The sequence below is a fragment of the Heteronotia binoei genome, chromosome 14 (assembly GCF_032191835.1).
Source record: "Heteronotia binoei isolate CCM8104 ecotype False Entrance Well chromosome 14, APGP_CSIRO_Hbin_v1, whole genome shotgun sequence".
Lineage (NCBI taxonomy): Eukaryota > Metazoa > Chordata > Lepidosauria > Squamata > Gekkonidae > Heteronotia > Heteronotia binoei.
The window spans coordinates 15700329-15988686 of record NC_083236.1 but is presented as its reverse complement, the minus strand read 5'-3'; the positions used below and the strand labels follow the sequence as shown (position 1 = coordinate 15988686).

The 288358-nt window shown below is 42.1% G+C and overlaps 13 protein-coding genes across 29 annotated transcripts in view; all 13 read right to left on the bottom strand.

The window, feature by feature from the left end:
• LOC132582589 (protocadherin gamma-A8-like) overlaps window positions 1-1278 on the bottom strand; it is a 2400-nt gene extending 1122 nt beyond the window's left edge. The window contains exon 1 of the mRNA XM_060254233.1: window positions 1-1278. This exon is cut by the window's left edge and continues 1122 nt beyond it. Coding sequence (XP_060110216.1) covers window positions 1-1278 — 1278 coding nt within the window.
• A 3949-nt stretch (window positions 1279-5227) lies between these two features.
• LOC132582259 (protocadherin gamma-B5-like) lies at window positions 5228-11069 on the bottom strand. Its single transcript, XM_060253798.1, has 2 exons — window positions 8504-11069; window positions 5228-5380 (listed from the first exon to the last, which is right to left on the bottom strand). Exons 1-2 carry the CDS (start codon window positions 10958-10960, stop codon window positions 5228-5230), a joined length of 2610 nt encoding a protein of 869 aa, XP_060109781.1. The 5' UTR covers window positions 10961-11069.
• Window positions 11070-13744: 2675 nt separating this feature from the next.
• Window positions 13745-16197, bottom strand: LOC132582588 (protocadherin gamma-A8-like). The gene has a single exon (XM_060254231.1). It carries the CDS (start codon window positions 16142-16144, stop codon window positions 13745-13747), a length of 2400 nt encoding a protein of 799 aa, XP_060110214.1. The 5' UTR covers window positions 16145-16197.
• A 2368-nt stretch (window positions 16198-18565) lies between these two features.
• Window positions 18566-21057, bottom strand: LOC132582581 (protocadherin gamma-A6-like). The gene has a single exon (XM_060254224.1). The coding sequence runs from the start codon at window positions 20999-21001 to the stop codon at window positions 18566-18568; it is 2436 nt and encodes an 811-aa protein (XP_060110207.1). The 5' UTR covers window positions 21002-21057.
• Window positions 21058-26079: 5022 nt separating this feature from the next.
• LOC132582584 (protocadherin gamma-A10-like) lies at window positions 26080-28591 on the bottom strand. The gene has a single exon (XM_060254227.1). The coding sequence runs from the start codon at window positions 28510-28512 to the stop codon at window positions 26080-26082; it is 2433 nt and encodes an 810-aa protein (XP_060110210.1). The 5' UTR covers window positions 28513-28591.
• A 1510-nt stretch (window positions 28592-30101) lies between these two features.
• On the bottom strand, window positions 30102-38798 carry LOC132582258 (protocadherin gamma-A2-like). The gene is made up of 3 exons (XM_060253797.1): window positions 36351-38798; window positions 30898-33333; window positions 30102-30149 (listed from the first exon to the last, which is right to left on the bottom strand). The coding sequence occupies exons 1-3, from the start codon at window positions 38769-38771 to the stop codon at window positions 30102-30104; spliced, it is 4905 nt and encodes a 1634-aa protein (XP_060109780.1). The 5' UTR covers window positions 38772-38798.
• Window positions 38799-43606: 4808 nt separating this feature from the next.
• On the bottom strand, window positions 43607-45997 carry LOC132582257 (protocadherin gamma-A12-like). Its single transcript, XM_060253796.1, has one exon. The coding sequence runs from the start codon at window positions 45995-45997 to the stop codon at window positions 43607-43609; it is 2391 nt and encodes a 796-aa protein (XP_060109779.1).
• A 19102-nt stretch (window positions 45998-65099) lies between these two features.
• On the bottom strand, window positions 65100-279823 carry LOC132582157 (protocadherin beta-16-like). Of its 17 annotated transcripts, none has more exons than XM_060253646.1 (2): window positions 277295-279823; window positions 65100-67254 (listed from the first exon to the last, which is right to left on the bottom strand). In XM_060253646.1, the coding sequence occupies exons 1-2, from the start codon at window positions 279707-279709 to the stop codon at window positions 67135-67137; spliced, it is 2535 nt and encodes an 844-aa protein (XP_060109629.1). In that variant the 5' UTR covers window positions 279710-279823; the 3' UTR covers window positions 65100-67134. The 17 variants fall into 17 exon arrangements, with proteins under 17 accessions (XP_060109629.1, XP_060109626.1, XP_060109623.1 ...); XM_060253643.1 differs by lacking the exon at window positions 277295-279823 and adding an exon at window positions 267864-270468; XM_060253640.1 differs by lacking the exon at window positions 277295-279823 and adding an exon at window positions 258150-260741.
• Window positions 87588-89450, bottom strand: LOC132582779 (protocadherin beta-7-like). Its single transcript, XM_060254496.1, is given in 3 exon segments — window positions 87588-87863; window positions 88071-88577; window positions 88579-89450. Coding segments are annotated over 3 exon segments (1011 nt in total). The 5' UTR covers window positions 88807-89450.
• Window positions 132193-139386, bottom strand: LOC132582778 (protocadherin beta-16-like). The gene is made up of 2 exons (XM_060254495.1): window positions 136915-139386; window positions 132193-132435 (listed from the first exon to the last, which is right to left on the bottom strand). Exons 1-2 carry the CDS (start codon window positions 139339-139341, stop codon window positions 132193-132195), a joined length of 2670 nt encoding a protein of 889 aa, XP_060110478.1. The 5' UTR covers window positions 139342-139386.
• On the bottom strand, window positions 170132-172580 carry LOC132582777 (protocadherin beta-16-like). The gene has a single exon (XM_060254494.1). It carries the CDS (start codon window positions 172568-172570, stop codon window positions 170132-170134), a length of 2439 nt encoding a protein of 812 aa, XP_060110477.1. The 5' UTR covers window positions 172571-172580.
• LOC132582776 (protocadherin beta-16-like) lies at window positions 197200-199664 on the bottom strand. Its single transcript, XM_060254493.1, has one exon. The coding sequence runs from the start codon at window positions 199624-199626 to the stop codon at window positions 197200-197202; it is 2427 nt and encodes an 808-aa protein (XP_060110476.1). The 5' UTR covers window positions 199627-199664.
• Window positions 279824-282639: 2816 nt separating the features above from the next.
• Window positions 282640-286701, bottom strand: LOC132582256 (protocadherin beta-16-like). The gene is made up of 2 exons (XM_060253795.1): window positions 284276-286701; window positions 282640-282747 (listed from the first exon to the last, which is right to left on the bottom strand). The coding sequence occupies exons 1-2, from the start codon at window positions 286691-286693 to the stop codon at window positions 282640-282642; spliced, it is 2526 nt and encodes an 841-aa protein (XP_060109778.1). The 5' UTR covers window positions 286694-286701.
• Between the last annotated feature and the right edge of the window lie 1657 nt (window positions 286702-288358).

The following is a 288358-nucleotide window of genomic DNA, read 5'->3' as shown; positions in this document are numbered from 1 at the left end:
AGCTGTGAGGGTGATACTGTAGGATGCCACTTTCTCTCTATCCAGGACATCGTCTGTCACCAAACTGTAAAAGTTATCCATGGATCTTTTCAGCTGAAAAGGGAGGTCTGGATCTATGGAGCAGGTGACTTCCCCATTACTTCCGGAATCACTATCTTGCACATTAAGAATGGCAACAACAGTTCCAACTGGTGAGTCCTCAAGGATGTCATTGGTGAGATAGGATACCTCTAATTCAGGTGCATGGTCATTCAAGTCCATAACAAAAATCACAACTTTTGATCTGTCACTCAGGCCTCCCCCATCTTTGGCTTGTACCTCAAATTCATATAAGGAAGAATCCTCATAATCAAGGTTTCCACCAAGAGTTATTTCACCTGTTGTAGAGTTAAGGAGGAATGTCTGAAAAATTTTATTTGTTATTTTATGGAAAAAATATTTTATTTCCCCATTAATTCCTTCATCTAGATCAACTGCTTTTACTGTAACTACTGTGGACTCTTTAGGAATATTTTCCATGACAGTTGCTTTATAAACAGGTTGGCTGAAAACCGGAGCATTGTCATTGGCATCTAGAACAATTATGTGGATTTGCGCAGTGCCAGATCTCACTGGATCTCCCCCATCAAAAGCTGTGAGGATTAGATCATGAACAGATTGCTCCTCCCTGTCCAAAGGTTCATCTAACACCAGTTCAGTGTGTCTAATGCCATTTTCATCCATTTGGAATTGCAGAGAAAAATGGTTGCTCCCTGTGAGTTTGTAGCTGTGAACTGAATTGATACCAAGATCTGGATCTTCAGCTTGAGGAAGGTCAAAATGGGACCCTAATGAAGATATCTCACTGATTTCCAGCTTCTCTTGCCATGGAGGGAAATGAGGATCATTATCATTAATATCTAAAATTTCCACTTCTATTCCATAAATCTTTAATTTCCTCTCCATAATAACCTGAAAATTTAAGGTGCACTTCTCTGCCTGTCCACAGATTGCCTCTCTGTCTATTCTCTCTGAAGTTTGTAAAATGCCACTATTGAAATTCAATGCAAAATACTGAATTGTACCTGTTCTGGTAATGATCCGGAGTCCATGTTCTGAGAGATGCTTTCCATCTAGTCCTAGATCCTTTGCAATATTCCCGACAAAGGAGCCTTTCTGCATCTCTTCAGGAATGGAATAGCTAACCTGCCCAGAAACTACTTTCCACACAAAGAGCACGATTAGGTATTGCAGGGTGCCTTTGTTGATGCTGCTCCATTGCCTCTGTGTTTCTCCCATCTCCTTGCAGCAAGGTAAGAGATTCTTTTTCTTCTATTCAAAGGAAAGGATGTCCTTCTAGATTATTTGCAAAATAAATGCTGTTGTTTCCTTCCCAGCAATGTCAGTTCGGGTCTAATTTCTGTGCTATTTTGTCCCCCTATCTTCAACTGCAGTGCTTCGTTAGCTGGCTCTTTTAGGAAAAAAAAAAATGTTTCCTTATTGGTGAACAGCGACACCCAGAGTCCCAGATAAAAACTACATATCTGAAATATACAGTAAATTTTCATGAACCAGTTCTCCTTTTTACTAAAAGAAATATGTTCCAACAGTATATGTTCGGGGTGTACTTGCCTAATTTTACAAATGAAAAAATATCTAACTGATCCTTTGTATACATTAGAAATGGCTCTTGTCTAATTTTAGAAATGAAACAAATATAACTGATCTTTTGTCTAGATTAGAAAAGGCTCTACATAATGTGAAATTATGACATGGTTCTGATTGTTTATCTTGCTTTACTTGCCTTACTTCTCAGAAGTTATCCATTGGTCCTCACAGAATTGTACAATACTGTTGTACTAATGGGACATATATCTCTGCTATCCTGAAATAGATGGAATGGATTTTGTAATTTTTGAATATGTGCAGGAATTTTCATCTCATCAACTTCTTCCAGATTCACTGATGCAATGTAATGTGATTTAATTTGATGTAATTTAATATTATCAGGTTTTAAGGACACAAGATCATCTGTGCTGATTCAGATGAATGGTCTGCCTCATCTAGCATCCCATTTCATACAGTGGCCAAGCAGATGTCCACGGAAAGATTACTTCCATGGAAGTGTTCTGGTGCAACTGGGATGAACTTTTGTGCTTGTACATCATTTATGAGCATGTGTCATCCATGTACATAAGAAGATATTTTTATGGGAAATTATACAAATAAGCTTTTGCTTATCGGGACTTTTATACTTTTTCTCCAGCATATCAAATGTTTTATTGTCAAATGAATTATCAAAAATATGACAGCAGTTAATAAAGGAAGGTATAAAAAATCAGAAGAGGGTGAAATACAAAAAGCAGTGCAGGAAAAAAGTGATAGAAAATATGAACAAGTAAGGGACTAGAGCTTGCTGGGAAAGATGAGCTACCCATGAGGGGAGCAGGGGATGCTGGCCCTTTGGATCAAATGGGCACTGCCCTACCAAGCCCATTTGTCCCCTGGCCCACCTGCCTGCTTTGTCACTTACCACCAGCAGGAGAGGTGGTGCAGGGCTGCTATATGGTCCCATTCCGGTCTTTGTGGAATTCAGCAAGCAAATCTCTCTTTAGAAAGTGTCACATGCACCTCTTTGAAAGGCAGACGGCAGGGAAGGGAAGGGTCCATGGGCAGAGACAGCCATCAGCATGCCATGGCAGTGGAGGAGGAAGAGTCCTGGGGGAGCTAAGGAAAGATGGACAGGCCTCATTGATGGTTTCTTCTTACATCCAACCAGGGGCTCAGAAGGGCAACTGAGGCCTTCACTATGGCAAGATCCGCTATGGGGGTGGGAATGACATTTCTAATGGCTTGTAGTCCATCCTGATGGGGGATGTTGGTGTACAAAGATTCTGGTACCAAGACCTGCAAGAAACCAAGATGGCAACTTTGCTGTCATATAGATCCTAGCAAAACTATCACTGGACCCAGCAACATCAGCCAAACCATTTCAGGTTTCTACTCCTGCCACCACATGTCAGCAATGACCTTCCATTCCCTGCATTGGACAAACAGGCCAGTCCTTCGGCAAAGAATTAATGGACACAAGTCTGACATCAGAAACTGCAACATTCAAAAACCAGCAGGGGAACGTTTTAACTCTCCAGAACATTCAGTTGCTTACAAGTAGCTTAAAAGTAGCAATTATCTCACAAAGGAATTGCAAAGGGAGATTAGAGGGACTGCTGAATTGCAACTGATAATGAAGCTCAAGACAATGTATCTACCTGGACTGAATCGAAATGTAAGTTTTCTGTCTCATTACCAATGGCGATTGCTCCATGCCTACTGCCTCTCTGCATATCACACCTAACCCAATCACACCTTCTATTGTCAGTTGTCTGCTAGTGTCATTCAGCATCTGCAATCACTCCACTCTCCAATATAAAGGGCAGATGTAGCTGAAGAAGCGAGCGGTGACTCATACCCGACAACAAATTTTGATCTTTAAGGTGCTTCTGGACTCTTATGGCGTTTTCCCACAGAGCTTACCTCGGAGCGACGTCCCTCTTCACCGCGCAGCGTCTGCGCTGATTTCCCACCAACTGCTCCGCATAACCAGGAAGTGCCGGACCTTTTGCGTCACAGATGTAAACCGTCTAAAAACCAGTTTACATTAGCGAAGCAAAAGCTGCGGCTGATTTAATGGGTCGAATGACAGCATTCATCATTAATTCACTGAAATATTACATGAACATTGCATATGCACTCCAACTTTGTTCCAAAGAGTTTAGAACAAACTTTGTCTTACTTTGTCCTCACAACAACTCCTTTAGTCTAGAGGCGTCATGAGGGCCAGATCTGACATAAATGAGACCTTGTTGGGCCATGTCATGTGTGTCCTAAAATGTAATGCCAGGTAACAAGAGATATAAACTTTATAAAGAACATAGACAATATGTTGTTTATTTTTCTCTGATAACTGACACCTCTTGTTCTGAATTATTGCATCAAAATCTGGAGACAATGTCTGTGCAGTAGCAATCTTGAGTAAGCTGTTTAGGGGTTGTTCAGGTGTGTATCTGTAAATTGCAAACCTACTTTTGATATACTGACATTCATTACAGAAATCTTATGGTCAATGTTTGAGCCTAAGACCCAGAGGAAAACATTAAATGGCTGGCCATTGCGACATTTTTACATAAGTTGCTTCATGTGCTGGTCAGTCAATAGAGAAAATAGAGGCTTTGCTCTGTAGCGTGATGGAGCAAGCCTGGCAAAGCAAGCTGTGATGTAGAAGGAAGCAAGAGAGGGAGAAGGAAGCAAACAACAGTGAGTTGCTTGTGGGCCTGATAGGAGCTCTCCGGGGGCCAGATCTGGCCCATGGACAGCATGTGTGACACCCCTCTCGTTATTAGTATCAAAATGTCAGCGCAGGAACATTGAGGCTGCAACAATAAGCAGGCTTGTCTTTGTTGAAACCAAAGTTTCTTTTTATTGATTACAGCAATGCATTTCACTACACAGGTTCGTTGATACTAATAACGAGAGGGGTGCAGGCATGGGCATATATGGATACACTTCAAAGGATAGGGGGTTTAACTTATTTCCCACCATAAAACTGGGGCTTCTCTGTTGAGAGAAACCAGGGCGCCTATCTGTTATCTCCCACCGACATAGCAATCCCTCCTCCCCTGCAACAGCCTTGTCCGTCTCCGCTCACTCCTGCAGGATGCCTGGGAACTGGCTAGTTGTTTTACACATAAAACGCCTGTTGACACTTTGGCTTCTCCCCCTCCAGGGCCCTTCTCACATTCCACTATAGTTCCAGGGTTAGTAAAGCAAAAGGCATGGGGTTAGTTAGCAGTAAATAAACAGATCAAGCCATAAAGCATGTTTCAATGTATACAAGCTGACACTTTAGGCTGAAAGACATTCCCAAAGCCCAAAGCTGTGCTGGCAGGGAGACTTCTCTCTGTGGGTTCAGCTCTATTAGACACCCTTTTGCAGCCCCTTTAAATCTACCTTTCTAAAGGTCTGCACAACAGAGCCCAGAACACCTGATCAGTAAGATTGCTTTCTGCCTGCTGAGCTGTTTTCATAATGAAAATGTTTTCAAAATTCATAATGAATTTTGCTTCATGGTTCAGTTTGTGCCCATCCCCAATCTTTGTCACAGATACCCCGCCAAGCTACAAAGCATATAGTGTGCTCCAAAACCTGTATGCCATTCATCAATTTTTGACAGTTAATAAATGACAATTCCCTAAGCTTCTCTGTTATCCACACTTACAAATACAGATGCAGCCTTGTACACCAAGGATTTGGACATATCTCTGCAATAACCTGTTTGAATTCCTAAGAGAAAGTACATCATTTCATGTTCTCCTCCACATTTCCACAAATCCACTTTGGGTACCTTTTTAAAGAGAAATCTTACCAAACCATTTTCAGGAAAACCTTCACCAAAGCTGGAAAAACCCTTAAGGGGGAAGACTGGATGACAAACTCATGTGAAAGCCCCAGAAGAACGTCTAAATTTCAGGTAGCAAAGTGGAGCAAGAGCTCTGTGTGAAAGTGACCTCAGTGCTTAGTAGGGCTCCATTGCCCAGCCCAAGCATCCTAGCCACTGCTCTCAGCGGGCATGTGCAACTGAACTACTACATAGCTCCAACACCAGAGAGAGAACCTTTATGACTTTACACAGTGTAGAACATAATACATTTCAGTCAGATATATTCACACATTTGTAATCAGGTACCGTATATTGAATTGTTGAGACACAAATGTGAAGTCATTCATAAAGCTCTTACAATATATTAAAAGTATTTATGTATTGAAAGCATAGGATCTCACAATATATTAAAAGAAGTTAGACTCTTTCCCTCTTATGATAATGAAACGAAAGGACAGTTGTAGGGTGCTTTCTTCCCCCTCTCCATTACCAGTCATTCACGCATGGAATCACATGAAATGTATTTTGTCTTCTGCGGTAGAGAGGGTGGATTGTGGCCTAAATTTTTAAAAAGTACAGGTCCTTTTAACAAAAAGAATAGAAAAAGAAATGACATAACAGTCATTGTAACTCTATAATGTTAGTACCTTATTTACCTATACAGTATGTTTGTTCTGGAATACTAAATAGTATTAACGTTATTGTGTTCAAGCCAACTGGAAATGATACCAACAGAGTATAAATGAATGTGGTTCAAAATAAAGGGTGCAGGTCTTCCACCTTCATAACCAGGGACTCAGATCCAATAATACTATTTACATAAAGGAAGTAGTAAGGATAATCTGCACTAAAACTTTTGTAGCACAATACCTAATTATGACATGGGGTTGCCAACTCTGAGTCAGGAAATTCCTGAAGACCTGTTGTGGTGGAGACTGGAAAGGGTGAAGTTTGGGAAGGGGTGTGACTTCAGTGGGGTATATTGCTATAAACACCCTCCAAAACAGTCTCTCTCTCTCTCTCTTTTTTGCAGGGGAGCTGATCGCTGTCATCATAAGAACATAAGAGAAGCCATGTTGGATCAGGCCAACGGCCCATCAAGTCCAACACTCTGTCACACAGTGGTAAAAAAATTTATATACACACATACACTGTGGCTAATAGCCACTGATGGACCTGTGCTCCATATTTTTATCTAAACCCTTCTTGAAGGTGGATATACTTGTGGCCGCCACCACCTCCTGTGGCAGTGAATTCCACATGTTAATCACCCTTTGGGTGAAGAAGTACTTCCTTTTATCCGTTTTAACCTGTCTGCTCAGCAATTTCATCGAATGCCCACGAGTTCTTGTATTGTGAGAAAGGGAGAAAAGTACTTCTTTCTCTACTTTCTCCATCCCATGCATTATCTTGTAAACCTCTATCATGTCACCCCGCAGTCGACGTTTCTCCAAGCTAAAGAGTCCCAAGCGTTTCAACCTTTCTTCATAGGGAAAGTGCTCCAGCCCTTTAATCATTCTAGTTGCCCTTCTCTGGACTTTCTCCAATGCTATAATATCCTTTTTGAGGTGCGGCGACCAGAACTGCACACAGTACTCCAAATGAGACCGCACCATCGATTTATACAAGGGCATTATGATACTGGCTGATTTGTTTTCAATTCCCTTCCTAATAATTCCCAGCATGGCGTTGGCCTTTTTTATTGCAAACGCACACTGTCTTGACATTTTCAGTGAGTTATCTAGCATGACCCCAAGATCTCTCTCTTGGTCAGTCTCTGCCAGTTCACACCCCATCAACTTGTATTTGTAGCTGGGATTCTTGGCCCCAATGTGCATTACTTTGCACTTGGCCACATTGAACCACATCTGCCACGTTGACGCCCACTCACCCAGCCTCAACAGATCCCTTTGGAGTTCCTCACAATCCTCTCTGGTTCTCACCACCCTGAACAATTTAGTGTCATCCGCAAACTTGGCCACTTCACTGCTCACTCCCAACTCTAAATCATTTATGAACAAGTTAAAGAGCATGGGACCCAGTACCGAGCCCTGCGGCACCCCACTGCTTACCGTCCTCCATTGCGAAGACTGCCCATTTATACTCACTCTCTGCTTCCTATTACTCAGCCAGTTTTTGATCCACAAGAGGACCTGTCCTTTTACTCCATGACTCTCAAGCTTTCTAAGGAGCCTTTGATGAGGAACTTTATCAAAAGCTTTCTGGAAGTCAAGGTAAACAACATCTGGAGATGACTTTTAATTCCAGGAGTTCTTCACCCTGCCCCGTTACCTGGAGGTTGGCAACCCTGGGTTTAGGAACTTTGTAAAAGCTGAAACAAATGGTGCAATGAACAAAGAGTGGCATCTCTAAAATAAACAACTTTCCTCTCTTGTCACACACAGCAGCTTTTTGGATTTTTGTAGAAGTAGCTGAAATGACCTCACTCAGTGCATTACACCGCCATTGGAGTGCTTTTCTGCTCCTTACACTCTTAACTGGACAACAGACTTTAAAAGACAGTGGGCTTTTGTTATTGACCATACACTGTCAATGCATTTTCAGTATCACTCATCATTTTGTTTTGCCAGTGAGAGTACCACCTCTCCCATAATTTTTCTACAACTTACAAAAAGTGATGCCAGCCATTTGGCAAAATGAAGAAAGATGTGCAGTTTGATGCAACTCACCAACTGAATTCAATGGGACTCCACAGCAAATATGTACAGAACTGCGGCTATGGACTTAACTGAGAACATAGGGTACATAACAACAATTTTTTCTGGGAATATTACATATATGTCCAAAAATTAGCAGTGAGAAAATATGAGATGGAGTAATATCAAATGTTCAAACAGATCTCAAGTATCAAGCCAAGATTCATACTCATTGTAGAAGCATCTGTACTCAAACCATTATTCCAAGAAAGTAAGCTACAAATTTTACTTTATATCATATTTCCATGTCATTGAATAATCAAAGCTGAGCTCATTGATACTCTTTCCCCTTAGTGTTTCTGCAACAATAAAATATTTGCCATATATAAGGTATTATACACAAGTTATAAAGAAAAGGAAATAAACTCACCATGTCCTCGTGTGCCTCACCATCTAAATGTTTTTTTCCATTAAATATTGAAGGATTATTGGAGTTTAAACTGCTGAGGATATTCTCTGCTATTTGGACAGTGGGCTGCAGGAAAGTTAAATCATTTCTCCTAGATTCAGAAGATAAGCAGACCTGGTATGAATATGGCAAAGTCCCATCGTCATAATTGGGAGGGTAAATGGCACCAGTTTTCGCATCAGGAATAAAGCACTGGAGAAAGGTGGGGTTCCTTGACTGTCGGAGTTTCATCATAATGATCAGTGTTACTGTCACAAGGAATAGGAAGGACAACAAGGCCAAGGCCAGAACCAAATAAAACTGGAGATCAGACTGAGAGTCTGAATCACTGGGTTGAGTGTTCATTTCTGGAAGTGCTTCTTGGAAGTTCTCAGCAAAAACAAGATTCAGAGTCACAGTTGCTGAGAGAGGGGATTGTCCGTTGTCCTTCACCATAATAACCAGCCTCTGCTTCACAGCTTCTCTCTCCAGTAATGCTCGGGCTGTTTTAATCTCTCCTGTGTGGGACCCAATGGTGAAAAGAGAGGGCTCCGTGGCCTGCAGCAGGTGGAAAGAGAGCCACGCATTGTGTCCGGAGTCAGCATCCACTGCCACCACTTTGGTCACCAGATAACCGGATTCAGCCGTCCGAGGCACCATCTCAAACAAAGAGGAACTTTCAGTTCCTTGGGAAGGGTAGAGGATCTGCGGAGTATTATCATTCCGATCCAGAATACATACTGTCACTATGGCGCTGCTATTGAGGGGTGGGGAGCCTCCATCTTGGGCCCGCACCTGAATCTGAAACTCTCTGAATTGCTCATAGTCAAAGGAGCGCTGTGCATAAATGGTGCCGGTCTCAGAATTAATAGAGACGTAGGAGGGAAGAGGCAGGTCCTCAATGTTGCTCTTGAGGATGGAGTAAGTGATTTGTGCATTGCGATCCTCATCTGGGTCAGAGGCCTTGACACTGAAAATGGAAGATCCGGAAGGGTTGTTCTCTGGCACGTAAGCAGTATAGGAGGGCATTTCAAAGACTGGAGAGTTATCATTGATATCTGAGATCTGTAGAGAGATGGTTTTGTATGAGGAGAGAGGAGGGATGCCCTTGTCTGTGGCTGTGATTGTAATATTATATTCTGGAGTCCTTTCTCTATCAAGATAACTATCTGTGAGAAGTTTGAAATAACTATCTGAAGATGAAACTATCTGGAAAGGTACACGGTCTGTGAGATGGCAAGTGACTTCCCCGTTCTCCCCAGAATCTGGGTCATGAACCTTCAGCAAAGCAATAACAGTTCCAGGCATGGAGTCTTCAGGAACTGTACTGGATACAGAAGTAAGTACCACTTCTGGAGGACTGTCATTAACATCAAGAATCAGAATCTCCACTTTGCAATATGCCACTAAACCACCTCCATCTCTGGCCTGTATAATCATCACATAACTTTGTCTTTCCTCAAAATCAATAATCTCTTTAAGTGTAATTGTTCCATCATGGGGATTCAAGTTGAATTTCTGCTTGGCCCTTTCTGGGATTTTGTCGAATGTGTAAACAATCTCAGCATTTGATCCTTCATCGAGGTCAGAAGCTTCAACTTGCACTACTGAAGTTCCTTTGGGTGAATTTTCATTCAAGCTTACCTTATAGACGTCCTGGGTAAAAATAGGTGTATTGTCATTATTATCAGTCACTGTTACCACAATGTTGGTGGTCCCAGTTTTTGCTGGCTCACCCCCATCCAGAGCTGTAAGGACCAAGTGGAGTGTGTGTTCTTTCTCCCTGTCCAGTTGTTTCAGCAGTATTAAGTCTGCATACTTATCACCATCTTCACTCTCTTTAACATCTAGTTTGAAATAAGGAGTTGAGCTCAACTGGTAAGTCTGGAGAGAGTTGATCCCAATGTCATCATCTTCAGCATTTCCCAAGGAAAACCGAGCTCCCGGCAAATTTGATTCACTCACTTCAAGTAAAATATTTTCTTTTAGGAAATGGGGGGCATTGTCATTGATATCATCAATGAAAACATGTATATGGAAAATATTCATAGGGTTATGCACAACAGCCTCTAATCTTAGGACACAAGAGGGTGATGTCCCACAAATTTCTTCCCGGTCTATCCTTTCATTCACATACAGGTTGCCAGTTTGTTCATTAAGAGTGAAATATGGCTTTTCTGAAGAAATACTGATCTTGCGTTTTGATAGCTCTTTTGCATCCAATCCCAAATCTTTGGGAAGATTCCCCACAACTGATCCCTTTTCTGTTTCTTCAAGAATTGAATAGCGAACCTGCTCAGACCCCACCCGACAGAAAAAAGACATGCACAAAAAGAGTACTTGCCTCTTGTTCTCCCTTGTGCTCTCTGCATGTCTAATTTCCATCACCCTCATTTTCAGAGCAGCCTTTCCAGATTCTAGTATTTGCAAACATTCCATCCCTTTGCAATAAGCTACTTGAAATGTAGTTCTTATTACCTGATGGCTCCTGAGAAAGGAAGAGGATTTCAGCTTTGGAGGAGCTTTTAAAAGAAAGCAGTCTCCCTCTTCTTTCCTCTTCTAGACAGACAGTTAATACTGCAGGAGCCTCAACTACTGATCCAGTATAATTCCCATCTTGTCCAACAGCGACACTCTAAGTTTACTGGGAGAACAGCTCTTCCTTGTTCTTTCTTCTCTGATTAACATTTATTCCCCCAAATAGAAACTTTTCAAGAAGTATATATTTTAGAAGCATTCCTATGGTTTTTTTTAATAATTAAAAATACATCCATATAATTTTACATATAATTTTAAACATCTTATGTAATTTTCCTCTATACATTTCATCTGTATTTTAAAACTGTTTGCCAGTATGTTGGCTGCAATGCAGAGTGGAAAACGTATGCCTTTTGAATTTCTTTTCAATATGGTGTTTCTATTAAATTTCAAAATAAACAAAGGGGAGCATCGCATTAGGTGAGAAAATTAGAATTGCTATACTCACAACATGCCAAAAATACATGCGGAAACAGCAGTTTGTTTAAAAAGGTTATTAGGTACAACCCATAGGATTAGTATCACAGGATTAGTTTGCTTTTCCAATGAGATTGTGACAGGTGTCTTTGAGTTCATTGCTGTTATGTTTAACATGCTTCTCCAGAAAAATGTGTTCAGCTTACAAATTTTTAAATAATGAATGCACACATGGAGAAAAGTGGACATCAAACTATCTTACACATGAAAGAACCAGAGTAAAATTATTAAAAACTGCCTTATGAAGAGAGAAAAGTATCAATTATGAAAAGGCTTGGGGGGAAATATGTTTTCAACCAGTGTCTAAATGGTTGCACATCTGGTGACAGGAGATTATGTGTGCACAAGGAGTTACCTAACCTTGGCGACAGGCCAGAATAAGACCTCTCTGTGGTGTTCACTCTCTTTAATCCTTCTATTGGGGGCACTCAGAATACAGTTCCTGAACAGGATCTTAATTGATATGCAGGCTCATGTGGGAGAAGATGGTCCTGCAGACGATGTTGTTTCAGACTATGACACTGGCAAATGGATCAGATGTGATTTGTTTGATTGACTCTTGCTAGCTGCCTTACTGCTACATTTTGAACCTATTCAGACTTATGAAGAGTCTCTGAAAACATCCCCATGCAAACTGCACTGAAGTAACCAGTGCATCGATAAAAGGCCAAATCATATCTCTCAAGAAAAGGTCAGGACTGGCCTGCCATCTGAAGCTGGTTAAAGGTGCCACATGCCCCAAAGAAATTCTGGGTTTCCTTCTCTAGGTTCAGATATAGCAAAACCCTAAATTGTAAGCCTGCTTCTGAAGGCAAAGTGCACCCATGTCCAATACAGATTTACTCTAAAGATTCTTATTTGGTTTATTACCAATCAGCATCACCTCATCTGGATTGATTTCAGTTTACTGGCCCTCATTCAGTTCATTATGTTTCTCTGTGTAAAACCACTTTCCTCTTGATTTCATTTTCTCTGGAAGGTGAGTCCACGGTGAAAACTATTTGTGTTCTGGACTGCTCTTTGGTGTCTGCTTCAGTTGCACTAATTAAGAAGTTGACGACTCTGCCCCCTTATGCTACATTCCACTAAACTCTGCCAACACAGTTCGTGAATTTAAAGCTAAAAAGCACATAAAAGAAATATATTCAACCATGTCAGGTAAATATTAAGAAATGGTGTGAAATATCAGCTAAAATACCATGTGCTTAGTATTAACATTGTCTTTGCTATTATCGTAATAGTTGGTCTTTGACAAGCCACCTTCCTGCAACACAGAGAAATAAAACAGATCTACTTTGTAACTCACTAAGGATTTTGATAAGCTAATAGACATGGTTTGCTTTGAGAACACTGCAATGTGACAAAAATATAAAGTTCCTTGAAGTTATTTGAAAAAGTTACTCATCATTCTTGGAGCAGGAAGAAAAGATTCAAAAACCTCAGTGTATGTGCTATTTCTTAGGATGCCACCCTTCTTACCAATCAGATATCAAGATGAAGATATGCATTAAATAAACTGCGCCCTAGGTGGTTATCAGGTAAGTGATGCTGAATATTTATTTATTTATTTAGATGATTTGTATTTCGCCCTTTCCCAGAATGGGCTCAGGGCAGATAACATCATATTAAATAACAATTTAGATTGTACAATTAAAACAGGTAAAATACAGTTAAAACAAAAATATGTATACTACATTGTGGATGGTGGCATGATTAAATACATTTGCAACTTCCTGAGGTCTGTGATTGTAATTAAAATAAATGATGGTAACATAGCAGAAATGATATCATTGCATAGAGGACAGTTGATGGAATAGGACGCACACTGCCTCAACCAAAGGCCTGGTGGAATAACTCCATTTTGCAGGCCCTGCAAAAAGATAATAATTCAGTGAGGCCTGGATCTCCATAGGGAGCTGATTTCAGCAGGTCGGGGTCAAGGCCTGTTGACCGTACCTGGCCCTGTTTGAGGCAAGTTGAACATCCTTCAGGCCAGGTACAGTCAACAGATGTATATTAAAACAGAGGTATATTATGAAACAAGTGCGGTTTCACTAATGAATCTCCAAAACTAAGTCAAAGAACCCAGCAAAGAAATAAGAAATACTGAGACACCTAATTCCCCTTCAAAATATCTACCAGAATAGTCCAATGGGAAATGCCCGACAAGATTTATAAATACAGATACAATGTGAAACATCACATTCATCAACTCACCTGGACTATCTGGTCTCCATTGTTAAAATTTAAATCTTCAAAAGTTAGAATAGGATCATTTGTGTCACAGGTCTGTTGTTGGCTACTAAACTGGTTTTTCCTAGAGTCTCTAGTGAGAGAAACTTCTTGGCAATAAGAGTGAAGAAATGCTCTCACACCGTCAATCCCCACAAACTGTGAAACTGGGACTCCACTGAAAGTCACACTCCCAGAATCACACAGTTGTGAAGTTCTCCATCGGTACACTCTGGTGGCTAGCAACACAAGGAGGAACGTAAAAAACAAGCAGGAGACAAAAGCCACAGCAACCACCAGGTAGAAGGTGAGGTCTGACTGGGAATCTACAGGAGCTGAGATGCTGCTAATATCAGAGAGGCTTTCAGGGATGCTGTCGGCCAGCACCACAGTGACCGTGACTGAGGCAGAGAGAGGGGGCTGCCCATTGTCCTTCACCAAAACCACCAGGCTTTGCTTGAGAGCATCCTTGTCCAGAAAGAAACGGGCTGTCCTGATCTCTCCAGTGTGGAGGCCTATGGAGAAGAGCCCTGGCTCTGTGGCCTTCAGTAACTGATAGGACAGCCAGGCATTCTGGCCAGAATCCGCATCCACTGCCACCACCTTAGTGACCAGATATCCAGGCTCAGAAGAGTGGGGGGCCAGCTCTACTCCAGTGGAGCCATCGGTGGGAGTAGAAGGGTACAAGATTTCTGGGGTATTATCATTCTGATCCAGAATGAACAGAGTCACTGAAACATTGGAGCTGAGTGATGGGGATCCTCCATCTTGGGCCTTAACACAGAAACTGATCTCCCGCAACTCTTCATAATCAAAAGAGCTCAGTGCATAGACAACACCAGTTTCAGAATGAATGGAGAGGTAAGATGAGAGAGGGAATTGATCATGTCCACCAATAATGGAATATGTTATTCTGGAATTCTCTTCCCAATCAGGATCATCTGCTTTAAAGGAAAAGATGGAGGCTCCTCTCAAATTATTCTCCAGGAGATAAGATGTATAGGTTGATTCTGCAAACAGGGGAGGGTTGTCATTTGTGTCTAAAAGGCTTACAGCTATCACAGTGGTTGTAGAAAGAGGAGGAATCCCATGGTCAGCAGCAGTGAGGGTGATACTGTAGGATGCCACTTTCTCTCTATCCAGGACATTGTCTGTCACCAAACTGTAAAAGTTATCCATGGATCCTTTCAGCTGAAAAGGGAGGTCTGGATCTATTGAGCAGGTGACTTCCCCATTACTTCCGGAGTCACTATCTTGCACATTAAGAATGGCAACAACAGTTCCAACTGGTGAGTCCTCAAGGATGTCATTGGTGAGATAGGATACCTCTGATTCAGGTGCATGGTCATTCAAGTCCATAACGAAAATCACAACTTTTGATCTATCACTCAGGCCTCCCCCATCTTTAGCTTGTATCTCAAATTCATACAAGGAAGATTCTTCATAATCAACATTTCCTCCAACAGTTATTTCACCTGTTGTAGAGTTAAGGAGGAATGTTTGAGAGTTACGTTTCCTTGGTGTTTGAAAAGTGTATTTTATCTCCCCATTAATTCCTTCATCTAGATCAACTGCTCTTACTGCAACTATTGTCGACCCTTTAGGAATATTTTCCATGACAGTTGCTTCATAAATAGGTTGGCTGAAAACTGGAGCATTGTCATTGGCATCTAGAACAATTACGTGGATTTGAGCAGTGCCGGATCTCACTGGATCTCCCCCATCAAAAGCTGTGAGGATTAGATCATGAACAGATTGCTCCTCCCTGTCCAAAGGTTTATCCAATACCAATTCAGCACGTCTAATGCCGTTTTCATCTATTTGGACTTGCAAAGAAAAATGATTGCTCCCTGTAAGTTTGTACCTGTGTATTGAATTGATACCCAGATCTGGATCTTCAGCTCGAGGAAGGTCAAAATTGGATCCCAATGTAGATGTCTCACTGATTTCAAGCTCCTGTTCCCATGGATGGAACTCAGGATCATTATCATTGACATCTGTAATTTCCACTTCTATTCCATACATCTTTAATTTCCTCTCCATAATAACCTGAAAATTTAAGGTGCACTTCTCTGCCTGTCCACAGATTGCTTCTCTGTCTATTCTCTCCGAAGTTTGTAAAATGCCACTGTTGAAATTCAAAGCAAAATACTGAATCATACCTGGCTTGGTAATGATCCGGAGTCCATGTTCTGAGAGATGCTTTCCATCTAATCCTAGATCCTTTGCAATATTCCCCACAAAGGAGCCTTTCTGCATCTCTTCAGGAATGGAATAGCTAATCTGCCCAGAAACTACTTTCCACACGAAGAGCACGATTAGGTATTGCAGGGTGCCTTTGTTGATGCTGCTCCATTGCTTCTGTGTTTCTCCCATCTCCTTGCAGCAAGGTAAGGGATTCTTGTTCTTCTGGTTCTAAATCCAAGAAAAGGAGGAGGTCCTCTCTGGCTTGTTTTTAAAATAAATGTGTTTGTTTCATTCCCTATAACATCAGTTCAAGCCTAATCTCGCTGCTATTTTGTTCTTTTTTCTTCAATGGCAGTGCTTCCTTAGCTGGATCTTTTAGAAGAAATTGTTTCCTTATTGGTGAACAGCGACACCCAGAGACTCAACTAAAAATTACAGATCATACTTACCTAACATAGTCATCTGTTTTCCTTTATCAAATTCTTCTTTTTATTTATTAAAAAAGTGTTCAAGACAAAGTTAGCAAATTATATTTATGATGATAACCTGATATTTTTAAAAATCCTAACAGTGTTGTCCAGATTAGACAGAATTCTACATAAACAGCATTATGATATATGTAACAATATTGCTTTCTGTGCTTTATTTAATAGTGTCTTCATGTTGCAAGGCATTCAATATGCCATCTTTTTCAAACCTTGCACAATGCAGAGAGCCCAAAGGATTCCTATGGATGGCTTCAGCCTCTGCTTGAAGGCCTTTAGCACACCAGACCTGGCCTAGACATTTTGCTAACTGGCTCTATGTTGAGCTGCTGCTGCCATTAGGATGTTTCTCCTAATGTACAGTTGCAATCCATCTTTCTGTAACTTCAATCCATAAGAGCTGTCTGTGTCCTCTGGAACAGCAGAGTACACACACCAGGTATTTGAAGGTGATTATAATCTCCATTTTCCAAGCTAAGCAGATCCAGTGCCTTCAAACTTTCCTCAGCATGTTTCCAGACTCCTTTGTCCATCTTTCCTGCTCTCTTCTGAACCCCTTCCAGTTGCCCTAAAGCCTGGTACCCTGTAATGGACACAGTTATCCGTAAAAGGTCTGCTAGTTCACAGCAGAGTGACATATTTAGTTGCCTCATTTATACCCTACTTGTCTCCGCAACGGATTTATACCCTACTTGTCTCCCCCACATTGTTATCCCCTCCTCAGTGTTACCCTCACAACAACCCCGTGAGTTAGATTAGGCTGAGTGTGTGTGACTGGCCCAAAGCTTACATATCAGAATGGGGATTTAAATTGGTGTCCCAGTCTGACGCTCTAACCCAGGGGTCCCCGACATGGTGCCTGTGGGTACCACAATGACCACTGACACCTTTTCTGGCACCTGCAAAGTTTTTTTTAAGAGCAAGCAGGACCAAGTGGGGGTTTGCCCAGCAGAGCACTGGAGATCAAACTGGCTGTCTGGAGAGCCAGTTTGGTGTAGTGGTTAAGTGTGCAGACTCTTATCTGGGAGAACTGGGTTTGATTCCCCGCTCCTCCACTTGCACCTGCTGGAATGGCCTCGGGTCAGCCATAGCTCTGGCAGAGGTTGTCCTTGAAAGGGCAGCTGCTGGGAGAGCCCTCTGCAGCCCCACCCACCTCACAGGGTGTCTGTTGTGGGGGAGGAAGGAAAAGGAGATTGTGAGCTGCTCTGAGACTCTTCAGAGTGGAGGGTGGGATATAAATCCAATATCTTCTTCTTCTGTTTAAATTTTTGAAAACATTTCAGCAGCAGCTGCTACCAGAGTGTTGATTTTGTCCTCTCACACACACTCACTCCTCTTTCCCAGTGTATTTTTTAAAACTTACCCCTTGTCTCCCTTGCACTTTTACTCCCCCCACCCCCCGTGTTTGAACATATGGCTCCGTCTCCTTAAGCACAAACGTTGTGGTTGGCTCTGCCTCCCATGCCAGCTGGTTTGTGGTTGTGCCCACCACATTGCGTCAAAATTCCCATGCCTACACAGCATTACCTTTTTTGTAGCTGTGTCACACTGCAGACTCATGTTTGATTTGCGATCAACTGTAATACTGAGATTTTTGTCCCATGTGCTACTCTAACCTAGGTATTCCCATCTGTGCATTTAATTCTTTATGCTTAAATATGGACTTTTGCCTTTTTAAAATCATGATACTCAAATTTCCCATTTAACTATATTTGTATTACATGTATCTTTTCAGTTTCCATACCCCTTTGATACATTCAAATGTAGTCTGCTTCTTACATGAATGCTATTTAATATTTTCATATTTGAACTAAGACCATGCCCCACTTGCTCTCTCAGTGACAATGTTATTAAATATCTGCAAATAGTACCAAAAATATACCTAAAGAACATGAGACACCTGATTGTGGTATTATCCACTAGCCAAATGGTTAATGGTTATTAGCTAATAATTTCCTGCATCGAGCCAACTGTTATTACTTGAACGTTTCATGCAAAAAATTACAAAGATATAGGATGATGACTTAATGGGGGGGAAAGAGCTGAATAAGAGATAAATGCAAGAAGCAGCACTTAAAATCTGGGTAAAAGATAAATAATTACTCGACAATTTAACAACAAAAAGCTAGCTCACCTGGAGTATGATCTGATCTCCACTGGTTAAATTAAAATCTTCACCAGCTAGGATAGGATCCTTTACCTCACTAGTCAAGTGGTCTGTCAGAGTATTGGAATCATTTCCGTTGGAAATATTGAACTGGCTTTTCCTAGAGTCTGTGGTGAGAGAAATCTCTTGGCAATACGAGTGAAGAAATGCTCGCACGCCATCAATCCCCACAAATTGCGAGACAGGTACACCATTGAAATTCACACTTCCAGAATCACACAGCTGTGAATTTCTCCATTTGTACATTCTGATGGACAGCAACACAAGCAGGAAAGTGAAAAACAAACAGGAGACAAAAGCCACAGCAACTACCAGGTAGAAGGTGAGATCTGATTGAGGGTCTGCAGGAACTGAGATGCTGCTAATATCAGAGAGGCTTTCAGGGATGCTGTCGGCCAGCACCACAGTTACTGTAACTGAGGCAGAGAGAGGGGGCTGCCCATTATCCTTCACTAAAACCACTAGGCTTTGCTTGAGAGCATCCTTGTCCAGGAAGAAACGGGCTGTCCTGATCTCTCCAGTGTGGATGCCTATGGTGAAGAGCCCTGGCTCTGTGGCCTTGAGTAATTGATAGGAGAGCCAGGCATTCTGCCCAGAGTCTGCATCCACTGCCACCACCTTAGTAACAATGTAACCCAGCTCAGAGGAGCGAGGGGCCAACTCTACTCCAGTGGAGTCATCACTGGGGGATGAAGGGTACAAGATTTGGGGGGCATTGTCATTCTGATCAAGGATGAAGAGTGTCACTGAGACATTAGAGCTGAGTGGTGGGGAGCCTCCATCTTGGGCCTTGACCTGGAAGTTAATCTCCTGGAACTCTTCATAATCAAATGTATGCAAGGCATAAATAATCCCAGTCTCAGAATTAATGGAAATGTAGGAAGAAAGGGAGGAATCATTGATATTTCTTTGAATTATAGAATAAGTTATTCTGGAGTTCTCTTCCCAGTCAGGATCACTTGCTGTTAGGGAAAAGATTGAAGCTCCTCTCTGGTTATTTTCCATGAAATAAGATGTGTAGATTGATTCTGAAAAGCGTGGAGGGTTATCATTTGTATCTATAATGTGAAGTGCTATCAGCATGGCTGTAGAAAGAGGAGGTGTCCCATGATCACTTACAGAAACAGTGATATTGTATGAATCTCTCTGCTCCCTATCAAGGGCATCCGCTGTTACCAAACTGTAGAAGTTATCTGTAGATTTTTTAAGTTGAAAAGGGAGAATCTGGGGAATCAAACATGTGACTTCACCATTCATTCCTGAATCTTGGTCTTCTACATTTAAAATAGCAATAACAGTTCCAGATGGTGAGTTCTCCTTGATTGAGTTTGCAAGAAAGGTTACAGTTAACTCAGGCACATTGTCATTCAGATCTGTAATGGTGATCTCAACCTTTGCCCTGTCGAACAGTCCTCCATAATCCTCAGCGTGCACCTCTAATTCATAAAAAGGTGATTCTTCAAAGTCAATGTCCCCCATGACTGTTATTGTACCAGTTGTTGAGTTTAAAAGAAACATTTGTGAGTCCTTCTTGGTGGCTTTTTTGAAGGAGTATTTCAGCTCTCCATTGATTCCTTCATCTAGATCAACAGCTCTAACTCTACAGATTGTGGATCCTTTAGGAATATTCTCCTCAATACTCACTACATAGAGTGACTGACTGAAGATTGGCGCATTGTCATTCATATCTGAAACAATGACTTTGATTTGAGCAGTGCCAGTTCTAATAGGATCACCTCCATCAGTAGCTGTAAGGACTAGTTCATACATTGATTGCTCTTCCCTGTCAAGACTTTTTTCCAATACTAACTCCACATGCCTAGCACTGTTTTCTCCCATTTTCACATCCAAAGAAAAATGGCTGCTGCCCGTGAGCTGGTAACTCTGCACAGAATTCATGCCAAGATCTTGATCTTGCGCTTCAGGAAGAGGAAACCGGGACCCTTGGATAGATATTTCATTGATTTTCAGTTCCTGTTCCCCAGGAGGAAAGTGAGGAGCATTGTCATTTATATCTGTAATTTCTACTTCAACTCCATACAGTTTTCTTTTACTTTCAACAATAACCTGAAAATTTAAGATGCATTTCTCTGCCTGTCCACAAATTGCCTCTCTGTCTATTCTCTCAGAGGTCTGTAAATGACCACTGTGGATGTTTAAAGAAAAATACTGAACCATACCTGTTCTTGTAACTATCCGCAGGTCATGGTCTGGAAGATGCTTTCCATCCATTCCCAGATCCTCTGCAATATTTCCCACAAAAGAGCCTTTCTGCATCTCTTCTGGAATGGAATAGTGAATATGCACAGCAACTGCTTTCCAAATAAACAACAGCATTAGATATAGAAAGATTCCCTTCTTTTTGCAGCTCCAGAGCTTCTGTGTTTCTTCCATCTCCTGACAGGAAGGTAAAAGGCACTGGTTCTCACTGGAACAGGATAGCGTCTCTCTGTTTTTTCTTAAATCCAATGTTGCGTTTGATTTACTCCTGGTCACTTTGTTACTCTGAATAGTGAAGAATCTTGAAGCTGAACTGGCTGATTTGAGTGCATTTCTCTGCTGAATTAGTGAACAGCGACACCCAGAGTCTCATCCCAAAACTTCAGTTGTTTTTTGTCATGAAATTATTTTCACATCTTTGGTCATTAGAGTCTTTCTTTTCTTCGTAAAAAAAATCTGCCCAACACCTGAATTTCAGATCTATGGATCCAGAATCTGATTAAGCAAACGAACCTGAGGGGGATAATAAGTGTATCCTAACAGTTTAAAGAAGAGCCTATGTATACAGAAGTACTAACCTTAAATCTGTTAGTCCACTTTCTGTTGTGCATGTGTATTTGATTAATACACTATGTTTAGGGTTTTTTCTTTTTCTTTTGTTTATGGGATTGATCAATATATGCATGTAAGTAGGAAAAGAGATTTATCAAAATAAAAATAAGCTTATGAGGATAAAGATGACTGAGTGCTCACCCACATATTATCCTTAGATCTTCAGATTCTCTGAGGCAACCCAACTGTCCTGTGTATTTCTCCCATTGATCTTCTGATATCCCCTATGATGCAACAGCAGGCATGTAGCTTGAAATTTTATCATGTGAGAGTGGAAGAGTCCAGTGAGGGGGCAATTTCAACAGTTTGAAATTGCAACAACCTTAACATGTTCAATATGCTTTAGTTGATTTATTAATTTAAACTGAATTGGATTTCAAACACCAGGTTCCCAAGTTTACATGCACACCCTTCATTCAAGAATGGTCAGTGAATGAAATTACATTAAAAGAGTCTATATCTACCCAGTATTCCATTGTTAGAGTAAATCATTTTAGCACTTCACATTCATAAAGTCACAATTTCACTAGAGGCAGTGATAATGTTTCATCCAGTTAAATGGCAGGTAACCCAGAACCCTCTAAAGAGCCAAATGCAGGTGGAAATATACAGTCTTGAACTTCTTCATAAATGGAGCACCTGAGAAGAATTCAGGTTTCCAACTGATTGTGGGGTGGAGGGAACAAGGCTATGATGCTAGAAAATATTATGTAGCTATGTATTATTCACTCCATAAAATGTTTTATACTCTCTTCAGGAACTTTATCCAGGTGTACTAATAACCTAAAAAAAAATACAAGGGACAGATGAAGGTCTTTTCTCCAGGCAATCTAGTGAACATGGCTTAGCTTGTTTTTCTTTAGGTCTCCAAAAAGTTCTAGAGAATTGCTTTTTAAACAATGAAATCTAAGAATTAAGTGAGAGCTAGTATGTTATTTCTCAGAAGGCACTGCCCCCACAAGCCCTCTGTAGCTCCATGGGAAAACAGAGACCTTCTGGTGATAGTGGGCTGGAGGGGTACAAGCTGGTAAAAAGACTGGTGGAGGAATGAAGGCACTGCAGTTCCATCCTCCATCATTTCTTTTTCAGAGTATTTAAAGATATATCTTTAGTTCATATGGTCTTCAATTTTATTTCCTCTTAAAATGCAGCAATTAATGTGAAATGTGAACACCCTGAGTCCGCTTGCGGAGAGGGTGGGATATAAATGCAAAGTAATAAATAAATAAATAAATAAAATAAATATGGAAATGCCACTATATATTAATGATAGCAACAGAGAGCACTGAGGGACAGAAAAGTAGATAATCACCTTGCTAGATCTTTGCAGAACTCCATTAATTACAACTTTTTTAAAAAAATGGTTAAATGTAAAGAAGGAAACTGTACTAAAAGCTAAATTATTATGTGTTAGTAAGTACTGCCAAATATCCTCCAAAACTGACCACTCCCAAGGTATATCAGTTTGTCCCTACATCTATCCATTTCATATTACCATTTCTTTATTTAAAGTTATTGGAGTCCGATATATTTAATACATTGTACTCATGGAATGGGAGGGTAGGCAGCATGGCACAGCCTGATCTTGGAAGCTAAGTGATCAGCACATGAAAGCGACACCTCCAAGGAAGACTCTGCAGAGGAAGGCCATGGCCAATCACCTCTGCTTCTCACTTGCTTTGAGAACCCCTTGCTGGGGCCACCATAAATCAGCTGTGACTTAACAGCACTTTACACACACACACTCATGGCATAATCTCAAGCACATATCTGATAAAATACTAAAGCAATATTGTATCATGGAAAATTGTTAAATTGCGGCAAAGAACATGAAAAGGGAGCTTGCTGCCATATATGGTGCCTTCCTAAACCCTGCCTTGAATGGGCTTAGGATGGCAACAAACTCCTACATCAGTGTATCCTGAGAATATGCTGGTGGCAAACCCTGCTGGAACCATGCCAAGATAGAACTGGATGGTAGCGGGGACATGTCATGGGAAGACCAGGACTTACCATCCTAAGTCTCCCCAGGCCCAGGTACACCCCCAACATTAATGCAACACTATGCCATAACCCAGCTGATGCAGAACTGGATGACAGCAGGGGCATGTCATGGACAGTCCAGGGTTTAGTCAATTTCCTAAGCCTCTACGTCTTTGCAGTGTTCCAAAATCCAGGATTTGCTTATCTGATATTTACCTGCCCCCATCGATACTGCCTTGTTTACAACCATCCAGGCAGAGAATGGTATGTTTGCTCCAAATTCCTGTTGCCCCCCAAGAAGGATAAATACCATCATAAGTAAACTACTGTAGTAATTAATCTGAGATACTTGCATATTTTGTAATGTTTAGAACTGTACTTAACTTCACTGCATTATTTTAGCTTTTATTCAAGGCGACTTGAAATTCCAAATATATTTATTTATCACATTAGGATCTTTAAAAACAAAACCTCAGGAATTTGAAGAATTGTCAGACTCTTCCCTTTTCTATTGGCTATTTTGTCCAAACACAAAATTTTAAATTTGCCAGAGCTGTCAAAACCATTTTCCCCTGCTTTACTACTGGCTGAAAATTCTCTCTCATCAGCCTATCTACATTATGTACAAGCAAGACTCCTTCACATCTCCACTGGGATCCTGTCGAGTTTCCAGCACATGTCCTTATGCACCACCATACTGATTTCTAGCAACACCAATTTCTCTGGGTTAATCTTATAGTTTTAGATCATATTAAATTCACTTAATAGTCTGACTACATTAGCAAAAGAAATTAGGGGGTTTACACAATGTAGAAAACAGATCATCTGCATAAAACAACGTTTTATTGACTAAATTCACTACCCCAATATCCTGAATATCCTTCTTAATCAAATTGCCAAAACTTCTGTACACAGATTGTGACACATTTTGTCCACTCATGCAGAGTGCCTGCCATCCTCTACAACCTCTCTTCTTCAGGTTATGGGTTATACACAAGTCAGGACATCACACTTACCACCCTTCTTGTTTCTTTTAAAAGCTACAGAGTAATGACTATCTCACACCTCATGTCCCCTCTCTCACTCCCAGAGACATTCACAGACAGGATAGCCCAGCCCCTTTAATAAGCTGCTCACTCACAGACAGCAATTGGGATTGTTCCAAACACCATTAATTCATATCTTGTAATATATGTGTAAAGACCAAGATATTAAATAGTGTGTTTTTGTCCTTAAATATGCAGCCCTGCTGGGTTATTTGAAACAAGAAACTTTTATTTATAAGAACAAAACGTTGAGGAAAGTAAGTCTAAGAAACACTTCCCTTCACTTGAACTTTTGAACTAAGGTCCCGTAACTACAGCTGGGATCCTTTAGTTACAAATTTACTATTTTCTGCCTGTTCTACGCAGTTCTTCTATAGAGGTCCCCCCCCCCCCAAAGTCAGAAAACCCTCTTTTTACTTCAGTCCATTTGTCTGCTGCTAACCCCCTGTCATTTTTCAACTCTTGTTCTCCAAGCCTCTCCCTCTCAACAGACCATCAGCTCTCACTGGTTGCTCTTGGAGAGAGGCAAAACCTAGCCTGCCTGTTAAATAACATTACTGGAAGACTAACATTAGAGTAATCCACTTCTTGAAACGTCCCTGAAACCAGATGCAAGTAGGGTTCCAATCAGAAAATTCCACTCACTCCTTTCAAAAGCCTTCTCTGTATCAGTGAAGTAGAATGCCACTTTTTTTGGGGGGTACTTAGGTATCAATGACATTTTCATTTGCCTGATATTTCTGTGTGTATTTCCAAGTATCCCCTAATATATGATCTGGGATGTTCCTAAATGATGAAAAAAGCATGTCTAAGGTATTGCTCATCATGCAGAAGATTTCTAATCTCTTTAAGAGGAGTGAGTTATTCAATATCTAGTCTCAGTTATTTTAGCTGTCTGAGTCTGATAGTGAAACTCATGGTACCATAATTGGGGTTTTTGCCGCACTACCACATTCGGTCAGCATTAAAGAACAATCAATCATTTAATGATTTTTGTCAGTATTAACAGAAATTGGTGCTTTGATGCAGACAGCAATATTTATATAAATCTATCAAAGAGAAGTCCTCAAGTCAATCTGAAAAGAACTTTGGATCTGAGTATGAGTTATTCTTACAGCTATCTAAGTTTTTTAACTATTACACCTTTGGAATCTCCTGATATCCTCACAGTGTATATAATATCTCAATTGGAACAATATCTCAACCAAGGCAAACAGAACTACCAAGGCAAACAGAAGGGTACTTCAGACCTTTCCAGTATAACATATTTGATTACCCAATTATTGATAGTTCACCTGATCTATCATATGGTTAATGGGGACAGGTGAAAGGGAGTAAGAGTGGATGTGTGCAGTGCAATTTTTGGCCCAGGTAGGGGACCATGACCAATTCCTCTATTATCTGAGGTAGGTAGAAGTAGCCATTTGAAATTAGACATATTAAGAAATTTTCACACTTCAGTAGTAACCAAAAACTGTGAAACATAAACTATAAAGACTGATACAGACAACACCTGAGTCAAATGCCTATTATTAAACAAGGATTATACAAGTACAGTATCTCTATTTTATAAACCCAAAGATCAAACTTTAACATTAAAATAAATGGAATTTACATGCCTACCTGACTGATTGCTGCTTCTTCAAAAATTATGGCTGAATCACCTGTTATTAGCAAAGGATCTGGTTGATCACAAGCCTGTTGTGGTGTCAGGGTATTTGTGCAGCTTCCAACTGGAAAAAGAATCTGGCTTTTTCGAGAGCCTGAAGTTAATGAAAGCTCATGGCAATAGGATTGAAGAAATGCTCGAACTCCATCAATCCCCACAAACTGTGAGACAGGAACACCAGTGAAATTCACATTTCTAGAATCACACAACTGAGAATTCCTCCACTTACGAAGTCGGAGTGCCAGTAATACAAGAAGGAAGACAAAAAACAAGCAGGAGACAAATGCCACGGCGACCACCAGGTAGGAGGTGAGATCCGAACGCAGGTCTTCAGGAACCGAGATGCTGCTGAAGTCACTCAGTGCATCAGGGATGCTGTCGGCCAGCACCACAGTGACCGTGACTGAGGCAGAGAGAGAGGGCTGCCCATTGTCCTTCACTAAAACCACCAGGCTTTGCTTAAGAGCATCCTTGTCCAGAAAGAAACGGGCTGTCCTAATCTCTCCAGTGTGGAGGCCTATGGAGAAGAGCCCTGGCTCTGTGGCCTTGAGTAATTGATAGGAGAGCCAGCCATTCTGGCCAGAGTCTGCATCCACTGCCACCACTTTAGTGACCAGATATCCAGGCTCAGAAGAGAGGGGGGCCAACTCTACACCAGTGGAACCATCACTGGGGAGAGAAGGGTACAAGATTTCTGGGGCATTGTCATTCTGATCGAGGATGAAGAGGGTCACTGAGACATTGCAGCTGAGTGGTGGGGAGCCTCCATCTTGGCCCCGGACTAGGAAGTGAATCTCTTGGAACTCTTCATAGTCGAATGAGTTTAAGGCATAAATAATCCCAGTTTCAGAATTAATGGACAGGTATGATGAAACGATGGACTTCTTGTGTCCTTCAATGATTGAATAAGTTATTCTGGAATTTTCTTCCCAGTCTGGATCATTTGCTGTTAAAGAAAATATCGACGCTCCTCTGGGATTATTCTCTGGGAAATAACACATGTAGGATGATTCTGCAAATACAGGAGCATTGTCATTTCTGTCTAGAATCTGAAGTGAGATATCGGCAGATGTAGAAAGTGATGGGGTCCCGTTATCAGCAGCAGTAATGATGACATTATAGTTTGTTACCCTCTCTCTGTCAAGGTTGTCATATGTCACTAAACTATAAAAACTGTCAACAGATTTCTTTAACTGGAAAGGCAGTTTGCTTGGAATTGAGCATGTGACTTCACCATTGACTCCTGAATCTTGATCTTGTACATTTAAGAGAGCAATAACAGTGCCTATTGGAGAGTTTTCAGGTATGGTATTGATTAAGAAAGTTATTGCTAATTCAGGGGCATTGTCATTCAGATCCATAACAGCAACAACAACTTGTGACCAGTCACTAAGCCCTCCCCCATCCTCAGCATTCACCTCAAAGTCATATAGTGAAGACTCCTCGTAATCAAGATTGCCTGTGAGCATTATGATACCAGTTGTTGAGTTTAAAAGAAATATTTTAGAATCTTCCTCTGTGATTTTTTTGAATGAGTATTTTACTTCTCCATTGATTCCTTCATCTACATCAATGGCCCTTACAGTGGCTACAATGGACCCTTTAGGGATGTTTTCTTCAACATTAACCTTGTAGACTGGTTGGCTGAAAGCTGGCGCATTGTCATTCGCATCCAGGACTATAACTTGGATTTGAGTAGTGCCAGATCTCAATGGATCACCCCCATCAGAAGCTGTGAGGATGAGATCATGAACTGGTTGTTCTTCCCTGTCCAGACTTTTTTCCAGCACCAGTTTGACATGCCTAGCACCAGTTTCTCTTGTTTGCACACTCAAAGAAAAATGGCTGCTTCCTAGGAGATGGTAGTTCTGTATAGAATTTATGCCCAGATCTGGATCTTGAGCTTCAGGAAGAGGAAACTGGGACCCTAGCATAGATGACTCACTAATTTTCAGTTTCTGTTTCTCTGATGGGAACTGTGGAGCATTATCATTTATGTCAATAATTTCCACTTCAACTGCATAGATCTCTAATTTACTCTCAATAATAACCTGGAAATTTAACATGCATTTCCCTGCCCTTCCACAAATTTTTTCTCTGTCTATTCTGTCAGAGATTTGCAAATGGCCACTGATAACATTTAAAGTAAAATACTGACTTGTACCTATACGGGAAACAATCCGGAGTCCATGTTCTGAAAGATGCTTTTCATCCATTCCTAGATCTTTTGCAATATTTCCCACAAAAGAGCCTTTCTGCATCTCTTCAGGAATGGAATAGTGGATCTGTGCAGAAACTGCTTTCCAAATGAACATCATGATAAAGCATTGCAGGATTCCTTCTCTATTGTTCCGTAGCCTCTGAGTTTTTTCCATTTCTTGGCAGCAGGATAAAAAAAAAACACTGATACTAGCACAAAAGCTTTTGGATTTGCAACTAATTTTGGTTTCAAAGCAAGTGCTCCGTTCCCTAAAATGTCTGTAGAAGTCTGATCTCTGTGTTATATTTTGTACTTACCTATTAAAGAACTGCTAGACTGTGTTAGCTGGAATCAAGCTGGTGAACAGCGGCACCCAGAGTCTCAGCTAAAAACTGCAGACTATTTTTTACCATAATAGCAATTTCATGATGCCATTCTAAAATTCTTCTTTTGCTTTTAGGCTTGGGCAAGAGTTTGAATTTTTACTTGGGACTATGTCCCTAAAAACTGCTCTGAGGATGTAAAAATAATTTCTACTGACTTTATTACTGATATAAATGCAAAAGTACAGTGCTGTGGATAGAATATTACAGCCTTTTTAAAAAGAGTGTTTATGTGTGTTTTTCTTCACCAAGGAACTGATACATTAAACTAGATTGCAAAATAACCTCAATTACATTTAATCTTATGAAAATCTCATTTCAGTCAAATCAGGAAGACTTTTCCTTTTAGTTTCAACATTTTAGTGGTATAAAGTATAATCCTAATAACACTTGCTTGGGAGTAAGTTTCACTGAATAACATGGAACTTACTTCTGAGTAGGATTGCTCCCATACATGTTTAAATGGTTTTTTTTTCCAGCTTTACTACAAGTAACAACAAACTCATCTGATTTTATGGTTCTTAAATTCTTAGACTGAGTTAGAATTGAAGTCAGGCAGCGCAAAGCAGAATACACCAAACGTCGGTAGTCTTTTATGTAATTTCATCCAACTTTATTTACTGACACTGATGTGATAAAATGTTATTAAATCCAAGTATTTTGCTTCCAGCTTGTGGCACAGCTTTATATGTACAGGAGAAATGCAACTGAGGAAGGAAGGAGTCTTGCAACTGTGGACTAAACTGGCCCTGTAATATTGAAACTTTGATTTAACATGTATGTCACTTTACATTCTGACACAACTTCATTAAGTTACTGATCAGTGATTATCTAAATATGTTTCAAATAGAATTATGTAGAGTTATCATAATAAAATCTAAATTATATATGCAATTAAAATATTGAAAAATATAACTACAAACACAACAAATGCACACATCAAATCTATACCCAGCAATCACAGGCAAATCAAAGCAAAATGTATTTTAAAATAACCAGAGAATTTCAACAAAGAGCCACAGCAGTTTGGATAGCTAATGATACCAACTTTCCAAAGATAATAATGCAAACTCAGAAATGAATTAAGTAAACCACAAGGGAAAAGTTTTAAGTATCCTCTTAAACAATCAAAAGGATACTAATATTGGTGGGGCATACCTACCTCAAATCCTTCCAATTGCATGGAAGAGACTCTAGACTTTTTTGGATATTCCAAAGTACCTTGAATAATAAGGTCAGCGGCTACTTTGCTGACCAAACTTGACTTTCTTCTTGAGTCAGGCATATTCTGCCAAACACAGGCCATTGCAGTACTCTGCTCCATATCTGACTCAGAGGTAGGAGAAGAGGTAGAGAGAGAACTGTTGGGAAGGTGATCCTGCTATTGGTATGGTTCAGGTTCTGGATTGTCCAGGGGCTCAGATAAGAACTATGGTTCAGGGTAGGAAAAGGAATTTAGGTGTAACAAGGACTCTGGGCATGAATGCTCCTTTCTTATTCTGGATGGGAAAAAATGGGACCAAGGTCCCACATACCCACACCTTAAATTTGATTCTACTTGTGTTGAGAGCTACCTCATTTTACAAGGCTTTGGGAGTATTTCGCCTCTTGCTCTTTCTGGCCCAGCTTCTTATATACCCAAATATAATCATTACTTTCAGTAAAATGACAAAAATAATCATGCTTCAGTGTTACTTATTTCCCAGCAGCCCAAATTCTGAGACTCATGAAGCAGGGACTGATGATGTAATAGGGCAGGAATTGATGATGTCATATAGTTTCACAATACAGCCTACTCAGGTTCAATCAGAGTTGATTCTAGCCCATGAAACTTTGAGTTGTGCAGCTGTGTACTAAAGGTATAATTCAAAATGCCATAGCAAACTGTGATATGCATGAAGGCAAAGAAGGCAAAATTATTTTCCAGATGATCAAGATAAGAAAACAATCCCACTGTACACCAATGTAGGTCTCTGTATAAGACTCCAGAATGTTCTACTTAGTTTCTAAAAACAGGGAAATTACAACAGTGTAAATTTTAATTATAAAATAAAAATAAACAAGGAAAATAACACATGCACAAACATTTATTTAGCAGTATCTTGGGTAGAATTTCACCAGTTAGGAACAGTAAGATGATTTTTCAGTTTTCAGTATTAAGACAAAGCAAAACTCACCTGCCCTTCTTGGTTCGTATTTGAATCTTCTGCAGAAAAAAAAGGTTCTAATTTATTAGAATCCTGCTGAGCTCTCAGGGTGTTTGTACAGCTTTCAGTGGGAAAGAGAATCTGACTCTTCCGAGAACCTGAAGTTAATGAAACTTCATGGCAATAGGATTGAAGAAATGCTCGAACTCCATCAATCCCCACAAACTGTGAAACTGGAACTCCAGTAAAATTTATATTCCCAGAATCACACAACTGAGAAGCTCTCCATTTGTGAAGTCTGAGTGCCAATAACACAAGAAGAAAGGTGAAAAACAAGCAGGAGACAAAAGCCACAGCAACCACCAGGTAGAAGGTGAGATCTGACTGGGGGTCTGCAGGAACTGAGATGCTGCTCAAGTCAGTCAATACATCAGGGATGCTGTCGGCCAGCACCACAGTGACCGTGACTGAGGCAGACAGAGGGGGCTGCCCATTGTCCTTCACTAAAACCACCAGGCTTTGCTTGAGAGCATCTTTGTCCAGAAAGAAACGGGCTGTCCTGATCTCTCCAGTATGGAGTCCTATAGTGAACAGCCCTGGCTCTGTGGCCTTGAGTAACTGATAGGAAAGCCAGCCGTTCTGGCCAGAGTCTGCATCTACTGCTACCACTTTAGTGACCAGGTAGCCAGGCTCAGAGGAACGAGGAGCCAGCTCTATTCCAGTGGAGCCATCATTGGGCAGGGAGGGATACAAGATTTGGGGAGAATTGTCATTTTCATCGAAAATTAAGAGAGTCACTGTGACATTGGAGCTGAGTGGTGGAGAGCCTCCATCTTGGGCCTTGACTAGGAAGTGAATCTCTTGGAACTCTTCATAATCAAAGGAGCGGAGTGCATAGATGGCTCCAGTCTCAGAGTTTATGGAAAGGTAAGAGGAGAAAGCGGAATACTTTGCCTGGTCTTGAATGACAGAATAAGTAATTTTGCTGTTCTCCTCCCAGTCCGGATCATTTGCTTTTAATGTGAAAACAGAAGTTCCAGCGGGTGTATTTTCTCTTAAGGAGGATATGTAGGATTTCTCTTGAAAGGTGGGAGGGTTGTCATTTTTGTCTAAGATTTTCAGGGGAATGATGGTTGTTGTGGATAGAGGAGGGTTGCCTTTATCAGTTGCAATGACAGTTACATTGTAAGCTGGCATTATTTCCCGATCCAGGGATCTGTCAGTCACCAAACTGTAATAATTGTCAAAAGTTTTCTCTAAACGAAATGGCAGCTTCTCAGCGATGGAGCACCAAACCTTCCCATTGTCAGCTGAATCCCTGTCTGTTACTCTTAACAGCGCTACTGCAGTTCCTTGAGGGGAATCTTCACTCACAGCATTAGTGAGAGACGTGACTGCAATCTCTGGTGCATTATCATTGACATCATCAACAGTCACCAAAATATTTGCACGGCCCGATATACCCCTTCCATCATGGGCTTGGATCTCCATTTCATACAGAGGATTCTCTTCAAAATCCAGATTCTGCTTCACTCTGACTTCTCCCGTCTTGGAATCCAGATGGAATAGATTTAAAGCTTTTTCTGATGGTTGCCTGAATGTGTACATTATCTCTGCATTTATCCCTTCATCCAAATCAGTAGCATTTACTGTTACTAACAGAGAATCTATTGGAATGTCTTCCATTACAGTCACTTTATAAATAGATTGTGAAAAAACTGGTGCATTGTCATTCACATCTTCTACAACAACCCTGATGAGCGTAGTTCCAGATTTCACAGGATTTCCCCCATCGGTGGCTGTGAGGATTAAGTCATGGAAAGCTGCTTCTTCTCGGTCCAGAGACTTTTCTAGTATAAGCTCAACATATTTGCCTCCATTTGCAGCAGTTTGTACATCAAGAGCGAAATGTCCATTGGGGCTGAGTCGATAGGCTTGTAAAGAGTTTTCCCCTAAATCTGGGTCCTGTGCATCTGGCAGAAGGAATCGGGATCCTGTGGCTGTATTTTCTAGGATTTTTAACTGTACTGTCTCTACTTGGAAAGTCGGTGCATTGTCATTAATGTCTTCAATTTCGATTTCAGCTATGTAAACCTTCACTTGTGCCTGAACAAGTATCTCTAACTTTAGCATGCAAGTTACAAGTCGTCCACATATTGCTTCTCTATCCACTCTTTCATGAATACACAAATGGCCATTTTGGAAATTAAGGTCAAAATATTGTCTCCTACCTTCTGTAATAAGCTGGACTCCCCCATGCGAGAGTTGCTTCAAATCCACTGCCAAGTCCTTTGCGATATTCCCCACAAAAGAGCCTTTCGGCAATTCCTCAGGAACTGAGTAATGAATCTGCCCAGAAACTGCTTGCAAAAGAGACCCCAGCACAAGGAAGAATAACTCTCTCCTTGTAACATCTGATGGTATTTGTAGATCAGCCATTTCAAACTCTGCAAGGCTTTGTTTCTCCTATCTGTGAAGACTTAGATTTATCTTCTTTCTTTCTACAGACACAGATGTCTAAATTGAGCTCTTTTCAAGGAAGAATGTATTTATTTAGGACTTCCTTTCAACAAAATCTTCCCTTCCCTTCCCTTCCCTTTCGTTTCAGTTTTGTGTTTTCTGTGTAGTAGTGGGTTATTGAGAATAATTCCTACAGTGTTCTCTCCTGGTTGGTGAACAGTGACACCCAATGCCTCAAAAAGTAAGTGCAGAATTTTTTTTACAATTGCAGCAATGTGGTTTATCTTAACGTTTTCAGAAACTATAGATTCCTTCCATCTTTATTTTACAGTAGCCATAAAAACAAAATACAAGTATTCATTTTAAAGTTAAGGATTTTTTTAAAAAAATATCAATTGCATTTTGAAATTAACACTCATCCTCAGAAAAATAAGAAATCAAATAGGACTATATTGATTTTGTGCAACAGCTCTAAGTCAATAATACCAAGCCCCCATAAATGTGACAATATTTTATTCACTTATAATGTGGGGTGGGGTGACCAGAGATAGTGGGCTGACAACTCCAGAGATGGGCTTCATTTTCTCTTCTTTAAATTGCATGCAAAATTCAAATGTACGTCTATATTACATCTAAATGTTTTCATTACCACAATAATGCCCACTTCTGGGATATATGTCTATGAACTTGTGCCTGCACTTTTCTGTTGAACTGGATGAAAATTTCGACATAGATGCTGGAAGAAGGAAAAATTCTCTGCTGGCTGTATCAGAGACTAGTGAAACTAATGGTCCCAGCTAGGGATGAACATTCCCATCCACCTCCGATATGTCTAGAAAGTTCTAGGGAGGATGACCAGTATGCCACAATGCATTTCCACATTAGCTGGATCAGGGAGAACATACAGTGGATCTAATGTCAATTTCTTTGATTTTCTTAGTTCCTGTCTAGACTTTCCTTAACAAAATGATAAGGAAGATTTTCCAAAGTGTGTACATATTTTGAAAAGTGGAATTGTGAGCAGTGTTCCCTCTAAGCTGAGTTAGTGTGAGCTGGATCACATATTTTTAGCCTCCAGCTCACACATTTTTGTCTTAGCTCAGGAAATATGGCCCCAGAGCACACTAATTTATGCAGTAGCTCACAACTTTAATGCCAGTAGCTCACAAAGTAGAATTTTTGCTCACAAGACTCTGCAGCTTAGAGGGAACATTGATTATGAGGCTTATTGTTTTGACTTGTCTCACTGGAAGGGGAAGAGAGAGTGTGTGTTTACGCATGCTCAGGTAGAAGTAGAAATTTCTCAGTATAACCTTGTTGAAGCTATGGGGGCCTTTTCAACTGCAACACATTTTAGAAGTAGTTCTTTCATTATGTTCAAGTTTATAAGGCAATAGGCTGGACAGAAACTTTAATAAACCTAAAGACTTGCTATTGAAATGGTAGGGTTTTTCCCCCCGTTATGTTCATGAAATGCTGAAAGATGGAGAAAGAACAGTAGCGTTCTAGTAATGAAATAAATTAGAGAAAGCCTGGAAAACAGTGTATAGTAAAGAAATAAGACACTATCAGACTACAGCATTCAAAATTAATAAGACGGTCCTAGAGGAAGAATCACAAGGATCCGAAACGAGAACGGACCGGTTTTGCATTGTCGGACTGTATTGTTTGGAAAGAACCTGATTATCATCTTATGGACAGTAGTGAAGTTGTGTGCTTTGGATGGTATTTGTCACTGAATTTGTTACTGAAATTAACATTGTAATACTATGTTGTTAATGGAAAGTATTGTAATTATATTTTGATATTGTTTTGTAACACGGAGAGTATCTTTTCTGTCATTTCCTGATTGTTAACCTCCGTGGTCCCGGCATTGTTTGATGTCATTATTTGGGGTTGGAAGCTAGAAGGAGGGGAGGAACCACAGTGGGGTATCATGCCATATGGTCCACCCTCCAAAGCAGCTATTTTCTCCAGAGGAACCAATCTCTGCTGCCCTGAGATCAGTTATTATTCCAGGAGATCTCCAGGCACCACCTGGAGGTTAGCAATCTCACCTATATTGGAGACCACAAAGCGTGTAGTTTCTTTACTTTTCTAACAAGTCTCAGAGTGCTTGCCCATCAATAACTTAATGAGCAGCCCACACTAAGCCTACCACCTTGGTTAGGGCCTTACTACTTTCCGTTGACCAGGCACACTTATCCCTAAGCTTCCACAGCTTTTCGCAGTATGGAGCTGATGAGTTTCTCAAAGCCAGTTAATAGAAGTCCCCCCAAAATTCCTGCTTGGCTCTGAGGTGACCAGGTGTTCCTAGAGGGAGGGAGAATGGGCAGTCCTGCCAGAAAGGCTGACTTGAGGGCACATGGACTTCATGTATCCTGCAAATGCAGTGGTTAGTGCGTCAACAAAACTGCTGAGTTACCCCATCAAAGAGCCATGTCTTTATTTTTAAAACTGAGTTAAAATTGCTCCCTTTTCTCAACGTGGGAACCAGCCCATTGGAGAGTAGATTCCATGAGAGCCTGTGAAATTTACCAAGTAAACGTGTTCAGGATCGGTCTGTTGTAGCCCTTCTTGTGATCTTGCAATACAATATTACTATTGACAATTGCATGATGATGCCAATTAAACATGGATGTATTTCTAAAGAAGGAATTTTAGGTTCCAAGAATGCTGTGACTGTGGAAATAGAAAGGCACATATAAAGATATAGAAATAGTGAACACACACACAGTATTTACAACTGTGTAAATACTTGTTTGTGGACCAAAAAAAGGAGGGGGGTAGATCAGATCTAAACGTTCCACTTATGGAAGGGATCATCCTCTCACAAAAATAATCTTTCGATAAATACACAGAGACCCAATCCAGCATATTATATTCATACTAACAAATGGACTGAATTAATGTGGGTAGTTATTTACAGAAATAAAGTAGAATTTCTTCCTGGAATCCAAACAAACAAACAAAAAATCCAGCAATTCACTCTACATTAAAAATACTCAGAAATACCACCTTACCTCCTGGGATGCTTGTGTTTCATTTGCAATGCTTAAATCTTCTGGAAGATGTTTGAAACCCGGTTCCCTGGAAACTTGCTGATGTGTGAGGGTGTTTGTACAGCTTCCAATAGGGAAAAAAAATTGGCTTTTCCTAGAGTCTGTTGTGAGAGAAACTTCTTGGCAATAAGAGCGAAGAAAAGCTCTCACTCCGTCAATCCCCACAAACTGTGAAACTGGGACACCACTGAAATTCACATTTCCAGAATCACACAACTGAGAATTCCTCCATCTGTGAAGTCTGAGTGCTAACAATACAAGGAGGAATGTGAAGAATAAGCAGGAGACAAAGGCCACAGCAACAACCAGGTAGAAGGTGAGGTCTGACTGGGGGTCTGCAGGAACTGAGATGCTGCTCAGATCAGATAGGCTTTCAGGGATGCTGTCAGCCAGCACCACAGTGACCGTGACCGAGGCAGAGAGAGGAGGCTGCCCATTGTCCTTCACCAAAACCACCAGGCTTTGCTTGAGAGCATCCTTGTCCAGAAAGAAACGAGCTGTCCTGATCTCTCCAGTGTGGAGGCCTATGGTGAAGAGCCCTGGCTCTGTGACCTTGAGTAGCTGATAAGACAGCCAGGCATTCTGGCCAGAATCTGCATCCACCGCCACCACCTTAGTGACCAGGTAATCAGCCTCAGAGGAGCGAGGGGCCAGCTCTACTCCAGTGGAGCCATCAGTGGGAGTGGATGGGTACAAGATTTGGGGGACATTATCATTCTGATCAAGGATAAAAAGAGTGACTGAGATGTTGGAATTGAGTGGTGGGGAGCCTCCATCCTGGGCCTTGACCTGGAAGTTAATCTCCTGGAACTCTTCATAATCAAAGGGACGCAGAGCATAGACAACCCCTGTCTCAGTGTTAACTGAGAGAAATGAGGCAACTGAAACTGTACGGTCATTCCCATCAAGAATGGAATAAGTCACTGTACTGTTAGTGCCCCAGTCTGGATCATTTGCTTCCAGCATCATCAAGGAGGCCCCAGTAGGGTTATTCTCAAATAAATAAGACTTATAAGATATTTCTTTGAAGATGGGTGCATTATCATTTATATCTAGTATTTTTATTGGAAAGTAGGCAGTTGAAGATAATAGAGGTGTCCCTCTGTCTGTTGCTGTGATTGTCAAGTTATAATGCTCCGCAACCTCTCTGTCCAGATTGCCATCTGTCATCAAAGTATAATAATTGTCTATAGACTTCTGCAGTTGAAAGGGAAGGTTTGGAGGAATCGAGCATGTGACCTTCCCATTTTCTCCAGAGTCTTTGTCCTTGACACGCAACAGAGCAATTACAGTCCCACTCTGTGAGTTTTCTGGCACTGAAGTGAAAAATGATGAAACTGTGATTTCTGGAGCATTGTCGTTTGCATCCATAACTTTTACAAACACCTTAGCAAGAGATGACAAACCTTCTGCGTCCTGAGCTTGGACATCTATTTCAAAAGATTCCTGTTCTTCAAAATCCAAATTCCCTTGAACCGATATTTCTCCTGTTTGTGAATTTAATTGGAATATCTGGGAAATTTTTTCTGATTTTGTTCTAAATGTGTATGTTATTTCTGAATTAACTCCTTCATCAAGGTCGGTAGCTTTCACTGTAGTCAGAACAAACCCTAGTGGAACATTTTCCAATACATTGACTTTATAAATTGGTTCAGTGAAAACAGGGGCGTTGTCATTTGCATCCAGAACAATAACTTGGATTTGAACACTCCCAGACCTGATTGGGTCTCCGCCATCAATGGCCGTTAAGACTAGATTATGAAAAGCGTTTTCTTCCCTGTCCAAGGAATTCTCAAGTATCATTCCAGCATTTTTAACTCCACTTTCTCCAGCTTGTACATACAAGGAGAAATGTTTATTATAACTTAATTCATATCTCTGAACAGAATTGCTCCCCACATCTGGGTCCAGCGCGTCTGCAAGGAGAAACCTTGATCCTTGAGCTGTGGTTTCTCTGATGCTAAAGGTCAGTTGTTCCATTTGGAATCTCGGGGTATTATCATTAATATCTATTATTTCAACTTCAATGGTATAAACTTTCATCTTGTCTTGAACTAGAATCTCAAACTTAAGCAAGCATTTCAAAATCTGACCACAGACCGTTTCTCTGTCAATTTTTTTGCTAGTGTATAAATGTCCATTTTCCATGTTGAGAGCAAAATACTGAGTCTTACCTGTGGAAATGACATGGACTCCATTGCTAGATAACTTATCCATATCCAGCTCCAGATCTTTTGCAACATTTCCCACAAAAGAACCTCTTTCAGTTTCCTCAACCATCATATAGCGAATTTGTCCAGAAGCAGCTTCCCAGACGATCATCTTCATGAGCCAAATAAGAGTGGAAGTTCTGTAGTACTGAGATCTATGATTTTCTGCCATCTCTGAATGTCTGATATGCTCCTCTGTTAACAGGCTGTCTTTTCCCTTTATAACTTGTTTTCTGAAGCAGCAGCAGAGATACTTTCACAGGAACCCAAATATTAATTTAAAAAACAGAATGTTATCTACCTTTCTAAAAAAGACTGTCCACCCTGATGTGCATCCTGTAAGCTCCTGTCAAATATCTTCCTGTTCTTCTCTCTAGCTGCAGAGGTGGGTATGCTAAATTTCCAGCAGGTTTTCTTTAAAAATGGATGAACAGCGCCGCCCAGAGCTGCATCCAATAATTTCAGCTACATAGATAAAAACACTATCCTATTTTTCTAGGAAATAAATGTCCTTAATGAATATATAAATATAGTCATGCTCTAAATTTAAAGTTACAAATATATGAGGTATACTTAACACTATATCATTTTGGTTTATCCGTCTTCTGCACTGTGTTATTCCCATTTCTTAAGTTTTGATCTTTTTATCCTAAAATGAAAGAGTGACTATACATTTATACTTTATTCTCTCTGTTTATTTGTGTACCTGATTTCATTTCTGGAATGTGCTTTTGTACTTTTACTAACATATACAAGAAAATACCTTACAGTTTTTCAGCCAGTAGAAATCTCTAAAGAAACATTTGCTGAAATCTAAACAGTGATGCATGCTCCTCCAGGTGCGCACAGGGGCTTTTCTTCTTCCAGCAAAAACACTCCATGTATTTGCCCCCCAGAGCACCACATCATGAGGTACTGGGGTGGGGTGGGGGCAATGCAAGAAGGAAATCCCCCTCTGGGCAATGTTCTTAGCCTATGCAGGGATATGGCGCATAGGATGCAAACCATTATCTCCAGGCTCCTTTCACTTCATGAATTATTAATGTTGGCAGTCTAAGCAGAATAATTTCGCTTGTCCATCCCTCTGCCTTCTCAAGAAATGTTTGGAGTATTTCAAAGCTGTGTTTTAATAACAGAGATCCATGCCCACTCCTTGCTCATAACTAACTTCAGCCGACCAGCACAAGATTCACGTTATGAAGAGGAAGATACTAAGCAATTCCTTTAATGCTATTACGGGGAAGGCTCCTCACTGTTCACCACTGGGGTGTTACTAACCATGAAAGCTACAAGACAGGGCATAGAGAGGGAGAACACGGCCAGCTGGAATGAATTGTAGGTGGTGGCCATGAATCTCATGTGTCCAGCAGAAGGATGGCCATATAATAAGGACCTAATGAAAATGATTAGACTCTGGGGCAGCCAATCAGCTCGAGGTTGCCATCCCTAGTATTTGAGTCTGAAGATGTACAACCTCAGCTGTGCCTGTTCTACTTCATTGGGTCTGTTTCTGCTATCTTATCTGCCTGGTAGATATGGCTGGTATTGACAGGACCAATGAAGGATTCCAAAATAATTCTCTTTCTTGTGTGCCCAGGTGGGTGTACAGTTAATGTTGTAGGGGATGTGAGATCTAGTCCTGCCTCTTCCATCTATTTTGCTACTACTCAACTTGTTTGCTGGTGAAAATAAGAGCTTTGCCTTATTCCCAGATTCCTCCTTGGTAGAATCCAACCTGTGACTGCTTTTCTCTAAATGAGTTACGGGAGTGACAACAGGACTGCCTTCTGTGAATGTTCTGTTGTGTGCAGGGCTTCCTCCTGGAAAAAAGAGGTGCCAGAAGTATCAAGAGCGAAATGAAGGAGAAACACATGGAGGCCTCTCATGAACCTGTAAACATTTTTAAAGAATGTTGTTTCCACAAAGACATTCTGGAATTCCATTCCACTGCATTTCCCATAAAAAATGTCCTGGTTGTGTGTTCTCTTATTGCTGTCCTAGTGATCTGGTATGGGTTGTGGAAATGTGTTGTCCTTCTCATCAAAGACACCACTAACAGGAGCTGTAGAACCATGAAACATTGATGTGTGGAGAAGTAAACGGAAAAGTAGTCCTTTAGATATGCAGAACTCAGGCCATTAAGAGCTTTAAAGGTAACCTCCAGCAGTTGTAGTTGAACCCAGAAGCATACGACATAGACAATGCACTTGCTTTTATATAGGAATAATGTGCACATAATGACTAGACTCTGTCAGTAGAGGGAATGCCACACTATTATCAACTGAAGCTAGTTAGAATGCCATCTAAATTGTACTGAAATGAGCACTAAACTATTTTAATTTAATGTTCTAATTCAAATGTTTTATTGTTGTTCTATTATAAGAGGCAAGGTGGTAGTGATAACAAACTGTTTATTGAGTACAGCATGGTAGGTGGCTGAACTAACAAGACTGAAGAACAGGGCTCGCTGGGCCAACTATATACAACTCAGGGTTCCCACGCTACCACATGATTGGGTCATTCAAACCAGCAGGGGGCCTGTGATTGGAGCAGGGCAGTCTGGATTTGGATCTTACTGCACATTGTTCCCAAGTCCCCGAGCTCAGTCCTTCAGGCTCCAATGAGCCAGGCAGGAACACCACTGACAACAGCATTTATACACAACTGTAGACAATGCACTTGCTTTTACATAGGAATAATGTGCACATAGTGACTAGACTCTGTCAGTAGAGGGAGTGACACTCTGTTATCAACTGAAGCTAGTTAGAATGCCATCTTTAAATTGTACTGAAATTGGCACCAAACTATTTTAATTTGATGTTTTTATTCAAATGTTTTTATTGTTGTTCTATTATAAATTGTGAGCCACCCTTAGCCTGCTTCAGTGGGGAGGGCGGGATATAAATCAAATAAACATTCAGATTTGTCTTCAAGGGTAGCCCCACACAGAGTGTGTTACAGTAATCTAGCCTAAAGTTTATGGAAGCGAGGATCAGTGTAGCCAGGTCACCTGAGCCAAGAAGGGAGGATAATCTCTGGATAAGATGAAGAAGGCACTCCAAGCAACTGAGCCAGCCTGTTCACTCATCTTCAGGGTTGGAGCATCATGAAAAATTTCACCTGGCAGCCAAAGCCAGCTGAACTCCCACTGGTTAGTTAGTCTCATTCAAAACATTAACTTTCTCAGCTAATGTTACCTCTGTTGTGTCTGGGCTGAATTTCAGATTGTTCACCCTAATCCAGTTGACCATGGCTTTCAGACACTGGCCTAAGCCTGAGACTGCTGCTTCTGGGAGCTTAGCTTGTAATCATCATCCACCAAGGAAACCAACACCATCCTGGTCCCATAGCCAGGCCTAAAATCCAGCCAAGAGTGGTCACAGATAAATCATCCAGATATCCTCTGCCACCACCCATACAAGCACTATACCCCAAACTTCTAATTAAAGATAAGCATATAATTAAAGATAAATATATTATTTGTAAGATCTTCCTTTGCTAGCGTTGTATTTCCCCCCCCAAAAAGAAGTCCAATAACATATTTCAAAGTACTCAGAAAATGATATTCAAAGAAAGAAAACAGAACATTTAATCAGCCAAGATGACCCTGAATCAAGTTTGAATGTGATTGCCAAGGACCCTGTCCACGTCAGCCAAGGAGATCAGTTCAAAACTATGAAAATGACGATCAGGTGCTTCAGTTAATTCTGGTGTTTGGTCTACACAGACACCATCTTCCTTATTAGACTGGATCCAAAAGATGCTATCAAAAAAAGTCACCCTGTTGGTCCTAAACATCTTCAACACGGTGGGTGGACTGAGGTGTTACCAGACTATGAACCTTCCTGAATAGTCGTGCAGGACAGGATTCGGCTGTTTCAGTGCTGTCAAAGAAAAACTGTATTCTTTCCTGCCATCATCACCACTCCATACACCAACAAATATGTAGTATGTTCTGTTTGATACAGTGTCATTTTTGTCACTGATGCTCAAAGTCCTGGGTCACTCATGAAACAGAAAGCAGAGGATCTATTTCATGCAGTGGATACCAGGAAGAGATGGACCCTTCTAATTGCCCTTGACTGTTCCCTATTCCAAAATGCTCTCTGAGGACTGTTTCAGTATCAAACTGGTCCATATATCCCTGTCTGCTGTCATGCTACAGTCCTTATTAAGCCAGAGAAGGATGTCTTAAGTATCTTCAAGAGATATTGTGTGACAAATCAACAAAATTCAGTTTTGTTTATACATCGTATCCATAGGATGAATCCAATAGGAATCCATATCCACTCCGACAAATTAGTCAGTTAAGCTGCTTTATATTTCCATTCATTAGTTCGCACTTTCTTTGCAGAACAAGTCCCTATTCCATGCGAGATATTCCTTAGTTAGATTGTCTTTATAAATACTGCACAATAGTAGAAACAATCGTTAATACTATAACTACAGTTGTTAAACTATGGTACAGAGTAAGAAACATATTTAGGGGCTGAATCCCATGAAACATATATTCTGGTGACTCAGAGTAACGGCCAATCTTCTAAAATGGTTAGATTCACAGCATCCCTTTGCTCACGATGCACTGGAGACACAGATGGACAAATCCAGATCAGCAATAACCCAATTCCAAATATTGTAAATGAACCTCACAACATCAAAACCCAATTCCTTTATATGTACTTAAACCTTATACATTGGTTACCAATAATTACATTCAACTACAATGCCCATTCCCTGTGTAGTTGCGTGGATGAACAAATACAGTACTGAAAACACGGATAAAGCACTTATTTTCTTTCTGCAATGAGTACAGAGTGGCTGCTGTTTGATGGCATGATACTGTAGATGCATGGCTGAGCCATGATAAACTTGCAAATCCCACCAAAATCATTCCAAAACATCAATTATTCTGAAACAATTTAAGCACTTCCACAGCTCAAATTTCACGGACAGATTTACTCTTATAAGTTTTAACAAATTAATTTTATATTCTTTGCATCAGTTTCTTCAGACTAAACTGTAGAGAATGAAACTCACCTGTTCAGAGTTCTGCTGTTCTTTAGCAGCACATGAATCTTCCAGTGATAATAAAGGACCTGATTTGTCGGACGTTTGCTGGGGTGCAAGAGTACTTGTACAACTTCCAATCGGGAAAAGAATTTGGCTCTTTCGGGAGCAGGTGGTCAGTGAACCATTAGGGCAATAAGAATGAAGAAAAGCTCTTACTCCATCAATCCCCACAAACTGTGAAACAGGAACTCCGCTGAAATTCACACTTTGAGAGTCACATAACTGAGATGTTCTCCACCTGTGCAACCTGATGGCTAGCAACAAAAGGAGGAAGGCGACAAACAAGCAGGAAACAAAAGCCACAGCAACTACCAGGTAGAAAGTGAGATCCGACTCAGGGTCTGCTATAGCTGACACACTGCTTAGGTCAGTCAATATATCAGGGATGCTGTCGGCCAGGACCACAGTGACCGTGACTGAGGCAGACAGTGGTGGATGCCCATTGTCTTTCACTAAAACCACCAGGCTTTGCTTGAGAGCATCCTTGTCCAGAAAGGAACGGGCTGTCCTGATCTCTCCAGTGTGGAGTCCTATGGTGAAGAGTCCTGGTTCTGTGGCCTTCAGTAACTGATAGGAGAGCCAGGCATTCTGGCCAGAATCTGCATCCACCGCCACCGCTTTAGTGACCAGATATCCAGGTTCAGACGAATGGGGAGCCAACTCTACTCCAGTGGAGCCATCAGTAGGAGTAGAAGGGTACAATATCTGGGGGGCATTGTCATTCTGATCTAAAATTAAGAGAGTCACTGTGACATTGGAACTGAGTGCTGGGGAACCTCCATCTTGGGCTTTGACCTGGAATTTAATCACTCTGAACTCTTCATAATCAAAAGAGCTCAAGGCATAGACAGCCCCTGTCTCAGAGTTAATAGAAAGATAAGATGAAAGCAAGACATCTCCAATGTCTGTGTCCATGATGGAATACATTATTCTGCCATTTTCCTCAAAATCAGGGTCATTTGCCTTTAAAGTCAAGATTAAATCACCTCTTTGGTTATTTTCTGCAATCTGAAAAGTGAAGTCTGTAGTTTTAAAGATGGGTGGGTTGTCATTTTCATCCAGAATTTCTAATGAGAAGTAAGCTGTTGCTGATAGAGAAGGTCTCCCTTGGTCCATTACTGTGATTGTGATGTTGTATTCTGAAACTTTCTCCCTGTCCAGGCCTCGATCTGTTTCTAGACTGTAATAATTATCAAAGGATTTTCTCAACAGAAATGGAAGGGTTGTTGGTATGGAGCACGTGACCTCTCCGTTTCTCCCATCATCTCTGTCATTTATATTTATCAGAGCTACGACACTTCCTGGTGGAGAACTTTCTAGAACCTTGCTGAAAAGCGGCGTAATTGTGATCTCTGGTGCATTATCATTTGCATCCAAGATTCTTATTATCACTTTGGCACGAGTAGACAATCCAGCCCCATCTTGGGCTTGTACTTCCATTTCATGTAATTTAGAGTCTTCAAAGTCCAGATTCCCAATGATTGATATTTCTCCAGTAGAAGAATCCAAGTGGAATATTTTTGAAGTTTTTTCCGAAATTTTTCTAAATAAATACTTTATCTTTGAATTTATTCCTTCATCAACATCAGTAGCATTCAGAGTTAGAACTCGAGACCCTTTAGGGATATTTTCCACAACACTCGCTTCATACAGAGACTTGCTAAAAACGGGAGCATTATCATTTACATCTGTAACAGCAACATGGATTTGCACAGTACCTGACCTGATGGGATCTCCTTTGTCAGCCGCAGTGAGAATCAGCTGATGCGTTTTCTGTTCTTCTCGATCCAGCAACGTTTCAAGGACCAGCTCTGCATATTTGATTCCATCAGCTCCCAACTGTACATCCAAAGAGAAGTGGTTGTTCTTACTGAGATGGTAGCTTTGGAGAGAATTAGCCCCTAGATCTGGGTCTTGAGCTTCTGGTAGAAGAAACCTTGCACCGAGTCCTGTGTTTTCAGCAATTTTAAACTCAAGCTCCTCTACAGGGAAACTGGGCGGATTGTCATTAATATCGGTTATTTCAACTTCAGTGGTGAAAAACTTCATCTTGTCCTTTACAAGAATCTCAAAATTTAACAGACATTTCTCCATTTGGTGGCAAATCTGTTCCCTATCAATTACTTCATTAACAAACAAATGGCCATTTCGTAAATCAAGGTCAAAATATTCTTTCATACCTCTGGAAATTATCTGGACGTTGCTACTTGACAGCTCCTTTATATCCAGTGCAAGATCCTTTGCAATATCTCCCACAAAAGAACCTTTCTCCATTTCCTCAGGAATTACATAATGGATCTGCCCAGAAGATGCTTCCCAAGTACTCATCAGGATAAAGCAAAGTAGAATTCTCTTTTGATAGTGGAGTCTCCTTCCAGCCATTTCTGGATAATCACTGTCAGATTGCAGTATTTAGTGTCTTTTTTCTGTAAAAGTGCTACAAAGATCATCCAAAACTTACTGAATTTTTCTCTTTGCAGATCCAGACAGAGTGGAATGTGAGTCTGAGCTTTAAGTATTGTCTCTTGAATGAGAGAAGAGCTGACTGGAATTTGCAGTTCTCCTTCTTATGAGCAAACAGCGACACCCAGAGTTTCAACCAAGAATTACACCAACTGTTTCCTTCAAGCTTTTCCACCCAATATTTCATTTATAACATATCTGCTTTTATTTGGAAACTCTGATAAATACTATTTGTTATATGTTCTAACTTACTTTAAAATGTGAAGGTCACATTATGGAAGAACAAACTAATATTTCACTAAAATGTTTCTGATGATAAATGCTAAATAGAATGTATAAAGTTTTTTTTTTCTAATCCCAGCCATTTAAAAAGAAATAATCTTTTTTTTTTTTGGAGGGAGGCTTTAATTTTTAAATAAAAGCTACAAAGCATTAGATGGCATGGGGTCTCGCAACTGTTTCTATGCAACATAAATAACTCTGAACTCAATATAGACAACTCTTTGAGAATAAGAATTATTCTAACAATACAGCTGAAGAATTATGAAGTTCGTTGGAGTAAGGGAGATTTAGAGGTGATACTCATCTGCAATCCATCTGCCTGGATTTGTAGTAGTGTGTGGTTATGCTGAAGGCTTCTTGAAATGCAACAGGGTTTCTACATGGAAAGCATTTCTTTGCAGAAAATAATATGCAACCTGGGTATATTTATTCAAAACATTTCTTGGCTGTCTTTCTTCCCAAATGGGCTCCCCGATGTTTTGTTGCAGGTAAGCATGCGGAGAAGCTGTCAGTTAGGATGGTGTCATGGTTAGTGTCAAACCAGGATCGGGGAAATCCAGGTTTGAAATCCCACTTGTGCCATGGAAGTGTGCCGTTTACACACTCCCAGCCTACCCAACCTCACAGGGTTGTTGTGAGGATACAATATAAAAGAAGAGAATGATGGAAGCTGCTTTCGGGCCCCACTGGGATAAAGGCAGGGTAAAAATAATAAGGTCAACTGTGACTTCCCAGCATAAGTGCATGCAGCAACATATGCATATGGACATGCATATAATTCTCTATTCAGAACCAATTTGGGCATAATCAAGACAAAAATAAAGGCTAACAAACAGACATGTTAAGCACATTATGTTTCTACCGTTAAGATTAAAAAAAAACCTTGGGAATACATTACCTGAATTGTTGCCTTTCTGTTCTGAAATTCTGTCCTAACTAACACAAGCTTTGGGTTGAACTTCTTATGACCCTTATTCCAGAGCTTCAGGCACACTGCATTTAAAAAATGCCAACAGTTGTGCGACATTACTGTTTAGAGTTGACAAATTCTTTCTCATTTTCCTCATAAAGGTTTCTTCTTATTTTGCTTTGCTTGCAGAACTGTGTGGTATAGTATAATTTGCTCTCTTTTTAGGGGAGAGGCTGTAGCTCAGTGGTAGAGCATCTGCAGAAGGTCCTCCTAGGTTCAGTCTTCATTATCTCAGAGGCAGAGCACTTGTTTGGTAGGCAGATGGTCCCAGGTTCAATCCCCAGCGTCTCCACTTAAAGAACAAACTTAGCTTGACTCGGCTTCTTCTCCAGTCCTCCCTTTCTTGTGTGTTTAGGATAAGACTGCCAACTCCATGTTCAGAAATCCTGGACATTTAAGGGCACAGCCTGAGGGCAGAATTTGAATATTTTATTCTGAAGAGTATTTTATTTTGAAAATAACAGAACAAATCTGCAATTATGCCAATATTTGTTATGGAGAAAAGTTTAAGTTTTTCCTTTATATTCCTCTTTCTTTTTTGTCTTTTGTATATTTGAAACTTTTTAAATCTTTCAATATATATTTTTAAATAAAGACAAACACAGCATCTCCCTAACTTCTTTTTAATGTTCACTAACTTATTGCATGTAGTAACCCCTCCCATCTAGCCAGCAGAGATCCTCTGCAAACTCCCATTCTTTATATTCCTTATTAGGATATTCCTGTAAATTACAGCACAGTGGGGAGGGGAAAGCACTCTGTATATGCATAGAGACAGTTTCCTTAATTTTTTTTTTTCTGTTTAAGAATCTAAGCCATAACTATAATGACTGAGGTTAGGCTGATCACATTGCTGTGATATAGTGCATCTGTGGCTTCAGCAGTTGCAAATGACAACCATGCCATCTATAACTGGTATGTATCCAACAGATAGTATGCTTGTAGGTATGGCAGAGGCTAGACGGAAGCAGGAACTTAACAGGTCACCTTTCTATTCCTTTATGGGCCACTAAAACTACTTTCATATCAGACTGTTGCCTATGTTTCCTTGAAAGCTTGAAGTACATTTGTTCTTTAATACACACAATAGCTTTGTACAGTAGGCCCATCTGCATTCTTTCCCAGTTCCCAGCTCCTATTGGCTGGTTCAGAGCACCACCATCTTCAGCTCCTTATTTGCACATTACAGTGCTCTGAACTTTTTGTACCTGAAATGGGAAGTTCTGAACTGTTCCCACCTGGAATGCCAACCCCTTTTATGTGGTCATTTAGCGTGAGATGAAATGGAGGTTTCTTAAAACTCTTCAAGGTGTATTTCTTGAAGATGAGGGTACATCAGAGGTTAATTTGGGGTCACTGTCCTGTAAGAATTCAAGTGTTTCCTTGTTTACTAGCAAGCCTTGGTTGAAAATCTACCTGAATCAAATTTTGCAGTTCTGAGAGCACACACACAGTGGTTGCCTAATTTTGTGTGGCCCTGGTGATCTACTACAGCAGTGTCTGCATCAAACTGCTGGAACTGGACGACATAAGGAGGCTGATTCCTTAATCCAAAAACTCTCTGTACTTTGTCAACTAACCTTTTCCCTGACACGCTAGTTGTTCATTTGCAGTGATTTGTATGTGGGGTAGTATCTAATTGTACAAAATTTGATTCCAATGGCACCTTTGAGACCAATGAAGCTTAATTCTGGGTATAAGCTTTTGTGTGCATGCACACTTAATTGTGTTATTCTCCACCTATGGTCTGAGCTCATGCATAGACTGACCAGCTCAGTGCAAAATTCAGATGTGGCACTCATCCTTAAAAGTCCCACCTTTCCTCCAGGATTTTGAACCACTTCTTGTGATTTAGGCCTCAAGCAAATCCAAGTGATTGTAACTTCTGGAACAGGGATTTCATGGCTCTGGAAAAGAGCATAAGCTTAGCCAGGCTTTTATTCAGCTTTTTAAAATTAGTTTTTTTGGGGGGGTCAGTTTAGGGAAGAAAGCTTATGTTAATAGTGATACACAGAGAGTTTTTGGTAGGAAAAGCCCAGCAGGAATTCATTTGCATATTAGGCCACATCCCCTGACACAAAGCCAGCCGGAACTGCACTCCTACGCGTTCCTGCTCAAAAAAAGCCCTAGTGATACATATAAGCGTCCTGCTGAGGGCCCTTCATTCCTGACTGGTGTGTGTGTGTGTGCAGGTTCTGTGGAAAGGGGCTCTGTGAGGGAGAAGGGCCTTGAACCTGCTGAGGGACCCTGGAATCAAGAGAGGGGAATCAAATCTCCCCTCAGGGGTTCTTTCCTTTATTTGAGAGGCCATTTCACTTTTTACACCTAAGTTATCCACACATCACATTTCCCTTATTAAATACTTTGTTTTGTTAGATAAAACTCTGTCCATCTCCACGTATGTCTTGTCTCTCAGGTGAAAAATCTAAGATGCAGCAAGGGTCTCTATTTACCTCACATATAAGTACAGTCTGAGTCCAGCAGGTTTGCAAATAAGAGAAGGAGGATGTGGAAGAGGATGATGATGATAATAATAGTCTTTACTAAATTTAGGGAGCACACAACTGACCCTCTGCCAATCTTTGTTTTAAAGCTTCTGTTCCCTCTATTTGATTGTGGTCGATTGGGGGAGAAAGACTCTACAGGAGATGCCAGAGTGGGGGGTGGGAGTTCAGAAGGCAGTGGCCTCAGAGCCTCCCCACCCACCACCCCACAACTGCCACAGCAGGATTTTCCAGGAACTGTTAAACCGAATGAATACCTGGTGCCCTGATGCGTGAGAAAAGGCAGCACAGAAATATTTTAAACAAAATAAATGACAAAAGTATCTTTCAGGGTAGTAATGGGGTGGCTAAAGATTCACTCCTCCTTTCCCTTTGCTGAAACTCTTGGTTTCTGCTCCTCTTGACTGCTTTGGGAAGCAGGATCTGCCCTTCAGGAGCTCTCAAGAACAAGAAAGCTGCTTCTATGTGGCCTAGGGTTGCCACCTCCAGTTTGGGAAATATGGGGGTAGAGCCTGGGGAGGGGAGGGACTTAAATGGGGTACAATGCCATAGAGTCCACCCTCCAAAACAGCAAATTTCTCAAGGGGAACAGATCTCTGTCATATGGAGGTCACCTAAAATTCTGGGGGATCTTTATGCCCCACCTGGAGGCTGGCAACCCTAAATTGTGGCCCCATCTCTTGATGACCTCTGGTGTAGTGGGAGGCAGTGTTCCCTCTAAGCTGAGTTAGTGTGAGCTAGCTCATAGTTTTTTAGTCTCCAGCTCACACATTTTTGTCTTAGCTCAGGAAGGATGGCCCCAGAGCAAACTAATTTACACAATAGCCAAATTGCTCACTCACAACTTTAATGCCAAAAACTCACAAAGTAGAATTTTTGCTCAAAAGGAAAGGTCCCCTGTGCAAGCACCAGTTGTTTCCAACTCTGGGGTGACGTAGCTTTCACGACGTTTTCACGGCAGACTTTTCACGGGGTGGTTTGCCATTGCCTTCCCCAGACATCTACACTTTCCCCCCAGCAAGCTGGGGACTCATTTGACCGACCTCAGAAGGAGGGAAGGCTGAGTCAACCTCAAGCCGGCTACCTGAAAACCCAGCTTCCGCCAGGGATCGAACTCAGGTCATGAGCAGAGCTTAGGACTTCAGTACTGCAGCTTTAACACTCTGCGCCACGGGGCTCTTTATTTGCCCATAAGACTCCACAGCTTAGAGGGAACATTGGTAGGGGGGACTATTTAATAAAGATTCATGCATTAAACAATGCTTACAAACCACTGTTTTTATTTCCATGGTTTGTCCACTATTGGGATTTTTAAAGATGTATCTGCTGTTTCAAATTATCTGCCTGTTTGAGCTAGTACAGTGTAGGTATAGGAAAAAGCTGCTACTGCAGTCTTTAAACACCTGCTTTGGGATACTACAGTGTTTTCCTTTTCAAAAAAGGTGCCAGTACTCATATATATGTTTGCACTGATTTCCACCAATTCCCCCTCCAAAATTTGAGAGAACCTCCCAAAAAGTACTAATACTCAATACCTGTTAAATACCATAAGAAAAAAAAGCCCTGTCATACTGGAACAAGACTTGTTTTGTGTTGTATTCTTTAAATCCCTCTTTTTCTCTTCTGGTTAGACAGACTGCATCTTGTGTAGCCCAATGTGTCCCACAGGCTTCTTCTTATGCTTTGATGCATGCAGAACATACTCAACTGGCCTAGGGCTTAAACCACTGGACTCTAATGAGGACCTAGATTCCACCTCCAGGATAGACACACAGCCCTTTTTGCTTCCAACACCCATCAGAGATATCTTTGGTATTCTATATTCTAAGCTATTTTTTTTTAAGTACTTCACATTAAAACCCAGCTGCCTGCTCCAAATCTCCATGGATGTCAGTGAATTGTTAAGGCTCTCACTTGTTAATGTAACTGGTAGTGTTAGGCAAGCATCTCCCTACCTCCTCTTCATATTTTGGTAAGTGTGGGTCAAGTTGTGTGGGTGAGAACCACCCTAACATTCATTCAGAAAAGGAAATTTTTCACTGTCCTTTACAGTCATTCCTTACTGAAAGAAACAGCGTGCACCTGAGAGCAGTCAACAATAAATAGTTACCTTGCAAAATTGTGGTTTTTAAAATAATCTCTTCTTAAACCTCTGTAGATACATTTTCATTTTAGCACCACTTGGAAATGTCTGGATTGCATCACACCTTTCCAAAGGAACATTTTCCCCTGGCTAATGTATTCCTACTTTGAAATTATCATTGACATTTTAACTATCTGTATGAATTATTGCACTAGCACCTATTGCTGTTTTAATAATTGTTTTATGTCTTGTGTTTTATTGCTGTTTTATCTTGTTTGGTCATTGTTTGACCCTAACTTGTGAGCCGCCCTGAGCCTGCCTTTGGCAGGGAGGGTGGGATATAAATTAAATTTAATAAATAAATAAAAATACTTATAATTATTATTTACCTTTTAGTGAAAATTTCATTTCAAATAAAACTATGGTGCTGGTGTTAATTTATTTCTTTAGGAAAATCTTTATCTGCTGATGCTACTTAAATTCCTTTAATGGAAAAATGGAAAACTTCTTTGATCTTAACTTTGTGAGTATGCAGTGTTTAGTAAACTAGCCACAAAGTAAGTACAAAGAGCAATAGAAACTAAGATAACTATTAGTGAGATTAACTCTAAATTGGTGGACATACAGAAAAATCCTCACTATTTCACATCTCCAAAAGCCTAAGAATATATATTCTGTTGCAAGAAGAGGTAGATAAATCCACCTCCTATTTCAGATATTTGCTTTGTTAAATGTGACAGGAACCTACTTATTGTGGAGATGGAGTGATTTCCAATCTCATATTTTATCTTCAGTCTAACAATGATGGGGGTGACATGTGACTTCTCAGAGACTCCTTTGAGCATTTCCATTGCCCAACTGATATTACCTGTGGTGCAGAGAATGGCAGTTGTGGTGACAGCAAATTATGGGGTACTCTCTTCTCTGTTGATCATACTAAGAGACGGACAGACCAAATAGCTATGCTTCTTCTTCTCAAGACTGGGTTGATTTGACCACTAATCCTATATCCTCTCAACTGGTTTCATCTCAAGTTGATGTGTTTTTTTTTTAATCTTAGCCTCTTAACATTGCATTCTATAATAGGTAATTTTAATTTCTCTCTATCTGATACATGATAGCCTTTCAGACAGTGATTATGTCTTTGCTTCTCTTCTCCAAGATAAACATGCCTGTTACTTTCATACTTTTTTTTAACAGGGACTGGTTTCTGGATCTCTCAGTGTCCTGGTCACACTCTTGGATGCATGTTTATCAATCTTCTTCTTCAAACATGCTGAATAGAACTAGACCACAGAAGTCCAGATGAGGCCTGACCAGTGCAGAATAACAATGGAACTCTTGTTTCCTGTGATCTAGAGGTGGTTGCTTCTGTTAAAGCAGCCCAAGTTTGCATTAACTATTGTTGGCTCATATTCAGCCCATGGTCAAGTAAAGCATCTAGATCCTTCTCACAGGCCTGCACACCAAGCCAAGTTTCTCCCATCCTACAATTGTGCCTTTTATTTTTTATATACCTAAGGGTAACAATTTACATTTATCCCTACTGAAATTCACTCTGTGGATCCTGGTTCCATGTTTCAGCTATCTATAACATTTTAAATCCTCTCTGTCTTAAACAAACGCACACAAGAGGCTGTCTTATACTGAATCACACTTTTGGTCCATCAAGGTGAGTACTGTCTACTCAAAATGGCTGCAGCACTCCAGAGCCTCAGGTAGTGGTCTTACACTTCATCTCTACTTGATTCATTATGTGAAAATGCCGGGGATTGAATATGGAACCTTCTGCACACCAAGCAGATGTTCTACCACTGAGCCACATCTTATCCTCCGTCTTCTTAGACATTAGCTGCCCTTCCCAGTTTCTTGCCATCAGCAAAACTATCTTCTCCAAACTGACAAAGTGTATCTTCTACTATCTCATCAAGGCCATCTATGAAAATTTTGAACAGCACATTAAATAACCTATGAGAATTCAAACAAAGGCAGCCACTAGTGAGAATACTTTCCAGCGTTATGGGATGCCTGTACAGGAGGCAGAGCAAAGAATACATACTGCATAAGTTATTCATCAAAGTTTTGCTCAGTTCTGCTGCCAAAGTATTTGAGATTCTTCTGATGCAAAGCTATACTTTAAATAATGTGTCACTGTTGCCTGTGGTGCAACTTTCTGTATGCTATGTACAAAACTATCCTCAGAGGCAGCAAAGAAAACAAATACACTACATCACCTGGTTCCAATTTTCAATTTCAGGGACTTTCAGCAAATGCATTTTGAACAAATCATTTCAGAAATTAAAATTCATAGGTGCTGTCTCATTCTATCATATTTTTATTCCACATTTCCTCTAAGGGACTCAAGGTAGCAAAAATGTTCTCCTATTCCTGTTTATCCCAACAACCCTGTGAGGTAGGTTAGCTTGAGAGAGTATTTGTGGCTCAATTGTGTTGAGTTTGTGAGTGAATGAGGATTTGAACCTTCAAAACCTTAGCTCAATATTCTTAACTTAAGGCTCGTGTGGGTGTGCCACCCCAAACCTGTTTAGGCGGAGAGCGTATTTTAGCTCGCCCGCGGAGCCTGATGGACCCGGAACGGTTCCTGACGGCTCTACGGGACCCTGAGCTCCCTGGCGATTCCTTGGATGGTCTGGTGGAGTCTTGGAACGATAGACTCTCCAGAGCTATCGAAGAAATCGCACCTAGGCGTCCTCTGCGCCCCCGTTTGAAGTCGACTCCCTGGTATAACCAGGGTTTGCGGCGACTAAAACGGGAACTCAGACGATTAGAGAGGCAATGGCGGTGTACTCGAGACGAAGCGACTCGAACATCTTATAGAGAGATTTTGAAGTCCTATGAGGTGGCAATCAAAACTGCAAAGAGAACATACTTTGCAGCTGAGATTGCGTCCGCAACGTCGCGCCCGGCACAATTATTTAGCATAATTCGGAATCTAACAACACTGCCTCAGGGCAGACTAAACTGTAAGGAATTGGAGATTGGCTGTGAGGCTTTTGCGAACTTTTTTGCGGACAAGATCGCGTCGCTCCGCCTTGACCTCCCTGCCACATTGGAGGCAGTTAGTGAAACCGAGGCTCCGGGCCTGTCTTCGGATTATGTTCTGGATGGTTTCAGCCCTCTCAGTTTGGAGGAAGTTGACAGGATCCTCTTATCTGCACGCCCAACAACTTGTAAATTGGACCCGTGCCCCTCCTGGCTCATTAAATCTTGCCAGAGGGAGCTTAGATATCCTGTACGGGATATCATAAATAGATCCCTCGCGGAAGGGCAATTCCCAACACAGCTTAAAGAAGCGGTGGTCCGCCCCCTCTTAAAAAAAACATCTTTAGATCCGGCCCAATTGGCTCACTATCGGCCGGTTTCGAATTTGCCCTATTTGGGCAAACTTATTGAGAGGGCAGTGGCGATGCAGTTACAGACCTTCCTGGATGACGCTTCCGTCCTTGACCCTCTTCAGTCCGGCTTTCGCCCGGGCCATGGGACGGAGACGGTGCTGGTCGCCTTAGTAGATGACCTGCAACGGCATCTGGATCGGGGCGGCTCGGCAGTACTGATGTTGTTGGACCTATCGGCAGCGTTCGATACGGTCGACCATCAGTTACTTGCCCGCCGCCTCGCCGACGCGGGGATTCAGGGGTTGGCCTTGCAATGGCTTTCCTCTTTCCTTGAAGGTCGGGGACAGAGGGTCGCGATTGGGGATGAGCTGTCCCGGAGGCACTCGCTTGATTGCGGGGTGCCTCAGGGTGCGGTTCTTTCCCCGATGTTATTTAACATCTACATGCGTCCCCTCGCCCAGATTGCCCGAAGGTACGGGCTGGGTTGTCACCAGTATGCTGATGACACCCAGCTTTATCTGCTTATGGACGGCCGGCCGGTCTCCGCCCCACAAAATCTGGACCGGGCGCTACAGGCTGTGGCTGGGTGGCTCAAACAGAGCGGGCTGAGGCTAAACCCAGCGAAGACAGAGGTCCTTTGCTTGGGCCGTCGTGGCCCAGGGGGGGAAATACCCCTTCCGGTTTTTGACGGTGCGCCGCTGATGGCGGCGCACAGGGTCAGGAGCCTGGGGGTACTTCTGGAGCCTTCCTTAACTATGGAGGCCCAGATAGCAGCCACTGCCAAGTCCGCATTTTTCCATCTTAGGCGGGCTAGGCAGCTGGCTCCCTTCCTGGAACGCGACGATCTAGCAACGGTGATCCATGCTACGGTCACCTCGAGGCTGGACTACTGCAATGCCCTCTACATGGGGCTGCCCCTGTGTCGAACCCGGAAATTGCAGCTGGTGCAGAACGCCGCCGCCCGGCTGTTATTGGGGCTCCCAAGGTGGGAGCACATTCAGCCGGGACTTCGGGCGCTGCACTGGCTGCCAATATCCTACCGAGTTCGATACAAGGTGCTGGTTATTACCTTTAAAGCCCTATATGGTCTAGGACCTGCCTACCTGAGGGACCGTCTCTCCCCGCATGTTCCCCAGAGAGCACTGAGATCGGGATCTCAAAATCTTTTGGTTGTCCCCGGGCCAAAGGAGGCCCGCTTGAAGATCACAAGAGACCGGGCCTTCTCTGTAATGGCTCCATTTTGGTGGAACCAGCTGCCGGAGGAGGTAAGGGCCCTGCGGGATCTCACCCAATTCCGCAGGGCCTGTAAGACAGTCCTCTTCCGGCTGGCCCACAACTAACGGCCCTGTATACCGACTACTGAATGCTGTATATTGTATACTGAATTTTTACCTGAAGCTGAATGGAGTGTAGCTTTACGACTGCTGGCTGTTTTAATTATGTATAGTTATAACAAATGTTTTATTTTAATTATATATTGTGAATTGTTAATTTAAAGTGTAATTTTATACTTTTATGTTAGTTTTATATATGTTGTAAGCCGCCCTGAGCCACTCGGTGGGAAGGGCGGGATATAAATCCCAGATAAATAAGATAAATCCCAGATAAAATACTATACCACTCTGAATCTCCCATTAGTTATTGTCAACATTGTACTTAAACATTTTGGAATAAGTTTCCACTTCCAAAGCCATCTGCAATGTTCTGCAAAGGAATATCATCATAGTTGAGGTGTATTTCACTGCATATTTTAATAATTATGAATCAAACAACACTTTTGACTTTATTGTTGTATTTTCAATGTAAGCACATTATGAATGTGCTATATTTCAGTAAATAGTTCAATTTGCATGTCCATGATCTATATTCAAATGGTGAACTTGGTGTCATGGTATTGGTTAAAGGAATATGCCCATCACTGTAAATGTCAGTTATAAGTTTGTACTTTGAAGAGCTGTGTTCTTTTTCAGTAACTTGGCTCTGATCTCTCTATCTTGGGACCAGCTAATGAAGAGTCTTGTAACTGGGGCCTTCAATAATGGTAGGAAAGCCAAGAGGTCTGATCATAACTTCCATTCACAGCCACTTCTCTGATCACCAGGAGTTCTACTTCTAATTTCCTGAGAACTCACTATGGCCAGAAGGTGCCATGGCACAGTGAGTGCAAAATGTAAAGCGGCCTAGTCAGTTTTGTCATTGACAACTCACCCAATAATTTCCAATGTTTCCAGATGACAACCACTATCAGAAGGACTCATCTTCACTAGGAATTTTGTCTGCTTGTAATCCAGGAATCAAAGGGCAAATATATAGAAACTTTTGGAAAATGTGGAGATATAAAACATCCCACAAAAACGCCTTTCACCCATGGAGACCAATGACTATATTTCTCTGCTATTCTGTCCAGTTTTTTTGTCAACAGCACTGACCTGTCCTATGAAAGCAGCTTGGCTCTTTCACATACAAATGCTTGAACACAGAATTGTCAGGAGTATCCAATATTTTCATGATGATCTCTAGCAGTGATAATTATATATTTTGGTGCTTTCTCTCATTCTACGATCTTCTTAAAGTACAGGTCCTGAATTCACAGCAAAAAGAATGTCCCCTCCTTAGATACAATACCATTTTGTTTTTATCCTCATATCCCAGTTTCTGAAAATAGAAAGAGGCACTATGTCCCAGGTAGCTAGTTTTTCAAGGGCTACAGCTTTAATTTCTGGACTACAATCGTTCTCATCTAGGACTGAAGCCATATGTGCAGAGACCCATTCCACATGTAGATCTCAGTTTGTTGTTTTGCCTTCAAAAATCTGCACACCTTTTTTGAGGTGAACTGCTGCAAAGAGAGAAGTTATGTTAAATGATTTTCAAGGCTCTTCCACATCTTGAATAATTGCAAATATTATTTTGTCACTGTTTCCATCTTCCATGCAATTTTTGGAAACAGCAAGGAGTAGAAATAATCCTTTGGATTGCTTGAACTTTGATAAACAGAGGGCTATTGTCGAATCACATGCAGCAGAAGGATTCACAAAAAAAACCATTCTCTGCCTCTGTGGGGACCCAGTGTGCAGCGTAAGTGTAAAACTGACAGTTGCAACTCTCGGTCTAATGCTTGTTCTGGCAACAGTATTTCCTACAGTCACGGAGATTTGACACACTGCCAGAGAAATACTAACAGCATTGTTATAATGGTGGAGAGAGACTGTTATTTCTGTCAACTAAAATCCCGAGCACTCTTCTGAAAAAAAAAATAGATTCCCAGTGTATCGTTTTCCAAAATTCGTATTAACTAAGTAATTGCTCAGGGATGTAGGAGGCGTGACTGTTTCTTCCATAAAGAATTCTTAGCTCGATTTAATAGGGCTGCCGCGGGTTTCCAGTCGTATCTCCCAGGCGAAAGACAGATCTTCTCCCCGCCTCCTCCTCTTTGGCACAGAAACAATTTGGGCCGTCCCAACATAGATCTGACGTGGGTGCTTAGCAGCATCGGCCGCTTTCCAGTTCTCGCCGCACACAACGGCAGATCTAGTCCCCGCCTATGACAGGGAGGCGGGGACACGAGCAAAGCGGTCTGCGGCGTTACTCTCTGTTGTAAAGCATATTCTCTGCAGAGTGCCTGTAGCGCAAAGAGACAGCTTGGATGTGTTTAAGAAACAAACCCGGTGCTTACCTACCAAATAAACGTGCTCGGAGCGTCCCTTTCCGACTCGCGTAGCCGCGCGCCGGAGATAGGAGACCGCCCTGCAGAGCTGCGAGGAAACCAACGCAGCTGGCGACGCCCCCGCCACGGACGCCGCGGTCTTCCTGCAGTCGCCGACAGCGCCACCGCGTGTTGGAAAGAAAAACGATACCGCATTCGATGAAACGTTGAAACCGCTCTCCGAAGAAAGAAAGGAAGCCGCGGCCGTTCTCCAGGCGCATATCGAAAACGGTTTCAACCCGCTCACGTGTCTTGTAGTTTTAACAGGCAGCGGGGACGTGAAAAGCGAGGCAAGATCTCCGGTGGATGTTTGCAGCGGCTTTGTGGCAAGGAAATGAAGGGAGTCAATCGTGATCTTTCTTACTAGTGGACTGTGAATGATGTTGTACGTGTACCAACCCCCAGTGGTCAAAAACAAGAGGCTAATGGGTTTACCTCTTAAATCCAGAATAAGAGAGAGGAGTAGGGTTGCCAGGTCCAATTCAAGAAATATCTGGGGACTTTGGGGGTGGAGCCAGGAGACTTTAGGGGTGGAGCCAAGATCAAGGCTGTGACAAGCATAATTGAACTCCAAAGGGAGTTCTGGTCCTCACATTTAAAGGGATGGCACACCTTTTCAATTCCTTCCTTCCATAGGAAATAATGAAGGATAGGGGCACCTTCTTTTGGGGCTCCTAGAACTGGACCCCCTGGTCCAATCTTTTTGAAACTTGGGGGGTATTTTGGGGAGAGGTACTAGATGCTATACTGAAAATTTGGTGCCTCTACCCCAAAAAACAGCCCCAGAGCCCCAGATACCCACAGATCAATTCTCCATGATTTTCTATGGGAATAAATCTTCCTAGGGAATAACAGAGTTCCCAGCAGACATTTCCCTCCCCTCCCCCCGCTTTCTGACGACCCTGAAGCAGGGGGAGGGCCTCCAAACCGGGGGATCCCCTGCCCCCACCTGGAGATTGGCAACCCTAGAGAGGAGATCAGTCTGGGCCACAAACGTTTGAAGGGCTGAATTGTAATCAATGGGGTGAACACCATAAAGTGGAACATTGAGGATCCTTGGTGTGGTGTTACTTGCTTCCATGTACACAGGGCTATTTTTGTAGAAAAAGCCCAGCAGGAACTCATTTGCATATTAGGCCACACCCCCTGGCACTACCATTCTTTCGCATAGGGATTTTTTGTAGAAAAAGCCCAGCAGGAATTCATTTGCATAGTAGGCCACACCCCCTGATGCCAAGCCAGCTGGAACTGCGTTCTTGTGCGTTCCTGCTCAAAAAAAGCCCTTCATGTACATGTGCAACCCATTCCTCGGCACACACAAGCAATACTGTACCTGTCCAGATGACTTGCAGCAGGGCTGTAAAGAGAAATTCTTTTACTTCCTCTTTACCCAGATTTTCAATCAGTTTTTAATCAATTCCATTTTGATCAAAAAGAAAGCCCAAGAGACGAAGGGCAGAAATGGAGAGTCTGTAAAAATTCAGAACTTCACTCAGAGTCTGGCAATGTCTTCCCACACCTCCCTGTATTTTCTGCTAGAGGTTATGTTCCTTATTTTCTGCTTGTTAGGTATGTTTCAGGTAGCACAACAAGCCCAGGCACCTCCTCTCACTGGTCGTTGTGGTTAAAATATTTTAAACCAGGGATGTCATACATCTGGCCTGGGAGCCAAATCAGGCCCTCAGAGGGCTCCTATCAGGCCCCGGATCAACTGGCTGCCGTCTGCTTCCTTCTCCCTCTCTCCTGCTTCCATCTGTGTCACAGCTTGCTTTCCAAGGCTTGCTCAATCACACAGGAGCTACAGAGCAAAACCTCTATTTTCTCCATTGGCTGAGGCGCCTCCCTTGGGGTGGAAGGGGGGAAAGGAAGAGCTTGCATTGCCAGGTTATCACAATCACACAGCAGAGCTACTGAGCCAAGCCTCTCTTCCTTCTATTGGCTGAGGTTCCTCCCCCTCCTTGTCCCCTGGGGAAAGAAGAAAAGAGCCTGAGGGTGCTTTCCTTTACCCAGTTCCCTGGATCCCATGGGAGAAATTAAAGAAAGCACCTTTAAGATCAATGAGTGCTAATATTTTAAGCATGGTTTAAGTTTTTTTAAAAAAATCTTTAATTGTATTTGTCTGTGTCCTTTACAAAGTTTATATCCCTACTATCTAATCTTAAATAGGTACACACTTGGCCCGGTCTGACACGGCCTGGCTCGCCAAGGTCTCATTTATATCGGATCCGGCCCTCATAATAAATGAGTTCGACACCCTTGTTTTAAACCCTATCAGCTGCCTACTGTCTTTACAGCTGTGTCAGGACCAGGACGTTCTTTGTCTCCCTCCCTATGCTAAGGGCAGCTGGAAGGTTTATTTGTATCAGGGGAAAGGCAGGGCTGATTTTACTAGAAATTAAAGGTTTTGAGAAATCTTACATCCCAAATGGGGTGGAGGAGGTTTGGATCAGTAGCTCAGTGGTAGAGCCTCTGCTTTGCATGCAGAAAGTCCCAGGTTCAAATCCCAGCATCCCCAGTTAAAAGGACCAGGCAGTGGGTGATGTGAAAGACCTCAGCTGGAGGCCCTGCAGAGCTGCTGCCAGTCTGTGTAGACAATACTGACTTTGAGGGACCAAAGGTCCAATTCAGTACACAGTAGTTTGTATGTAAATCTGCAGCCTCCTCCCAGAAAAGTCTGATTCTTTCTCATCTCTGATCTCTGGTGTCTCACCTTGTTTTCAGTGCCTGCTTGTGTTTGCTTCTTCCTTAGTCCCTGTCTCTCCCCTGGCATAACATAGTCCTTCCTGCTCCCTACAAGTAAACCATACAGAAGGCATGCTGGCCATTGCTGGAGAGGGGGACCTGTGTCTCTTCTTCTATCCCACCCTTTCTGAACCTCTACCTCTTTTCCCCTCCTTCTCTGTGTTCTTGCCTAGGGGCCAGGAAAGCATTTGCCTCTGATGTCTCTTAAAGGGCACGCACACCACCCACCACATGGGGGAAGGGCTGAGCCTGTGCCTTGACCCTTCCTGGTATATACAGACCCAAATAGATCACATGTAAACGCCTATATAGATACAGGCTCTCTTCTAGACCAGTGAGATGGTGCAATGACTGGCAAAGAGTGGGAGTACTTATTCAGATATGCCAGTCATTATTGTCCTGCTGAGCTGGATGAGTAATCTATTGTGGTTGGATGATATCCCTGTCAGCAGTGTCCCCTCTAAGCTGAGTTAGCGTGAGCTAGCTCACAGATTTTTAGCCTCCAGCTCACACATTTTTGTCTTAGCTCAGGAAAAATGGCCCCAGAGCACAATAATTTATGCAGTAGCTCACAACTTTGATCCCAGTAGCTCACACAAAAAATATTTTTTTTCCTCACAAGACTCTGCAGCTTAGAGGGCACATGGCCTGTCAGACATGTAACTGCTGAGTCATTTGCTTCTCCTTTCACCCGCTCCTCAGGGAAAGACACCCAGAGAATCAGGTGCCAGATTAATGGTCAGATCTGAACATTTGATTTTATTACCAAATTCAAGAATGGGATTTTGGGTTGTTTGTTAGGCATCATTGGACTGAACATCCCTAGAACATACTGCCTGAAAAAACCTTTCATTACCTGAGTGCGCGTATGTTTCAGCAATTTCTCCAGGTGCCGTAATAAGCAATCGTATGAATTTTCCATTGGATTACTTTATGAATCTGCTTCTCAATTCAGATTGAATCTTTCAGTCTACAGATTGTGCTGTAGAACAAAAATCCACCCTCTAGTTACATTTTCAATACTGCAGCAGGGCAATATTTAGTCATAAATGAAAGCTTTATTGGGAAATGGAAAGCAGAAAAGTGACCCGCAGCACAATTCACTGCAGAGTTACTCCAGTATACACCCATTACGTGTATTAACTGAGAGCCAGTTTGGTGTAGTGGTTAAGTGTGCGGACTCTTACCTGGGAGAACCGGGTTTGATTCCCCACGCCTCCTGTTGCAGCTGCTGGAATGGCCTTGGGTCAGCCATAGCTCTGGCAGAGGTTGTCCTTGAAAGGGCAGCTGCTGTGAGAGCCCTCTCAGCCCCACCCACCTCACAGGATGTCTGTTATGGGGAGAGAAGATATAGGAGATTGTGAGCCACTCTGAGGCTGCGATCACACACACTAAATAATGCATTTTCAACCCACTTTCAATGCACTTTCCAACTGGATTTTGCCCGCTCACACAGTAAAATATAGTTGGAAAGTGCATTGAAAGCACATTATTTAGTGTGTGTGATTGCAGCCTGAGTCTCTGATTCAGAGAGAAGGGCGGGGTATAAATCTGCAGTCTTCTTCTTCTAAATTCAATAGACGTACACTGGATTAACTTTGCTTAATATTACCCTGTTAGGGTTTGATAGTTGGAGTACAAATAGTTAGGATTCTTTCCCTCCTTAGCACGCAAGTGCAACCAGCTAATTAAAGAGTGATGTGTACTGTTTAGGTAAACATGTCGTTAGGTTGTAAAGAACAGTACTAATTGAATTTAATTGCTTACTCGCTTTATAGCCTGCCTTTCACCCCAATGGGAACCCAAAGCAACTTATCCCAGTTTCTTCTCCTCCGTTTTATTCTAACAACCTTGCGAGGTAGGTTAGACTGGCCCAAGGTCACCAATGATCTTCCATGGCCAAGTGGGGATGAAAACTTGTGTTTACCCAGATCCTGGCCTGATACTTCAACCACTAGACCACACTAGCTCTCTGTAAGACTGTCCAGTTCTTATGGCTCTTTTTAAAATGTGTTTTTTCTTCTGAAATTTTTGAATTGCTCGGTTGACGTAGCAAAGGAGTGCAGCTGAGCCTTTTGGCCGATGCCTTTTTGTGGAGCAAGAACTATCATGTAGGAAACCGAACAGTCTGATGCTGTTGCTATCTAAAACACCAGCAGCTGATGATCAGGAGAGCTATGATGTGAGGGTGCTAGATGCAATCGGCCCAGGTCTCATTCCTTCAGGGTGGCACCCAAGTATTTGTTTTAGATATTTCCCCCACCCCCATCCCAGTCTGACAAGAATGTCTTTGCAACTGCCCAGCAGGGCAGTAACTGGATTACACTAATTAGATTAAAACTACCCACATGGCTAAAGAGATGCTTCTAAAGAACAGTGACAGAGATGTGTTTACTGCCGATTCATGGAAAATCTGAGGCTGGCACTAGACTTTATCATGGGGTTGAGGTTGCTTTCAAGCAATGCATCTTCTCTTTTGCCAATTCCCCCAGGAACATCTTGTCAAACACAGTGCAGTGAATGTAATGGAGAAGGGTGTTTCAATTGATGGGATTTACAAGATGCTGCTGGATTTTTTTTTAATCTATTAGACCTTCAGGAAGGAAGAGGAAGAGGGGCTGCAGCAAGCCAGATTGCTCTTGTACCACCTGGTTCTGCGCTGTTCACGTTTTTTTAAGCTTATACCATCCTTACCGAAATAACATCATTTCCATCTTGGACTCCTAGCATGATTCAGGATCCCAGCTGTTGTGAGGACTGTCTGGCACACATGATGAACTTGACAAACCACCAAGTCTTCCACACAAATCCCCAGAGTGGCTTGTGATCTGGGAGTGCTCTCCCATTAATCTGAGGTCTGCAGGAATACTATGTCTCAACAAGTATGTAATGATAATCACAGACACTTAGCAGGTCTATGGCAGTTTTGTCTGCTAGTGGTAATGAAGACCAAGGAAGAAAATCTCAGGTATTTCTCAACCCTTCGGGGTGGAGCCTGGGAGGGTGGGGTTTGGGGAAGGAAGGGTCCGTGGCAGAATATAATGTCACAGAGCCCACCCTCCAAAGCAGTCATTTTCTCCAGGGGAACTCATCTTGGTCATCTGGAGAATAACTGTAATAGCAGGAGATCTCCAGGTGCCACCAGGAGGTTGGCAAGCCTGTCTATGGGCAGATATATGTCTTTTGGGGAACAAACATTTCATCTATTAAATATTTCACAGTGTTTGGGAAAAAAAGGGAGATGCAACATTTAAGTCCCCGTGGGGATGAGACAGCAGCTTATAATGCTGGTATTTCTGCTTCAGAAATCATTAATACGTACAGTTTTTAAGGAAGAGATTTTATTATTTTATGAACATACAAACATAATATCGAAATCTGGCAAATAATATGTAAATGTTTCCAGCATTTCATTTTCATCTCAAAAGAAAGGAGAGAGAGCACACAAAAGAAAGGGTTTTCCAGCCTTTCATAACTCTACAGAACTATGTTTTTACTGAGCTTCGGGTGCAGTCGACGTCCTTTGAAATCAGCGGGTTTCTGCTGACAAGAGGAATCTTTCTCCAGCACAGCAAAGCTCCTTGTCTGGAGTGAGCCTCCTTGCTTAGTGAAAGGGGGCATCAGCTTTAACGCACTGTTTTCCTGTTGGTTCCAATTGGGGATGGACTGCACACCCGATTACCTAACTTTTCAGCTATTCCATAATACAGCATGTTTACTCTCTTTCATCCAGAGGTCAAAATGTTTGAACGTCGTGAGTTTTCGTCATTGCTTAAATATAGTATAATTGTCAAAATACAAATGTTTACAAAAGAAGACCTAGTCCTAACCCACACGATCACATAACCACAACAGTGTAAGCACACCACTGTAACATACTCTACAATTCTTTTGTTAAGATGTGAGTGCTTTACCATGGGGTTGTGCCTGGGTTTACCACCGAGCTGTCCCTTTGGCTGGAGAGATCGGACTGGTGGCAAATGCAATTCAGTTACCACGTGAATAGTTCCCAAAACTGTGTGAGCCAGCATCTAAAGGATGCACAGACAATCCCAAAAGGAAAGGCAGGTAAAGTCTCCTTTTGACAAGCAGCATAGTTTATTCTTCCTCAGTCATTGCAAAGGAGTAGGGACTCACTGGCACAGTTTTTCCTCATCATGAGGTACATAAGAACAGTTACATTTCCTGAGATTTGAGCCCGGAGCCATTAGTACGGGGGGCAGATCAATCACTTGAGCAAAATGGGATCACTGCTATTGTGAATGATCATATCATTCATGGTAACATTGGAATCCCATGTACTAATGCTACCACCTGTACCTCTTGCATTCTGGGGCCTTTTGGCCCTGCTATTAAGACCCCCCCTCCCCCTAAATAACCATCCATATGGAATATCTGTCTGGCAACTAAGGAACTAGTATTCCTCTGATGAAGGGGACTCTAGTCCATGAAAGTTTCTGCCAGAATACAAATGTGTGGGGGTTTTGCTACAACAGACTGATATGGCTTCTGGAATTAAATTTCAGTGAAAGTGTGTGTGAGTGTGTGTGTGTGTGGACACTACAAAACAGAAGTTTCTAGCACATGGCTAAAGGGGGAAAAAGGACAGAATCAAGCCATTTAAAAAAGAAAGTATGCATACAATCTGAGTACGACTAAGTAGCTACGAGCACCATTCACAGGAAGATTCTCCCAACTGAAATGAATGGGAGCCGAGGGAGAGCCTCACTCCTCTCATTGGCAGCTCCGTTCCCTTTCACTGTTGCTTACGAGTGCCCCTGCAGCTGGTGCTGAAGCTCTTTCTTGCTTACTGCTCAGTGCGCACCTACTTACTCAATACTTTCAAGGAAGGGACAGGATACAAGTAACCGTTGTGGGCCTGTCTTCTGTATAATGGAGAAGGGCAGGCAGTAGAATTTCTGAACGACTGCAATAAGCATTGGAAATACTTTGAAAAGCAGCAAAAATTTCTACAGTCATAAACCGAAGATTAGGAAAAATCACAAGCAAGCATGCAAGACTTTCTCTTATGCTTCCTTCACAGCTAGACCAACAGAGCAGGTGTCTATTTTCAAATCGTAAGAAGCAGAAATAATGAAGCAGCTGTACAGCAGGGAAGTATATGGGTTACGACCCACCCGGAAGTTCTCCTAGACAAAGCCCTACTTGAACGGATGGCAGCGGAGTTATCAGGGCGTGTGCAGGAGAACTGCTGGGGGTTTCTGCCTGGTGTCTTTCTCTTTTGGGTAAACATCTCATCATGGGGAGGCAGGCTTCAGGCTTCTTGTGCGACACTGGGCCTCTTGCTTCTTGTTTGTCCTGCAGTGCTAGAATGACAGGGAGAGTTGGTCTTCCTCATCTATTGGTAGGAAAGCCAGTCATTCTGGCCAATGTTCGCATTTGCAGTTATAGGCTGATTCCCAGTGCAGCTCGGGCCTCCAGATCTGGCAGCTGCGTCTTCAGAGACAGCACCTCTGGCCTGCAAAGAATATAAACGGATATGGTAAGCGTTTCTAAATACCGTGTTTAGTTATCTTTCCATAAACACTGTCAGGTTGTTTAGACAAAATTGCCAAGAGTTCTGTCTGAAGCTGAAGGCATCTTGGTTACCATAAAAATTAATGCACAGGTCATATCTGCTGGTGTAAAGCTGTACCCTAGGAACCCCCCCCCCCCCCACCGCTGTGCCATGCCAGCAAAAGCAGGTATGTTCAATGTGTATTGTGGCAAAAGACAGGGTTGAGGACTGGGTTGCTACCATCTTGACAGAAGAACTTTGCTGGGAGATTGGATACAAAGGGCTGAGGGAAGCCATGAGTTCAAGCAAGGATAAAACCAAAATCCTCCAGATTAGGGTTGCCAAGTCCATTTCAAGAAATATCTGGGGACTTTGGGGGTGGAGCCATAAGCAAAGTTGTGACAAGCACACACATTTAAAGGAACTGCACACCTTTTAAATGCCTTCCCACATTAGAAATAATGAAGGATAGGGGCACCTTCTTTTGGGGCTCATAGAATTGGACCTCCTGGTCCAATCTTTTTGAAACTTGGAGAGCATTTTGAGGAGAGTCATCAGATGCTATGCTGAAAATATGGTGCCTTTACCTCAAAACACAGCCCCTCCAGAGCCCCAGATACCCCCAGATCAATTCTTTATTATAGCTTATGGGAATCGATCTCCATAGGGAATAATGAAGTGCCCAACAGACATTCCCCACCCCCATTTCTGATGATTCTGAAGCAGGGGAGGGCCTGCTCCCACCTGGGGATTGGCATCTCTACTCGCAAGTTGCTGAACTTCCAACTTCTTCAAAGTAACACAGCAACCAAAGGTTCAAGTTTACCTTTCCTATGCAAACGACCTCTGAAAAGATTGTGCAACCGACGGAGGGTCTGGGCTGCTTTCACAGCCACTGGGAGCAGCCATGTTGTTCTTCTGCCTGCTTCCTGTGCCCCCATTCAGCCTTAAAGACATAGACACACTATCTCAGAGGAAGCCTTTCCAAGTGGAGTCTGAAGGCTGCAGAGGTGGAAAGGCACATGGTGGCTGTGGGGGCAGGGCTTCCCCCCGCTGGCCAACTGATTGGGAGTGGGAAGGAGCCTGGGAAAGTGGGAGAACTCCTGCTGGGACCTGGGGATTGGTAAGCCTGCTCCAGATTGAGTTAGCCCTGGGCATGTGGCTGAGACCAATAACACTTGGAAACCATGTTCTGCTAGAAAAGGCTATATCAAAAAAATATTTCATGCCTAGCATGATTCTAGAATGCCCCAGTGGCTCTGGCTTGGGTTGATCATATCTTAACCGACGGCTGTGTATTTTTATATTTTAACTGTTTTAAATCTACTGAATTATCATGCATTTTTTATTATCTGATATACTCTGCCCTGAGCCCACTTGCAGGGAGGGCGGAATATAAATCAAAACAAACAAACAAACAAACAGAAGCAATTCTTCACTCCAGTTGGCTTAATCACCAGGTTGCTATATTTTCATAATTATGACAATAAAAATTACAACATTCATTTTGAGCATTTCCAAAGGCTCCGCCTCTTTACTTTCTCCCTTCCCTCCACAGTAATTCCCACACAAGTCCAATGTTGTATCTCAGTCTACCGATATTATAATGCAGGGCTAGGCTGTGGGTCACTGTAACAAATTCAGCTCCACCAATGCACCCATAACTACGCTTCGCTATTATCTTCAGATTTCCTCTGGGTCTTGCCAGACTTCAGTCCCCTCACATTTATTTCTCTTCTCTTTCATTACAGTCCTTCCATTTCCTCCTTGGCTTTCATCACTCTGTCACCCAAACGTTGCGAAAGAAGAGATCAAGAGGAGAGGAAAAAAACCACACGCTTTCTTACTTTCTCTTATTTTCATTAATGGAGGAAAAGAGGTCAGATGAAGTGATTACAAGCAAAATAAAATTGATTAAAGAAAAGCCAGGGAACAGCCGCCAAGCACCCGCAGAATACCGTTGTCCTGATCCGGATGGCCAGGCTGATGCAATCTTATCAGATCTCTGAAGATAAGCAGGGTCACCCCTAGTTAGTACTTGTATGGTCACTTGCTGTCCCCCTGAGACACTGGAACCAATTTCCCACTCGCCTTACACCGCTCTCACGCTGCTCTTCTCTGCAGGGGTTCCGTCGGATTTTACACTATCTGCCCCGGGGCTGCAACTAGCTTCGGTTTTTTCACATGGCAAATAGAAACTGGTTTTTAGAGCTTTGCTGTGAGAAAAAGCCAAAGCTAGTTGCAGCCCCAGGGCAGAAGGGTGAAATCTGATGGAACCCCGCAGAGAAGAGCAGCGTGAGAGCGGTGTAAGGCGAGTGGGAAATTGGTCTGGGGCTTTTGCTTCTGTTCTGTCTATATGCCTTTTCCCTTATATCTCTGCAAAGGAAGGTACTAGAGGCTTACTTTTTTTTAAAAAAAATGAAAGCTGGGAATTCAGAGAACCCATTACCAGCTTAGAATTCAGGCGATGTATTGTTACAAAATCATCACTGTAATGATACTCTAGAGCTGATTTAAAAAAAAAATTCAGCAACTCAGGAGTCTGGGGAGAAAACGTCTGCAGCAGGGATAAGATCAGAGAAAATGGCTGCCATGGGGGGCAGTCAGAAAATCCCAATTTTCCTACTCACAGTGCAGCCAACCAAGCTTTACTATTATCGTTCCCAAAACTTTGGAGCAACACAGATTTGAATAAGACTGGAGAAAAGCCAGGGAAACTGCCAGAGGTGCATGGATATACCATAATGCTGTGGGGAAGCAGGGAAAACCACACTTCCCAAAAGCATTGGATTAGGGCAGATAACCTGGTCAGAAGCCATACAATACTTCCTTGTCAATGAATTCTGAAAGAGCAGTCTAGCCAATATATGTATGTTTTACATTCATATACAAAGGGAGAAAATAATTGAAAGTTTTTCTATGAAGGACGCTTCAATTGATTTGGGGATTTTCCCACGTCTGTATTTCAAATGCTGTAAAACACTTGTTGGCTAAAGCATATATTAATATTTTATTCAATCAGTCAATAGTTTATTATGATCCAAGATCAGAAGTTAAGATCTTCAACAAAACATATACATTAGTTGTGCATCTGAATATACTGAATATAAACATACAACATGGGAAACCTGCATAGCTAATGTTCACAAGTGGTACAGTACTTATTAAATGTATTCAGCTACTCATCACCATCATCATAATCAGAGACCTTTATTGGCATATCAACAGTCACAGAGTGCATAAAATACCCAGTCCATAATATATAAAATCAATCAGGTGTAAAATTATTCAGCTATTGCTTGTGAAAACGTTATAAGACTTTGAATTTTCCTTTGCACCAACTTGGAAACACACATTATAACACACACTGATGGATATAATATAGCTACACTTACGTAGACTTTAACCGTTTTCCCACACAGCTTACCTCGGAGTGACGTCCCTCTTCACCGCGCAGCGTCTGCTCGGATTTCCCACCATCTGCTCTGCAGAATCAGGAAGTGCCGGGGGTTTTGCGTCGCAAATGTAAATCGCTAAAACCCAGTTTACGTTAGCGACGCAAAAGCCGCGGCTCTTCCTGCTTCTGCGGAGCAGATGGTGGGAAATCCAAGCAGACGCTGCGCGGTGAGGAGGATGTCACTCCGAGGTAAGCTGTGTGGGAAAACGGTTAGTGACTTTCCTCATCAGTCACCAGTGGGGCTTTCTTATGTCAATAGTTTGATCCGCCGCTTGAAGAATCATAAACTGAGAATATGTGCATGTGAGGAAAGTAGGGATTGCTTTCTAAACAATGATCAACTGAAACCTTCTTACTGCAGATAATGCCTTATTTCTGACCAAGAACTTACATTTAGAGCTAACCATACAATGCACTGAAGAGGCATGTCCCCATGGCAAACAACCTGTGTGAGGGAACAGCTATTTCCCTACCCACCCCACATTTAGCCTGTTCAATACCCCAGAGAGACATAGTGCAGATATTTGCAGAGTTCTTATACACCAGTGTGGTATTTCTGCAGAGTTCAGTATTTTCTCTGGATTCGGCCATTATTTGTGCAATTATGCAACATCATTCAATGCCTTGTTTACACAGGGCGTTTTCGCACTTACCTTATGCCGGAGCGACGTCCCTCTTCACCGCGCAGCGTCTGCGCGGATTTCGCACTAATTGCTCCACAGAACCTGGAAGAGCCGCAAAGTCCCGCGGCTTTTGCGTCGCAAATGTAAACCGCCAAAAACCAGTTTACATTTGCGACGCAAAAGCCGCGGGACTTTGCGGCTCTTCCGGGTTCTGCGGAGCAATTAGTGCAAAATCTGCGCAGACGCTGCACGGTGAAGAGGGACGTCGCTCCGGCGTAAGGTAAGTGTGAAAACGCCCACAGTTTCCCCTTAAATACATTACAAAGAAATACTGCAGCTTTCCCTTACCTGAGAGTCATTGCTAGATGTCACAGGAGCTTTAAGATCCACAGCTAGTGAAGGCAGCAGAGGGCTGAGAACTTTAAATTCATTGGTCCCATACCCAGCTGATAAGAAGACCTCATAGCAATTTGGATGAGAAAGAGTCCCAGAGCCATTTGGACCAGAAGAATTAGGAACAAAGTCAGCATCACAATAGAAATTCCCAGAAGAAATGTGATTTCCTTTCTGGCAATTCCTCCTTTTGTGTATCCAAATGACTATCACCGTTACAACAGAGAACAAGAAAAGAAAAGAAATGAAACATAAGGATATTATTAAATATAAAGCTAGGGAATTGTTCTGTTCTTCTTCAGGTGGCAGATCCACAATTTGCATATGTGAGTCTGAAAACCCATCAACAAGAAGGACATTGAGACTTGACGTACTGGACTGAGGTGTTTTCCCATTGTCTTTCACCACTATGAGGAGTCTCTGCTTAAAAGCATCCTGATTGGTAACCACACGGGTAGTCCTTACTTCTCCATTATGAGTTTCTACTGAAAATAGACCTGGTTCTGTTGCCTTCAGGAGCTCATAGGTAAGCCAAGAGTTCTGACCAGAATCTCTGTCCACTGCCACCACCTTGGTGACCAGGTATCCAGCCTCTGCCCCCCTGGGAACCAGTTCATTGGATGGGGAAGAGCCATTCTGAAGAGGGTAGAGGATGAATGGGGCATTATCATTTTCATCCATAACAGCAATTTGGACTGTAACTTCAGAGCTCAGAGATGAAGAACCACTGTCCGCAGCCCTCACAGTCACTTGGAAATCTTTCACCTGCTCATAGTCCAGAGATCGGATGGCATACAGGTTCCCAGTTTCAGAGTTGATGGAGACGTAAGAGGACACAGGTTGACCACTGACCTTCCCAGACAAAAGAGAATAGGTCACTTTGGCATTTTGCTCTGTGTCCAGGTCCTTGGCTTGGACCAATCCTATCAGCAATCCTGGAATATTGTTTTCCTGTAGCTGCATATGATACAGTGGCTTCTCAAATACTGGAGAGTTGTCATTGATGTCAGAGATCTGAACATTAATTATTGTTGAGGAAGAGAGCCTGGGAGAGCCCCAGTCTGTGGCTGTGATAGTGATGTTGTACTCAGAGACTCTTTCTCGATCTAGGGGCTGCTGGGTCACCAGCTGATAATAGTTATTGACTGAAGGCTTTAGCCCAAAAGGGAGGCCTGGTTCCACGGAGCAAGATGTTCTGCCATTGTCTCCAGTGTCTTGATCTGCAACACTGAAGAGCACAACTAACACATCTAAGGGAGAATCCTCTGGCAGTGCGCTGGTGTGTGATATGACCACCGCTTCTGGGACATTGTCATTCTCATCCTCAACCAGCACCAAGACCTTGCAGACTCCTGAAAGACCCCCTCCATCTGTTGCTTTGATGTTCATGTCATAGCTGGTTTCTTCTTCATAGTCAATGGGACCCAAAACAGTGATTTCCCCAGTGCTCTGATTCAAGCTGAACAAATGAAGGATTTGATCAGGTACCCGATGGAATGAATAAGAGATCTGTGCATTTGAACCAAAATCCAAATCTCTGGCTTCCACTTTAGACACCAAAGTACCACGAGGACTGTTTTCCTTTAGCTTCACTTTATATGCTGATTGTATAAACTGAGGGGAGTTGTCATTGCTGTCCAGAACATTAATGTTTATTTGAGCTGTGCCCGTCCTCTGAGGCACCCCTCCATCAACAGCCATGAGAGTCAGCCTAAACTGAGCCTTCTCCTCCCTGTCTAGCGACTTCTCCAGAACGAGGTCCACATATTTGCTACTAAACTCATCCTTTTGTACATCCAGCCTGAAATATGCATTGGGGCTGAGTGTATAGTTCTGGATGCTGTTTTCACCCAAGTCTGCGTCTTGGGCAGATTCCAAAGGGAATCGGGTATCTGTGGGAACATGTTCATTAATTTCAAACACGAATTCATTTTGAGAGAATGTGGGAGCGTTGTCATTCACATCTTCTATCTCTATCTCCAAATTGTAGACTTTTAAAGGGTTTTGGAGCACAATTTCGCACAACAGGATGCAAGAGTCCATTTTGCCACACAAAGTTTCTCGGTCTATCTTTTCATTTACAAACAGGTTCCCAGAATGGATATCCAACTGGAAATATTGCTTGTTGTTTTTGGAAACCAGCTGGGCTCTGCGAGCAGAGAGCTCCCCTGGCCCCAGTTTCAAATCCTTCAGCACATTAGCCACCAGAGACCCACTTTTCTTCTCTTCAGGCAAAGAATAGTGAAATGAGACACACACCACTCCAGACAGAGAGAATAAGAACAAAAGGTACAGACCTTTTCTCATTCTGAAGCTATTGTCCATGGTGCCAGACTTTCTCAAGTCAGATGTTCTGTCTCTTAAATCAGAATTGTCTGATTTTTTATTCAGTGAATGCCTGTGATCCTGGTGAAATGGAAATTGTTCTGCAACGCTGATTGCTGTATGCCACTGCCGAAAACTCACTGTCCTTTGGTATCGAATTCTCCGTCTATTGGCTCTTTAAAAAATATGCGTGTTTCCTGCGAATGTCTTTGCCAATGCTGCCACCATGTGGCTAAATTGAGAAAAAACATGGAGATTGTAATTTTTTCTTCAAATGGCATCTCTCCGTTCAACACACCATTAGAAAAAGGTTTATATTTACTGTATGATGTTTTAAACAGTGAAATGCCTAAGTAAAAATGAGCCGCTGTGGCATTTAATGTAGAGGAAATCAACTTTTTTGAACCAAATATTCCCCAAACTTGCAGTGTCTACCAGTGAAAATGGAGGTGTAGGGGGAAGTGAAGAAATAGATTAGGACCTGGTTGGTGCCAAATGTGCAGGTTCATGAGTCAGTGCTGGGCATAAACCATGACCAAGGTCTTCCCCAAAACTATCCTCCCTAGCAGTGCTGCTGGCCCCTTGCTTGCTGGAGTTGAGAAATGGCCTAAAAAAGGTAAAGGTAGTCCCCTGTGCAAGCACCAGCCATTTCCAACTCTGGGGTGACGTTGCATCACAATGTTTTCACAGCAGACTTTTTTACGTGGTAGTTTGCCATTGCCTCCCCCAGTCATCTAAACTTTCTCCCCCATCAAGTTGGGTGCTCATTTTACCAACCTTGGAAGGATGGAAGGCTGAGTCAACCTTGAGCCGGCTACCTGAACCCAGCGTCCGCCGCGATTGAACTCAGGTTGTGAGCAGAGAGCTTGGGCTGCAGTACTGCAGCTTTACCACTCTGCACCATGGGGCCCTTTTGAGAAATGGCCTAGCATCCCACTATTTGACTCATATGCTGGGGTTGTCTACCCCAGGGGTAGCGTTATGGCTCTTGATATCACACAGAGGAAAGACTGCAACTCCCCCAGACAGAATAATTTTCCTATTCCTCACTACTTTTTAAAAAATACCTTTCCCACAATCAATGATAAATAGTTCAAGACAACAAGAAGGGCAAAATGGAGAGATGTGCAATCTTGTTATATAAGATACAGCATAACAATAGTTTGTGAAAGAATGGGGAAAATAAATGTATCAGGATAGAAAAATACACAGAGATAATAAATAAGAAACAAGAGAAGGAAGCATTTCAAAGTATCAGTCGTATTTTCTGAAATGCAGCATACTCAGGTTTAAGAAATATTGAATCAACAGGGGAAATACATCGAAAAATACGACTGGACAGAAGCAGATAAGGATTTTGTACAGCTTTCTGTCTTAAGGATGTAAGTGCATCCAAACATAAGAATGAGATGACAATCATATTCTTACCTGGCACATGAGTTGATCTTCTGCTGCATGATCAGCAACGTCTTGGGAACAAGATGAAGTCCTTTGACCCGCCTGGGACTGAGCAGGCTCCATAGAAAACACAGGGAAGAGAGGCCGCAGAAACCTGAACTCACTGTTCAGAGACCCACCAGGTAAGCACACCTCATAGTTGTAAGCCCGGGAAAGGGATCCAGCATCAGCAGCTCCATAGTTCTCTGGGAAATTTGGTCCCACTGGGAAATTCAAGGCAGAGCTCTCTTTGAACTTCCTCCTTTTATGAATTTTGATGGCAACAAACGCCAACATAGACACCAGAAAAATGAATGAGATGACAACTAAGCATATGACCAGATACATTGTCAGGGTGTGGTCTTCCTCTTCCACCACTTCATCCTTCGGGATATCAACCATTTTCATATAAGGGTCAGAAAAGCCATCCACTAGCAGAATGCTTAGTGTTGCAGAGGTGGACTGGGGAGGGTGACCATTGTCTCTGACTTCAATGATGAGTTTCTGTTTGAAGGCATCTCGTTTGTTAATGGGTCTCGTGGTTTTCACTTCTCCATTCTGGGCCCCCACACTGAACAGACCCGGTTCTGTGGCCTTCAGGAGCTCATAAGAAAGCCAAGAGTTCTGACCGGAATCTCTGTCCACTGCCACCACCTTGGTGACCAGGTAGCCAGCCTCCGCCCCCCTGGGAACCAGGTCGTTGGATGGGGAAGAGCCATTCTGAAGAGGGTAGAGGATGAACGGGGTGTTATCATTTTCATCCATGATGACAACTCGGACCATAACTTGGGAGCTCAGGGGAGGAGAACCGCTGTCCACAGCTCTTACAGTCACATGGAAATCTTTCACCTGCTCATAGTCCAGAGATCGGATGGCATAGAGATTCCCGGTTTCAGAATTGATGGAGACGTAAGAGGACACAGGTTGACCACTGACCTTCCCAGGCACAAGAGAATAGGTCACTCTGGCATTCTGTTCCGTATCCAGGTCATCAGCATGTACCAAGCCTATTAAAAGACCTGGAATATTATTTTCTTGTATTTGCATTTCATATCTTGACTTCTCAAATACTGGGGAGTTGTCATTGACATCTGAGATCCGGACATTAATTATTTGTATTGAAGTAAGCTTGGGGGAGCCTTTGTCTGTGGCTGTGATAGTGATGTTGTACTCTGAGGCTTTTTCTCTATCAAGGGCCTGCTGAGTAACCAGCTGGTAATAGTCGCTCTCTGAGGCTTTTAGCATGAATGGTAGGTTTGTCCTGGTGGTGCAGGCAGTTCTGCCATTGTCTCCAGAGTCTCGATCCGTGACGCTGAAGAGGGCCACCACTGTATCTGGGGGAGAATCTTCTGGTAAGGGGCTGGTGACAGATGTAACGGTCACTTCTGGGGTATTGTCATTTCTGTCCTCAACCTCCACAATCACTTTGCAGTAAGCAGAGAGGCCCCCTCCATCCGTGGCTTTGATGTTTATCTCATAGCTTCTCTCCTCTTCATAGTCAATTATTCCTGCAACATTAAGTTCCCCAGTGCGTTTATTTAATTTGAAAGATCTGAGCGCATTTTCAGGCACCTGGCTGAAGGAATAGGTGATGTCTGCATTAGAACCAAGATCCTGGTCATTTGCTTCAACTTTGGTGACCAGTGTGTCCAATGGGCTGTTTTCCATTAGTTTCGCTTTGTACAGGGGTTGATTAAAATGAGGGGCATTGTCATTTATATCCAGAACATTAATGATTAATTTTGCTGTTCCAGTTCTCTTTGGGATCCCTCCATCAATAGCTGACAGAATCAGGAAAAAACTTGATTCCTCTTCACGGTCTAGTTGTTTTTGCAGTACTAACTCTGCGTATTTTCTCCCATCACTGTGACTTTGCATGTCCAGTCTAAAATGGTCATTTGGGCTAAGCGTATAGTTCTGAACAGCATTTTCTCCTCTATCTGCATCTTGAGCTTTTTCTAAAGGGAATCGAGCATTTGTTTGAGTCTGCTCAGGTATTTCAAAAAAGAATTCTTTTTCAGAGAACTGCGGTGAATTATCATTCACATCCTCTATTTCAACTTCAATTCGGTGTACCTGCAGTGGGTTTTCTAGGACAATCTCTGAGTGCAAGATGCAAAGGTCTTTCTGGCCACACAAAACCTCTCGGTCAATTTTATCCTTTAACATCACATTCCCAGAGTGAGAATCCAGCTGGAAATATTGCTTGGTGCTTTTAGAAACCAGCCGGGCTCTATGAAGAGACAGCTCCTTTACATCCACTTTCAAGTCTTTTAACACATTTGCTACCAGAGACCCACTTTTCTTTTCTTCAGGCATTGAATAGCGAAAGGACTCACATATTTCCCCACACATGCAGAGATACAGGAAAAGAAACCAACCTCGCCAGATGCTGTTGTGAATTTCCATTGTCTCAGCCTCCTTCGATATAGATTCAACACACAGGATGTTTCTTGGTAAGTTGCTGCATTTATCTTCAGTATATTTTAGAGGCAAATATTTCCATGTACTGCATTTATCCCGGGAACTGCATATCAAAGCCACTTCCTTGCATGATTTCCAAAGATGTTCTCTCAGTGACGAGTCACTTTGCCTTTGCCTTTCAGATTGGTTTTTTTCCTTCTGTAATGACTACTGCTTTCCGGGAGATATTTCCAAATAAGCCATTACTTGAACAGTCTATTTTCTGTTGTGCAATAGCACCACCTTGCGTTACTCTACAGAACAACTCCCGTAAATGTTAGCTTTTGCCAGCGATGTGTATACCAAGTTCCTTCTAGAAATAGACATAGCAATAGATGTTGAGGGTTAAGGTGACCTGACTGCAAATTGTACACAAACACTGACAATTGTTCATAGGAACAGAAGAATGGAGATTGTGCAGAAACTGAACATGCCAGCAATGGATTTCACAGATTGCCTGGAGAATCTGCGCCAAACTAGCTACCACACTGGAGATCATTGATCAGGATCTGTGATGAGATCTGGGGTGAATAGCTTTTAATCAAAGCAGCAGCTTTTGCAGTGGTGAGGCCTCCTTGACTATGCACTGCAGAAGATGGAGGGGAAGGTGATGATGGGACAGTAAGGAAGCTTCTGCGCTATGACTGAAGCACCCTACAGGTGTGCAGCTTCTGATTGGCCACTGAAACCCACTGCCTGCAAGTGATGTCATCACGCTGTGCTCATGACCCTCGTCATAGAACGGTAATTTCTTTTCTTGCGCTGTCTGCCTAGTCTAAATCCCCTCTCCCAGCTGCCATGCATCCCTTTGGAGGAAGCAGATCTCCTGACAGTTGAATGCAGGCCAAGTTCATGGAATTCATAGTCCTTTGTATGTGTTAACCTGGAATTCCTGTTCCATTTTTCTAGTTAAAAATTTAATCTTAGCAGTTTTAACATCAATAAACATGGCCTTAAAAATGGAATGTAGGGGAGAGAGATTGCCATTGATTTCCTTTCTTCCACTGCAGACCCCTGATTTTGCTCCCTGTTCTGCTGCTGAAGGTCCAGGACACCAGAGAACAAAATCTGGGTGGCTCTCAGTAGGCTGCAGAAGGAGGGAAAGCAAGGAAGTCCCGTTCTACAAAGCTCACAGATGGACTTTGAATGGTCTTCCTAAACACCACTGATTCTGGTTGGATAGGACTGATGTTGTCTGGTTCCAATGGATACATTATTGATCTCTTTTAAAGGAAAGGACATTTATTTTTACAGGATGGAAGAGGGGTTTATTTGTGTTCTGGAGACATGGTGTCCCCCACCCCATTTACGGTGTCATGTGGAACGGACAGGTCAGAAGCAGCTGCTTCCTCACACAGAATTTCTATACTTGAAAAAATGTAATTACTTGTAATTTTGTAATTACGAGGCTCATCCCACCTCTTGTAACTCCATTCGAGGAAGTGGAGGTGGTCAACTACAGTGGCTGCTCCAAGGCCCCCACCAGTTATGATCAAAAGTGAAGGGGTCAGGCACACCTCCCTGGAGAGGCTGTTCCATAACCTTGGGGCTGCCACTGAAAAGGCTTTCTCTGATGCACCTACCAGGGGTCGCTTTGTAGAAAAATAGGTGGTGGAGCTCATCTAGGCATTGTTATGCAGCTGCACCTGCTATTTTGGACAATGGACAAGGTCAATGGACAAGGTGGGCAGGAGGAGGGGGAACCCTCAGAAAGTTCCAGGAGCTGTGCTCCTGTGAGCTCCTGCTGAATCTGAGGCCTGCTACCTACCAAACATACTTTGATTGATGGAATGGTCTGGAAAGCTTCTCCCTGTGATTCATATCCCCAGGCAGGGACATATGGAAGAAAACAGCCCTTCAGATACCCTGGTCCTAAGCCATGGAGGGCTTTAAAGATTGAAATCAACACCTTGAATTGGGCGTGGAAGCAAACTGGTAGCCAGTGTAACTGCTGTAATGCTGGCCCCAGCTGGAGGTTTACCCACAGTGTTTTCATGACAACAACAAATTTAATTTCTATCCCACTCCATTCCCCACAAGTAGAACTCTGGGTGGCACACGATGTGTGTATACATCAAAACATAAAATAAAATGCATAAAATGAATAAACAGCAACACATAATAAAATACAGTACAATTAAACTCCAGTACGGTTCAATTTGATCTACTATTAGGTGGCCTTGTGCATTCCACAAAGTGGTTGGCATATAATTCATGTTCCATTCCTAGGGAGGATCTTAACCAGAAGAGAATGGAAAATAAAAGAGGGGAAAAGAAACCTGGGAGGCCACTGATCTCTCCAGCCGTCATTGTTCCCAACCATGTGCCCAGTGGAACATCTCAGTCTTACAGGTCCTGTGGAACTGAGCTAAGTCCTGCGGGGCCTGGATCTCACAAGAAACAGAGTTCCATCAGGCTGGGGCCAGGATGGCCAGATTGCTTTGGGACCAGGGACTACCAGCAAGTTGGTACCAGTTGAGCATAACACTCTCTAAGGGGCATATAGGAAAAGGTGGTCCAACAGATATGATGGTCCTGGACTATTTAGGGCTTTGAAGGTGAGTACCAAAACTTTGAACTTGATTTGGTACTCAATCTGGAGCCAGTGCAGCTAATAGAGCACAGGTCATATGTGCACTCTCAAGGGGGTTCCTGTAAGACTCATGCAGCTGCATTCTGGACCAGCTGAAGTTTCTGGAGCAAGTTTGACAACAGTCCTGTGTAGAGAGAATTATGGTAATCTAGTCTAGAGGTAACCATTGCATGGATAACTGTAGTATAGATCAGTGTGGGACAGGTAGGGGACTGTCAGAAACTGCTGACATGGGAAAGCTGGCAAGTTGACTTTGTGCCTTTGCATAATAGAGACAAATGGTGCCATGCTATTTGGTTTGTGGCCTAATGCACACCTCACTCCTTCTTTGATGCTTCGATTTACACTACAGAAGGAAAGCATCCCATCATAAATTGTTTCTCTTCTGAGCCATCAGTTGTCACAGCTCCATGTCAACATAACATTGGTAGTCTGATTTTTGAATTGGCTAAAGGGCCCCAGCCTATTCAAATCCTAGACTTTAAGAAGTCTAGCATTTCAGTTTTTTGTTGTTAGTTGCAGTTGGAGCAACCAGCAGTGGTCGCGAATAGAAGGCTGCAGCTTCTGTATAAGGGCCTTCAGTGCCTGTGGATAGAGCTACACCTTCAAGAATTCCTTGGGCTATGATCTCTGATAGGACAGAGCCCCTGCTGCCTGTTCACTCATTGCAGCCTCCATATGTGACCACTGCAGACACATATTGCCTTAATTTAATTTAAGAGGCTAAAATATCAGTACTCCCAATAGAACATCCACACAAAATTTGCTGCCTAAATTTATTCTTTTAGATCCATCTGAGCTTTCGAGTTCTTAATAAGCTACTTGTTTTACTTGAATTTCATTATGACAGAGTGTGCTGGAAGGACGTCCCTGTAGGCCACTCTGGTCAGCCCAGCTTCAGCTATAGTTCTATTGAAGACAGACTCACAGACAGCCAGTTCAACAGTTGTATTGGGATTAGGCAATAGCAAAGTCAAGTACAGTCCAATAGTCAGTCCACTTACAGTTAGTCCAGCCAGTTCAAAGGTACAATAATCACAGTCCAAAAGAGTAGTCAATAATATAGTCCATCAACCCACAGTTCTCCAATAATCAGTCCAACAGTCCAACAGTATAACACTCCACACTCTCCACGCTCTCCACTTTCTCCGCTCTCTCCACAGTTGGTAGTAGTGTGGCTACTGCTGTTACGGTTTGTTTTAATTAATGTTCTACTGGTTTTTAAGGTTAAATTAATGTCTAATTTTAATGTTTTTTGCTGTAATTGTTTTAATGCACCATTGGTCACTGTATTGTTTATTACTGTTTCATTTATTAATGTGCCATTGGTCATTATATTGTTAGCCGCCCTGAGCCTGCTTCGGCGGGGGAGGGCGGGATACAAATAAAATTTTACTTTACTTTACTTACTATACCCCCACCAGCCAATCACATTACATATTGGATAATGGGTTCCACATGTTGCTCACATGCCTCTAATCATCCCCTGTATGACAAGTGTTACATAATCCTGCCACAGGTCACAAAGCCTTAAAGTGATAGTGTCCTGTCACATTATATATGCATCATGTAGAGCAGGGGTCCCCAACCCCCGGACCATGGACCAGTACCGGTCCATGGCCTGTTAACTGGGCCATGAGTTGTATAATTTTGTCATCATATATTATAATGTAGGAAGAAGACGACATTGGATTTATATTCTGTAGGAAGTCATAACGATTATTTCACAGCAGAGACAGGAGTACAAGAAAGACACATACCAATAACGTTAGTGGGAATAAAATCATGTAAGTATGAAAGGAATTGCATCAAACTGAATGGGATAGAAAGAAAAAAACTTTTAAAAATGGATTTACAAGAAGAACCAAATATGACTTTTTGCCTAGTACAATCTTCCACTAATACTTTGCCCTATTCTAATACAATCTGTATGAGATAGTCAAGAAGAATAACTTACCTGTTCTCTTGGTTTTGCTTGCTCAGGAGTCTCTTGAGAGACAGAAGAAATCCTGTGACTCTCAGAAACGTTTGGGTCCCCCATAGAGAAAACAGGAATGAGAGGCCTAAGGAATCTGAAATCGCTGCTTAGAGATCCACCGGTTAGGCAAACATCATATTGGTAAGTCCGGGAAAGTGATCCACTCTGAGAATCAACACCAGTTTCTGGGATCTCAGGTAAGGCAGGTGGGAACTGAGGAAGGGAGGTGATAAAACTTGACTCCTTCTTGTATATTTTGATGACAACAAACACAATGATGCAAATCAGGAACACAAAGGACACCGCAGCCAAGCAGATGACCAGGTACATAGTCAAGGAGCCATCTTCTTCACTGGCTTCCTGACTGACACTTGCAATATTCAGATAAGGATCTGAAAAGCCATCCACAGGAAGTATATTCAGGGCTGCTGTGCTGGTCTGGGGAGGGTGGCCGTTGTCTCTCACCAGGATAATCAGTCTCTGCTTGTTTGTATCTCGCTCTGTCAGTGGTCTCCTGATTTTCACTTCCCCATTCTGGGCTCCGATGCTGAAAAGGCCAGGGTCCGTGGCCTTCAGCAATTCAAAGGACAGCCAAGAGTTCTGACCCGAATCCCCATCCACAGCCACCACCTTGGCAACCAGGTAACCGGCCTCCACTGACTTGGGAACCAGCTCATTGCAGGGGGAGGTGCTGTTCTGAAGTGGGTAGAGGAAGAAGGGAGCATTATCGTTTTCATCCAGGATAACAACTCGAACAACAACTTCTGAGCTCAGTGGAGGAGAACCCCCATCGGAAGCCCTCACTGTCACTTGGAATTCCTTGGTCTGCTCATAATCCAGAGATCTCAGAAGATAAAGATTCCCAGTCTCAGAATTGATGGAAACATAAGAGGTCGCAGGAGCACCACTGGCATTTCCAGGCACAAGAGAATAGGTCACCTTGGCATTCTGCTCCACGTCCAGATCAACAGCATGGACTGAACCCATCAGCAGGCCTGGAATATTGTTCTCCCACACTTGCATTTCATACTTCGACTTCTCAAACACTGGAGAGTTGTCATTGATGTCTGAGATCTCAACCCTAATAGTTCTTCTTGAAGTGAGCCTGGGAGAGCCCCAATCAGTAGCTGTGATGATGATGTTATACTCAGGGACTTTCTCTCTGTCCAGTTGCCTTTGGGTCACCAATTGATAATATTTATTCATAGTAGTTTTTAGCTGAAATGGCAAGGTCATCTCCACAGAGCAGGATGTTCTTCCATTGTCTCCAGAGTCCTGGTCAGTGACACTGAAGAGCACAACCAATGTATCTAAAGGGGAGTCTTCTGCTAAAGGACTGGTGATGGTTATGACCGATATCTCTGGGGCACTGTCGTTCTCATCCTCAATTTCCACTAGGACCTTGCAGTGGCCTGAAAGACCACCTCCATCTGTTGCTTTAATGTCAATGTGGTAGCTGGCTTCCTTTTCATAGTCAATTGGTCCCAAAATGGTTATTTCTCCAGTTGTTTCATGCAATTGGAATAAGCTACTTATTTTCTCAGGTACCCGATGGAATGTGTAAGAGATCTGTGCATTTGAACCAAAGTCCAAATCCCTGGCTTCAACTTTAGACACCAGAGTACCACGAGGACTGTTTTCCTTTAACTTCACTTTATATTCAGATTGTGCAAACTCAGGGAAGTTGTCATTGTTGTCCAGAACATTAATATTTATTTGAACTGTGCCTGTTCTCCGGGGCAGCCCTCCATCAACAGCTGTGAGAGTCAGCCCAATCTGTTCCTGCTTCTCCCTGTCTAACAGTTTATCCAGAACAAGGTTTAAGTATCTTTTACCACTGCTGTCGCTTTGTAATTCCAGCCAAAAATTCTCATTGAGACTGAGAGTATAGTTCTGGACACTGTTTATACCCAAGTCTGCATCTTGGGCAGATTCCAGGGGGAATCGAGTCCTTGCAGGAACATGCTCAGGAATTGCTAGTTCAAATTCATTTTTGGAGAATTCAGGAGAATTGTCATTCACATCTTCTATCTGAATCTCAACACTATATATCTTCAAGGGGTTCTGCAGCACAATTTCAGACAACAGTATGCAAGGCTCCATCTCTCCACACAGAGCTTCTCTGTCTATCTTTTCATTTACAAAGAGATTCCCAGAATGGGTATCCAGCTGGAAATATTGCTTATTGCTTTTGGAAACCAGCTGGGCTCTGTGTGCAGACAGCTCCCCTGGTCCCAGTTTCAAATCCTTCAGCACGTTAGCCACCAGAGACCCACTTTTCTTCTCTTCAGGCAAAGAATAGCGAATTGAGCTACATACCACTGAAGATATAGAGAATAAGAACAAAAGATACAGACCTTCTCTGATTTTGAAGTTATTATCCATGATGCCAGACTCTCCCAGGTTAGACACCTATGGTTTTGAAATCATGTATCAGTCGGGTACTCTTCAGAGACAATTTATCCTGTTGAAAAAACTGATTTTTCCTCTTCTGTGTTCACTGCTTTCATTCTTTAAATCTGCAGATCCATCCAGCCATCACATCCCTTCTGGCTTCACAGTTTCACAGCTAATGCCGCTAGAAAACAAGGCTTTTTCTTTTTTAAATATCGTTTGCAACTAATCTGTTTGCCTATACTGCCATCTTGTGGTACAAACCTGAAGAAAACCATAAATGCTCTATGTTGTTAATAAACTGATCGTTCTTAAAAGTTTTTAAAGTGGGGTAGACTTTAAAACCTGGTCTATCTCTTGAAGTCTACTTGCAGAGTAACTCCATGGGACATTCCCGCTACCTCCACCACCACACAAAGTGCAAGACTCATAGCAAGTCAAAAAAGATATTTTATTTTTTTGTACAGAATTTTTATTCTGAAAAGGTATTTTATTATTTGTTCTGAATTTATTAATATATATCAATATCGAACAGCAGGCTGTATAAAGACCCCATGGCCATTTCCCTCATAACTGGCAAGACCTGCAGCCCATAATACCTTTTGGCAAGTCTGTTGTGCAGTAGCAGAGACAGTGAAGATAAATGTGTAAATGCACATCATGGGAAGGAAGGTGGCCTGGTGTAGCCAGATCTCATCAGATCTTGGAAGGTAAGCAGGATCAGTACTTGGATGGAAGACCACTGAGGAAGACTCTGCAGAGGAAGACAAGGGCAGACCATCTCTGCTTCTCACTTGCCTTGAAAGCCACTTGCTGGGGCCACCATGATTCAGCTTGTGCCTTGATAGCACTTTACATATACACATGCACAACACGTATTATAATTATTATGAGTACACTTCAAAATGTAACATGCTAAGTAAAGCACACTACTCAGTGGGAAGTTAAGTCATTTCATCTCTTTATAGGTTTAGGCCAATATTGATAAGGCAATTGACAGAGACACCATACAAAAGAATCATAGAATCATAAAGTCGGAAGGGACCTCCAGGGTCATCTACTCCAACCCCTGCACAATGCAGGAAACTCCCCCTAAATTCACAGGTTCTTCATTGCTGTCAGATGGTCACCTATTTAAAAACTTCAAGGGAAGGAGAGCCCCCCACCTCCTGAGAAAGTCTGTTCCACTGAGGAACTGCTTTAATGGTCAGGAAGTTCTTTCTAATGTTGAGCTGGAAACTCCTTTGATTTAATTTCCACCCATTGGTTCTGGTCCTACCTTCTGGGGCCACAGAAAACACAGAATCATAGAGTTGGAAGGGACCTCTAGGTAAGAGGTAAGGGTGAAGAAATGAGGCAGCTCTTTCCTCTTTTATTCTGTTCCCTCTGGGATGAGCCCAGAGCTTTCTCTTCCAGCTCACCTTGCTCTTCCTCCTCCCTCCTGAACTCCTGTCCTGGGAGAGATCAGTCCAATTTTGAGTCATGATCTACTGCACTAAACACTTATCTAATGCACAGAATGCTTTATGCTAATTTTGCATCTATATTCTACCTTTACAAATGGTTCCCTTCCATTATTATTTTCTTTGATACATTCCCATAAGAAGCACAAGAGCAGACAGAGAAGAGAAATGCCTACAGAAAACAAAATACAATCACTAATTACTAGATTTCAAGCATCGAAAACTTACACTGGGTGGCTCTAAAATCATAGAATCATAAAGTTGGTAGGGGCTATACAGGCCACCTAGTCCAACCCCCTGCTCAATGCAGGATCAGCCTAAAGCATCCTTGACAAGTGTCCATCCAGCTGCTACTTGAAGATTGCCAGTGAGAGGGAGCTCACTATCTCCCTAGCCAGCCAATTCAAATGCCGAACTACTCTAATTGTACACGCACACAAAACAATAATTCTAATATCCAGATGGTCCTTTCTGCCCATAATTTAAATTAGTTATTGTGAGTCCTATCCTCTGTTGCCAACAGGGACAGTTCCTTGACCTCCCCTAGGTGACAACCTTTCAATACCTAAAGCAAGCAATCATGTTCCCTTCAACCTCCTTCTCCAGACCAAACATTCCCAGGTCCCTCTGCCTTTCCTGAAAGGGCTTGGTCTCCATCTAAATAATAATATCTTAGACACTGAGCCGTTAGAAATAGTATGTTAAATTATTCTCACCTGGTTCATGAGTTCACTTTTCTCTGCATGACTGGAAAGATCTTGGGAAACAACTGGATTCCTTGGGTCCCAATGACTTTGAGCAGACTCCACAGAAAACACAGGAAAGAGTGGCTTGAGAAATCTGAACTCGCTGCTCAGGGACCCACCAGCTAAGCACACCTCGTAGTTGTAAGCCCGGGAAAGGGATCCAGCATCAGCATCTCCACTGTTCTCTGGGAAATTTGGTCCCACTGGGAAATTCAGGGCGGAGCTCTCTATAGACTTCCTCTTTTTCTGAATCTTGATGGCAGCAAACACCACCACAGAAAGCAGGAAAATGAAGGATATGGCAGCCAAGCATATGACCAGATACATAGTCAGGGTATGGTCTTCCTCCTCCACCACTTCCTCCTTTGGGATAACCACCATTTTCATATAAGGGTCAGAAAAGCCATCCACTAGCAGAATGCTTAATGTTGCGGAGGTAGACTGGAAGGATGCCCATTGTCTCTGACTCCAATGATAAGTTTCTGTCTGAAGGTGTCTCGTTTGTTAATTGGCCTGATGATTTTCACTTCTCCATTCTGGGCCCCCACACTGAACAGACCTGGTTCTGTGGCCTTCAGGAGTTCATAGGAAAGCCAAGAGTTCTCACCGGAATCTCTGTCCACTGCCACCACCTTGGTGACCAGGTAGCCAGCCTCCGCCCCCCTGGGAAGCAGGTCATTGGATGAGGAAGTGCCATTCTGAAGAGGGTAGAGGATGAACGGGGTGTTATCATTTTCATCTGTAATAATAATTCGGACCTTTACTTGGGAGCTCAGGGGAGGAGGTCCACAGCTCTCACCGTCACCTGGAAATCTTTCATCTGCTCATAGTCCAGAGATCGGATGGCATAGAGATTCCCAGTTTCAGAGTTAATGGAGACATAAGGGGACACAGGGGACACTGACCTTCCCTGGCAAAAGTGAATAGCTAATTTTGGCATTCTGTTCTGTGTCCAGGTCATTAGCTTGCACCAGTCCTATTAGAATACCCGGAATATTATTTTCTCCTATTTGCATTTCATAATATGACTTTTCAAATATTGGGGAGTTGTCATTGGCATCTGAGATCTGAACGTTAATCATTCTTGTTGAAGTAAGCCTGGGAGAGCCCCAGTCTGTAGCCATGATGGTGATGTTGTATTCTGAGAATCTTTCCCTGTCTAGGGGCTGTTGGGTCACCAACTGGTAATAACTATTCATAGTGGTTTTTAACACAAAGGGTAAGTGCGACTCAATGGTGCAGGCAGTTCTGCCATTATCTCCAGAATCCATGATATTGAAAAGGGCCACCACGGTATCTAAGGGGGAATCTTCTGGAAAGGGGCTGGTGATGGATGTTACAGTCACCTCTGGGGCATTGTCATTTCTGTCCTCAACCTCCACTATGACTTTGCAGTAATCTGAGAGCCCCCCCTCCATCCGTGGCTTTGATATTTATTGCATAATTTTTGTCCACTTCATGTTCAATTGTTCCTGAAACAGTAAGTGCCCCAGTATGTTGGTTTAGCTTGAAAGATCTGAGCGCACTACTTGACATCTGGCTAAAAGAATAAGTTATTTCTGCATTGCTACCCAAATCCCTGTCAGTTGCTTCCACTTTAATTATAACTGCATCTGCCTGGGTGTTTTCCATTATTTTCATGTTGTAAAGAGATTGATGAAAATGAGGGGCATTATCATTGACATCCAGAACATCAATGACAATGTTTGCTGTTCCTGTTCTCTTTGGTGTCCCTCCGTCAACTGCCGACAGTATGAGGAAAAGACGTGGATCCTTTTCACGATCTAAATGTTTCTGCAACACTAATTCTGCATATTTGCTCCCATCAGGGTGACTTTGCACATCCAACCAAAAATGGTCATTATGTTTAAGTGTGTAATTCTGAACAGCATTTTCACCTTTGTCTAGATCTTCAGCGCTCTCCACAGGGAACCGAGTATTTGTGAGAGTCTGCTCAGGTATTGCAAAAAGGAATTCTTTTTTAGAGAACTGTCATTCATATCCTCTGTTTCAACTTCAATTCTGTGCAGTTCCAATGGGTTTTCCAGCACAATTTCAGAATGCAAGACACACGGGTCATTCTGCCCACACAAAGCCTCTCGGTCTATTTTATCCTTTAATAGTACATTCCCAAAGTGAGGATCCAGCTGGAAATATTGTTTGGTGCTCTTTGAAACCAGCCGAGCTCTACGAGCAGACAGTTCCTTCACATCTATTTTCAAATCCTTCAGCACATTTGCCACCAGAGACCAACTCTTCCTTTCCTCAGGTACTGAGTAGCGGAAGGACTCACATATCGCCCTACACATGCAGAGCCAGAAGAAAAAAACCCAAACTTGCCTGTAGTTTGGATGTATTTCCATTGTCTCATTCAAAGCACATTCAAAGTGCAGGATGGTTCTTTATAAAGCAGCTGCTGGAAGTGATCGTCTCTGGTACACTCCCAAGGCAAATGTGTCTGTTTTCTGTTGTTGCTTTTGGTGATACAATGGCCTTTTTTCCTTCTGAAATTCTGGAATCTTTGTCTGCAATTGAGGTGTGTGATTTTCTCTATAAGATCCCTTTTATATGACGGAACAGCTTTGTGGAAGACTGGACACTTTCTGAAATTGCTGCGTGTTGTGCAATTGCACCATCTTGTGTTTGAACAATAATATGACTTTCCTGAATTATAACTTACCAACATATTCATAATTATGTTTTGTCATAAGTGAGTCGACTGTTTAAGCTCTGTCATGTGAACTCTCCTAACTCAAACTTTGTAGGTTCAGTTTTTAAAGATGCTCAGAATCTATTGAATCACTCACTCATTTCTCTACCTACCCACCCCCAAATTATTAGTGTACTATCCCACAGACTGTCTTGACCTGGATAGCTCATGCTATTCTCATCTCATCAGATTTCAGACACTAAGCAGAGCTGGCCCTGGTCAGCACTTGGATGGGAGACCACCAAAGAAGTCCAGAGGTGCGGAATGGCAAACTACCTCTGAAAGTCTCGTGCCTTGAAAACCCCACAGGACCACCATAAGTCAGCTCCAACTTGAAGGCACTTTCTGCCACCATCCTACTAGCTGGAATGCTTGTCAAGATACCTTAATTTCTACAATATTTTTGAAGTGTCAAAATGTGTGTGTTTCTTAAAATGTGGTACTGAATGTGTTCAAAATTGTTAGATTCAACAGTTTAAATTCATAATGATCTTACTGTTTTATGAGGCAGAATCTCATAAGCATTTTCCTCATACACAGCTGAAGTATGTCTCATATCTGGGAAGAAGATTCCCAGCTGGTACCGGTAATTCATGTCTATTCTTGCAGAACACAGGTTTTATTTAATACTGATATATTGTTTTGTCTCTGAGACCAAACTGAAAAGGCCCTCTGTCTAGGAAAACCATTCTTCTAGGAATGTTTTTTCTGTATGATTATACAAGAACGTAAGTAGAACCTGCTGGATCTGACCAGCGTTCCATCTAGTACAACATCTTGTCTCACACAGCGACCAACTTCTAAAGGGCCAACAACAGGACACAGAAGGCTTCCCCCTGATGCTGCCTCCCAGCACCGGTATTCAGAAGTTGACTGCCTATGAATATGTGGGTTCCCCTCACTCATCATGACTAGAAGCCATTTATGGACCTATCTCCATGAATCTATCTAAGCCCCATTTAAAACTATCTAATCTTGTGGCCATTACTACATCCACAGGCTGTGAATTCTACACTTTACTTGTTGGGTAAAGAAGCATTTCATTTTGTCTATCCTGTATCTATCGCTCATCAACTTTAATGGATGCTTCCAAGTTCTAGCTAGTATTAAGGAAGAGGGAGAAAAGCTCCATCTATTCACTTAGAACATAAAAAACATGAGATAAACCATATTAGATCAGGCTAGTGGCCCATCCAGTCCAACGCTCTGTGTCACACAGTGGCCAAAACCCAGATTCCATCAGAAAGTCTACCTGCGGGGCCAAAACTCCAGAAGTCCTCCCAGTTGCCCCCCCAAGCACCAAGGATACAGGGCTTAATCCATTCCATGCATAATTTTGTAAATCTCTATCAAGGCTCAGTTTAGCTGTCTTTTTTCTAAACGAAGAAGTCACAGATTCTTCAGGCTTTCCTCATAGGAAAGGTGCTCCAACCCCTTGGCTATCTTGGTTGTCCTGTTCTGTACTCCCCCCCCCCCCCGATATCCTATTTGAGATCCCCAATCAGAACTGTACACAGTGTTCCCAGTGAGGCCGCACCTTGGCTCTATATAAGGGAATTACAGGTAGTCCAGCATGAGATAGACAAAAAATGAAAATCGTTACCTACTAAGCTGCTATAAGCTGCCTCAAGCTCTGTAAGGAAGAAAGGCAGCTAATAAGTGTTTTAGCTAAATAAAATCAGAACTACAACTGAAAAACAGTGTGTTAGATAACACTGAATGCAAAGGGCACAGGATGATTTGGAAAAAGGAACAACATTGTTAGCCTACAAATTGGTACATACCATTCAGCCATCAATGCCCTGTTCATCTAGGGAAAACACTTTAAAAAACTGGTCACAACAGAGTCAGATATACTTAGAGAAGGCATGGTCAGCCACATGGCAGTTTGGTGTAGTGGTTAAGAAAGTCAGTTTGGGGTAGTGGTTAAGTGTGCAGACTATTATCTGGGAGAACCGGATTTGATTCCCCACTCCTTCACATGCAGCAGCTGGTATGACCTTGGTTTGACCTCTCACAATGCTGTTCTCTCAAGAACAGTTTCTGTCAGAGCTCTCTCAGCTCCACCTACCTCATAGGGTGTCTGTTGTGGGGAGGGGAAGGGAAAGGGAAAGGAGATTGTAAGCTGCTCTGAGACTCCTTTGGGTAGTGAAGGGTGGGGTATAAATCCAATCTCCTTTTCCTCCTCCTCCTCCATGACAAAATGTACAACCGGTGTCTCACACATATCATGCATATGTAAAGTACATATGAATTCATTCCTTGGATGAAAAGTAACTCCAAGGAAGGAAAGTCAAACATTAGCACAGTTTTTAAAACAATGGGCAAGCGTTGCAATAACTGCTTTGTAAAGTGAAGGCACATGCTGAGCACTAACATAATGAAAAATGTCGTGCTTGCTCTTCTTGATTCTCATGAGGAAAAGTTGGAACTGTACCTCTACGCAGCACATCACATGAGCTTTAGGCAAGTTTCAAGGAAGTAAGGAAGAAGCAAAAGTCACCCCAACAGAAGGGACGAAGACAGAGGTTTAGAAATGATGAAGTATCAAGAAAACTGACAGTTATTGTGAGTTAAGCAGGTTAATGACAGAAGTCTGGTTTCTGGGACAATTGCCTAAGCTTCTGTAGCAAAGGACTGTTCACAAGAGATGGACTGCACTTCATGAGGTCTGGGAAACCTGGCAAACCTGATCAAGAGGGCTTTATAAGGAATCCTGTGAGAAATGGAGATAAGACACAAAGGAAAACTCTAAAGACAGGTACTTTGGCGCTACTGGTGGAGTTGTAAGGATGGCTAAAACAAAATAATACACAATACAGTAGCAGGAGAGACATTGGCAGATAACATAAATTGCCTTTGATGACTATATGAACTAATGCTCAGAGCTTGCAAAATAACCATGATGAGCTTGCACTATTTGTATGGGGAAGCATATATGACTTAACTGAGACATGGTGAGATGACTCAGATGATCCCCAAAATTGGAATGTAACAACTGAAAAATATGATGTGTTTAAGAATAAAAGATGCAATAGAAAGAGGTGAGGAGCAGTTTTATATGTCAAAAATGCACAAAATTCCAAGACTGCAAGCACAGTAGCTCTATGGAATGCATCTGAGAAAAAATGAATGGAGAAACAAATGACTGGAAATATGGAGGAAAAATAAAAACAATGCTGTAGTTGGAGTCTATCAGGGACCACCAAATGAAGGAAAGGCTTGTTATATTGCTTCCTGAAACAAATTATAGGAACCAAGAAATAGTAATAATGGGAGACTTCAACTACTATGATATAGCTTACGACAACTTACAAACTATGTCTGATCACCTTCTGCAAAGCGGCAGAAGCAGCATGCCAAAAGAAGCTGAGAGAATATGTGTGTGTGAATAGCAGGGGAAGGATCTGAGGCAGTTGTGGTAAGCTCCATTCATCATTTGTCTAGGATTTTTATGGCAGCATTGGGACACATTTATTCTTGAGTTGCGGTGGTAGATTACCCATCACTGTGTTTGACCCTGGAAAAGTCAGATAAAGCTTGGCAGAAAAAAGCTCTAAATAAAACAAGTGTAAACACATTTGATGGCAAATAACATGCAAATACTCCACAGATGCTTAGCAGTAATGAAGAAGCCAAGAAGATCTTAACTAAGTTAGACCAAGAGTGGAATCTGTCCTCAGACCTAATAAAAAATGGAGTTTTTCATGTGCGTTGTTTATGCTCTAAAACAGAGGTCCCCAATCCCTGGGCTGTGGACCAGTCCTGGTCCGTGGCTTGTTAGCAACCAGGCCGCGGAGTGAGGCAGAGACCTTCACCTATTCCTTATTTAAAGACCTCCATGGGGGGCAGGGATGGGGTGTGGGCTTGGGGCATCCTGGGGCAGCAAAACCCCCAACACCCCCACCCCTACTGGTCCATGGAAAAATTGTCTTCCACAAAACCGGTCCCTGGTGCCAAAAAGGTTGGGGGCCACTGCTCTAAAACATTCTACAATTAACATAAATGATCTGAGGCCTGGACTACATGTTAAGGTTTTTAAGATGTGGGGTCGAGGGTTCCCTGCTCTGGCTCTGAAGCTGGCAATCAGACATCAGGAAGAGGAAACAAGTGTCTAAGGCTCCAATTTGAAACAAGTCCACAGTATGGGAGAGAGAAGTGGCTTCAACTTTTCCTTTGTTACCATTTTCCTGACCCGAAATGGCCCAGGGAGCAGTAGCGTTGCCAGGTCCTACCTGGCTCCAGGCGGGAGACTGATTATCATAAAGTTTTTTCCAAAGTGATAGAGCGTCCATCTGGCAATATACTTGGTGTGATAGCATCACTTCCAGATGACGTCATCGTGCCGGGGCTCCCCCGGTGGCCGGCTCTGTGGGAGACTAGGAAGCCTAGGGAGCAAGAAGTATAGCCTCCTAGCGTAGCCAGCTCAAGGTTAGGAAATTTTTGGAGATTTGGGGGTGGAGCCCAGGGAGGACAGGGTTTGGGTGGGGAGGGACCTCAGCAGGGCATAATGCCATAGAGGCCCAGCCAAGGATGCCCACTATCTCCACTTCTTTCTTATTCTAAGTGAATTTAGATATAACCGAAGCATTGATATTTAACATTAACCTATCATATTTTGAGTGAGATTCTTTTCTATAGAATATTAATTTCCAAGTCTAGTCAACAATTCTCATGACAAAAGGACGAGGAACAGTGAGGAAAATACACATTCACAGCCAAAATAATCTGATCTTGAAAAGTCAAAAGACAAGCTATTGCTAAGGATCATAAGGGAGGAAGCAATGATATATTATACTTCACTTACACAGAAATCAAATATGCCAGGCCCCTACTAGGTCATCCTTTAGTAGTGTGTGTATGGGGGGGTGGCGGCATTGAGTGTGTACGTTTAATGTTAAATTTGATGTTAACTTGGTATCTTGTATAAAAATTATATCATAATATCTGGTAAATTGTAAGAATGTGGTATCCTGGATTTCATTTGACCATCCAGTCATGTTCCATGAGATATATTTTAGATGATGCTCACTCTGGATTTCTGATTGTCACTTTTGTTTCTCTGTTCAGTTCACAGTCTCTTTAGAATGAACTAAGACTGATCTATTTTTGTAAATGGAGCCTGAAGTCAAATTGGAGGGCTCTGCGGGGCCTACAGGACGAGGGCCCACTGTCCCAATACTCTAAATAGCAGTTTAAAATCCCTCTGCCCAAGCTCCGGAGTTAAATAATATTAATGCAAGAGTGACAAAGCGTCTTGCAGTAAGAGAACCCGCCCCCCCCCCCAAAAAAAAGTTACAAAGATTACAAAAATTATGAAGTAAGTAAAACTGACCTGCCAACAAGTTATAACTAAAATTACAGCAGACTTGGAATTATGGAAAAGATTAAATCTATTTTTGCTTGGAAGCATAAGTGCTACTAAATGATGGATTTATCAACATTTACATTTACTGATATTCCTGCCTATATGTCTGAGTTTTGCTTAAAAGAGTTCTAAAAATAATTTATGACTTTATTTGTGATCTAAAAGTTATTCCTTTTGAAGCAGTGAATAATAGTCCTGCATTTTTTTTTAATTATTTACAGGTAAAGAGCTTTTTGGCATCCTTTTCGAAGAAGGTGAGAACAGCGGACAGTATTGGGGACTCCTCACTAAAATCTATTCTCTGCTACTTCAACTGAATAACAAGGGAGTGAAGTGCTGATTAAATGCCAATGCTTGAAACTCTATATGTACAAGAGGATCTCTGTTAGCCTTCAAATGAGAGATAACTGTTTTAAAAGGTAGATTCAGGTGGGCAGCCGTATTGGTCTGAAGCAGGAGGTTACAACCAACAAAGTTGTATTCTGAGACTAAGGTCGTTTTGCCACTGAGCTTACCTGCGGTTTTTGCGTCGCAGATGTAAACTGGTTTTTAGCGGTTTACATCTGCAACACAAAAGCCACGGCACTTCCTGGTTCCTCGGAGCAGCCTCGGAGCAGCTGGTGGGAAATCCGCGCAGACGCTGCGCGGTGAAGAGGGACGTCGCTCCGAAGTAAGCTCAGTGGGAAAATGACCAATGCTTTTGTGTGTATGCACACTTCTTCAGGTAACAGGTGAGGAGGATGTTGCCAGGTGCTATTTTTGGGTCTTACCAGTTGCCTTAATCCAATCTTAGCTCAAACTGGCCCTTCCTGGCAACATCCTCCTCACCTGCTACCTATATCTAATGGTTGCTGACTTGCTGTTTCAATGTATTTGAAGAAATGTGCATGCTCATGAAAGCTTAGACCCAGAATACAACTTTGTTGGTCTGAAAGGTACTACTGGACTCAAACGTTATTTTAAAAAGTTAAAATGAAATTTGACTCTCAGGAAAATTGCAAAAATGTTTCATAAGAAAAAAAACGAAAGTGGTGTGACAAGGTCGGGTGAGCCATTAGAGTGCTCTCTAATGACCACCCGAATCGTGTGCTGTTGGGGGGGGTTCAGATATCTGTCCCCCCTCGGAGACACCAGGCAGGGTGCCACTGAGCTAAGAGAGTTTAGTTGGGAAGTTGAGAGAAGTAGCAGCAACTAGTCTCAAGACATTCCGACCTTCTTTGTTCCGAGACACACAATCGCCATCTTGTTATTTATCTATCTATCTATCTATCTATCTATCTATCTATCTATCTATCTATCTATCTATCTATCTATCTATCTATCTATCTATCTATTACTTTCCATTTATATCCCGCCCTCTCCGCAAGCGGACTCAGGGCGGCTTATAACATCAATCATCTTGGCAATCAGTCAGAGCCTCCGGAACTTGAAAGAGACTTATAAGCGAACTTCTGCTTAAAAGTAAGGAATGGCAATCTGGAGATCTTTACTGGTTTACTACTGCATTGCTGCTACAAACAAATAAGCTGAATTCTCGCTAGACAAGAGGAAGAGCTGAGATTCCTCTTTGTGGGTGGCTGAAAGGGGTAGGGGTGTTTTTAACGCCTCTCTCTGAAACAGTGGCTTTCCAACTAACTCCACAGGATTATAATGGTAAGATATTATAAAGTGGAATACAGGAAAAGTGAAAATTTTCCTCTTAACTACATTAAAATGGTGGATGTTTCCAATCTGATCTACCCCTTCCCCATTTTACCACGATGGCTGCTATGGCTGTGTGCTCTGTTGTTCCAGTTCTCCCTCCCACCCTCCATTGGGTTCTCAGTGGTTATGGGTTGTGATTTGGTCTACATTGCTTTCGTTGAGCTGCATTTTTGCCACAGCTTGTTTGGGCATTGGGACAGATCCATTGGGGAAGAGGCTGTTCCTGTGCATCTGTCTCCCTCAGTTTGGGGAATCCCTTAAGGGATCTTGGGGGTGGAGTCATTCAGCAGCATAGCCAGACAGTGGGGGGGTCTCACCACCAGATGGCAAGGGAACCATGCAGCAACTTGTGAGCATGAGAGGGCTTGCCACTGTGTGGTTTTCCTCCCAGCAGGTGGGATGGGGTTATATTTGGTGGTAAGCAGGCTGATCCATCCCCATACTGCGTCAATGCTTCTGCTGTTGAATTCAACAGGGCTGTGGCCCATTTTCCCCATTATGGACTGTGCTGTTGTCCTTTCCCCTTGCCCATGCTCCTGCCCTCACCCCTGGGTGCTCATAGGGAGAAACACAATGAATTAACAGAGAGAACAATTTTTTAAAAAAATGTGACAGTTTAGCACAAAACTATTTCTGATGTAACACAACCCAGCTGAAATTTCCCTAGCACATGGGGCAATTAAGGGAGGGGACATAGCAATTTACTTACTTGTTCTAGTTGTTTTTGGCCGTCTGCCTGCTCAGGAGCCCCTTGAGAGACAGAAGAAATCCTGTGAGTATCAGAAACGTTTGGGTCCCCCATAGAAAAAACAGGAATGAGAGGCCTAAGGAATCTGAAATCGCTGGTTAGTGATCCACCGGTTAGACAAACATCATAGTGGTAAGCCCGGGAAAGGGATCCACTCTGAGAATCAACACCGGTTTCTGGGATCTCAGGCAAGGCAGGTGGGAACTGAGGAAGGGCAGTGATAAAACTGGACTCTTTCTTGTATATTTTGATGACAACAAACACAATGATGCAGATCAGGAACACAAAGGACACCGCAGCCAAGCAGATCACCAGGTACATAGTCAAGGAGCCATCTTCTTCACTGGCCTCCTGACTGACACTTGCAATATTCAGATAAGGATCTGAAAAGCCATCCACAGGAAGTATATTCAGGGTTGCTGTGCTGGTCTGGGGAGGGTGGCCGTTGTCTCTCACCAGGATAATCAGTCTCTGCTTGTTTGTATCTCGCTCTGTCAGTGGTCTCCTGGTTTTCACTTCCCCATTCTGGGCTCCTATGCTGAAAAGACCGGGGTCTGTGGCCTTCAGCAATTCATAGGATAGCCAAGAGTTCTGACCCGAATCCCCATCCACAGCCACCACCTTGGCAACCAGGTAACCGGCCTCCACTGACTTGGGAACCAGCTCATTGCAGGGGGAGGTGCTGTTCTGAAGTGGGTAGAGGAAGAAGGGAGCATTGTCGTTTTCATCCAGGATAACAACTCGAACAACAATTTCTGAGCTCAGCGACGGAGAACCCCCATCTGAAGCCCTCACTGTCACTTGGAATTCCTTGATCTGCTCATAATCCAGAGATCTCAGAAGATAAAGATTCCCAGTCTCTGAGTTGATGGAAACATAAGAGGCCGCAGGAACACCACTGGCATTTCCAGGCACAAGAGAATAGGCCACCTTGGCATTCTGCTCCACGTCCAGATCGACAGCATGGACTGAACCCATCAGCAGGCCTGGAATGTTGTTTTCCCACACTTGCATTTTATACTTGGACTTCTCAAACACTGGAGAGTTGTCATTGACGTCAGAGATCTCAACACTAATCATTCTAGTGGAAATGAGCCTGGAAGAGCCCCTATCAGTAGCTGTAATGGTGATATTATACTCTGGTACTTTTTCTCTGTCTAGTGAGCTCTGGGTCATCAGTTGATAATAATTATTCACAGTAGTTTTTAGTTGAAAGGGCAAGTTCATCTCCACAGAACAAGAGGTCCTGCCATTGTCTCCGGAGTCTCGGTCTGTGACACTGAAGAGCACCACCAGCGTATCTAGGGGAGAATCTTCTACCAAAGGGCTGGTGATGGATATGATAGATATCTCAGGCGCATTGTCATTCTCATCCTCAATCTCCACCAGAACCTTGCAGTGGCCTGAAAGACCACCTCCATCTGTTGCTTTGATGTCCATGTCAAAGCTGGTTTGTTTTTCATAGTCTACTGGACCCAAAATGGTGATTTCTCCTGTTGCCTGATGCAAGGAGAATAAATTGCTTATTTCTTCAGGCACTTGATGGAAGGAGTAGGTAATCTCTGCGTTTGAACCCAAATCTAAATCTCTGGCTTCTACTTTCAAGACCAGAGTATCTCTAGGGCTATTTTCCTTTAATCTCATTACATATTCAGTTTGTGTAAACTGAGGGAAGTTATCATTGATATCCAATACATTAATTTTTATTTGAACTATTCCCGTTCTCTGCGGCACCCCTCCATCAACTGCTATGAGAGTCAGCACAAACTGAGCCTTCTTCTCCCTGTCTAGTGGTTTCTCTAGAACAAGATCCAATTTTTTCTTTCCACCTCTGCCACTTTGTATTTCCAGCTGAAAATTCTCATTGGGACTGAGAGTGTAGTTCTGGATACTGTTTTCACCCAAGTCTGCATCTTGGGCAGATTCCAGGGGGAATCGAGTACGTGCAGGCACATTCTCAGGAACTGCTAATTCAAATTCCTTTTTAGAGAATTCAGGAGAATTGTCATTCACATCTTTTATCTGGATCTCAATACTATATATCTTCAAGGGGTTCTGGAGCACAATTTCAGACAACAATGAGCAAGGCTCCATCTTGCCACACAAACCTTCTCTGTCTATCTTTTCATTTACAAAGAGATTCCCAGAATGTGTATCCAGCTGGAAATATTGCTTATTGCTTTTGGAAACCAGCTGGGTTCTGCGAGCAGAGAGCTCCCCTGGTCCCAGTTTCAAATCCTTCAGCACATTAGCCACCAGAGACCCACTTTTCTTCTCTTCAGGCAAAGAATAGTGAATTGAGACACACACCACTCCAGACAGAGAGAGTAAGAACAAAAGGTACAGACCTTTTCTCATCCTGAAGCTGTCATCCATGGTGGCAGGTTCTCCCAAGTCAGATACTTATGGTTTTGAGAGATAGTTTACCCTTTCTGGAAAAAAATAATTTTGATCTGCTGTATCCACTGCTTTCCTTTCTTGGCTCTTCCCATGTATCCAGCACCTACCTTCCCTCTGCATACAAAGAGGGTCTGCCTGTTAGTGCTCCTACAAATGAAATTCCTGAAACAACATTGAAATTCATCTGCTTGCTAATACTGCCATCTTGTGGTACTACCAGAGGAAAACCATGAAAACTATATTTGTTTATTGCAGCACCAGTTCTCAAAACATCTGGGATGACTACTACCTTACCTTGTCTTTCGAAATCCATTTGCAAAGTCATTCCATCCTATTTCCCCTCCCCTGTGCACACAAAATGTAGGAATCGCATTTATTTTTGGAAGGTTTATGTTTTATTTCTAAGGTTTATTAATAAATAGCAATAGAAAGCCACATCTTCACTAAAGATCTCTCAGCCATTTTGCTCAAACACAACTACAGCAAATCACACCCACCTGATCAACATGTTGAAGGCTCTCACTTACATACACTGACAATTATTAGTACATCAAAAAACATAACCTGTGAAATGGCTTCTACTATTTTGGTTGACAAAACAGACTTCAGCCAGAAAGATGAAGAAGCACAGGGCAGAATAATTTTTAATTATTTACAGGTAAAGAGCTTTTGAGCATCCTTTTCGAAGAAGGTGAGAACAGCAGACAGTATTGGGGACTCCTCGCTAAAATCTATTCTCTGCTACTTCAACTGAATAACAAAGGAGTGAAGTGCTGATTAAATGCCAATGCCTGAAACTCTATATGTACAAGAGGATCTCTGTCAGCCTTCAAATGAAAGATAACTGTTTTAAAAGGTAGATTCAGGTGGGCAGCCGTATTGGGCTGAAGCAGGAGGTTTGAGTCCAGTGGCACGTTTACAACCAACAAAGTTGTATTCAGAGACTAAGCTTTTGTGTGTATGCACACTTCTTTAGGTAGCAAGTGAGAAGGATGTTGCCAGGTGCTATTTTTGGGTCTTACCAGTTGCCTTAATCCAATGTTAGCTCTAACTGGCCCTTCCAGGCAACATCCTCCTCACCTGCTACCTATATCTAATGGTTGTGACTTGCTGTTTCAATGTATTTTGAAGAAATGTGCATGCTCATGAAAGCTTAGACCCAGAATACAACTTCGTTGGTCTGAAAGGTACTACTGGACTCAAACGTTGTTTTAAAAAGTTAAAATGAAATTTGACTCTCAGGAAAATTGCAAAAATGTTTCATAAGAAAAAAACGAAAGTGGTGTGACAAGGTCGGGTGAGCCATTAGAGTGCTCTCTAATGACCACCCGAATTGTGTGCTGTTGGAGGGGTTCAGGTATCTGTCCCCCCTCGGAGACACCAGGCAGGATGCCACCGAGCTAAGAGAGTTTTGTTGGGAAGTTGAGAGAACTAGCAGCAACTAGTCTCAAGACATTTCAACCTTCTCTGTGCCGAGACACACAATCACCATCTTGGCAATCAGTCGGAGCCTCCGGAACTTGAAAGAGACTTCTAAGTGAACTTCTACCATTTTCGCACACAGCTTACCTTGCAGTCACAATCCTGTTCCCTCCGCAGCGTCAGGTCGGATTTCCCACCATCTGCGCCGGAGTTACAGGAAGTGCCGCAGCTTCTGCGTAGTAAATGTAAACTGGGTTTTAGCGGTTTACATTTGCTACGCAAAAGCCGCGGCACTTCCTGTACCTCAGGCGCGGATGGTGCAAAATCCGACCGGACGCTGCGGAGGGAACAGGATTGTGACTGCGAGGTTAGCTGTGTGCGAAAACGGTATTCTACTTAAAAATAAGGAATGACAATCTGGAGATCTTTATTGGTTTACTACTGCATTGCTGCTACAAACATCTAAGCTGAATTCCTGCTAGACAAGAGGAAGAGCTGAGATTCCTCTTTGTGGGTGGCTGAAAGCGGGAGGGGTGTTTTTAACACCTCTCTCTGAAACAGCGGCTTTCCAACTAACTCCACAGGATTATAACGGTTAGATATTATAAAGTGGAATACAGGATAAAATATTTTAGACGAAAGCTTTAACTCTATTAAGGCTGTTTGGTTGTACAGCGAAGGGAGTTTGGGATAGATATTGTGGAGAAGGCAAAAATGTTTCATAAAATGGCAGGCAATTGTTGGTATTACTCAAACAGGACAAGTTACAACCATATGTAGTGGTTCTGTTAAAAGGCACAGTTTTTCTGGAATTCAATTCAGGAAACCATATAGGAAGTGTTAGAAACTGATCTTCCTTTAAAAAGTGAAAATATTCTTCTTTTTTAAATTTTTTTTTAAAAAAGAAAAGAAAATTTTCCTCTTAACTACATTAAAATGGTGGATGTTTCTCATCAAGATGTGATGCTAAAGTTAATAACAGCAGCAAGGATTGTCTTTCCATAGTTTTGGATGTCTCACTCTGTACTAAACAAAAGGGAACAAGTATTGAAAACTTGAGATATTATGAAATTAGTAAAATTGACTGCACTTAAATGGTCTAAACAGGTAATACGCTTGAATGTAAATAATACACTGTTCTTAAATGGCACTTAACTAGCCACAATAGACATCTCCAAGGGGCAGTGTTTGTGCCCGAGGATGGGAGCAGGCAGAGTGAGGCTGTCTAGCTGGCAGCTCTGGATTGGGAAATACTTGGGGATTCTGGAGCAGGGTATGGGAAGGGGAGGGACCTTAAGCAGGGTATAATGCCGTAGACTCCACCCTCCAAAGCAGCCATTTTCTCCATGGGAACTGATCTCTGCAATCTGAAGAACAATTATAAAAGCGGGAGATATCCAGGTCCCAACTGGATGGCGACCCTAGCTGCTTAGGAGCCAATTGCATGGGGCTCAAGGGAGTAACCCCTGCAGCAGCCCTAGCCAGCCAATCAGCTTATTTCTGGCTGGCCAGGGAGGGGCTGAGCTCCAAGCAGATCTGATGGTGCTCAGAGTTTCCAATCTGATCTACCCCTTCCCCATTTTACCACGATGGCTGCTACGGCTGTGTGCTCTGTTGTTCCAGTTCTCCCTCCCTCCCACCCACCCTCCCTTGGGTTCTCAGTGGTTATGGGTTGTGATTTGGTCTACACTGCTTTCGTTGAGCTGCATTTTTGGCACAGCTTGTTTGGGCATTGGGACAGATCCATTGGGGAAGAGGCTGTTCCTGTGCATCTGTCTCCCCCAGTTTGGGGAATCCCTTAAGGGATCTTGGGGGTGGAGTCATTCAGCAGCATGGCCAGACAGTGGGGGGTCTCACCACCAGATGGCAAGGGAACCATGCAGCAACTTGTGAGCATGAGAGGGCTTGCCACTGTGTGGTTTTCCTCCCAGCAGGTGGGATGGGGTTATATTTGGTGGTAAGCAGGCTGATCCATTCCCATACTGCGTCAATGCTCCTGCTGTTGAATTTAACAGCGCTGTGGCCTATTTCTCCCATTATGGACTGTGCTGTTGTCCTTCCCCCTTGCCCATGCTCCTGCCCTCACCCCTGGGAGCTCATAAGGAGAAACACAATGAATTAACAGAGAGAACAAATTATTATAATTTTTTTTAAAATGTGACAGTTTAGCACAAAACTATTTCTGATGTAACACAACCCAGCTGAAATTTCCCTAGCACATGGGGCAATTAAGGGAGGGGACATAGCTATTTACTTACCTGTTCTAGTTGTTTTTGGCCGTCTGCCTGCTCAGGAGTCTCTTGAGAGATAGAAGAAATCCTGTGATTCTCAGAAACATTTGGGTCCCCCATAGAAAAAACAGGAATGAGAGGCCTAAGGAATCTGAAATCGCTGGTTAGTGATCCACCGGTTAGACAAACATCATAGTGGTAAGTCCGGGAAAGTGATCCACTCTGAGAATCAATACCAGTTTCTGGGATCTCAGGCAAGGCAGGGGGGAACTGAGGAAGGGCAGTGATAAAACTAGACTCTTTCTTGTATATTTTGATGACAACAAACACAATGATGCAGATCAGGAACACAAAGGACACCGCAGCCAAGCAGATCACCAGGTACATAGTCAAGGAACCATCTTTTTCACTGGCCTCCTGACTGACACTTGCAATATTCAGATAAGGATCTGAAAAGCCATCCACAGGAAGTATATTCAGGGTTGCTGTGCTGCTCTGGGGAGGGTGGCCGTTGTCTCTCACCAGGATAATCAGTCTCTGCTTGTTTGTATCTCGCTCTGTCAGTGGTCTCCTGGTCTTCACTTCCCCATTCTGGGCTCCGATGCTGAAAAGACCGGGGTCTGTGGCCTTCAGCAATTCATAGGACAGCCAAGAGTTCTGACCTGAATCCCCATCCACAGCCACCACCTTGGCAACCAGGTAACCGGCCTCCACTGACTTGGGAACCAGTTCATTGCAGGGGGAGGTGCTGTTCTGAAGTGGGTAGAGGAAGAAGGGAGCATTGTCATTTTCATCCAGGATAACAACTCGAACAACAACTTCTGAGCTCAGTGGAGGAGAACCCCCATCTGAAGCCCTCACTGTCACTTGGAATTCCTTGATCTGCTCATAATCCAGAGATCTCAGAAGATAAAGATTCCCAGTCTCTGAGTTGATGGAAACATAGGAGGCCGCAGGAGCACCACTGGCATTTCCAGGCACAAGAGAATAGGCCACCTTGGCATTCTGCTCCTCGTCCAGATCAACAGCATGGACTGAACCCATCAGCAGGCCTGGAATATTGTTTTCCCACACATGCATTTCATACTTGGACTTCTCAAACACTGGAGAGTTGTCATTCACATCGGAGATCTCAACACTAATAATTCTAGTGGAAACAAGCCTGGGAGAGCCTCGATCTGTACTTGTAATGGTGATGTTATACTCAGGGACTTTTTCTCTGTCTAGCGGGGTCTGCGTCACTAGTTGATAATAATTATTCACAGTAGTTTTTAGTTGAAAGGGCAGGTTCATCTCCACAGAGCAGGAGGTCCTGCCATTGTCTCCGGAGTCTCGGTCTGTGACACTGAAGAGCACCACCAGCGTATCTAGGGGGGAATCTTCTACCAAAGGGCTGGTGATGGATATGATCGATATCTCAGGTGCATTGTCATTTTCATCCTCAATCTCCACCAGGACCTTGCAGTGGCCTGAAAGACCACCTCCATCTGTTGCTTTGATGTCCATGTCAAAGCTGGTTTGTTTTTCATAGTCTACTGGACCCAGAATGGTAATTTGCCCTGTTTCCTGATGCAAGTAGAACAAATTGCTTATTTTCTCAGGCACTTCATGGAAGGAGTAGGTGACATGTGCATTTGAACCCAAATCTAAATCTCTGGCTTCTACTTTCAAGACCAGAGTACCTCTAGGGCTATTTTCCTTTAACCCCACTACATATTCAGATTGTGTAAATTTAGGAAAGTTATCATTGTTGTCCAGTACATTAATTTTTATTTGAACTATTCCCGTTCTCTGCGGCACCCCTCCATCAACTGCTATGAGAGTCAGCACAAACTGAGCCTTCTTCTCCCTGTCTAGTGGTTTCTCCAGAACAAGGTCCAATTTTTTCCTTCCACCTCTGGCACTTCGTATTTCCAGCTGAAAATTCTCATTGGGGCTGAGAGTGTAGTTCTGGATACTGTTTTCACCCAAGTCTGCATCTTGGGCAGATTCCAGGGGGAATCGAGTACTTGCAGGGACATGCTCAGGAACTGCTAATTCAAATTCCTTTTTAGAGAATTCAGGAGAATTGTCATTCACATCTTTTATCTGAATCTCAATACTATATATCTTCAAGGGGTTCTGGAGCACAATTTCAGACAACAGTAAGCAAGTCTCCATCTCTCCACACAAAGCTTCTCTGTCTATTTTTTCATTTACAAAGAGATTCCCAGAATGGGTATCCAGCTGGAAATATTGCTTATTGTTTTTGGAAACCAGCTGGGCTCTGCGAGCAGAGAGCTCCCCTGGTCCCAGTTTCAAATCCTTCAGCACATTAGCCACCAGAGATCCACTTTTCTTCTCTTCAGGCAAAGAATAGCGAATTGAGACACACACCACACCAGAGAGAGAGAGTAAGAACAAAAGGTACAGACCTTTTATCATCCTGAAGCTGTGCCAGGCTCTCCAAAGTCAGATACTTATGATTTTCAAAACGAGGAAGCTGGGAACCATTGAGAGATATTTTAACCTTTCTGGGGAAAAAAATAACTTTGATCTGCTGTATCCACTGCTTTCCTTTCTTGGCTCTTCCCATGTATTCAGCACCTATCTTCCCTCTGCATACAAAGAGGGTCTCTGCCTGTTAGTGCTCCTACAAATGAAATGCTTGAAACGCCATTGAAATTCATCTGCTTGCTAATACTGCCATCTTGTGGTACTACTAGAGGAGAACCATGAAAACTATATTTGTTTATTGCAGCACCAGTTCTCAAAACTTCTGGGATGACTACTATCTTACCTTGTCTTTCGAAATCCATTTGCAAAGTCATTCCATCCTATTTCTCCTCCCCTGTGCACACAAAATGTAGGAATCACATTTATTTTTGGAAGGTTTATGTTTTATTTCTAAGGTTTATTAATAAATAGCAATAGAAAGCCACATCTTCAATAAAGATCTCTCAGCCATTTTGCTCAAACACAACTACAGCACATCACACCCACCTGATCAACATGTTGAAGGCTCTCACTTACATACACTGACAATTATTAGTACATCTAAAAACATAACCTGTGAAGTGGCTTCTACTAGCTTGGTTGACAAAACAGACTTCAGCCAGAAAGATGAAGGAGCACAGGGCAGAATGCCTCCCCACTGAATGGGAAGCCATGGAATGGCAGGGAATTTCATCTGCTTTTGCAGCCTCCTCTTCTAGCTCATCTTTTCCTTCTGCCTCCGTTCTGGCATTGCAACTGACCAGTCAGATAATATAGTTCCAACACACAGTCTGAGAATCACTGCATAAACAGTAAGTCAGTTTGAATTATGCTTAAATCAGTGGTATTTAGTTTGGGAGCCTTATGTGGCTAAGATGGACTGCTGGCACTGCCCCACTATCAGGCAGGTTTTTTTTAAAAAAAATTTTGTTCCCAACTGTGATTGAGCAGCTCCAAGTAGCATGGATTTAGTTATTGTTTTTAAAAGTCTTCCTGTCCCACCCCTTCACGAAGATCTAATTTGTCTTTTAGCCCAGCCCAGAAACTTGCTGGGATAAGCAGGAGCCCTCTTGTTTTCCCCCTTCAAATGGAACTTGAAACGGTATAACATTAAAAAAGAAATAATTATTTTATTTAATAGGCAGAGATTAAATAAATGCAGTCAGGGGTTAGAAATGCTGAGGTAAAAATTGTTAATACAGACTTTACTTCTTTTAACAATCGAAATAATGTTGCTGAAGCTTATTTTCATAAAATCTTGGATCTTGACAGTGAGAGACATTTGAGTGAGTCTTTTAGTTCCAGTTACAATGCTTCTTCATACAGTTACCTATGGCCCTTCAAGTTTTCTGGAAGCAGTCTCTTTATTGCGTACCTAAACTCTCTCCCTTTGGAAACCACAGTATTTCAATATCCTTAGGTGTCTAAATCCGATTCTCTTAATGACAGACTGTGAGTCTCCTCAGAGGTCAGAGCAAAACCCCCCGTGCAACTGTGCTAGAATTTTTATTATTCTCCTCAAAAGATATGACCCTTTTATTTTGCCCTGAATGGAAGTTTCAGTCAAAATCTCAGTCCCGGTTTTGGTGTCTGTGTAAAATGGACTTCAGTTTAGGCTGACTCTTTGATTATCAGTTTTGATACTGAATTCTTCCTCAGAATTGATAGAAAAGTGGAGGAAAGGAGTCGTTTCCCTTCACTCCAAAGGTGAACCAACCGACTGACTCTGTCAGACTCACTGACTCCAACCGACCCTGTCAGAATCCAATTCACTGAATGTCTTACTTCCCAAAGATCATCTGGTCAAAAGACCTCCCCCCCCCCACCCTCGCAAAAAGAAAAAGAAAAAAGACCATGCCCTCAGCACTCAGCTGATCATATAGTTTGCCTCAACTGGCATTCGCCAGTCAGAGAATAAGCGGGGATGGGGGAGGGAGCAGTCTGTCGCTCAAGCTCTCCATTCCACTGAAGAGTCAACTCTTTCCATCTGGAATTGCTGCTCTAGGAAAATTTTTGCTAAGTGCAGTCCATCACAGTGGCTCTTTCACGTGCCACTTGTGATGCTTCTGAGCACCATTCAATGTGGAATCCACCAAACATTTCAGGAAGGTGGGCCCACGTGTTTCCCATCTTCAAACAACTGTCAATGGAGGATGGCTAAATTGGGAGTCCCTTGAGCTTCAGGCCTCATGTCAGAGACAAAAAGGTCCAACAACCAATCGCTGTTCTCTGCAGCTTCTATGCTGTAATTACAACACCCAGGTCACTTTTGATATATGGAACCATTGTTTTAAAAAATCCCAGATTTTATTCTGGAGAACTTGGAAGTTTGCACACACTTTTGTGTCATAAATCTGAATTGCAAGCCATTCCCCTCTCTCCATATACTCCAGGACTGCCTAAGGATCAGTGCTAGGAAAAGAGAACCTTTGATGTCAGAGGTATTCTGCTAACTGAAAAGGATACAGATATAGTTATGTATTTATTATTAATTGGTATATCTTATTGTATATATTTAGTTGTTAAGGTGGTACACAAGGTATACAGCACTTGGGTGGCTCTTTTAATTGATGGTAATTGCAATTGGGGCTCTCCATGAGCCATGCAAGTCAGCACTACAGACTTAGATTTATATTAATTATACTGTACTTATGCTTCAGTTCTTTTGATTCAGCGGTGTTAGGGTGTGAGGAAATACCATCTGGTATACATTTTCAAATATATAGTCAGAGAATAACAAAGGAAGAAAACATTATATACCACGCAATATTTTTTTTTACAATAAAAACTCACAATAAAGTTGGGGGAGTTTCACAATGAACTAGGTATTCTGTTACAGGGTACCAAAGAGTGTGAAAATGTTCCTAATATGACTTAATATTAGGCATAATCGAACAGCTAGTAACTTTACTAAACACAACCCCCCACCCTGAAATTTATTTTGCCACATATGTAGCATGGGCACTGAGGAATCACACTGTTTTTTTGCTATTACAATTCTGACTTATGTAAATAAATACAATATTAATTGGTCCCAGTTCCTATAGGCTGTGTCCCAGTCTCACACTCATCTTCTCCATGGTGTTTCTGTCTAATTTTGCACAAGTTGCTGCGGGGCTGCAATCGCCCCACCTCTTTCCTGTGGCCCGGGCTTTTTTTGAGCAGGAATCCTCAGGAACACAGTTCTGGCTAGCTTGGTGTCATGGGGGGGGGGAGTATCCTGCCCCCTCAGGAAAAGTGTCATGGGGTGTAGCCTAATATACAAATGAGTTCTTGCTGGGCTTTTCCTACAAAAAAAAGCCCTGCCCGTGGCAAGCAGAAACCACTTTTCAGAGGATTTTGCTTGCCGTGGGAAAGAGACAGGGTGAGTCACAGCCCTGCGGCAGCTTGTGCAAAATCAGATGGAAGCGCCACGGAGAAGAGGAGCGTGAGACTGGGTCAAGGCTATTGGGGAATCAGTATGTCTTTTGATTTTGCACCAGTAGGGATATTCCAGCATATGAATATGGGCTAACCGAAGAATAGAAGCGAGAGGGATACAGAGTACATTTGCTCAATTTGTTGCCATACAGTCATTTTTGAGTTGCTTAAATTTTGATTGTTTCAAAAAGATTGGACTGGGGGGTCCAATTCTATGAACCCCCAAAGAAGGTGCTCCTACCCTTCATTATTCCAAATGGAGGGAATGCATTTTAATGTGTTTGATGGATAGAACTCCCTTCAGTATTTAATTGTGCTTGCCACATCCTTGCTCCTGGCTCCCTCCCCAAAGTCACCAGATATTTCTTGAGTCAGACTTGGTAACCCTATTTTATATGCCCAGAAGAACTGTGTAAAAGCTTTCTGCCATTTATATACCATTGATCTAGGAATTTCCATGGGAAGAGCTCTGAAAAGAAAGAGAAATTTTGGGAGAAGGAAGTTTTTTTATCAAGTCTGTCAGCCCAAGAATAAGTTATGGAATTCCACCAAGTCATTTTATTTTTCATTTCTTGAAACAAATTATAAGGTTTTTTTTTTAAATTAGATTGTTAAAATTAGGAGGGATTATAATTCTGAGACATTTCCCACTTGTAAAGGAATAATATCTGTAAGCGTTGTTAAAAATTCAGTGATATGTAGAGGCACTATGCTGGATTTATTTCAATTTACCTTAAGGTCTGAAATAGTAGTAATTTTGGCAAAGATCTCTTGCAATTTTGTGAGAGTTTTTTTGAGATCTGAGAGGAATATAACTAAATTGTCAACATATAAACTGACAGTAGGGGTTCTATCTCCAATTTGGATTCCTGTTATTGAGACGTCTGTATAGATAGCCATTTTCAAGGGTTCTATAGTGGGGGTGAACAAAATGTCCCACATTGCAAAGTTATTGGATTTGAGAGGGAACCATTAATTTGGATTCTTGTGGTGGGGCCAGAATAAAGAATTTTGATAGCACTGATTTATTTATTTATTTATTTTATTATTTATATCCCGCCCTTCCCAACAAGTGGCTCAGGGCTGAATTTAGGGCTGAATTTCATCAGTGATAGGAGATTGAGTACATACAGTATTTCTATGCTATCAAAGGCTTTTTAAGATCGATAATAGCATGAAGTCACATTTTTCAGATTTACTAAAAGCCATTATATTAACAACTCATTGAATGTTCTTGATCATGGAGCATCCAGGTATGAAACCAGTCTGATTTGTTTCTATGTATTGTGAAATTATTGTTTGTAGTCTAAAAGTAAGAATTATAGTGTTTGTAAGGATATCCGATAGAGTCACACATTATTGATTGGTATAATTCGGCATTCCCATTAGTTATGACCATGTAGATTTGGGTTCCTATTCTAACCTCGTATCAGTCCATGAGATGTAGCTGTTCTATATCAGTAACCACTGAAACTGTACAACGTATGCATATTGGTTATGTTATTGACTGGGGATGGCAGATAATTCTTATGCATATATCAGTTTTGTCATGTTGTCTTTTGCTTCTATAATCTTAGTCCTACAGCACTGTTTGTTTGTTTACTGGAGATTTGTTTGTTTTTTGCTTATTGAATTGCTTTGCATATTTTATAATCTGCCTTACATTTCAGTGAGAAAGGTAGGCTATAAATGAAATTAATAGTAATGCAGTAGCAGCAGGAGGAACAGACTTATGAAGAGAATGAAGAACTCTCAGCATTTTAGATGTTAATTGTCGACATGACAATGGAAATATTTATATATCCACTAAGAGCGTCATCTTAAGCCTTGCCAACCTAAAGTCAATTGAGCTAACTCAATGTAAAGCATCACAGAAAGACAGGAGGAATTAGGAAGTTCTGCAACTATAATGCAACTATAATGCTGGGAAAGGAAACCCCCCCCCCGCCCAGTTATTAGTTTTTCACACAATAGATGGTAGGACACATTATTATACAACCTAGTTTTTAGGAATCAAACAGATTATAAATAAATTGAATATTAAACCACTCCTATTCAGAATCACCTATAATCTGCCAGCTTTTAAAAACAGTGCATTGTGTCAATGGGAGATCAGTTAGTAAACACTATTATGACTGAAATGAAGGGGTTGTGGTTTTTTTTAGCAGATTCCATTTATATTAATTTTTCACATTCTGACAGTTGCCAATTAATTTGATTATTAACTTTTTAAACATTTAAACCATTTACCCCCTTGTTTTTCTGCAGCATTTCTGTCTAGGTTAAACATCCACTTTTTAAATAATATCTATAACCCTTATACAGTTATTGGCAATCCAATTTATACAAGGAGACATAATCTTAAAGGCTTGGTCATATATAAATTATTGTAATAATGACACTGATGGACTCATTTTTTTCTGTATGAGACCCCAGACTTCTCTATTACTGTTTATTAGGAAGTAAACATAAGACATTCTTTCCCCCCCTTCCTTTATTTTAGCAGTATTCCATGATAATTAAGTAAAAACAATCATACATATAGCTTCTTCAATAAGGAGCCATAGAGCATCCTTTGATACACCAACCCATTTATTGTATCACTGTTTGATATAATTTCAATAAATTAGGAAATGCCAAACTTCTAATGCTACTCCAGGCTTTTTATTGAGCCAAACACATTTCATAATTTCTCTTTGCCAATCTCGTAATTTTGCTTTAAACAAAACAATCAGAATATTTTCAAACAGGAACAGAAGCTATGAAGCTACAAACATTTTATACCAAATGAAGTAAATATGATCCATTGAGCTACATCCAACTTTATTTGATGTCATACTATCTGATAATAATAATTATTTTGTGCTAGAGCTACGCAAACACCAAGGTATTTCTCAACAGTTGGAGATCAATTCAACTCCAATGTAGTTGAAATCTCTTTTAGCATATCTTCAGTATATTCAATTAAATGTGTTTTGTAATTATTAATTTTATAACCCAAAGTGTGCTATATTCCTCTATCCATGTCAGAGTTTGTACAGTTGATTTCCCATGATTAGTGACAATATGTCATCTGGTTAGATGCTTACTGTACATTCTTGTCCAGCGAAATTGATTCCAGTAATTCCTGATTTACTTCTAATTAATTCAACTAATGGTTCAGTATTAATAGCAAATAAAATAGCCAACAATGGACAACTCTGACATGTGCCTTAGTTAAACATTATCAGAGCTGACAATATAATGTTTACCTGAAGACATTCATAAAGTTGACTATATACAACTTTTATAACATGCAGGAATTTCCCTTTAATATTAAATGCTTCAAGGTTTTTGAACAAACTCCATTCAATGCTGTCAAAAGCTTTTGCTTTATCAAGTAGCATTAAAGTCATTTTCAGCTCTTTCTGCTCCACATAATTCAATATAGAAATAACTCTCCGAATGATATCTGCTAAATATATACCCATCTTGAATCTAGTGTGGTCGCAGTATATATACCCACCAATCTATCTGCTGGAAACGATGTAAAGATTTTGGTAATTTACATTTAGCAGAGATACTGGTTTATATGAAGTCCTTACCTTCCCTATGCATGCAATTTTCCCTTGTCTGGTTCAAAGTAGCCGGAATATTACCGTTTCTCAAGGAATAATTAAAAGTTTTAATATAAGAGCTAACATTACATCACTATCATTACTTTATAACATTCTACCATAATACCATCCAATCCAGATTGTTTTTAAATTTTTTTTTGTAATGGTTAACATTTAGACATGTCCTGCTACTATGAATTGTGGTCTCTGTGCCTAAGTTGTGAAAGCGTACCACTGAGATTTGCATCTTCCTCTTTGGAGTAGGAAAGAAAACCTGCAAGATAAGATGCTAGAGCTATGGGAAGCATTTGGATCCATTCTGCTGTTACTTCTGCCCCTGAAGGACTCTATAATTATTATTGAATGGCCAGTAGATGTGCCTCTGGTGAGCCACAAAGGGCACCACATACAGGGCAAGGACCCTTTAATGTGGGTCTTAAAAGGGGGCCATAGAGGGCTGGCCTTTTATGTTGTTAAAAATTTAATATATCAATAGGTTGTTTTACTTAAAAAGAGAGGCTTACCTATCGTTTATCCCTGGCAATTAGACTTTTTCTGGATTAGGAAGTCTGATAGGCAGACCTGAGAGTTGGAAGTCCAGTTTTACATCAGTTCCTGTTCTAATTCTTTCCCAAACTTTGCCTCTCTGTTTGACCCACCACTTATTACCCTGTGGGGACATCAGAGTCATATTTTGGAGTGGAAGACCATTGACTCAGGCACTTCCACCCCCAATAGCCCCAGACTATTAAGCACAATTGGTTGGGTTGCCAGCCGGGGGGCTTCAGTCTCTGGAACCTTGGGGGGCAGGGCAGTACAATGCATGGCATCATGGCAATTTCACCTTTGACCCCACAATTTCTCCTAGTGCTGCACTGGGTGGCAGCAGGGACTGGAGGGTAGGAGTGATCCCCCTGTCAGTGAGACTATTTATTTGTTTTACAAAATTAGTACTCCACCTTTCCACACTCACTGGTCCACCAAGGCTGCTAACAGATTAAAATATGGGAAATCACATTTTAAAACCATTAAACAAAAAGAACTTTCCTTCTCTCACTTTCACACGAAGCAGAAATTCTTGGCAATGTGTCACTCTCTGTTCCCACGTCCTAAAAGACCGCCCCATTCAAGGTTCCCTAAGTCTGTTACTCCAATGTTTGTACACCTTGATGGGTGCAGGAATCAGGGCAGGCAGTGCTAGGGCTCCCAAGGAAATGGGAAAATAATGGGAAATGGGAAATAAGCAAAAATAAGCCTTAAAGGTGTTTGTTTGCAGTCATCTTAATACAATATGAGGCAAATATAAGCACAGGAAATGTGTGGATAATATACTCACATTTTACAATTCCTGTGTTCTAATCCACATAGAAATGGGAGTATGAAAATGCAAATATATAATTAATACTTCCTAGCTTTATTATGTGGCATACTGGCATACAGAGAGAAGCTGTAATATGCTCATAAAGTCAGGAGTCAGGCTTAAGGGTCCAGCAAGTCAGAAAGTTAATGGCAAGGAGGCAGAAGTGCGGAAGAAAGAATTTCAGCATTCAGCAATGGACTTGGGAAAATGGGTTTTAGTAATTGATCTATGGAAGAAGAGGTTCAGTGGAAAAGGGGGTAAAGGACCAATAAAATAGAAGGATGAGCCAGCTTCAAAAGGATGTTTGGCTCAAAGGAAAAACCTCTCATGGGTTCTAGACCAAAAACGACCTGACAGCAAAGAGTACAGCCTACTAGGGAAAACAACTGGACTAGTAAAGGGACAATTCTAAAGAAGATGGAGAAATACAGCTGAATGTCATGAAATTAAAATAAATACACACACTGTTCTCAAATGGCACTTATTTAGTCTTGATGGATGTCTACAATAAGGAGAAATACATTGAATTAACAGAGAGAAGCAAAAATAAATTAAAAAAATGTGACTTGAGAGTTGACCAAAAATAAATTCTGAGGTCATGCAACCCAGTTGACATTTCTGTACCACGTGGGACAATTAAGAACCCCCCCCCCAACTATTTCCTTACCTGGTCTTTTTGTTTCTGGCCCTCTGCCTGCTCAGGAGTCTCTTGAGAGACAGAAGAAATCCTGTGATTCTCAGAGACATTTGGATCCCCCATAGAAAAAACAGGAATGAGAGGCCTAAGGAATCTGAAATCACTGCTTAATGATCCACCGGTTAGACAAACATCATAGTGGTAAGCCCGGGAAAGTGATCCACTCTGAGAATCAACACCACTTTCTGGGATCTCAGGCAAGGCAGGTGGGAACTGAGGAAGGGCAGTGATAAAACTAGATTCTTTCTTGTATATTTTGATGACAAAAAACAAAATTATGCAAATCAAGAACACAAAGGATACTGCAGCCAAGCAGATCACCAAGTACATAGTCAAGGAGCCATCTTCTTCACTGGCTTCCTGACTGACACTTGCAATATTCAGATAAGGATCTGAAAAGCCATCCACAGGAAGTATATTCAGGGTTGCTGTGCTGCTCTGGGGAGGGTGGCCGTTGTCTCTCACCAGGATAATCAGTCTCTGCTTGTTTGTATCTCGCTCTGTCAGTGGTCTCCTAGTTTTCAGTTCCCCATTCTGGGCTCCTATGCTGAAAAGGCCAGGATCTGTGGCCTTCAGCAATTCAAAGGACAGCCAGGAGTTCTGACCCGAGTCCCCATCCACAGCCACCACCTTGGCAACCAGGTAACCGGCCTCCACTGACTTGGGAACTAGCTCATTGCAGGGGGAGGTGCTGTTCTGAAGTGGGTAGAGGAAGAAAGGAGCATTATCGTTTTCATCCAGGATAACAACTCGAACAACAACTTCTGAGCTCAGTGGAGGAGAACCCCCATCTGAAGCCCTCACTGTCACTTGGAATTCCTTGGTCTGCTCATAATCCAGAGATCTCAGAAGATAAAGATTCCCAGTCTCTGAGTTGATGGAAACATAAGAGACCACAGGATCACCACTGGCATTTCCAAGCACAAGAGAATAGGTCACCTTGGAATTCTTCTCCACATCCAGATCAACAGCATGGACCGAACCAATCAGCAGGCCTGGAATATTGTTTTCCCACACTTGCATTTCATACTTCGACTTCTCAAACATTGGAGAGTTGTCATTGATGTCTGAGATCTCAACCCTAGCGGTTCTTCTTGAAGTAAGCCTGGGAAAACCATGATCAGTAGCTGTAATTGTGATGTTATACTCAGAGACTTTTTCTCTGTCTAGTGGACTTTGGATCACCAGTTGATAATAATTGTTCATTGTTTTTTTTAACAGAAATGGTGACTGTATCTCAACAGAGCAGGAGGTCTTCCCATTGTCTCCAGAGTCTTGGTCGGTGACACTGAAGAGCATGACCAACGTATCTAGGGGAGAATCCTCTGCCAAAGGGCTGGTGATGGATATGACAGAGATCTCAGGTGCACTGTCGTTCTCATCTTCAATTTCCACCACAACCTTGCAGTGGCCTGAAAGACCTCCCCCATCTGTTGCTTTGATGTTCATATAGTAGCTGGTTTCTTTTTCATAGTCGGTTGGACCCAAAACAGTGATTTTCCCTGTACTTTGATGCAAGTGGAACAAACTGCTTATTTCCTCAGGCACCTGATGGAATGTGTAGGTGATCTCTGCGTTTGAACCCAGATCCAAATCTCTAGCTTCCACTTTCAAGACCAGAGTATCTTGAGGGCTATTTTCCTTCAATCCCACTATATATTCAGTTTGTGTAAACTGTGGGAAGTTGTCATTGATGTCCAGCACATTAATATTTATTTGAACTGTTCCTGTTCTCTGGGGCACCCCTCCATCAACAGCTGTGAGAGTCAATCCAAACTGAGCCTCTTTCTCCCTGTCTAGTGGTTTGTCCAGAACAAGGTCCATGTGCTTCTTTCTATTCCTGCCACTTTGAATTTCCAAGCGAAAATTTTCATTGGGACTGAGAGTGTAGTTCTGAATACTGTTTTTGCCCAAGTCTTTATCTTGGGCAGATTCCAAAGGGAATCGAGTATTTGTGGGAACATTCTCAGGAATAGATAGGTCAAGTGCAGTTTGAGAGAATGCTGGAGAGTTGTCATTTATATCTTCTATATCTATCTCAATGCTGTAGATTGTTAAGGGGTTTTGGAGCACAATTTCAGATAAAAGTAAACAAGAGTCCATCTCACCACACAAAGCTTCCCGGTCTATTTTTTCATTCACAAACAGATTCCCAGAATGGGTATCCAGCTGGAAATATTGCTGATTGCTTTTGGAAACCAGCTGGGTTCTGCGGACAGAGAGCTCCCCTGGTCCCAGTTTCAAATCCTTCAGCACATTAGCCACCAGAGACCCACTTTTCTTCTCTTCAGGCAATGAATAGCGAATTGAGACACACACCACTCCAGACAGAGAGAGTAAGAACAAAAGATACAGACCTTTTCTCATCCTGAAGCTGTCATCCATGGTGCCAGCCTCTCCCAAGTCAAATATTTATGGTTCACAAAGCAGAATGAAGATGGTTACTATCCAGAGATATTTTATCCTTCTGAAATGATTAATTCTGATCAGGTGTGTTCATTGCTTTTTGTCCTTGAATCTTCCCGTCCATCCAGCACTTTCCTTCCCTCTGCATTCAGTGTGCCTGCCTGTTAGGTTTCTTCTCGTGCTGCTACAGATGAAATGCCTGAAATTCCTTTTGTAACTCATCCGTTTGCTAATACTGCCATCTTGTGGTCTTGCTAGAAGAAAACCATGAAAATTGCAAGTCTGTTTAGAGTTCTCAAATCGTTTTGGAGCAGACTGAGTGCTATCTTAGCCTTTTGGAATCCATATGCAAAGTCATTCCCTGCTACTCCCCCTCCCCTATGCACACAAAATGTAAAAATCTCATCTAGGTTACTATTGAACAAGTTATTTTATTTTTATGGTTTATTCATAAATAGCAATAGTGAGCATAATGATCCCTCAACCATTTTGCAATTTATGTGTACAAAATACACACTCACTTGAACAGAGCTGCAGCCCATCACACTCTCTTGATCACTGAGTCCAATGCTCTCGTTTACACACATCAAATCATTAGTACATTTAAAAACACATCATATGAAGCGGCTCCTACTGCCTTGGCTTGAGTGCTGGAAAGACAAAGGAACACAGAGCAGAGTACATCCCCACTTAATAGGAAGCCAAGGAACGGCAAGAAATTTCATCCGCTTTTATAGCCTCCTCTTCTAGCTCACCTTTTCCCTTCACCTCCTTTCTGGCATTGCAACTGACCAGTCAGACAATATGGTCCCAACCCTCAGTTTGAGAGCAACTGCATAAACAATGTGTGTTTTGTTTAAATCAGAGATACTTAATGGTTTGGGAGCCAAATGTCTCTCTTTGACATGCCACTTGAGCTTCTGAGCACCATTCCTCAGTGTGGCACCCACCACATATTTCAGGAAGGAGGGCAAGCCTACTGCCCAGTGGTGTTACTGGCAGGCTGATGGTTCCCATCTTGAAACAGCTGTCACTGGAAGACGGCTAAAATGGGAGTCTCCCAGAGCTGACAGGGGCAGAGTGGTCCAACAGCCCTTCAACCTTTCTCTGCAGGCTCTGTTCTTTTAGCTATCCAGTTAATAAAGCATACTGGAGAACTTGAAAGCTTGCATATGCCTTTGTGCCATACGTCTGACTTGCAAGCCCTTCCCCTCCCTTCATAGAGTCCAGGACTGCTTAAGGATCAACAGTGATGTGAAGAGAAAATATTTCATGCTTAGAGGTATTCTGGTCACTGCGAAAAAATTGCAGTTATAGTTATGTATTTAAGATTAATTGATATATCTTATTGTATGTGTTTGTTCAGTGAGATGGTGCACAGGGGATTAGGGGAGTGCATCTGGATATACCCAAGCCAACTAAATATTATTCAACTGAATATACACTCCAGGATTGTTTCAGCTGTCAAATATAGCCAATCACAAAAAAAATCCAAACAATATTTGGGGTTATCAGGGAACACCAGATAGCTGCAGTTAGAGGACACTTAAAGGGCTCATAGTCCTTTTATGTGCCTTCAGGGTGAACTAGTAGCTTGGAGAAGGTAATTAAAAGAGCTGGTTTGGTGTAGTGGTTAAGTGTGCGGACTCTTATCTGGGAGAACCGGGTTTGATTCCCCACTCCTCCACTTGCACTTGCTAGCATGGCCTTGGGTCAGCCATAGCTCTGGCAGAGGTTGTCCTTGAAAGGGCAGCTGCTGTGAGAGCCCTCTCCAGCCCCACCCACCTCACAGGGTGTCTGTTGTGGGGGAGGAAGGGAAAGGAGATTGTGAGCCGCTCTGAGACTCTTCGGAGTGGAGGGCGGGATATAAATCCAATATCTTCATCTACCTCACAGGGTGTCTGTTGTGGGGGAGGAAGGTAAAGGAGATTGTGAGCCGCTCTGAGACTCTTCGGAGTGGAGGGCGGGATATAAATCCAATATCTTCATCTACCTCACAGGGTGTCTGTTGTGGGGGAGGAAGGTAAAGGAGATTGTGAGCCGCTCTGAGACTCTTCGGAGTGGAGGGCGGGATATAAATCCAATATCTTCTTCTTCTTCTAAAAGGATCACGAACCCTTTACATGTTTTCTTCTTTTATTGGAAACAATGGAGGATGGGGCACCTTCTTTGGGGGTCCGTAGAATTGTACCCCCTGGTCCAATCTTTTTTAAACTTGGGGATTCTTAAGATGAGGGGCACCAGCAGCTATACCCCCACATATATTCCCCCTTATATCCTATGGAGATCACTAACCATAATGAACACTGTAGGCTTTGATGAAGCCAGAAAGATTCAGGATTCCTGAAAAATCCCATATCTTAATGCCATATTGAAATTCAGGAGTATTGAGAAATACCGATATTTTCCAGCTGCGCAAAAGCAGAAACAAAACCAAACAAAGACGGGAGAGAGATTTGGGAGCAATAATGAATACATTTGCTTCAGTTCCATTGATTCACGGGCGTTAGCGACTAGGTTACCATGAACTGTTATTGCTATGAATATTTGTGAAATTCAAATATTACTAATTTTTTGTAAAATCAGTTCTTCTTATCTGACTTCTATGCTGATCTTCTGCATGGTGACTGGAAATCCTTGAATCCCTCTAATTTTCAGCGGGAACCAGAGAAAGGCCAGGACAGAGAGGCCTGAGAAATCTGAACATGCTGTTTAGAGATCCACCAGCTAAGCATACCTCATAGTAGTAAATGTGGGAAAGGAATCCAGAACCAGAATCTCCACAGGTCTCCTGAAAATTCAGTCCAACTGTGAAATTCAAGGAAGAGGTCACGATGAACTTTCTCCTTTTCTGAATCTTGATGAGAATAAACTCCATCACAGAGACCAGAAAAATGAATGAGATGACACCGAAACATGGTCAGGATACGGTCTTCCTCCACCAATGCATCCTTTGGAATATCCACCATTTTCATATGAGGGTCAGAAATGGCATCCACTAGCAGAATGCTGTGAGTTGTGGAGTTGGACTGTAAACATTGACTCTTGTCTCTGACTCTTATGATAAGTTTCTGGTTGAATGTGGCTCATTTGTTAATTGGTCTCATGGTTTTCACTTCTGCATTCTAGGCCCCCATGCTGAATAGACCCATTTCTGAGGAAAAACAAGAGTTCTGACCAGAATCTCTGTTCACTGCCACTGCCTTGGTAATTAGGTAGCCAGCCTCAATCCCTCTGTAAACCAATCATTGGATGCAGAAGTGCATTCTGAAGAGGGCACAGGGTGAATGGGGCTTTATCATTTTCATCTATGAAAAGAACTCAGACAATAACTTTGGAGCTCAGCAGAAGAGAACTGCTATCTACAGCCCTTACATTTACCAGGAAATCTTTCACCTGCTCATAGTCCAGAGATCAGATGGCACACAGATTCTCAGTTTCAGAGTTGATGGAGACATAAGAGGACACAAGCTTATCGCTGACCTTCCCAGGCAAAAGAGAATCGGTCACTTCGGCATTTTGTTCCAAGTCCAGGTCCCTGGTTTGGACCAAACCTATGAACAGACCTGGAATATTATTTCTTTGTAACTGCATTTAATGAACTGTCTTTTCAAATACTAGCATGTTGTCATTGACATCTGAGATCTCCACATTAACTGTGCTTGCTGCAGTGAACCCCAATCTGTGGCTGTGATGGTGATATTACATTCTAAGACAATTTCTTGGTTGAGGTGTTGCTGGTTCACCAGCTGATAATAGATTCAGGTGGGTAGCCATGTTGATCTGAATCAACAGAACAAAATTTCAGTTCAGTGACATCTTTAAGATCAACAATGTTTTATTCAAGGTATAAGCATATGTCTTCAGATACATTGAAACGGAAGTTACCTGTCCATATATAGGTAGAGGGTGAGCAGCAAATTAGCATACAATATAATGAAGATGTTTAACAGATGCAACATAACACTTTACAACCAATCACCTCACCTTAAAGAAAAGAGTACTGTTAGTTACCTCCAGGGCTTAAAAAAAAAAAACCCAGCAGGAACTCATTTGAATATTAGGCCACACCCTCTGATGCCAAGCCAGCTGGAACTGCGTTCCTGTGTGTTCCTGCTCAAAAAAAGGGGAGATGGATGGAGCATACCAACAGGGTCTCAGTTAATTATTCTCAACATTCCACGAGAAGGGTACATTTACACATCAATCTCCAATTTTGATATATTTATTTGCTTCACTATGTTTTCCCCTGGAATTAAATCAAAACAAATGGTGAACATATACACTAAGCCTGTTATTCCTGTTTGGTCATTGCATCTGTTAAATTTCTTCATTATGTTGTATGCTAATTTACAGCTCATCCTCTACCTATATGTATGGACTGGTAACTTCCATTTCAATATATCTGAAAAAGTGTGTGTTAACACAAAAGTCCATACCTTTAATAATACTTTGTTGGTCTTAAAGGTGCCAATGGACTCAAATTTTGTTCAGTTGGTAATAGTTATTCCCTGAGGTTTTTAACATGAAGTGCTGGTTTGCCTCAGTAGTGCAGGAAGTTCTTGATCTATCTTGATTACTGACACTGAAGAGAGCCACAACAGTATCTTGAGGAGAATCTTCTGGTAAAGGACTGGTGATGAATGTTACACTCCCCTCTGGGGAATTGTCATATCTGTCCTCAACCTCCACAATGATTTTGCAGTAAGCAAAGCGCCCCCCCTCATTGGTGGCTTTGATTTTATTGCATAATTCCTACTGTCTGCATAATCAATTATTCCTACAATTATTCCCCATTATGTTTTGTTAACATGAAAGATCTGGATACATTTTCTGGCACCTGGCTGAAGCAATAAATTATGTCCCCAAAGAAACCAAAATCCCTCTCAGCTGCTTTCACTCTTGTACATGTACTTGCCTAGCTGTTTTCCAATAGTTTCACTTTATACAGAGACTGATGAAACTGAAGGACATTATCATCGTTGCTCATAATCACTGAAGTCTTCTTTTCCCTTTGTAGAATTTCTAATACTACTAAAGGCTTTCTATTTATCCAGACACATTTCATAATTTCCCTTCGCCAATCTTGCAAAGTTATTTTAGATTAAAAAACAGGATTATTTTAAAATAAGACTACAAACATATTACCGCAGTAATCCTACTGAACAAAGTCAAATTTAACACAAGCCAGATTCAACTTTACCTGATGCCATAGAATCTGATAATAATTATTTTGAGTTAGAGCAAAGCCAGGCTCCAATGCACCTGAAATGTTTATATATATAAAACTAAATTCAATTCAATTAAATCCATTTTATATTTGTTATGTTTGTTAATTTTATACCCCCAAAGTGTGCTATAGCCCACTGTGCATATCAAAATTTGTTCAATTGATTTCTCAGAATTAGTGCATTGAGCAAGGGGTCACACTAGACAGCTTGTATGGCCCCTTCCAACTCTGTGAGTTTGTGATTTTATGAATGTGTCATCTGCCTAGAAGCTTATTTGTCCAGCCAGATTTATTCCAGTAATTCCTGATTTACTTCTAGTTACTTCAGCTAAGGGTTCAATATAAAGAGTAAATAAAATAGCTGACAATGGACAAACTTGACATGTGCCTCAGTCAAGCATTACCAGAGGAGATTTTTTTTTTGCCCAAAGAATTGCGTGAGTTTAACTATATACAACTATTAGAATATGCTAGAATTTAACCTTTAATACTAAATGTCTCAGGGCTCTTGAACAAAAATCTCCATTCAATGTGGTCGAAAACTTTTTCCTCAACATGTAGTATTAAAGCCATTTTGACTTCTTTCTGCTCTGCTAATTAAATATGGAAATAACACTCCAAGTATTATTAGATGCAAGTATCAGACTAACCCTAGCTTTATCGTGTGACATACTGGCATACATGCAGAGCCTGTAATTTGCTCAAAAAGTCAAGAACAAGCTTAAGGGTAATAAAATCCAGAGAGTCAGAAAGCTAATGGCCAGGAGGCAAAAGTGCTGAAGAAAGAATCCCAGCATTCAGCAATGGGCTTGGGGAAATGAACTCTGGCAGAAGAGGTCCAATGGAAAGAGGTGCAGGGGACCAACAAAATAGAAGGATGAACCAGCTTAAAAAGGATGGTTGGCTCAATGAAAAAACCTTTCATGGGTCCTAGACACAGAACGATCTGACAGCAAAGAGTAAAGCCTACCAAGGAAAACAACTGGACTAGTAAAGGGACAATCCTCAAGGAGATGGAGACGTACAGCTGAATGTCATGAAATCAATACAAATACACACACTGTTCTCAAATGGCACTTATTTAGTCTTGATGGATGTCTCCAATTAGGAGAAATGCACTGAATTAACAGAGAGAAGCAGAAATTATTAAATTAAAAAAATAACTTGAGAGTTTATAAAAAAAAAAATTATGAGGTCACGTTACCCAGTTGAAATTTTTGTACCATGTGGGACAATTGAGAAAAAAACCCAACTATATGCTTACCTGGTCTCTTTGTTTCTGGCCTTCTACCTGCTCAGGAGCCTCTTGAGAGATAGAAGAAATCCTGTGATTCTCAGAGACATTTGGGTCCCCCATAGAAAAAACAGGAATGAGAGGCCTAAGGAATCTGAAATCGCTGCTTAGAGATCCACCAGTTAGACAAACATCATAGTGGTAAGTCCGGGAAAGTGATCCACTCTGAGAATCCATACCAGTTTCTGGGATCTCAGGCAAGGCAGGTGGGAACTGAGGAAGGGCAGTGATAAAACTAGACTCTTTCTTGTATATTTTGATGACAACAAACACAATGATGCAAATCAGGAACACAAAAGACACTGCAGCCAGGCAGATCACCAGGTACATAGTCAAGGAGCCATCTTCTTCATTGGCTTCGTGACTGACACTTGCAATATTCAGATAAGGATCAGAAAAGCCATCCACAGGAAGTATATTCAGGGTTGCTGTGCTGGTCTGGGGAGGGTGGCCGTTGTCTCTCACCAGGATAATCAGTCTCTGCTTGTTTGTATCTCGCTCTGTTAGTGGTCTCCTGGTCTTCACTTCCCCATTCTGGGCTCCTATGCTGAAAAGACCAGGGTCTGTGGCCTTCAACAATTCATAAGACAGCCATGAGTTCTGACCTGAATCCCCATCCACAGCCACCACCTTGGCAACCAGGTAACCAGCCTCCACTGACTTGGGAACCAGCTCATTGCAGGGGGAGGTGCTGTTCTGAAGTGGGTAGAGGAAGAAGGGAGCATTATCGTTTTCATCCAGGATAACAACTCGAACAACAATTTCTGAGCTCAGTGGAGGAGAACCCCCATCTGAAGCCCTCACTGTCACTTGGAATTCCTTGATCTGCTCATAATCCAGAGATCTCAGAAGATAAAGATTCCCAGTCTCTGAGTTGATGGAAACATAAGAGGCTGCAGGAGCACCACTGGCATTTCCAGGCACTAGAGAATAGCCCACCTTGGCATTCTGCTCCACGTCCAGATCAACAGCATGGACTGAACCCATCAGCAGGCCCGGAATATTGTTCTCCCACACTTGCATTTCATACTTGGCCTTCTCAAAGACTGGAGAGTTGTCATTGATGTCTGAGATCACAACCCTAATTGTCCTTTTCAAAGTGAGCCTGGGAGAGCCCCAATCAGTAGCTGTGATGGTGATGTTATACTCAGAGACTTTCTCTCTATCTAGTGGACTTTGGGACACCAGTTGATAATAATTGTTCATTGTTTTTTTTAACAGAAATGGTGACTCTGTCCCTATAGAGCAGGAGGTCCTCCCATTGTCTCCAGAGTCTCGGTCTGTGACGCTGAAGAGCACAACCAATGTATCTAGGGGAGAATCCTCTGCCAAAGGGCTGATGACAGATATGACTGATATCTCTGGTGCATTGTCATTCTCATCCTCAATTTCTACCAGGACCTTGCAATGTCCTGAACGACCCCCTCCATCTGTTGCCTTGATCTTCATATAATAGCTGGTTTCTTTTTCATAGTCAATTGGTCCCAAAACAGTGATTTCCCCTGTAGTTTCATGCAAATGGAATAAATGCTTTATTTTCTCAGGCACCTGATGAAATAAGTAGGTGATCTCTGCATTTGAACCAAAATCTAAATCTCTGGCTTCCACTTTCAATACCACAGTATTTTGAGGACTATTTTCCTTTAAACCTACTATATATTCAGTTTGTGTAAACTCAGGGAAATTGTCATTGGTGTCCAAAACATTAATATTTAGAAGCACTGTGCCTTTTCTCTGGGGCACCCCTCCATCAACAGCTGTGAGAGTCAGCCCAAATTGAGCTTCTTTCTCCCTGTCTAGTGGTTTATCCAGAACAAGGTCCACATTTTTCTCTCCACCCTTGCCAATTTGTATTTCCAAGCGAAAATTTTCATTGGGACTGAGGGTGTAGTTCTGAATACTGTTTTTGCCCAAGTCTGCATCTTGGGCAGATTCCAGGGGGAACCGAGTATTTGTGGGAACATTCTCAGGAATAGATAGGTCAAGTTCAGTTTGAGAAAATGCTGGAGAGTTGTCATTTATATCTTCTATCTCTGCCTCAATGCTGTAGATTGTTAGGGGCTTCTGGAGTACAATTTCAGACAGCAGTAAGCAAGGCTTTGTTTCACCACACAAAGCTTCTCTGTCTATCTTTTCATTTACAAAGAGATTCCCAGAATGGGTATCCAGCTGGAAATACTGATTATTGCTTTTGGAAACCAGCTGGGCTCTGCGAGCAGAGAGCTCCCCTGGTCCCAGTTTCAAATCCTTCAGCACATTAACCACCAGAGACCCACTTCTCTTCTCTTCAGGTAAAGAATAGCGAATTGAGACACACACCACTTCAGACAGAGAAAATATGAACAAAAGGTACAGACCTCTCTTGATCCTGAAGGTATCATACATGGTGCCAGATTCTCCCAGGTCAGATATTTATGGTTCATGAAGCAGAAAGAAGCTGGGTAATATCCAGAGATATTTTATTCTGTTGGTCTAATTAACTGTGATCTGCTGTGTTCATTGCTTTTCATCCTTGAATCTTCCCGTCTATCCAGCACCTTCCTTCCCTCTGCATTCAGAGGTCTCTGCTTGTACAGCTACAAATGAAATCCCCAAAATGCCATTTGCAACTCATCTGTTTGCTTATGCTGCCACCTTGTGGTCCTACTAGAAGAAAACTATGACAATTGCATTTCTGTTTAAAGTTCTAAAACTTTTTTGGAACGGATGGACTGTTACCTTACTTGGCCTTCTAGAATCAACATGCAGTGATTCCCTGCTATTTCCCCTCCCCTATGCACACATAATGTAAGAATCTGATCTAAGTTACTATTGAACAAGTTAATGTTTTATTTTAAAGATTCATTAATAAACAGCAATCCTGAGGAATGATTTGCATAAAGATCTCTCAGTCGTTTTGCACTTAATGCATATAAAATGCACACTCACTTGAACAGAGCTGCAGCCAATCATACCCTCTTGATCACTGTGTTCAGTGCTCTTGTTTACATCTAAAACCACAACATATGAAGTGGCTCCTGCTGCCTTGCGTGACAAAACAGACCTGCTGGAAAGACAAAGGAGCACAGGGCAGAGTGCCTCCCCACTGAATGTGAAGCTGAGGAAAGGCAGGAGATTTCATCTGTTTTTAAAGCCTCTTCTTCTAACTCATCTTTTTCCTCCACCTCCTTTCTGGCATTGCAACTTATCAGTCAGAGAATATGGTCCCAACCCAAAGTTTGAGACAGGCTTGCCAGTCCCCAAGTCCCAATGGGGGACCCCCCAGTTTTGCAGGCTCCTTCCTGACAGCCACAATGTACCTTTAAACCTCAGCAGGTTTAGAAGATGCTTGGAACCGTTTGTGTTTCGGAATGTGTGTGTGCCTTTAAATCTCAGTAGAAGGAAACCAGGGGGCAGGGCAAGCAGTGTGAATCTGTGAAAAAGGCAGAGTCAAGTCCCTCTGTTTTGCATTCGCTATAGTAAAATGGATATGAAAGAGCTAGACTTGATTTTGGGATGGAGGAAAATGCCATCCCCCTAGTCTGCTCTCCTTTCCTGTTCCTGTGTGAACAAGCTGGTTGAAATATAGTAGATGGTTAAATTCAGCAACTCCCATGAGTAAATTGCCCCAGTAAGATCACAAAAGTGTGGGCTTGCTTTGTGAGTGTGTGTGCATGTCCCTTTAAAAAGCCATGCTTGGAAATGCTTCCAGAGCATGACAAGGGGACTTGTGAGGGGATAACAAATTTCACTTTCAGCTGCTAGGGTAAACAACAAAAGAGGTTGGGGAAATGAAGACTGTATTCAGGGGAACTGCACTGCTGTATTTTTATTTATTTATTTATTTAGGGAAAAGGAAAGTTTCCTGGCTCCACCTCCAAAGTCTCTTGGCTCCACCCTCAAAGTTCCCAGATATTTCCTGTCAAACCTGGCAATCCTAGTTTGAGAAGCATTGCATAAACAGTAAGTCAGTGTGCACTTTGTTTAAATCAATGGTACTTAGTAGTTTGGGAGCCAAATGTCTCTCTTTGACTTGCTACTGGAGTTTCTGAGCACCATTCCCCAGTGTGGCACCCACCACATATTTCAGACAGGAGGGCAAGCCTACTGCCCAGTGGCGTTATTGGCAGGTTGATGGTTCCCATCTTGAAACAGCTGTCACTGAAAGACAGCTAAAATGGGATCTCCCTGAGCTGCAGGACTCGTGTCAGGGGCAGAGTGGTCCAACAACCCTTCACCCTTCTCTGCAGGCCCTGTTTTTTAAACATCCAGTTAATAAAGTGTACTGGAGAACATTAAAGCATTTGTGTCATAAGTCTGACTTGCAAGCCCTTCCCCTCATTTCATATAGTCTGGGACTGCTTAGGGATCAACAGTGATGGAGAGAGAGAATATTTCATGCTTTGAGGTATTCTGGTAACTGAAAAAAAATTGAAGTTACAGTTATGTATTTAATATTAATTGATATACCTTATTATATGTCTTTGTTTAGCAAGATGGTACACAGGGGATAAAGGGAGTGCATCTGGATATACCTTAGACAAAAAAAATGTTATTCAACTGAATATACATTCCAGGATTATTCTGGCTATCAAATATAACCAATCCCAAAATATTCTGGGTTATCCAAAAACACCAGATAGTTGCAGTTAGTGGGTCTTTAAAGAGATCCTAGTCCTTTTAAATGCCTTCAGGGTGAACTAGTAGCTTGAGCCTTTTAAACAACTTGAGTTCAGAGACATTTAAAGGGACTGCAAATCCTTTAAATATTTTCCCCTTTCATTGGAAACAATGGAGGATGGGAGGCACCTTCTTGTTGATATATTTGTGACAGTATCCAGATTACTGCAGACAGCTGAAATGACATTAGATCATCTGGCTGGTGGGGGCAACAGGACAGAGTGCCAGGTTGCATCAGCCAAGGTAGAGTCAGCATGACTCAGCATGATTCAGCACTGGCCTGATTGGTCAGGCTGACTTAGAATATGTATAAATGTATAATAACACCATCATATGTGTGGAGATTTTGGATGGTAGAGGTGAGCGGAGCGTTTTGTCAGTGTGAGATATATTCTGTAAATAAATGTACATAGTTAGTTTTACAGCTACTGTGTGCTTGACTTAATTTCGTCGTCTTCAGTGACTGCACTCACTCCAGCAGCGTAGCATCAACAGGGTTATGGGCCCAGCACGCTTCCGCTGCGCCAACAGACTGTGAGTGTAGTTGGAGAAGGATGGCTGACATGCTCCAGTGCAGAGAAGTAAGCTACCTCGGCTGAGGTAACCAGCAGTAGCTGATACAGCAAGGCTGTGCAGAATGGCAACAGCAGTCGCTACCATGCTGATTGAGAAGCTGACTTCTAGCAACTATACTGTGTGGGCGGTTCGTGTTGAACATTTCCTGAAGAGAGAGGGACTGTGGAATGCCGTAGCAGATCCTCCAGAGGACCCCACGCCAGAAGAGACCATCCGTGATCAAAAGGCTCTCGCCACTATAATCTTGAGCCTATCTGACGACCAGCTTGTCCATGTGGGAGGAAAGCAGCTGGCAAAGGAGGCTTGGGACGCGCTCAAGGCCGTCTATGTACAGACTACAGCGGGCTCGCTGATAGCGTTAACCAGAAGGTAGTATCGAAAGAGGATGCAAGCTGGAGAGACGGTGAGAGAACATCTTAATGCTTTGTCTGCGTGTTTTCAAGAGCTTGAGCAACGGGGGAAAACTATTCCCGAGGAAGATAAAAGATAAAGTATACATAATACTAAGTTCCCTGCATGAGTGGTTCGACATGCTATTAATGGCTTCTGAGGGCCAGGATGCAGGGAGGCTAACCTTGAACGGGGAAGTTATTGGCAGAGGACCAGAGATAGCAGGAGTGCCGTGAACAGAAAGCTCACGTCCAGCCGAGCCAGAAGAAGCTAGAGCCAGTAAGTGGAGGAGTTGCTTCCTTCAGTCAAGAGGGTGCTGCAAGTAAAAAAGAAGTGCTTTTTGTGCGGCAGTGATACTCATCTGCAGAGGAGTTGCCCTGAGAGACGAAGAGGAAAGCAGAGGTCAACTCAACCCCAGCAAGCAACTCTTGTGAGAACTAATATGCGTCTGCAGGACACTCCGTGGATTATAGACTCGGGTGCCACCCAGATGTTTTGCAACAAGGAAGGACTGTTGGAGAACACTAAACCGGCGAGCCTTAAAGTCGTGAGTTTGACAGATGGCAGGAAGGCAGAAGTCTTATGCCAAGGGACTGTCTATTTCCCAGAACTCAAACACAGATTTGTAAATGTATTATGTGTGCCTAGCTTGGAGACAAGCTTGTTAAGTGTCTCCGTGTTAACTAAAGCAGTCTTTGATGTACTGTTTAACGTGCATAGGTGTACCATCTTTAAAGAATGTAAGGTGCTAGCCAGAGGTAGGCTAAATGAAAATGTGTATGTGCTAGACCAAAAGAGTGTAAAAGCACAGATGGTTTATAATCGGCAACCCCACCATAACTGCATTCATAGATTGCATAGGCGAATGGGGCATGCCAGCTATAATACTCTAAAGAAAACCCTGGCTATTCTGGGAAAGGAAACAGTGGAACCGTGTAATGCTTATCTAGACTGTGAGGTCTGTAAACAGTCAAAATCAAAAGCATACCCAGCACTCAAGTAGTCTTTTGGTTGACAATAATTGTGAATGTAGCTCTCCATGAACCATGCAGTCAGGACAACAGACTTAGGTTTATCCTTTTTTTTCCAAGTATAACATTCTATGTAGTTAATGCTCATATTAAACATGATTGTTAAATTCCGCTGTATGTGCAATAGCAGAAACAAGAGCAAATAAAGATAGATTTTAGTGCAATGATAAACATGTCTGTTTCAATTCCATTGATTCAGGGGTGTTAGTGAGTAGGTTATACTGAACTGTTATTACTATCAATATTTCTGGGATTCAGTTATCACCAATTTTATGTTAATTCTTTTCACCTGACTCCTGCGCTGATCTTCTGCATGGTGACTGGAAATTCTTGAATCTTCCTGCTTTTCAGCAGGCTCCACAGAAAAGACAGGACAGAGAAGCCTGAGAAAACCTGAACATGTTGCTCAGAGACCCACCAGCTAAGCACACCTCAAAGTTGCAAGTCTGGGAAAGGAATCCAGAACCAGCATCTCCATAGTTCTCCTGAAAATTCAGTCCCACTGGGAAACGCAGGACAAAGCTCTCTATGAACTTTCTCCTTTTCTGAATCTTGATGAGAATAAACTCCATCAAAGAAACCAGAAAAATGAATGGGATGACAACCAAACACACGACTACATACATAATCAGGATATGGTTTTCTTCCACCACTTCATCCTTCGGATTATCCACCATTTTTATTTCAGGGTTAGAAAAGGCATCCACTAGCAAAATGCTTAGAGTCGCAGAGATGGACTGGGAAGACTGACTCTTGTATCTAACTCCAATGATAAGTATCTGGTTGAATGTGGCTCGTTTTTAATTGATCTCATAGGTCTTATTTGTTTTCTGATCTCATGGTTTTTACTTCTGCATTCTAGGCACCCATTTATGTGGAAAATTAAGAGTTCTGACCAGAATCCCTGTCCACTGCCACCACCTTGTTAAACAGGTAGCCAGTCTCAATCTCCCAGGGAACCAAGTTAGTAGATGGTGAAGTGCCATTCTGACAAGGATTCCAGGTAAATGGGGTATTATCATTTCATCAGGGCTTTTTTTTTGTAGAAAAGGCCCAGCAGTAGCTCATTTGCATATTAGGCCACATCCCCTTATGTCACTGTTGTTTCACACAAGGCTTTTTTTTTTTTTAGAAAAAGACCAACAGGTCCTCATTTGCATACTAGGCCAAACCCCCTGAGGCCAAGCCAGCCAGAACTGTGTTCCTGCTCAAAAAAGCCCTGATTTTCTTCCATGAAAACAACTCAAGACAATAACTTTGGAGCTCAGCAGAAGAGAACTGCTATCCACAGCCCTTCACCAGGAAATCTTTCACTTGCTCATAGTCCAGAGATCAGATGGTCCACAGATACCCAGTTTCAGAGTTGATGGAGACATGAGAGGACACAGGTTGATCACTGACCTTCCCACTTGGGCATTTTGTCCCATGTCCATGTCCCTGGCTTGGACCAAACCTATGAATAGACCTGGAATATTATTTTCCTGTAATTGCACTTCATAAACTGACTTTGCAAATACTGCAGAGTTGTCATTGACATCTAAGATCATGCTGGTCTAAAGACCATAATAAAGAACAACTACTACTACTAGGCAAAAGATTTATGTGATCTGAAGAGAAACCAGAGTATGTGTTCTGTTTTTTAAGGGTCAATGGCAATGCACAATGAATTTTGACTGACTGAATGACTACTACTACTACATCTGAGATCTTCACATTAACTATTCTTGGTGACAAGAGCCTGGGTGAGCACCAGTCTGTGGCTGTGATGGTCATGTTACATGCTAAAACTCTTGGTCAAGGTACTGCTGGTTCACCAGCTGGTAATAGATTCAGGCGGGTAGCCATGTTGGTATGAAGCAATAGAACAAAATTTGAGTTCAGTGCCAATTTTAAGACCATCAAAGTTTTATTCAAGGTATAAGCACATTTCTTCAGATACATTGAAATGGAAGTTACCAGTCCATACATACAGAGGGAGAGCAGCAAATGAGCATACAACATAATGAAAACGTTTAACAGATGCAACATAACACTGCACAACCAATCACCCCACCTTAAAAAAAGGACGCTGTTAGTTACATGTTAGGTACATTTACACATCAATCTCCAATTTTCATGTATTTGCTTCACTGTTTTTCCCTGGAATTAAATCCAAACAAATGATGACCTCATAAACTAAACGTGTGATTCCTGTTTGGTCCTTGCATCTGTTAAACATTTTCATTATGTCGTATGCTAATTTACAGCGTTCTCTTCCTATATGTATGAACTGGTAACTTCCACTTCAATGTACCTGAAGAAGTGTGCATGCACACATATGTTTATATCTTTAATAGAACTTTGTTGGTCTTAAATTTGCCACTGGACTCAAATTTTGTTCAGTTGGTAACAGTTATTCCCTGAGGCTTTTGAACATGAAGGGCTGGTTTGCCTCAGTGGTGCAGGAAGTTTTTGATGTGTCTTGATTAGTGACACTGAAGAGAGTCACAACAGTATTTTGGGGAGAATCTTCTGGTAAATGACTGGTGATGAACGTTAACCTCCCCTCTGGGGAACTGTCATTTCCATCCTCAACCTCCACAATGAATTTGCAGTAAGCAAAGCGCCCCCCTCCATTGGTGGTTTTGATGTTTATTGCATAATTCCTATTATCTTTATAATAATTATTCCTACAACTATTTCCCATTACATCTTGTTAACTTGAACGATCTAAGTACATTTTCTGAAACTTGGATGAAGTAATAAATTATGTCCCCAAAGAAACCAAAATCCCTCTCAGCTGCTTTCACTCTTGGTACATGCACTTGGCTAGCTGTTTTCCAATAGTTTCACTTTATACAGAGACTGATGAAACTGAAGGACATTATCATTGTTGCTCATAATCAATGTAGTCTTCATTTTCCTTTGTAGAATTTCTAATACTACTACAGGCTTTTTATTTATTCAGACACATTTCATAATTTCCCTTTGCCAATCTTGCAAAGTTATTTTAGATAAAACAATAAGATTATTTTCAAATAGGACTACAAACATGTCACATCAGTAATCCTACTGAACAAAGTCAAATTTAACATGGGCCATCAAGCCAGATTCAACTTTACCTGATGTTATACTATCTGTTAACAATTATTTTATCTCAGAGCAAAGCTAAGCACTCAGGTATCTCCCTGCAGTTTGGAATCAATTCAGCTCCAATGCAGCCGAAATCTCTTTTTGTAGATTTTCAACTAAATTTAATCCATTTTATATCTGTTCTATTTGTTAATTTTATACCCTGAAAATGTACTATAGTCCTCTATGCATATCATTTTATTTCATTTATTAGCTTCTATGACCAAAGGTCTTAAGCTCAATCAGGATGTAATAACCGTCAAAACATGCATTGATATACAACAGAACTAACCATATTCACAGAATTCAAACGTTACAGTCAAAATATTCAAATCTAAAAGTGAATAAAATGTTAAAACAGGAATTTCTAATAAAACCTACCATACAGTTAAGTAAACCTAAAATTATCATGTTAACCACATATGCCGAATTCCATTACCATCAGATCAATCCAGATTTCTGTTGTTTTGCAGATAAGACTATCATTAAAAATTTTGTAACAAAATAGGTGGTTTCAGGATTAGTATCTGCCACTATGCATATCAAAGTTTGTTCAATTGCTTTCTCAAGATTAGTGTATTGAGCAGGGGGATGAACTAGATGGCCTGTACGGCCTCTCCCAACTCTGTGATTCTATTATTCTATGAATGTTTCATCAGCCTAGAGGCTTATCATAAGTTCTTTTCCAGCCAAATCATTTCCAGTCATTCCTGATTAACTTCTAATGAATTCAGCTAAGGGTTCACTATAAAGAGTAAATAGAATAGCTGCCAATGGACAAACTGACATGTGCCTCAGTCAAGCATTATCAGAGGAGATGTTTTTTTTTACCCAAAGCCATGCACAAGTTTGACTATATAAAACTTTTAGAATATGCAATTTATCTTTAATACTAAATGTCTCAAGGCTGCTGAACCAAAAAAACCTCCATTCAATGTGGTCAAAAACTTTTTCCTCGACATGTAGTATTAAAGCTATTTTGACTCCTTTCTGTTCTGCATAAGTCAATACATGGAACTGACACTCCAAAATATGGAAATAACACTCCAAGTATTATTTGCTAAATATCTACCCTTCATAAATTCACGTTGGTCATGATGAGTGTGTGTATCCACCAATAACGTTATTCAGTCCATCTGTTATAATAGATGTAAAGATCTTACAATTTATGCTCAACAAAGATATTGGTCTATATGAGCTTTGAGTTGTAGAATCCTTACCTTTCTTGTGCATGCAAATTATCCTTGTTTGGTTAAATGTAGCGAGGATATTACCATTTCTTAAGCAATCATTAAAAAGTTTCAACATAGGAGTTAATATTGCATCACTCTCATTGCTTCTTAACATTCTACCATAATGCTATCCAATCCAGATTTTTTAAAGCATTTAACCTGCTTTTTCAACCTGATTAACAATAAAATCTCCACTCAAACTGAGCCTATCTTGTTCAATTAAGGCTCTCAATCTAATCTGATGTAAAATCATATATTTTTTAAAAAAATCTCTCATGTATCATTTTTTTTTGGCAGAGGGTCTGCCAGAGAAAGGTGAGAACTTCAGTCTGTGCTGATTGCTGCCAGAGGAGAGAGACTGGGGGGGGGGGAGGAGTTGCCTAATACTTCTCCCTGGTAATTAGATTTAATGAGAGGTAAAGCTATACATCTATGGTCTAAGTTCAATGAATACATAACACAATAAAAAAGAAAAATGGTCAGATTGAAAAACACAGTAACATAGAAATGTCTAGGACCACCTTAAGGAACAAATGAACCTGCCCAGCACTCATGTCCATAATCAAGGGCAATTCTCTACCTACCTTCACCTTATGAAGTGAGATGGCTGTCTATAAGAGAGAAGGCCTTTTTTCCATTTATAGAACTTCCTCTTGAGAAATGTTTGACTGGCACCATCTTAACCATCTGTTAACTTTTAAGGCAGTGGACTAAGTTTGTCTCATTGATCTGAGATTTATAGTTAAGTTTTGGGGATGGTTGCATAAGCATGCTTCCCTGACCGTGCCAATCTGTATATTCTCTGTTCCTGTGCCGCTATGCTACAGTTCTTGCTTTGTGTTCTGAGGGCAGTATTCTGATCTAATAAGTGGACTATTATTGTGATCCTGTGATATACTTGGAAAATAAATGCATGCATGCTTACAGAAGAATGAAAATACAGGGATTTCCAATTTAACCATATTTGGCATGCACAGCCATAACGCTATGAGCAAAAGGATATGTAGTCATCAGAAGGAAAAGAAACAGTGAAAGAAAGAACTACTATTATTAGAAATTTGAGACCTTGGAAGAGAATGTGTCACACAGGAAAATTTTAAAAGTTGAGATTTTCCAAGAAAATAAATGTGCTGCATTGAAAAAAAAACAATTTAACTTTTATCAAACTACGTTTTGAAACAAGGAGTTTACAAAATCAGTTATTTGCTAGCAGACTGAGATAAAAGAATGTCCTTCTAACAACAGAAGAGGGCCAATGGAAAAAGGGCCAGGGGACCAACAAAATAGATGAGTCAGCTTCAAAAGGATGGTCAGCTCAAAGTTCAAACAGTTATTCAGTCTTAGTTGAAAGGTAAAACCATTTGTATGTCTTAGGCACAGGAGGATCAGACAGCAAGGAGAACAGTTTACTGAGGAAAAGAACAGAGATAATAAATAGACTGTAAAAAGGATATGTACGAGTAGAGCTGAATATCAAGTACTGAATGCAAATACATCCACTGTTCTAATGACACTTATCTAGCCTCAAAGATGTCTCCAATAAAGAGAAACATAATGAATCAATAGAGAGATGAAACGTATATATTTAAAAAAATTACTCACAGTTCAGCAAAAAAGTATTTCTAGTCCTATAACTCAGCAGAACTTTTCCAAGCATGTGGGACAATAAAAAGGCAATTATTTACTTACCTGGTCTCTTTGTTTTTGGCCTCCCACCAGCTCAGGAGTTTCTTGAGAGATAGAAGATATCCTATGATTCTCAGAAATATTTGGGTCCCCCATAGAGAAAACAGGAATGAGAGGCCTAAGGAATCTGAAATCGCTGCTTAGTGATCCACCAGTTAGGCAAACATCATACTGGTAAGTCCGGGAAAGTGATCCAGTTTGAGAATCAGCACCAGTTTCTGGGATCTCAGGTAAGGCAGGTGGGAACTGAGGAAGGGCAGTGATAAAACTAGACTCTTTCTTGTATATTTTGATGATGACAAAAACAATGATGCAAATCAGGAACACAAAGGACACAGCAGCCAAGCAGATGACCAGGTACATAGTCAAGGAGCCATCTTCTTCACTGGCTTCCTGACTGACACTTGCAATATTCAGATAAGGATCTGAAAAGCCATCCACAGGAAGTATATTCAGGGTTGCTGTGCTGCTCTGGGGAGGGTGGCCGTTGTCTCTCACCAGGATGATCAGTCTCTGCTTGTTTGTATCTCGCTCTGTCAGTGGTCTCCTGGTTTTCACTTCCCCATTCTGGGCTCCTATGCTGAAAAGACTGGGGTCCGTGGCCTTCAGCAATTCATAGGACAGCCAGGAGTTCTGACCTGAATCCCCATCCACAGCCACCACCTTGGCAACCAGGTAACCGGCCTCCACTGACTTGGGAACCAGCTCATTGCAGGGGGAGGTGCTGTTCTGAAGTGGGTAGAGGAAGAAGGGAGCATTATCGTTTTCATCCAGGATAACAACTCGAACAACAACTTCCGAACTCAGTGGAGGAGAACCCCCATCTGAAGCCCTCACTGTCACTTGGAATTCCTTGATCTGCTCATAATCCAGAGATCTCAGAAGATAAAGATTCCCAGTCTCTGAGTTGATGGAAACATAAGAGGCTGCAGGAGCACCACTGGCATTTCCAGGCACTAGAGAATAGGCCACCTTGGCATTCTGCTCCACGTCCAGATCAACAGCATGGACCAAACCCATCAGCAGGCCTGGAATGTTGTTTTCCCACACTTGCATTTCATACTTGGACTTCTCAAACACTGGAGAGTTGTCGTTGATATCTGAGATCAAAACCTTAATTGTTCTTTTTGAAGTGAGCCTGGGAGAGCCCCAATCAGTAGCTGTGATGGTGATGTTATATTCAGGGACCTTTTCTCTGTCCAGTGGCCTTTGGGTCACCAGTTGATAATAATTATTCACCGTGGTTTTCAATAGAAAGGGCAAATTCATCTCCATGGAGCAGGAGGTCCGACCATTGTCTCCGGAGTCTCGGTCTGTGACACTGAAGAGCACCACCAGCGTATCTTGGGAAGAATTCTCTGCCAAAGGACTGGTGATGGATATGACTGTTATCTCAGGTGCATTGTCATTCTCATCCTCAATTTCCACCATGACCTTGCAGTGGCCTGTATGACCACCTCCATCTTTTGCCTTGATCTTCATAGAATAGCTTGGTTTTTTTTCATAGTCAACTGAACCCAAAACAGTAATTTCCCCAGTGATTTGATTCAACTGAAACAAGCTGCTTATTTCCTCAGGCACCTGATGGAATGAGTAAGTAATCTCTGCATTTGAACCAAAATCTAAATCTCTGGCTTCCACTTTCAAGACCAGAGTATCTCGAGGGCTATTTTCCTTTAAACCCACCATATATTCAGATTGTGCAAACTCAGGGAAGTTGTCATTGATGTCCAGAACACTGACCTTTATTAGAACTGTGCCTGTTCTCTGGGGCACCCCTCCATCAAATGCTGTGATAGTCAGCCCAAAATGAGCCTCCTTCTCCCTGTCTAGTGTTTTGTCCAGAACAAGGTCCAAATTTTTCTCTCCACCCTTGCCACTTTGTATTTCCAAGTGAAAATTTTCATTGGGACTGAGGGTGTAGTTCTGAATACTGTTTTCACCCAAGTCTGTATCTTGGGCAGATTCCAGGGGGAATCGGGTATTTTGGGGGGTATTTTCAGGAATAGATAGGTCAAGTACAGCTTCAGAGAATGCTGGAGAGTTGTCATTTATATCTTCTATTTCTATCTCAATGATGTAGATTGCTAAGGGGTTTTGGAGCACAATTTCAGATAACAGTAAGCAAGAGTCCATCTCACCACACAAAGCTTCTCTGTCTATCTTTTCATTTACAAAGAGATTCCCAGAATGGGTATTCAGTTGGAAATATTGCTTATTGCTTTTGGAAACCAGCTGGGCTCTGCGAGCAGGGAGCTCCTCTGGTCGCAGTTTCAAATCCTTCAGCACATTAGCCACCAGAGACCCACTTCTCTTCTCTTCAGGCAATGAATAGCGAATTGAGACACACACCACTCCAGACAGAGAGAATAAGAACAAAAGATACAGACCTTTTCTCATCCTGAAGCTATTGTCCTTGGTGCCAGACATGGTCAAGAGTCTGTGGTTTTCAAAACATGAAGCAGCCTGGTACTATCCTGAGATATTTTATCCTTCTGAAATATTTTGATCTGCTGTGCTCATTGTTTTTTGTCCTTGTATCTTCCCATCTATCCAGCCCTTCCTTCCCTCTGAATTCAGAAGCTGTCTGTCTGTCTGTTAGGTTTCTTCTTGTGCTGCTACAAATGAAATGCCCAAAAATGCCATTTGCAGCTCATCTGTTTGCTTATACTGCCATCTTGTGGTCTTGCTAGAAGAAAACCATGAAAATTGCAAATCTGTTTAAAGTTCTCAAACATTTTGGGGCAGACTGACCGCTATATTACTCAGCCTTTTGGAATCCACATGCAAAGTCATTCCCTGCTACTCCCCCTCCCCTATGCTCACAAAATGTCTCACCTAAATTACTACTGAACAAGCTATTTTATTTTTATGGTTTATTCATAAATAGCAATAGTGAGCATAATGATCCCTCAACCATTTTGCACTTTATGCATATAAAATACACACCTTGCATTGCAGTTGACTTGTCAGGCAATATGGTCTCAACACACAGTTTGAGAGCCACTGCATAAACAGTATGTGCATTATGCTTAAATCAGTGGTTCTTAGTGGCTTAGTGGCCATAACTGGCTCTTTAACATGCCACTTGTGGTGCTTCTGAGCACCTTTCTCTGATGTAGCACCCATCACATATTTCAGGAAGCTGTCAAGGCTACTACCCACTGATGCCAGGGGCTGGCAGATAGTTCCTATTCTGAAACAGCTGTTATTGGAGGATGGCTAAAAAGGGAGTCCCCCTGAGCTGCAGATCTCGTGTCAGGGAGATCCAACAACCCCTTACCAATCTTTGCAGTCTTTGTACTCTTATTACAACACTCAAATTGCTTTTGACAGAGAGCCAGTTTGGCGTAGTGGACTCTTATCTTGGAGAACCAGGTTTGATTCCCCACTCCTCCACTTGCAGCTACTGGAATGGCCTTGCGTCAGCCACAGCTCTTGTAGAGTTGTCCTTGAAAGGGCAGCTTCTGAGAGAGCCCCACCTACCTCACAAAGTGTCTGTCGTGGGGGAAGAAGATAAAGGAAAACTGGACTAAAACCAATACAATGAATTTTAAGAGGGATAAATGTAAAGTTCTGCATTTAGGTAGGTAAACTCCAATGCATGGTTATAGGATGGGGGAGACTTGTGTGGGCAGTAGAATCTGTGGAAAGTATCTAGGGGTCTTAGTGGATTATATGCTGAACATGAATCACCAGTGTGATGTGGTGGCTAAAAAGGCAAATGCAATTTTGGGCTGTATCAACAGAAGTATAATGTCCAGATCACATGAAGTGATGGTATCGCTTTATTCTGCTCTTCCGTTTTGGGTATCACAGTTTAAGAAGGATATAGACAAGCTGGAATGGGTCCAGAGGAGGGCGATGAAGATGGTGAGGGGTCTGGAGACCAAGTCCTATGAGGAAAAGTTGAAGGAACTGGGGATGTTTAGCCTGGAGAAGAGAAGGCTGAGAGGTGATATGATCATCATCTTCAAGTACTTGAAAGGCTGTCATACAGAGGATGGTGTGGAATTGTTTTCTGTGGCTCCAGAAGGTAGGACCAGAACCAATGGGTTGAAATTAAATCAAAAGAATTTCTGGCTCAACATTAGGAAGAACTTCCTGACCATTAGAGCACATCCTCAGTGGAACAGGCTTCCTCGGGAGGTGGTGGGCTCTCCTTCCTTGCAGGTTTTTAAACAGAGGCTAGATGGCCATCTGACAAGAATGAGGATCCTGTGAATTTAGGGGGAGGTATTTGTGAGTTTCCTGCATTGTGCAAGGGGTTGGACTGGATGACCCTGGAGGTCCCTTCCAACTCTATGATTCTAGGATTCTATGAGATTGTAAGCTGCTCTGAGACTCTGATTCAGAGAGAAGGGTGGGCTATAAATGCATGGTCTTCTTCTTCATCATCATCATCTGGGAGCATTTCCCCCCCACAACTCAGCTAATAAAGACTTCTGGAGATCATAAAAGTTTGCATATACTTTTGTGTCATCAGTCTGCCTTGCAAGACCTTCCTTCTCTCCAAGTACTCCGGGGCTGCCTGAGTATTAACAGTGATAGGGAGAGAGAACCTTTCATGTTCACAGGTATTCTGCTAACTGAAAGGGTTGCAGATATAGTTACATACTAATATTGATATATTATTCAATATTATTACTGATATATAGTTATGTATTAATATAGATATATTGTACGTGTTTTGTTAGTAAGGTGGTACTCAGGTGGCTCTTTTTATTTGCAAATGTGACTGTCCATGAGCCAAGCAGACAGAACTACTGGCCGAGATTTATATTAATTTGACAGTTATAATATTTTACATAGTGAATATTCATCTTAAAGATTAATGTTACAGTCCTCTGTATGTGTAAAAAGCAGACTGAGAAAAGAGAGAGATTTGGGTGCAACTAAAAACACTCATGTTTCAGTTTTTCTGATTCAGTGGTTTTAAGAATGTGAGTGGATTACCTAGAACTGTCACTAATATCAATATTTTTTGGATTTCATTACCACTAATTTCATGGTAAATCAGTTCTTCTCACCTGACTCATGACTTGATCTGCACGGTGAGAAATCCTTGAATCCCTCTGATTTTGAGCAGGATTCAGAGAAAACACAGGAAAGAGAGGCCTGAGGAATTTGAACTCACAGTTCAGAGAACCACCAGCTAAGCACACCTCAAAGTTGTAAGCCTTGGATCCAGTATCAGCATCTCCACACTTCTCTGGGAAATTTGGTCCCACTGAGAAATTTAGGACAGAATTCTCCATGAACTTTCTGCTTTTCCAAATCTTGATGGCAACAAACACCACTACGGAGACTAGAAAAATGAATGATGACCAAACATATGACCAGATACACCATCAGGGTATGGTCTTCTTCTTCCATCACATTCTCCTTCGGGGTATCCACCATTTTCATATAAGAATCAGAAAAACCAACCACTAGAAGAATGTTCAATGTTACAGAGGTGGACTGGGTGGGGTGCCCATTATCTCTGACTCTAATAATAAGTTTCTGTTTGAAGGTGTATCATTTATTAATCGGCCTCAGAAGGTTGTCCATTGTGGGGGCAGGGGATTCCCCTGGTTTGGAGGCCTTCTCCCGCTTCAGGGTTATCAGAAATGTCTGCTGGGCACTCCATTTTTCTCTATGGAGAATGGTTCCCTCAAGGTTCTGTGGCCTTCAGGGGCTTTTAGGAAAGCCAAGAGCTCTAACTGAAATCTCTGTCCACTTCCACCACCTTGCTGACCACCTTGCTGACCTCATCCCCCCTGGGAACCAGGTCACTGGATGGGGAAGAGCCAGTCTGAAGAGGGTAAAGGATGAACGGGGCATTATCATTTTCATCCATGATGACAACTTAGGGATAATATCTTGGGAGCTCATGGGAGGAAAGTGGCTGTCCACAGCCATATAGACACATGGAAATCCTTTTATCTGCTCATAGTCCAGAGATCGGATGGCATAAAGATTCCCAGTTTCAGAGTTGATAGAGACATAAGAGGACACAGGTTATTCACTGACCTTCCCAGGCAAAAGTGAATACTTAATTTTTTGAGTTCTGCTCTGTATCCAGGTCATCAGTATGCACTAATTCTACTAGAATACTTGGAATATCATTTTTCTACTATTGGCTGCTCATAATATGACTTTTCAAATACTGGGAAGCTGTCGTTGACATCTGAGATCTGAATGTTAATTATTCTTATTGAACTCAGCCTGGGTAAGCCTTTGTCTGTAAAAATAATTGTGATGTTGTGCTCATAGGCTCTTTCTCGGTTCAGGGGTTGCTGGGCCACCAGCTGATAATAATTATGCTCTGAAGCTTTCAACATCAAGTGCAAGTTTGCCTCAGTGGTACAGGAAGATCTGCCGTTATCGCCAGTCTTCATCAGAGACAATGAACAGGGCTACAACAATATCTGAGGGTGAATCTTCTGGAAAGGGGCTGGAAATGGAGGTTACAGTCACCTCTGGGGTATTGCCATTGCTGTCCTGCACCTCCACAAGGACTTTGCAGTAAGCAGACAGCCCCCCTCCATCCGTGGCTTTGATATCCATGGCATAATTTTTGTCTTCTTCATAATCAATGGTTCCTGCAACAACAAGTTCCCCAGTATGTTTGTTTAACTTGAAGCATTAGAACCAAGATAAGTTGCTTTAACTTTAGCTACAAGTGTACTTGGTCTGGCTGTTTTCCATTAACTTCACTTAGTACAGAGATTGATAAAACTGAGGGACATTATCACGGGCGTCCGGAACATCAATGATAATGTTTGCTGTGCCTGTTCTCTTTGGAGTCCCTCCATCAATAGCCAACAGAATCAAGAAAAGTCGTGCATTCTCTTCATGGTCCAATTGTTTCTCCAATACCAATTCTGCATTTTTGCAACCATCACTGTGACTCTGAAGATCCAACCTAAAATGGTCATTAGGACTACGTGTATAGTTCTGAACAGCATTTTCTCCTCCATCTGCATCTGTTGCACTCTCCAATGGGAACTGGGTATTCAGGGGAGTCTGTTCTAGTACTTTCAGAAGGAATTCCTTATTAGAGAATTGAGGGGAATTGTCATTCACATCCTCTATTTGGACCAATTCTAAGCACTTGCATTGGATTTTACAGTACAACCTCTTTTTGACCACAAAAAGCTTCTCAGGATCCAACTTGAAATATTGCCTGCTGCTTTCGGAAACCAGATGAGCCCCTTGTGCAGACAGACCCTTCACATCCACTTTCAAATACTTTTAATACGTTTGCCACCGGAGACCCACTCTTCTTTTCTTTAGACTTTGAATATAGGAGGGATTCACACATTCACCCACTCATGCTGAGATAACAGGAAAGAAAGATCAACCTTTTGGGGGGATGCATTTCCATTTTCTCAACCTCCTTGAAGGCACCTCTAACATGCAGGGTGTTCTTTGTAATGAAGGCAGTTCCTAGAATTGGCTTTGTTGTCTTTTCCGAATGAAAATTCCTTTTTTCTGTATTTGTTTTCAGTAATAAATACAGTGGCTTTTTTCTCTTGAAATTTCTGACATGCCTGCAGTGACAACTTAATCTGAAATTCAGTTATTCATTTAATTATCAACCATTACTACCACCACATTGGACATCATGAAGCAGGTGAAAAAGGCCATGTCCAAGTGCCGGTTAGGGAGAAGGCCCCCAAAATTCTGGCTTGGCTTCAAATGGTGACAGGCTAGTCCCGTGATATAAAGGATGAGTTGGCTGTTCAGCAGCAAACAGCAAAAGCTGAAGTATGTGGTGAAGGAGGAATAATTAATTGTCTTGTTTGCCTTCCCAGCTGCATCCTAGGCAGTCAATAATACAGCCTTAAGCTTCCTTGGAAGCTGGAATCCACTGTTCTAATGGCCATGAGTGCCTCTTTTCAGTTTTGGTGGCTGTCAATAAAACAAGAACCATACATTTATGTTTTACATTTACATTTATAGGTAAAATTCCCAATCATAAACATATAGGACTATTTACTAGGATTATTCCTAACATTTGTTTAATTTCCCTAATTATAGCTCTTCAAAACTTCATTACTACTGGACATCTATAAAACATATGTATGTAGTCTACATCTAGCTATTTACATCTCCAGCATTATATATTGTTCATATGGAAAATAAGATTTAATTTCTGAGTCAAACATCATTGATAAGCAACTTTATATTTTTTTCCTTCATTCCTATGTTAATTGCTGACACAGCCGAAGTAAAAATATTAATCCACTCTTGAATCACCTAGAGAATCACCTATGATTTTTTGCCAGCTTTAAAAAAAATGTTAATAAAATAAAAAATTAACACAGCATCAAGCCAGATCCAACTTTATTTGATGCCATACTATCATAATAATTACTATTTTCTGTTAGAGCTTAGTCAAACACCCAGGTATCTCCCAGCAGTTTAGGATCAATTCAACTCCAATCCAGCTGAGGGGCTTCCAGTGGAGATGTAATGGCAGGCTGATGTCTTCATAGGGAGTGAAGACACATCACAGCTAATTACTGTCTAGGAAGGCTTTCTGGTTGGCAAAATCTCCCTAGATTAAAAGGGAGATCAAACAAATGAACTATGGCTGATAACAGATGGGCAATTTGGGACAACTCAGAGATGCCTCAGAAACCGACATGAAAAACCCTTCCAAACGCACACATCTGCCGCCCATCCCCATCCCATACTCATCCTATATTCAGGAGTCCTCAGAGTGGCTCAAAAAGCTACCACTTTTGAAGTAGTAGCAAATGTCTGAACCACACACCAGTCACCTCTTCAGTGTTTGGATGCAGAAGTGCACAAGCAAGGCATCTTGGTGGTATGAACCCGCCAAGCAGCCCCAAGCCATGTCCAGTCTTTTGTGTGTGTGTGTGTGTGTGTGTATGTATGTGTATATAGTACCATAGAAGGTTTTTAAATTGTAATTGTATTTTATTGATTATAAATTGTAATTATAACTGTCTGGATTGAATTGATTGTTAGCTGCCCTGAGTCTGCTTGTAGAGAAGGCGGGTTAGAAATTGAAAGTAATAAATAAATAATAAAATCAGACACACACACAATTCAAGAAACCCAAACCAAGCTGCGGGGAAGGCGTGCAACAGCCATCTGATTGCGGCAAAGTCGCCCCATGGATGGGATGAGGATGGCTTGCGAGGGATTGTGTGGAAGGTTTGGGACAGTTCTTTCTGAGCTGGCACAATTTGCAATGCTTCCGATCCATATATAGCACCATAGAAGGTTTTTAAATTGTAATTGTATTTTATTGATAGTTTTGATATTATTGATGTATATGTATATCTTTAGAGAATAATAATGATGATGATGATGATGATGATGATGATGATACCCTATCAGATGTTACAATAGGACAGTCTCCTTTTCATAGGATGTTATAGTTCCCTTCCTGTGCTCCAGCTGTTTAGGCAAGTACATGGTCAATGGCTGCCTTCCCAATGGAGAGGTCTGTTTGCTCTCCTGGACTCAATACAGAAGACCTCTTCCTTGCTGCAAGGAGTTTTTATCATCTCCCTTTCCCCTTCCACTGACCTGGTCAGACCAGGTCAAAGAGCCTCTTCCTGGATATCTCCAGGACATTTCCTTCCTGGAGACCCTCTATCATTTCATTCCTCCAAATCTCTGTTCCCTGCTAGAAGGAAGCAGAGATTTTGACTCACCCATTATTTCTCCTGCTCCATCTATTAGCATTTGTATGAAGGTGAGCTGAGGTATGCCTCGGAAGGAACTGAACTGACTTTCTCCTTCTCCTGCATGTTCTCTGCCCAGAAGGGGGAAAAAAACCCTTTTCAAACACACAGTTGAGGTTCTGCTCAGCTCAAATCTCCCAGAAAAAACTCATTTTTTCACAGGTACTACAAAATATTCGTGTCCATTCTTACTGTCAAATTAAACAAGATTTTCCTTAATATGTTACAAAGGATGAGACTGACTTTGTTTCACACTGTAAGGTATCTGACAGTGCAGGAAAATAGGATTATATTAGGAAGCTTGATAGGCAGATTTAAGGATTGGAGGCACAGCTTTACATCAGTTCCTACTCTATCTCTTTCTTTAAACTTGCCTCTTTGTTTGGTCCACCTCTCTCTACCCTGTGGTGGCCTCAGGGTCATACTTCAGGATGAAAGCCAAACCACCTGCTCATTGACTCAGCAGTCCCACCCCCAAATGCAGGCCACTGAACACAGTAAGGTAGGTTGCCAGCCAGGGGATCTTTAACCTCTGGGATCTTGGGGGTGGGGCAGTGCATTGCATGACATCAGGGCAATGTCACCTTTGACCCCACAATTTCTCCCGGTTCTTCACTGGGCAGCAGCAGGGGGTGTGGGCACTGTCCCCCCAACAGTGAGACTAACTTCTGAGGATTGATTGAATAAAATTTCTACCCCACCTTTCCTCTCTCAATGACCAACCAAGGCTACTAACAAAGTAAAACGTATATGATAAAATCACATTTTAAAGATCATTAGAACCACTTCTATCAACAAAAAAAGCTTCAAAAATACAAAGACATAAAAACAACAATTAAAACATACAGCTGGAAGGAGGAGTTACTGAAGAAATGTCAAACAATTTTTTTTAAAAAGTCTTCAACTGCTGGTGTAAGACGGCAACAGAAGGGACAGACAAATCTCCCTGGGGAGAGAGTTTCAGAGTTTTGGTACCACCACTCAGTAAGCTAACTCACTGGTTGCTACCTGCCTGATCTTAAAAAGGTGGGGGGGGCACTCAAAGCAAGGCCTCCAAAGATGATTGTAGCAGTCAGGTAGGTTAGAATCAAGTTACACTGTGTGTATGTATCAGTGGAACTGGTAAAATGGGAAGAGACCAGTTTATTAGATGTTCATTCTGTACTTTACATTTGAAATATACATCATTATCTAGAGAGGGGCATAAGTATTAATTCCATGGACTAAAATTACCTAATTGCACCACTGTCACTACCTCCCTTTCCCTCACTAAATTTAATGGATCCAAAACGGCCTCAAAGTTTTTCTCTCTAAAATAGCTCCTCCAGCATATTCTACAGGCTAAGCTGGGTTTTGTAATGGAGAAAACAGGGTTGCTGCTCCATTCCATGGCAGTTTTGGGAGAAGTGTTAAAAGTGGTCTATGTCTCACCTTAGCACTCTCCCCCCCCCCCCCCCGCCGCCCAATTCTGTTTAAAATTTGCATGAAGCCTTTGAGATGGGTTTCCTAAGGATTTGGAGTCCAGCCATTAGTATGCTGCAGGCAGCAAAGAGCTAGATGAGGGCTAAGATACTAAAACTCAGTTTTGATGGAATGTTTATGATGGGTCAGCCAGGAAAAGAAGAGGGCTCTGACTGGAGGGGGTGTAACCTTCCCCTGAAAGGAACAAGGACTCAATACATTTTTAAACTTTCCTTTTGCTTTGCTTTTTAAAAAAAATAAAATAAAATAAAATATACACATTCAATTATTTTCAGTTTTCATTTCCATTCTGTTTTCAATTGGGAAACACAGTTCTATTATACCTTGTTTGTTTTCCATCGTCACCCAATGGATTGTCATTACCAAGTTCTTGGGACAATTTTACAGATAATTATTGATGTTGTTAGTTACTAGAGTTTTAGAGAAGAACTGCAATGGATGTTGCTAATTTGTGTGTGTCTGATTTCGGTGCTGGTTTTATGTCTGCCTTATTCTATATCATCAACAACAGGATTTTCTAAGAAAGGAATGGCCATTTGGACAGTCTTCTGGCAGAAGAAACAGCAGCCCCTGCTAGGGTGGACCTTCCTTCTGTGCCAGTTGTGTTTCAGCCGTGGGATCACCACTTCCTCCCGAGGGAGCACCATTTCTTCTTCCATATGAGGTTTTTCCTTCTTAACAGCTTCCTTTGCTCATGACTCTGTATCGATTCTCCACGCCAAACATTTCTGATAATCATCACAACTCTCATCCCCTCGTTTTCCTTCTCTCACTTTAACACGAAGCAGAAATTCTTGGCAATGTGTCACTGTCTGTTCCCACCTCCTAAATTACCTTCCCCATTCAAGGTTCTCTCTATTATGCCATTAAAGCTTTTGAAATTTGAAATTTTTGGTTCTCTCAGTATGACTGTTCATCTAAAGACACTTGTACACCTTAATGGGTTTAGAGATCAGGGCAGATATTGCTGTGACTCCCCAGAAAATAGAAAGAAGGCAAAAAGAAGTCTGAAAGGAGTTTGTTTGCAGAGTTAAAATGCCTGTGTTCCCGGTCACATGGATATGAGTGTATAAAAATGCAAATATCTCATGAACACTTCATAGCTGTATTGTGTGAGGTACTGGCATTCATGGAGAAAGTCAGAGGTCAGCCTTATGGGCAAGAAAGTCCAGATAGTTGGAAAGCAAATGACCAGGAGGCAGAAGTGTTGAAGAAAGACTTCCAGCATTCAGCAATGGGCTTGGGGAAATGAGCTTGAGTAAATGATCTGTGGAAGAAGAGGCCCAGTGGAAAGGGGCAGGGGACCAACAAAATAGAAGGATGAGCCAGTATTAAAAGGATGGCTGGCTCAAAGGAAAAACCTTTCATGGCACCAAGGAGTATAGTCTAATAAGGAAAACAACTGGGATAAAAAAGGGACAATCCTAAAGGAGATGGACAATTACAGTTGAATGTCATGAACTCAGTGCAAACACACACAGAGTTCTTAAATGGTACTTATCTAGTCGTGATGGACATATATGGACATATGAAACTGCCATATACTGAATCAGACCCTTGGTCCATCAAAGTCAGTATTGTCTTCTCAGACTGGCAGCGGCTCTCCAGGGTCTCAAGCTGATGATTTTCACGCCTACTTCCCTGGACCCTTTTTGGAGATGCCAGGGATTGGACCTTCTGCTTACCAAGCAGATGCTCTACCACTGAGCCACCGTCCCTCCCCAATAAGGAGAAATGCAATGAATTAACAAGCAGCAGAAATTAATACATAAAAATGTGACTGAGAATTTAACAACAAAAAAATCTGATGTCCTACAACCTAGTTGAAATTTCCATAGTTCACAGAACATTTAAGGGGGAAAAAACCCTGTTTACTTACGTGTTCTCTTTGTTTTTGGCCCTCTACCTGCTCAGGAGTCTCTTGAGAAACAGAAGAAATCCTGTGATTCTCAGAAATATTTGGGTTCCCCATAGAGAAAACAGGAATGAGAGGCCTAAGGAACCTGAACTCGCTGCTTAGTGATCCACCAGTTAGGCAAACATCATATTGGTAAGTCCGGGAAAGGGATCCATTCTGAGAATCCACACCAGTTTCTGGGATCTCAGGTAAGGCAGGTGGGAACTGAGGAAGAGCAGTGATAAAACTGGACTCTTTCTTGTATATTTTGATGACAACAAACACAATGATGCAGATCAGGAACACAAAGGACACTGCAGCCAAGCAGATCACCAGGTACATAGTCAAGGAACCATCTTCTTCACTGGCTTCCTGACTGACACTTGCAATATTCAGATAAGGATCTGAAAAGCCATCCACAGGAAGTATATTCAGGGTTGCTGTGCTGGTCTGGGGAGGGTGGCCGTTGTCTCTCACCAGGATAATCAGCCTCTGCTTGTTTGTATCTCGCTCTGTCAGTGGTCTCCTGGTCTTCACTTCCCCATTCTGGGCTCCTATGCTGAAAAGGCCAGGATCTGTGGCCTTCAGCAATTCATAGGACAGCCAGGAGTTCTGACCCGAATCCCCATCCACAGCCACCACTTTGGCAACCAGGTAACCGGCCTCCACTGACTTGGGAACCAGCTCATTGCAGGGGGAGGTGCTGTTCTGAAGTGGGTAGAGGAAGAAGGGAGCATTGTCATTTTCATCCAGGATAACAATTCGAACAACAACTTCTGAGCTCAGCGAAGGAGAACCCCCATCTGAAGCCCTCACTGTCACTTGGAATTCCTTGATCTGCTCATAATCCAGAGATCGCAGGACATACAGATTCCCAGTCTCTGAGTTGATGGAAACAGAAGAGGCCGCAGGAGCACCACTGGCATTTCCAGGCACTAGAGAATAGGCCACCTTGGCATTCTGCTCCACGTCCAGATCAATAGCATGGACTGAACCCATCAGCAGGCCTGGGATATTGTTTTCCCACACTTGCATTTCATACTTGGACTTCTCAAACACTGGAGAGTTGTCATTGACATCAGAGATCTCAACACTAATCATTCTAGTGGAAACAAGTCTGGGAGAGCCCCGATCAGTAGCTGTGATGGTGATGTTATACTCAGGGACCTTCTCTCTATCCAGTGGCTTTTGGGTCACCAGTTGATAATAATTATTCACAGTAGTTTTTAACAGAAAGGGCAAATTCATCTCCACAGAGCAGGATGTTCTTCCATTGTCTCCCGAGTCCTGGTCATTGACACTGAAGAGCACAACCAGTGTATCTAACGGGGAGTCTTCTGCCAAAGGACTGGTGATGGTTATGACTGATATCTCAGGTGCATTGTCATTCTCATCCTCAATTTCAACCATGACCTTGCAGTGGCCTGAAAGGCCCCCTCCATCTTTTGCTTTAATGTCAATCTGATAGTTGGCTTCCTTTTCATAGTCCATTGGACTCAAAACGGTGATTTCTCCAGTTGTTTGATGCAAGTAGAACAAATATTCTATATTTTCAGGTGCCCGATGAAATGAGTAGGTGATCTCTGCATTTGAACCAAAATCTAAATCTTTGGCTTCTACTTTAGACACCAGAGTACCACGAGGGCTGTTTTCCTTTAACTTCACTTTATATTCAGATTGTGTAAACTGTGGGAAGTTGTCATTGATGTCCAGAACATTAATATGTATTTGAATAGTGCCTGTTCTCTGGGGTACCCCTCCATCTACAGCTGTGAGAGTCAACTGAAACTGAGCTTCTTTCTCCCTGTCTAGTGGTTTTTCCAAAACAAGGTCCACATATTTGCTCCCAAACTCATTACTTTGTGCATCCAATTTGAAATTCCCATTGATACTGAGTGTGTAGTTCTGGATACTGTTTTCACTCAAGTCTGTATCTTGGGCAGTTTCCAAAGGAAATCTGGTATTTGTAGGGACATTCTCAGGAATTGCTAATTCAAATTCTTTCTTAGAGAATTTGGGAGAATTGTCATTCACATCTTTTATCTGGATCTCTATAACGTAGATCGTTAAGGGGTTCTGGAGCACTATTTCAGACAACAGTAAGCAAGGCTCCACCTTGCCACACAAAGCTTCTCTGTCTATTTTTTCATTTACAAACAGATTCCCAGAACGGCTATCCAGCTGGAAATATTGCTTATTGCTTTTGGAAACCAGCTGGGCTCTTCGAGAAGACAGCTCCCCTGGTCCCAGTTTCAAATCCTTCAGCACATTAGCCACCAGAGACCCACTTTTCTTCTCTTCAGGCAAAGAATAGCGAATTGAGATACACATCACTCCAGACAGAAAGAATAAGAACAAAAGATACAGACCTTTTCTCATCCTGAAGCTACCATCCATGTTCTGAGTATCATCCAGTGATTATATTTCTTAGAAAATTGTTCTGGTCTTTTGGTTGCTTTCTTTCTTTTTAATCTTTTATTTCCAATCCATCCAGCGCTCACCCTTCCTCTTGTTTCAGTTTCCAGCTGCTGATACGTTTTGGCTCGTGCTGTTACAAAAGATGATTCTCTTTGAAATCCATGCTGCATCTGATCTGTTTGCCAATACTGCCATCTTGTGGTATGGCCATAAGAAAATTATTCAAATTATGTTTTCCTTTAAACCAAATCTTTTTGAACTGGGTTCCGTTTCTCAAATATACACTCTGTCTTTCAGAACCCACTTGCATAGTAACTCCATGTGAAATTACATCCACCACCAGACACAAAAATACCATGCAAGAATATTTATTAAGTTAGTAATGAACACATTTGGGCTGGTTCTCCTCCACTGAGCTCCCAAATTACTCTATGGGCTGAAGAAACAGGATTATGTGGGCAAATAAAGGAACTGATCAGACTGACACCTAACTGGAAAAGGAAGACAAAGTATATATGTATTACCACTGAGGACCAAGATGGGAGGGTGAAGAAATTAGGCAGTTTTTTCCTCTTTTCTTCTTTTCACTCTGTTGGGATGAGGTGAGACTAGAGCCTCCTCATTCAGTTAACTATATTTTTTCTTCCTCCTATTGAAGTCATGCCTGTTAACTATATAATAATAATCATCATCATCATCTCTCTCTCGGCTTGGCTTCGCGAACGAAGATTTAAGAAGGGTGCAATAGTCCACGTCTGCTGCAGGCTCGCTGGTGGCTGACAAGACCAATGCGGGACAGGCAGGTCCGGCCACAGTGGCTGCAGGGAAAAGTCTGATTTGGGGTTGGTGCTGTAGCAGTGCGATTCTTCCTCAATCTCCTTTTGTCCTCAAGACCAGCTATGCGTGCGTTCTCAAAGGAAGAGACAGCCTGGTGGATGGTGTGCCTCCTATTGAAGTCATGAAGTATTATTATTGAAGTATTACTATTGAAGTATTATTATTATTATTAATAATAATAATAATAAACTTTTATTTATACCCCGCCCTCCCCGCCTAGGCAGGCTCAAGGCGGCTAACAGGACATGGTCGAAACCATGATACAAATAAACAATAGATAATACAGTTAATAATTTAAAGAATAAAACCAATAAAACAGTAAGACATTAAAATACAATCGAATGGCATATAAGATGGCTCGGTATTATTGATCTTGTCAAGAGTTCTGTCTTAAAAAGCTAGCCGGAAGAGGGCGGTTTTGCAGGCCCTACGGATTATTTGTGTTTTTATGCCAATAAAGGTGTGTTCATGTATGTATGAAGTCATGCCTGATTTGCAAAACAGTATCAGCCCACATTTGAGTTATGGTCTATGCCACAAAACATTTATATGATACATAATATGCTTATATCAACACTAATTTAGCATTTATATATGAAGTTTGAACTTGTTTTCAACTGATAACAGAGATTATTATTTTCTGTAAATTGCACATAAGCAGACAGAGAGAAATGAAGAGAAATACATTTGGGAACTGAAAATATATCTCAATAATTCACCTGGAGTTTCTGTATAAAAGTTACCCTTAATTGTTGTTAACATTATTATCTAACAAACTTAACCATTAGAAAATTTAAAACTTCATTACACTCACCTGGCATACAAGTTTACTTTCTGCTCCATGACTGGGGACTTCTTGGGAACCAGGAGAAATCCCTTGAACCTCATGCAACTGAGCAGGCTCCACAGAAAACACGGGGAAGAGAGGCCGTAGAAACCTGAACTCGCTGTTCAGGGACCCACCAGCTAAGCACACCTCGTAGTTGTAAACCCAGGAAAGGGATCCAGCATCAGCATCTCCACAGTTTTCTGGGAAATTTGGTCCCACTGGGAAATTCAGGGTGGAGCTCTCTATGAAATTCCTTTTTTTCTGAATCCTGATGGCAACAAACACCATCACAGAAAGCAGGAAAATGAAGATGACAGCCAAGCATATGACCAGATACATAGTCAGGGTATGGTCTTCCACTTCCAACACTTCATCCTTCGGAATATCTACCATTTTCATATAAGGGTCAGAAAAGCCATCCACTAGCAGAATGCTTAATGTTGCAGAGGTGGACTGGGAAGGGTGCCCATTGTCTCTGACTCCAATGATAAGTTTCTGTTTGAAAGAGTCTCGTTTGTTAATTGGTCTCATGGTTTTCACTTCTCCATTCTGGGCCCCCACACTGAACAGACCTGGTTCTGTGGCCTTCAGGAGCTCATAGGAAAGCCAAGAGTTCTGACCAGAATCTCTGTCCACTGCCACCACCTTGGTGACCAGGTAGCCAGCCTCCGCCCCCCTGGGAACCAGGTCATTGGATGGGGAAGAGCCATTCTGAAGAGGGTAGAGGATGAATGGGGCATTATCATTTTCATCCATGACAGCAATTCAGACAATAACTTCAGAGCTCAGGGGAGGAGAACCACTGTCCACAGCCCTCACAGTCACATGGAAATCTTTCACCTGCTCATAGTCTACTGATCGGATGGCATACAGATTCCCAGTTTCAGAGTTGATGGAGACGTAAGAGGACAGAGGTTGATTGCTGACCTTCCCAGGCAAAACAGAATACATTACTTTGGCATTCCACTCTGTGTCCAGGTCCCTGGCTTGGACCAACCCTTTCAGGAGCCCCGGAATGTTGTTTTCCCATAACTGCATCTCATATGTTGACTTCTCAAATACTGGAGCATTGTTATTGACATCTGAGATCTGAACATTAATTATTCTTGTTGAAATGAGCCTAGGTGAACCCCTGTCTGTAGCTGTGATGCTGATGTTATACTCTTATGCTTTTTCTCTGTCTAAGGTCTGCTGGGTCACCAGTTGGTAGTAATTATTTGCATTTGCTTTCAACAGGAAGGGCAAGCTTGCCTCAGTGGTGCAGGCAGTTCTGCCACTATCTCCAGAGTCTCGGTCTGTGACACGGAAAAGGGCCACAACAGTATTTGGTGGAGAATCTTCTGGTAAGGGACTAGTGAGGGATGTGAGGGTCACCTCTGGGGCATTATCATTCCTGTCCTCAACCTCCACCATGACTTTGCAGTAAGCAGAGAGCCCTCCTCCATCCGTGGCTTTGATGTTTATCTCATAACTTCTCTCCTCTTCATAATCAATGGCTCCAGCAACGTTAAGTTCCCCGGTCTGTTTGTTTAAATCGAATGCTTTGTGCACATTTTCTGGCACCTGGCTAAAGGAATAAGTGATGTCCCCATAGGAAAAAAAAATGATTATCCCTTTACTGGAATATGAAAAGCCAAAATGGCTGCCAGGTGAACTTTAATGGATTAGTTCCACAGAGTTCCTTCTTGTAAATTCAATAGATAATCCAATATCTTATGCAGACTTCATCTCTGTGAGTCTCAACCTTGTTTCTTACTCCAGTGTATGAAACTTTATAACTGTATGATCTTTTTATGAGTCTGCATGCTGCTATTATAGCCTGTTTTTACTTTATGTGAAAACTCTTCTACTGTACGATCATCCAGGTGGTTAGATGTAACAACTGCACCTATGGGTAGGTTCTATGCAGAGGAGATTTCTTGTAACACCCCCTGGCTAGTTTCCACAGCACTGTGAACCATGCCCTCCTGGGTCAAAAGAGTGCTAGAAGTATGCATGATGTTCTGTCTGCTCTTATCTTGAGAATCACTTTGCAGGAACTCCTTTGAATATTAGGCCACACCCCTCTTATGTAGCCAATCTTCCAAGAACTTACAGGACTGCTATTACAGGGCCTACTATAAGCTCTTGGAGGATTGACTACAACAGGGGTATGTGGCCTAATATGCAAAGGAGTTCCTACTACAAAAAAAGCCCTGCCAATAGGTGGGAACACATAAAATTGGTGGCCCTGCCAATACCACTGGAAGGCATCCCCCAAGGATCCTACATCTCTGGCTGCTCTGGAACAGAAATTAATGCATTTCTTGTTCTCCGCTAACACACTGTGTTGCTTAAACTTGCTATATGAACAGCTGACAACTGGATCATATCCCTTATTGCCAGATAAGCGTGGCCTCTCTGCACAGTCAGAGGGATTCTGTGCCTCCCTGTTTGTTTTAGTAGAATTTAGTAGTGATGTTGTCTGTTTCTATTAGGATATATTTTCCTCTGATGATCTCTGCAAAGGAAGCAAGCACAAGTTTGACTGATCTCAGTTCCAATAAATTAAAGTGAGATGTAGATTCTTAGCCAATTTCCCTTTCATGCTTAATCATGCTTAATGCACACTGCACCCGCTGAGTGCTTGTCAGTCCATAGGCTAATATCAGGAGATTGGATCCCAATGGGGATTCCCTTATCTAGATTATCAGACCTGGACCACCATTAAGAGGGATCTTATAATAACTCTTGGAATGGACAATTTCCTCCAATGAGGACTGGAACTGCCACTGAAACTTCTGATAAAATGTATCAGATGACCAAGATCAGCTTCCATGGAGAAAATGGCTGCTTTAGAGGTTGGATTCTGTGTCATAACATTCTATTAAGGTCCCTTCCATTCCCAATCCCCCCTCTCTCCCCCCAAAAACTCCTCCAGATATTTCCCAACCTAGAACTGGCAACCCTACCTCCAAATGAATGCAAATGTTAATTTTGGTGTCTAACCCCTATCCAGTAGTGGGCCATGACCGACAGCCAGAAATGTCAGGGTTCCATTCACTGCAAACTAAATTAGTGTCTCTCTGTGGAAGTAACTATGCTCTGCCCATTCATGGTAATGGAGCTTTCACTCATGCTGCTTCATTGTGGGATTCTGCTAGGGTTGCCAGCCCACCCACCCACTGGCCACTAGCAGGTTTGGATACTCCTGGAGATTTGGGGGTGGAGCCTGGATAAGAAGAGGAGAATAATGTAAGCCACTTTGGATCACCATTGAGAAGAAAGGTGAGGAATAAATAAAGTTTTAAAAAAACCAACCTTAAAATCAGTCCATATAAAATGCAATTGTCAATTGAATTGCAGTTAAAAATCAGAAGCAGAAGAGGATTCTATCTGAATAATTTCTACCCAACTATATATGAACCCATAGACCCTGAACATCCTATTGTCCCCACCCCAAGACAAGATATATGCAAAAAAATTACCACCACCCCTTTCCCCAACCCTTGTTTTTTAGCATCACATGTGTCTTTTTCACACTATACGTTTCTCTGCAGCAACCTTGGGCAAAGAAACAGCAGCCCCACTCCATATTTTCAGTACTAAATCACTACATGCATCTCTCAACCTCCCCCAAATATACACTTATTCCAGCATTTTTCTTGCTGTTTCTAGCACATACTCCCTACTCTGCCTGCCTCTATCCTTACCCATATCCAAGTGCCATCTATTCCTATATATTATCTCTTTCCAGTCTTTTTTCACAACAAGAATAAAAAAACTTGCCCCCGTGTACACTTGCCCAGGTGTCTGTTCCCAGTCTTCTCTCAGCCCCTCTTCAAATTATATTAGAAATGAATAATAATAAATAATAAATGCATAACAAATAATGTATAACAAATAATTCCAAATAATCTCAATATACGTAATTCCTTAATTGAGTTATTTTTATTCAAATAACAGCTTGGTCTGCTGAGCCTAATCTTAAGTCTGTCCCAATACTATCAAGAAATTCTATTTTGCAGATGCCAAAAAGGCATTTGATAGGATTGAGTAGAATTTCTGAAATAAGGTTTTATTTATAATTGGATTTGGTCAGTGATTTAGAAATGAGATAGATTTAATTTATAGTGTTGCCCACTGTAAAGTGCCTATGAAAAAAACTTAACCTCCTCCTATTTTGAGATACAACATTTTTAATGAACTGAACTGAAAAATAAAGTAGGAATCTTGCAGTGATCTAAATGAGACCAAAAGCTATCAGATTTAGAGTATCAGATATTTTATTCTTCTGATAAAAAAGACAGAAACAGGTTTTAAAATAATAGATTACACAGAATACCTCTAATATGAGGAACCCTTTAAAGAGGATCAGAACTATACAACTGCAGATAAGAGGTCCAGGGAAAATCCCGACGCTGGCTCTTAAACTAAACCAACCAAGGCTGCTTCAGTATCAAAATAAAAAATAATTTAAAAATCCCTATGTTCTGGGACACTATAGAAATCATAAAATTATATTCATAACATGAACTCACAAATATATATCAGAACAACAAATAATAAAATGTTCAAATACCAAACTCCATACAGGTAATAAATATATGTGATAAAAAACAAGGACACTTCCTGAATAAATGAAGTCTGAAAGCAAAAGTCCCAGCAAAGCTGTGTGAAAAGCTTGTAAAGCTGAGGGTCCGTTCCAGAACAAAGAATTGCAAGTCCAAATGAAGGCAACATGGTTTCCATATAAAATCTAATGTTTCAGGATCTTCAGGAAATAAATTCTATAAAGTTCAACTACAAGTTCAACTTCTTTTTTTTTACTTTACAGAATTTATTTCCTGAAGAAGGACTCTGTGTGACTTGTGGCACAGAGTGGAAGGAGGACGAACCCTGTTGCCAGAAAGAACCAAGTGGGAACTCATGAAGCTGCCCTGAGCCTGCTTGCAGGATAGGGCAGGGTAAAAATCCCAAAATAAATACAATAGCAATTGTACAGTGCTTCTATGCTATATTTATCATATTTATTTATTTATTATGTTCGACTAATATCTCGCCCTCTCCGCAAGCGGACTCAGGGCGGCTCACAACATCATATCCACACGGTTAAACCAATAAAACATATAAAACCATAATTTACATTTTTCAGTTTTTAAAAACATTACCATTTTTAAAACCATTTTTAAAACCATTATATAGTGCTGGATCCATACATTATAGGCGGCATTAAATTTCCAAACAGTGATGTCCGGTGGCAGCCATCTTTCCGTCAAGCATCGAAGGCCCGCTTAAACAACTCGGTCTTACAGGCCCTGCGGAACGCAGACAGATCCCGCAGGGCCCGTATGGCTTCTGGAAGAGCATTCCAAAGCTCTGGTGCTGCCACCGAAAAAGCCCTAGATCTTGTCACGCATAACCTGGCTTCTTTTGGTCTGGAGGCGGAGAGTAAGTTTTTTGCCCCTGAACACAGTGCTCTCTGGGGGATATATGGAGAAAGGCGGTCCCGTAGATAAGCAGGTCCCTGACCATAAAGGGCTTTAAAGGTCAATACCAACACCTTGAAGCGAACTCGGAACACAACAGGTAGCCAGTGCAGCTATCATTAGAAGTATTTCTCTGGGCACAAAGACTATATAAAATAAGATAATGAAGCCATTTTGAGCCAATGCCAGTTAAAACTTACCTCCGAGACTACGTGTCCACTTTTAATGTACTTTAATGAATATATGCCAGTGTTTAACTGAAGAAGATAGTGGAACTTACATTTATTGAAGCTGTCTTTATTGAGGAAATATTGAGGAAATAAGAAGTGGAGTACACCATTGCTGGAAGACTCATCAAAGCAGGAGTAACGACTCAAAATCAACTCCCTGCACTGGGGCTCTACTTTCATGGAGATTCGCACTCTTGTGAGATTTTTGGGACTCATTGTAGATTTTTTTGTGTGTGTTTTATATTTGTAACATATTCATGTCCTCATTTGTAAATTATTTGTGAAGTACATTATAATTTAGTAATTTTGGTCACTATAACCTTAGGGTTGTGTGTATTTTTTTAGTCTGAGGTGACCTCTCTCTAGGCTTTCAGGTCTGGGCAGGGGATCCCCCAGTTTTGCAGGCTCCTCCCTACCACCAGGGAATGGGAAAATCTCCAGGCTCCACCCCCAAAGTCCCCAGTTATTTCCTGAGTTGAACCTGGCAACCCTATTGGGTAGAGAAAAGAGGGGTATAATAACCAACTCTTCTACGTTGTCTGCTGATGTCTCTATGAGTGAGAGAGAGGACCTGAGAGGTGAAATGCTCTTGATTCTCTGGAGGATTTAAAGGAGACAAGAAGAGTAGTGATGTCTGACAGCCTGACCTACTTGTAACAAGCATGTTTAAATCCTTAAGGGTTAACATGCAGCTAGGCTCGACTGAGAAGAAGTAAAGGTAGAAGAGTTACCAACATTCCAGTCTTATCTATAACAGAAACATAACTTGCAATATATGCCTCACTGAATTTGCACTATGTTTCTAAGGAACAACAGAAGTAAGGGTTCTTAGAGCCCAAACTGGTCAAGGCACATGCAAAGTAGAATTTCTTTCTGAGACATAAATCCTGACTAATGAACTGAGGGCAATCAGGAAAAATGTATCAGTAATATTTAGTTGGCTCTTGAGATGAAATTATGCTGGATGTTGCACCCATGTAGTAGGTGTATATGCTAACATGTTCCAACGTGTCATCAAGGCTATATAAAGTACTGCCCACCCTGAAAGGGGATTGAGCAGCTTAGTATGCAGGCTTTGGCTTAGCTCTGCTCTCCATTTATTGCAATAAACTTTTTTTCCTCCCTCCTCTATCTAGGGCTGCCAAGCCCCCGGTCCAGGCGGGGAATTTCCCACCCGGGAGATTCCCAACCCGCTGGCCCACATTGGGCCGGTGGGGGGAACCTCCCCCTGCATCGCTGGCGCTATGACATCACCCAGAAGTGACATCATCAAAATGACGGCGCCCCATGCGGGAAAACTCTATGGTTTTCCTGGACGCTCTAGCTATTTGGGAGGTCAAAACTCTATGGTACAAAATGCGTGCGCGAATGTTCCCCGCCGGGGGATGAAGAGGACTTGGCAACCCTACCTCTATTGGACTTTGCTGAGTGTTTCTATTTGTCAAGAAGAAATAGAGCACAGATTTGTGTAACACCCTGAACTTGAGAGAGAGAGAGAGAGAGAGGTGTAGAGGGTGGCAGACCCTCTGTGAGTGGAGAAGGGGTGTCTTCTTTGAGGGGGTCTTTGGCTTGAAAATAGACCGTAACCTGCACAAGGGCTGCTGTGGAGAATTGATTCTGATGTTGCTTGAATGGGAATAGTGATTGCTCTTATTTTGAATTGGTGATCTCTTTAGAAGATGGCATTTCACACTTTGTTATGTATTTATATTGTTTTGAAATCTCATCTTGTAATTCAGCCTGCACATCGATAATACAATATAAGGCTGAGATCCAAGTGCTTATAATAAATACCATGCAGCAAAAATTCCTGCAGCAAAACGTCTGGCTAATAGTTCTGCAATTTTAAAAAACCTCATATGTTACATCAGGGTTCTCAAGTATATGCTTTAAAGATACACGTATTGTGTTTGCAGTTTTCAAATAATGAATCACTTACTGAGGTAAATTTCATGTTCTAACCACTTTCATACCTGTACACTGCTGTGAATTCCAGTGAGAAAGGAGGACTATTAATGAAAATAAATAAAAAGTGTTTCTTGGTGGGCATCGAGGAACTACAGTTATGACACAAAGCCACCTTTGGTGGGGACAAAGCATAAGGGAAATCCCAGACTCGGTCAAAAAGGCTTGAAGGCAGAAGGTGAAGTAAAAGATGGGAGGAAAAGGAGAGGTCCAGAAGCAGAGAGAAAGGATAAACGTTAGGCTGAAAAATGATGAGCCATGTACAGCATTGTGGCAGGCTGAGGGAAAACACACGCTATTCAGGAGCAGAAGATTTACATGCTGACATTGAGGAACGAAGTCTGAGAGAAAGGGAACTGGGAAAATTGATCATGGGAAAGTTGATGCAGGAGGGGGCTTGATAATGGAACACAGGAAAGTAGCCAAGAACTATCTAGCCAACGTACACGAAACATATTAAGAAAAAAATGAAATAATTAAATGTAGACTATTCAACAAAAATTATATTCAGTCAAACAATCATTCCAACGTATCTTTAGCATATAAGGAATTTATAGCACCTACGTATTTACCTGTTCTCTTTGTTTTTGGCCTTCAGCCTGCTCAGGTGTCTCTTGAGAGATAGAAGAGATCCTGTGGTTTTCAGAAAAATGTGGGTCTCCCATAGAAAAAACAGGAATGAGAGGCCTAAGGAATCTGAAATCGCTACTTAGAGATCCACCAGTTAGGCAAACATCATATTGGTAAGTCCGGGAAAGGGATCCACTCTGAGAATCAACGCCAGTTTCTGGGATCTCAGGCAAGGCAGGTGGGAACTGAGGAAGGGCAGTGATAAAACTAGACTCCTTCTTGTATATTTTGATGACAACAAACACAATGATGCAGATCAGGAACACAAAGGACACTGCAGCCAAGCAGATCACAAGGTACATAGTCAAGGAGCCATCTTCTTCACTGGCCTCCTGACTGATACTTGCAATATTCAGATAAGGATCTGAAAAGCCATCCACAGGAAGTATATTCAGGGTTGCTGTGCTGGTCTGGGGAGGGTGGCCGTTGTCTCTCACCAGGATGATCAGCCTCTGCTTGTTTGTATCTCGCTCTGTCAGTGGTCTCCTGGTCTTCACTTCCCCATTCTGTGCTCCGATGCTGAAAAGACCGGGGTCTGTGGCCTTCAGCAATTCATAGGACAGCCAGGAGTTCTGACCTGAATCCCCATCCACAGCCACCACCTTGGCAACCAGGTAACCGGCCTCCACTGACTTGGGAACCAGCTCATTGCAGGGGGAGGTGCTGTTCTGAAGTGGGTAGAGGAAGAAGGGAGCATTGTCATTTTCATCCAGGATAACAACTCGAACAACAACTTCTGAGCTCAGTGAAGGAGAACCCCCATCTGAAGCCCTCACTGTCACTTGAAATTCCTTGATCTGCTCATAATCCAGAGATCGCAGGACATACAGATTCCCAGTCTCAGAGTTGATCGAAACATAAGAGGCCGCAGGATCACCACTAGCATTTCCAGGAACAAGAGAATAGACCACCTTGGCATTCTGCTCCACATCCAGATCAACAGCATGGACTGAACCCATCAGCAGGCCTGGAATATTGTTTTCCCACACCTGCATTTCATACTTGGACTTCTTGAACACTGGAGAGTTGTCATTGATGTCTGAGATCTCAACACTAATCATTCTAGCGGAAATGAGCCTGGGAGAGCCCCGATCAGCAGTTGAGATGGTGATGTTATACTCAGGAACTTTTTCTCTGTCCAGTGGGCTCTGGGTCACCAGTTGATAATAGTTATTCACAGTGTTTTTTAACAGAAAGGGCAAGTTCATCTCCACAGAGCAGGATGTTCTTCCATTGTCTCCAGAGTCTCGGTCTGTGACACTGAAGAGCACGACCAGTGTATCTAGGGGAGAGTCTTCTGCTAATGGGCTGGTGACAGTTATGACCGATATCTCAGGTGCATTGTCATTCTCATCCTCAATTTCCACAAGGACCTTGCAGTGGCCTGATAGACCACCTCCATCTATTGCTTTGATGTTCATATTATAGTTAGTTTCTTTTTCATAATCAATTTGACCCCAAACAGTGATTTCACCAGTGTTTTCATTCAAGTGGAACAAGTTGCTTATTTTTTCAGGCACCCGATGAAAAGAATAGGAGATCTGGGCATTTAAACCAAAATCCAAATCTCTGGCTTCCACTTTAGACACCAGAGTACCACGAGGACTGTTTTCCTTTAGTTTCAGTTTGTATTCAGATTGTGTAAACTGAGGGAAATTGTCATTGATGTCCAGAACATTAACATTTATTGCAGCTGTACCTGTTCTCTGGGGCACTCCTCCATCAACAGCTGTGAGAGTCAGCAAAAACTGAGCCTCCTTCTCCCTGTCTAGGGACTTCTCCAGAACAAGGTCTACATATTTGCTCCCAAATTCATCACTTTGTACATCCAGCCTGAAATGCCCATTGAGACTGAGTGTGTAGTTCTGGATGCTGTTTTCACCCAAATCTGCATCTTGGGCAGATTCCAGGGGGAATCGCGTATTTGTAGGAACATGTTCAGAAATTTCAAATATGAATTCATTTTGAGAGAATGCAGGCGTGTTGTCATTCACATCTTCTATCTCTATCTCCATATTGTAGATCTTTAAAGGGTTCTGGAGCACAATTTCAGACAACAGGAAGCAAGAATCCATCTCACCACACAAAGCTTCCCGGTCTATTTTTTCATTCACAAAGAGATTCCCAGAATGGGTATCCAGCTGGAAATATTGCTTATGGCTTTTGGAAACCAGCTGGGCTCTGCGAGAAGACAGCTCCCCTGGTCGCAGTTTCAAATCCTTCAGCACATTAGCCACCAGAGACCCACTTCTCTTCTCTTCAGGCAAAGAATAGCGAAATGAGACACCCACCACTCCAGATAGAGAGAATAAGAACAAAATATACAGACCTTTTCTCATCCTGAAGCTATTGTCCATGGTGCCAGATTCTCTCAGGTCAGATATTTATGATTTTCAAAACATGAAGCAGCTAGGTGCTGTCCAGAGACAATTGATACTGTTGGAAAATTTAATCTTGATGTGCTGTGTTCACTGTTTTTCTTCCTCCCTGCAGTCTTCCATCTCCTCTGGCTTCTGGGTCTGTCTGTCTGTTCATAGGTTTTTCCTAGGACTGTTAGAATATATGATTCTTTCTGAAAGGCCAGTTACAACTTATTTGTTTGCCAATACTGCCATCTTGTGGTCCAAGCAGAAAAAACCAAAAGGATTGTATGTTGTCTATGAAACCCGTGGTTCTCAATTTTTTGGGTGGGGGATCCGCCTCTAAATTTTATAAATGTGTAATGCCAAATTCAATTTTTACTTTTAGGAACACTCATAAAATTATTACAGGTACAACTAAATATGTAAAGTGTGCAGTGGCTTCTACTGCCTTGTGTGAAGAAACTGAAGGAAAATAAAGAACAAGGGCAGAGTGTGTCATTTTGAATGGGAAGAGAGGGCCACAGGTCTGGACAGCTTTAAAGGGGATTAGCTAGATTTATGGAAAATAGGTCTATCAGTGGCTACTAGCCATAGCGACTAAACAGAACCTCCACATTCAGAGATGGTAAACTGGTTGCCCACTGTGTGACACAGGAAGCTGGACTAAATAGACCACTTGTCTGATCCATCTGGGCTCTCTGTATGTCCTTAAAAGAAAAGAAATTACATCTGTCTATAGCATCTTATCTTCTATGGGAAAGGGAAATTGCTTGGCATGAAGAAAGACCCAGGTTCAATCCCATCACCTCTCTCTCTCTCGGCTTGGCTTCGCGAACGAAGATTTAAGAAGGGTGCAATAGTCCACGTCTGCTGCAGGCTCGCTGGTGGCTGACAAGACCAATGCGGGACAGGCAGGTCCGGCCACAGTGGCTGCAGGGAAAAGTCTGATTTAGGGTTGGTGCTGTAGCAGTGCGATTCTTCCTCAATCTCCTTTTGTCCTCAAGACCAGCTATGCGTGCGTTCTCAAAGGAAGAGACAGCCTGGTGGATGGTGTGTCTCCATGCTTTGCGATCTGAGGCTAGGTCAGACCACTGGTGATGGTTGATGCGACAGGTGCCAAGGGATTTCTTCAAGGAGTCCTTGTACCTCTTCTTTGGTGCCCCTCTATTTCGATGGCCGGTGGAGAGTTCGCCATACAGGGCAATCTTGGGAAGGCGGTGGTTTTCCATCCTAGAAATATGCCCTGCCCAGCGCAGCTGCGTCTTCAGCAGCAGTGCCTCGATACTGGTAACCTCCGCCTGCTTGAGGACTTCAGTGTTGGTCACAAAGTCACTCCAGTGGATGTTGAGGATGGTGCGAAGGCAGCGCTGATGAAAGCGCTCGAGGAGTCGCAGGTGATGACGGTATAAAACCCATGATTCGGAGCCGTAGATGAGGGTTGTCATCACAACCGCTTTGTAAACATTGATCTTTGTGCCTTTTTTCAGATGCTTGTTGCTCCACACTCTTTTGTGCAGTCGGCCAAAGGCACGGTTTGCCTTTGCCAGCCTGTTGTCAATCTCCTTGTCGATCTTGGCATCTGAGGAGATGATGCACCCCAGGTAGCTGAACTGCTGGACTGTCTTCAGAACTGATTCACCCACAGTGATGCAGGGAGGGTGATAATCTTCCTGGGGTGCAGGCTGGTGGAGAACTTCTGTCTTCTTCAGACTAACTTCTAGGCCGAATAGCTTGGCAGCCTCTGCAAAGCAGGACGTCATATGCTGCAGAGCTGATACCGAGTGGGAGACGAGTGCAGCATCATCAGCAAACAGTAGCTCTCGGATGAGTTTTTCCATCGTCTTGGAGGGGGCTTTTAGTCGCCTCAGGTTGAACAGGCTGCCATCGGTGCGATAGCGGATGTAGACACCATCGTCATCATCTAGATCTACTGCGGCTCTTTGAAGCATCATGCTAAAGAAGATCGTAAAGAGAGTTGGCGCGAGAACGCAGCCTTGCTTTACACCTGTGCCTATTGGGAAGGTCTCCGAGAAGTCGTTGCAGTGTCTGACTTGGCCTCGCTGGTTTTCGTGTAGCTGGATGATCATGCTGAGGAACCTTGGGGGACATCCTAAACGTTCCAAGATTTGCCACAGGCCTTTCCTGCTAACGGTATCGAAGGCTTTGGTAAGGTCGACAAAAGTCACATACAGAGCCTTGTTCTGTTCCCTGCATTTCTCTTGGAGCTGCCTGAGAACAAATACCATGTTGGTGGTGCTCCTGTTAGCTCTGAAGCCGCACTGGCTCTCTGGGAGGAGTTCTTCTGCAATGGTGGGCACCAGTCTGTTCAGGAGTATTCTGGCAAGGATTTTGCCTGCGATGGAGAGCAGGGTTATCCCCCGGTAGTTGGAGCAGTCTGACTTTTCCCCTTTGTTCTTGTATAGGGTGATTATGATTGCATCGCGAAAGTCCTGTGGTAATTTGCCTTGTTCCCAGCAGGTGACAAGTACTTTGTGAAGTGAGCTATGTAGTACTGTGCCCCCATGCTTCCAGATCTCTGGTGGAATTCCATCAACTCCTGCTGCCTTGCCACTTTTCAGTTGCTTGATGGCTTTAACAGTCTCTTCTAGGGTGGGGATCTCATCCAACTCTGTTTTCACTGGTTGAAGTGGGGTGAGGTGGATTGCTGAATCTTGAACTACGCGGTTGGCACTGAAGAGAACCTGAAAATACTCCGACCACCGGTTCAGTATGGATGCCTTGTCTGTGAGGAGCACTTGGCCATCTGCACTACGCAAGGGACTCTGAGCCTGATATGATGGACCATATACTGCCTTCAGGGCTTCGTAGAACCCTCTTAAATCACCAGTGTCTGCACACAGCTGGGTTCTCTCTGCAAGCTTGGTCCACCAATCGTTCTGAATGTCTCGAAGCTTGCGCTGGAGGTTGCTACATGCAGCGCGAAAGGTTGCTTTTTTCCCAGGACAGGAGGGCTGAGCAAGATGTGCTTGGTAGGCAGATCTCTTTTTCGCCAGTAAATCTTGGATCTCTTGATTGTTCTCATCAAACCAGTCCTTGTTCTTCCTTGTGGAGAACCCGAGGACTTCTTCAGAGATCTGCAGGATGGTAGTTTTTAGGTGTTCCCAGAGTGCTTCTGGAGAAGGGTCTGTGGGGCAACTGGGGTCCTCAATTCTTGACTGGAGTTTTGCCTGGAAGGCAGCTTTAACTTCAGCTGACTGGAGACTGCCAACCTGAAACTTCCTCCGAGGGATACCTCCTCTCCTGGGTGTGGGTTTAAAGTGAAGATGGAGATTGCAGCGTACAAGACGATGATCCGTATGACATTCTGCGCTGGGCATTACTCGGGTGTGTAAGACATCTCGAAGGTCTCTCTGGCGCACCAGAATGTAGTCGATAAGGTGCCAATGCTTGGACCGTGGGTGCATCCAGGTTGTCTTCAGACTGTTCTTCTGCTGGAAGATAGTGTTGGTGATGGTGAGCTGGTGCTCCATGCAGAATTCTAGTAGGAGGCGCCCGTTGTCATTGCAGTTGCCAATGCCGTGTTTGCCAAGTACTCCTTTCCAGGCTTCCGAGTCTTTACCTACTCTGGCATTGAAGTCGCCAAGGATGATCACCTTGTCCTCTGTAGGGGTCTTCCGTATGAGGTTGTGTAGATCAGCATAGAACTTGTTCTTTTCTGCAGGATCTGCTTGAAGGGTTGGGGCATACACACTGAAGAGTGTTGCATGCTGCTTGTTTTGAAGTGGGAGGCGCATGGACATGATGCGATCTGAGTGACCTGTTGGAAGGTTTTCGAGTTTGGAGGCAATGGAGTTCCTGACCATGAAGCCAACGCCAGAAAGGCGGCTCTCAGCCTTTGACTTACCCGACCAGTAGAGGGTATAGCCAGCACCGTGTTCTTGAAGACTACCTTCCTCAGGGAAACAGACCTCACTGAGAGCTGCTATGTCGATATTCAACCTGAGAAGTTCGTGGGCAACTAGAGCAGAGCGTCGTTCAGGGCGACCACTGTCTACTGTGTCAAGCATGGTTCTGATGTTCCAACACGCAAGCTTTAGTCTTTGCACACTTTGTGAGGCAGGTGCATGCCTTTTCTTTGTTGTTATTTTTTGACCGCAAGTAAGGATGCCCGTTGACCGCGGCTAGCCAACTGGGGTGGAGGAGACGAGCTTTGTTTAGGCCACCTTTTCTAGGCCCCTCTCCGTGTGGAGCAAGCAGTGCTGTCCCTAGATAAGGCTGCTTGGTCGTTCAGGGTGCTGCCGAAAAATGCTTTCGTCTCCGGGTTAGCATCAGGCGACCAATACCCTGAACCGCCTACATGCAGGATCGGGATTGCGGCTTCCAGTGGCACCTTCCACCTGCCGTTTCGCCCCTTGCCCATTGCTGCAGGACTTGATGCGTTGTGGGTTGTGTATGTGGATATGCCCTTCAGGCCTGCGCAGAGGAATTTTTTAGGTGAAGCGCAGTGTGCGCGGTACTGGCTCCACCCTTTCACCTGGGGGTCATCTGCCATGGCCCAGTAAGCCGGGACGCCGGCAGCGAGTCCTCCAGGTGGTAGGTGTTACATTAACGAGCTCTATCTGCCCGGGTTTGATGTTAGAGTTTTCCTTCTCTTAGGCTGGCGAGGTTGGTGGGCCCAGCCTGCCCATCCGGTTATACCGCCGGACAATTCGGTCACACCATGACGTAGCAAACTCTGTGAAAAACGGGGGGGACCAGCGAGAAGGTGTTGCTACGGATGCAGTAATGCAGGAGAGGCCATTGCAGTGACCATCTGCCAGGCATAGCCAGACAGTGACCACGCGGCGTTCACTACACCGGGAGAGGAGAGGCTATGTATTGCGCATACACTTTCCCTGGGGGGGGTAGGATACCCAGAGGGAGCCCCCCCACTCCCGCACCCCCCCCCCATCACCTACAGTTAAAAGAAAAAGGTAGGAAGGTTCTCTGCCTTTGACCCTGAAGAGCCACTGTCAGTCTGAGTAAACAAGACTGACTCTGCTAGACCAAGAGTCTGATTCAGTATAAGGCAGCCTCATGTTTGCTAACCTTCTTCCTTTCTGACTCTGCAACTTATCTATGGACAAAATTGACCCATTTAATCATAATAACCCATGGTTTGAGAATCATGGAATCAAACAGTAATTCATTCACTATTACACTTTCATTTACACTAATGCCTCAGGTATATTGTTTCATACATGGTTCCAATTTCATACGAAGCATGTGTTTTTACATGTTCAAACGGATGTACCAAGAGCAGACAGACTAGAAGAGGATTGATTTGGGGGGCAAGGAGTAACACATTCTACCATTTCTAGTAACTCGTTAAAGTTCAAAAATCAAATATTTATCTGATTTGAGGCTAACAGGATTCATTCCATAATAATTTTATATTAACTTAATTATTCTCACCTGACTCATAAGCTGACCTTCTTGATGACCGGACACTTCTTGGGAACCAGGAGAAATTCCTTGAACTCCTTGGGACTGAGCAGGCTCCATAGAAAACACAGGGAAGAGAGGCCGCAGAAACCTGAACTCGCTGTTCAGAGACCCACCAGCTAAGCACACCTCATACTTGTAAGCCCGGGAAAGGGATCCAGCATCAGCAGCTCCACAGTTCTCTGGGAAATCTGGTCCCACTGGGAAATTCAGGGCAGAACTCTCTATGAACTTCCTCCTTTTATGAATCTTGATGGCAACAACCACCACCACAGAAAGCAGGAAAATGAAGGAGATGGCAGCCAAACATATGACCAGATACATAGTCAGGGTATGGTCTTTCTCCTCCACCACATCCTCCTTTGGAATATCCACCATTTTCATATAAGGGTCAGAAAAGCCATCCACTAGCAGAATGCTTAGTGTTGCAGAGGTGGACTGGGGAGGGTGCCCATTGTCTCTGACTCCAATGATAAGTTTCTGTTTGAAAGAGTCTCGTTTGTTAATTGGTCTCATGGTTTTCACTTCTCCATTCTGGGCCCCCACACTGAACAGACCCGGTTCTGTGGCCTTCAGGAGCTCATAGGAAAGCCAAGAGTTCTGACCGGAATCTCTGTCCACTGCCACCACCTTGGTGACCAGGTAACCAGCCTCCGCCCCCCTGGGAACCAGGTCATTGGATGGGGAAGAGCCATTCTGAAGAGGGTAGAGGATGAACGGGGTGTTATCATTTTCATCCATGACGACAACTCGGACCATAACTTGGGAACTCAGGGGAGGAGAACCGCTGTCCACAGCTCTTACAGTCACATGGAAATCTTTCACCTGCTCATAGTCCAGAGATCGGATGGCATAGAGATTCCCGGTTTCAGAATTGATGGAGACATAAGAGGACAAAGGTTGATTGCTGACCTTCCCAGGCAAAACAGAATACATTACTTTGGCATTCCGCTCTGTGTCCAGGTCCCTGGCTCGGACCAACCCTATCAGCAGCCCCGGAATGTTGTTTTCCCATAACTGCATTTCATATGTTGACTTCTCAAATACTGGAGCATTGTCATTGACATCTGAGATCTGAACATTAATTATTCTTGTTGAAATGAGCCTAGGTGAACCCCTGTCTGTAGCTGTGATGCTGATGTTATACTCTGATGCTTTTTCTCTATCTAGAGACTGCTGAGTCAGCAGCTGGTAATAGCTATTCACGGACAATTTTAACATGAAGGGCAAATTTGTGTCAGTGGTGCAGGCAGTTCTGCCACTATCTCCAGAGTCTCGGTCTGTTACACGGAAAAGGGCCACAACAGTATTTGGTGGAGAATCTTCTGGTAAGGGGCTAGTGAGGGATGTGAGGGTCACCTCTGGGGGATTGTCATTCCTGTCCTCAACCTCCACCATGACTTTGCAGTAAGCAGAGAGCCCCCCTCCATCCGTGGCTTTGATGCTTATCTCATAACTTCTCTCCTCTTCATAATCAATGGCTCCAGCAACGTTAAGTTCCCCGGTCTGTTTGTTTAAATTGAATGCTTTGAGCACATTTTCTGGCACCTGGCTAAAGGAATAAGTGATGTCCCCATAGGAACCCAAATCCTGGTCAACTGCTACAACTTTAGTCAGAAGTGTGTTTTTGGGAGCATTTTCTGTTAGTTTCACTTCATACAGAGATTGCTGAAACTGAGGGACATTATCATTGGCATCCAAAACATGAATGACTATATTTGCTGTGCCTGTTCTCTTTGGGGTCCCTCCATCAACAGCAGACAGAATCAGGAAAAGCCGTGCGTTCTCTTCACGGTCCAACTGCTTCTCCAGTACTAATTCTGGATATTTGCTCCCATCACTGCGACTTTGCACATCCAGTCTAAAATGGTCATTTGGGCTAAGCGTATAGTTCTGAACAGCATTTTCCCCTTTGTCCTGATCTTCAGCTTTCTCCAAAAGGAACCGGGTATTCAGGGGAGTCTGCTCAGGTATTTCAAAAAGAAATTCATTTTTAGAGAATTGGGGGGAATTATCATTCACATCCTCTATTTGAACTTCAATTCTGTGCACTTGCAATGGATTTTCCAGCACAATCTCTGAGAACAAGATGCAAGGATCCTTCTGACCACACAGAGCCTCTCTATCTATTCTGTCCTGCAATATCACATTCCCAGAGTGTGGATCCAGCTGGAAATATTGCCTGGTGCCTTCAGAAATGAGCTGGGCCCTACGAGCAGACAGCTCCTTTACATCCACTTTTAAATCCTTTAGCACATTTGCAACTAGAGACCCACTTTTCTTTTCCTCAGGGACTGAATAGTGGAAAGACTCACACACCACAATAGCAAGGCAGAAGTACATATAAAAGGACCAGACTTGCCTGTTATGGTGGCTCTTTTGCATCCTTGCAGCTTTTTCCAAAGCAGGGATCCTTTGTATAGCACCAGGTTCCCCTTCTTTCCTTGGTCTTCTTATCTCTGCAGATTGAGTCCACTGCTTTTTTCTCCCTATGTTTCTGACTGTTATCTTGCAATGCAGAGCTACTGTCCGTTTCCTTGTTACTGCTTTGTCTAACCACCACAGTTCTTCCAAGGACAGTTTACTGTTTGACAATTTGTGCTTTGTTGGCCAACAGCACCACCTTGTGCTTGAAGAAAAATACAGCAGCTGCACGTACTCCAAATCATTCTCATTAGCACAGAACATTCCTATGGCATAAGAGGTTGCAATAGGTTTTATTGCATAATGCTTACATCCATATCTTAGGGGATAAAATAAAAATATTATGTATAGAAAACCTCGATTACACTTCAAAGTCTATTGATATTTTTCTTCTGGATGCCCACAATTATTTTTTTGATCCCTGCTGTTAAATTTCTAGTAATAGTTTGCTTTGATTTTAGCTTTCCATCCTGTTTCCATGGTTCACAATGTTGCTTACATTTTCTTTGCTATTTTAATAGGAAGATGCCTCTCTTAACTGGCTTAATATTTTATTCGACTTTGTATTATTTCCTATGAGTCACCTTGACGGTTTCTTAAAGAGGAGCTGCAAGCTATAAATACTGTGAGAGCCAGCATGGTGTAGTTAGAGTGTCAGTCTCAGATCTGGGGAAGTTTGGTTCAAATCCCTGCTCCTTTATCCGTGACCCTGGGCCAGTTTCAGCCTATGCTACCTCACAGTTTGTATGATGAAATGGAAGTAAAGAGAACAACGTATGCTGCTTTGAGTCCCCTTTGGGTGAGAAAGTCAGGGTATGAATAAAGTTACAAATGTATGACTATATAGACACACAGTAAGAAACCTAAAAGGTTAATATGCAATTAAAGGGCCGAACATTAAAAACTAAGCGTAAAAAAAATCATCAATCAACATACACGTATTTATTGTTGAAAGCTACACCATTTCAGGGCCCATCATAAGCCTCTACCCTATGTCAAATCATAAAACCTCAAGGGGAACCCATTCAACTTGACCTGTTTCAACCGAAATTGGTCTTCTTCAGAGGTCAGAAAGGTAAGTACACATATTGGCTCATAATAGACACACACACAGAGTCTTCTCTTTAAAAAGATCAGTAAAATATTTATATTATGAAAACAAACTCTAGATTGGGAAGAGGATTGTAAATAGCTGTGTGCCGTTTGTGCAAGAGTACCGAGGGAGCAGCGCTGGATATCCATGAAGACGCAGGTCTGGAAAGTGGGTAGAACATTCCCCCCCTTTTGTCCATTCATTTGTTTTGCTATGCATTCATCACATTCGTCTATATGTAGCACAGATGTGCATTTATAAATGTATTAACCCAATTTTGGCTTATATTCCTGCATTCCATATTTATAATAGACCAAATTGAATCCAATCCCCTGCTGATGAATGACAGGATCAGACCACATAAATCATGATACATTTCTGATGAGGAAGGGTCTGAGATCCCTCTATATGAGAGTTAAAACAGGGTTTCACTTACCTGTAACCACTGCTCATCGAGTGGTTTTTTATTTATTATTTATTTATTTATTTTATGACTTCTATCCCGCCCTTCCCAACAAGTGGCTCAGGGCGGCTTACAACACGGGAATCTAACATAAATAGGCGTTAAACATAAAACATTTAAATATAAACATTAAATCATTTAACACATTAAACCATTTAAAACAGTTAGAACATTTAAAACATTAAAAACATTAGGGGCAGCAGACATCCAGTATAACTACGCTCAGTTTCTTGTACCAGCTAGTCATAGGCTAGCCGGAAGAGGGTTGTCTTACAGGCCCTGCGGAACTGGGCGAGGTCCCGCAGGGCCCTCACCTCTTCCGGCAGCTGGTTCCACCAGGAGGGGGCCATAATAGAAAAGGCCCGGTCCCTTGTCGATTTTAAGCGGGCTTCCTTTGGCCCGGGGATAACTAGGAGACTTTGAGTTCCCGATCTCAGTACTCTCTGGGGAACATGCGGGGAGATACGGTCCTTCAGGTAGGCAGGTCCTAGGCCATATAGGGCTAAAAACCAGGCTGACATGGCACTGCATTATTACAGGCCAGTTGTGAGGAGCGCCCAAGCTATTAAAAGAAGCTCCTAGGCTTTGGAGTGCTCCCCCTCCCCTCTATCTCCAGGAATCCCCTTTCCTGCCCAAAGGATCACATAGGACAAGTCCTTCCTTCTTCAGTTTCCTTCACCGTCATGAAGAGGCCCCAGCTCATTTGGCAACCCACAGCAGGAAAGGGAGGAAGAGATGTGTGCCTGCACAGAAGTCCACTTGATGAACAGTGGTTACAGATAAGTGGAACCCTGTTTTCATCTTTGTGGCTTCTGTGCAATCTCACATGAGAGTATAGGGAGCTTGCCTTCCCCTGGAGGAGGGTGTGTCTGATCAATGGAATATTGTCTGTAACACAGCCTTTCCCATTGCAGCTTTGCTTCTGGAATCCACATCCTTCAAATAGTGCTTGACAAATATAAGAGTAAAACTGAGGGTATAGTGGGAACATGTTAAATGGTTGTGGAGTTGTTTTCTGTTGCCCCAGAAGGGCAGATCAGAACCAGCAGGTTAAAATTAAATCAAAAGAGTCTTTATCTAAACATTAGGAAGAACTTCCTGACAGAGCGGTTCCTCAGTGGAACAGGCTTCCTTGGGAAGTGGTGGACTCTCCTTCTTTCATGGTTTTTAAACAGAGGCTAGATGGCCATCTGACAGCAATGCTGATTCTGTGAATTTAGGCAGACCATGAGAAGCAGGGCAGGAAGGGTTGTGTCAGTGCTTAGTTCTCATGGCCCTTTCTTACATGCCCAGGGAACTGCTGATCACTACTTTGAGGTCAGGTAGCAATTTTTCTCCAGGCCAGTTTTGCCAGGGATCCTGGATGGTGATTTGGTTTTTCTTGCTATCTTCTGGGCATGGAGCAAGTGTCACTGGAGTGTGGTGTGGGGAGGTATTTGTGAATTTCCTGCATTGCACAGGGGACTGGACTAGATGACCCTGGAGGTCTATGAAATAGAACTTTAAGGGACTTCTTGAACTCTTGACCAAAGGAAAAAAATGATTGTCTCTTTACTGGAATATGAAAAGCCAAAATAGCTACCAGGTGAACCTTACTGGATGAGTTCAACTGACTTTTTTCTTGTAAGTGCAATAGATAATCCAGTATCTTATTCAGCCTGTGGGTCTCAACCTTATTTCTTTTTCCAGTGTATGAAGCTTTTCCATTTATAACTGTATGACCTTCTTGTTATGGGTTTTTATGCTGCTATTATAGCTTGTTTCACTTTTTGTGAAAACTCTTCTACTGTATAATCATACACATGGTTAGATGTAATAACTCTAACTGTGGGTTCTATGCAGGTTCTATGCAGAGAAGATCTCAATTTTGGGGCAGCGTCATGTAACGCCCCCTGGCTAGTTTCCACAGCAACCATGTCCTCCTGGGCCAAAAGAGTGTTAATAATATGCAGGATGTTCTGTCTGCCCTTATCTTGGGAATCATTTTATGTAGGATACCAATAGGCAGGGCTTTTTTGTAGCAGGAACTCCTTTGCATATTAGTCAACACCCCTCTTATGTAGCCAATCCTCCAAGATGTGATGTTGCTTTCACAACATTTTCATAGCAGACTTTTTACGGGGTGGTTTGCCATTGCCTTCCCCAGTCATCTACACTTTCCCCACAGCAAGCTGGGTACTCATTTGACCGACTTCGGAAGGATAGGAGGCTGAGTCAACCTGGAGCCGGCTACCTCAACCAGCTTCCGCTAGGATTGAACTCAGGTCGCGAGCAGAGGGCTCCGACTGCAGTACTGCAGCTTACAGAGCTCTTATTACAGGGCTTACTGTAAACTCTTGAAGGATTGGCTACCTCAGGGGTGTATGGCCCTTGTGGCCCTGCTTAAGCTGTCTGCCACTGCGTTGCTTAAACTTGCTATATGAACAGCTGACAACTGGATCATATGCCTTATTGCCTATTGCCATATAAAGGTGGTCTCTCTGCACAGTCAGAGGAATCTTGTGCCTCCCTGTTTGTTCAAGCAGAATTTTGTAGTGATGTTCACCGTGGCACAGAGTGTTAAAGCTGCAGTACTGCAGTCCTAAGCTCTGCTCACAACCTGAGTTCAATCCCCGGCAAGTAGCTGGGTTTTCAGGTAGCCAGCTCGAGGTTGACTCAGCCTTCCATCCTTCCGAGGTCAGTAAAATGAGTACCCAGTTTGCTGGGGGGGAAGTGTAGATGACTGGGGAAGGCAATGGCAAACCACCCCGTAAAAAGTGCTGTGAAAACGTTGTGAAACCAACGTCACCCCAGAGTTGGAAATGACTGGTGCTTGCACAGGGGACCTTTCCTTTCCTGTCTATTTCTATTAGGATATGTTTTCCTCAGACGATCTCTGCAAAAGAAGCAAGAGCAAGTTTGACTGCTCTCAATTCCAATAAATTAATGTGAGATGCAGATTGCCTCTTAGTCAATTTTCCTTTCATGCTTAATCCTAAACAATGCATGCCCCAGCCCCTGAATAATAGTCAGTCTATAAACTAATATAATGAGATTGGACCCCCATGGGGATTCCCTTATCAAGATTATCAGACCTGGACCATCATTACAACGGATCTTATAATAACTCTTGGAATGGATAATTTCCTCCAATGAGGACTGGAACTGCCATTGAATCTTCTGATGACCAAGATCAGCTCCCATGGAGAAAATGGCTGCTTTAGAGGATGGATTCTATGTTATTACATCCTACTGAGGTCCCTTCCCTTTCCAAACCCCACCCTCCCAACCAAAAAGTCTCCAGATACAACCCAGCCTAGAACTGGCAAGCCACACAAACAGACTTCAGGATTCAGGGGGAAACGCTAATCTGCCTGCTCTGCAAGACAGAAATTGCCAAGAAAACGGAAATATTTTCCACTCACTGCCTGAAATTTGGCACAGAAGCTATTCTGGGTGTGGGTGAACTTCATGTCTGCTGGATAGTTGAGACAGTAAAACTTGAAATTAGAACTATGTTTTGCATTGAAATAAATGGTGAGCTCTCAACTCGCACTTAGCTCAGCTCAACACTCCCACTAGCTTGAGGTCCATGTTTCACATAGCAGGCTTTTTCAAGGGTAGATCACCCAACATTCTATTACAAATTTAAAAGCTCACTTGAGAATAATCTGGCACCCGCTCAAACAAATTGTTTGCAACCCAGTGTTCTTGCCTGAAGAATCGACTGCTTTCTAACTACTATTATACCTGTACACTGCTGTGAATCCCAGTGAGAAAGGAGGACTTTTAATGAAAATAAATGAAAAGTGTTTCTTGGGGGGCATGGAGGAACTACAATTAGCATACAAAGCCACCTTTGGTGGGGACAAAGCACAAGGAAAATCCTGGACTAGGCCAAAAAAGGCTTGAAGGCAGGGTTGAAATAAAAGATGGAAGGAAAAAGGAGAGGTCAAGAAGCAGAGAGCCTGGATATACGTTAGACTGACAAACTTCATGTCTGCTGGATAGTTGAGACAGTAAAACTTGAAATTCGAAATATGTTTTGCATTGAAATAAATGGAAATGAAAACCAGGCACAATAAAAATCTCAAACTAATGCGCAACTTGGAGGGCGGGATATAAATCCAATATTTAAAAAATACATTTATTTTAAAAAACAAAATAAATGAAAAGACCTAAATTAGGTAAATAAAATTAGTCCAGCTTGAAAATATCCTCCAAATGAATGCAAACGTTAATTTTGGTGTCTGACCCATATTTAGTAGTGGGCCATGACCAATAGCCAGAAAAGTTATGGTTTTATTCACTGAACTAAATCACTGTCAGGTTGTTAGTGTCTCTCTGTGGAAGTGACTATGCTATGCCCATTCATGGTAAGGAAGCTTTCACTCATGCTGCTTCATTGTGGGACTCTGCCGCCACCACCACCCCAGCCACTAGCAGGTGGGAGAGTAGGGTTGACAGATCCATGTTGGGAAACTCCTGGAGATTTGGGGGCAGAGCCTGGATAAGAAGAGGAGAATAATATAAGCCACTTTGGATCACCACTGAGAAGAAAGGCAAGGAATAAATAAAGTTTTTAAAAAACCCTTAAGATCAGTCCATATAAAATGCAACTATTAACTGAAATGCAGTTAAAAATCACAGAAGAGTATTCTATTGGAATAATTTCTACTCAACTATCTATGCACCCACAGACCCTGAATATCCTAATGTCCCCATTCCAAGACAAAATATATGCAAAAGAATTACCACTACCCCTTTCCCCAAACCTTGCTTTTGAGCATCACACATGTCTTTTTTCCCCGCTGTATGTATCTCTGCGGCAACCTTGGGCAAAGAAGCAGCAGCCCCACTCCATATCTTCAGTACTAAAACACTTCATGCAACTTTGAACCTTTCCCAGATATACACCTATTCCAGCATTTCTGTTGCTATTTCTAGAACATACTCCCTACTCTGCCTGCCTCTATCCCTACCGTTTTCCAAGTGCCATCTATTCCTATATGTTATCTCTTTCCAGCCTTTTTTCAAAAGAAGAATCCAAAACCACTTGCCCCAATGCCTGTTCCCAATCTTCTCTCAGCCCCCCTTCACATGTTATTAGAAATGAATAACAATATATAATAAATGCATAACAAATAATTCCAAATAATCTCAATATACATAATTCGTGAATTGAGTTAAGGGGAAAAACGAGCTACTTCTATTTTTATTCAAATAACAGCTTGGTCTGCTGAGCCTAATTTTAAGTGTATCCCAATACTATCAAGAAATTCTATTTTGCAGATACCAAGAAGGCATTTGATAGGATTGAGTGGAATTTCTGAAAAAAAGGTTTTATTTATATTTAGATTTGGTCAGTGATGCAGGAATGAGATAGATTTAATTTGTAATGTTACCCACTGTAATGCTCCTATGAAAAAACTTAACTTCCTCTTATATTGACACACAGCATTTTTAATATATGTACATAAATTTTGATAATACAGATCATATTAGAGCAAATATACAAGCAATTATCATTCAGGCAAGATTAATAAGATGCTTTATACAGATGATGTAGTTTTCAGGAAAAGAGGCCCAATGGGATTTATTGTGAGTGTAGTAGAAGTGATAAAGGAATTTGGCTTGAATTTTGAGTAGCAGTTTAGACAAACTGGAGTGTTTAAGCCTTAATATACGAAATGAACTGAAAAATAAAATAGAAATCTTACAGTGATCTAGATGAGATCAAAGAGTATCATATATTTAGGGTATCAGATATTTTATCTTTCTGATTAAAAAGACAGAAACAGGTTTTTAAAAATAGATTACATAGAATACCTCTAATATGATTAATCCTTTAAAGCGGATCAGAACCATACAACTGCAGATCTAGTTTAAGAAAAGAAATCGAAAGCCTCAAAGGTAACTAAGAGATCCAGGGAAAATCCTGGTGCTGGCATTTAAACTTGGAAGGAACCACGGCTGCTTCAGTTTCGAAATCAGGCTGAAAGACAAACTGATGAGAATGTAGATAATCAATTTCACTCTAGAAAATGCCTGAGTTGTGAGGCACTATATGCCATGTCACACAACAGCTCCTGCAGAGCATTGTCTCCCTTAATCAGGTATTAGTATCCCTAACTGTCCAAGTAATTAGACCCATTTTGGCTGATTTCAACAGCCCGAAAAAAATAAAGTAATTACTCAAATCAATTTTGACTTAGAATATTCATCAATCTAAGGATGCTTATGTACTTCTAAACTAATTGCCTGTCTTCTGGAGACTGATGGTAAAAAGAAATGGACCTTCCATGCCCTTATTGTTGCTAAAAGACTTATATCATAACACTGGAAAGATAAATGCCCACCTCCAGTAATCCAATGAATTGAGGACTTTACAACTTTATGAACTTTGAATGGCATATAAGAAGAAGAAGAAGATGATGATATTGGATTTATATCCTGCCCTCCACTCCAAAGAGTCTCAGAGTGGCTCACAATCTCCTTTTACCTTCTTCCCCCACAACAGACACCCTGTGAGGTAGATGAAGATATTGGATTTATATCCCGCCCTCCACTCCGAAGAGTCTCAGAGTGGCCTACAATCTCCTTTCCCTTCCTCCCCCACAACAGACACCCTGTGAGGTAGATGAAGATATTGGATTTATATCCCGCCCTCCACTCCGAAGAGTCTAAGAGCGGCTCACAATCTCCTTTACCTCCCTCCCCCACAACAGACACCCTGTGAGGTGGGTGGGGCTGGAGAGGGCTCTCCCAGCAGCTGCCCTTTCAAGGACAACCTCTGCCAGAGCTATGGCTGACCCAAGGCCATGCCAGCAGGTGCAAGTGGAGGCGTGGGGAATCAAACCCGGTTCTCCCAGATAAGAGTCCGCACACTTAACCACTACACCAAACCGGCTCTCCATATAGATGACAATTGCATATGGCCATATATTTAGATATTGTGAAACTTTATAGATGTTTACCTGCAAACTTGGCATCATTGGTGTTATATTTTGAGATTTTAAAAATTTCTTTCTTTTTGGGGTGATTAATTTTAAGGAACTTTCCAAAGTATCCTGCCCACATGGTTAAAAAATTGTCCTATGATCATGGCCGCAGGTGTCAGAGCCCTAATGCTCAGTTGCTGATGGTCAGGCATCTGAACCCTTAACCTTTTAAGGCATGCAGGTTGCTAACCTCTTACCCCATCACTGGCTATCAGTCTCATCTCTGTACACTCTTCCCCCTTGCTTCCTTGGGAAAAAAAACTTTATCTAGTCTCTCAGGTGACACTTGAACATCTGATTGTTGAATTCCATAGAGTCAAGTTGCTTCTGAGTCTGCACAGCCACTTTCAGGTTGCACAAACTGAAAAGTACCCAACAAAAGAGGACAGTCAGTATCTGTTGGAATAACTGGCAACACCATTGTAACCTTTGTGGCATCTTATTTAGAACAGATATGAGAGGCTTCTGGAGTTTTCCTAACTCATCCTGGCTAACCACATAGTTACTGAAGAAATGTCCACTCAATGTCAGTGGGTAGAGGTAATGGTAGCACAATAGTCCTATTTCTTCACTAGTGTCATTGCTGCAGAGTATGCTCTAGCATAGGCTGTAGCCAGCAATCAGTTGAATTTGGCCTAAATGTTTTCCAAATGGTGCTCTAGCCACCATCCCTATCATTTCACGTCTCCAGCTTTTGAAGTTCAATGGGTTCTTAGCAGCAAAAGACATGGTGTTTAGGAGCAATCATATCTGCGGGGCGGGGGGTCATCTTCCGATATCAGAGATTAATTAGGGCTTCAACAGGACTGCCAGCCAAACCACTTGGCAAATCCCTTGAAGCTAGATGTCATCAGGATCCATCAGTCTTAACAGGTCCTTCTATCCCTGTGGAAGATAAAGGAAAGAACAAAATCTAAATCTTTCTGTGGTTTGGTTGACCATGGTTGTGAAGCTATTGAATAGTCTTCTTTGAGAGTTAAGGGCAATGCTGGATCCATGCTAAGATAAACTGGTTGAAAAAGTGGAAGCAGAACAATTCCATGAATGTTTGGGTGAGACATCTGCCCTTGACCCATTTCAATGGAAAAAAACCAAGCAACTGGGCAAAAACCGTTATACAATTTTTTTTCTATAACAACAAATAGAGAATGCACTGAAAAAATACAAATCTTAACATACAGAATCACACAAAAGAATAATATTCCAAATTGGGATAAGCACAGATATCCAATTTGACACTGAGACCAGTTAATGGTAGGATGCTGCTTCGCGACCTGTTATTCATAATAATATATTGTTCTCTCCAATTGGTCTCCGAGGAGTAACATTTACTAGTAGAAAAATCCTTTCTGCATAATTTTGGTGAACTCTCAATTCGCACTTAGCTCAGCTCAACACTCCCACTAGCTTGAGGTCCGTGTTTCACATAGCAGGCTTTTTCAAGGGTACATTATCCAACATTCTATTACAAATTTAAAAGCTCACTTGAGAATAATCTGGCGCACGCTAAAACATGGAGGAACTACAATTAGCATACAAAGCCACCTTTAGTGCGGACAAAGCACAAGGAAAATCCTGGACTAGGCCAAAAAGGCTTGAAGGCAGAGCTGAAATAAAAGATGGAAGGAAAAAGGAAAGGTCAAGAAGCATAGAGACTGGATATACATTAGGCTGACAAAGGATGAGCCATGTACAGTATTGTGGCAGGCTGAGGGAAAACCCGCACTATTCAGGAGCAGAATATTTACGTGCTGACATTGACCAATGAAGTCAAAGAGAAAGGGAATTGGTAAAACTGAATATGGGAAAGAAGATGCAAGAGGGGAAAACAGGAAAGTAGCCAGGAGCTATCTAGCTACTGTACAGGGAACATATTCAGAAAAAGAAGAAATAATTAAATACAACTGACAATTTAACAAAAATGATATACAATCATTCTGAAACATCTTTATCATATAAGGAATTAAAACACCTATGTATTTACCTGTTCTCTTAGTTTTTGGCCTTCAACCTGCTCAGGTGTATCTTGAGAGACAGAAGAAATCCTGTGATTCTCAGAAATGTTCGGGTCCCCCAGAGAGAAAACAGGAATGAGAGGTCTAAGGAATCTGAAATCGCTGCTTAGAGATCCACCAGTTAGGCAAACATCATATTGGTAAGTCCGGGAAAGGGATCCACTCTGAGAATCAACACCAGTTTCTGGGATCTCAGGCAAGGCAGGTGGGAACTGAGGAAGGGCAGTGATAAAACTGGACTCTTTCTTGTATATTTTGATGACAACAAACACAATGATGCAGATCAGGAACACAAAGGACACTGCAGCCAAGCAGATCACCAGGTACATAGTCAAGGAGCCATCTTCTTCACTGGCTTCCTGACTGACACTTGCAATATTTAGATAAGGATCTGAAAAGCCATCCACAGGAAGTATATTCAGGGTTGCTGTGCTGGTCTGGGGAGGGTGACCGTTGTCTCTCACCAGGATGATCAGCCTCTGCTTGTTTGTATCTCGCTCTGTCAGTGGTCTCCTGGTCTTCACTTCCCCATTCTGGGCTCCTATGCTGAAAAGGCCAGGATCTGTGGCCTTCAGCAATTCATAGGACAGCCAAGAGTTCTGACCTGAATCCCCATCCACAGCCACCACCTTGGCAACCAGGTAACCGGCCTCCACTGACTTGGGAACCAGCTCATTGCAGGGGGAGGTGCTGTTCTGAAGTGGGTAGAGGAAGAAGGGAGCATTATCATTTTCATCCAGGATAACAATTCGAACAACAACTTCTGAGCTCTGTGGAGGAGAACCCCCATCTGAAGCCCTCACTGTCACTTGGAATTCCTTGATCTGCTCATAATCCAGAGATCGCAGGACATACAGATTCCCAGTCTCTGAGTTGATGGAAACATAAGAGGCTGCAGAAGCACCACTGGCATTTCCAGGCACAAGAGAATAGGCCACCTTGGCATTCTGCTCCACGTCCAGATCAACAGCATGGACCGAACCAATCAGCAGGCCTGGAATATTGTTTTCCCACACTTGCATTTCATATTTGGCCTTCTCAAACACTGGAGAGTTGTCATTGATATCTGAGATCTCAACACTAATCATTTTGGTGGAAATCAGCCTGGGAAAGCCCCGATCAGCAGCTGTGATGGTGATGTTATACTCAGGAACTTTTTCTCTGTCCAGTGGGCTCTGGGTCACCAGTTGATAATAGTTATTCACAGTGTTTTTTAACAGAAAGGGCAAGTTCATCTCCACAGAGCAAGAGGTCCTCCCATTGTCTCCAGAGTCTCGGTCTGTGACACTGAAGAGCACAACCAGCGTATCTAGGGGAGAGTCTTCCGCTAATGGGCTGGTGACACTTATGACCGATATCTCAGGTGCATTGTCGTTCTCATCCTCAATCTCTACAAAGACCTTGCAATGGCCTGAAAGGCCCCCTCCATCTGTTGCTTTGATGTTCATACTATAGCTGGTCTCTTTTTCGTAATCAATTTGTCCCCAAACAGTGATTTCACCAGAGTTTTCATTCAAGTGGAACAAGCTGCTTATTTTCTCAGGCACCCGATGGAAGGAATAGGATATCTGGGCATTTGAACCCAAATCCAAATCTCTGGCTTCTACTTTAGAAATCAGAGTACCACGAGGACTGTTTTCCTTTAGTTTCACCTTGTATTCAGGTTGTGTAAACTGAGGGAAATTGTCATTGATGTCCAGAACATTAATGTTTATTGCAAGTGTCCCTGTTCTATGTGGCATGCCTCCATCAACAGCTGTGAGAGTCAGCCCAAAGAGAGCCTTCTCTTCCCTGTCTAGTGACTTCTCCAGAACAAGGTCTACGTATTTGCTCCCCAATTCATCACTTTGTACATCCAGCCTGAAATGCCCATTGGGACTGAGTGTGTAGTTCTGGATACTGTTTTTGCCCAAGTCTGCATCTTGGGCAGATTCCAAGGGGAATCGAGTATTTGTGGGAACATGCTCAGGAATTTCAAGATTAAATTCAGTTTTGGAGAATTCAGGAGAGTTGTCATTAACGTCTTTAATCTCTATCTCCACCTTGTAGATTTTTAAAGGGCTTTGGAGCACAATTTCAGACAACAGCAAGCAAGAATCCATCTCACCACACAAAGCTTCTCTGTCTATCTTTTCATTTACAAAGAGATTCCCAGAATGGGTATCCAGTTGGAAATATTGCTTATGGCTTTTGGAAACCAGCTGGGCTCTGCGAGAAGACAGCTCCCCTGGTCCCAGTTTCAAATCCTTCAGCACATTAGCCACCAGAGACCCACTTTTCTTCTCTTCAGGCAAAGAATAGTGAAATGAGACACACACCACTCCAGACAGAGACAGCAAGAACAAAAGGTACAGACCTTTTCTTATCCTGAAACTATTGTCCATGGTGCCAGCCTCTCCCAGGTCAGATATTTATGAGTTTCAAAACATTAAGCAGCTAGGTTCTCTCCAGAGTCAACTGACACTATTAGAAAAAAATTAATCTTGATATGCTGTGTTCATTGCTTTCCTTCCTTCAGTCTTCCATTGCATCTCCCCTCTGGCTTCTGGGTCTGTCTGTCTGCTGCTAGAATATCTGATTCTTTCTCAATGCTAGTTGCAACTCATCTGTTTGCTAATACTGCCATCTTGTGGTCCAAGCAGGAAAAAGCCAAAAGAATTGCGTGTTGTTTATTAAACTGTTATTTCTCATTTTTGGGGGGGGTCCACATCTAAATTTTATAAATATGCAAATGCCGAACTCAATTTTATAAATATGCAAATGCCAAACTCCATTTTTATTTTTAGCAACACTCATAAAATTATTACAAGTACACCTAAAAATGTAATGTGTGCAGTGGCTTCTACTGCCTTGCTTGAAGAAACAAAGTTCTGCAGGAAAATAAAGCACAAGGGCAGAGTGTGTCATTTTGAATGGGAAGAGAGGGCCACAGCTCTAAACAGCTTTAAAGGAGATTAGCTAGATTTATGGAAAATAGGTCTATCAGTGGCTACTAGCCATAGTGACTAAATTGAACCTCAGCATTCAAAGACAGTAAACTGGTTGGCCACTGTGTGACACAGTACTAAATAGACCACTTGTCTGATCCAGCAGGGCTCCTTGTATGTCCTTAAAGGAAAGAAATTACATCTGTTTACAGCATCTTCTCTTCTATTGAGAAGGGAAATGACTAGGCATGCAGAAGGACCCAGGTTCAATCCCATCATCTAGAGTTAAAAGGAAAAGGTAGGAAGTTATATGCAAGACCTCTGCCTGAGATCCTGGAGAGCCACTGACAATCTGAGTAAACAAGACTGATTCTGATAAACCAAAGATCTGGTTCAGTATAAGGCAGCTTCACGTCTGTTAACTTCATCCTGCTTCTTTCTTTCTAACATTGTGACCTACCTGTGGACAAAACTGACCCACTGTATCATGGTAACCCGTTGTTTGAGAATCATGGAATCAAACAGTAACCCATTCAATATTACATTTGCATTTACACTAATGCCTCAGGTATATTGTTTCATATGAAGTATGTGTCCGACTGGTTCTTGCACGGGGGACTACCTTTATCTTTTTATGTGTTTTTTGCATGTTCAAACAAATGCACAAGAGCAGACAGACTGGAAGAGGATTAATTTGGGTGCAAAGAGAAAAATGTTCTACAATTGCTAGTGACTCAGTAAAGTTCAAAAATCAAATATGTATCTGATTTGAGGCTAGCAGGATTCATTCAACAATAATTTTATATTAACTTAATTATTCTCACCTGACTCATAAGTTGACCTTCTTCTTGATGACCGGACACTTCTTGGGATCCAGGAGAAATCCCTTGAACTCCCTGGGACTGAGCAGGCTCCACAGAAAACACAGGGAAGAGAGGCCGCAGAAACCTGAACTCGCTGTTCAGAGACCCACCAGCTAAGCACACCTCATAGTTGTAAGCCCGGGAAAGGGATCCAGCATCAGCAGCTCCACAGTTCTCTGAGAAATTTGGCTCCACTGGGAAATTCAGGGCAGAGCTCTCTATGAACTTCCTCTTTTTCTGAATCTTGATGGCAACAAACACCACCACAGAAAGAAGGAAAATGAAGGAGATGGTAGCCAAGCATATGACCAGATACATAGTCAGGGTATGGTCTTTCTCTTCCACCACTTCATCCTTCGGAATATCCACCATTTTCATATAAGGGTCAGAGAAGCCATCCACTAGCAGAATGCTTAGTGTTGCAGAGGTGGACTGGGGAGGGTGCCCATTATCTCTGACTCTAATGATGAGTTTCTGTTTGAAGGCATCTCGTTTGTTAATTGGCCTGATGGTTTTCATTTCTCCATTCTGGGCCCCCACACTGAAGAGACCCGGTTCTGTGGCCTTCAGGAGCTCATAAGAAAGCCAAGAGTTCTGACCGGAATCTCTGTCCACTGCCACCACCTTGGTGACCAGGTAGCCAGCCTCCGCACCCCTGGGAACCAGGTCACTGGATGGAGAAGAGCCATTCTGGAGAGGGTAGAGGAAGAATGGGGCATTATCATTTTCATCCATGACGACAACTCGGACCATAACTTGGGAATACAGGGGAGGAGAACCACTGTCCACAGCTCTCACAGTCACATGGAAATCTTTCACCTGCTCATAGTCTACTGATCGGATGGCATACAGATTCCCAGTTTCAGAGTTGATGGAGACGTAAGAGGACACAGGTTGATTGCTGACCTTCCCAGGCAAAACAGAATACATTACTTTGGCATTCCGCCCTGTGTCCAGGTCCCTGGCTCGGACCAACGCTATCAGCAGCCCCGGAATGTTGTTTTCCCATAACTGCATCTCATATGTTGATTTCTCAAATACTGGAGCATTGTCATTGATATCTGAGATCTGAACATTAATTATTCTTGTTGAAATGAGCCTAGGTGAACCCCTGTCTGTGGCTGTGATAGTGACGTTGTACTCAGAGGCTTTTTCTCTGTCTAGAGACTGCCGGGTCAGCAGCTGGTAATAGCTATTCACGGACAATTTTAACACGAAGGGCAAATTTGCGTCAGTGGTGCAGGCAGTTCTGCCATTTTCTCCTGAATCTTGATCTGTGACACGAAAGAGGGCCACCACTGTATCTGGGGGAGAATCTTCTGGTAAGGGGCTTGTGAGCGATGTTACAGTCACCTCTGGGGCATTGTCATTCATGTCCTCAACCTCTACTATGACTTTGCAGTAGGTAGAGAGCCCCCCTCCATCCGTGGCTTTGATGCTTATCTCATAACTTCTCTCCTCTTCATAATCAATGGCTCCAGCAACGTTAAGTTCCCCGGTCTGTTTGTTTAAATCGAATGCTTTGAGCACATTTTCTGGCACTTGGCTAAAGGAATAAGTGATGTCCCCATAGGAACCCAAATCCTGGTCAACTGCTACAACTTTAGTCACAAGTGTGTTTTTTGGAGTGTTTTCTGTGAGTTTCACTTTGTACAGAGATTGATGAAACTGAGGGACATTATCATTATTGTCTAGAACTTCAACAATAATGTTTGCTGTGCCTGTTCTCTTTGGGGTCCCTCCATCAACAGCAGATAGAATCAGGAAAAGTTGTGCATTCTCTTCACGGTCCAACTGTTTCTCCAGTACTAATTCTGCATATTTTTTCCCATCACTGCGACTTTGCACATCCAGCCTAAAATGGTCATTTGGACTAAGTGTATAGCTCTGAACAGCATTTTCCCATTTGTCCTGATCTTGAGCTATCTCCAAAAAGAACCGGGTATTCAGGGGAGTCTGCTCAGGTATTTTAAAAAGGAAATCCTTTTTAGAGAATTGGGGGGAATTATCATTCACATCCTCTATTTGAACTTCAATTCTGTGCACTTGCAATGGATTTTCCAGCACAATCTCTGAGAACAAGATGCAAGGATCCTTCTGACCACACAGAGCCTCTCTATCTATTCTGTCTTGTAATATCAAATTCCCAGAGTGTGGATCCAGCTGGAAATATTGCCTGGTGCCTTCAGAAACCAGCTGGACCCTACGAGCAGACAGCTCCTTGACGTTCAATTTTAAATCCTTTAGCAAATTAGCAACCAGAGACCCACTTTTCTTTTCTTCAGGCACAGAATAGTGGAAAGACTCACACACTGCAATAGCAAGGCAGAAATACAAAGAAAAAGACCAGACTTGCCTGATATGGTAGCTCTTTTGCATCCTTGCAGCTTTTCCCAAAGCAGAAGTGAAACACAAGGGAGCTCTTTGTAGAGCACCTGGTTCCTTTTCTTTTCTTTGGTCTTCTTATTGTCAGAGATTGATTCCACTGCTTTTTCCACCTAACATTTCTGACTGTTATCTTGAAATGCAGAGCCGGCGCCTGCTTCCATGATACTGCTTTGTCTAATGGCCACAGTTCTTCCAAGGAGAGTTTACTGTTTGACAATTTGTGCTGTGTTGGCCAACAGCACCATCTAGTGCTTGAAGAAAAATACAGCAACTGCACATTTTCCAAATTGTTCAACTTAATTAATTAGCAAGGAACATTCCTCTGGAATAAGAGACTGCAATGGTTTTATTGCACAATACTTATGCCCATGTCTGAGAAGTAAAAACAGACAAATTTTATGTATAGAAAACCTGGATAACACATCAAAGACTATTGATTTTTTTTCTGGATGCCCACATTTAGTTGATTGTTTTGATTTTAGCTTTCCATCCTGTTTCTATGGTTCACAATGCTCTTTATATATTCTTTGGTATTCAAATAGGAAATTGTCTCTGTTAACTGGCTTTGTTTTTATTTCTTATGGGCCACCTTGACTGTTTCCTAAAGAAGAGCTGCAAGCGATAAATATTGTGAGAGCCAGCGTGGTGTAGTTAGAGTTCAGCCTCGGGTCTAGGGAAGTCAGGTTCAAATCCCTGCTGCTTTACCGTGGAAGCCTGCTGGGTGACCCTGGGCCAGGTACAGCCTATGTTACCTCACAGTTTTTAATGAGGATAAAATGGAAGTAAAAAGAACAATGTATGCTGCTTTGGGTTTCCGTTGGGAGAGAAAGTCAGAGTATAAATAAAGTTACAAATGTATGAGTGTATAGAAATATAGACACACGCACGTAGTCTTAACCCTTAGAAAGTCAGTAAAACTATAAAAACAAACTTCAGATGGGGAAGAGAACTGGAAATGGCTGTGCCCTCTTTGTAAAATAGGAGTACAAAGGGAGCATCGCTGGATATTGAAAGACATATGACTGGAAAGTAGGTGGGACATTTTTTCCCCTTTTCCCATTAATTCATTTTACTGTGCATTCATCTATGTGGCATAGATGTGCATTCATAAAAGGGTCTGAGTTCCCTCTGTATGAGAGTTAAAAAAAAAAAGGGTTTCACTTACCTGTAACCACTGTTCATCGAGCGGCCTTTTGTGCAGCCACGCATGGGACTGCATGATTACAATCTGGCCATGGAGCGAAGTGTCCAAGCTTTTAAAAGAAGCTCCTAGGCTTTGGAGTGCTCCTCCTCCCCTCTGTCTCCAGGGATTCCTTTTCCTGTCCAAAGGGTAACGTGACAGAGGCAGGGCAAGAACTCCCTTCCTCAGTTTCCTTCATCATCATGATGAGGTCCCTGATCATTCAGCAGCCCACAGTGGGGAAAGGAGGGATGGATGTGTGCCTGCACAGAAGACCACTTGATGAACAGTGGTTACAGATAAGTGCAATCCTTTTTGGCTTCTGTGAAATCCCACATGGGGGAATTGTGAGCTCACCTTCACCTGGAGGAGGGTGTGGGCTGATCAATGGAATATCATTTGTAACACAGCCTTCCCCATTGCAGCTTTGCTTCTGAAGTCCACAAGTGCTTGCTTGATGAATATAGAGGGGGTGGAACTAGGAGTACAATAGGTGGGAACATGTTAAAAAGTTTGCAGAGTTGTTTGCTTTTGCCCCAAAAGGGTCGAACAGAACTAGTGGGTTGAAATTAAATCAAAATAATTGTTAGCTAAACATTAGGAAGAACTTCCTGACAGAGCGGTTCCTGAAATAGGCTTCCTCAGGAGGTGGTGGGCTCTCCTTCTTCGGAGGGTTTTAAGCAGCATCTAGATGGCCATCTGACAGCAATGCTGATTCTGTTAACTTTGGCAGATCATGACAGGGAGGGCAGGAAGAGTGCTTAGTTCTCATGACCCTTTCTTACACACCCAGGGAATGCTGTTCAGCACTTTGGGGCAAGGCAGCAATTTTTCTCCAGGCCCGTTTGGCCAGAGATCCTGGAGGGTTGGTGGGTTTTTTGCTATCTTCTGGGAACAGAGCAAGTGTCAATGGGGATGTGGGGCAGGGAGGCATTTCTGAATTTCCTGCATTGTGCAGGGAGTTGGGCTAGATGACCTTGGAGGTGCCTTCCAACTCTATGATTCTATGAAATAGACCTTTAAGGAACTTCTTGGACTCTTGACTGAAGAAAAAAATGATTGTCCCTTTACTGGAATTTGAAAAGCCAAAATGGCTGCCAGGTGAACCTTAATGGATGAGTTCAACAGACTTCCTTCTTGTAAATTCAGTAGATAATCCAATATCTTATTCAGACTTCATGACTGTGGGTCATAACTTTGTTCCTTACTCCAGTGTATTAATCTTTTATATTTATAACTGTATGACCTTCTTGTTGTTCAGGTTGTTATTATAACCTGTTTCACTTTATGATCATCCACATAGTTAGATGTAGCAACTCTACCTATAGGTGACAGACATGTCCTATGTGGAGGAGATCTCACTTTGGTGCTAGTGTCATGTAATGCCCCCTGGCTAGTTTCCACAGCACTGGGAACCATGACCCCTGGGCCAAAAGTCTGCTAGAAGGATGCATGATGTTCCGTCTGCCCTTATCTTGGGAATCACTTCATGTAGGATATCAATAGGTGGGAATACCCCCCAAAAGGAAATATTGTACTAATTTGCTATGGTCCAAATTAATTTCAGCTACCAAACTGAAAAAATTCCTTATTTTGGCCACTGGTCTCAGTAAAGAAACAAAGTCCCTTTCATCAATCAGACCCTCCAATACCTTATAGTGAATGGTCCATCTATTTTAAGCAATTATTTAATGACTTTACCTCATCAACAATTGCATCTACTGCCTTTAAGGGTCTGCCCCAATGGCCACCTGTCTCCCCAAAGGAAACAAAATTTTATTTTACACAACTGAAATTAGGCAAGGCTCCTGGGCCAGATAGATTACCACCTGAATTTTTTAAAGAACATATTGATTAGTGGGTACCCTTTCTTGTGGCCCTCTTTACTTTTATTGATTCCTCTGGACAGACAGACAGACAGAGAACCTTTATTGGCATGTCAAAAGATATAAGCTACTATAAAAACAGTACAAGAAATGGACAGAATACATCAAATACATCATATAATGGCTTCCCTAGTTTGAATTGCAAACTGGAGAAAGTAAGCAACATTAGCAGTTAGTGAAGAATTATGACTAGAGAGTAACCACTGAACCTTGGCACAATCAGACAAACCACCTCTTGTACAGAGAAGGAGATTTAAAAATTGTTCTCGTAATTAAGCGTAAATGGACAATCTAATAAAACATGAGAGACAGATTCAATGGTTTACAGATTACAAAGGCATTGCCTTAATTCATAAGGAATTTTTTGGCTCCTTCCACTGAAAATAGCCAATGGCAGTACATTAAATCTAGCCAGCATAAATGCTCTTCTTTGCTGGGGATAAGTTAAAGAGCAGAAATAAGTAGCTAGCTGTCTGGGAATCAGAGATAAGCCCAGGTGTAATGGAGAGCAAGTTTTCCTAGCTGCCTCAATCAGGTGCTGGAGCTTTGATTATCTCAATCAGGTGCTGTACTTTGATTATATAGAAGCCTACATTTAATTACTTGTAACACTGCTGGAGCAGAAGATAAATATAACGAGTTCAAAGAGATGCCTATAGAGCCAATTTTTTAAACTATTTCCAACCACTGAAAATCATGAAGGTAAAAGAGTTTAAATTGGAATTAAACAAAAGGTGGAGTCAAAATTTGAAAGTCAACAGCCAGGCCCAAGTTTCTAACAGCATCTGGCCAGTTACAAGGCAGATTGCAGTATATGGTACATGATTGGGAAGGCCAAGGATTTTTTTGTAAAAAGAAAGACTGTAAACCCTCAATAGAGGGATTAATTGAACTAATCCAAATAGGAACTTCATAAAGGAGTTGTGGGCTAGATTTGGCATTAAAGGCTTTTAAAGCCATAGGAACATACCTATTGCCTCTCAGGTAGGAGAAACGAGTAATAGCAGCAGTGCTATTCTTAGCCAGGTTGGTGGAATAATTTCAGTGGAAAGCCCAACTCCCAATAATTAAAACTGATTCCCAGATATTTAGAAGATTTGACCTGCTCAATGGACTTCTCAGTCAGTCTGTTATTATCATAATAAGTCAAACAGTGGTGTAAAAGATGCTTTGGACCAATTTGAGAACCCCCCAGGCAATTCGAGCCATGAGCTGGGATCAGGCCAAGCTATTTCTCAAACAGAGAATAATGGACATAGAGAGACAAGCAGATCTCAATAGATATCCCATATTCAGAGTGCCTAATCAAATTAGACATCGTTCGGTCCCAATGGCATATCTAACACACCTTGATGTAAATAAATATAGAAAAGCCTTCACACTAGCTAGATGTGAGGCTCTCTTCTCTGCAGACCTTGAGGGCAGATTCAGAAGAGCTCCCTTTGCACAGAGACTTTGTAAATGTGAGTCTGGGGAGACAGAAACCATCGAACATATGATGCTTAGATGTAAGTGGTACAATGAGGTTCAAAATATATTAATTCAACCTCTTATAAAAGAGATGCCTGGGCAGACAGACTCAGATTGCTGTACTAAGCTGTTATTACTAAGACTGTGGCTAAATTTTGGGTGGCAAGTTGTTGCATTTGAAAAGTACAGCTTTTGAGCATCACACGTCTTTTTCCCGCTGTATGTATCTCTGCAGCAACCTTGGGCAAAAAAACAGCAGCCCCACTCCATATCTTCAGTACTAAAACACTTCATGCATCTTTCAACCCTCCCCAAATATACACCTATTCCAGCATTTTTGTTGCTATTTCTAGCACATACTTCCTCCTCTGCATGCCTCTATCCCTACCCATTTCTAAGTGCCACCTATTTCTATACAGTATCTATTTCCAGTCTATTTTCACAAGAATCCAAAAGTACTTTCCCCCAGTGTACACTTGCCCAATTGCCTGTTCCCAATCTTCTCTCAGTCCCTCTTCACATTTTATTAGGAATGAAAAATAAGAAATACATAACAATTGATTCAAAATAATCTCAATATACATAATTTCAGAATTGGGTTAAGGGGAAATATGAACTACTTCTATTTTTATTTAAATAACAGCTTGATCTGCTGAGACTAATTTTGTCAATTTCAATATTATCAAGAAATTCTACTTTGCAGATACCAAGAAGGCATTTGATAGGATTGAGTAGAATTTCAGAAATAAGGCTTTATTCATATTTGGATTTGGTCAGTGATTTAGAAATGAGATAGATTTAATTTATAGTATTACACACTGTAAAGCTCCTATGAAAAAGCTTAACCTCCTCTTATATATAGACACTACATTTTAAATATATGTACATTAATTTTGATAATACAGGTCATATTAGAGGAAATATATATACAAGTAATTATCATTCAGGCAAGATGGATAAGATGCCTTATATAGATCGTGTAGTTTTAAGGAAAAGAGGCCCAATGGGATTTGTTTGTAAATGTAGTAGAAGTGATAAAGGAATTTAGCTTGAATTTTGAACAGCAGTTTAGAAAAACTGGAGTGTTTAAGCTTTAATATATGAACTGTACTGAAAAATAAACTAGGAATCTTACACTGATCTAGATGGGATCAAAGGGTAGCAGATATTTATTGTATCACATATTTTATCCTTCTGATAAAAAGACAGAAATAGGTTTTAAAATAATAGATTACATAGAATACTGCTAACCTGAGGAACCCTTTAAAGCGGATCAGAACCATTCAGCTGCAGATCTAGCTTAAGAAAAGAAATCAAAACTCACTAGGAGGTCCAGGAAAAATCCTGGTGCTGGTTCTTAGAACTCTCTCAGCCCCACCTGCCTCACAAGGAAAGTGCCTGTTGTGGGGAGGGGAAGGGAATGTATTGTGAGCTGCTTTGGGATTCCTTCAGGTAGTAGGCTTGCCAGTCCCTAGGTCTGGGCAGGGGATCCCCCAGTTTTGCAGAGTCCTCCCTGCCACCGGAGAATGGGAATGTCTCCAGGTTCAATCCCCAAAGTCCCCAGTTATTTCCTGAGTGGAACTTGACAACCCTATTGTGTAGAGAAAAGCAGGGTATAATAACCAACTCTTCTACCTTGTCTGCTGATGTCTCTATGAGTGAGAGAGAGGCCTTGAGAGGTGAAATAGTCATGCGTCTCTAGAAATTTTAAAGGAGACAAGAAGAGTAGTGATGTCTGGCAGCCTGACCTACTTGTAACAAGCATGTTTAAATGAGGGTTAACACAAAGCTAGATGTTTTACAAACATTCTAGTCTTATCTATAATAGAAACATAACTTGCACTATGCTTTACTGAATCTCTTCTGAATTTCTAAGGAACAATAGAAGTAACAATAGAAGGGGGTTCTTTGAGCCCAAACTTAGTTTATCTGGTCAAGACACATGCAAAGTAGAATTTCTTTCCATGACATAAATCCTGACCAATGGACTGATGGCAACCTGGCAAAATGTACCACTAGTGTGTAGTTGGCTCTTGCAATGAAATTATGCTGGATGTTACAGCCAATTAGTATGTGTATATGCTAACAGGTGCCAACGTGTCATCAAGGCTATATAAAGTACTGCCCATCCTGAAAGGGGGTTGAGCAGCTTAGTATGCAGGCTTTGGCTTAGCTCTGTTCTTCATTTATTGCAATAAACTTTTTTTCTTCCTCCTCCATCAGAGTTTGCTGAGTGTTTCTATTGGCCAAGAACACTTAGAGTACACAACTGTGTAACACCCTGAACCTGAGAGAGAGAAATAAAGGGTGGCAGACCATCTGTGAATGAAGAAGGGGTGTCACAATGGTCTTCTTTGAGAGGGTCTAGGTCTTGAAGGTAGACTGCAACCTGCACAACAAGGGCTGCTGTAGGTAATTGATCCGGACACTGCTTGAATGGCAACGGTGATTGCTCTTATTTTGAATTGGTGACATCTCTTTAGAAGATGACATTTCACACTTCGTTCTGTATTTATATTGGTTTGAAATCCCATCCTGTAACTCAGCCTGCACATCTATAGTACAATAGAAGACTGAGATCCAACTGCTTATAATAAATACCATGCAGCAAATATTCCTGCAGCAAAAAAGTGTGGCTAATAGTCCTGCATTTTAAAACAACTCATATGTTACATCAGGGTTCTCAAGTATATGCGTTGAAGATACACATATTTTGTTTGCACTTTACAAATAACAAATCACTTACTGAGCTCAATTCCATGCTCTTACTACTAATATCATACTTGTAGTCTGCTGTGAATCGAGTGAGAAAGGAGGACTATTAATGAAAATAAATCTTTAAAAAAGATTTCTTGGGGGCATGCAGTAACTACAATTACCATACAAAGCCACCTTTAGTGGGGAAAAGGTGAATCGGGGGCAAAGCACAAAGAAAATCCCAGACTAGGCCAAAAAGGCTTGAAGGCTGGGGTTGAAGATGGGAGTTCCGGAACTAGAGACACTGGATATACATTAGGCTGGAAAAGGATGAACGATGTACAGCATTGTGGCAGGCTTAGGGAAAACACACGCTATTCAGGAGCAGAAGATTTACATGCTGACATTGAGCAACGAAGTCTGAGAGAAAGGGACTGGGAAATTAGATCATGGGAAAGGAGATGCAGGAGGGGACTGGATACTGGAACACAGGGAAGCAGAAGCAGCTATCTAGCCATCATACATGTAACATATATTTTTTAAAAGAGGACATAATTAAATGTAAACAATTCAACAAAAACTATATTTAGCCATTCTGAAACGTCTTTATCATATAAGGAATAAACACCTACTTATTTACCTGTTCTCTTTGTTTTTGACTTTCCACCTGATCAGGTGTCTCTTGAGAGATAGAAGAAATCCTGTGATTCTCAGAAACAGTTGGGTCCCCCATAGAAAAAACAGGAATGAGAGGCCTAAGGAATCTGAAATCGCTGCTTAGAGATCCGCCAGTTAGGCAAACATCATATTGGTAAGTCCGGGAAAGGGATCCACTCTGAGAATCAACACCAGTTTCTGGGATCTCAGGTAAGGCAGGAGGGAACTGAGGAAGGGCAGTGATAAAACTGGACTCCTTCTTGTATATTTTGATGACAACAAACACAATGATGCAGATCAGGAACACAAAGGACACCGCAGCCAGGCAAATCACCAGGTACATAGTCAAGGAGCCATCTTCTTCACTGGCCTCCTGACTGACACTTGCAATATTCAGATAAGGATCTGAAAAGCCATCCACAGGAAGTATATTCAGGGTTGCTGTGCTGCTCTGGGGAGGGTGGCCGTTGTCTCTCACCAGGATAATCAGTCTCTGCTTGTTTGTATCTCGCTCTGTCAGTGGTCTCCTGGTCTTCACTTCCCCATTCTGGGCTCCTATGTTGAAAAGGCCAGGATCTGTGGCCTTCAGCAATTCATAGGACAGCCAGGAGTTCTGACCTGAATCCCCATCCACAGCCACCACCTTGGCAACCAGGTAACCGGCCTCCACTGACTTGGGAACCAGCTCATTGCAGGGGGAGGTGCTGTTCTGAAGCGGGTAGAGGAAGAAGGGAGCATTGTCATTTTCATCCAGGATAACAACTCGAACAACAACTTCTGAGCTCAGTGGAGGAGAACCCCCATCTGAAGCCCTCACTGTCACTTGGAATTCCTTGATCTGCTCATAATCCAGAGATCTCAGAAGATACATATTCCCAGTCTCTGAGTTGATGGAAACATAAGAGGCCACAGGATCACCACTGGCATTTCCAGGCACAACAGAATAGGTCACCTTGGCATTCTGCTCCACATCTAAATCGACAGCATGAACCGAACCCATCAACAGGCCTGGAATATTGTTTTCCCACACCTGCATTTCATACTTGGACTTCTCAAACACTGGAGAGTTGTCATTGACATCAGAGATCTCAACACTAATTATTCTAGTGGAAATGAGTTTGGGAAAGCCCCGATCAGCAGTTGAGATGGTGATGTTGTACTCAGAGACCTTCTCTCTATCCAGTGGGCTCTGGGTCACCAGTTGATAATAGTTATTCACAGTGTTTTTTAACAGAAAGGGCAAGTTCATCTCCACAGAGCAGGATGTTCTTCCATTGTCTCCAGAGTCTCGGTCTGTGACACTGAAGAGCACGACCAGCGTATCTAGGGGAGAGTCTTCTGCTAATGGGCTGGTGACACTTATGACTGATATCTCAGGTGCATTGTCGTTCTCATCCTCAATCTCCACCAAGACCTTGCAGTGGCCTGAAAGTCCCCCTCCATCTGTTGCTTTGATGTTCATATTATAGCTGGCTTCTTCTTCATAGTCAATTGGACCCAAAACTGTGATTTCTCCAGTGTTTTCATTCAAGTGGAACAAGTGGATTATTTTCTCAGACACCCGATAGAATGAATAAGAGATCTGTGCATTTGAACCAAAATCCAAATCTTTGGCTTTCACTTTAGACACCAGGGTACCACGAAGGCAGTTTTCCTTAAGCTTCACTTTATATTCAGATTGTGTAAACTGAGGGAAGTTGTCATTATTGTCCAGAACCTTAATCTTTATTTGAACTTTCCCTGTTCTCTGTGGCACCCCTCCGTCAACAGCTGTGACAATCAGCAAAAACTGAGCCTCCTTCTCCCTGTCTAGCGACGTCTCCAGAACAAGGTCCACATACTTGCTCCCAACCTCATCACTTTGTACATCCAGCCTGAAATGCCCACTGGAACTGAGAGTATAGTTCTGGATACTGTTTTCACCCAAATCTGCATCTTTGGCAGATTCCAGGGGGAATCGAGTGTTTGTGGGAACATTCTCAGGGATTTCTAGATTAAATTCAGTTTTGGAGAATTCAGGAGAATTGTCATTCACATCTTTTATCTCTATCTCCACTTTGTAGATTTTTAAAGGATTTTGAAGCACAATTTCAGACAACAGTAAGCAAGGCTCCATCTTGCCACACAAAGCTTCTCTGTCTATTTTTTCATTTACAAAGAGATTCCCAGAATGGGTATCCAGCTGGAAATGTTGCTTATTGCTTTTGGAAACCAGCTGGGCTCTGCGAGCAGACAGCTCCCCTGGTCCCAGTTTCAAATCCTTCAGCACATTAGCCACCAGAGACCCACTTTTCTTCTCTTCAGGCAAAGAATAGTGAATTGAAACACACACCACTCCAGACAGAAAGAGTAAGAACAAAAGGTACAGACCTTTCTTGATCCTGAAAGTATCATCCATGCTGCCAGATTCTCCGAGGTCAAATATTGATGAGTTTCAAAACATGATGCAGCTAGGTACTCTCCAGAGACAATTGACACTATTAGAAAAAATTAATCTTGATATGCTGTGTTCATTGCTTTCCCTCCTTCAGTCTTCCATTTCATCTCCCCTCTGGCTTCAGTGTCTGTCTATCTGTTCATAGGTTTTTCTTAGGGCTGCTAGAATATATGATTCTTTCTGAAATGCTAGTTACAACTCATTTGTTTGCCAATACTGCCATCTTGTGGTCCAAGCAGAAAAAACCAAAAGGATTGTATGTTGTCTAATAAACCAGTGGTTCTCAATTTTTTGGGGTGGCAGATTCACATTTAAATATAACTGAGCTTTCAGAATCCACTTCCAAATTAACCCAAATAAACTAACCCACACACACAAAATGCAAGAATCTCATATCACTTAACAATGAATATATATGTTTATTGATATATAGCAATATTGAGCAACAAGCTGCGTAAAGATCTCATGAACCATTTGCACACTTTGCAGTTGCAACCCCAAATTTGACACTGACTATTTGCTCAGCAGGAGCTACAGCCTGTCATGCTTTCCAAAGAGCTTGTCATCCAACGTTCACATTTATAAATGTGCACATGCCAAACTCAATTTTTATTTTTCGCAACACTCATAAAATTATTACAAGAACACCTAAAAATGTAATGTGTGCAGTGGCTTTTACTGCCTTGTGTGAAGAAACAAAGTTCTGCAGGAAAATAAAGAACAAGGCAGAATGTGTCATCAATGAATGGGAAGAGAGGTTCACAGGAATAGACAGCTTTAAAAGGGATTAGATAGATTTATGGAAAATAGGTCTAACAGTGGCTATTAAATAGGATCTTAAATAGTGATTAAATAGGATCTTAGCATTCAGGGGCAGTAAACCTCTGGATCCCAGTGCCAGGAGGAATCAATCAATCAATCAAATTTTTATTTATATCCCGCCCTCACCGCCGAAGCAGGCTCAGGGCGGAAACATCAAGGGAGAGCCTCGACCTCCATGCCCTGTCGTTGGCTGTCCAGAGGAACTGGTTAGCCACTGTGTGACACAGGAAGCTGGACTAGATAGACCTCTTGTCTGATCCAGCAGGGCTCTCTGTATGTCCTTATAAGGAAAGAAATTGTCTCTCTATAGCATTTTCTCTTCTATAGGGAAGGGAAATGGCTCAGTGCATCTGCTTGACATGCAGAAGGACCTGAGTTCAATCCCAACACTTACAGTTAAAAGAAAAAGGTAGGAAGGGTCTTTGCCTTTGACCCTGGAGAGCCAATGTCAGTTTGAGTAAACAAGACTGATTGTTAGATCAAGGGTCTGATTCAGTTTAAGGCAGCTTCACGTTTGCTAACTTCTTCTTTCTGACACTGCAATTTTCTGACACTATGGATGAAACTGACCCATTTAATCATGGTAACCCATGTTTGAGAATCATGGAATTAAATAGTAACCCATTCAATATTATGCTTGGATTTACACTAATGCCTCAGGTATATTGTTTCATGCATGGTTCCACTTTAATATGAAGCATGTGGGGTTTTTTGCATATTCAAACAAGAGCAGACAGACTGCAAAAAGATTAATTGGGTGCAAGGAAAAGTACATCTGTCATTTCTAGTGATTCAGTAAAGTTCAAAAATCAAATATTTATCTGATTTCAGGCTAACACGATTCATTCAATAATAATTTTATATTAACTTAATTATCCTCACCTGGCTCATAAGCTGATCTTCGGCTGCATGACTGGACACTTCTTGGGAACCAGGAGAAATCCCTTGAACCCCCTGAGATTGAGCAGGCTCCACAGAAAACACAGGGAAGAGAGGCCGCAGAAACCTGAACTCGCTGTTCAGAGACCCACCAGCTAAGCACACCTCATAGTTGTAAGCCCGGGAAAGGGATCCAGCATCAGCATCTCCATAGTTCTCCGGGAAATTTGGTCCCACTGGGAAATTCAAGGCAGAGGTCTCTATGAACTTCCTCCTTTTATGAATCTTGATGGCAACAAACACCACCACAGAAAGCAGGAAAATGAAGGAGATGACAGCCAAACATATGACCAGATACATAGACAGGGTACGGTCTTCCTGCTCTACCACGTCCTCCTTTGGGATATCAACCATTTTCATGTAAGGGTCAGAAAAGCCATCCACTAGCAGAATGCTTAGTGTTGCAGAGGTAGACTGGGGAGGGCTTCCATTATCTCTGACTCCAATTATGAGTTTCTGTTTGAAGGTGTCTCGTTTGTTAATTGGCCTGATGGTTTTCACTTCTCCATTCTGGGCCCCCACACTGAACAGACCCGGTTCTGTGGCCTTCAGGAGCTCATAAGAAAGCCAAGAGTTCTGACCGGAATCTCTGTCCACTGCCACCACCTTGGTGACCAGGTAGCCAGCTTCCGCCCCCCTGGGAACCAGGTCACTGGATGGAGAAGTTCCATTCTGAAGAGGGTAGAGGATGAACGGGGTGTTATCATTTTCATCCATGATAATAACATGAACCTTGACTTCAGAGCTCAGGGGAGGAGAACCGCTGTCCACAGCCCTCACGGTCACTTGGAAATCTTTCACCTGTTCATAGTCCAGAGATCGGATGGCATAGAGATTCCCAGTTTCAGAATTGATGGAGACATAAGAGGACACAGGATGATCACGGACCTTCCCAGGCAAAAGAGAATAGGTCACTTTGGCATTCCGCTCTGTATCCAGATCATCAGCATGTACCAATCCTATTAAGAGGCCTGGGATATTATTTTCTTGTATTTGCATTTCATATATTGACTTCTCAAATACTGGAGTGTTGTCGTTGACATCTGAGACCTGGACATTAATTATCCTTGTTGAAGTGAGCCTTGGAGAGCCCCGGTCTGTAGCTGTGATGGTGATGTTATACTCTGAGACACTTTCTCGGTCCAGGGGCTGCTGGGTCACCAGCTGGTAATAGTTATTGACAGACACTTTCAAAACAAAGGGCAGGTTCGCAGCAGTGGTGCAGGCAGTTCTGCCATTATCTCCAAAGTCTCGGTCTGTGACACGGAAAAGGGCCACCACTATATCTGGGGGAGAATCTTCTCGCAAGGGACTAGTGATGGATGTTACAGTCACCTCTGGGGCATTGTCATTCCTGTCCTCAACCTCCACTATGACTTTGCAGTAAGCAGAGAGCCCCCCTCCATCAATGGCTTTGATTTTTATCTCGTAACTTCTCTCCTCTTCATAATCAATGGTTCCTGCAACAGTAAGTTCCCCAGTCTGTTTGTTTAACTTGAAGGATCGGAGCACGTTTTCTGGCACCTGGCCGAAGGAATAAGTGATGTCTGCATTAGAACCCACGTCCCTGTCTGCTGCTTCAACTTTAGTTACAAGCGTACCTGGTTGGCTGTTTTCCATTAGCTTCACTTTGTACAGAGATTGATGAAACTGAGGGACATTATCATTGGTGTCCAGAACATCAATTACAATTTTTACTGTGCCTGTTCTCTTTGGGGTCCCTCCGTCAATAGCTGACAGAATCAAAAAAAGCCGTGCATTCTCTTCACGGTCTAATTGCTTCTCCAGTACTAATTCTGCACTTTTGTGGCCATCGCTGTGACTCTGAACATCCAACCTAAAATGATCATTAGGACTAAGTGTATAGTTCTGAACAGCATTTTCTCCTCTGTCTGTATCTTTAGCACTCTCCAATGGGAACTGGGTATTCAGGGGAGTTTGTTCAGGTATTTCAAGAAGGAATTCATTTTTAGAGAATTGGGGGAAATTATCATTCACATCCTCTATTTGGACTTCAATTCTGTGCACTTGCAATGGGTTTTCCAGCACAATCTCTGAAACCAAGACACAAGGATCATTCTGACTACACAGAGCTTCTCGATCTATTCTGTCCTGTAATATCAAATTCCCAGAGTGCGGATCCAGCTGGAAATATTGTTTGTGGCTTTCAGAAACTAGCCGAGCCCTGTGATCAGAGAGTTCCTTTACATCCACTTTTAAATCTTTTAGCACATTTGCCACCAGGGACCCACTTTTCTTTTCCTCGGGCACTGAATAGTGGAAAGTCTCACACACCACAACACCAAGGCAGAAATACAGAGAAAAAGACCAGACTTGCCTGTTATGGTGGCTCTTCTTCATTCTTGCAGGTTTTCCCAAGGCAGTAGTGAAACGCAAAAGGGTTCTTTGAAAAACACCTGGTTCTCTTTCTTTCCTTGGTCTTCTTATTATTGGTGATTGATTCAAAAGCCTTTTCCTCCTAACATTTCTGACTGTTATCTTGCAATGCAGTGCTGCCTGTTTCCTTGCTGCTGTTTTGTCTAGTGGCCGCAGCTTTATAAGGAGCATTTAGTCTTCAACAATATTTGCTTTGTTGGCCAACAGCACCATCTAGTGCTTGAAGAAAAATACAGCAGCCGCATATTTTCCAATTCTCACTGATAGCACAAAACATTCATCTGGAATAAGAAGTTGCAATGGTTTTATTGCATAATGCTTACAATCCATGTCTTAGAAGTTAAAATAGAATTTTACATATAAAATGTCCAGATGCCACATCGTAGTCTATTGCGGATGTAGAGGTATACAGATATAGATGTACACACATACATACACAGTGTCTTAATCCTAAAAATCTAAGTAAATTATTTATACTAGGAAAAGAAACTTCAGACGTGGAATAGGACTGGAAATGGCTATGTTCTCTTTGTAAGATGGTAGTTCAGAGGGAACAGTGCTGGGGACAATTAGGACTGGAATGCGTAATCTTTCTTTTATTTTCTCCATTCAGGTTTTTTTGCTATGTTTTCATCTCATTCATCTACAGTTTTGATATTTACAAATCCATTAATCTAAATTTGATTTGTACCCCTGTACAGCTTAATATCTTTAACAGACTAAATCGGATAACTGAAAATTAACAACCTGCAATAATTTCTGACATTCTTCAGAAACGGTTGTCTACTTTTCAGGGACGTAAAATGCAAAGGAAGAGGAAACAGGAGGGTCAGTCAGAAAATAGGCTTTATCAACAGGAAATGTAACTAACAGGGGTGTTTTTCAACATCAAGAGTTAATGGATACTTCCGCTGAAGAGCAACGTCTCAAAGATGTGCACCGCATTTCCACTTTACCTCCATCACTGCACCGTCTGAATGGCTTTGAGATGGTTTCATTTAAGCTACAGAAGTACAATTAGGGGAGGGACTATGGCTCAGCGGAAGAGCCTCTGCTTTGCATGCAGAAGCTCCCAGGATCTCCAATTAAAAAGACCAGGCAGTAGGTGATGCGTAAGAACCAGGAGGCACTGGAGAACTGCTACCTGTCTGGAGAAACAATACTGAACTTGATAGACTGATGGTCTGATTTAGCATAAGGCCATCTGAAGCAAACTAGGAATAGGTTTTTGTGTACAGAAATGGGCATTCTATTTTTAAGCAATAACTAAGGAGACAGGTGAAGGGAGCTAAGCCGTGTCTCCTCTTGTACCTTACTCCAGCACTTGAAGCATCCTCCTCAAGTCTGGTCACTTTGGTATTAAGGGCCTGGCTGAGAAGGAAAAATTCCAAAGTACACTATGGCAATGTGCAAGAAGGACAGAGGTTAGTTCCCCACAAATGTATACTCCATTTTTCTAGAAAAAGAAGCTCCCCACCACCTCACAAACACACAACCCTTCAGAATTCAGGGGAAACTATCATATGCCTGTCACGCAAGACAGCAATTTAACTGTCTACAAAATAGGAATACTTTCATTTCTTTTTCTGAAATTTGTGAAGGAGGATCCACTGGAAAACAGAATTTCAACCAAATTTGGAAAGACTGGTTAGAGAAAAAATGTTAAAGATATCTGTTTACTTACTTCATCTTTACTTTTCTCCTCAATAGGGCCCCAAAGTTGCTCATGTCGTTCTCCTCTCTTTCCCTCTATTTTATCCTCACAACAAACCTGTGAGATAGGTTAGTCTGGGAATATGACTGTCCTAAAAAGGTAAAGGTAGTCTCCTGTGCAAGCACCAGTCATTTTCGACTCCGGGGTGACATTATTTTCACGTTTTCACGGCAGACTTTTTACAGGGGGTTTGCCGTTGCCTTCCCCAGTCATCTATGCTTTCCCCGCAGCAAGCTGAATACTTATTTTACCGACCTTGGAAGGATGGAAGGTTGAGTCAACCTGAGCCGGCTACCTGAAACTAGCTTCCGCTGGGATCGAACTCAGGTCGTGAGCAGAGGGCTCCAACTGCAGTACTGCAGCTTTACCACTCTGTGCCACGGGGCTCTTAGACTGTCCTAAGGTCACCCAGAAAACTTCCCCAGCAGAATGGGGATTCCAACCTGGGTCTTCCAGATCATAGGTCAACACTAATCACTGCACCATACCACTGTCTCATTTAAACCAATGGAAATGAAAACCAAGTCCAAACTGATGAAATAATAGTAATAAACAAGATTATTGTAGAACAAAAACAACAACATGATCCAAATAAAGTAAATAAAATTGGGCTCAAGTATTGAAAGTATCCTCCAACTGAATGCAAATGCCGTGGTTCCATTTAAAGCAATCTCAATCACTCTTGTGTTGTTAGCATGTCCTGGGCCTCCCTCTGTGTAAGTGAGTATGGCACACCTTTTACCTTTCATGGCAAATGAACTTTTACCTTTCCCTCATGCGGCTTCATTCTAGAACGCTACTGAAGTTAATGAACTGCTCTGGAGAAATGAAAAGGCAGGTTGGGATTGATGGAGCTTGGGAGGTACACATGGATTTCCAATGGTAGATTTTTTGGCAGACAGTGTATGTGTGAATAGCATCTGAGGAGAGCATCAGACAGTGTGAATAGCATTTAAGGAGAAAATAGAGGGTAACACAGCTTTGCATTAGATCTCTTTGTATTATTTCTGACGATGTCTCATATTGGGCAGGGGGGTAGAGGTCGAAATTATCTTGCCCAACTAGAGAAGCCCTAAAATCTTATCTGTTTCTAGCCCTGCCTTATTTCCACTGTCAAGAAAACCAGGGCTGCTTCAGATATTGGAAACCCTTGGACAAAAGGCGTCACCTGGCTCTTTCTCATCCACTTCATTGCAGGTGGCCTTTTGCCTCTGCCACGCAGGTGCTCTGCCAAAAGATATCTCCTCCTGACCACCCTTGTTGCCGCAGCCAGTCACATGCATTCTTAGAGAGCCAGTGGATGTACAAATGGTGCAAAACAGCTGCAGCAGAGGGCTTCAGGGAGTGGCTGGCCATTCCAGGCTGCCGAAAGTCCTGCAGTCATAGACCATGGATACCTGCAGGGAATATCCCAGCAAGATGCATTAATGGTGGCTCAGTGGGAGGGCAACTGGCTTACAGTGCAATCCTAAACAGAGTTATACTTCTAAGTCCATGGAAGTAAATGAATTTAGAAAGGTGTAACTTCTTTTAGGATTGCATTGTTAACCAAAACTTGATACATAGCTATCCTTGTTTACAAAAAAGCATTGGTAGAGATTGAGGAACGGGAGGAATCATGTGTACATTTGACTTACAAGGCAAGCACACGATGTTGCTGTATTCTGGAAACCATCATCCCTACCACTGCCTCGGAAAACTGGCAACAAGCCCTGACATGAAAGTCTGTTAAGGGCCCAGTTTTATTGCTCCTTTCTGCTCATTTGTTGAACTTCCCTCCAGTCCCCCTAATGTTTTACTGTTCTTCCTTAAACTGATGACTTTTTAAAATCACAGAGCCACAAGAACATCTCTGCAATTAGCTTGTATTTTCTATTAAAACCTCAAAATCAGTTCCATATAAAAAAAAACTCAGGTGATTTGTCCTGCAATTGAAATTCCATATAGAAATTCCTTCAGATTATGAGGCTTGGGAATTCCATATTTGACAAATGGTTGAGCTACTGTCGTTTTAAAAACAGAGGCAGAAGAGTGTTTTTGTGAGAATAAACGCCAACACTATTGTATATATAAACTTATCCAGGTCCTGAATTTTCTGTTTTTCCCACCCAAAGAGAAAACATACATAAATACAAATTTTACTGCATCCCTTGTCTTCAAACCATGCTTGTTAGCATCACTCATCTCTTACCCTTTTCGCTCTATGTATACATCTTTGCAACTCAATATCTGCTTCCCATAACAGCACACACACACACTTTAGGAATCTTGCACACTTCCAAACTAACTCACATCATATAACTCTCAACCTTTTCCAAATAAAAACCTATGGCAGAATCTTTGTCACCACTTCTAAGAAAAAAATTCCACCCTGCCTGCCTTCATCCATACCTATTTCCCAGTGCCATCTATGCCTCTATCTCTTTCCCAACTTTTCCCCAAGAACTGTCCCCAAGTGCTTGGATATCTCAAAAAAATGAACGTCCCAGTAGCCAAATAAGAGCTTGACAAACCCAGCCACAGTTCATCATGGCACCTAGACATTTCATTGTGCCTCTAGTATTTTCAGCAGTTATTTTATTGTTGCATCTCTCAGCAAATCTCAGTGGAAGTACAAATGGCTAGATCCTGTAGGATACTGCAGTCATTCAGAAATACATTTTAGTAAACTAATGGAATAAAGAAAGGAACACAACGACTACCAAATTCCTTCAGAGCAGTTATCTAGCCTAGCTTACCTAGAGCCAAAAGTAAAACCTGGACTGGAACTGCTCTAGACTCTGGTACCCTGGAACAAATATAAAACATGTAATGGGCTTCTGAATATTATGTCCATCCAGTTTTTCTGCTTGTGAAAAGAGAATGAAGGGATCACCTTTGACCACCAAAAACGTAAGTTGGCTGGATCTATCACAAACTTACCATTTTGCATCAGAAAGTTTGACTGAATGATATAAAATAAATATGTATGAAGTCTTTGCCACTCTTGTTTATATACAAACTTACCTTTACACCAGTCAATGGTGATTGATGAATCTGTTCCTTTACCAGTTGCTTTCTATACTGGCTCTAGTTTTCAATTCAATGGTGCTTTATAAAACAATAATGAAATTATGAGAAATTGGGGAAAGATTTGGTCAGGGTTCAGTTTTTGTTGTGGTGATGACAGTCAGGGTTACCCATAACAAGAATATATAATACATCTCAACATATGCAATTGATAAATTTGGAATTGGTTTCAGAACAAATTAGTTATTTTCTTTTTTCCATCAGGAGAGTTGTGCTGAGAAATTCTATTTTAGAGATGCTGAGAAGGCATTTGATAGGATTGAGTAGAATTTCTTAAGAGAGGTTTTACGAAAAGTTGAATTTGGCCAGTGATTTAGAAATTAGATAGATTTCATTTAGAGAGTACTTACTGCAAAGGCAGAATTGGTATAAATCTCTAATATCCAGACACAGCATGTTTAATATATGTACACTATGTTTGGCAATACTGACCAGATCTGGACAAAATATACAAGGTATTGGCATTCAGGAAAAGATGGCTGCAATCTTTTAAATAGATGATGTAGTCTTCATGATACGAGATCCTTGGGAATATAGTTTGAAGGTTGGATATCCATTTGGATAAAACTGTCGAGCTCTTAAGAATTAAAATACAAGCTGAATTAGGAAATAAAATAGGAAATTGGATCTAGATGGAAATCTAAGGGTAGATATTTAGACCTCAGATTTATTGAAGCCTTTACTAGAAGATAATCTAATCCTTTTTTAAAAAAAAATGGATTTCTAAATTAGAGAAAAATCAGTAATTAAGATACTCCCTCTAAAAAAGACCAGAATCATGCAATATAGAATCTGCAAACATAGTGTCAGCAAGAGGATAGAAAAGGAAATCAACTACCCCAAAAGTCACTAAAAAAACAAAAAACCAACAGGAAAATTCCTGGCACTGATTATACACTAAATCAAGCAAGGCTGCTTCTGTCAAAACCGGATTGAAAGACTGATCAGAATCTAGATTAGTCTGTGACAGCAAAAAGTACAAAACAGTTGATAGGCGGAAATGTTCAAGTAAAAAGTTAGTATATGGTTGACATTTCTCATTCATTAATCTCAACCAGGATCTTGAAAGATCTGTTACTTTCACGTATATATAATGGCTGGTTTATTGCTCATAATCAAATTGTCTCCATACAGTGATTTCTTCCGTCTCTTATGTCTGAAGAAGTGAGCAGTGGCTCATGAAATCTCCTACCCTGCCACAAATTTTGTTAGTCCTTAATGTGCTACTGGACTCTTGCTATTTTCTACTTCTACAAACAAACATGGTTACCCATCCGGAACCCTTTGTCATGCCTGATGTTAGAAAACTTAAATTAAAGTTTAAAGTTTAAAAAGTAGCCAACCAGTGCATATATATATACACACATACTGATGTCAGGCCACTGCTTCCCATAAATTGAAAACATTAAGGAAGTGAAGAAAGAGAACATAGCCCTCCCTTCACTAGAAGGAACACACGTGTGACCTGGAAGAACCTGGATTGAAGGTACTCCAGGGAACTCAACAGATGTTACCCAAAGTTATAACTGTGTAGGGCTCAATTGCCACCCAAAACTCATTTAAGATTGTGTTTAAGATTGTCCTTTTATTTTCTCAAGCACACTATGAAACTAATAGCTGATTGCCACTAAATACCAATCTCTAGCTTGTATTTTCAGAGATCAGGATGCCTGATGGCTGTTTTCCCTTAATCTCACTTCATATGTTGATAATGCAGGGTAAAGGAAATTATCATTATTGTCCAAAACATTACTTTGAAACTATAAATTTTCTCCATTACAAAAGCATTCTTAAAGCAGTTAGCAAGCTAGAAATGTTTCACCGAACTTGTTGAAACAAGCTGGGCTCTGCAAGCAGAATTCTCATCCCATTTAGCAATCTTCAGCACATTCACCAGCGACTCACTTTTCCTATCTTCAGGCACCAAATATAAAATTGAGATGGACATCATGCTAAACCAAGTAAAAGAAAAAAATATGTCTTTGCTAAAGATATAATCAATGAAGAAGAAGAGACTGGATTTATACCCTGCCCTTTACTTGGATTCTCAGAGTGGTTTACAGTCTCTTTCCCTTTCTCTCTCCTCAACAGACACCCTGTGAGATAGGTGGGGCTGAGAGAGCTCTGAGAGAACAGCTCTTTTAAGGACTGTGGCTGACCCAAGGTTACTCAGCAGCTGCATGTGAAGGAGCAGGGAATCAAACCCTGTTCTTCGGATTAGAGCCTGCCACTCTTAACCACTACACCAAATTCAATTATCTCTACTCAAAATTGAAAACTTGAGACATCATTTGAAAGGCCAGGCCACTTTTGCTAAAGGGGAATAAATTAGATTCTATAGGAATAAATCAGTTCCACTCTTCAACCACCCCTCCATTCTTTTTGATTCAATCAATTTCTTGTGATGGTAGTTTCAAAGCAATGCTCTGGGTGTGTTCACACTACACTAAACAATGTGTTTTGCGGCTGGATTTCTTACTGTGTAAGAGTAGCAAAAATTCAGTTGTGAAACACATTATTTAGTGTAGCATGAATGGACCCTCTGTGTTCCGCAAAAACGTTCTTCAATCCCACCACTTTTTATTTTGATGAGAAAATAAACACAGCTCAGAGCCAAATATAGATAGGAGGGTAAGCTTAACTTTATGTTCCGTTACCTATTATCTTGTAAAACTGCGATACATGAAAATATGTCAATAATATTGATCTTTCTTCCAGCAAAAAGTTTTTAATCCTCGCATTGAAAATGTTTTCAATAGTGAATGTGCTTAATTCCTACTGAAAAACCAACTAGATAGCAGCTAAGAGCTTGCCTTGAATTCGGCAGGAGCTCACAGGAACGCAGCTCCTGAACCCCCTCCTCCTTCCCACCTACCTTGTCCATTGAATACTATGTGCAGTTGCATAACAATCCCTGGATGAGCTTCACCATCTATTTTTCTACAAAATGACCCCTGGCTAAGAACTTTTAGTTACAAATTCAAATATTATAAATTCACATCACAAAATGTTTGACCATTCAATAGAATAGAAGTTACAATCTCACCTGACTCCTGAGCTCACTGTCTGCTTCATGACTGGAAAGATCTTGGGAAATTGCTGAAAACCTTTGAACTCCCTGGGTCTGAGCAGGCTCCACAGAAAACACAGGGAAGAGAGGCCGCAGAAACCTGAACTCACTGTTCAGGGACCCACCAGCTAAGCACACCTCATAGTTGTAAGGCCGGGAAAGGGATCCAGCATCAGCATCTCCATGGTTCTCTGGGAAATTCGGTCCCACTGGGAAATTCAGGGCAGAGCTCTCTATGAACTTCCGCCTTTTGTGAATCTTGATGGAAACAAACACCACCACAGAAAGAAGGAAAATGAAGGAGATGACAGCCAAGCATATGACCAGATACATAGTCAGGGTATGGTCTTCCTGCTCTACCACTTCATCCTTTGGGATATCAACCATTTTCATATAAGGGTCAGAAAAGCCATCCACTAATAGAATGTTTAGTGTTGCAGAGGTGGACTGGAGAGGGTGACCATTATCTCTGACTCCAATAATTAGTTTCTGTTTGAAGGTGTCTCGTTTATTAATGGGCCTCATAGTTTTCACTTCTCCATTCTGGGCCCCCACACTGAACAGACCTGGTTCTGTGGCCTTCAGGAGCTCATAGGAAAGCCAAGAGTTCTGACCAGAATCTCTGTCCACTGCCACCACCTTGGTGACCAGGTAGCCAGCCTCCGCCCCCCTGGGAACCAGGTCACTGGATGGGGAAGAGCCATTCTGAAGAGGGTAGAGGATGAATGGGGTGTTATCATTTTCATCCATGATAACAACTCGGACAATAACTTGGGAGCTCAGGGGAGGAGAACCACTGTCCACAGCCCTCACAGTCACATGGAAATCTTTCATCTGCTCATAGTCCAGAGATCGAATAGCATATAGATTCCCTGTTTCAGAGTTGATGGAGACATAAGAAGACACAGGTTGATCACTGACTTTCCCAGGCAAAAGAGAATAGGTCACTTTGGCATTCTGCTCCTTGTCCAGGTCCTTGGCTTGGATCAAGCCAATCATCAGACCCGGAATATTATTTTCATGTACCTGCAAATCGTACAATGAGTTTTCAAATACTGGAGAGTTATCATTGACATCTGAGATCTGAATATTAATTATTCTCATTGAAGTGAGCCTAGGAGAGCCCCAGTCTGTGGCTAAGATGGTGATGTTATACTCCGAGACTTTTTCTCTGTCTAAGGATAGCTGAGTCACCAACTGGTAATAATTACTCACAGAAGCTATTAACTTGAAGGGAAAGTTTGGTTCGATAATGCAGGCTGTTCTGCCATTATCTCCAAAGTCTCGATCTGTGACACGGAAGAGGGCCACCACTGTATCCGGGGGAGAATCTTCTGGCAATGGGCTGGTGAGAGACGTGAGGGTCACCTCTGGGGCATTGTCATTTCCGTCTTCAACCTCCACCATGACTTTGCAGTAAGCAGAGAGGCCCCCTCCATCTGTGGCTTTGATACTGATTGCATAATTTTGATTTATTTCATAATCAATGTTCTCTGCTACTGCAAGTTCCCCGGTATGTTTGTTTAACGTGAATATTCTTTGTACACTATCTGGCACTTGGCTGAAAGAATAAGTGATCTCTGCATTGGAACCCAAATCCTGGTCAGCTGCTTCCACCTTTGTTACAAATGAGCCTAGTGGGCTGTTTTCCATGAGTTTAACTTTGTACATGTTTTTATCGAAATGGGGAGCGTTATCATTTGAATCCAAAACTTCAATGATAATTTGTGCTGTGCCTGTTCTCTTTGGGATCCCGCCATCAACAGCCAACAGAATCAGGGAAAGACGTGCTTCTTCTTCCCGGTCTAATTGTCTCATCAATACTAATTCTACAGATTTGGTTCCATCACTGTGGCTTTGCACATTCAGTTGAAAATGGTCATTTGGACTAAGCGTGTAATTCTGAACTGCATTTTCTCCTCTGTCTGAATCTTCAGCACCCTCCATAGCGAATCGGGTATTTGTTGAAGTATGTTCAGGTATCTGAAAAAGGTATTCCTTTTTGGAGAACTGGGGGGAATTGTCGTTCACATCCTCTATCTGAACTTCAATTCTGTGCACTTGCAATGGGTTTTCAAGCACAATTTCAGAGAGTAAGACACAAGAGTCCTTGTGACCACACAGTGCTTCTCTGTCTAGTCTATCACCTAATATCACATTCCCAGAATGAAGATTTAACTGGAAATATTGTCTGGTGCCTTCAGTAACCAGCTTGGCCATGCGAGCAGACAGTTCCTTCACATCTATTTTCAAATCCTTTAGCACATTTGCCACCAGAGACCCACTTTTCTTTTCCTCAGGCATTGAATAGCGGAAGGACTCACATATTGCACCACACATACACAGACAGAAGAAAAGGGACCAACCTTGCCTGTTGTTGGGATGCATTTCCATCCTCTCAGCCTCTTTCCAGACACATCTAATGCACAAGATAGTTCTTTGTGAAGCAGCTGCTGGAAGTGATTGTCTGTCTTGTGATTCCTGAAGCAAATGTTGTCTTTTTTTCTGTCCTTGCTTTTGCTTACAGAGAGCAGTGGCTTTTTCCTCCTGAAATTTCAGACTCTGCCTGCAATGAAAGCTGTTTTCTCTTTGAGATCTCTTCTCTATGCGAAGACAACAGCTTTGTGAGAGAGCCCTGAAACTGCATTTTGTGCAGTGCAATTGCACCACCTTGTGTTTGAACAATAGTATGACATCTCTAAATTGCCTCTTATAACCGAACAGGAACTATGTTCTGTAAGAAGAGCTTGTGTTGTTTGAAATAATTCATAATGCATATTCTTCTAACTTACTCTTCAATAGCTTGGCTCCTAGGGGCCCTTGAACCTATAGGCTCATATAGTCATGTTTTCCCACAAAAAAAGTGTATTTTCCCCGAGGGTAGACAACTCTTTCAAGATAGAGCTTACTAGAAAAATCTTTAAATGGTTTTTGCATCTCTGTCTTCAACTGCAGATTTAGAATTTTGCCCCAACATGCTTGTTGGGCAGCTGAAACTTCATCTTGAGAGTTGGTGTGGTGTAGTGTTCAAGAGTAGCAGATTCGAATCTAGAGAACCAGGTTTGATTCACCATTTCTTCACATGAAGCCTGCTAGGCAACGTTGGGCCAGTCACAGTTCTCTCAGCACTCTCTCAGCCCTACCTACACTTCACAAGGTGCCTGTTGTAGGGAAGGGAGAGGAATGCAACTGTGAGGCACTTTGAGACATTTTAGGGTAGAGAAAAGTGGGATATAAAAACTATATTTTCTCCATCTTTTCCCTGTGTGTGTGTTTGTTTTTATATATATATAACCTATGTCCATGCTTATAGAAACCAAGCTTTATTTCCTAGTGCAATACATAAATATACTCCACAGGTTTTGTGATATGTTAAAGTTCAGCATTTTGGTCTTTGTAAAATCTATTCCAGAGGTAATTTACAAATAAAAATAATTAAAAAGCAAGCTACTATTAACAATTCATCTGCACTAAAATTAAAAATAAGGCAGCAGTTTAAAAACCCTCCATATTGACAACAAAACCACCAGTAATAGTAATAACCAAGGTGCCAGGAGAATAATTTATTTATTTGTATAACAAGAGGGGAAGAGGAAGAAACTAACAGAATTCTCTAGGGAAGAAATTCTATAACTGAGGTGACAGTACAGAAAAAGTCCTTGTCTCTGAGGTCATAGATCAGAGCAACTGGTTGTTGATTTTAACTGATGAGTTACTTCCAGTACTACATATTCTGGTCTCAGACTCTGCAGTGTTTTATAATGGCCAGCAACTGGGACTCAGCTCCTAACTGGTGAAATGGCCAAAACCTGCAACTCAAAGTGTAGCTGGCACATCAGTCAAAATAGACCAAAACTCCTATATGTCCCAGAGAAGACTTGCACCTCCATTGGTAGGCTCAGATCAACTAGCGCCCCCAGGCTGGAAACCAACATAGTTAGGGAAAACTTCACATTTACGTTACTAATACATCTAACCATGTACCAATGTGTGTTATATAATGTGGGAAAGGGAGGGAGTCATAGTAATTTTATACCATTTGAAGTAATGAATATGTACAATTCTTCATTCTAAAAGTTCAATAAAATATTACAAGCTTTTGGGCGGCCAACTGGGGAGGACTCGACTGCACCTTGAGATTCCATGCCAGTTAATAACCGTTACTGCTGCTATTTACTCTGAGATACAATCTGCACATTGCATTTTGAGATCTTATGCTGCTGTTGGCTACTTTTGCCATTATTCTGATGAGCTGCTGTTAATTGCTGGAATCAGCTGTTTATGGTGCAGCCTTCTTGGAATGCATCTCACCTGACATCACCCCTCGCCTTGGTAATGCAAGAACTTAAACAAGAGTGAAAGAAACCACTGGGACCTAACTGGCTATAATCCATGCCTTCAGAACTATTGATAAAAGCTTCTGAGTGTAGGGATGCCCGGAGTGTAGGGATGCCAGGTTGGGGTATGGAAGGGGTAGGGTTGCCAGCTCCAGGTTGAGAAACTCCTGGAGATTTGGGGATGGAGCCTAGAGAGGACAGCAATCTGAGCGGGGTACAATGCCACAGAGTCCACCTTCTAATCTAAAGCATCAATTTTCTGCAGGAAAACTGGTATCTGTAGTCTGCAGGAAAGTTTTATTTCAGGGTGATCCTCACGTCCCACGTGGAGGCTGCAATCCAATGCAGTGGAATAGAGTTCTGGAACCTCTTTGTGGAAACAAAATTCTCCCCAAAATTTTTTTTAAGGTTTATAAGGGTACCCATGTGTTTCTCTTTAATTTCCCTCTTGAGAGTTCAAGCACCTCTTTTTCCAGAAAAGATGCCCTGCTGGCATCCCTACCTGAGTGGTCACTGGCACACACCACTGATGCACACTGTAAGTGGCATGTGAAGGGCATCCCATTAAGGACCAGGCCTTGACTCGTGGGCCTTCAGAAGGAGACCTCTAGAGGGCGCTCCCTGTCGGTGTTCTGTTTTTCTGTTCTCTTCTTCCTCTCCTTTTGTTTGTGTCACTGCTATTGATTGTTCTACCTATGGTATTATACCAAATAGAATGGGGAACAAGTGAAGCAACATTTTTTACAATTGAGACCTTCATTTCTTTTCATCTCAATCTAATAAATATTAGACATTCTAAGAAAAAATCCAAATCTGATTGTAGAAGTACCATGACTACTTTGGAGAACATCACACACCATGTTATTGAAACAAGATGAAATATATAAACAAATAACAAAGCAACTTGAAGCATTTTATGTTCTTAATAATGTCTTTGGTGTCATTTGGAAACCTATTTGGGACTCAAGTAAAGTGTCCTCGAGAGGCTTTACATTTCAACGATGTAGGAAAAAAGGACATGTCACAAATAAAAGATAGATTAATTTAATTCAGTTCAGCAGTTAGAGCAAAAGGCAGGAGGCATTAAATACAAGTATTAAATGTCAACTTGACGTTTGTAAAAACCAAGTGGAAATGATCAACATACACTAAACTAGCAAAGCTTTGCTAAGCAAAGACTGATAAGATGTGTGTAAGGAATGGATGGGCCAATCTATTTTTTCTCAGAGACCACAGACATTAACATTAGCTGATAGACTTCTCAAGTATTTAGCGATTTTTATAGTAATTTATATTCATCCAATAGTCCTGAATTGCCTACCATAACAGAGGCATTTTTTAAAAACCCACAAAAGAACACATATATTAGATGATGATAGAACTAAATTAAATCAAAAATTAGGGTTACTGACTATATGAAAAATAAGAAAGCCAATGGGTTAACAGCTGAGTGTTGTAAGAAATTTCATGATGTACTATTACATACCTTAATGAAGACTTTCACTATGTGTGATTTTTTTTTTTTAGTCACTGTTTTATGTTCATTTAAGTCCATGTTATTGGTATTATTTCATCCATGTACTTTTTTTGCACTGACTTTTGGGACTATTTTTGCACTGCCATGACACTTTGGAATTACATGGTCCAACCATCTATGACCTATTGCATAGATGCATAAGTGGCTTCAAGGCAGAAGGAAATGAAGCACCAACACCATGGCTACTGCGCAGCTGCAAAGCTGTCCAGCAGCTCCTGAATTTGAATGGTGGCAAGGCAAGGAGATACAAGGCTCGGTTCACAATTCACTGTGGCTGCTGAAAATGGTATGTTCAACAGCCAGTCATAATTTGCTATGAAGTTAGCAGCCCCTCTGATGTACATGATTGTGGTGAGGCTCTCGAATTCTTTCCCAATGCTGTGCCTCAGCAGTACCATGTGGTAGACTTGTTCTAGGTAAGTAAGTGATCAGTCACAGCCTTCGTATATACATGTGTGTGTGGTTGCTGTGCCATATTTGCATAGAAATTTGCAGATAACATGCGACTCTTCTGTTGTATCTTGCGTTCAGTTTGTTGAGAACTCCACAGATAAGACCAGTGTAAGACTGCCTGACTTCCTGTTATGACAGGAGGCCACTTTGCCTGTAGCTGTTACTGTTGAAAATATCAGTGTCCTGTGTGCTGCTATGTCACTTCTGTGGAAAACCAGAAGTGGCATAGAGTAGCTCTAGGAATTGCTGGAAACTCTATGGTTTCCCCAGAATTGACATAGTAGGGCACATAACATCACACTGTTCACGTCCCCACCTCCAAACCTCATTCTGATTGCCAAACATGGCCTGGCATCCTTAGAACCATGTGCTGTTGGACAGGCTACTCTCTCCTAGTGGTGCATAAGACTAAAAGAGCTAGAACTTCTGGCTGACAGACAATGTTAGGATCTCCTGGGTATGCTTCACACAATGCCTAACAACAACAACAACCCTACCCAAGAGAAGTACTTGGAAGGCTGGTGAATGGATCTGTGAAGGTATGAATATGAACTGCTTGGTAACCTCATAACTAGAGTCATCCAGTGTGTTCTACATTAGGGGAAAGCAGACAGTCACTCAGGGGTGACCGGTCTTTCTACAAGCCATTAAAAGTACCTCTCAGGCCATCCTCCAGTTCTGTTGTAATCACTTTTTTATCCTAATCTTTAAAACTACTGGACAAGATTCACTTCTCTTTTTCTTCATGTGAAGGAAGACAGTGCACAGAGAGACTGGAGACATATAAGAAGGAAGAAGAAGGAGGTATGTAAAGAGTGGTGGTGATCTCAGAGAAAAACCTTACATGAGCATCAGGTGGGTTTCCCCAACAGAAAAAGGAACTGGGAAAACAAAGAGCGTAAAACACTAAATAGAAGAGTGGGGCAGAATTTCACAGGTTGATTTAAAATACTGCAGCTATTAAGAAAACATGCAAGAGGCAATACGCTTGTTGGGGGGGGAGAAAGGGTGGGAAATAAATAACAAATCAAAAAGCATTATATTACATTACTAATGAAACTGCCATAGATAATGGGGTAGATTAGAAAAAGAGCTAATCACTTACCTGTTCTGTTGGTTTTCCTCCCTCCACTTGTTCAGGAGTGTCCTGAGAGACAGAAGAAATCCTGTGATTTTCAAAGACATTTGGGTCCCCCATAGAGAAAACAGGAATGAGAGGCCTAAGGAATCTGAAATCGCTGCTTAGTGATCCACCGGTTAGACAAACATCATATTGGTAAGTCCGGGAAAGGGATCCACTCTGAGAATCAACACCAGTTTCTGGGATCTCAGGTAAGGCAGGTGGGAACTGAGGAAGGGCAGTGATAAAACTAGACTCTTTCTTGTATATTTTGATGACAACAAACACAATGATGCAGATCAGGAACACAAAGGACACAGCAGCCAAGCAGATCACCAGGTACATAGTCAAGGATCCATCTTCTTCACTGGCTTCCTGACTGACACTTGCAATATTCAGATAAGGATCTGAAAAGCCATCTACAGGAAGTATATTCAGGGTTGCAGTGCTGGTCTGCGGAGGGTGGCCGTTGTCTCTCACCAGGATAATCAGCCTCTGCTTGTTTGTATCTCGCTCTGTCAGTGGTCTCCTGGTCTTCACTTCCCCATTCTGGGCTCCGATGCTGAAAAGACCGGGATCCGTGGCCTTCAGCAATTCATAGGACAGCCAGGAGTTCTGACCGGAATCCCCATCCACAGCCACCACCTTGGCAACCAGGTAACCGGCCTCCACTGACTTGGGAACCAGCTCATTGCAGGGAGAGGTGCTGTTCTGAAGTGGGTAGAGGAAGAAGGGAACATTATCGTTTTCATCCAGGATAACAACTCGAACAACAACTTCTGAGCTCAGTGGAGGAGAACCCCCATCTGAAGCCCTCACTGTCACCTGGAATTCCTTGATCTGCTCATAATCCAGGGATCTCAGAAGATAAAGATTCCCAGTCTCTGAGTTGATGGAAACGTAAGAGGCTGCAGGAGCACCACTGGCATTTCCAGGCACAAGAGAATAGGCCACCTTGGCATTCTGCTCCACGTCCAGATCAACAGCATGGACTGAACCCATCAGCAGGCCTGGAATATTGTTCTCCCACACTTGCATTTCATACTTGGACTTCTCAAACACTGGAGAGTTGTCATTGATGTCTGAGATCACAAGCCTAATAGTTCTTCTTGAAGTGAGCCTGGGAGAGCCCCGATCAGTAGCTGTGACGGTGATGTTATACTCAGGGACTTTTTCTCTGTCCAAAGGACTTTGGATCACAAGCTGGTAATTGTTACTCTCTGTGGCCTTTAGTACGAAGGGAAGGTTTGTGTCTATGGAACAAGAAGTTCTGCTGTTCTCCCCAGAGTCTTGGTCTGTGACACTGAAAAGCCCCACAACTGTGTCCAGGGGAGAATCCTCTTGCACGGTGCTGGAGATAGATATGAGAGAAACTTCTGGGGCATTGTCATTCTCATCCTCAACTTCCACCAGGACTTTGCAGTGGCCTGAAAGACCTCCTCCATCTGTTGCTTTGATGTTCATATTATAGCTGGTTTCTTTTTCATAGTCAATGGGACCCAACACAGTAATTTCCCCAGTGCCCTCATGCAAGTGGAACAAGATGCTTATTTTCTCAGGCACCCGATAGAATGAATAAAAGATCTGTGAATTTGAGCCAAAATCCAAATCTCTGGCTTCCACTTTAGACACCAAGGTACCACGAGGGCAGTTTTCCTTTAGTTTCACCTTGTATTCAGGTTGTGTAAAATGAGGGAAATTGTCATTGATGTCCAGAACATTTATGTTTATTGCAAGTGTCCCTGTTCTATGTGGCATGCCTCCATCAACAGCTGTGAGAGTGAGCCCAAACTGAGCCTTCTCCTCCCTGTCTAGAGACTTCTCCAGAACAAGATCTACATATTTGCTCCCAAATTCATCACTTTGTATATCCAGCCTGAAATGCCCATTGGGACTGAGTGTGTAGTTCTGGATGCTGTTTTCACCCAAGTCTGCATCTTGGGCAGATTCCAAGGGGAATCGAGTATTTGTGGGAACATTCTCAGGAATTTCTAGATTAAATTCATTTTTAGAAAACTTTGGAGAGTTATCATTCACATCGTCTATTTTCATTTCTATACCGATGATCTCTAAAGGTTTGTCCAGGGCAATTTTAGAAAGAAGCAAGCAAGGATCAATCTGGCCACACAAAGCTTCTCTGTCTATCTTTTCATTCACAAAGAGATTCCCAGAATGGGTATCCAGCTGGAAATATTGCTTATTGCTTTTGGAAACCAGCTGGGCTCTGCGAGTAGACAGCTCCCCTGGTCCCAGTTTCAAATCCTTCAGCACATTAGCCACCAGAGACCCACTTTTCTTCTCTTCAGGCAAAGAATAGCGAATTGAGACACACACGACTCCAGACAGAGAGAGTAAGAAGAAAAGATACAGACCTTTTCTCATCCTGAAGTGATCATCCATGATGTCAGACTGTCTCAAGGTTTATGTTTTTCATGAAGCAGCTGGGTATTATCCAGAGACAATTAATTCGTTGGAAAAATTGATCTTGATACAATATGTTCAGTACTTTCATTCCTTGAATGTTTCAATGTATCTTCCCCCTGGCTTCAGAGTCTGTCTATCTGTTCATAGGTTTCTCCTTGGGCTGCTATAATATGATTCTTTCTGAAATTCAAGTTGCAGCTCATTTGTTTGCCAATACTGCCATCTTGTGGTCCAAGCAGAAGAAAACCAGAAGGATTTTGTGCTGTCCATGAAATCAGTGGTTCTCAATTTTTCAAAAGAGGGATCCAAGTCAATTTTTCAAAAGAGGGATCCAAGTCTAAATTTAGTCAGCATTTCAGGACCCACTTGCAAACTCACACAAATAAATTAACCCATATGCACAAATGCAAGAATCTCACATTATTTCACAAAGAATAGGTTTATTTATTAATATGCAGCAATACTGGAGTCCCATGGCACAGAGTGGTAAAGCTGCAGTACTGCAGTCGGAGCTCTCTGCTCACAACCTGAGTTTGATCCTGGAGGAAACTGGGTTCAGGAAGCCAGCTCAAGGTTGACTCAGCCGTCCATCCTTCCGAGGTCGGTAAAATGAGTCCCCAGCTTGCTGGGGAGAAAGTGTAGATGACTGGGGAAGGCCATGGCAAACCACCCCGTAAAAAGTCTGCCGTGAAAACGTCGTGATGTGATGTCGCCCCAGAGTCGGAAACGACTGGGGCTTGCACAGTGAAATACCTTTACCTTTTTTACCTAGCAATATTGACAACAAGCTGTGTAACGATATCATGGTCCTTTTGCATTTTCGGCAGAAGCAGCCCCAAATCTGGCACCGACTATATGCTCAAACAGGAGCTGCAGCTCACATTTATAAATGTGTGAATGCCAAATTCAAATTCAATTTTTAGGAATACTCTGTTATTACAAGTAGATCTAAAAATGTAATGTGTACAGTGGCTTCTACTGTCTTGGTCGAAGAAATAGATTTCCACAGGAAAGATGAAAGAACGAAGGGCAGAGAAGGAAGGAGAAATGATGGCCACAGGCACAGAAATCTCTAAAAGGAGACTAGACAGATTTATGGAAGATAGGTCTCTCTGTGGTTCCTAGCCATGGTAACTAAATGGAATTTCCGTGTTCAGAGGTAGTGAACCTCTGAATCCAAGAGCCAGGAGGTAACATCAGAGGAAGGCCTTGACCTCTATGTCTTGTTGTTGACTGTCCAGAGGAACTGGTTGGCCACTGTGTGAGACAGGATACTGAGCTAGATGGACCACAGGTCTGATCCAGCAGGGTTCCTCTTATGTTCATAAAAGGAAATACATTTCATCTGACTATGCAGAGGTATCAAACATGTGGCCTGGGGGCCGAATCAGGCCCCTGGAGGACTCCTATCAGGCCCCTAAGCAACTGGCTGTTGTCTGCTTCCTTCTCTCTCTCTCTCTCTCTCTCTTGCTTCCTTCTGCATCACAGCTTGCTTTGCCAGACTTGCTCAATCACACAGGAGCTACAAAGCAAAGTCTCTGTTTTCTCCATTGGCTGAGGTTCCTTTCTTGGCGAGGAAGGAGGGAGGAATAGCTTGTTTTGCCAGGCTCTCTCAATCGCATAGCTGAGCTAGTGAGCCAAGCCTCTCTTCCTTCTATTGACTGAGGATTCTCCCCCTCCTGGTCCCCTGGGGAGGGAAGGAAAGAGCCAGAGCTTCCTTTGCCCAGTTCCATGGATCACATGGGAGAGACAGAAAGAAAGCACTTTTAAGACCAAGGAGTGCTACTGTTTTAACCATGTTTTGTTATTTTAAGTTTTCTTTTTTAAAAAAAAAAAACTTTCATTGTGTTTGTGTCCTTTATAAAGTTTATATATCCGCTTCCTGGCATTACATTAGGGTTGCCAAGTCCCCTCCACTCTCCGGCAGGGGACTTTCACGTGTGTGCAAAGTGCGCACACAACATAATGATGTCACCTGTAAGTGAAATCATTGCGCCGGCGACACTGCATGGCAGCCTCTCTAGGTGTTTCTGGGAAAACTCTATGGTCTTCCCGGATGCTCTAGCCATTTGGGAGGGAAAAATCTATGGTACTTCCGGGTGATGTCATTATGCTGGCAACGTCAGAGGAGGTTCCCCCCGATGGTCCAATGTGGGCTGGTGGGTTGGGAACCTCACGGGTGGGGGAACCCCCGCCCGGACCGTGGGCTTGGCAGCCCTACATTACATTTTATGACACACATGGCCCAGCCCAACAAGCTCTCATTTATGTCAGATTCAGCCCTCATAACAAATAGTTTTGACACCCCTGGTCTATAGAGTCTTCTCTTCTGTGAGGAATGGAAATGGCTCACTGCACCTCTTTGGCCTGCAGAAGGTCCGAGGTTTAATCCTGGCATCTCCAGTTCAAAGGACCAGGTAGGAAGTGATATGAAACACTTCTACTTGAGACACTGGAAAGCCACTGCAAAGACTGATTTGGATGGATCAAGGGTCTGATTCCTTTCATTTGATTACAGTTCCTTTGATCAAATAGTTTGAGCAGTCATGTACCTCCTCTGATAAACATTATCTTCAGGATTTTAAATTCAAACAATAAAAAAATTAGCAACAGCAAGGGTAATATTAGAAGATCTATCAGATAAAAAGAGTGAGATTATCTTATAGTGAGAAAAAAGGAAATATTGTCCAAATAGTACTTTAAAAATCAGTTCCTAGGAATCACAAACAGGGAACAATCCAATAAAATATGAACCAACATACCAATCTTTCCTCAAGAACAGTCGCACAAATGCTCTGAAAAAGGGAGCTTCTTTAATCTACCACTCATAACAGGGTGGGCTGTGCACTGAGATGAGTGAATTTGGGATGGACAAATTGAAGGTATAAATTCACAGAGATCCTGGTGGAAAGATTCCAAATAATAAAGAAAAACAAATTCTTCAGGCACAAAAACATGTACTCAAATAATCCATCTCTTGGATATGTTTCCTAATTTAAAAAAATTACAGTTTTAGAACCACATCCCTGCATCATGTCAGGAATTAATCCAATGAGGGGAAGCTTTGAGTCAAATATTGTAAGCCAGGAGGATTTGAAAGAATCCGCTTTTTATCAGAGCTAAATATCCAGAATTACTAAAAACAACAACTTTAAAATTGAAACAGAAAACCAATTGCTGAGCTCTATCCTCTAAGGATTATTGATCCAATTCAGCATGTAGCAACATTCTAGCTACACATTTAAGTACATTAACAAATTTTCAAGGAAAATGAATTAAAGGAAGATAAAAAGATTCATTTACTAATTGAATCCAAATAACTCCCCCAAAAAGAAGAATAGGAATAATCTTCATATTAAAACTTGAATATCTCCCATGATACTTAAAAATATTTAATATACCTAAGATACAAGATCTAGTCTTCTTCTGCATAGTCTTTTCATGAAATGATTAATTTAGATTGTGAGAAAAAAGTATTCTGAGATAAATATACTTTTTCATTTGTTGAATTTGAATACCATTAATAGACAAACAGAATGTAGGAGGGTTCCTTTATTAAAATAGTAATACTTTGCACCTTACTGTAGTTAATTTTGAAACTTACAGAATGGTAGTAGCTTGCAAACTTATTTAATAATTTCTGGAGCCTGATGTGTGAAAAACAAAAGCATCATCTGCATATAATGGGATCACCTGATTAACTAAACAATGACAGAGACAATTTTTATAAAAAAAAAACAGACAGAAAGATTTTGATATAAATTAAACAAAAAAGGGGGGTAATGGACATCCTTGTCAAAATTGTTTCTGTTTGGAAACTTTTAGACAAAACCATCTTTGACATTACAATGGACTTGCATGCTCTGGCCAGTTTAGAGATCTTCAATCAATCACAATTCGTAGTAGAATTCCTTATTTTAGAGTCTGCATCTGGAAACTGTCAAAAGTTCAAGGGATTAATTAAAACGTAATCCAGTCAATATCATGCTAACGTATAGGCTAATATGTCAGTCTTACTGTTGTATACATGGTTCCCTTCTATATGAAGTATGGTTTTTCTACGTGTGATCAAAAAGCCAGAGAAGAGCAAACAGATCAGAATAGGATTTATTTGGATACAAGGAGAAGCACATCCTACCATTTCTAGTGATTCAATAGAGTAAAAACACCAAATACTTAACAAGCTTGAAATAAATGGGATTCATTCATTAATAATTCTATATAAAATTAATTAATCTCACCTGACACTTGAGTTGACCTTCTACTTCATGACTGGGAAGATCTTGGGAACTGGGTGAAATCCTTTGAACTCCCTGGGACTGAGCAGGCTCCACAGAAAACACAGGGAAGAGAGGCCGCAGAAACCTGAACTCACTGTTCAGGGACCCACCAGCTAAACACACCTCATAGTTGTAAGCCCGGGAAAGAGATCCAGCATCAGCATCTCCATGGTTCTCTGGGAAATTTGGTCCCACTGGGAAATTCATGGTGGAGGTCTCTATGAACTTTCTCCTTTTATGAATCTTGATGGAAACAAACACCACCACAGAAAGCAGAAAAATGAAAGAGATGACAGCTAAGCATATGACCAGATACATAATCAGAGTACGGTCTTCCTGCTCTACCACTTCATCCTTTGGGACAGCAACCATTTTCATATAAGGGTCAGAAAAGCCATCCACTAGCAGAATGCTTAGTGTTGCAGAGGTGGACTGGGTCGGGTGCCCATTATCTCTGACTCCAATGATGAGCTTCTGTTTGAAGCTGTCTCGTTTGTTAATTGGCCTCATGGTTTTCACTTCTCCATTCTGGGCCCCCACACTGAACAGGCCCGGTTCTGTGGCCTTCAGGAGCTCATAAGAAAGCCAAGAGTTCTGACCGGAATCTCTGTCCACTGCCACCACCTTGGTGACCAGGTAGCCAGCCTCCGCCCCTCTGGGAACCAGGTCACTGGATGGGGAAGAGCCATTCTGAAGAGGGTAGAGGATGAATGGGGCATTATCATTTTCATCCATGACAGCAACACGGACAATAGCTTCAGAGCTCAGTGGAGGAGAACCGCTGTCCACAGCCCTCACAGTCACTTGGAAATCTTTCACCTGCTCAAAGTCCAGAGATCGGATGGCATACAGATTCCCGGTTTCAGAGTTGATGGAGACATAAGAGGACACAGGTTGACCACTGACCTTCCCAGGTAAAACAGAATACATTATTTTGGCATTCCGCTCTGTGTCCAGGTCCCTGGCTTGGACCAACCCTATCAGCAACCCTGGAATATTGTTTTCCCATAACTGCATTTCATATGATGACTTTTCAAACACTGGGGAGTTGTCATTGATGTCTGAGATTTGAACACTGATGATTCTTACTGAAGTAAGCCTAGGAGAGCCCTGGTCTATGGCTGCGATGGTGATGTTGTACTCGGATGCTTTTTCTCTGTCTAAGGTCTGCTGGGTCACCAGTTGGTAGTAATTATTTGCAGATGCTTTCAACAGGAAGGGCAAGTTTGCCTCAGTGGTGCAGGCAGTTCTGCCATTGTCTCCAGAGTCTCGGTCTGTGACACGGAAAAGGGCCACAACAGTATCTGTGGGAGAATCTTCTGGTAAGGGGCTGATGAGGGATGTGAGGGTCACCTCTGGGGCATTGTCATTCGTGTCCTCAACCTCCACTTTGACTTTGCAGTAATCAGAGAGCCCCCCTCCATCCGTGGCTTTGATGTTTATTGCATAATTTCTATTCTCTTCATAATCAATTAATCCCGCAACTGCTAGTTCCCCAGTATGTTTGTTTAACTTGAAAGATCTGAGCACATTTTCCGGTACTTGGCTGAAGGAATAAGTGATGTCTGCATTAGAACCGACATCCCTGTCCGTTGCTTCCACTTTAGCTACAAGTGTGTTTGGGGAGGCGTTTTCCAGTAGCTTCACATTGTACAGAGTCTGTTGAAACTGAGGGACATTATCATTGTTGTCCAGAACATCAATTACAATGTTTGCTGTGCCTGTTCTCTTTGGGGTCCCCCCGTCAATAGCTGACAGAATCAAGAAAAGCTGTGCGTTCTCTTCACGGTCCAATTGTTTCTCCAGTATTAATTCTGCACTTTTGCTACCATCACTGTGACTCTGAATGCCCAACCTGAAATGGTCATTTAGACTAAGGGTATAGTTCTGAACAGCATTGTCTCCTCTGTCGGCATCTGTAGCACTCTCCAGTAGGAATCGGGTATTCAGGGGAGTCTGTTCAGGTATTTCAAAAAGGAATTGCTTTTTAGAGAATTGAGGAGAATTGTCATTCACATCCTCTATTTGAACTTCAATTCTATGTACTTGCAATGGATTTTCCAGCACAATTTCTGAGTGTAAGATGCAAGGGTCTTTCTGACTACACAGAGCTTCTCTGTCTATTCTGTCCTGTAATATCACAGTCCCAGTGTGAGGATCCAGCTGGAAATATTGTTTGGTGCCTTCAGAAGCTAGCTGGGCCCTGCGAGCAGACAGCCCCTTCACATCCACTTTCAAATCTTTTAGTACATTTGCCACCAGAGACCCACTTTTCTTTTCCTCAGGCACTGAATAGTGGAAAGTCTCACACACCACAACACCAAGGCAGAAATACAGAGAAAAAGACCAGACTTGCCTGTTATGGTGGCTCTCCTGCATTCTTGCAGGTGTTCCCAAGGCAGTAGTGAAACACAAAGGGGTTCTTTGTAAAGCACCTGGCTCCCTTTCTTTCCTTGGTCTTATTGTTGGAGATTTATTCAGAAGCCTTTTCCTCCAAACGTTTCTGCTTTCTTGCAATGCAGAGCTGTTGCCTGTTTCTTTGATGCTGCTTTGTCTAATGGCCACAGCTTTTGCGAGGAGCATTTAATCTTCAACAATATTTGCTTTGTTGGCCAACAGCACCACCTTGTGCTTGAAGTAAAATACAGCAGCTGCACATATTATTCAGTTTTCACTGATCTACACAGAACATTCTTTTGAAATATCAGGAGGCAGTGGTCTTACTACGTAATGCTTACTCCTATATCTTACAGGTAAAGAACAGTTGTATATAAATAACCTGCATCCTAAATCATAGCCTATTGGGCTTGTTTGGATATATAAAGATGTAGGCACACAGAATCTTAAACCTAAAAGCCTAAGTAAGTTATTTATATTATGAAGATAAACTTCAGACAGGGAATGACTTGTCTTGGGAACTTCAGGTTTGGGAATGGCCATGTCCTCTTTTTAAGATGGTGGTATAAAGGGAGCAGAGCTGAGACAAAGAGGACTGGAAAGTTAACATCTTTGTTTTATGTTGTCCATGCAGGTTTCTGCTAAAATTTCATCTCATTCATCTATCTGCAACATATCTGCATTCATAAACCCATTAATCCAGATTTGACCTGTATCTTTAATAGACCGAATCTGATAACTAAAAATTAACCTGCAATAATTTCTGTCTTTCTTTTATGTACCCACAATGTAAGGGAAGGGCAAGCAGAAGGGTCAATCAGATTAGAGGCTTAATCAGCGGATAATATAACTAACAGGGTCATTTTTCAGCCTCAATGGATACTTCCACTCAAGAGCAACAGCTCAATAGATGTACACAGCTTTTCCACTTTACCTCAATCATTGTATTGTCTGAAAGTCTTTGAGACAGTTTCATTTATGCTATAAGTAAAACTAGTAGAACAAGTAGAATTGTGGAGGGTGTGTGGCTTAGTGGAAGACCCTCTAACTTGCATGCAGAAGGTCCCAGCATTTCCAGTTAAAAGGACCAGGCAGTAGGTGATGTGTAAGGCCCTTGGAAAATCCTGGAAAATCACTCTCTGTCTGGCTAAACACTACTCAGCTGGATGGACTGATCATCTAGTTCAGAATAAGGCAGTTTCAGGCAAATTATGAAAAGGTTTTTGTGTAAAGAAATGAACATTCTATTTTTTTAAACAAAAGCTGAGGAGACAGGTGAGCTAAGCCAGATCTCCTCATGAGTCTTACTCAGTACCTGAAGTATTTTTTCCCCAGCCTGGACACTTCTGGTATTAAGAGCCAGGCTTGAAGACAAAAGTATACTAAGACAAGGTGCAAGAGGGACAGAGGTTAGTTCCGCACAAATGTGCACTCCATTTTTAAAGAAACAGACCCCCCCCCAAAAAAAAACCCCTTCAGAAACTCATATGCCTGCTCTGCAAGACAATTTAAGTGTTTATAAAACAGCAGTAATTTCTTCTCTTTGTCTGAGATTTGTGAAGGATGATCCAATAGAAAGCACAATTCCATCCATATTTCAAAAGGCCAGTGAGGGGGGAGGGAAGGTAAAATATTTGTTTGCTTACTTCATCCTTCCTCTTTCCCCAATGGGACTGCAAATAAGCTTGTGTCATTCTGCTCTCTTCCTCTCGATTTTACCCTCACAAGAAAATACTGATGTAAGTTAGGATAAGAATGTTGCTGTCCTAAGGTCACCCAACAAGCTTCCAAGACAAGATGGGGATTCCAACCAAAGTCTCCCAGATTGTAGCTAGGGATAGGCATGAGCTGGCTTACAAATGAAAGTTCATGTCAATTTTGGTTGGTTCGTAGTTCATGAAGAGATGTTTGTGAACTGAAGAGCCTCCATGAACATCTATAAATTAAAAAGCAGTTTGTGGCAGTTTGTGTTGAGTTTGTGTTTTCTGCTCTCCACCAAAAGCAGTGGGGAGCAGAAAGTAGGGTTCACAAACCAGTTCAGTTCACAAACCAACCTCCCAGTTTGTGTTGTTTCATAGGTCAGTTTGTGGTTCGGCCGTGAGCCATGAACTGAACTTCTAAATTGCGATTTGTGCTCATCCCTAATCGTAGCTCAACACTAACCACTATACTACACTGGTTTCTCATTGAAATAAACAAAATTAAAACCAAATATAATAGAGAACCCAAATTGATGAAATAAATTATGAAACAAGAATACTGTATAAGAAAAATAACAGGAGCCAAATATGGTAAATAAATAGGGATGGGCATGAACCAGAACAATATGGTTTGGTGGCAAGCCCAGTTTGCGAACCACGAACCATCACAAACCACCAAATGAAGTAGTGAGGCTAATGAGGTTTGTGATGCAGCGGAATCCCCCCCCCCCCCCCAAGTGTGCTAGAGACAGCAAACTCGATCTCCATCTGACTTTCCTCTCCCTGCTCTCCATGTTTGGTGAGGATTCAATTTATGGGATCTATTCCCCCCTCCAAGAAGGTGCCCCCGGGAAAGTGCTTTCTGGAGAAATGACAGGCGCAGGTTCAGGAGGTTCAAAAATGTATAGAACGGATCCTGTGCAAGCTAGAGACATTAAAGTCACAGAGGACCTCCCTCAGATGCTCCTTTGTATACTCTTCAAGTCCTCCCCCCAATTGCCTTGAAGTTCAGTAAACATTTAGATTGTGTGGAGACAGTCTGTCTGGAAATGTATCCATTCACAAACTGCCACAAACAGCTTGAAAGTTTGTGGACAGTTTGCGCCAGTTGACCTGCCATGAACTTCAGTTCACAAACCATGAACCAGCCAAAACCCATCACAAACAAGTTGGTTTGTGCCCAACCCTGTAAATAAAATTAGGTGTAAGTATTGAAAGTACTCTCCAACTGAATGCAAATGTTGGTGTTGGTGTCCAGTCAGTATCAAGTAATGGGCCTGACAGCCAGAAATATAATTGTTCCATTTACAGCACTCTCAGTCATTCTCAGGTTGTTAGTGTGCCCAGGGCCTCCCTCTGTAGAAGTGACTATGACATGGCTCTGCCCATTCAAGGTGAAAAGCCTTACCTTTCCTTCATGCTGCTTCATTTAGGGCTCTGCTGAAGTTATTGGAGTGCTCTGCCCATAAAGTGCATCATGGAGGACAGAAACAACAGGTTGGAATTATGCTTTATGGAGTTTGAGATGTGTGTGGGTCTCCAATGATCTAAATCTTTTTATTAGAAAAGGTATCGGTTGCTAGCCAGTGAGTAGCATTTGAGGAGAAAATAGAGGGGGGGGGGTAGATCTTTGTACTCTTGTCTGGAGAGGTCTCATATTGGGCAGGGAGGCAGAGGTAAGAATCATCTCTCACAATCAGAGAAGCCCTAAAATATTTTCTTATCTGTTTCTGGCCTTCATTATTTCCCTAGGCAGGAAGTGCAGGGCAGCATCAGATGGTAGGAGCCCTTGAACAAGATGCTGTCAGTTGGCCCTGTCTTGTGACTCCTTGCTGGTGGCCCTCTGCTTATGCCATCTGTGTGTTCAGCCAGGAGATGGTTCCTTCTGTACTTCCCAGAGAGGCAGCAGAGAAGCAAAAGTTGAAAAGCTGCTGCAGCAAGGGGCTCCTGGCAATGGTTGGCCATTCTGGGCTGCTGTAGTTCAGCAGTTACTGAGCACTGATGCCTGTAGGGAATAAAGTCTGCAACCCAAAAAGATGCATTAATGGAGGCTCAGAAGGAGGGGAATTGGCTTACAATGCAATACTAAACAGAGTTATCCACTTCTAAGTCCATGGAAGTCAATGATATAAGAAAGGTGTAACTCTGCTTAGGATTGTACTGTTAGCCAAAACCTGACATACAGCCATTATTGTGCACAAAGAAAGCATTGGTAGAGATTCATGTGGGCCTGATTTGGCCTGCAAGGTCAACAGGTGATGTTGTTATCTTCTGGAAGCCATCATCCCTACCACTGCCTGGGAAAAGTGGAAACAAGCCCTGGAATGAAGGTCTGTGCAGGACCCAGTTTTATTGCCCCTTTCAGCTCATTTGTTGAACTTCCCTCCAGTTCCTTAATGTTTTACTGTTCTCGTCAAACTAGTGACTTTTTTAAATCACAGAGCTGCAAGAACTCCTCTGTAATTATCTTGGGTTTGCTGTTAAAATCTCAAAAGCAATATAAAATTGAGATGATTTGTGCTGCAAATGAAATTTAATATGGAAACTCCTTAGGTTATGAGAGCAGGAATTCCAGATTTCAGAGAAGTCATATGAAAAATAGATGAGCTACTGCCATTTAAAAATCAGAGGCAGAAGTGTGTTCTATGAGCATAAACACCTCCACAATTGTATTTGCCCCTCTTCAGGTCCTGAATGTCCTGCTATCCCTACCCAAAGAGAAAACATATTCAAATTTAAAAAATCTACATCCCTTGTCCACAAACCTTGCTTCTGAGTATCACTCACCTCTTCTGTTTTTCCTATATGCATATATCTGCAAAAACTTCCCAAAGATCCACTTTCCATAGAACCACTTTCAATAATGACAACCCCTTTAGTAATCATGCAACTTTAAAACTAAACCACATCATACACCGCTCAACCTTTTCCAAATGTATCCTTGTTGAACTTCCTTCATTCCAGGGCTTGTTGCCACTTTTCCCAGGCAGTGGTAGGGATGATGGCTTCCAGAAGATAACAACATCACCTGTTGACCTTGCAGGCCAAATCAGGCCCACACAAATCTCTACCAATGCTTTCTTTGTGCACAATAATGGCTGTATGTCAGGTTTTGCAGCATCTTTGTCACCACTTCCAATGGAAAATTTCCACTCTGCCTGTGAAGGGGCTAGAATTTGGTTTTGTACTAATCATTTTTTTTTAAAGTCATTAAAATACAAAACCCTAAAAGGTGAGATACGAGTCGAGCTCCTCAATATTTGGACTGGCTCCTAGAACCAAAGAAAATTTGTCCAGGCATGGCTTAGACACTCTCTCCCTCTTCACATTATTAGACATTTATTTTAAAAAATAAACACATTAAAAGAATTTATAAATAAATCATAAATTTGAAATTCAGTTCAGAAAAAAATATTTCATTTCTTTGTTAAAAATATCTTGGTCTGCTGAATCTAATTTTAAGTCCATGAGGAAAGTTCATTCATTATGAGAAATCCTGTTTTACAGAAACTGAGAAGGCATTTGATAGTATTGAGTAGAATTTCTGACATGACATTTTACTAACATTTTATTTTGGTCAGTGTTTTTTTAGAAATTAGATAAATAATAGTGTACTAACTGCAAAGACAGAACTGGTATAGCTCCTCAAGTATCAGGACAATACAGATCAGATTGGAACAAACATGCAAGATACTGGTATTCAAGGAAAAATGGCTGAGATTTTTTAAACAGAAGGTATAGTTTTCATGAGAAGATACCCTTAGGATTAATTTACTAAGTTGAAATAATAAAGGAATATAGTTTGAAGGCTCGATATCAGTTTGAACAAAATTGGGAAATAAAATAGGACACTGGATCTAGATATCTCTTTGTTTCAGTGAAGTCTTTAATGGAAGATAATCTAATCCTTTTGAAATCAATGGATTTTTAAAGTGGAGAAATTGCAGTAATTAAGATGCATCTTCTAAAAAGGATCAGAATTATGCAGTGTGGAATCTGCTAATGTAATGTCAACAAGATAGAAAAGGAAATCACTAAAAAGCCCTCGAGGAATCTTGGCACTGACAATAAACTAAATCAACCAAGGCTGCTTCAGTATCAAAAAAAGGTTGAAACTCACAGGGATCAGAATCTGGATAGATCTGTAAGACTAATAATTATGAAAAGGTACAAAACCCTCCACTATTCTACACAGTTCTCTTTTATTGCAGGTGCTTGTCACCCCATAAGCTACCAAGTCAAATTTATTATGATCCAAGATCAGATTTCAGCTGAGGTGCCGTATGTAAGTAATAATGCTGCTCCTCCCTCAGAGGATTCTATACCTCCCCTGTTCCATAGGCAGTCAAAGGATGTGAAATCCAATTAGAGAGGGTTTTTGTTAGCAAAATTAGCCTCCAGTTTAAATTTCTTCATCCATATGCTATCAGATATTCATCAAAATTCAGGCCTGTTAATTGAGGCCTGTTAATAAGACTCACAGTTCATTTCTGGATCCAGTATGGGAGGGGGGATTTCACTCTCACCCGGAAAGCTCCATGGATACTGCCTTGCGATTGGTTGAGGGAATCAGGAGGTTATGGCCTGCAGTTTTCTATAAAATTGGCTAGTGTTATCTCTTTGCTTTTTCCCCTTCCTTCCTTTCCAAGCCTCGGTGCTGCCAAAAAGATACCTGTATTATGTTCAAGGACTCTTTGCTTTCAGAATTAACTATGTTGTATTAGGACTCCAGTAAGAGGTAGCTAGTGTGTTTCTAAGACCAAACCCAGTTACTGCTTGGTTATGTTACTGCACCAAGGAAGGGTCAGCCTTGACATTCTGCTACTCAAGATGGTAGCTTCAAAGTGTGACTCCGGGTTCCCACAAATATGTTTTCCAGTTCCATCACTTTTTATTTGGTTAGAAAATAAAAGCAGCCCAGAGCCTGATAAAGTTACGAGGAAAAACTTACATTTATACTCATTTACCTGTTATTTTATAACAGGGCCAGATCTAGGGGGGGCAGAGGGGGGTGCATGCCCCGGGCGCCAATGGAGGGGGGCACCAAATTGGGTATGGAGTCCATTGTATTCTATAGGACCATAAGATAGAATGGCCCAAAAGGGGGCATCGTTTTTTAATTTTGCCTCCCCTCAAAAAACATGTAGATCCAGTCCTGTTTTATAAAAGCACACTCCATAAAAATTCATCAATGAAACAGTTATTATACTCTCTCCCAAAAAACAGAAAAATAGGTTTTATGCTTTTATTGAGAATGGTTTTTATGCAGAAAGTCTCTGCTTAATTCATATTGAATATATTGAATATAGTTGCTGAGAAATATTAGTGACAAATTCAAATATTAGGAATTTCTAAATGAAAATATTTATAAAATGGAATGCTGATTATACTCTCACCTGACTCTTGAGCTGACTTTCTGCTTCATGACTGGGAAGATCTTGGGAACTGGGTGCAATCCTTTGAACTCCCTGGGACTGAGCAGGCTCCACAGAAAACACAGGGAAGAGAGGCCGCAGAAACCTGAACTCGCTGTTCAGAGACCCACCAGCTAAGCACACCTCATAGTTGTAAGCCCGGGAAAGGGATCCAGCATCAGCATCTCCATAGTTCTCTGGGAAATTTGGTCCCACTGGGAAATTCAAGGCAGAGCTCTCTATGAACTTTCTCCTTTTGTGAATCTTGACAGCAACAAATGCCAACATAGACACCAGGAAAATGAATGAGATGATAACTAAGCATATGACAAGATACATAGTCAAGGTACGGTCTTCCTCCTCCACCACTTCCTCCTTCGGAATATCCATCATTTTCATATAAGGGTCAGAGAAGCCATCCACTAGCAGAATGCTTAACGTTGCAGAGGTGGACTGGGTCGGGTGCCCATTGTCTCTGACTCCAATGATAAGTTTCTGTTTGAAGGAGTCTCGTTTGTTAACTTGTCTCACAGTTTTCACTTCTCCATTCTGAGCCCCCACGCTGAACAGACCTGGTTCTGTGGCCTTCAGGAGCTCATAGGAAAGCCAAGAGTTCTGACCGGAATCTCTGTCCACTGCCACCACCTTGGTGACCAGGTAGCCAGCCTCCGCCCCCCTGGGAACCAGGTCATTGGATGGGGAAGTACCATTCTGAAGAGGGTAGAGGATGAATGGGGCATTATCATTTTCATCTACAACAACAACTTGGACAATAACTTGGGAACTCAGGGGAGGAGAACCACTGTCTACAGCTCTCACAGTCACTTGGAAATCTTTCACTTGCTCATAGTCCAGAGATCGGATGGCATACAGATTCCCAGTTTCAGAGTTGATGGAGACGTAAGAGGACACAGGTTGATCACTGACTTTCCCAGACAAAAGAGAATAGGTCACTTTGGCATTCTGTGCTGTGTCCAGGTCCTTGGCTTGGACCAGACCTATGAGGAGACCTGGAATATTATTTTCATATAACTGCATGATATACAATGACTTTTCAAATACTGGAGCATTATCATTGACATCTGAGATTTGGACATTAATTATTCTCGTTGAAGTAAGCCTTGGAGAGCCCCAGTCTATAGCAGTAATGGTGATGTTGTACTCTGAAACTCTTTCTCGATCCAGAGGCTGCTGGGTCACCAGCTGGTAATAGTTATTCTCAGAGGATTTTAGCATGAAGGGCAGGTTTGCCTCAGTGGTGCAGGCAGTTCTGCCATTCTCTCCAGAGTCTCTATCTGTGACCCGCAAAAGTGCGACCAATGTGTCAGGAGGAGAATCCTCTGGTAAGGGACTGGAAATGGATGTGAGGGTCACCTCTGGGGCATTGTCATTTCTGTCCTCAACCTCCACCATGACTTTGCAGTAAGCAGAGAGTCCCCCTCCATCCGTTGCTTTGATGTTTATTGCATAATTTTGATTTATTTCATAATCAATGTTCTCTGCTAAAGTAAGTTCCCCAGTATGTTTGTTTAACTTAAATACTCTTTGTACACTATCTGGCACTTGGCTGAAATAGTAAGTGATCTCTGCATTAGAACCAAAATCTTGATCAACTGCTTCCACTTTTGTTACAAGTGATCCTGGGCGGCTGTTTTCCATTAATTTAATTGTGTAGATGTTTTTATCAAATACAGGAAAATTATCATTTGAATCCAGAATGTCAATGATAATTTGTGCTGTGCCTGTTCTCTTGGGCATTCCTCCATCGACAGCTGACAGAATCAGAAAAAGCCGCGTTTCCTCTTCCCGGTCTAATTGTTTCACCAATACTAACTCTGCAAATTTAGTTCCTTCACTGTGACTTTGCACATCCAGCCGGAAATGGTCATTTGGACTAAGCGTGTAATTCTGAACCGTATTTTCTCCTCTGTCTGCATCTTCAGCACTCTCCACGGGGAATCGGGTATTTGTTGGCATATGCTCAGGTATTTCAAATAACAATTCCTTTTTAGAGAATTGGGGGGGATTATCATTCACATCTTCTATCTCAACCTCGATTCTGTACACTTGCAGTGTGTTTTCCAGCACAATCTCTGAGCGTAAGATGCAAGGGTCCTTCTGACCACACAGGGCTTCTCTGTCTATTCTGTCCTGTAATATCACAGTCCCAGTGTGAGGATCCAACTGGAAATATTGATTGGTACCTTCAGAAACCAGTCGGGCCCTGCGAGAAGACAGCTCCTTTACATCCACATTTAAATCCTTTAGCACATTTGCCACCACAGACCCACTTTTCTTTTCCTCCAGCACTGAATAATGAAACGACTGACACATTGCCCCACACATGCAGAGACAGAAGAGAAAGAAGAAAAGGGACCAACCTTGCCTGTTGTTGGGATGTATTTCCATTGTCTCAGCCTCCTTCCAGGCACATCTCATCCACAAAATAGTTCTTTGTAAGGCAGCTGCTGGAAATGATGTTTTGTCTTGTGATTCCCGAAGCAAATCTTTCCTTTTTTTCTGTCCTTGCTTTTGCTTACAGAGAGCAGTGGCTTTTTCCTCCTGAAATTTCAGACTCTGCCTGCAATGAAAGCTGTTTTCTCTTTGAGATCTCTTCTATATGTGAAGACAGCAGCTTTGTGAGAGAGTCGTGAAACTGCATTTTGTGCAGTGCAATTGCACCACCTTGTGTTTGAACAATAGTATGACACCTCTAAATTGTCTCTTATGAACTCTTGTGTAAGGAGAGCTTGCTCTGAAGTTACGCTTCAGTAATGTAGCTTTCTTATGTCCTTGGGGCTACATTAGTCATGTCTCCCCCCCCCCCGCCCTGCCAAAAAAAAAGTTTGCTTTCACTAAGAATGGACAACTGATTCAAGACACTGCTTGTTAAAAAAAAACAAAACTAAATGGTTTAAATGTCCCTTAAAATGGGACATGAATCTCTGTGTTCAACTATAGATTTAGAATTCTACCTCAACAGCTGAAGCATCATCTTTTCCCCATATGTGCATGTGTGTTATATTTTATTACCATGACCATAACCTCATAAATGAGCAAGGTAAGGCTTGTATTGGCAAAGGAAGGTTCCTAGTATCAACCAGTTTCTCATGTCTGTGGTTGTATTTTCAGAGATTTTTTTTCCTCTAGTACAATATATAAATACATACACCAGCATTTGTGATATGATAATGCTTAGTTTTTTAAAAGTCATTTTTAAATGAAATTATATCCTTTACTCTTTGTGAAATCTATTTCTGAGATAACTGACAAATTAAAAAATAATTTAAAAGCAACCTACTTTTAACAATCCAGCTGCACTAACAATAAAACCAGCAGTTTAAAAGCCCTCCATGTCAACAATAAACTACTAGTAATAATAATAATCAGGGTGCTAGGAGAATAACTTATTTGTATAACGAGAAGAGGAAAAAAATAAATAGCATGCTCTAAGGGAGGAAATTCTATAATTGTGATAGAACTACAGAAAATGCATTGTCTCTGGATACATACCTTAGATGTGATTAATATGTACAATTCTTCATTCTAAAAGTTCAATAAAATATTACAAGCTTTGGGGTGGCCAATGGGGATGCTGGATTGCACACTTCTTGAGATTCCTTACCAGCTAATAATTGTTACTGTGCTATTTACTCTGAGGTACAATCTACACGTTGCATTTTGAGATTTTATGCTGCTGTTGGCTACTTTTGCCCTTATTCTGATTAACAGTTAATTGCCCCAGGTGTTTGAAATTAGCCATTAATGGGGCTCTCTTCTCACGCATCCCACCTGACAACCGATACTCCCTCTAAGCTGTGGAGTCTTCTGAGAAAAAAAAATCTACTTTGTGAGCTACTGGCATTAAAGTTGTGAGCTACTGCATCAATTAGTTTGCTCTGGGGTTCATTTTTCCTGAGCTAAGACAGAAATGTGTGAGCTGGAGGCTAAAAACCTGTGAGCTACCTCACACTAACTCAGCTTAGAGGGAACACTGAAGACAACACCCCTCGCCTTGAAGTGAGGCAAGAGCCAAAGCAAGAGTGCAAGAAACCAACTGGACTTAATTGGTTATAATCCATGCCTTCAGTCCTATTGATAAAAGCTGCTGACTGGCCAACAGGCACATGCCACTGATACATGCTGTAGGCAACATGTGAAGGGCAACCGTCCTGATTCATGGGCCTTCAGAAAGGGGCCTCCCAGGGGACTCCCTGTTTAAATCAATTCAGCAGTTAAGAGTAGGGCTGTTTTTGTAGCAGGAACTCCTTTGCATATTAGGCCACATACCCATGATGTAGCCAATCCTCCCAAGAGCTTACAGTAGGCCCTGTAAAAAGAGCCCTGTAAGCTCCTGGAGGATTGGCTACATCAGGGGGTGTGTGTGGCCTAATATACAAAGGAGTTACTGTTACAAAAAAGCCCTTGATGTCCTTATCTCTGTCATCAAATTCTAACCATTGGAATCTATTCTTAATTATCACTGTCCATGGCTCCATATAAGGATCTTTCTCAATAAGATTCAAAATCCCTTTTCTCATGTTTGAGATTTTTTAAAAAATTGAAATGCCAGGAGCCACATACAAGCTTCCAATGAATTCTGGGCCAATTCAGCTCTAAAATCTGAAACGCAAACTTGGTACCCAGCAAATATTGTGGATTAAACTGTAACAAAGGTTGTTCAAATGATTCTATTCTATGATTCATCCACCGCCTCTGTCAAGATCTCAATTTGATACAATAATTTGGAAACTACCTTAGAACTGAAGACCTTACTAGCACCTGATACATAATTGCCACTTTGGGTGAAGAATAATTGAGTAATTGTATTAATGATGAATCGAGCTTTTTCCATAGTGGATGGGCTTTCCAGCTTAGATTTCGTTGAACATGGTCCACAGATACCTAAATTGCTTTATTTGCTCAACTGGTTGTCCATTTATAAACCTCTCATGTTTTGTCTAACATAAAGGAAGTTTTGCAAAAAAGCAAAAAAAAACCCTTTTATTACATGATGATAGAATTAATTTAAATCTGTGCAATTACCATCAAAGAAGTAACTAGAACAATTGAAAATCTGAAAAATACATATCCCCTGTACTTGATGGGCTAATGGCTAAGGGTTATCAGAAATTGCATGAGATAATATTACATCCTTTCATGAAGACTTTCACTGTGTGTGAGGATTTTCTTGTTCACTTGTTTTTATGTCTTAGTGTTTTATGTTCATTTAAGTCCATGTTATGGACATTATCTCATCCGTGCACTTTTTTGCACTGACTTTTGTGAGTTATAGTCCCTACCAACACACTAGGGGAATTACATGTCCCAGTCATCATAAGAACATAAGAGCAGCCATATTGGATCAGGCCAATGGTCCATCCAGTCCAACACTCTGGGTCACACAGTGGCCAAAACTCGGGTATCATCAGGAGGTCCACCAGCAGGGCCAGAACTCCAGAAGATCTCCTACTGTTTCCGCTCAAGCACCAAGGATACAGAGCATCACTTGCCCCAGTCAGAGAGTTCCATTTATACCTTGCGGCTAATAGCCACAGGTGTACCTCTGCTCTATATGTTTATCCAATCCCCCCTTGAAGTTGTCTATGCTTGTAGCTACCACCACTTCCTGAGACAATTAATTCCACGTGTTAATTGCTCTTTGGTTGAAGAAGGATTTCCATGACCCTTGGGAGAAGGATCAATTTCACCTATTGTGTAGATGCACAAGTGGCTGCAAGGCAGAAAGAAATACCATCACCATGGCTACTGCACAAGTTGAATGGCAGCAAGGCAAGGAGATAAAAGGCTTGTGTGACCCTTGGGAGAAGGATCAATTTCACCTATTGTGTAGATGCACAAGTGTCTGCAAAGCAGAAGGAAATACCAACACCATGGCTACTGCACAAGCTGAATGGGAGCAAGGCAAGGAGATAGAAGGCTTGTGTGAGGTTTTGCCAAGCAACACTCAGACAGACTTCTACTTACGAAAGCATAGGTGAAGCTTTATTGACATATTACTAGTTCAGACCCTTCGATGCAGATGTCTTGCCAGATGTGAACCTAAAACCTACAAACAGCATTAAGTGCTTTCAGAAAAGAGTGGGCTTCCCCCCTGCCCAGACCTTCAAAGACATGACTCTTCATTCATCAAGCCATTTACAGTGCGCTCATCTCCTTATCTCATTCCCAGGCTCTGTCTCCAGATGATCCGGAGTAAGAGTGGGGAGGCTCAGCATTCTCAAGCATCCACTAATGGCCTCACCATGAGAGACAAAATAACCTTACACAATAGCCATTGCAACAAGAGTATACGTGATTCGATAATATACCACATAGCAAGACAGTGACAGTTATGTTATGTTATATGTAAAACCATTCAGGAAGAAAAACATAACATGGCAGGAAACATGGCAGTTTGGCTCAGAACTCATTGTGGCTGTCGAACGTGGCGAGACATATTTGCACAAATTCAGCAGCACCTCTAATGTACGTGATTTTGATGAAGCTTTATTATTCTTTTCCAAAATTTTCCAATCTTATACAATTGTTCTAGGTGAGTACGGAATCGGTCACAGCTCTCGTATATATAGGCATATATGTGTGTGATTTCTGTGTCCTATTTACACAGGAAATCTGCAAATAAAAAGAGACACTTCTACTCTAACCTGAATTCTGATTCTATACTAGTTCCTACACTAGATGGGTCTCAGCCTTGACTTACTCCTGGTTCACTGGAAACATTGTAGTTATTGGACAAATCCTGGGAGTGGTGTGTATGCTTTGCAAGCTTGGTCCTTGCCCTGCCGGGCTGGTTCTTTTCTCCCACAAGAGACTTGATGAGACTTTTTAGGGCAATTTTTAACAACTCATTGAGAGAGTGGATTGTCCCAAACCTCTGAAGGAGGCAATAGCGAGACACACTTAAGAAAATGTTATCTGATTTGTCATGGCCTGTCTGTCTTAAATCTACCATACTTTAGCAAGATGATGAAACTGGTTGTAGATTATTCTTATCCCATTCAATTTTGCTTCAAACTTTTATTTTGGGACAAAAAAACCTTATATGATTGTTTTGATGAACAACTTCCATTAACTTCCAAACCATTAAAAGGAGCTTTCAGCTGCTCCTCCAGTTCTGTTGTAATCATTTCTTTATCCTTATCTTTCAAGCTACCAAAGCAGTTTCACTCCTTTTGTTAATGTGAAGAAAGACAGTGGACAGAGAGAGACATATTAGAACAGGAATATCAAACATGCAGCACCTGGGATGCATCTGGCCCCCACAGGACTTGTATGCATCCTGCAAGCAACTCACTGTTGTCTGCTTCCTTCTCGCTCTCTCTTTTCTTCTGCATTGCAGCTTGCTTTGCCAGGCTCTCTCAATCACACAGGAGCTATGGAGCAAGAGAGCTTGCTTTGCCAGGCACTCTCAATCACACAGCAGAGCTACTGAGCCAACCCTCCTTATTTTCTCCATTGGCTGAGGCTCCTCTCCCTCCTTATCCCCTTACTTTGCCCAGTTCCCTCAATCACATGGTAGAAATACAAAGAAGCACCTTTAAGACCAACCAAGTTTTATTCAAGGTATGAGCTTTTTGCCTTGCTACAGAGAGAGAAAGTGTGTTTTGTTGGGTTGTTATGTGCCAGGGCTCTCCTAGGTGCAACTGGGTTCCCTTCTTCTTTTTCACAGTATTCATGCCTTCATGATCCAGTATTTCTCAATAGGAAAGCAATGTGAACTATTTAGATGAGGAATAACAGCAAGTCATTGAGATGGATTAATCTGAGAGTGTGTGTCCAGACCAAGTTTATCCAGCACATTTCCTTTGCAGACTGTGGATTTTGAATTTAGACTTCCTAGACTGTAGGCTGATACTGACCATTATACATTGCTTTTTCTCTATTTTTATACTGCCTCATAGGAGTTGTAGTTATTTCTCTGACGACTATCCTTTTGTAGACAAACACATAGCTCTCAGTCTGTACCATGACAATTTATGTACAAAAGCTCGCAGTGTCCAGCCATTTAATGTTTTCCTCTGGGTCTTAGGCTCAAAGCATTGACCATGAGATTTCTGTAATGAATGCCAAATCAAAAGCAGTTTTGCAATTTACAGATATACACCTGAACAACACTTGAACAGCATACTCAACATTGCTACAGCACAGACATTGTCTTCAGATTTTGATGCAATAATTCAGAGCAAGAGGTATCAGTTATCAGAGACTGTTAAATAAACAAAATATTACAAGAGTGCTAATGTTTTAAGCATGTTTTATTTTGAGCTTAAAAATCATTATTGTGTTTGTCTTGTTCTTTAAAAAGTTTATACCTCCACTACCTGGCATTACATTTTATGACATACATGGCCTGGTTTGATAAGGTCTCATTTATGTCAGATCCACCCCTCATAGCAAATAAGTTCGACACCTCTGTATTAAAAAGAAGGATGAGCCACATAAAGAGCAGTAGCGATCTCAGAGAAAAACCTTACATGAGTATCAGGTGCAGGAGAAACCCTCTGTTCTGAAAGGGAAACCCTAACAGGAAAACAAATTGAAAAAGTAAATGGAGGAGTGTGGCAGAATTTTACAAAATTTTAAATAGTGCAGCTATTTATCAACCATTCAAGGAGCAAAAGACAGGAGAAAAAAAAGGGCGGGAAATAATTAAACGACACTAGCAAAAAAGCATTATATTACATCACTGATGAAATTTCCATAGATTATGGGGTAATTTAGAAAAAGAGCTAATCACTTACCTGTTCCGTTGGTTTTCCTCCCTCCACTTGTTCAGGAGTGTCCTGAGAGACAGAAGAAATCCTGTGATTTTCAAAGACATTTGGGTCCCCCATAGAAAAAACAGGAATGAGAGGCCTAAGGAATCTGAAATCGCTGCTTAGTGATCCACCAGTTAGGCAAACATCGTATTGGTAAGTCCGGGAAAGGGATCCACTCTGAGAATCAACACCAGTTTCTGGGATCTCAGGTAAGGCAGGTGGGAACTGAGGAAGGGCAGTGATAAAACTGGACTCTTTCTTGTATATTTTGATGACAACAAACACAATGATGCAGATCAGGAACACAAAGGACACCGCAGCCAGGCAAATCACAAGGTACATAGTCAAGGAGCCATCTTCTTCACTGGCCTCCTGACTGACACTTGCAATATTCAGATAAGGATCTGAAAAGCAATCTACAGGAAGTATATTCAGGGTTGCTGTGCTGGTCTGGGGAGGGTGGCCATTGTCTCTCACCAGGATGATCAGCCTCTGCTTGTTTGTATCTCGCTCCGTCAGTGGTCTCCTGGTCTTCACTTCCCCATTCTGGGCTCCTATGCTGAAAAGACCGGGGTCTGTGGCCTTCAGCAATTCATAGGACAGCCAGGAGTTCTGACCTGAATCCCCATCCACAGCCACCACCTTGGCAACCAGGTAACCGGCCTCCACTGACTTGGGAACCAGCTCATTGCAGGGGGAGGTGCTGTTCTGAAGTGGGTAGAGGAAGAAGGGAGCATTATCGTTTTCATCCAGGATAACAACTCGAACAACAACTTCTGACCTCAGTGGAGGAGAACCCCCATCTGAAGCCCTCACTGTCACTTGGAATTCCTTGGTCTGCTCATAATCCAGAGATCTCAGAAGATAAAGATTCCCAGTCTCTGAGTTGATGGAAACATAAGAGGCTGCAGGAGCACCACTGGCATTTCCAGGCACAAGAGAATAGGCCACCTTGGCATTCTGCTCCACGTCTAAATCGACAGCATGAACCAAACCCATCAGCAGGCCTGGAATATTGTTTTCCCACACTTGCATTTCATACTTGGACTTCTCAAACACTGGAGAGTTGTCATTGATGTCTGAGATTAAAATTGTAATTATACTTTTTGTGGTGAGCCTAGGAGAGCCCCGATCAGTAGCTGTGACAGTGATGTTATACTCAGGGACTTTCTCTCTGTCCAAAGGACTTTGGATCACAAGCTGGTAATTGTTACTCTCTGTGGCCTTTAGTACGAAGGGAAGGTTTGTGTCTATGGAACAAGAAGTTCTGCTGTTCTCCCCAGAGTCTTGGTCTGTGACACTGAAAAGCCCCACAACTGTGTCCAGGGGAGAATCCTCTTGCACGGTGCTGGAGATAGATATGAGAGAGACTTCTGGGGCATTGTCATTCTCATCCTCAACTTCCACCAGGACTTTGCAGTGGCCTGAAAGACCTCCCCCATCTGTTGCTTTGACGTTCATATAGTAGCTGGTTTCTTTTTCATAGTCAATGGGACCCCAAACAGTGATTTCTCCAGTCATTTGGTGCAAGTTGAACAACTGGCTTATTTCCTCAGGCACCTGATGGAATGAATAGGTGATATGTGCATTTGAACCAAAATCCAAATCTCTGGCTTCCACTTTCAAGGCGAGAGTATCTCGACGGCTATTTTCCTTCAATCCCACTATATATTCAGATTGTGTAAACTCAGGGATTTTGTCATTGATGTCTAGCACATTAATATTTATTTGAACTGTGCCTGTTCTCTGGGGCACCCCTCCATCAAATGCTGTCAGAGTCAGCGTAAATTGAGCCTCCTCCTCTCTGTCTAGTGGTTTCTTCAGAATAAGGTCCAGATTTTTCTTTCCACCTCTGCCACTTTGTATTTCCAAGCGAAAATTTTCATTGGGACTGAGGGTATAGTTCTGGATGCTGTTTTCACCCAAGTCTGCATCTTGGGCAGATTCCAGGGGGAATCGGGTATTTGTGGGAACATTCTCAGGAATTTCTAGATTAAATTCATTTTTAGAAAACTTTGGAGAGTTATCATTCACATCTTCTATCTTCATTTCTATACTGATGATCTCTAAAGGTTTGTCCAGGGCAATTTTAGAAAGAAGTAAGCAGGGGTCCGTCTGGCCACACAAAGCTTCTCGGTCTATTTTTTCATCTACAAAGAGATTCCCAGAATGTGTATCCAGCTGGAAATACTGCTTATTGCTTTTGGAAACCAGCTGGGCTCTGCGGGCAGACAGCTCCCCTGGCCCCAGTTTCAAATCCTTCAACACATTAGCCACCAGAAACCCAGTTTTCTTCTCTTCAGGCAAAGAATAGTGAATGGAGACACACACCACCCCAGACAGAGAGAAGAACAAAAGGTACAGACCTTTTCTTATCCTAAAGCTGTCATCCATGGTGTCAGCCACTTCCAGACCAGATAAATTCCTTGGTTAAAAAGCAGATCTTGAGATTTTCATCCAGTGATTATACACACTGCTAAGAAAATGAGTTTTGCTCTGCAGGGTTTTTTTATTCCTCTAAATATCCCCTCTCCATTGCTGATAAAAATGAGCTGCCTCTGCAGTTGCTATAGCTCTCTGTCTCAGCTTCCAGTAGTATTTTTCCCTACAAAACTCAATTCCAACCAGTGTGTTTGCCAATGCTGCCACCATGTGGCTGAGTAAGGAAAAATAATTTACTTTCTATATTTTTCATTGCATGGGAAGCCCAATGCAAAGTACATTTAACATGAAAGACCTGGATTTATTCTGTACATCTAGCACGGCTGCTTCATTTCACCTCTACAAAATGCTCGTGAAATGGTGAGATTATTTATGGAAATCTGGCCACAAAGATGAGCTACAGCCACACAGGTACTTCTTATTGCTCCCTTCACCATGAGCAAAGTAATTCTTGACCTTACGTTTCAGGGCCTGTTAAGCACAATGGTCTTGGGTCATTTGGCTGCATAGCTTGCAGATGGGGCTAAGATCAGTGTGGGAGCTGTTATAGTGACAACTTATATGTCCTTGGGGGAAAACATTTCCTATACACTCATTTACTTTCTTCTGCCTCTGAGATCTCTTACTTTTCCTCTTTTGTGCACAATGGCAAACAATAAGAAAGGTATTGTGGTGGGATCAGCAGAGCTAGCAAAAAGCATGCAGGTTCTTAAAACTCAAGGCAACTGTATTGCAACATCACAACAAGGAAATTAACTCCACCCAGCAACTAAGAGCTAGTAGCACAAACTGCAGGAACCCAAGAAGCGCAAAAACACTGGCTTTGGATCACCTCTCAACTAGCATATGCGATACCTTTACCATACCCCACAGACAACACAGAACATAGAAGATATTGAAGATATTGGATTTATATCCCGCCCTCCACTCCAAAGAGTCTCAGAGCGGCCTACAATCTCCTTTCCCTTCCTCCCCCACAACAGACACCCTGTGAGGTGGGTGGGGCTGGAGAGGGCTCTCACAGCAGCTGCCCTTTCAAGGACAACCTCTGCCAGAGCTATGGCTGACCCAAGGCCATTCCAGCAGGTGCAAGTGGAGGAGTGGGGAATCAAACCCGGTTCTCCCAGATAAGAGACTGCACGCTTAACCACTACACCAAACTGGCTCTCCTTCATAATCCTTAATTCATAATCCTTCATTCAACATAATCCTTCATTCAACAAGAGGATACCCACACGTGGTGTTGTCTCTGCACTTCCCTAGCAAAAGTAGACATTCCTAGTTGCTGTACTTCAGCAGTTGTTATGGGCAAGGAAGAATTACAATTATGTCCCCTGGATTTCTCTGGCAAGTCCTCGTGTGCTGTATATTTTGCTCTAAACTGAGGTGCTTAAGATGAACCTGCTGCCGTCACATCATTCTGCGACAAATGCTTTCGCTGTTGATCAATATGGTGTTGCCATCTCTGGCCATCAGTACTCAAGATCTTGTATTTGACTTCAACAATTGTGAAAAGGACCCACACTGATCCAGGTCCATTATTAATAACAAAATTCTGGTTATGTAGTTAAATACTAGGGATGGGCATGAACTGGGGAAAATGGTGGCTCATTTCATTTGTGATTCATTAGATTTCTGACCTAGTTCATGTTTCATTGCTTTGTTCGGTTTGTGAGGTGTAAAACTCACTGGGAGTCTTCAACAGGTTGTCCTCCACCTACCTCAAAGTTGGGTGAAGATTGAATTTGGAATGTCTGAATTATAGACCCCCCCCCCCCAAGCAGGTGCCCCCAAGAAAGCTCAGCTTCAGCTCTTACGACAACTCTTGATGCTGCAGAATGGGAGTTCCATTATTGGCTCCTGCAGCTGCCAATCAAGCTATGGACAACTGTTACAGCTGTCTCTGGGGCTCCCAGAAGTCCACCCCCAGTGTTTTCTAGGAATTGATTGAATCAGTGTCAGGCTGTCTGGAAAAATGAACCACAAAAACAAAACAAACAAAGCACCAAGGTCCGAACCAGTTCAGAATGAACCACAAGTTGGCCCGATTCATGCACAAATCGCAAGTCTTCTTGTTCAGTTTCCTCCAACAATTCATTTCATGCCATCCTTGGTTGTCTGCTCCATGTATTAAGCTTGGCAGTTGGCATGGGGATGCAACTGTGACAACCTGGATGAGGTTTCTGCCTGCCAAATCCTTGTACTCAAGTGAAAGAAATGCAGACCCAGCCAGAAACAAGAGTCTCTGTGTCACAAATAATCAGAATAATTAATGCTGGTGACTCCAACTTTAAGAAGTTCCTTTTCCAGTAAATAGTGGAATGACTCCTCAATGGTTGCCTTTTGAAGATAGAAGGGTAGAAGTCGAGCTGCCCAATAGAAAGTCTTCCAGCACCTACTTTGATCTAGTTGTAAAACACAGTATAGACTGCTGACATCTTGTCCTGGGTGGGGTAGATACAAGAAGCATCAATGCAATAACCTTATAACACTAGAAGTTCGAGTTTCACATTTCTCTTTTTAGCTCAAATATCCAATTTACTGAAATGGTGCAAGAGTTTCTGAAGTTTTTTCAGCAAGTTCATCTTCTGTTGTTAGGATAAGATACTGTTGCAACATGGTACAACACCTGGAATTCTGGAAAGCTGGGTCTCCTTTAAAATGGATGGTTCTTATCTCCAACAGTTCATTGATACGTTAAATGACTAGAAAGGTTCACAGGATGCCATGTGATGTAAATCTCAACTGCAGTTCCTTGACTTTATAATGGTGGACTTTGAATGAAAAAGTGCCTCAAAGTGACCTCTCTTTCCACAAATTATGCATTCCACATCCTTGAATCTGTAAAAGAGCATCAGAGTGACCACTCACAGCCTGAAGAGTTGGATTGGTTTATCTGCACATGCTGAAGGGGATGCATTCCTTATTTTCTGCTGATCCAGATGCGAGAGCTCTCTTCCTGCTTGCTGTGGATGGGACTGGCACAAGCAGTTGCCTTCCCGATTTCTGTTGCATGAATATATGTAGCTTCACTGGCTAATAAAGCCTTTTCCTGGGCCAGTGCAAATGCCAAATTTGACTGAGACAGGTGCCTTTGGGGTCATTCTGAACTTCACACATGAGACAATTGTGCAACATGTCAGCTAGGAGATCCCCAAAACTGCAGTGCTGAGAGAGATGACACAGCTTTGCAGTATAAGTAGCAATGCCTTCTCCAGAGGGCTGTTCATGAAATTTGTGAAATTCTAATCTCTGAACAATGACTGATGAATGGTGCTGGCAAGAAGCATGCCTTCAGAAACCCACAAGTTCCTCAAGTCTTCCAGGTGAATTGGGTCCAGTGAGCAATTATTGCAAACGTCTGGGCCCCAGAGACAGTCAGGAGAACAGATTGTTTCTGCTCAGGATTACTTACCTCGTAGGAGGTAGACTCATTGACAAAAATTCTTCAATATGCCCAAGACCGTATCAGTCATTTTAAGTGCAGGATCAGCTTGCTTCTAGTGAAAGCCTTATTCAGTGTGCTTATCTCCTTGCACTTGAGATAAAATCCACACTGCCTGCAGGCTGTTCGCCTTTCCAAATAATAATAATAATAATACTAATAATCCCATCCTTGTCGCCAGCAAGTTAATTTTTTTTAGGAGTTCAGAAGAACCGGCAAAAATCAAGCAAGCTGTTATAACACATTAACACAACTGCATTATTTAACACATGTTAAAATGGTTATAGTTCCATCTTTTTTCAGCTCTGTTTCAGGTTTCTGCTTGCTTTCAGATTTTTGTAATCCAAACCCTATTCCACCTTTTTACTGGATGTCCCACACTGGCATGTGTATTTGATTAACACAAGGTAATCCACCTTGAGTCTTACTGAGAAAGGTGGACTATAAATAAATATTTGTAATAAATAAATAAAATCACGCAAAATCATTATTCCTTTGCAAGACCACCATTATTTTTTCCTCTAGGTACACCCAGGACAAAACCTAGCCTCTTTTCAAAACCAGTTTCTTCTTTTTTAAAGATGTGTTCAAGGTTGTTTATCAGTTTGGTAATAATGTCCACTGGTTTCAATGAGAAACACATTCCCATCTGAACCTCTACCCCCGAGAAAGAGTGATGACATTCTCAGGAGTTAACAAACCTCCGTCAAGGAATTCCCACTGCAAAACTGCAAACGGAGAGAGGAAAGGGTCCCAATTCATAGGCTGTTGAAATTTTTCTTTGTCCACTGGCTCACAGAAGTGTGGAGATGAGTGCCATATTTACTAGAAAGGAAGATGAGTCTGACTGTAAGACACCAAACCACCAGTAATATGTAACTGTAACTTGTATGCAAATTTAATGTGACTTCCCCGTCCCCCTCCTTTGATGGCATACCTGGAAAAAAACCCTAGTCTTTCATCTGAACAAATGCTGTATTTTATTCTTCAGTTCTTCCCGGGCATTTATTCTGTAAGCCTATTTTTAAATAGAAAGGGCAAAGGATGCTAAACTCTGCATATATTGCAAGCAAAGCATTTTTTGGCTCCTGTCAAAGAGCTAGAATGGCTCAGAGAAACACTTCCCCTGAAAATAAAGAATCCTCACCCAAGACAGTAAATCAGCAATATAATTGGAAAATGCTATATACCAAAAGGCTAACTAGGGATGACGCTGTTTGGGACAAAGCATGGGCTTTGGTTTTTTGGGTTGGGATTTGGTTGGAAAAGGACCATGTGAACAATAGACCTGCTCCATCAGCCCCTGTCATCACAGACTTTGCCAACCCAGAGAAAAGAAATTTGAAGCGAAGCAATATAACAGAAGCAGAAAGCAGAGCGCAGCAATAGAGACTGATACCACCGGGGGAGGGGGGAAGTTAACCACTTTGTCTCCAAACTTTACAACAAATTTCAGTTGGATTTATTAGCTACCCTTCCGAGATGCATGCACAGGACTCATTAGACTCCATATAATGAATCAGCCCTAACATGAGAATTCAAAGATGTAGAGAAACAAAAGTCGCAGAGAAGAAGCTGAAACCCCTGTTCAGAATTCACAATACCGATTTATGTTTTATTTATTTGATGAAATCAAATTGTAGTTAAAGTGAGAGTCAAACGTTAAGCTGTATTTAATAATAGGAATGGCATGTCAATTATATCCTTACCTGGTTCATGACTTGACCTTCTGCTCCATGACTGGGAACTTCTTGGGAACCAGAAGAAATCCTTTGAAGCCCCTGGGACTGAGCAGGTTCCATAGAAAACACAGGGAAGAGAGGCCGCAGAAACCTGAACTCGCTGTTCAGAGACCCACCAGCTAAGCACACCTCATAGTTATAAGCCCGGGAAATAGATCCAGCATCAGCATCTCCACAGTTCTCTGGGAAATCTGGTCCCACTGGGAAATTCAGGGCAGAGCTCTCTATGAACTTCCTCCTTTTATGAATCTTGATGGCAACAAACACCACCACAGAAAGCAGGAAAATGAAGGAGATGACAGCCAAGCATAAGACCAGATACATAGTCAGGGTATGGTCTTCCTCCTCCACCACGTCATCCTTTGGGATGTCCACCATTTTCATATAAGGGTCAGAAAAGCCATCCACTAACAGAATATTTAGTGTTGCAGAGGTAGACTGGGGAGGGCTTCCATTATCTCTGACTCCAATGATTAGTTTCTGTTTGAAGGTGTCTCGTTTGTGAATTGGCCTCATGGTTTTCACTTCTCCATTCTGGGCCCCCACACTGAACAGACCTGGTTCTGTGGCCTTCAGGAGCTCATAGGAAAGCCAAGAGTTCTGACCGGAATCTCTGTCCACTGCCACCACCTTGGTGACCAGGTAGCCAGCCTCCGCACCCCTGGGAACCAGGTCACTGGATGGGGAAGAGCCATTCTGAAGAGGGTACAAGATGAATGGGGCATTATCATTTTCATCCATGACAACAACTCGGACCGTAATTTGGGAATTCAGGGGAGGAGAACCGCTGTCCACAGCCCTCACAGTCACATGGAAATCTTTCACCTGCTCATAGTCTACTGATCGGATGGCATACAGATTCCCAGTTTCAGAGTTGATGGAGAAGTACGAAGACACAGGTTGATCGCTGACTTTCCCAGGCAAAAGAGAATAGGTAACCTTGGCATTCTGTGCTGTGTCCTCGTCCTTTGCTTGTACCAGACCTATGAGGAGACCTGGAATGTTATTTTCACGTAACTGCATATCATACAATGACTTTGCAAATACTGGAGCATTATCATTGACATCTGAGATTCGGACATTAATTATTCTCGTTGAAGTAAGCCTGGGTGAGCCCCAGTCTGCAGCAGTAATGGTGATGTTGTACTCTGAAGCTCTTTCTCGGTCCAGGGGCTGCTGGGTTACCAACTGATAATAGTCATTCTCAGAGGCTTTTAATATGAAGGGCAGGTTTGTCCCAGCGGTGCAGGCAGTTCTGCCATTGTCCCCAGAGTCTTGATCTATGATGCTGAAGACAGCCACAACAGTATCTCTGGGAGAATCTTCAGATAAGGGGCTGGTGAGGGAAGTGAGCATTACCTCTGGGGCATTGTCATTCATGTCCTCAACCTCTACTATGACTTTGCAGTAGGTAGAGAGCCCCCCTCCATCTGTGGCTTTGATGTGTATCTCATAATTCCTCTCCTCTTCATAATCAATGGTTCCTGAAACGGTAAGTACCCCGGTTTCTTTGTTTAGACTGAATGCTCTGAGTACATTTTCTGGTACCTGACTGAAGGAATAAGTGATATCCCCAAATGAACCAAAATCCCTGTCAGTCGCTTCCACTTTTGTCACAAGTGTCCCTCTGAGAGCATTTTCTTTCATTTTTATTTTGTATACAGAATCAAGAAACTGTGGGAAATTATCATTAGTATCCAGAATATGAATGACAATATTTGCTGTGCCTGTTCTCTTTGGGGTCCCTCCATCAACAGCTGACAAGATCAGGAAAAGTTGTGTGACTTCTTCACGATCTAATGGTTTCTGTAATACTAACTCTGCATATTTGCTACCATCACTGTGACTTTGTACATCCAACCTAAAATTTTCATTAGGACTAAGTGTGTAATTCTGAACACCGTTTTCTCCAATGTCTGAATCCTGAGCCGTCTCCAAAGGGAATCTGGTATTTGTTGGTACCTGCTCAGGAATTTCAAAAAGGTATTCTTTCTTAGAGAACTGTGGAGAATTGTCATTCACATCCTCTATTTCAACTTCAATTCTGTGCACTTGCAATGGGTTTTCCAGCACAATCTCTGAGTGTAAGATGCAAGGGTCCTTCTGACCACACAGAGTCTCTCGATCTATTTTGTCCTTTAATAAAACATTCCCAGAGTGAGGATTCAGCTGGAAATACTGTTTGGTACTCTTAGAGACCAGGCGGGCCCCACGAGCAGACAGCTCCTTTACATCCACTTTCAAATCCTTCAGCACATTCATCACCAGAAACCCACTTTTCTTTTCCTCAGGCACTGAATAGTGGAAGGACTCACATATTGCCCCATACATGCAGAGAAATAAGAAAAAAGACCAACCTTGTCTGTTGTTGTGATGTATTTCCATTGTCTCAGCTTGCTTCCAAGTACATCTGATTCACTGTCAAGTTCTTTGTAAGGTAGCTGCCAGAAGTATTTGTCTGCTTTATGTTTCCAAGGTAAATCTTTCTTTTTTCTGCACTTGTTTTAGAAATGGATACTGAGGCTTTTTTCCTTCTGAAATTTCTATAGATTTGCTTGCAATGTGGATCTGTGCCTTTCTCTCTGAGATCTCTTCCTCTAATGGCTACAGATTTCCAGAAGAGCAATTATTCCCTGAAAAATGTTATCTTGTGCAATAGCACCACCTTGTGCTTCAACTATGGAGTAACTGCTATAATCTTCATCATTAACTGAACGACCAAAAATACCTTTCATAATAAGTACGTGAAATCCTTATTTATTGATTTCTTTATCTGTTTTTTATCTAGTACCTGTATCAGGATACCTGGGCCCTTTCCTCATCCATGGTAGCTTCCAAAACAAGCAAACTCCAAAGTAAAACACACATAAAATGAAAGATATTCTGATTAGTGGGTGAGAAATAAGTTACCTGTCCTTCTCTCTCTTATATAGCCAGACTTCCACCAGATGTTAAAAACATTACTATTAGCTGGACATATGAGAGCTAATAAAAGTTTATAGGTAAGATTTGGGTTCAAAATGGTGGATTTTCCATCATATTTTGTTTGTTTCATTCTACTGTTACAACCAAAGGCTATAATTCTCTTCATCATATTCTGTTACTTCCCTGAATCTGAGATGACTGGACTGATACAAGGAACACCATTTTCTCCAATGTCTGAATCCTGAGCTGTCTCCAAAGGGAATCTGGTATTTGTTAGTACCTGCTCAGGAATTTTGAAAAGGTATTCTGAAAATAGTGGATTATTTTTCATTTTTCTTGGAGCAGCTGATTCCCGTGAGTACTCCCCTCAACTTGAAAAGCAGTTTCCTGAAGACCACTGTGGGTTCTTTTTTAAACAACTACAACAACTAGGAAAGCACCAGCTTGGGCCCAGAGAGTCAGTTTCATGGTTCCACCATCGTGTACATTTCTATCCCATACTTCTTCCAAGGAGTTCAAGGAACCTACCTGGTTCTCTCTTCAACATTTCATTCTCACAACGACTCAGCAAGGGAGATTAGGTGGAGAGAGAGAGTGCCATCTAAGAGTGGGAATGCCATCTAAGAGTGGGAATTTGAACCCAGGAACTTAGCCTAGAGCTCTAGAACGTAGCCTGGAGCTCTAACTACTACACCACATGGGCTGTTCTTTGGGTCCTGATGGTTATGTACAAAGGAGACTAATGTTCAAAACAAAACAGTTATTCAAATAAAAATCATAGCTCAGCGCTAAGAATTCTTAGGCTGACAGAAGAAAAAAGCATGGCTCCTCATGAATACACATGGGAAATTACATAACAAAAAACACGCATGTTACCCTGCTCAGATTCCATTGTGAGGCTATTCTCAGAAGCTATCTTTTACTAATTTGCTAAATTTTGAAAACCACATTTTCCTCCTAATTATGCTGCTTTCCTTTGCTATGATCCTGGTGGCTTATATAATTGCCAGATCTGAGACAGTTTTATTAGGAATACTTACAGCTTTAAAAAACACAATTTCCTGGTGAAAGAACCTTGACTGAACTTCCTCACACAACACAAGGCAAGCTCCTGAGCAGATCACTTTAATCATCTTGAAGGGCTGTCATATACAGAATGGTGCAGAGTTGTTTTCTGTTGCCCCAGAAGGTTGGACCAGAACCAAAAAGTTGAAATTAAATGAAAAGAGTTTCTGGCTAAACATTAGGAAGAACTTCCTGGCAATTAGAGTAGTTCCTCAGTGGAACAGGCTTCCTTAGGAGGTAGTGGGCTCTCCCAGGGTTTTTTTTTTTTTCTGGGAAAAGAGGTGCTGGAACTCGCAAGAGGAAAATGAAGGTAAAACACACAGTTGCCCCTCATCAACTTTTAAACTTTTTTTGGGGGGGGGGAGAATTTTGTTTCCACAAAAAGATTCTGAAACTTCATTCCATCGTGTTCCCCCAGAAAAAAAGCCATGGGCTCTCGTCCTTTGGACAGTTTAAATAGAGGCTAGATGATCATCCGACAGCAACGCTGATCCTATGAACTTAAGTAGATCATGAGAAGGAGGGTGGGAAGGGTTGCATCAGTGCTTCGTTTTCGTGGCCCTTTCTTACACACCCATGGAAATGCTGTTCACCACTCTGGGATCAGGCAGCAATTATTTTCTTTTACTTTTTTTTTCGCTGAAAGAGCGTATAATTTTATTCAGAATGAACAGAGAACTGAGGCCCATTTCAATATTCACCTTTTTGACCTTGTTGATCCATGAGGCTAGACTATTGTAAGGTAGTCTACACCAATCTGCCCCAGCACTAACTTGGAAACTCCATCTTGTACAGAATGCAACAGTTTGGTTATTATCAGGAGCTAGGTGGAGTATACATACTACACCTGCTCTGCAGTCATTCCATTGGTTACCAGTTAATTCCCAGATTCAGTTCATCATGTTGATTATTCCCTAGAAAGCCCTTCATCACTTGGGACCCAAATATCTTCAGGACCTCCTGATTTTATTTGCTCCACTCATCAGAGCAAAACTCTTTTTAATGTGCCCTCTGCAAAAGGTTCACTGCAACAGCTGCCTGTCGGATATGTAGTCTGTATTCCGTTGCTTCTTTAATTATGTAACCCAGTTCTATGCATTGCCGTTTCATTTATTTATAGTTCTGTAATCTGCCCCGTGGCGCACAGTGGTAAAGCTGCAGTACTGCAGTCGGAGCCGTCTGCTCACGACCTGAGTTCAATCCCAGCGAAAGCTGGTTCAGGTAGCCGGGGCCAGGTTGATTCAGCCTTCCATCCTTCCGAGGTCGGTAAAATGAGTCCCCAGCTTGTGTAGATGTAGATGACTGGGGAAGGCAATGGCAAACCACCCCATAAAAAGTCTGCCGTGAAAACGTGAAAGCAACATCACCCCAGAGTCGAAAACGACGGGTGCTTGCACAGGGGACTACCTTTACCTTTTTTAATCTGTGTTGAGTTCCAGTGGGAAAGGCAGACTATAAAGGAAGTAAACTAATTATATTTTCTCTGAATTTCTCCCTTTCTGAATAGAATTAATACATGGTCATTCTATTTGAACCACAGTCCAAATCTGGAGATCAAAATATTCTGAGTATATGTAGGCTGAAGTAGAAGTAGCCCCTGCCTCATGGGGACCTAACAGCAGGTAGTCCATCAGTCTGGCAAGCTACGGTAGGTATGGTGGTTATACTGCCTCCCCTGGACAAGCAATAGAATTACACTTAACAAATGACAAAGGCCGTTTTCCCACTCACCTTTTACTGGCGCCACGACCATCCTGACGCCGGCGAATCTGCCTGGATTTCGCATCAGAAGCTCCGGCGCTCCCAGAAGCGCCGGCTACTTCCGTCGCTAAGCCAGCGCAAACGGAAATCGCAAAGATGCAGGAAAACGTTTGCGCTGGCTTAGCGACGGAAAGCGCCGGCGCTTCTGGGAGCGCCGGCGCTTCTGTTGCGAAATCCAGGCAGATTCGCCGGCGTCAGGATGGTCGTGGCGCCAGTAAAACGTGAGTGGGAAAACGGCCAAACAGATATCATTACTCCAGATATCAGCAGCAAGGGGGGAAAAACACAAAGACAATTCTCAGGGGAATTAATTGATCATTAAAGGCTGAAGATCTTCCTGTCTCTATTTTTTTTTAATATATCTCATGCAGACATTTGGAGAAAGAGTCAGAAAGAAAAGAAGAGACAGATATTTGTTATAACTATCAATTACATGTCAGAGGTTATTATTTCTTTCTATATATGGATGGCAAAAAGGATGAGGGATCAAGAGATGCAGAGAATTAATAACAGAAGAAATTTAAAAAAACAGAAGCATCTTAAACCCACATATAGATTGCAATGGGATGTATTTAAGATTTTATTGCAATGCCAATATTAGGAATTTTTAATTTAGCAATAAGAATTGGATGCCAATTATATTCTCACCTGGTTCATGACGTGACCTTCTGCTTCATGACTGGAAACTTCCTGAGAAGCAGATAAAATCCTTGATTCCCCGTTGTTGTGAGGAGGCTCCACAGAAAACACGGGGAAGAGAGGCCGCAGAAACCTGAACTCACTGTTCAGAGACCCACCAGCTAAGCACACCTCATAGTTGTAAGCACGGGAAAGGGATCCAGCATCAGCATCTCCACAGTTCTCTGGGAAATTTGGTCCCACTGGGAAATTTAGGGCAGAGCTCTCTATGAACTTTCTCCTTTTGTGAATCTTGATGGCAACAAACACCAACATAGACACCAGAAAAATGAATGAGATGACAACTAAGCATATAACCAGATACATAGTCAAGGTACGGTCTTCCTCCTCCACTACCTCCTCCTTTGGGCTATCAACCATTTTCATATAAGGGTCAGAAAAGCCATCCACTAGCAGAATGTTTAGCATTGCAGAGGTGGACTGGAGAGGGTGCCCATTATCTCTGACTCCAATGATGAGTTTCTGTTTGAAGGTGTCTCGTTTGTTAATTGGCCTCATGGTTTTCACTTCTCCATTCTGGGCTCCCACACTGAACAGACCCGGTTCTGTGGCCTTCAGGAGCTCATAGGAAAGCCAAGAGTTCTGACTGGAATCTCTGTCCACTGCCACCACCTTGGTGACCAGGTAGCCAGCCTCCGCCCCCCTGGGAACCAGGTCACTGGATGGGGAAGAGCCATTCTGAAGAGGGTAAAGGATAAATGGGGCGTTATCATTTTCATCCATGATAATAACATGAACCTTAACTTCAGAGCTCAGGGGAGGAGAACCACTGTCCACAGCTCTCACGGTCACTTGGAAATCTTTCACTTGCTCATAGTCCAGAGATCGGATGGCATAGAGATTCCCAGTTTCAGAATTGATGGAGACATAAGAGGACACAGGTTGACCACTGACCTTCTCAGGCACAAGAGAATAGGTTACTCTGGCGTTCTGTTCTATATCCAGGTCATTAGCATGTACCAGTCCTATTGAAAGACCTGGAATATTATTTTCTTTTATTTGCATTTCATATCTTGACTTCTCAAATAACGGAGCATTGTCATTGACATCTGAGATCTGGACATTAATTATTCTTGATGAAATGAGCCCGGGAGAGCCCTGGTCTGTAGCCGTGATGGTGATGTTATACTCTGAGGCTTTTTCTCTATCAAGGGCCTGCTGAGTAACCAGCTGGTAATAGTTATTCTCTGAGGCTTTTAACATGAAGGGCAAGTTTTCCCTGAGGGTGCAACCAGTTCTACCATTGTCTCCAGAGTCCTGATCTGTGATACGAAAAAGAGCCACGAGTGTGTCAGAAGGAGAATCTTCTGATAAGGGACTGGTGAGGGATGTGAGGATCACCTCTGGGACATTGTCATTTCTGTCCTCAACCTCCACAATGACTTTGCAGTAAGCCGAGAGCCCCCCTCCATCCGTGGCTCTGATATTTATCTCATAGTTTCTGTTTTCTTCATAATCAATTATTCCAGCTACAGTTAGTTCTCCAGTATATCTGCTTAATTTGAATGATCTAGCCACATTATCTGATAGCTGACTGAAAGAAAAAGTGATATCTCCATAGGAACCCAAATCCCTATCAGTTGCATTCACTTTAGTTACAAGTGTGTTTGGCAGGCAGTTTTCCATTAATTTCACCTTGTAGACAGATTGATGAAACTGAGGGGCATTGTCATTGGCATCCAGAACATCAATAACAATTTTTGCTGTGCCTGTTTTCCTTGGACTTCCCCCATCAACAGCTGACAGAATCAGGGAAAGTTGTGCTTCTTCTTCACGATCTAACTGTTTCTGCAATATTAACTCCACATATTTGCTACCATCATTGCGATTTAGCACATCCAGACTAAAATAGTCATTAGGACTTATTAAGTAATTCTGAACAGCATTTTTTCCTTGGTCTGCATCTTCAGCACTCTCTAAGGGAATTCGGGTTTTTGTTGATGTGTGCTCAGATATTTCAAAAAGATATTCATTTTCAGAGAATTGGGGGGGATTATCATTCACATCTTCTATTTCAACCTCAATTCTGTGCACTTGCAATGGGTTTTCCAGCACAATCTCTGAGAGTAAGATGCAAAGGTCCTTCTGACCACACAGAGCCTCACGATCTATTCTCTCCTGTATTATCACATTCCCAGAGTGAGGATCCAGCTGGAAATATTGTTTGCTGCTTTCAGAAACCAGCTTGACCCTGTGAGCAGACAGTCCCTTCACATCCATTTTCAAATCCTTCAGCACATTTGCCACCAGAGACCCACTTTTCTTTTCCTCTGGCACTGAATAGCGGAAGGACTCGCATATTGCCCCACACATGCAAAGATAGATGAAAAAAGACCAACCTTGTCTGTTGTTGGACTGCATTTCCATTGTCTCAGCCTCCTTCAAGGAACAACTGACATAGTGGATAGTTCTTTGTAAAGAATCTACTGGACGTGATTGTCTTTTACGTGATTCCAAGATAAATACTTCCTTTTCCTTTAGTCCTTTTGGAAATAGATACACTGGGTTTTCTAAGGTTTGCTTGCAATGGAGGTCTGTTGCCTTTTTCGCTGAGATTTCTTTGTTTGACGAATACAGATTTTTAGGAGAGCAATTATGCCCTGAAAAGTGTTGTGTTGTGCAATAGCACCACCTTGTGCTTCACTCAGAATATAACTCCCACAATCTTTACCAAGCAACATAAAAAGATCTTGTTGTATCTCCTATAAGAGACTTGGACCATTTCCTCATTCATTGTGGGTTCAAAAACATGTAAATACAAATAAGGCACACATACAATGAAAAAAATGCTCTGATTACAGTCTTCCCAATGGGGATCCAAAGGGGTTTACATCAATCTCCTCTCCTCCATTTTATCCTTACAAATAACCTTGTGAGGTAAGTTAGGCTGAGAGAACGACTGGCCCAAGGTCATTCAGCAAGCCTTCATTAGAGATTTGGTATATGAATCTAGACCTCTGATATCCTGGTGTGACAGTCTTATCCTACTTACTGGCTCTCATAACTGGTTCTTTTCTCCCTATTATAAAGACAGCCTTAATTTGTACCATAAAGCAACTCCGGTTACTTAAATATCTGAGATCTTCTCACAGTTGAGTTAGACTTGGGTTGCAAGACTGTGGATTTCAAGTCTCGTCTGGTTCGTAAGTTTCATTTTACCGTCAACACAGAAAGCCATATCAGCACAGTACTGAGTTCCCTGTCTGGAGCTTGGTCAGGCTGGTTCAAGCAGCTTTTATAGTGTTCTTGGTGTGTGTGTTTACTCTCCTCAGTTTGAAGAGCGGTTTCTAATGGGTCACTGTGGATGGCTCCTTAAAACAAAAATTAAAACAACACCATTTTGGTTTCTCAGAATTAGCTAATGGTTCGATCCGTTTAGTACATATCTATCTCACAATTCTTCCAAGGAGTGAAGGACAGTATACGTGTTCCCCCCTCCCCCATTTTATTTTCACAGCAACTCTGTGAGGAAGGATAGAGAATGATTGGTCTAAGGTCACCCAACTCACATGTCTCCAAAACCCTACCAATGTGAATATACATGGGTCCCATGTGGTACATACTTAGTGGTATTTGGAAGTACTATTAGTAAGTGGCATCCCACCCCATGGCATCATCATGCCCTTCCCAGTATGACTAAGGCTTCAGAAAGAGGATGGAGATCTGGCAGCCCAATCCAAGCCTCAGGATGTGCCTGCTTCCTCACCGTGAAATTTCTGGCCATATGCCTAATCCTGGCTGACATATATTCTAGTCTAACACTTTAACTACTGCACCAAACTGGCTCTTCTTTGGATTGTGTCCATTATATACAAAAGAGACAAATGTTCCCATAATATTGTTGAAGTATGGGCTTGTATCCTACCATCATTTTCTGCTGATGGGCATGCCCTTCCTTCACTGATAGAAGTGAGGGTCATTTTCACTGATTTCATTCCTCAGTATAGTTTACCACCATCCTGTCTGTGAAGGTCTTCTAGACCTCAGAAGCAGAATTGAGGGAGGTCATGGGCTGCAGCAGGAAAGGGGAGGCAGGAAAAGGCTGCTTCAAAACTGCATCACGTGATGTTTATTGGATTCTGGTAATCATGGAAGAATTCTGTGGCCCATTGGGGGTTTTGACTTTTGAGTTCACAGAGCAGAGCAGATCTCTGATCCTCAGTCTTTGTGACAGAAATATATCCCATGTGTATTCGGTACCATAGTCAATAATAAACCTAGTCAATAATGGTGACACATTTCCCTTTGTTTAGTCTTCATGAGACATTCATCACTGGAGTTTTCTGTTTTCACATGACATATCTGACAATTTCTATGCTTCCATAAAGATTTGGTGTGCTGAGTTGGTAGCTTTCCACCTCAAGAATTCTGCGACTATTCTACGGGATATTTTTAGCCTGTGCCAGGTAAATAGTCTGCATTGTACTCCCAGAAATGAGGCATTCTGTAGCTGCTGACCATAAAGTTTTTATTCCAAACCATCAGAAAGAATGAAGACTATCTAGCTATATTGGTCCCTGTAGCTCTCATCTTTTGCAACCTCTTTAGATAATTTGCAATGACTGATGGGATGTGGAAACTCCAAAGCTCTGAGAGAGACGAGGGGGGAAACACAATTTAAATGGAAATATCTTTTTTAAAAATCTTCTATCATAATTTGTGACATTCACCCTTCATAGTAAGAACTCACCAGATATCCCAGTATCAACCAGGAACATGGTAAGCTGAATTGTTGGAAGACCAAGCCCTTGTCACACAGTGATGTGCTTGCTCACATGAGAAGTAATCTACCACAGAAGTAGCACAAAGGATGCTGAAGAAATGAAGCAACTATCAGGAAATTTCTGTTTGATTCCTGCCAGGGTTTTTTTCCCCCTGGAAAGAGAAGTGCTAGAACTCTCAAGAGGGAAATGAAGGAGAAACACACTGGATTCTTTGAAACATTATTATTTTCATGTGCTATGGACTTACCTCTACTTTAAAGCAGTTTCCAAACTGTTGACATGTCACCAACTTCCTCAGTTCTTTTTTTGGGGGTCTCACTTTTGGTGCCTAGTGCTAAAGATGACCTAACCTCAAAAATCACCCCCAGGACATACTACTGTAATCATCTCTACATGGGCCTACTTTTGTGCCTGACCTGGAAGCTCCAACTGATCCAGAATACAGCCACGCAGGTCTTCACAAGGACTTTCCAGAGGGCACATATCCAACCTGTGATGGGTTAACTGCACTGGTTCCTAGTGGAGCACTAGATCAGGTTCAAGGTCTTGACCTTTAAGGCCCTTAGTGGTCAGGAACCTACGTACCTCCAGGACCACCTCTCCTCATATGCCCCCAGAAGAGCACTGTGCTCAGGGAACAAGAAGTTACTGGTGGTCCCCTGCCTAAGAGAGATCCAGCTGTCCTCAACTACAGCCAGGGGTTTTTTTAGCCCTGGCCCCCACAGGTGGAACTCTCTGCCAGAGAATATCCATGCTCTGTGGGATCTACTACCTTTTTGCAAGGCATGTAAGGCAGAGATGTTCCACCAGGCATTTGGTTGAGGACAGCAATGGGACAGTGTACATTCTGGCACTCTCACTCTTCCCGACCACCTGGAAACCCCAGGGAGCTCAGAAATTGTAACCTTTTCACTATCTTGTAAATAGGAACTTTTTTATCTGGATTGTTTTTAATGTAGGTTTTAATGTAACTTATTTATTTCATGAACACTATTGGGCACCACCCTAAGCCCTGCTCACAGGGAAGGGCAGTTAATAAATTTAATGAAAGAAATCAATAAATTGAAGCAACCATGTTTTAACATACTTTGCTGGATCAAAGACTGTTAAGGGAGGTCCAACAATTTTTATAAACCACGAAGATGTTATAGTTTTGATGGACAAGGAGGATCTTTCTGGAGTGAGAATCAGGTTCATTTGGGAAAATCCCCATTCACGCTCCCTGGAGGAAATAACTATTGAACTGAGAGTGCACCAAATCTAAGACAGTTCCTTGGATATTTCTTCTCTGAATGTTAGATGTCCTCTGAAGGCTCAAATGGCTTCTCTTTCATCCAGCTGAAATCTTGCCAGTGTGTGTATTTCTTCTCCCCCATAGAGAACGTTGTCCTTGAATTTGGCTGGCCAGTTCTTAGAATCCAGAACTCTTCCACACCTTGACACTTCTGTATCTTTTCTGAAGAGAAATTTTAAGTTGATCATCGAATGCTATGATGAACATTATATTCCCAAGCTGGATGTCTTCCTTTCAGGATTCCTACCAAGTAATTTGCATTAGCAGTGTCAATTTAGTGCCTGAAGGCAGCCATGTTGATCTGCAGTAAAACAGATTCAAGATAGGTAGCATCTTAAAGACCAACAAAGAGTTTCCGGATACAAGCTCTTGAGCATCAAAGCTCCCTTTGTCAGACACCAGTCAGAATAGAGACCTTTGAGTCCTTTTATTCCAGTTTGAAGGTGGGAGGTGGGTTGTAAAGAATACTTGTAAAGGATGCAAAGGTACAATGCTTAGAGCATAGGGGAAATGCCTGGGGGCAGAAAATTAGCATCTGTAGTGAGATAAGAATGCTATGTCCTTATTCATCCCTTGGAAGTCCATTGTTCTGAACCTGTGAATTAACACAAATTCAACAATCTTGAGTTGTAATTCTCCCTTGAGGTTTTTTTTCTTTTGAGGACTGCCAGTCTTAGGTTATCAATGGAATGATTTAGAAGATTAAAATATTCTCCCACAGTTTTTTAATGTGGGGTTTATGTGCATTTATTCTTTTGTGCAGGGACTGACCTGTTTGTTTGATGTAGAGAGTGGGAAAGTATTGCCGACAATTGATGGCACATATAACAATGGAAGATGAACCAGTATCTACTCTGACAATGCAATAACTGGACCTAACAACACTAGCCATACCATCTCAAGCTTGTTCACTTTTTCATCTGTCAAGTTATATATCCCAGGGAAGACAATTTTGTATATGGGAGAACAAGAAAGAGCAACAGCTATACCTTGCAAAATAAAACCGACTACATAGGTCAATACACCCTGATTACGTTGATCAATCAAAGCCTACAGTGTTAAGAAAGAAATGGGATGGTTTCTTTTAAAAGAAAGAAAAAAGAATTTAGTATGGATCCACATTTTCTGTAGAGAAGAATCTTAGATTGCACTATATCCACTGGCATCTAGACTAGAGGACAATGTGGGACACAGTTGTGGAACAACAAGGATATTTTTTAAGCTGGTAGATTTATAAAGGTGAGATTAACATTTTTCTAATTTGCCTTAGGAAAGGAAGCCAATATGACAGAGCATAATGCCAGCCCATTAACAATGTGGGATGGGGGGGGCCAGGTTTAGAAATTGAGGAAGGTTTTAACACTTCACATATAGGAACGCATTTTAATCAACTGAGGGAAAAATCTTAAACCAATTAAGTGTAGAAAAGGATTTTAATAAGTATAAAACTAACAGAATGCTATCATAGAAGAATTACCCGAATTCAGGTTTTAAAACTATATACATATTCAGGGAGCAAAAAGCAGAGCTCTTTCAATTATACAAGTTTGTGCGTTAGTATGTAAACTAAGCTGCTAAAAAAATCCTTTGCAAGAGGTACAATGCTCTGAGTGTAAATACCATTGCAATTTGATGCTGTTCTCAGACTCCCAAGCCAAGCGTCATATAACTCCAGGGATCACCAGGGCCCTAGAAATCATCATGGCTCCCTAGTTCTCTTCTTGGGAATTGCTAATAGGGTTTGGTAGGCATTCAGATATTAAGGATTTCAAAATGGGATACATCAGGGGTGTCCAACGGTAGCTCTCCAGATGTCTTTTTGCCTACAACTCCCATCAGCCCCAGCCATTGGGTATGCTGGCTGGGGCTGATGGGAGTTGTAGGCAAAAAACATCTGGTGAGCTACCGTTGGCCACCCCTGGGATACATAAATGGGATGCCAAATGTATTCTCATGAAGTTCATGAGTTGATTTTGCTCTGCATCATTGGACACTCCATGGGAATAAGATGAAATCCTTGCACCCAGGGTTCTCCAGTTTATGTTTTATTTATTTAGTGAGACCAAATAACAGCAAAAGTGAACCTCAAATGTTAAGGTGCTTATTCAGTTCTGTGAGCAGATTTTTTTCCTGTCAAAACTACCATTCCCCATTCTAACTGAGCAGCCCCCTTGTAGTATGTGTTAATACACAAATTATCACTTTTTGTATGTCCCACCTTGTAAAAGTGAAGTTAATTGACTTCCGCCCAGGCCAAAGTTTTATTGTAGAAGATACGGTTGCCAATCCTCAGATGGGGGCAGGAGATCCCCTGGGTTGGAGGCCTTCCCCCCACTTCAGAGTTATCAGAAAGGGGGGGGGGGGAAATGACTGCTGAGCGCTCCATTGCACCCTATGGAGTATAATGGGGAATCGATCCATAGGTATCTAAGGCTTGGGGAGCTGGTTTTTTTAGGTAGAGGCATCAAATTTTCCACATAGCATCTGGTGCCTCTCCTCAACCGCCCCCCTCCATGTTTCAAAAAGACTGGACCAGGGGGTCCAAGTCTATGTGCCTCAAATGAAGGTACCCCTACCCTCCATTATTTCCAACGGAGGAAAGGCATTTCAATCAATCAATCAATCGTTTTATTGTTCCTTTAAATGTGATGGCCAGAATTCTTTTCAGAGTTCAGTTGTGCTTGTCACAACCTTGCTCCTGTCTTCATTCCCAAAGTTTCCTGGCTCCACCAAAACCCCCAGATATTTCCTGAATCAGACCTGGCAACCCTAGGAAATAAGCAGAAGTCCACTTGTTATTTCCTTTGTAAATGGCACTTGACACGAAGTGAAAATTGAATAGGAATGTTTATTTTATTAAACAGGCATATTTAGGTAGGAGTAGGCAGGGGTTTGAGCAGACTTTGGAGGATGATGTAAGACAGGAGGGCCTGGCATGACTTTGTCCATGAGGTCGCAAGGAGTCGGACTCGACTGTGTGACCGAACAACAACAAAGGCTGGAGATGAGAAAACTGAGGTAAATATGGTAGTATTTACAGGCTATAATATTTTGAACCTGCAATAGAGTATTGTTGAAGCTTATTTTCTTAAGAGACTCAGTTCCTAACAGTGAGAGGTTTGTTTGTCTTGGAGATTTCTTAACAGTGACAAAGTGTCTTAATAAAGATTCATATAACTATCTTAGTTTCCTGGAGGTTAGTACCTTCTTCCATGACTTAAATCCCTCCTTTGTGGAATTATAGAGTTCCCTTTGACTCTAGAGGAGTTAACGCCCATTTCCTTTTTTACACCAGCCAGTGGTCCCTTCTGAACTGGACCCACTAAACAACTGAGAAGCAACTAGAAGCAATATTCATTTTCTATTTGGCTAGACTAGCAGTTCAAACTCTGAGCAATCTCTTCTGCCAAACCTGTTCCTCAGTTATTTTAACACTGGGGATAAACTGTTCTCCCCAGCTGGCACAGATTGATCAGAGGGGGAGTGTGCATGCAGACCACAGCCTGTCAATTCAACTCTACATTACAGTGAGGCGTTCACTTCACCTCAAGGTCTCTGAAGTAGCTGCACTAGAAAACCTGTTTTATGAGCAGTCCTTCACAGGTGCATTTAACAACATGAGTGGGATATCAATCATATACTTACCTGGTTCATGACTTGACCTTCTGCTCCATGACTGGGAACTTCTTGGGAACCAGATGAAATCCTCTGAACTCCCTGGGACTGAGCAGGCTCCATAGAAAACACAGGGAAGAGAGGCCGCAGAAACCTGAACTCACTGTTCAGGGATCCACCAGCTAAGCACACCTCATAGTTATAAGCCCGGGAAAGAGATCCAGCATCAGCATCTCCACAGTTCTCTGGGAAATTTGGTCCCACTGGGAAATTCAGGGCAGAGCTCTCTATGAACTTTCTCCTTTTATGAATCTTGATGGCAACAAACACCAACATAGACACCAGGAAAATGAATGAGATGACAACTAAGCATATGACCAGATACATAGTCAAGGTATGGTCCTTCTCCTCCACCATTTCCTCTTTTGGGATATCTACAATTTTCATATAAGGATCAGAAAAGCCATCCACTACCAGAATGCTTAGTGTTGCTGAGGTGGACTGGGAAGGGTGCCCATTATCTCTGACTCCAATGATAAGTTTCTGTTTGAAGCTGTCTCGTTTGTTAATTGGTCTCATGGTTTTCACTTCTCCGTTTTGGGCCCCCACACTGAACAGACCTGGTTCTGTGGCCTTCAGGAGCTCATACGAAAGCCAAGAGTTCTGACCTGAATCTCTGTCCACTGCCACCACCTTGGTGACCAGGTAGCCAGCCTCCGCCCCCCTGGGAACCAGGTCACTGGATGGGGAAGTGCCATTATGAAGAGGATACAGGATGAACGGGGCATTATCATTCTCATCCATGACAGCAACTCGGACAATAACTTGGGAACTCAGGGGAGGAGAACCATGGTCCACAGCGCTCACAGTGAAGTTGAAATCTTTTACCTGCTCATAGTCCAGAGATCGGATAGCATACAGATTCCCAGTTTCAGAGTTGATAGAGACATAAGAGGACACAGGTTGACCACTGATTTTCCCAGGCAAAAGAGAATAGGTCACTTTGGCGTTTTGCTCTGTGTCCAGGTCCTTAGCTTGGACCAAACCTATCAGCAGACCTGGAATATTGTTTTCCCATAATTGCATTTCAAACATTGACTTCTCAAATACTGGCGCATTGTCATTGACATCTGTGATCTGAACATTAATTATTCTTGTTGAAGTGAGCCTGGGAGAGCCCCAATCTGTAGCTGTAATGGTGATGTTGTACTCTGAGATTCTTTCTCGGTCCAGGGGCTGCTGGGTCACCAGTTGATAGTATTTATTCACAGATGCTTTCAGGATGAATGGCAAGTTTGCCTCAGTGGTGCAGGAAGTTCTGCCATTATCTCCAGAGTCTTGGTCTGTGATACGGAAGAGGGCCACCACTGTATCCAGGGGAGAATCTTCTGATAAGGGACTAGTGAGGGATGTGAACGCCACCTCTGGGGCATTGTCATTCATGTCCTCAACCTCCACAATGATTTTGCAGTAAGCAGAGAGCCCTCCTCCATCTGTGGCTTTCATGTTTATTGCATAACTTCTCTCCTCTTCATAATCAATGGTTCCTGCAACAGTAAGTTCCCCAGTTTGTTTGTTTAACATGAATGATCTGGAAACAGTATCTGATACCTGGTTGAAAGAATAAGTGATTTTTGCATTGGAACCAAAATCCCTGTCAATTGCCTCCACTTTAATTAGGAGAGTATCCCTCTGGGTGTTTTCCTTTAGTTTCACTTTGTACACAGAATCACCAAATTGAGGGAAATTATCGTTACTGTCCAGAACTTTAACAATGACTTGTGCTGTGCCTGTTCTCTTTGGGATCCCTCCATCAACAGCTGACAAAATGAGGAAGAATTGTTCATTCTCTTCACGGTCTAATTGTTTTTGCAACACTAACTCTGCAGAGTTGGAACCATCACTGTGACTTTGCACATCCAACCTAAAATGGTTGTTAGGACTAAGGGAATAGTTCTGAACAGCATTTTCTCCAATGTCTGAATCCTGAGCTGTCTCCAAAGGGAATCTGGTATTCATTGGTACGTGCTCAGGTATTTCAAAAAGGAATTCCTTTTTAGAGAACTGGGGTGAATTGTCATTCACATCCTCTATTTCAACCTCAATTCTGTGTGCTTGCAATGGGTTTTCCAGCACAATTTCTGAGAGCAAGACACAGGGATCCTTCTGACCACACAAAGCTTCTCGGTCTATAATATTCTTTAATAGCACGTTCCCAGAATGAGAATCCAGTTGGAAATATTGTTTGGTGCCTTCAGAAATCAGCTGCGCCCCACGACCAGACAGCTCCTTTACATCCACTTTCAAATCCTTTAGCACATTTGCCACTAGAGACCCACTTTTCTTTTCCTCAGGCATTAAATAGTGGAAGGACTCACATATTGCCCCACACATGCAGAGACAGAAGAAAAAAGACCAACCTTGTCTGTTGTGATGCATTTCCATCTTCTTTGCAGGCACATCAAATGCACAGCACAGTTTTTCATAAAGTAATTCCTGAAATTGACTTTTTCTTTGGTTCCAAGGCAAATCTTCCTTTATCTGTGTTTAGTTTTGTTAGTGCCTAATGTGTCTTTTTATCCTGAAATTTACTTGCAATAAGGAGCAGCTTCTTTTATGTCCAAGATTTCTTTGTTTAATGGCTGCAGGTTTCCAGGAGAGCACTTACTCCTTGATTTTGTGTTTTGCATTGTGCAATGGCACCATCTTGTGCTTGAACTAAGATATAACCTCCATAATCGTTATCATTTTGCAAGAGTTATATAAAGATAATTCACAGCAAGAACATTCAGTCATTGTGATATTTAGTGCTTGCTTTCCTCCCATTACCTATGTGAAAATGCTTGGAATACTTCAATCATTGTGTTGTTTTAAAATGTATATTTTATCTTAAAGCAAAATGAAAACTGAGGAACATAAACAATGAATGATAGTCTGATTATTGCAGAAGAATTTGATCACTACGTCTTGAGCTCTATATAACTCTGTTTATATATTTAAATCATATGTTAGCTAAACATTTGAAATATCAATTGTTTTACCATAATAATTTCTGGGTTAGGATCTCTAAATATATAGCGTTACATAAATTAGTAACATAAATTGAAAGATGGGGGGTTTACAGTTTGTTGGGGGTTTTCTGTCTTAGTCGAAGGCCATATCTTTCATCGCTGACTTGCCTGGATCTAAGGAGTTGGTTGAGCTGAAGAAAGCTACTCTGACAGTTGGCTCCTTTTTAAAAATTATTTGAATAGCAGAGTCCCATATCACATTTCAAAGGTCCTCTCAGCTTCAGTGGCAGTTTCTATTAGTGCATTAGGATAGATCTTAAAAGGAATAAAATGAGAAAAACCTTATAGAACAAGTCTCATTGTCCTCTGGATTGTGATTATATACACATTAGGCAAATGTCCAAATAAAAACAGCTATTAAGATAAAAATAATCTCACCGCTTAAGGAATCCAAATAGACCATAGCATCATTATATGGTGACTTCTATCGAAGAACAGTGAGCAGAGCAAGGCTTACAGAAAGTGGAGAGGTTGTGGCTAAGTGGTAGAGGATCTGTTCTTCATACAGGAGATCCCTGATTTATCCCTGGCATCTCCAGTTTAAAGGACCAGGTAGAAGGTCCATTTGAAAGACCTTTGTCTTAAACGCTAGAGAGCTGCTGCCAGTCTGGGTAGACACATAAAGGTACTGATGGATCATTGGTATGATTCCGTATAAGGCAGCTTCCTGTGCCCATGTGACTTTTCCTGCCTTCTTCTGGCTTCCGGCTCCTCCCACATAAAAGACTGCTCTTTAAGGGCTTGTGGATTTTTCCACTCCAGATGGGAGCAAAGTGATAGTTCTTCCAGTAGAAGTGGCAGAAAAGGATGGTAAGAGACAAGCACTGAAATTACCTTTAATCATTATCACACAGAAATCCGAATAACAAAAATACACCATTTAATACACAATTTACAATTCCACAAAAAGCAATCTAGGCCTTCAGAATTTACCTCAGGCAAGAAGAAAAATTAGGGTTATCTTACCCTTTTACCCCAAATCAATGTAATATCTAGGTTTCATACCCAAGTAAACTAACATTCTGCAATTCATTTTTCCCAAGAATATAATAGAATTAATCATTCCCTTCAATGATAAATAGGTTTGGGTGTGCATATGGTCTTCTTTGTATGTAATAAAACTAGGGCTGCCAATCACCAGTTCAGGGCAGGAGATCCCTGGTTTGGAGACCCTCCCTCCACTTCAGGGTTATCAGAAAACGTAGGGGGGAGTCTGCTGAGCACTTCATTATACCCTATGGAGAGTAGTCCCCATAGAGTAAAATTGAAAATTGATCCATGGGTACGGTACCTGGGCTGGGGCTGTTTCATGAGGCAGAGACACCAGATTTTCCACATAGTATCTGGCACCTCTCCTCAACCCCCTCGCCCCCAGCTTCAAAAAGATTGGACCAGGGGGTTCAGTTCTATGAGCCCCAAAAGAAGGTGCCCCATCCTCCATTATTTCCAATAAAGAGAAGGCATTTAAAGGAAGCACGGTCCCTTTAAATGTGATGGCCAGAACTCCCTTCAGAGTTCAACTGTACTTGTCACATCCTTGCTCCTGGCTCCACCTCCAAAGTCACTAGATATTTCCTGCATCAGACCTGGCAACCCTAAATAAAACTGAAGCTATTTTTCTGAAGCTGGCTGGAGTCCTGCCTCTGCCTTGGTACACCTGAGGCTCAAAGGCTCAGAAAGAGATCCACCCTAACATTGGCAAGCGAAGCAGGCGGAAATGGATCACTTCTCCCAGCCTTGAGGCCTCCATCTAATTTGACATGGAAAGGGGGGGGGAACCCCAATAAAGCAGAACACCAGTCCCTTAACAAGTTTGAAAAGAAGCAAAGAAATGTTTGAAATTAAGCATAAAACAAAGATGTCACCAAAAGCAAATTTACAGTTAGCTTTTATGTAATTTTTGAAAACTATGAAGGATGGGTTCCTTAGTTATGGCCTGAAGGAGTGTTCCATAACACAGGGGCAGCCACTGACAATCCCTGAGCTGAAAGAATAGAAGCAAAGCTGCGATGATGCAGGGATGGCAGATGGTCAGATATGAGGTACAGATGGCATGAAGGGCTTTAAAGTTTAATACCAGCATAATATTCAAAAGCCTATTCCATGTTTTATCAGAGTTCCAGGGTACTGGAATCTGGAGGATTTCCCAGCCAGTTTTTACTTATGGGTCTAGAAAGACCGGATGTAGGGAAGTTGCAATGAAGGACTCTGGCAGGCTTCTTTCTTTGTTTTTATTTTTCTTGTATTGTTTATTTTAACTCAAGTTATACTACATTTACTTAAGAAAACCTCCAGAATATTCTTGAGTCACTACACCAGTGACAAACTCAGAACAGTCTGTGATTAGGGTTGCCAGCCTCCAGGTGGGGCCTGGAGATCTCCCACTGACAAATGATCTCCAGCTGGCAGAGATCAGCTCCTCTGGAGAAAATGGCTGCTTTAGAGGGTGGACACTATGGCATTGGAACATGCTGAGGACCCTCCCCTCCCCAAGCCCTGCCCTCTCCCAGATCCACCCCCAAAGTCTCCAGGTATTTTCCAACCCAGACCTGGCAAGCCTTCCTACCTTAAAGAAAGAAGCCTCTCCACAAAGATGTGGAAATGTGGTGGGCTTCTACAGAAGTTTGAGCTGGTGCCAATTGTAAAGTCATTTGGTGTGTAAGAACTTGTTCGTAAGTGATATTGAAGACTTTCTTCTTGGACTGAATGATTGCTCTTGACAAAGCCATGGTTGCCTTGTGCAACCCTTGAGGAAGAATCGCACTGCTACAGCACCAACCCTAAATCAGACTTTTCCCTGCAGCCACTGTGGCTGGATCTGCCTGTCCTGCATTGGTCTTGTCAGCCACCAGCGAGCCTGCAGCAGACGTGGACTACTGCACCCTTCTTAAATCTTTGTTCGTGAAGTCAAGCCGAGAAAGAGAGGTTGCCTTGTGCAACCCTGAAACGTGATAAATAATTAGCTGGCAAGTGCGTAGAGGGAGAAGGAGAGAAGATAAGATTCCGTCGTCGTTTATTGTGCTGGAGCCAAGTTCCTACCTTGGACTCACGTTGCGGTATCAACGGTATCCTTATTAGTGAAGGATTGTATCCTTAAGAAGACATTACCACGGTTGTCGTCTAGGAGCTATAAGTGACTTACCTTTTGTGGTCTTCACACCATCAGAGTTTCACTGTTTGCCTTGAGCTTTTTGCCTGCTTGTGAATGTGTATCAGTGATTTTTCTATTCTGATAAATTATTGTTAAGCTTTTAGGCACAGTTTTTTTCTGGATTGTTATTTCTACTGTGTTCTACTTTGTTTTCCTGTTTACACTGTATGTGGCATTTTGGTGTACTATTATAGTAGTCATGACAAAATGATATTGTTGTATATATTGTTGGAATATATTCATTAATTTTAATGAGTGGACTCAAGGCAGTTTCTTTGGATGTTTTTCAACCTGCATGTTTTTGTCTTCCACAGAGGTGACATGACGCTTACCAGGACATTTTTTTTTAATGAAAATACCCCGCAGGAACTTATTTGCATATTTGCACCAGCGGAGGTTCGAGCCCTGCAGGACTATAATCAGTTCCGCTGGGCCTGCAAAACTAGCCTTTTTCAAATGGCCTATAAGATTGAATCCTGAAATGACACCTAGCCATCTGATATACATCTAATGTTCGCATTGTAGCACCTTAACTGAAATGGTTTTAACTAATTATTTATTAATTATTTATTTAATGTATTTTACCGTATAATGTATTAAGTGTAATCATGGTCCTTCCATGTCTGCGAGCCGCCCTGAGCCTGCTTCGGTGGGGAGGGCGGGATACAAATAAAAATTATTATTATTATTATAGGTCACACTCCCTGACATCATCATTGTTTCACACAGCGCTTTTTTTGGTAGAAAAAATAACTCATTTGCATATTAGGTCCCACCCCCTGGTGCCAAGTCAGCCAGCCTTGAGGCTTACAATGATTTTCATACAGAAGAAGCAACAGCGGTTAATCCTGTGATGAAGAGAGACCAGCCTTACTTCTACCAGATGCCACTGGAAGAGAGACAAGATACCTCGTGCTACTATTATTGAAGACAGCACTGTCACGAACTCACCAGTTCAGTTAAGAAAAGGATTTGTCGCACAAGTGGCAAATTGAACCATTTTGCTTCCATCTGAAGGACACAAAGACAAACAGCCTTTGGACTCACACACAGAAGGATCAATGTTTTGTTGGTGAGAAAGGAAACCTAGTACACAAATCAACCGGGAAAGCAAAGAGACATTGAAAAGGGAGACAAGAAGCTGAAGTTTTGAGGTTAGGGTGAGGATTGCCCAACTGGCTATTTGCTGAAATTGCAAGGATTTCTGAAAAGGAATGGAACAGAGACTCCAAAAGGAAGCAGAAAGTGAGCGCACACAAGTATATTGCCATGTGTTTAAAGTTACTGGCTAGCCAGAACTGTATCACCCAGACCAAAAAAAAATTGCCCTCTAACTACTAAAGAATATCTTGAGAGTCAGAACAATCTGCTATTTACAGGGAGGTATGGGTCACCCAGAAGAAGGAAGGGACAGCGGACCAGGAATGAGAGGCCTTAGAAATCACAACCTGGTGCTTAAGAAAATACCAGTTAAATACGAATCATACTTCTAAGTCAAGGAAAATGATCAAGTTTGACAACTGACATAATTTTCTGGGACACCAGTTGTGGCAGTGGGAAAGTGAAGATGTGTAGAGGTAACAAAACTTATTATAAAATTTGTCTTATACATTGTGATAACAACCAAGACGAGGCAAACCAGGGAGATGGCAGCCAAAGAGATCACCAGATACATAGCCAAGCTGCCATCTTCTTCATATCCTTCAGGACTGATACTGAGAATATTCATTTAAGCTTTTGAAAACCCATCCACTGAAATATAATCAAATCATCATCAGCTGCCTGGAGAGGCTGCGAGTGTGTTTGACTAGAATAATTAATCCCATTCAGTGGCCTCCTGTTCACACTCCTTTCTGTGCTTTGTGTGGTTTTAATAGGAATGTTTGGACCAGGACCCACAGCCATCACAAGTAAGCAGCCTCGATTGACTTTTAAACCAATCGTTGCAGGGTGGTGTACAGTTTGGGAAGGAGGGAGTATTATTATTTTCATGCCAGGTGACTTAAAAACAACCGCCATCGATCGTCTTCATTAGAACTTTGAAATCTTTCATTATCTTCTCCGACTTCACAGACTGGGTAATAAAGAGGTGCTAGACTTACAATTATTGGGAATACTAGAGATTTCCAGGTCATTACCGACCTTCCTAGATAGGAAAGACTAATCACCAGCATTTAGATATTTCCCCAGTATATGCCTTTTAGACAATGATTCCTGGAACCCACCAATTAATCATTGTCATTTAAGGTCTGCATTACGAGTGACGTTTCTGAAAATGTGACCGCTAAATCCTCGCCAATGTATCCAACATATTTCTCTGTGTTCAAAAGACTTTAGGTAATACTAGGTAGCAAGAAGAAAAGAGCCTTGTTTCACTTTCAAGACCGCCGGATGAATCTTGTGCCAGTGCAAAGACTGGCATAAGCTTTCTTAGTAATGACTGTTTCTAACAGGAAGGGAAGAACAGACCTTGCAAAGTTGAAGACTTTGCTGTTAACGCCGCACATGGAACTTTGTCATTATCATCCTCAACATCCACAAAGACCCAAGACAGCCACAAAGACACTTTTCATCTGTTCCTCTGACAAGAATATAATTAATTTCTTTCTCATAATCAATGATGACCTCCAAACACAGATTTCCCAGCTTTGATTTAATTAAAAAAAAAAGCAGATGGAATAAGTAAGCTATCTGTGCATTTGAACCAAAGTAAATATTTCCTGTTTACACCAGGGACCAGACTATCCTGGGTGTATAGGTAGGTTGGATTGGTTTGCATACATGTTGGAAGCACTGCCATTCATAATCCACTATTCATATTTATTACATATTGCACAGTTTGAATAGGTGTGCAAGCAGAGACTGAAGCCTGCAGTAAGCAAAGATCAGTATGAAGATTTTCATACTACTTTTAAGAACATATTCGAGACAATTGCTTAGCGTTTCTGGAAACTGGCTGACTTCTGAAGGGTAACTCTCCTCCCTAGCCCTGGTTTCTGATCTTTCGGTACCTTAGCAAGACACGCCTTGCTTTCCACACCAAATAGTGAACTATCACTCCAGACATTAACAGCAAGAAAAAACATTTCTGCAAATGTAAGGTTGCTTTACATGTAAAGTTGCTTACCTTTAGTGCCACAAATTAGCATGCCTGCAATTAATCAGATCTTCATTAACAGCCAAATGTTAAGGATGTAGTGTTTCCCACCATATAACTGGGATGATAATTGTATCCTTACCTCGCTCATGACTTGTCCTTCTGCTGCATAATTAGGAACTTCTTGGGAAGTCGATGAAATCCTTGGATTCTGCTGGGACTGAGCAGGCTCCACAGAAAAAACAGGAAAGAAAGGCCTGAGAAACCTGAACTCACTGTTCAGGGACCCACCAGCTAAGCACACCTCATAGTTGTAAGCCCGGGAAAGAGATCCAGCATCAGCATCTCCATAGTTCTCTGGGAAATTTGGTCCCACTGGGAAATTCAGGGCAGAGCTCTCTATGAACTTTCTCCTTTTATGAATCTTGATGGCAACAAACACCAACATAGACACCAGGAAAATGAATGAGATGACAACTAAGCAAATGACCAGATACATGGTCAGAGTACGGTCTTCCTGCTCTACCACTTCATCCTTTGGAATATCCACCATTTTCATATAAGGGTCAGAAAAGCCATCCACTAGCAGAATGCTTAGTGTTGCAGAGGTGGACTGGGGAGGATGCCCATTATCTCTGACTCCAATGATGAGCTTCTGTTTGAAGCTGTCTCGTTTGTGAATTGGCCTCATGGTTTTCACTTCTCCATTCTGGGCCCCCACACTGAACAGACCTGGTTCTGTGGCCTTCAGGAGCTCATAGGAAAGCCAAGAGTTCTGACCAGAATCTCTGTCCACTGCCACCACCTTGGTGACCAGGTAGCCAGCCTCCGCCCCCCTGGGAACCAGGTCATTGGATGCAGAAGAGCCATTCTGAAGAGGGTAGAGGATGAATGGGGTGTTATCATTTTCATCCATGATGACAACTCGGACCATAACTTGGGAACTCAGGGGAGGAGAACCATGGTCCACGGCTCTCACAGTGAAGTTGAAATCTTTCACCTGCTCATAGTCCAGAGATCGGATGGCATAGAGATTCCCAGTTTCAGAGTTGACAGAGACATAAGAGGACACAGGTTGACCACTGACCTTCCCAGGCAAAAGAGAATAGCTCACTTTGGCATTTTTCTCTGTGTCCGGGTCCTTGGCTTGGACCAGACCTATCAGCAGACCTGGAATATTGTTCTCCCATAATTGCATTTCATACGTTGACTTCTCAAATACTGGAGCATTGTCATTGACATCTGAGATTTGGACATTAATTATTCTTGTTGAAGTGAGCCTGGGAGAGCCCCAATCTGTGGCTGTGATGGTGATGTTGTACTCAGAGGCTATTTCCCTGTCCATGGCCTGCTTGGTAACCAGCTGATAATATTTATTCACAGATGCTTTCAACAGAAAGGGCAACATTGCCTCAGTGGTACAGGAAATCCTTCCATTCTCTCCAGAGTCCTCATCTGTGACACGGAAAAGGGCCACAACAGTATCTAGCGGAGAATCTTCTGATAAGGGGCTAGTGAGGGATGTGAGGGACACTTCTGGAGCATTGTCATTCATGTCCTCAACCTCCACTATGACTTTGCAGTAAGCAGAGAGCCCCCCTCCATCCGTAGCTTTGATGCTTATCTCATAACTTCTCTCCTCTTCATAATCAATGGTTCCTGCAGCAGTAAGTACCCCAGTTTGTTTGTTTAAACTGAATGCTTTGAGCACATTTTCTGGTACCTGACTGAAGGAATAAGTGATGTCCCCATAGGAACCAAAATCCCTGTCAGTTGCTTCCACTTTTGTCACAAGTGTCTCTCTGAGAGCATTTTCCTTCATTTTTATTTTGTATACAGAATCAAGAAACTGTGGGAAATTATCATTGGTATCCAGAATATGAATGACAATATTTGCTGTGCCTGTTCTCCTTGGGGTCCCTCCGTCAACAGCTGACAAGATCAGGAAAAGCTGTGCGACTTCTTCACGATCTAATGGTTTCTGTAATACTAACTCTGCATACTTGCTACCATCACTGTGACTTTGTACAGCCAACCTAAAGTTTTCATTAGGACTAAGTGTGTAATTCTGAACAGCATTTTCTCCTTTGTCTAAATCCTGAGCTTTCTCCAAAGGGAATCTGGTATTTGTTGGTACCTGTTCAGGTATTTCCAAAAGGAATTCTTTTTTCGAGAATTGTGGGGAATTATCATTCACATCCTCTATTTCAACTTCAATTCTGAACACTTGCCATGGATTTTCCAGCACAATCTCTGAGTGTAAGACGCAAGGATCTTTCTGACTACACAGTGCCTCTCGATCTATTTTGTCCTTTAATAAGACATTCCCAGAGTAAGGATCCAGCTGGAAATATTGCTTGGTGCCTTCGGAAATGAGCTGGGCCCCACGAGCAGAGAATTCCTTTACATCCATTTTCAAATTCTTCAGTACATTTGCCACCAGAGACCCACTTTTCCTTTCCTCAGGCACTGAATAGTGGATGGACTCACATATTGCCCCACACATGCAGAAATAGAAGAAAAAAGACCAACCTTGTCTGTTGTAATGTATTTCCATTGTATCAGCCTCCTTTCAGGCACATCTAATGCAAAGCACAGTTTCTCATAAAGTTATTCCTGGAATTGACTTCTTGCTTGGTTCTAAGGTAAATCTTCTTTTCTCTGCGTTTGGTTTGTTAGTGGCTGCTGTACATTTTGATCCTGAAATTTACTTCAAATAAGGAGCAGCCTCCTTAATATCTGAGATTTCTTTGTTTAATGGCTGCAGATTTCCAGGAAAGCACTACCGCCTTCATTTTGTGCCTTGTATTGTGCAATGGCGCCACCTTGTGCTTGAAATAAGATATAACTTCCATATTCTTTATCAATTGTCCATGATTAAATAGCATTCATAGCATGAAGACAGAAACAGGATACAGGATGATCTTCACAGGTGGAGAAACTGGGCTAAAATCAATAAAATGAATTCCAACAGGGATAAATGTAAAGTTCTGCATTTAGGTAGAAAACATCCAATGCATGGTTATAGGATGAGGGAGACTTGTCTTAGCAGTAGTATGTTTGAAAAGGATCTAGGGGACTTAGTAGACCATATGCTGAACATGAGTCAACAGTGTGATGTGATGGCTAAAAAGGCAAAAGCAATTTCGGGCTGTATCAACAGAAGTATAGTGACCAGATCATGTGAAGTGATGGTTTCGCTTTACTTTGCTCTGGTAAGACCTCATCTGAAGTATTGTGTTCAGTTTTGGACACCACACTTTAAGAAGGACATAGACAAGCTGAAACGGGTCCAGAGTAGGGCGGTGAAGATGGTGAGGGGTCTGGAGACCAAGTCCTATGAAGAAAGGTTGAAGGTGCTGGGCATGTTTAGCCTGGAGAGGAGGTGGCTGAGAGGTGATATGATCACCATCTTCAAGTACTTGAAGGATCATATAAAAGATAGTGTGGAATTGTTTTCTGTGGCCCTAGAACCAATGAGTTGAAATTAAATCAAAAGAGTTTCCGGCGCAACATTAAGAAGAACTTCCTGACTGTTAGAGCGGTCCCTCAGTGGAACAGGCTTGCTCAGGAGGTGATGGGCTCTCCTTCCTTGGAGGTTTTTAAACAGAGGCTAGATGGCCATCTGACAGCAATGAGGATCCTGTGAATTTAGGGAGAAGTATTTGTGAGTTTCCTGCATTGTGCAGGTGGTTGGACTAGATGACCCTGGGGGTCCCTTCCAACTCTATGATTCTATGAATATCCAATCATTGCAATATTTAGTGATTTATTTTCCCAAATTATATATGTTTCTATATGAAGATGCTTGGGATGCCTCAAGCACTGTGAATGTAAAAATGTAAAATGTTTCCCCATAAATTGGAACTGAAAAATAAGGAATACATACAATGAAAGGTACTCTTGATTATTTCAAAGATCTTGATCTCTATATAAATCTGTTTATATATTGAAATTATATGTTAGCTAGACATCTGAAATATCCTAATAATTTTCCCATAATAGTTTCTGGATCAGCATTTCAAATCACATACTAAATAAGACTTCAACTGAAAGATAGGAGGTATACGGGTTTGTTTTTATTATCTTAGCTGAAGGCTATAGCTATTATCACAGTTACTTGCCTGGATCTAAAGAGCTGGTTAAGTTGATCAAAAAAATTTGCCCTAACAATTGATTTCTTTATTTTTTGCTTTGAATGGCAGATTTCCCACACCACATTTCAAAAGTCCCTTCAATTTTAGTTGCGTTTTCTAGTAATGTACTGTTGTTGTTGAACTTTAAAACAACAGAGAAAAAACAGCCTCGCTTTCATGAAACAAGTTTAATTTTTTTTTTAATTTATGCATCATATATAAATTAGACAAATGTCCAGTTAAAAGCAGTTATTCGGATAAAAATCACCTCCCCACTTCAAGACACCCAAATAGGCCATCGCATTATCTCCAATGAACAGTAAACGGTGCTGCCAGGCTGCGCTATGACTCAATAACAGAGAATTTGCTTGACATACAGAAGGTCTCTGGTTCAATCCCTGGCATTCCCAGTTCAAGGGATCAGATAAGAGGCCATGTAAAAAACCTGGGTCTGAAATGCGAGCTAGACAGCTGCTACCAGTCTGTGCACACACAGTACTGTTGTTGATCGATCATTGGTGTGATTCAGTATAAGGCAACTTCCTGTGCCCCTATGACTCTTCCTGCCTTCTTCTTCCTGCTGCTGACTATTGTTGTGCTCCTCCCACATAACTATCTGCTCCTAAGAGCTTGTGGATTTATCCACACAAGATGGGAGCAACGTGACAGCTCTTCCAGTGGCAGGAAAGGATGGTAAGATACAAGCCCTGAGAGATATCTTTAATCATTAACACACAGAAATCTGGATAACAAAAACACACAATTTAATGCAAAATTTACAATTCCACAAAGCATCAAGGCCTTTAGAACTTACTTCAGGCAAGAAGAAAAATTGGGGTTATCTTACCCTTTTACCCAAGATGAATGTAATATCTGGGTTTCGTACCCAAATAAACTAACATTTTATTCTGCAATACATTTGTTTTTTGCCAAGAATATAATTGTTTCCTTCAATGATGAGTAGGTGTGGGTGTGTTTATGGTCTTCTTTGTATGCAGTAAAACTGAAGCTATTTTTCTGGAGCAGACTGTAGTTCTGTCTCTGCCTTGGTACATCTGCGGCTCCAAGACTCAGAAACAGATCTACCCTAAGACTAGCAAGCAAAGAAGGAAAAACCGATCACTTCTCCTGGCATTGTGGCCTTTATCTAATTTGCCATAGAAAGTTTTAAAATGGCTTCTTGGAGGAGATCTGGGAAAATGTCAATCTTCAGATTCCAGAATGTAAAGTACCCACGAGAACATGCCTCTGACAAAATTTTCCTCTTTCTTCATTTAACTTGGAGTTTTATTACAATGTCATGGGGATTTTTCCCTTTGGATTGTGAATGTTCAACGTTTGCCCAGAGGATTCAACTTGGCGGATCGCACTGGCCACCACTAGCAGGTGTGGCCAAACTATGGGTCACAGAAGGATCAATGTTTTCATGGTAAGGAAGGCAGCCTGGTATGTAAACCAACTGGGAAAGCAAAGAGACATTGAAAAGGGAGACAAGAAGCTGAAGTTTTGGGGTTAGGGTGGATATGCCCCACCCTAACCCCATGTGCTGGGATTGCAGGGATTTCTGAAAAGGAATGGAACAAAAACTCCAGGAGAAACATGAAGCAAACATACAGAAGCATTTTGTCATGAGTTTAAAGTTACTGACTAGCAAGAATTTTATTGCCCAGATTTTTTCTTTTTTTGCCCTCTACCTACAAAAAATACCTTGAGAGCCAGAAGAAATCCTGTGATTTATGGGGAAGCATGGGACCCTTGGAAGCAGGCGGGGAAATCAGGAACGAGAGGCCGGAGAAATAAGAACTCGGTGTTTAAGGAATTACTGGTTAAGGGATATCAGTTCTGGCAGTATGAAAGTGAAGAGATGTAGTGATAAAACTTCTTCTAAAGCCATTTTTATGCATGTTGATAAGAGCCAATACAATGTCAATCAGAAGGCCTGCAACCAAAGGGATACAGAGTCCGGGTGCCACCTTCTTCATTTCTTTCAGGCCTAACTCTGAGAATATTCATAAAAGGAACTGAAAAGCCATCCACTGAAGTGTAATCATCATCATTACACTGCCGGTCTGGTGAGGATGGCAAGTGTATTTGACTAGAATAATTAATCTCTGTTTGATTTACAGACAAATCTGGTGCTAGTGCAAAGATTGATATAAGCTTACTTATTAATAGATTTTTTTTAATTGGAAGGAAAGAATAGGACCCATGGGAGACTTTGCTGTTAACACTGCATAAGGAACTTTGTTATTAACATCCTGAACTTCCACAAGGACCCTACAATGCCACAAAGACACAAACGTCATTATTGGGTTCTTTCTAATAATCAGTTATGACCCAGCTTCTGTTCAACTGAAACAGGCACTGCTGGAATAAGTAAGCATTTGAACAAAAGTATAAATTGCCACCTTGTGCTGGTGACCAAACTATCCTGGGGTAGGGTATAGTATAATAATATAATAATATAAATTTTATTTATATCCCGCCCTCCCCGCCTAGGCAGGCTCAGGGCGGCTGGATTGGATTAATTTTCATAAAATCTGGGAGCATTGCCATTCATTTCCACTATCCATGGTTATTAAATACGTGTGTTCAAGTGCACCTGAAGGCTGCAATAAGCAAAGATCAGCAAAACGCGTTAAACACTACTTTTAAGAACATATTCAAGAAAAGTGTGTAATGTTTCTGGAAACTGGCTGACTTAACAACTCTCCCTGTTCCTGGATTCAAATCATTCAGTACCTTAACAAGACAAGCTTTGCTTTCCATTACAGCTGAAACAAGAAACTATCACACCAGACGCTGACAGCAAGGAAAAATGAAGAGATAACTCCCAAGTGGCTTTTCTGTACACATAAGGTCACTGATTACCACAGTCCCTCATATAGGAAAGTCTGATTTCAATTGATAAGGTTTTCATAGATGGTCAAATATTATGGATGTAAGTTCATCCCGCTATATGACTGGAATGACAGTTCTATTCTTACCTCACTCATGATTTGCTCTTCTGCTGCATGACTTGAAATATCCTGGGAACCGGGTGCAATCCTTTGAACTCCTTGGGACTGAGCAGGCTTCATAGAAAACACAGGGAAGAGAGGCCGCAGAAACCTGAACTCGCTGTTCAGAGATCCACCAGCTAAGCACACCTCATAGTTGTAAGCCCGGGAAAGGGATCCAGCATCAGCAGCTCCACAGTTCTCTGGGAAATCTGGTCCCACTGGGAAATTCAGGGCAGAGCTCTCTATGAACTTCCTCCTTTTATGAACCTTGAGGGCAACAAACACCACCACAAAAACCAGGAAAATGAAAGATATGGCAGCCAAGCATATGACCAGATACATAGTCAAGGTATGGTCTTTCTCCTCCACCACTTCCTCCTTTGGGATATCCACCATTTTCATATAAGGCTCAGAAAAGCCATCCACTAGCAGAATGCTTAGTGTTGCAGAGGTGGACTGGGCTGGGTGCCCATTGTCTCTGACTCCAATGATAAGTTTCTGTTTGAAGGTGTCTCGTTTATTAATGGGCCTCATGGTTTTCACTTCTCCATTCTGGGCCCCCACACTGAACAGAGCTGGTTCTGTGGCCTTCAGCAGCTCATAAGAAAGCCAAGAGTTCTGACCAGAATCTCTGTCCACTGCCACCACCTTGGTGACCAGGTAGCCAGCCTCCGCCCCCCTGGGAACCAGGTCATTGGATGGGGAAGAGCCATTCTGAAGAGGGTAGAGGATGAATGGAGTGTTATCATTTTCATCCATGATAACAACTCGGACAATAACTTGGGAGCTCAAGGGAGGAGAACCACTGTCCACAGCCCTCACAGTCACTAGGAAATCTTTTATCTGTTCATAATCAAGAGATTGGATAGCATAGAGATTCCCAGTTTCAGAGTTGATGGAGATGTAAGAGGACATATGATGATCATTGATCTTCCCAGGCAAAAGAGAGTATGTCACTTTGGCATTCCACTCTGTGTCCGGATCATCAGCATGTACCAATCCTAGAAAAAGGCCTGGAATATTGTTTTCTCGTAATTGCATTTCATATGTTGACTTCTCAAATAATGGAGCGTTGTCATTAACATCTGAGATCAGAACATTGATAATTCTTGTTGCCGTAAGCCTGGGAGAGCCCCAGTCTGTGGCTGTGATGGTGATGTTGTATTCAGAGTCCGTTTCTCGATCTAAGGTTCGGTGGGTCACCAGCTGGTAATAATTGTTTGCAGTCACTTTCAACATGAATGGTAAGTTTGCCTCATTGTTGCAGGCAGTTCTGCCATTATCTCCAGAGTCTTGGTCTGTGATACGGAAGAGGGCCACCACTGTATCCAGGGGAGAATCTTCTGATAATGGACTGGTGAGGGATGTGAGCGTCACCTCTGGGGCATTGTCATTCATGTCCTCAACCTCCACAATAACTTTGCAGTAATCAGAGAGCCCCCCTCCATCCATAGCTTTGATGCTTATCTCATAGTTTCTCTCATCTTCGTAATCAATGGTTCCTGTAACAGTAAGTTCCCCAGTCTGTTTGTTTAGACTGAATGCTTTGAGCACAGTTTCTGGCACCTGGCTGAAGGAATAAGTGATGTCCCCATAGGAACCAAGATCCTTGTCAGTCGCTTCCACTTTTGTCACAAGTGTGTCTCTGAGGGCATTTTCCTTCAGTTTTATTTTGTACACAGAATCACTAAACTGAGGGAAATTATCATTGGCGTCCAGAACATGAATGACAATATTTACTGTGCCTGTTCTCGTTGGTATCCCTCCGTCAACAGCCGACAATATTAGGAAAAGACGTGATTCCTCTTCGTGGTCTAACTGTTTCTGCAATACTAATTGTACAGATTTGCTACCATCACTGCGATTTTGCACATCTACCTGGAAATGTTCATTAGGACTAAGCGTGTAGTTCTGGACAGCATTTTCACCTTTGTCTGCATCTTTGGCTTTCTCTAAAGGGAATCGCGTATTTGCTGGCATGTGCTCAGGTATTTCAAAAAACAATTCCTTTTTAGAGAAATGGGGGGAATTGTCATTCACATCCTCTATTTCAACTTCAATTCTGTGCACTTGCAATGGTTTTTCCAGCACAACCTCTGAGACTAAGACACAAGGGTCCTTCTGACCACACAGGGCTTCTCGGTCAATTCTATCCTGTAATATCACATTCCCAGTGTGAGGATCCAGCTGGAAATATTGTTTGGTGCCTTCAGAAACCAGCTGGGCCCTGCGATCAGAGAGCTCCTTTGCATCCATTTTCAAATCCTTTAGCACATTTGCCACCAGAGACCCACTTTTCCTTTCCTCGTGCACTGAATAGTAGAAGGAGTCACATATTGCCCCACACATGCAAAGACAGAAGAAAAAAGACCAACCTTGTCTGTTGCTGGAAAATATTTCCATTGTCTCAGCCTCCTACATTCATCTGATGCACTGGATGGTTCTTTGTAAAGTAGCTGCTGTAACAGGCCTTGTATGCTTCCAGAGTAGATATGTAATTTTTCCTGGATTTGTTTTGGAAATTGATTCAGTGGCTTCCCCCCCCTGAAATTTCTGACGAGTTGCTTGTAAGCAAGATCCGTTGCATTTGTCTTTGAGATTCCTTTGTCTAATGGCTGCAGATTTCTAGATGAGCAGTTTCCCCATTATAATCTGTTCTGTGTTGTGCAATGGCACCACCTTCTGTTAGATCTGTGATATGGCCCACTTGCTTTATAAAGTGTGAAATGAAATATATAGCAACTTTCCCCGTATTTTTGCATACAGACATTTCCATAGGAACACACACTTCCCTTTGACACACATCAAGAACAAACTGCATATGTGAGTTAACAGACACTAGTAACTATCTATATGTTGTTCTGCTATATATGTCTCATGCTTTGTTACTCCAAGTAAATTTTATTTTGCTTTGCTATATCTGGACATAAAATGCTGAGTGGTATCCGGTAGTTGTGGTCTGGCTGTGGGACGTAGGACACACAGTGGGGGGGGGGGGGGGTAATTCATCAGATATGTGAAAGGGATACAATTTCATAGTAGGTACTGCTAGAATCTGAACCCCCAGATCTCTGGTTAGTAGGTGGCCACGCCATGGGATAAATTACCAAGAAAGTTACGCATGTGATTATGAAACTCTATTGTAATAACCCCCTATAACCCATCTTCTCACCCAACCCTTTTGAAAAAGAGAGCTCATCCATTTATTGCTGTGGTCATCAGGAGTGCTACCTTGTAATGAGGATCAAATGCACATATCTTGACATCTCAAACTGAGGGGCTGGTTCACGCATGCAAGAACTCTGTTGGACTTATCACTTGATTATTCAACAGAATGACTTGCAGCCAAACTGATTCCTCTGAAAATTATTATGTCTCATCTGATAAGGCTTTTTTAATTCTGGTGTCTGATCACTTCATTCAACCATCAATTAACTCTTGATAGGCACCAAATAGCAAACATGCATGTGTGAATTATTGAGCTGATTTTGTAACAAACCACTCTACTTTAGATCACTGTGTAACATCTTTTTTAGCTGAAAAATATCTCCAGCATCCTAGAGGCAAGTTGTACGTTGCATTTATTGATCTTTGTAGAGCTTTTGACTCAGTCAATAGACAGACTCTGTGGGAAAAATTACACAAATTGGATCTTGACCAACGCCTTCTGGTTTTGTTACATAAATTTCATCTCTCTAACACTTGTTAGGTTAGATTTGATGACAGAGGCTCCTTAACTAAAAAAATCCTTGTGAACAAGGACTTAAACAGGGTTGCGTTTTAGCCCCCTATCTATTTAATTCATTCCTTTCAGATCTCCCCTCCTATTTGGCTAAAACTGATGGAAAGGAAAAGGAAAGGTCCCCTGTGCAAGCACCAGTCATTTCCAACTCTGGGGTGACGTTGCTTTCACAACGTTTTCACGGCAGACTTTTTGCAGGGTGGTTTGCCATTGCTTTCCCCCCAGCAAGTTGGGTACTCATTTTACTGACCTCGGAAGGATGGAAGGCTGAGTCAACCTGGAGCCGGCTACCTGAAAACCCAGCTTCTGCTGGGGATCAAACTCAG

What these genes read in the sequence shown, in the direction of transcription:
- LOC132582259 (XM_060253798.1), bottom strand. Translation starts at nt 10,960, where the DNA reads ATGGAATGTTTGCAAATACTAGAATCTGGAAAGGCTGCTCTGAAAATG. An exon ending in GTGAGGCACACGAGGACATG is followed by an intron (nt 5,381 to 8,503) that starts GTGAGTTTATTT and finishes CTCTTTAAAAAG; the next exon opens with GTACCCAAAGTGGATTTGTG.
- LOC132582588 (XM_060254231.1), bottom strand. Translation starts at nt 16,144, where the DNA reads ATGGGAGAAACACAGAAGCAATGGAGCAGCATCAACAAAGGCACCCTG.
- LOC132582581 (XM_060254224.1), bottom strand. Translation starts at nt 21,001, where the DNA reads ATGGAAGAAACACAGAAGCTCTGGAGCTGCAAAAAGAAGGGAATCTTT.
- LOC132582584 (XM_060254227.1), bottom strand. Translation starts at nt 28,512, where the DNA reads ATGGAAAAAACTCAGAGGCTACGGAACAATAGAGAAGGAATCCTGCAA.
- LOC132582258 (XM_060253797.1), bottom strand. Translation starts at nt 38,771, where the DNA reads ATGGCAGAAAATCATAGATCTCAGTACTACAGAACTTCCACTCTTATT. An exon ending in AAACACAAGCATCCCAGGAG is followed by an intron (nt 33,334 to 36,350) that starts GTAAGGTGGTAT and finishes CTTCACAGATAG; the next exon opens with GAGAAACAAAGCCTTGCAGA. An exon ending in ATACGAACCAAGAAGGGCAG is followed by an intron (nt 30,150 to 30,897) that starts GTGAGTTTTGCT and finishes CCTGAACCATAG; the next exon opens with TTCTTATCTGAGCCCCTGGA.
- LOC132582257 (XM_060253796.1), bottom strand. Translation starts at nt 45,997, where the DNA reads ATGAGTACTTGGGAAGCATCTTCTGGGCAGATCCATTATGTAATTCCT.
- LOC132582778 (XM_060254495.1), bottom strand. Translation starts at nt 139,341, where the DNA reads ATGTCTGGCACCAAGGACAATAGCTTCAGGATGAGAAAAGGTCTGTAT. An exon ending in GCCAAAAACAAAGAGACCAG is followed by an intron (nt 132,436 to 136,914) that starts GTAAGTAAATAA and finishes TATGGTCTTTAG; the next exon opens with ACCAGCATGATCTTAGATGT.
- LOC132582777 (XM_060254494.1), bottom strand. Translation starts at nt 172,570, where the DNA reads ATGCAAAAGAGCCACCATAACAGGCAAGTCTGGTCCTTTTATATGTAC.
- LOC132582776 (XM_060254493.1), bottom strand. Translation starts at nt 199,626, where the DNA reads ATGGATGATACTTTCAGGATCAAGAAAGGTCTGTACCTTTTGTTCTTA.
- LOC132582157 (XM_060253633.1), bottom strand. Translation starts at nt 237,777, where the DNA reads ATGAGATGTGCCTGGAAGGAGGCTGAGACAATGGAAATACATCCCAAC. An exon ending in AAAGTCAGCTCAAGAGTCAG is followed by an intron (nt 67,255 to 235,320) that starts GTGAGAGTATAA and finishes TATTCTTTGCAG; the next exon opens with GCCAGAGGTGCTGTCTCTGA.
- LOC132582256 (XM_060253795.1), bottom strand. Translation starts at nt 286,693, where the DNA reads ATGGAAATATTTTCCAGCAACAGACAAGGTTGGTCTTTTTTCTTCTGT. An exon ending in AAGAGCAAATCATGAGTGAG is followed by an intron (nt 282,748 to 284,275) that starts GTAAGAATAGAA and finishes TTGCTTTCCCAG; the next exon opens with TTGGTTTACATACCAGGCTG.